General features: G+C 42.6%; 1 protein-coding gene and 1 long non-coding RNA gene across 2 annotated transcripts; one reads left to right on the top strand and one right to left on the bottom strand.

Annotated features, from left to right (window-relative positions):
- Nucleotides 1-57,571: 57,571 nt before the first annotated feature.
- On the bottom strand, nucleotides 57,572-231,043 carry nkd1 (NKD inhibitor of WNT signaling pathway 1). The gene is made up of 10 exons (XM_034186085.1): nucleotides 230,880-231,043; nucleotides 230,759-230,791; nucleotides 230,423-230,562; nucleotides 115,429-115,486; nucleotides 107,113-107,216; nucleotides 106,905-107,000; nucleotides 81,190-81,337; nucleotides 80,276-80,357; nucleotides 66,779-66,906; nucleotides 57,572-63,260 (listed from the first exon to the last, which is right to left on the bottom strand). The coding sequence occupies exons 1-10, from the start codon at nucleotides 230,902-230,904 to the stop codon at nucleotides 62,731-62,733; spliced, it is 1,344 nt and encodes a 447-aa protein (XP_034041976.1). The 5' UTR covers nucleotides 230,905-231,043; the 3' UTR covers nucleotides 57,572-62,730.
- LOC117524330 lies at nucleotides 189,994-192,021 on the top strand. Its single transcript, XR_004564750.1, has 3 exons — nucleotides 189,994-190,056; nucleotides 190,549-190,573; nucleotides 191,945-192,021. It is a non-coding gene; the product is annotated as an uncharacterized LOC117524330 (long non-coding RNA).
- Nucleotides 231,044-288,358: the final 57,315 nt, after the last annotated feature.

Here is a 288,358-nt window from a genome sequence, read left to right as displayed (position 1 = left end):
TTCAGACGGGGTCAGAATTACAAATAAGAGAACATGGGAAAGAGAATGTTGGGAAGGTGTCGTAGCACGGACCCACAACAGGGGGCGCAAATGAACGGACAATGAATAAGCCAAAAAGTAACAATTTAATGTTGTGACAACACACAACTAAATACACACAATTTGCAAAGTCAATTAACACCAGGTGACGTGTGGGCAGGCTCAAAGATAGAAGACCCCCAACGAGAGAGAAGCCGCGTCCCTCACAGCTTCCACCACCAACGGTCTGAAGAACACCGCAGCCGCCAAGTCCCGAGTCCCCAGGTGGCCTCCGTCTTCGGCTGTCGACCCTGGTACTGCTGGCAGAAAGCAAAGACAAGATGAATGAGTGTGAGTCCGCACACTCAGTAATCCACAGTCTGCACACAGTTAGGAGGGAGCACCTCCACCTCCAATCACACACTCGTGCAGCTCCTGTTTAAACCACTTATCTGGTTTGGGGTGTGAGGCGAAGCCGTCGCTGTCACACCAAACGCCAATTCCACAGATAAGGACGAACACCACAGGATAACGGCTGCAAAAGAAGTTCAGATTATCACTCAACGGTATGAGTCAGCAGAGAAATTACCTCTTCGGTAGTCGATTTCTCGGCAGGGAGGTGGAGTTGCAGTCCGGCTTATATAGTGGTGTAGATGAGTGACAGCTGGTGCGATGAGTGACAGCTGTCACTTCTTCTGGGTCTGGCGCCCTCTTGTGCTTGGAGCCCGCACTCCAAGCAGGGCGCCCTCTGGTTGTGGTGGGCCAGCAGTACCTCCTCTTCAGCGGCCCACATAACAGAGAAAAGGGAAAAAGAGAGGAAAAAATAAAAAAAAGGGAAAAAAATAAAAAATATATATTCTATTTTCTATGGTGCGACATATAAGCCAACGTTACTTCTAGTATAGCAATGTTTAAAATAATCCTTTTTTTTGGCTTTAACTGAGAAGAGAAAAGGGGTTAATGTTGAGAGAAAACATGATGGTTGTGTGGACTTATGGCTGTTCTGTCCAGAGACAAGGGCACGTGGTTAGCTGCTCCTCAGTAATAGTGGATCAGCATCCTCCATAGTTGGTTTACAATAGGGGATGTGGGAAAGCATTTCAGTGGAAATGCTAGGGGATGGGACTAGGTTTTTTCTTGATCTGGTTCTCATTGTTCTTGTGGTTTTTCTTTTCCACTCTAGTGTGTGTTATATTTTTGTGTATTGTTTTGGCAGAATCAATAATATTTATAAGTTCATTTGGATGTCAGAAGATGTTACTAAGTGCAATAAATTATGTCTGTGAATAATTCTGAAATTAAGATCACCAGCTGGAACGTTAGGGGGCTTAGAAAACTGACTAAACTGAAGCAAGTTATTAATAGGTTGAAACATCTTAGGTCTAAATTTGTTTTCCTACAGGAAACTCATATGACGGCCTTAGACATACCTTGTCTAAAAAAAAGATGGCCAGGCCAAGTGATTTATTCTTCTTATAATAATTATGCTTGAAGTGTTGCTATCCTTGTACACAAGTCAGTTCCATTCCAAATTACTCAGACTATTCAAGATCCAGTGGGTAGATATGTGATTGTACAAGGAAACATTATGTCACATACCTAATTAATATTTATGGGCCTAATGAGGACATGCCTTTATTTTTTGAAAAATTACTGTTGACTGTGTCCACCTTAGAAGGTCTCTGTATTTTGGGGGGTGACTTTAATTGCACATTAGATCCAGCATTGGATCGACTTACTGGAACTGATACATTGCACGTACAGACAAGGAAAAAGTTGACTGAAATCATAAAAGATCTAAGACTAGTCGATATATGGAGGGAAAGAAATCCAAACAAAAAAGAATTTTCCTGTCACTCGTCTACGTATAAAACATATTCACGTATCAATTATTTCCTAATATCTGTTGAACTGCTTATTAATGTCACAAAGTGCTGTTATGACAGCATAGTGATTAGTGACCATGCACCTGCCTCAATGGGAATATGCTTAGGCATATCTGCTCAACATCAGAGGTGGAGGTTCCAGATATATTGGCTACAAGATCCACCCTTTATTAAATTCATAGGAACCTGCATAGATAATTACTTCTTACTAAATACGGATGAAACAACTACCAGTGTAAGGAGGGAAGCTTTCAAAGCATACATAAGGGGAGAAATTATTAAATATACAAGCTCAAAGGCGAAACAGCACAAAAAGGAAATACAGACATTGGAAAGACAGATTAAAACACTAGAATTAGATCAACAACTGACAAAATTGCTAAAAACCTTTTATGGACCAGTAGTACAGAAGCTTGAATCTTCGACTGGACTGGGTTACTTGACGTGAGGACATTTCGCTTCAAATTGCAGAAGCTTCCTCAGCTAAAATTCTTGCTCTGGAAGTCTGACTTCTGTCTGACTCTTGTAGAGACGAATGAACAGAAGCCAACAAAAGCTGGAGTTTTAAACCTAACCAGACCCCTCCTACTGAGAGGCAGACTGCTATAGGCTAGTGACTAAACAATAGCTCTAATTAGCAACTATTGTGCTCTAGTTAGCACTCTCCTAATGACAGGGCAGCTGTCCCTCCTAATGATGGGATGGATGCCTTTCTTGATGGCTTCCTTGATGACTCTCCTGATGACGTGAATAACTCATTACCATGAACAAAAGACTGAAACTCCTTTGACCTGAGTACCCCATTGTAAACAGGGGATAAAGCGTGTCTCAGACCCCCTCCCCGGTTAAGGCTAGGTTTCAAACGTTTCACAAAGAATGCCTCCTTGACCCCTCTCTCAAACCATTTCTTCTCTCTGGCTAATACTTTAACTTCCTGGTCCTCAAACGTGTGGTTAGTGTCTTTAAGGTGGAGATGAACTGCAGACTGAGGTCTCTGCGGTGCTGGTATAGTCTTTTGTGTAAAGGTTGCTTAGTCTCACCTATGTAATGTTCGTTACAGTTTTCCTGACATCTGATAGAATACAGTACATTGCTCTGTTTGTAACTAGGGATCATGTCCTTAGGGTGAACTAATTTCTGTCTCAAGGTGTTAATCGGTTTAAAGTAAACTGGGATTTTGTGCTGTCTGAAGATCCTCTGTAGTTTTTCCCCTACTCCTGCTAAATAAGGGAGAGACACTCCTCTTCTTCTTGTCTCCGTCTCCTGTCTATCTGGTCTCTTTGTTCTCTGGGACTTCTGCACTTTGTCCAGGGACCATCGTGGGTACCCACATACTGTGAGGGCTTTCCAGACACGTTGTTGTTCTTTAGCCCTTCCCTCTGCAGTTGTGGGCACCTGTAGAGCTCTGTGTTGAAGCGTCCTGATCACCCCGAGCTTGTGTTCAAGGGGGTGGTTTGAGCCAAAGAGCAGATATTGGTCAGTGTGAGTTGGTTTTCTGTAAACCCCTGTCTGGAGCTGCCTGTTCTCTCCAATCGTAACATCACAGTCCAAGAAGGCTAAATGGTTGTTTCTGGCATCCTCACATGTGAACTTGATGTTGGCGTCCACCGAGTTGATGTGTTCTGTAAAGTCTTCAACTCCCTGTTGCTTGATTTTAACCCATGTGTCATCAACATATCTGAACCAGTGACTGGGAGAGATGCCCGTGAAAGACGTCAAGGCTGTCTTCTCCACTCGCTCCATGTACAGATTGGCCACAATGGGGGACCCCATCGCACAACCATGAATCTGCCTGTAGTAATTCCCCCTAAACAGGAAATACGTGGTGTTGAGACAGATCTCCAAGAGTTGGCAGATGTAGTCTGGTGTGAGTTTGGTCCTTTCAAGTAGAGACACATCCTCCAGCAGTCTCTGCCTCACAGCTGAGACGGCCTCAGCGGTGGGGATGCAGGTGAACAACGATGTCACATCAAATGACACCATAGTTTCATCTGCCTCCAGCTGTAGGACCTTGATCTTGTTCACAAAATCTTGTGTGTTCTCCACATGGTGGTCTGAGTTACCCACTAGAGGAGCCAAAATCCACTTGAGGTGCTTGGCCAAATTGTACGTGATGGAATCTGTGCTACATACAACAGGCCTGAGTGGCACATCCTGTTTGTGGATTTTGGGCAGTCCATAGATGCACGGAGTGGCGTCCCAAGGGTACAGTCTGTAGTATGTCTGCCTGTCGATGAGTCCCTCTTTCTCCAGGTTTTGGAGGTAGCTAATGATTTTCTTCTTATAGCCGCTCGTGGGGTCTCTCTTCAGACGTTCGTATGTATTGGAGTCACTGAGCAAGTTGTTGATCTTGGCCTCATAGTCCGATGTGTTCAGGACCACCGTGCATCTGCCTTTATCCGCTGCCAGGATAAGGATACTTTGGTCCTTTTGCAGTGCTGACAATTTTTCCGTTCTTCTCCTGTGATGTTGGACGGAGGAGGCTTAGCACTGTTCAACACTGCTGTGACTCTTAGTCGGAGGTCCCCAGCTTCTGACTCTGACAAACTGTTATGTTTAATGGCTGACTCTACTGCAGTGATGTAATCTACTGTCGGTATATGTTTAGGGGTCACTGAGAAATTTAGTCCTTTGGCGAGCACATCCTTTTCTGTCTGTGTAAGAACGCTGTTGGAGAGATTCTTTACCCAATTTTCCCTGTTGTCACTAATTTGTCTGGGTGTGTCTTTAAAAATACTCCCACTAAAAATACGCCTTTTCTGCATTAAAACGTTGTGAAAGTTCCTGATTTGCCGCTCTTTACTTTTTAAATGCTCAGCCATTTGAATTTTAACTATGAACTTTGTGATCTTATTATGGGCCTCTTCCCCCACTAAAGTTTCTAACCTTTTGTGCAGACTATCCAGATTTTTTTGGAGGTCTAATATTTTAAAATGAAGTCTTCTAATTCTAAGACCCAAAATCCTCCTAACATAACTGTGCTGGATCTTTTCTGCTGTGTGACCTGCTTCTAGTGCCTTTTGCTTCATGCATTTGGGAATAACATTGTTTTGTTTTGTTTTTGCATCTCAGGTTAAATCTTAAGTGGTTTCTAAAGTTAGCTATCTTTTTAGCAGTCTTTTCCAGCTTACGTACCAGTGCCAGGGCCTCATGCCCACAGTTGGTCGCAATATTTCTGTGTAGGCTCTCAGTTGTCCAAGTGGTTTCCATAGTAGAGAAGCTTGAATCTTCGACTGGACTGGGTTGCTTGACGCGAGGACGTTTCACTTCAAATCACAGAAGCTTCCTCAGCTAAAATTCTTGCTCTGGAAGTTTGACTTCTGTCTGACTCTTGTAGAGACAAATGAACAGAAGCCAACAAAAGCTGGAGTTTTAAACCTAACCAGACCCCTCCTATTGAGAGGCAGACTGCTATAGGCTAGTGACTAAAGAATAGCTCTAATTAGCAACTACTGTGCTCTAGTTAGCACTCTCCTAATGACAGGGCAGCTGTCCCTCCTAATGATGGGATGGATGCCTTTCTTGATGGCTCCCTTGATGACTCTCCTGATGATGTGAATGACTCATTACCATGAACAAAAGACTGAAACTCCTTTGACCTGAGTACCCCATTGTAAACAGGGGATAAAGTGTTTCTCAGACCCCCTCCCCGGTTAAGGCTGGGTTTCAAACGTTTCACAAAGAATGCCTCCTTGACCCTTCTCTCAAACCATTTCTTCTCTCTGGCTAATATTTTAACTTCCTTGTCCTCAAACGTGTGGTTAGTGTCTTTAAGGTGGAGATGAACTGCAGACTGAGGTCCACTGGCGCCCTCTATGCAGTGCTGGTATAGTCCAGACGGGATACCTGTAGAATTTTATAAGAAGTTTAAACAGAAACTTGTGAAACCTTTATTGGATATGTTTAACGAATCATATAAAACAGGAACTCTTCCACCATCATTACGATTAGCTATGATAACTGTGATATTAAAACCTGATAAATCACCTATCAGTTGCTCATCTTTCAGGCCTATAAGTTTAATGGGATGTGATACAAAAATTTTGTGCAAAGATCTCTCTAAAAGGTTAGAACAGTATCTTCCTCAATTGGTCAGTAATGATCAGAACGGTTTTTTATTACAACGACAAGCCTTCCATAACATCAGGAGAGTGTTGAATGTGCTGTTTGAGAAAAAATAATTCCAAAGATACTGCAATGCTATCAGTTGATGCTCGTCAAACATTTGATAGAATAGAGTGGAAATACCTTTTTGATCTGCTACTGGTGGTTGGCTCTCACTGCGGTATTGTATCACTTCCTGTGCCGGAGCACAGCGGTGCTTTGCTGTATCTGTTAGCTGTTTAATCTGCATAGTTAGATTGAGCTAGATAACTAGATAACGATTTGTTTCACAGTGTAATCTTCATGTGCCTTAACTAAAGCACTCCCTCTGCTGAATCACCTCTAAATTATTTACACATTATTCACTTTGTGTGTTTTTAGGAATCCGCTAGCTTAGCGCAGCTACTAGCTCTTAGCTGGTTTAGCATGGTGGCTTCTCCTGTCTCTCCCGCACTTTTCTGCTCTGGGTGTGAAATGTTTAGTTATTCCTCGGCCTCCTTTAGCAGTAATGGTACTTGTAATAAGTGTAGCTTATTCGTAGCTTTGGAGGCCAGGCTGGGCGAATTGGAGACTCGGCTCCGCACCTTGGAAAATCCTACAGCTAGCCAGGCCCCTGTAGTTGGTGCGGACCAAGGTAGCTTAGCCACCGTTAGCTGTCCCCCAGCAGATCCCGAGCAGCCGGGAAAGCAGGCTGGCTGGGTGACTGTGAGGAGGAAGCGTAGTCCTAAACAGAAGCCCCCTGTACACCACCAACCCGTTCACATCTCTAACCGTTTTTCCCCACTCGGCGACACACCCGCCGAGGAAAAAACTCTGGTTATTGGCGACTCTGTTTTGAGAAATGTGAAGTTAGCGACACCAGCAACCATAGTCAGTTGTCTTCCGGGGGCCAGAGCAGGCGACACTGAAGGAAATTTGAAACTGCTGGCTAAGGCTAAGCGTAAATTTGGTAAGATTGTAATTCACATCAGCAGTAATGACACCCGGTTACGCCAATCGGAGGTCACTAAAATTAACATTGAATCGGTGTGTAACTTTGCAAAAACAATGTCGGACTCTGTAGTTTTCTCTGGGCCCCCCCCAATCGGACCGGGAGTGACATGTTTAGCCGCATGTTCTCCTTGAATTGCTGGCTGTCTGAGTGGTGTCCAAAAAATGAGGTGGGCTTCATAGATAATTGGCAAAGCTTCTGGGGAAAACCTGGTCTTGTTAGGAGAGACGGCATCCATCCCACTTTGGATGGAGCAGCTCTCATTTCTAGAAATCTGGCCAATTTTATTAAACCCTCCAAACTATCCAGGGTTGGGACCAGGAAGCAGAGTTGTAGTCTTACACACTTCTCTGCAGCTTGTCTCCCCCTGCATCCCCCCAATACCCCATCCCCGTAGAGACGGTGCCTGCTCCCAGACCACCAACAACCAGTAAAAATCTATTTAAGCATAAAAATTCAAAAAGAAAAAATAATATAGCACCTTCAACTGCACCACAGACTAAAACAGTTAAATGTGGTTTATTAAACATTAGGTCTCTCTCTTCTAAGTCCCTGTTAGTAAATGATATAATAATTGATCAACATATTGATTTATTCTGCCTTACAGAAACCTGGTTACAGCAGGATGAATATGTTAGTTTAAATGAGTCAACACCCCCGAGTCACACTAACTGTCAGAATGCTCGTAGCACAGGCCCTGGAGGAGGATTAGCAGCAATCTTCCACTCCAGCTTATTAATTAATCAAAAACCCACAGAGCTTTAATTCATTTGAAAGCTTGACTCTTAGTCTTGTTCATCCAAATTGGAAGTCCCAAAAAACAGTTTTATTTGTTGTTATCTATCATCCACCTGGTTGTTACTGTGAGTTTCTCTGTGAATTTTCAGACGTTATGTCTGACTTAGTGCTTAACTCAGATAAGATAATTATAGTGGGCGATTTTAACATCCACATTGATGCTGAGAATCTATTATTAGACTCAATTGGCTTCGCTCAAAATGTAAATGAGTCCACCCACCACTTTAACCATACTTTAGATCTTGTTCTGACTTATGGTATAGAAATTGAAGACATAACAGTATTCCCTGAAAACTCCCTTCTGTCTGATCATTTCTTAATAACATTTACATTTACTTTAATGGACTACCCAGCAGTGGGGAATAAGTTTCATTACAGTAGAAGTCTTTCGGAAAGCGCTGTAACTAGGTTTAAGGATATGAGTCCTTCTTTGTTATGTTCTCCAATGCCATATACCAACACAGTGCAGAGTAGCTACCTAAACTCTGTGAGTGAGATAGATTATCTCGTCAATAGTTTTACATCCTCATTGAGCACAACTTTGGATGCTGTAGTTCCTCTGAAAAAGAGAGCCTTAAATCAGAAGTGCCTGACTCCGTGATATAACTCACAAACTCGCAGCTTAAAGCAGATAACCCGTAAGTTGGAGAGGAAATGGCGTCTCACTAATTTAGAAGATCTTCATTTAGCCTGGAAAAAGAGTCTGTTGCTCTATAAAAAAGCCCTCTGTAAAGCAAGGACATCTTACTACTCATCACTAATTGAAGAAAATAAGAACAACCCCAGGTTTCTTTTCAGCACTGTAGCCAGGCTGACAAAGAGTCAGAGCCGAGTATTCCTTTAACTTTAACTAGTAATGACTTCTTGACTTTCTTTGTTAATAAAATTTTAACTATTAGAGAAAAAATTACTTATAACCATCCCAAAGACATATCGTTATCTTTGGCTGCTTTCAGTAATGCTGGTATTTGGTTAGACTCTTTCTCTCCGATTGTTCTGTCTGAGTTATTTTCATTAGTTACTTCCTCCAAACCATCAACATGTCTATTAGACCCCATTCCTACCAGGCTGCTCAAGGAAGCCCTACCATTAATTAATGCTTCGATCTTAAATATGATCAATCTATCTTTATTAGTTGGCTATGTACCACAGGCTTTTAAGGTGGCAGTAAGTAAACCATTACTTAAAAAGCCATCACTTGACCCAGCTATCTTAGCTAATTATAGGCCAATCTCCAACCTTCCTTTTCTCTCAGAAATTCTTGAAAGGGTAGTTGTAAAACAGCTAACTGATCATCTGCAGAGGAATGTTCTATTTGAAGAGTTTCAGTCAGGTTTTAGAATTCATCATAGTACAGAAACAGCATTAGTGAAGGTTACAAATGATCTTCTTATGGCCTCAGACAGTGGACTCATCTCTGTGCTTGTCCTGTTAGACCTCAGTGCTGATTTGATACTGTTGACCATAAAATTTTATTACAGAGATTAGAGCATGCCATAGGTATTAAAGGCACTGCGCTGCGGTGGTTTAAATCATATTTATCTAATAGATTACAATTTGTTCATGTAAATGGGGAGTCTTCTTCACAGTATAAGGTTAATTATGGAGTTCCACAAGGTTCTGTGCTTGGACCAATTTTATTCACTTTATACATGCTTCCCTTAGGCAGTATTATTAGAAAGCATTGCTTAAATTTTCATTGTTATGCAGATGATACCCAGCTTTATCTATCCATGAAGCCAGAGGACACACACCAATTAGTTAAACTGCAGTAATGCAGTAATGTCTTACAGACATAAAGACATGGATGACCTCTAATTTCCTGCTTTTAAATTCAGATAAAACTGAAGTTATTGTACTTGGCCCCACAAATCTTAGAAACATGGTGTCTAACCAGATCGTTACTCTGGATGGCATTACCCCGACCTCTAGTAATACTGTGAGAAATCTTGGAGTCATTTTTGATCAGGATATGTCCTTCAATGCGCATATTAAGCAAATATGTAGGACTGCTTTTTTGCATTTGCGCAATATCTCTAAAATTAGAAAGGTCTTGTCTCAGAGTGACGCTGAAAAACTAATTCATGCATTTATTTCCTCTAGGCTGGACTATTGTAATTCATTATTATCAGGTTGTCCTGAAAGTTCCCTGAAAAGCCTTCAGTTAATTCAAAATGCTGCAGCTAGAGTACTGATGGGGACTAGAAGGAGAGAGCATATTTCACCCATATTGGCCTCTCTTCATTGGCTTCCTGTTAATTCTAGAATAGAATTTAAAATTCTTCTTCTTACTTATAAGGTTTTGAATAATCAGGTCCCATCGTATCTTAGGGACCTCATAGTACCATATCACCCCAATAGAGCGCTTCCCTCTCAGACTGCAGGCTTACTTGTAGTTCCTAGGGTTTTTAAGAGTAGAATGGGAGGCAGAGCCTTCAGCTTTCAGGCTCCTCTCCTGTGGAACCAGCTCCCAATTCGGATCAGGGAGACAGACACCCTCTCTACTTTTAAGATTAGGCTTAAAACTTTCCTTTTTGCTAAAGCTTATAGTTAGGGCTGGATCAGGTGACCATGAACCATCCCTTAGTTATGCTGCTATAGACTTAGACTGCTGGGGGGTTCCCATGATGCACTGAGTGTTTCTTTCTCTTTTTGCTCTGTATGCACCACTCTGCATTTAATCATTAGTGATTGATCTCTGCTCTCTTCCACACCATGTCTTTTTCCTGATTCTCTCCCCTCAGCCCCAACCAGTCCCAGCAGAAGACTGCCCCTCCCTGAGCCTGGTTCTGCTGGAGGTTTCTTCCTGTTAAAAGGGAGTTTTTCCTTCCCACTGTCGCCAAGTGCTTGGTCACAGGGGGTCGTTTTGACCATTGGGGGTTTTTCTGTAATTATTGTATGGCTTTTGCCTTACAATATAAAGCCTTGGGGCAACTGTTTGTTGTGATTTGGCGCTATATAAATAAAATTGATTTGATTTGATTTGCTACCTAGATATGGTTTAGGAGAACCATTTCTCAAATGGATTAAATTATTGTACACAAATCCAATAGCACAAATATTGACTAATAATACAATTTCTAAACCCTTTAGTTTACAACACTCAACCAGGCAAGAGTGCCCTTTGTCCCCTCTGCTTTTCACTTTAGCAATAGAACCTCTCGTGATCGCAGTTAGGACTGTTAGGGCTGTCTGTCTGGACACTGGACACATCCAAGTCTCGGCTGTTGTCTGTCGTCTGTTGTGATTTGTTTTTTGTTATGATTGTTTTTCTGTGCTATGGGTTTTTTTTTTTTTTTTGCTCTCCAGTGGTGCTCCGTGAGTTCAACACAGCAGCAATGAAGGTTTTTCTTTTCCCAATTCTTTCCTTGTGTGTGTTTTTATATGTGTTCACGTACCGGACCGGCTTATGTGTGTTGTTGTTTGTTAAGTGAGGCCGGTCAAGGTTTGCTCATCCCTGCTCATGACCCAGGGCAGGGATATACATCTGGAGCTGGGTCCCCAGGCGCCAAAAAAAGGTGACCTCTGCTCCTAACTGGCAATTAGGATGGGTAAAAATGCAGTAAACACATTTCATTGTGCAGGGAACATGTTCCTATGTGCATATGACAATAAACTCCTTTTGAATCCTTGAATCCTTTGACATGTAGGAATATAGACGGCATCAGAATATGGGACCTAGAGCATCATATAGCATTATATGCGGACGATATCATTTTTTTCTTAACGAACCTGAGGAGCAGTATTCCAAATTTGGTTAAATTACTTGAAAACTTTGGCAAATTTTCTGGATATAGAATAAATAAATCTAAGTCACTACTGTTATTTCTAAGCAAAAAAGATGTAATCCCAAAATAAATACACCATTTGCAGCCACACAAGATGGGTTTAAATATCTTGGCATTAAGATTGCCCCGAAACTTGGCGACATTGTCCCTTTAAACTATAATGCTCTGGTAGACGAAGTGACAGAAAAATTGGACCGGTGGTCTAAATTGCCGATATCAGTGATTGGTCGCATAAACCTTATTAAAATGTCTATTATACCCAAATTCATATATCTTTTCCAAGCAATCCCACTCCCATTGCCTAGTAACTTCCATAAAAAAATGGATACTATATTTAGCCAATTTATCTGGAGAAATAGAAAAGGTAGAGTCCGGCTTAAGTTATTATTTTTACCCTATGAAAGGGGAGGACTCTGGGTCCCAAACCTGAAATGGTATTATTGGGCCACCCAATTAAGTTCTGCAGTGTACTATTTTTCATCCACGCCACCCGTTTGGGTAAATATTGAACAAAAATCAGTGTCAGATTTGCCCATAAAGCAATATTTATATTCTTCACATATCAAGAAGCTGAAAAAACAGACAAGAAACCCTTTTGTTAAAAATACAATATTAGTATGGTATGCGGCACATAACTTTGTTGATGAAACAATAACTTTGTCACAATTTACTCATATCTGGGGCAACAGACTATTTAAACCTGGTCCATTGGATGGGGGATTCAAATTATGGGCAGAGAAAGGAATTGGGATGGTCTTGGACCTTTATTCTCAAGGTACCCTTCTCAGATTTGATCAACATTGTCATAAGTACGGCATTCTTCAAAAACAAAACAAAAAAAAGATGATTGAGTTCGGACTTCTCCATGCAAGGAGAGTAATTGCACTATATTGGAAAAATGTAGAACCACCATCAATGGCAATGTGGAAAAAGGAGTTGATGACTTGTCTTGGACTGGAGAGATACATACATTGTTAAGGGTAAACAGGAAGAGTTTGCTCGGATTTGGGAATCATTTATGTTATTCTTGACAAATGAAATGGAAAACACTGACTGAACAGTAGGTTATAAAGTGATCCTGCCTTTTATATTTTGATTTAATTTTATTTTACTTAGTTTTTGTTTTATTTTTACTCCATTTTGTCTTATTCTTGTATTTATTTTTATTTTTGATGTCTGTTTGTTTTTATTATCTTTCTTTACCTGTGTGAATGAATGACTGTTTCGAGGGGATAAAAATGAAAATGTTTGTGCATTCGACATAATGTTCTATATGCAATTGAAACCAGTAAAAATATTGTTAAAAAAAAGAAATGCTAATTTAGCATTTTACCTGGACGTTATGAACTCAGTGGGGTGCATCTTTCATTTGGCGCACAAACCGGAGCACATTTCATTACAAGTTTCCACCTGATGTCATCTATACATCTTGCACCTGCATCCTCAAGATCCCAATCACCCTGCTCAGAGTGCCGCTCTCATTGGACCAACATCTCTGCTATTTTGGCATTGTGGGATAGCTCGCGCCCACAGATTGAGCTCGCCGGACTACTTTTGCCACACTGCTCTGCGTGCCGCTCTCGTTGGAGCAACAACATCCAGAATGTGTCTCTTCCCAGATAGATCTCTTTCAGTGCAGCTTCTTGTTCTGATTTTAACACGAAGATAACACCCAAGTCTTTCATCGCCAACTGTAAATGGTAATCAAAACATTCCAATCGTATCTTTCTGAACTCTTCTGCATCAAACTCCATCGTGTCAATCTTTACAATGTGCTTGAGCAATAACAGGTGAAGTTGCTCATAAACATTAAGTTTCTTAAATATTTATTACGGCCACTCTTAAAACTTCAATTATCTTCATAATTTTATTAATGGTAAATTGTAGAATTAATTTAGATGAGATATATTCATTATCTCACAGGAATATATCACAATTATCTGGGAACTACTTTTTGTGCAGGAATTCATCAAGGACATCAGCCGCGGGTGCGTACTAACACAGAATACCCAGAAAGTGGACAGTTGTTCAGCCATAACGAGAGCATCGACTTTTAGCTTGCCATAAGCTAAGCTAGTGGCACTTGAGAGAGTTTGGATCCCGATATCACTTACTCTCATGTGAGCATCAAGGTCTAAAAATGAGGTGTGGTTGGGTGCAGAGCAGATGTATTCACAGTCTGTCAGCAGAAAGCATTTGTGCCTTTGACCACTATAAAACCAGATCTAAACAATAAAGAGTGCAATACTGACAGACTGTGCCCTCCAAAAGTACTGGAACACGGTATTTCACACATTTTAATTGGTTTATGCCATTTCAAATACAAAAAATAAAATTTTCTAAAATTATCTTCCTTAAACCCAAACTGAAACTGATATGTGGTGGGTGCGCACTCAGAAGTCCACTAAGGGTGATCAGCACAGGCCTCCATCCACGTTTTGATTGGCACACTGTCAGGGTCTGCCTCCTGGGCTCTGCAAAGCTGCTCTGTGGTCCAGCCAGGAAACAGTGGGGTCTCGTTTGTCTTTGTCAAGTGTATCTCAGCCTCTGTAGTGATTACGGGCTCAGTGCCGGCTTCAAGTACCACCACTAAACTTGACGTCGCCAAGTTGACACCAGAGTCCAACTCACACTCCACTTATTGATGACAAAAGTCTTTATTGTGAGCCATAGGGTCTTGTAGATTACAAGGGCATGACTGGCGACAGGGACGTCTCAACATACTATCTGTGTTGTCGTGCTGGCAGCCCAGCTGGTGGATATCATTTGCAATTGAAAATTTAAACAATCGACAATTACCTTAAATTTTTCAAAAATGCATTTTTCCAAACCTAGTGCTGTAGTATAACCAGCAGTAGACCATTGCTGTGATCAGTGAATTTGGTGACACTACACCTTATACAAATGAATTTATCAAATGTTTTTTCTGGTGTCTCTTTTTGTTTTTGAAATTTCTAGATGGTCCCTATGCTTCTGTTTCTCAGCCACCTGCTCGTTCAGATCAATGTTTTTTCCAGCTCATATGGATGGCTCATATGAATAAAATTAAGGTTGTAGCTCGTTGTCTACCTTCCTGAGGTTAGAAACTAGTGTTGTTTGTTTTTCTAAATTTCTCTTAAGATTTATTGAGCCGTGAACTTCTAATCTTTGAATATCTTTCTAACTTTGCCAGAGTTTCCAGGGCAGGATTCTGTCCTCCCTGAGTTTGACACGTTAGCATTTGAGAGGTTGAATTAAAAAAAAAAAGCCACTCACTGGATTGGAACCTGCATGCTCTGATTACCAGACAGAAACTTGACCATTGAGCTACAATCACTGTTGTGTAACAAGAGCATGAAATAGCTAAAATCAACAAGCACATAAACGTATTTTCTAAAAAAAAGAAAAAAGCGCTGTGATAACTGACCAAACAATGTTTGGTACAGCTATTTCTGCTGATACTTGACTGAAAGTGGCCTATTTGTCATACTGTTGGGTTGTCCTGGTCCTACGGCGCACCGTTTACAGCCCTCACGGCCGACACGCGTCTTTTTTTTTTTCATTTATTTAGCACACAATCAAGTCACAAATTACAAAAAAAAAAAAAAAAAATGTACATACATATATATATTTAAACATACGTACACACATACAAAAGCATACACATATACATACACATAACATAAAAAGTACAAATGTGAGAATAGATGTGCAGGGGAGAGGTAGAAGCCGAAGGCTTATTAAAGACCTCTCCCAACAAAACAAAAAATGACACAACAATAAACAAAACAATTATATCAATTCATAATGTGTAAAAGATGTGAATCAATCAAAACCAAACAATAAGTTAACATTATAAATACTCATGTAGGAATTTTAATTTTAATTGACTTTTGTATCTGTTTAGGGTGATGGATGGATTTAAAAGATGTACTGTATTATTCCAAGATTTGACACCGTGATATCTGATGTGAGGCTGATAGCGAGTTGTTCTATGCAAAAATAAGTGCAAATATAAAGTCTGCCTTCTCAGATAATTATGAATTTGATGGTTATGCATGAAATAATATTTGATAAAAGAAGGCCAACTAGTATCATGAAGCGCCTTTATAGGATAAATATTTAAGAGCTGCAATTTGAAAAACAAAGTTGCATTTGGAGCACAAGGTTTCAAAAAAGAAGCTATACGAATGAATTTTTTCTGCAAAAGAAAAATTTTGTTTATATAAGTTGCAAAAGTGCTTCCCCATACAACATTACAATAAACCAAATAAGGATAAACTATAATATAATGTTAAAAGACATTTGTAATGTACAAAATATCTTATTTTACTACCTATTTTTTACAAAAATTTTCAATATGTTCTTTCCAACACAATTTGTCATCCATCCAACCCTTGATATTTCTTCATTGTCAATGTAAATTTTAATTTGATCATGATTACATTTTTTATTGCCAGCAAATAACATAAAATTAGACTTATTTATATCCATCCATCCATCCATTTTCTTCCGCTTTATCCGGAGTCGGGTCACAGGGGCAGCAGCTCAAGCAAAGCCGCGCAGACCTCCCGATCCACACACACCTCCTCCAGCTCCTCCGGGGGAACCCCAAGGCGTTCCCAAGCCAGCCGAGAGATGTAGTCCCTCCAGCATGTCCTGGGTCTTCCCCGGGGCCTCCTCCCAGTGGGACGTGCCCGGAACACCTCTCCAGCGAGGCATCCAGGGGGCATCCGGAAAAGATGCCCGAGCCACCTCAACTGACTCCTTTCAACGTGGAGGAGCAGCGGCTCGACTCCAAGCTCCTCCCGAGTGACCGAGCTCCTCACCCTATCTCTAAGGGAGCACCCGGCCACCCTGCGGAGGAAACTCATCTCAGCCGCTTGTACTCGCGATCTCGTTCTTTCGGTCATGAGCCAAATCTCATGACCATAGGTGAGGATCGGAACGTAGATCGATCGGTAAATCGAGAGCTTTGCCCCCCTACTCAGCTCTCTCTTCACCACGACGGTCCGATACAGCGACCGCATCACTGCAGATGCTGCACCAATCCGTCTATCGATCTCACGCTCCATCCGTCCCTCACTCGTGAACAAGACCCTGAGATACTTAAACTCCTCCACTTGAGGCAAGGACACTCCACCGACCTGAAGAGGGCAAAGCACCTTTTTCCGGTCGAGAACCATGGCCTCGGATTTGGAGGTGCTGATTTTCATCCCGGACGCTTCACACTCGGCTGCAAACTGCCCCAGTGCACGCTGAAGGTCCTGATTTGATGAAGCAAACAGAACCACATCGTCCGCAAACAGCAGAGACGAGATTCTGTGGTTCCCATTTATATTTTATATTATTTATATTTAACAATAATGTATTAACTTTAAAACCACATCAAATAATTCAAGAGATCATTATTTAAACTTTTAACCAAACCATGTATATCTTTGCTGGAAATAAAAAGAGTAGTGTCATCAGCAAACAACAATGGAAATGTAGTGGCAGAAACGGAATTCGTTATTATCTAAAGCAGCATAAATTCTATCCATTAGTTCAATCAGGGCCATATATGTTGAATGATTTTTCCGAAATCCATATTGGTAGTTATATAAAATTGAATTCTTAAGCAAATGATCATTTAGTCTTTTATAAACAAGTTTCTCTAAAATCTTTGAAAAACATGGCAAAACTGAAATAGGACAATAATTTGAAAAAGATGCTGGATCACTTTTTTTTAAACAACGGTATGATTTTAGCAATCTTTAAATCAGATGGTACTATGCCCATTTTCAAGGACAATGATAGGACAAGGACAATTTTTTTTTTGCAAGAGAAGCACCAACCTTTGACATGACATTCAGATCGCCTGCTGTGTGTCCAAACAGACTGACGGTCCATTGTTATGTTTTTGTGTATATCCACACAAGCACACACACACACACACACACACACACACACACACACACACACACACACACACACACACACACACACACACACACACACACACACGTGTCCGTCAAAACATGGGACGTGTGCTGCAGCTGTGATGTCCAGAACCAGAGATGTTCCAACAGCTGTGAGCAGCCAGCCACACCCCCTGTCCTGTCAGTGCACAGACCAAGATGTCACTCTGATCTGATGAGAAATGCCTCGCCTGCTGAGGTGCGCGAACCACCCGTACACGTGTTGGGGGAGGGCAGAGAGCACACGCACACGTGTTGTTGGGGGGAGCTGACATTCTGGCACACTACATGTGCAATTTCACAGTTGTGGGACACCGATACAAATTTCACCACCAGCTTGACAGTGATTGTCTGCTGACTGTTGTCATGTTAATAGTGTGAAGGCCTCATCTAAATGACGGGTGTTAGATGTTCGTGTGTGTCCCCTGGAATTTGGCTGACACCTTCCGCGAGAGGGATTGATGGGCTTGCACAGCCCACACTATGTCTTTCAGCAGCTGGTGTGCGCAAATAGTTGTAGCAACAGGTGTACAATCCCAATTCCAATGAAGTTGGAATGTGTAAACTGGAAATAAAACAGAATACAGTGATTTGCAATTCCTCTTAAACCTACTGTATATTCAACTGAATACACCACAAAGACAAGATATTTAATGTTCAAACTGATAAACTTTATTGTTTTTGTGCACATATCTGCTCATTTTGAAACTGATGCCTGCAACACATTTAAAAAAAAAGCTGGGACAGTGGTATGTTTACCACTGTGTTACATCACCTTTCCTTCTAACAACACTCAATAAGCATTTGGGAACTGAGGACACTAATTGTGAGTGTCATGATTGGGTATAAAAGGACCAAATTTGCACTATGTGTGAAGGGGCCCTTATACATGGACAACCACCTGTAAGTTGCTCTCCTTTTACAACAAAAGATTTCTTGGATTACTTAAAAATAGACAACATTAGGTTAAACATATCACAGCATGCCTTAACCTAGCCACCAGAGCCTGCTATTGAGGTCAGTGCCATCACTGAGATAGTACCTAGATTTACAGAATTTGATAGTATCTCAAAAGGCATGTTGACGAAACTCGTAACGTCTACAAAAAGCACAACCTGCTTATTTGATGCTATACCAACAAAACCGTTTAAGGACCTGTGGCCCACTCTTGGGCCGACTGTGCTGGAAATGATTAATCTCTCATTAACTTCTGGATCTTTTCCTAAATGTTTCAAATCTGCAGTGATTAAACCATTACTTAAGAAATGTAATCTTGACCCTAGTATATTGAAAACGATAGGCCGATTTCAAATCTATCATTTTGCTCTAAAATTCTGGAAAAGGTGGTTTCACAGCAGCTCGTGGACCACCTTACTGAGAATAATCTTTTTAAGACACTGCAGTCTGCTTGTAGAAAATAGCATTCCACACAGACAGCTCTCACTAAAGTGGTGAATGATCTTCTGCTTGCAATGGATTCGGACACCACTATGGTTCTGATGCTGTTAGATCTTAGTGCTGCCTTTGATACCCTGGATCATCATATTCTACTTGATAGGCTGGAGAATCATTTTGGGATTATTGGGAATGCACTTGCATGGTTGACATCATACCTGACCAGTCGTTTTCACTGTGTTTTGTACAATAACACTACCTCTAACCTTAGTGACATGAAATTTGGGGTTCCACAAGGGTTGTTCTTAGGCCCCCTGCTTTTCTTCCTTTATATAGCACTCCTTGGACACATATTGAGCCATTTTGGGATTACCTTTCATTACTATGCTGATGATAGTTATACATGCCTATAACTGCTGGTAATCTCAGCCCCATAAAATCCTTAGAGGATTGCCTTGCATCAGTGAAAAGCTGGATGTACAACAATTTCCTACTTTTAAACCCTGACAAGACTGAAATGATGGTTCTTGGTCCAGTGAGACATCGGCATCAATTTGACCAGCCAACGCTTAGCCTAGGCTCGTGTGTCATACATCACACTGACAAAGTGAGGAACCTTGGGGTAATTTTTGATCCTACGTTGTCCTTTGACCTCCACATTAGAGATAGTATGAGGACTGCTTTCTACCACCTGCAAAATATATGGAAGATTTGCCCCACCCTGTCTATGGCTGATGCTGAGACCCTGATTCATGAGTTTGTTTCTTCTAGATTGGACTACTGCATTGTTCTACTTTCTGGTTTACCACAGTCCAACATTAGGGCTCTCCAATTGGTTCAAAATGCTGCTGCCAGACTTGACATGAAGCAGAAAGTTTGACCACATTACACCCATTTTAGCATAAGATCAGATTTTAAGGTTCTGCTACTAGCCAATAAAATTGTTCATGGACTGGCACCTCCCTACCTAGCTGACCTAATTAAACCCTACGTACTGGTCCAGACTCTGCGTTATCAGGGTGCAGGACTACTTTGTGTCCCTTGGGTGAATAAAAAGCCTGCGGGCCACAGAGCTTTCTCTTATTGTGCTCCCTTCATCAATAAAACAGTCAGAGTCTCTAGAGACTTTCAAGTGCAGACTTAAGACGCACTTATTTTCCCTTTCGTATAGCTAGCATACTGGCATAGTATGTTACTATGCTTTCTACCCCTTTAATTGTATTAATAAAGAGGGCGGGCCACGGCCTCAACTTTATCTAACGTCTGGATCTTTTAGTGAAGCTTAGGGCTAGTGGCCAGCGATCACCTTAGTATTTCTTCTGTTTATCTTTTTGCTTAATGCTGAAAAATTATACTGTATTTGTTGTCTTTCTGATGCCTGATTCTGTTTTTTCTCTCTCTTTTTGTTGTGCAGCTCCATCCAAAGATGGGGGTGGTGTCTTCTTCTGCAACCCTCTGTCCTGTGCACGGGCATGGACACCCAAAATTTCTTGTATATTCATTTTGTCAATTGTGTCAGTAGCATGGTCCAAGCAGAGAGTCACCCCTTTGAGTCTGGTCTACTTGAGGTTTCTTCCTCAAATCATCAGAGGGAGTTTTTCCTTACCACTGTTGCCCGTGTGCTTGCTCTAGGGGTTGGTAAGGTTAAACCTTATTTGTGTGAAGTGCCTTGAGGCAACTTTGTTGTGATTTAGTGCTATATAAATGAAACTGAATTGAAATAAATTGAGTATCAAACTTTATATCAAGAATGGTGCTGTTATTTATTCAGTGCATAATATGGAGCTGACCCACAAAAAATCAGAGGTCAAGAAAATGAAAAGTTAGTTACCAACAGTTGCCAATTTTGGAAATCAAACATGACGTTTGAAAAAAAATGGAAACTTTGTTTTTGGATTTCTAATTTTGTGTACAGGATGAACCGCTCCATAGCCAGTGTCATCTCAGCTGTGGTTGAAAAACAAGGATTTGTATGTGGGGATGCTCCTTCTGGATTTCAGTTCTGCCTTCAATACAATTGTCCCACAAAATAACTCCATCTCTGTGTAACTGGGTCCTGGCCTTTTTAACAAACACACCTGACACTGTCAGAATCCATAACACCACATCCTCTTCTATTATCCTCAACACTAGTTCTACTTGCCCTCTGCTCTACACACTGCTGACACATGACTGCACAGCTTAACATCAAAGTAATCTGGTGGTGAAATTTATGGCTGATACAGCAGTGGCGGGACTAATTGCCAATGGCAATGAGTCAGCATTCAGGCAGGAGGTGGATAATCTGAGAATGTGGTGTAAACACAATATTTTCTCAGCAACATCAGCCAAACCAAAGAGATTATTGTGGACTTTTACAAGACTGGCACCACCCACCTTCCCCTTTGCATCAATGAAGTAGCTGTAGAGATGGTTCCCTGCTTCAAGTACCTTGGAATACACATTACCAACGACCTCACCCCATGTAATAAGCCCTTGAGCATCACCAAAAAGGCTCAACAATGCTTTTACTTCCTGAGGAAACTGAACAGGGTTGGAATGAACACTGCAATTCTTAGTTCTTTCTACAGGTGTGTGGTGGAGAGCACTCTAACCTCTTGCACCACTGTGTGGTTGGTAGGTTCTCGGCACAGTGGCAAAGAAACAGGCACTGCAGCTGGTGGGTAAAGGTCTGACACTTGCACGAATTTGATCCGCGCACTTGCACGCACTTTGCCATGCACAAGAGTAAACTCGTCTCAAACTCATTGTAAAACGCTGTAAACTGTGCACAGCTTCGTCCACATGCACAAGGAAACTTTTGAAATGTTCAAAATCTCCATCACGCATTAATTACGTGAACTTCATGTGAACATTACCCAAACAAGTTAAAAACACAGCGAGTGAGTGTGAGAGGTTGCGTCACCGCACCGCATCAGAGTACAGCTCGTCTAAATGATTATAACGAGATGTTAAATCTATCATAAACATACTTTTACAGCTGCTCACAAGAAGGAAAGAACATACAACTGTTTTACCAAGCCATTCCAATATTAACATGACAAATAATTACCTCGTTCAACAGCTCCAAATACATTCTCCACCTCATTAAGTGTGCACACATGTGCAAGGAAAAACAGCAGCTGGAGCATACCTCTGTGATTCTGGAAACAATTAGAGCCATTTTCAACAGCCAACTCGGACAGAAAATGATGAATCCACTACAAAATAATTATTTTATATATGCAGCGTCCAGTGCACTGTGTATGGCATCCATGGAACAAAGCATGGCATCCAGCTGGGAACACAGCAGGAGGTATCATCAAGAAGATGTGTGTGTAAGTGCGTGGATCAAAGTCGTGCAAATGTCAGGGCACCTTAGGTCTGCACAGAGAACCATCGGCTGCAGCTTACCATCCATCGTAGATATTTACATTGGCAGATGCAAAAACAAGGCAGGCTGCATCATGAGAGACTCCACCCACCTTGCATATGAAGTGTTTACGCTCCTCCCTTCAGACAGGAGACTACGCAGCATCTGGGCAAGAACCCCAGGTTGAAGAACAGTTTCTTTCCAGCTGATGAACTCCTCCACACAGCCGTGCTTAGACCTAAAATAGAACCTTGCTTAGGGCCCCTTCACACAACACGAAAGACGCAGAAACTGGAAGAAAATCTGCAACCCAACCACGAAATGGGGAAGCACGAACCATCGTTCGTGTGCATGAACATAGTGCGAGCAGCTGCACCACATTGCGCCGCTGATGTGTTTTTAATTAGCCCCGTTTTTTTCTTCACATCATATTTTCCATCCTGAGATATTATGTAAGAGCAAATTCACAGAATGGATATGCTTTTTCTCTCACTTTGGTGGATCACATGGCAGTCACTTTGACACTGTATAGTCTACTAATATAAAAATATACAGAGAGATGAATTTCTCTGTTAGTCCATGGGCTGAGTGGGCCCCCCTTGCACCCCCCCCACCCAAAAGTGATGAAAGTTGATGTAGGTTGTAGTATTAGACCTATATTTTCATATTTTCCATGTTGCCACTGAAAATATAGGGACTCAATGGCACTCCTTGGGTTTTATTTGTGGGCGTGGCTCCAAATTTTCCTTCGGTCAGTTTTGGGGTAGGGGAAATCTAAATTGACATAACTTTTGAATGGGTTGTCACAGGAAAGTGTATGACCCATCAAAATGTTTGTCGTGGGCCACTCTAATGTTTGAAATCATCAATATGCAAATTATGTCCATATTTAGGTCAACAGAGGTCAAATTTAGGGAGTGCCTAAAATCTGGAAGTTGGGCCTGTAAATGTTCCCTGAAGTTCCCAAAAGTATTCACCTAGGACTCCATAAAATCTCTTTCTAACATCCCTTTACATGTTTTAACCCACCAATGTTTAATTATTTTCTAAAATAATGACTGAGTGTTTTACACAAAAGGGGCAAATTTTAGAAAACTCAAAATTATCAGAGATTTCAACACAGTAAAGGTCTCACTGCTTATGAACAAAGTATGCCACAACAAATAACTCTCAGCATGAGATATGTTATAAACAAAAATACTGTATACAGATGCCCCACCACCATGGGCAAAGTGGGACAAACCTTCCGTGGTCCAAGACCCATTGACGAGGACTTTCTTTCGCCTATAGCTTTTACAGAAGATGCAGTTCTGCTCAAATATGAACTTTTCAGTTGAACTGCAATGACTCTGTCTTGCTGGCCGTTCTTGATCAGTAGCATTAGTCGGCTTCAGGTGGCTAAGATGATTGGTGAAATTCGAGTGGCATTCAGGATGATAACCGTGATTTTCCCCAAGCTGCTCGGGAATTTAAGCACAAATGACATCACGCCAATGTACCGCCCCAGGCGGCTGAGCTAGTCTCTTATCCCTGACTTTGAGTATTTTTTCAAATCGTTCCTGGGCATTTGGTAGATTTGAGAAGCATACAAAGTCAGTGGTGTTTGCCTTACTGTTATGAATGATGCAGATGTCATTGCTGCTGGGTGCTGGTCTTTTAGTGCTGGCCTTTATTTTCGGCATTCTGCTGATGTCAGGCTACCTGAAATAAGCAAGAATGGCACCATTAATTGGTGAAACTTGGTCGTCTAAGGATGTACTCATTATACACTTGGAGAATTAACCTGTTTTTTCTACACTATTTAAGTTCTACACTGATATTGTTTAATATTCATAAAACATCACAACCCAATAGCCTACATTGTAAATACAAAGATCTGCAGGTATTAAGGTGAGCTCATACAAACCCATGTGTGTACTCCTATACATACACCTTGCCTGCGTCTGTATACAGTATTTTTGTTTATAGCATATCTCATGCTGAGAGTTATTTGTTGTGGCATACTTTGTTCATAAGCAGTGAGACCTTTACTGTGTTGAAATCTGTGATAATTTTGAGTTTTCTAAAATTTGTGTTGTGTGGGCCGCTGAAGAGGAGGTACTGCTGGCCCACCACCACAAGATGGCGCCCTGCTTGAAGTGCGGGCTTCAAGCACGAGAGGGCGTCGGAGCGACCAGGTGTGACAGCTGTCACTCATCATCCGTACCAGCTGTCACTCATCCGCTACTCATCACCACCACCATAAAGGCCGGACTGCAACTCCACCTCCCCGCAGAGAAATCAACTACCAATTAGGTAATTTTCTCTGCTGACTTAAACTTTGAGTATTAGTCTGATCTCTTTTTGCAGCCGTTTTCCTGTGGTGTGCCTTATCTGCGGAGTTGGCGTTTGGTGTGGACTGCGACGGATTCGCCTCACACCCCACTCAGATAAGTGGTTAACTCAGGAGCTGCACGAGAGTGTGATTGGAGGTGGAGGTTCTCCCTCCTTTACTGAATACAGACTGTGGGATTACTGAGTGTGCGACCTCACACTCATCTGGACTGTCTCTGTTCTCTGCCAGCAGTACCGGGTCTGACTGCTGAAGACAGCAGCCACCTGGGGCGCAGGGGTTGGCGGCTCCGGTGTTCTTCAGCTCCGTTGGCGGTGGAAGCTGTGTGGATCCGGCTTTTCTCTCGCCAGGCGTCTTCTATCGTCGAGCCTGCCCACACGTCACCTGGTGTATGATTGACAGTCACTGTATTGTTATTGTCTGTACATCGTTGTGTGATTCACAACATTAAATTGTTACTTTTTGGCTTATCCATTGTCTGTTCATTAACGCCCCCTGTTGTGGGTCCGTGACACGACACTTTCACAACAGGATTTCTGGGCCAGCGTCATGGATCCCGAGGGAGGTCAACCATCGCTTGAACAGCCAATGGAAGAGCGAAGTGCACAGGCGCCAGCAGGAGGCGTGTTAGGTGAGCTGCAGCACATCTTAACCACCTTTACCGCTCAGTTGGATTTAATTACCGAGCAGAGCAGTGTTCTCAATCGTAGGATGGAGGCTCTCACCGCCCAGGTGGAAGCGCGTGCTCAGGGCGCTGCTGTAGCACCTCCTCCTGCTGACCGTGTGCCAGAAACAGACATTCCGCTGGTCGTTCAACGAACCCCCCCACCTTCCCGTGAAGCATACATAAGTCCTCCGGAGCCGTACGGAGGCTGTGTGGAGACGTGCGCGGACTTCTTGATGCAGTGCTCGCTCGTCTTTTCACAGCGTCCCGTCATGTACGCAGCAGACGCCAGCCGGGTGGCTTATGTGATCAATTTGCTTCGAGGAGAGGCACGCGCCTGGGCTACGGCGCTTTGGGAGCAGAATTCACGGCTCCTAACGGTTTATACTGAGTTTGTGAGGGAGTTCCGACAGGTGTTCGACCACCCTCATAGAGGCTAGACCGCTTCAAGCGTGCTGCTGTCGATAAGACAGGGGTTTCGGAGCGCAGCGAAGTATGCAGTCGACGTCCGCATCGTGGCAGCGCAAGCCGGCTGGAATGCTGTTGCGCTCCGCACCGCCTTTGTAAATGGACTGTCTCTGGTCCTTAAGGAGCACCTGGTGGCGAAGGACGAGCCGCGGGATTTAGATGGGCTTATCGACCTGGTTATACGGTTAGACAACCGATTAATGGAACACCGACGGGAACGAGACGAGGGGCGTGGCCAGGCACAAGCCGTCTCTCTTCCTCCCGGGTCCGAAAGGAAGCCAACTTCCCCACGCTCCACTGCCAGGGCTCTCCACATGACAACAGCTCCCCCTGCTGACATTGCTATGGAAACGAGCAGGGCCAAAAAACGATCAGTTCAGAGACAAAGGAGGCTGATCCGGGGAGAGTGTTTTCTCTGCAGCTCTACCAAGCACATACAGAGAGAATGCCCCAAACGGTCAAAACAACAGCACTCGTCCTTAGAGACTGGGCTAAGGGTGGGTCACAACACCCACGTGGGGAAACCCCGACGATCTGCACGAATCCCAGTCACGATCCTGAGTGGGGATCTAACCCTTCACGCCCCAGCACTGGTGGACATGGGGTCAGAGGGGAATCTGCTGGATAGCAGATGGGCAAAGGAGGTTGGGCTCCCTCTAGTGGCCTTACCGTCACCATTGTCGGTGCGGGCACTAGATGGCACCCTTCTTCCACTAATCACACACCAGACACAGACAGTGACATTGGTGGTGTCTGGGAATCACAGGGAGGAGATTGTGTTTTATGTAACACTGTTGGGTATTTTCTCTTCCAAACATTTTTAAAACCTTTAACAAGACAAACAGAGTCAAGAAACACCAGTGAGACAGAAAGTCAAATTTTACGCGCGGAGTGCAGTCAGGCTGTACACCAAGGCTACACTAAAGTCTGGCCTGCACTCCGCTCTTTTTATTAGTGAATCCCTCATCACATAAACAAAAACTTGTCCTAAGGGTGGGGGAATGACGCAAGACAAGTTTCTTCCCGTAACATAAACACACACGTCAATAAGTGCAGCTGTAAGCAAAAACAGTTTCTTTCTTTTACTCTTATCGTCGAAGGTCAGCACATCTCGTTCGTCTGTTGCAGTTATCAGCTGTTCTGCATCTGCCTGGAACACTAAGCATCACATCACAATCAGTCAAAATTCAACCTTCAGTTCTTTTACTCCCAGTCGTTAGCGGCTACGAAAACAAGTTGTATAATAATAATAATAAGTACATCCAGCTCCTCATTCCCAGTTCAGATTGACCCCAGCATGCTAAAACAAGGTTGAATAACACGTACATTCTCGGGTTTAAGTGCAAACAGCACAACACCGTTCTCATCAGAAAGAAGACAAAGGTCCAAATGTTTAACAGTGATAACATATATATATATATATAAAATCCTTAACATTTCCCTCCTGTTTATCACCTGTTAAACATACAGTAGTAGTTATCACCTAGCTTAGCACTTCTTTTTGAGATTTTCACTAAGAGGTTCATCATGGTATGTTCTATAGGCTTACACCCCAGAGGTGATGTCATCATTGTCACCATCATCGGTGTCTGGGTCATCATACTTCCATGGGTCTGGGTACAGGTCATGGGAGTCATCGTCCTCCTCGGTGTCGTCTTGCCCCAGGAGTGGATATGATGCTGGTCCCCCTCCTGGTCCTGGACTTATTGCTGCGGTTATCATTCTATTTACAAGGCCTTCGGAGACATGGAATACAACAACATCCACACAATGTTAGAATTGCAGCAAATACTGCTATAGACACTAATAGTGAAGAAATCAAAGACCTCCATTTTCCCATCCCTTCCAGCCACCAATCCCAGCCTTCGGTGTTTACTCCACTGTGCTCTTTCATCTTCCTGTTCAACGTCCTCAGCCCGTCAATGGCTTGAGTGAGACTGCCGTCTGCAGCCATGTTGTTGGGAATGAATGTGCAGCATTGTTCTCCGAACATGGCACAAACACCTCCTTTCTCTGCCAACAACACAGAGCAATACGATTCTGGAAGGCCATAAGGGACGTGGCTTCTAACTGTGAATGGACAGCCTTAAATCCTTCCTCAGTCCAATTTCCTAATTTCTGTACATTGTAGTGGATGTAGTTTATTCTGTCCACGTTTTTATTAATTGAACACCACCAACAGATGGAAGATTCGAATCCAGCTGCTATTTGATCAACCAGTTTATACTCGTCAGGCACTCCTCTGGGGACTCCTATTGCGTCAATATATGTTGGATTTCCTACTCCTTTCCACTCTCTTTTTACTCTATGTCTGGCTATGCCTTTCTGCCAATCTTCAGGAATAAGAGAGGCTGCATATGTCGTAACGTCTTCAGGGGTCATGGGTATGGCTTTAACTGGTAACAATAATGATATTAATGCACAATAACCTGACACATTTCGTGGCAGTCTGTCAAAGATTCTGTTATCACCACACCACCACCATACGTCACTCCTCCCGACAGGTTTGAATGTGGGAGTACTATGGACCACATTCTTACACCAGGCAGTGTGGTTTAAGCTACCCAAAGTCTTACTTGTCCCTGTCAAGTGTACACATGTATGGTTAGCATGCCCAACTTTGCTTGAAAATAAAGGTTTGATCTTAGTCAATTTGGTCAATGGATAGATCTTGTCCCACTTAGAACAATTGTTGTTTGCTGCAATGTATGCCTGTGTCATAACAGTCAGGGTCCCATACATACAACACAGTCCTTCTTTGCTGCTAGTCCTGCTTGTTCTGCCATTAAAAGCCAATTGTTATTTTGTCCACTAATTCCTGTAGTTACTAGGAACCAGTCATCTGCCTTCATGTCTTTTGTGCCTCGTACGGACATCCCCTTTGCTTGTATGGACACCCCCTTTGCTTGTACTTAATTCAGTCAATATTGGTTGCTGTACTCTATCTGTTTCACAGAGGAAAAAATGGAAATACGGATCTTTTCCTTGTTTGTATACCCAAAGGACGAACAACCAACAGTCTCCCTCTATATCAGGTGGGAATATGGTTCCTTTTTCTGTGGTATTCACCACTATAGACAGCTTATCATCTGTTTGATACATTTTGAGAATTTGACTCTGGTGCTTAGCCCACTCGGTTTGTGCCCATCTTGGTGTCCATCTACTCCATTCATCGGCTACCAACGTTTCCCATCTCTTATCTTGTTGATCATTGGTCATATACCATGAGAAACTATTTCCGTAATTAGTCCCTCTGTCACCATCCCCACAATCCCATATTCCATGGGTAAGAGCACTATATGGTACAGAATGGAATGCAGGCTTGTATACCAAATCGGTACGCATTGTTCCTATCACAGCTATGTACTGTGGCATTTATTATCGGACTGGGGTCTTCGTTACTTCTTTTTGGTCTCTGCAATCTGCGGATGTGATCCTTATTATCATGTCCCGTGCTCATGGCTTTTAATAATAATCCCAATCCAAAAAAGAAAAGTAGCATAACAAGGACTGTCCGTGGGGTCCAGAAACCCTCGTTCTTTTTATTTTTTTCTTTCGCCATTTCTGCACACTACAGCACACCTATGTTCAGAACAGTGGCTTCTTAATGTCTTCTGCTAGCTTTCGTGTCTAACCTGGATCTTAACACCAAGCTCACACACTATTACTAGTCTTGTCCTACTGTTCTTACTGTTTGTCTGTGTCTGCAGAAATGACTTTCTTACAGTGAGTTAAATGAATCCATGTACTTCTTTCCCCAATTTTCAAAGCTGTGGGTGTTGTGAGTAGTACTTGATGGGGCCCTTCCCATTTAGGTGAATGCCAGTGTTTTCTCTTGATGCTTCTTATCAACACCCAGTCTCCAGGTACCACTTTAGGGTCCTCCTGTGGAGAAATGGGATCATCAGTGTTTGGAACTCTCCCTCGTTGTCCTTCTAACATTTTTCTCATGTAATCCGCCAAATTGGCTTCCTCAGGTACATCCCAAATTTGTCCATAATATGGCAATCGATATTTTCTGCCAAACAATGTTTCATACGGTGTCAACCCCATGGTACTAGTTATGTTTATATACATTTTTACCAAATCTACACAATGCGTCCATGGTCTGCCTGTTTCCTCCATTGTCTTTCTAAGTCTGTTTTTTACTGTTCCATTCATCCTTTCCACTAATCCGGCGCTTTGTGGATGATAAGCACAATGATTTTTGAGATTAACCTGTAGTGCTTCTCCTACGTATTGCACTATTGTATTAACAAAATGCGCTCCATTATCTGAATAGACTGTTTCTGGTATTCCAAATCGTGGGATGATGTCTTTGCATAATGCTTTAGCCACTGTAAGTGCATCTGCATGTTTTGTAGGGAACAATTCTACCCATTTTGAGAAGGCATCAATTATGACTAAACAAAATTCCTTCCCTTCATGTTTACTCAGCTGTATATAATCCATATGAATCACTTGAAAGGGATATTGTGGTGTTGGAAATTTGCCTCTTTGGGGTCTCAAATTGCCTTGTGAGTTGTGTTTTGCACATATCATGCATGCTCTATAATGCTGTTTTGCATATGCATCGAACCCATATGTATAATAAAAATGTTATTGTGCTGTTTTGCACCTGTCTTAAAGTAACCCTGAGAATGTATTTGTTATTTAATTTTGTTTTAGCACTCTGGGGTCAGTCTGAACTGGGAGCGAAGAGCTGGATGTACTTGTTATTATTACACTGATAGCACGACTTTGTTTTCGTAGCCACTAACGACTGGGAGTGAAGCATGCTGGGATCATTCTGAACTGGGAGTGAAGAACTGCTTTTATTATATCTTTGAAATAACTTTCAGATGCCTGTTGATTAAAGAAATTATGTGCGCCAGGGAGGTTGAGTTGGCCACTCACCCTCCCTTCGCGGACACACTAGAAAAGAGGGAGTAGAACCATGCTTCAACAGAGTCTGCTGCGGGTTAACGTACGAACGCCCAGCCGGTTGACAGGTGCACTCTGCTGAAGGTGTTGGCTCTCCACCTTAAAGGCGTCACGGTAAGAGAAAAATGCGCTGCAACCACTTGTGTTTGATGTAACTGCTTTTGTGGGGAATAAATATACGCCTTTTTATTCTAGCAAAATGCAGTCTGTGTGATCATTTCTGTGTGCCGATCTGACCGAACCTTGTGTTTCAAAACATTTTTGGCGTTGTCGGCAGGATACGGTTACGCTCAGACTACACACAGAAATGTCTTGCTTTAGATTGGGAAAGAGAGATGCGGAGGTGGCATCTCAGCAGGAGGAAGTGGTCCCGGGGTGGGATGGGATCACTTTTAAGGAAATAGGCCAGCTTCTACGGCGACGTGGGGGACGCCCTGGGCCGTGGACTGGAGCGATTCCCACCGCGACTCCGCCAGTTTTATGTGAAATGTTAAAACGGGTGGAGGTTAAAGAGAAAGCTCCGTTGGGAGGTATTCATGAAATGATGTGGATTTGTGCAGAAGCCTGGAAAGAGCGGGTTTTAACTTTAGATACAGTCCGCTCATCAGAATGTGCTAAATCACAAAAGGTGACAAGATTAGAACAACAAGTGAAGCAATTGGAAATTCAAGCCGAAGAAATAGACGGTGTACCAACTTCCTTCTTGGCTGAAAAATGTAAACAAAAAGGATTGAAAGTGACTTGTGTGTCAGGGATGCGCCCTGATATGTTTGAATTGGCCTCATTGTTGAAAGAAATTGTGCAGGGAGAAAAAGGAGTGAAACCTAGTGCCCCTCCCCTACAGGAGGAGGAGGAGGAGGACTCTGATGATGATCAGCTGCAAATAGCTGCAGTCCGGAAAGGAAAGAAAGACAAAAAGAAGGGGAAAAATAAAGAAAGGCGTTCTTGGAGCTTTGACCCTTGCGAGGAAGATTAGGATGATGGTCAAACTCTTGTGGCCCGCCGAGAATTAAAACAATGGTTCACAAGTGATATTAGACCCCATGTGTGATTGGAAATATTTTGGAAAAAATCAGTTCAAGTCACCTCGGCTTTAGTGGACACAGGAGCGGAGGCCTCATTGATTCATGGAAATCCAGAGAAAATGAAGGGACCTATAGTTCCCTTAACTGGATTAGGCGGACAATTGGTGTATGGAAAAAATATATCGATACCGCTTAAAATTGGAAATATGCCAATTAAAGTGTACACTGTAATAGTGACTCCAATTAATGAATGGATAATTGGCATGGATATTTTAGCTGGAATGACTTTGCATTTAGAACAGGGTAAATTTCAATTTGGGATAGCAAACGTAAAAATGATTCTGGTGGGAAAAGTAAAAATGAAACCTTTTCCCATTCCAGAGGCTACATGTGTGATTAATCAGAAACAATATCGTATTCCTGGAGGACAAGCAGAAATTACTGCAACCATAAAAGACTACTTGGAGGCAGGAGTTTTGAAACCAGTGACAACAAAATGGAATAATCCATTGTGGCCAGTCCGTAAATCGGATGGTACATGGAGAATGACTGTAGACTTTAGAGGTCTAAATAAACATACACCGGCTTTGACTTCAGCTGTACCTGATGCTGTGAGTATAATTGAACGAGTGCAACATCATAGTGGTACGTGGTATGCTGTTATAGATTTGGCCAATGCATTCTTTACCATACCAATCCCAGAGGATAGGATGGAACAGTTTGCATTTACGTGGGAAGGACGGCAATATACATTCACAAGATTGCCACAAGGATATTTACACAGTCCCACTATTTGTCATAGAGTGGTGGCGGAGCATTTGGAACAGTTTCAGGTTCCAATGAGAATGATGATCTCACATTACATTGATGACATTATGCTTCAAGGAGATACAGAAGCAGAAGTAGTGGAATATCTACCGAAATTAGTGACTCATATGAAATCATTTGGCTGGGAAATTAATCCAGCAAAGATTCAGGGACCAGCTCAAACAGTGAAATTCTTAGGAATAGTTTGGAATAAAGGAGAGAGGGAAATCACACAAAAAGCTAAAGAGAGAATAGCTAACTTTCCAGTACCTCAAAAAAAAAGAAGAGTTTGTTTGGGGAAGAGAATTGTGGGAAGACATTTGGGAAAAGGCTAAAACAATTCCTATTACTGTGACGCATGTAGATGCACACACTAATGGACAAGACTCAGAAGCTTTATATAATAAAGCTGCAGATCAATTAGTAAAAGTAATGATTGAATTAAGACAATCCAGCCCAGGATTGGCTAGATGGGCTCATGTCAAAGCAGGACATTGGGGGGTTCAAGGTACCCTAAAATGGGCCAGAGATCGAGGTATTGATCTAAAATTGGATGATGTGAAAACAGCAATCACTGAGTGTGAACAATGTCAACACCACCGGAAGGGTGTACCTCAACATTTGCATGGGCAGTTAAATCGTGGAAAAAGTCCTGGTCAAATTTGGCAGTTAGATTTTATTGGACCACTGCCCATGTCTAAGGGATGTAGACATGCATGCACTGCTGTAGATACATTTTCTGGGGTCTTGGTAGTGCATCCATGTAAATTTGCAAATCAAATGGCCACACTTAAGTGTTTAAAAATAATACAGCAGTATTATGGTTTGCCAGTACTCACTTTACAGGAAATAAAGTGAAAGAGTGGGCCAAAGAACATCATGTTGAATGGATTTATCATATTCCCTATTACCCGCAAGCGGCGGGGTTAATAGAGCGAATGAACGGGCTTCTTAAAGAGACCCTACGGAAGCTGTCAAAAGATCGCACTATGCGACAATGGAAACAGGATTTGACCACTGCTGTGGATCAGCTGAACAATCGACCTTTAGGGTCAGGATCCACACCCTTGATAAGAATGATTTCAGGAGAAATGATAGAGCATACTACAGAAAGCATCAAAATGTGGAAAATTGATCCACAAGCGGAACTACCTGTCAGAGCAACTCCAGGCTCAGCAGGACTAGACTTAAGAACATTGACTACTGTCACATTGGTACCTGACCAAATTCAAGTGGTAAAAACAGGACTAGGCCTACAGTGTCCGAAGGGCACATATGGGCACGTCCTGCCACGTAGTGGTCTATCACTCAAAGGGCTAACTATTCAAGCCGGAGTGATAGATGCAGATTATCAAGGTGAGATTGGAGTGGTTTGTAGATTGTTTGGAGAACAACCCCTGATATTGAACAAAGGGGACAAAATTGCTAAACCTTGTGAAATGGGGTTGGTACAGGCCTCAGATCAAGCAGGTGCCAAAGTTTGGGTGAAACAACCTAACGGACCGCCTAAGGCGGCAGAAATTATAGCTCAAGGGAATGATGCAACTGTTAGTATACTCTATCAGGGTGAAGAAAAATGGGTAAATGTGCCTGTATCAAAGTGTTATGTAAGAGAAGACTAATCGTTGTCATTCTACCCGTAGTTACACTTGTGTTGTCTAGGCTCGGATTGATGCCCTGCTGGGAGTTGCTGATCGGGCGATCGAGGACCACAAGAGGCGGGCGTCGCTATGGCAACCAGTGGAAGCCCCGGGATTGGAGGTGTCGGCTGCTGGGTCATACTCCTCCTTGTAGGTGGTGCCATGGTCTCCGGTTGTTGGGGAATGACGGAAGGACATCAAGTGAGAGAAGTCCAACCACGAGTGGAGCTCGTCTGGAGAAATCTCACTAAAACAAGTCAACAGGACAATTTTACTTGTGCCACAAGCAACAGTGAAGACAAAGGTATATTGGCAAGTTACCTTTCCAAAAATTCCAATTTGCACAAGACGTCGAAGGGCGTGGTATGACACTCTATTAGGAGGAACAGGAACTGTCCTGGGGGTGTCGAATACAGTAGATAATGAGGTAACCAGAACAATGTTATCAAACACTGGGAAATACTCGTCCCAAGTAGTTCATCAGGTTGGAGAGTGGATGCCCACAGCATTGGTAGGACTAATTTGTGGCAAAAGAATTTCAAATGGCAATTGGCATTCAGCGTATAGTTACAACGGGGAGCTATCATGATTGGAGAAGGATTTGGAACATTAGCAACACCTTATGGTTAAAGCTACATCCAGAATATACACAATGTAATGAAACAGTATGTACTGGGTATTGGACCCAGTACAATGTGACACAACCAAAGGTTGTTTGTAAATATCAAGTGTTACCTGTGATAACGACTAATGGCTATTGGTTCTTGCATATGGATGGAGAGTGGTTAGAACCAAAAACTAATATGACTTTTGATACCAAAATGTGTGACAAAACAGATAAAGGTATGGCCTGTGTGCTGCAAACGGGATATGCCAATCCATGTCTAACCGACTCAGAGGTTGTACTTTGTGACTGGACTAGGGAAACACCAAGAGAAATGTTGTGGCAGATCGGCCCACATGCTCTGTGTGTTGCAACAATGAAAAATAATTCACAAGTACCTTCGGTTCCGTTTACTGGCTGCCTGAACAATGTGCACTTATGGCATTGGGGAGACCGGACGTATCGTTTGACTAATTATTCTGTATCAAGTCGGCTGACTTCGGTACAATGGGATGTATTGCATTCCCCATGGAGTCTTTCCCTGGAGCGTTTCAAATGCGCATTGGAACAATCTACGGAAATTCAGCAATTAATAGAGTCACATACGTCCAACATCTCCAGTCTCATGGTGTCTACATTGATAGCTAGTGACCGGGTAAAACATGTGGCAAAATTAGTACAGCAAGCATCAGCACATCATTGGTGGGATATCTTTTCAGGGATGTCTGTCACTGCCAGGAGTACCTTAGTGCCACCTTTGATACTAATTAGCAATACGTTTAAGGCGAGAGGTGGAATGGGTAATATTTCAACGAATGCGATGAAATTGACACTGTTAATTCATGATCCTTTTGGAGTAAACCAATATAATGTTACATTAGACCCCACAACATCGGGTTTTGTATGAGTATATTGTTTGGGACAGGTAAATTTTGTTTGTGAATCACTGGAAGAAATGTGGGAAATGCTATGGCAGGACATAATCGCTGGAATAGGCTGGAGCCCAGCCTTACCTGAATCTGTTGGTGGTTACATAAATTGACTGGTGCAAAACACCAAGAGTGGAATGTATAATAAAAATGTTATTGTGCTGTTTTGCACCTGTCTTAAAGTAACCCTGAGAATGTATTTGTTATTTAATTTTGTTTTAGCACTCTGGGGTCAGTCTGAACTGGGAGCGAAGAGCTGGATGTACTTGTTATTATTACACTGATAGCACGACTTTGTTTTCGTAGCCACTAACGACTGGGAGTGAAGCATGCTGGGATCATTCTGAACTGGGAGTGAAGAACTGCTTTTATTATATCTTTGAAATAACTTTCAGATGCCTGTTGATTAAAGAAATTATGTGCGCCAGGGAGGTTGAGTTGGCCACTCACCCTCCCTTCGCGGACACACTAGAAAAGAGGGAGTAGAACCATGCTTCAACAGAGTCTGCTGCGGGTTAACGTACGAACGCCCAGCCGGTTGACAGGCGCACTCTGCTGAAGGTGTTGGCTCTCCACCTTAAAGGCGTCACGGTAAGAGAAAAATGCGCTGCAACCACTTGTGTTTGATGTAACTGCTTTTGTGGGGAATAAATATACGCCTTTTTATTCTAGCAAAATGCAGTCTGTGTGATCATTTCTGTGTGCCGATCTGACCGAACCTTGTGTTTCAAAACACCATAAAGACAAAAAAAAAAAATAGATTGCAATTGCGATATCATACCCCCTGATGAGACATGCGTCACGCCATGGCTCATAATAGCTGCCCATTTAAACATATTTTTTGGCAATATGGGTTTCTTTTGTGGTCATATCCGGAGGGGTGTCATATAGGAGAAAAATAGAAAGAGCTGTTGCTGCCTTTGCGGTTTTGTCAGCAACGTCATTTCCTTTCCTTTCCTTTCCTGTCAGAGCCTTTGGTGTGAGCCGCACATTTGCATATAGCAATTTGGTTAGGCAATCTCACAGCCTTCAGTAGTGCAGTTAAGAGAGTGGCATGAGTCACTGGCTTTCCAGATGATGTCACCATTCCACGCTCTTCCCACAGTTTTGCAAACACATGCACTGTGCTGAAAGCGTACTGGCTGTCTGTATAAATTGTTACAGCCGTACCTTTAAACAGATAGCAAGCTGCAGTTAAAGCAACTAATTCAGCTGCTTGTGCTGAAAATGAGGATGGCAATGAAGCAGAATCCAATACTTCTGAATTTGTGACAACAGCATATCCAGATTGTGTTTGTCCATAAGCGTTTTTAGTGGAAGAACCATCCACATACACAATTGTACTGTTTGGGATGGGTGTGTCCTGGAGGTCTGGGCGTGCTTTCGTACAGACCGTAGCTACATCAAGACAATTGTGCGGCTCACCATCCTCAGGTAAGGGTATCAATGTGGATGGATTCAATGTTGTACAGCGCTCTACCGTAAGGTGTGGTTGTGATAATAGCAAGGACATACACGAAAGATGTCTTGCTGGGGACAAAAGGCTCATGTTTGTCTGCAACAGAAGTGCAGAAACTGCATGTGGAACTTTCAGTGTCAACTGATGGAATAGAACAACATTACTGCTACTTTGAACAGCCATAGAGGCTGCAATAACAGCTTGTACGCATGGTGGTAGAGCACTTGCCACTGCATCCAATTTAGATGAGTAGTAGGCAACTGGCCTCAATTTTGAGCCATACACTTCATCGACATACACTAATAGTTGGCTATCTGCCGGTGGAACGAAATTAGCTAAACATGCTGACATGACTTGAGAATAAATAGTTGGGCTCTCTGCGTAACCCTGCGGTAATCTGGTGAATGTATATCGTTGTCCTTTAAAGGTAAAAGCAAACCAGAATTGACTATCTGGGTGTACTGGTACAGAAAAAAAAAAAAAATGCATTACTGATATCTATTACAGAAAAACAACTAGAATTTAATCTCAATGAGTTTAACAGTGTGTGCGGATCTGGTACACATGGAGCTCTTTTTACTACAGCAGCATTTACTGCCTGCAGATCTTGAATCATTCTCCACCCCACTGAGGGCGGAGCCTTTTTTTACAGGAAATATGGGTGTCCTACATGGTGAATCTGGACATGGCACTATTACTCCTGCTGTTAACAAATCCTCTATTACTGGCCTGATTCCTTCAATTGCATCAGGTTTCAATGGATACTGTCTTACACATGGTCTGTATTCTGTTTTTGGTCTTATAACTACAGGTTGTGCATTTTTTATCAGTCCTACGTCTGAAGGACCTGTTCAGCACAACAGTTCAGTTTAATAGTTTCTCAGTAATTGACATAAGTAATGCATTTTTCTCTGTGCCAGTACACCCAGATAGTCAATTCTGGTTTGCTTTTACCTTTAAAGGACAACGATATACATTCACCAGATTACCGCAGGGTTACGCAGAGAGCCCAACTATTTATTCTCAAGTCATGTCAGCATGTTTAGCCAATTTCGTTCCACCGGCGGATGGCCAACTATTAGTGTATGTTGATGACATTGTGATTGCCTCTGACACACGGGAAAACTGCATAACTGCCACAGTAGCATTATTATGTTTCTTATTTGACAATGGCCACAGAGTGAGTAGAAACAAAGTTCAGTTGTGTAGGGATAAAGTAAAACTGGGGGGTAAGACGTCTAAAAATAAGGAAAATTTATCCACTGACGACTGGAAATTTATGGAAGCAAAAAATCCAAAAGCAACAAAGAAATTGTTGAAAACCTAAGATAAATTATACTGAAATTACCAGGACAACACAGAAAGAAGACAAGGTACAAATGTTTAACAGTGATAACATATATATATATATAAAATCCTTAACATTTCCCACCTGTTTATCGCCTGTTAAACATATAGTAGTAGTTATCACCTAGCTTAGCACTTCTTTCTTGAGATTTTCACTAAGAGGTTCATCATGGTACGTAAAGCATCTATTTCAGTGTTTTTGAGCTGCTACTATTTTTTCAGTTACATTCATGAACAGACCCAATCGATAATTCAGAGTTTCAATCATTAATGAATTTTTTTCCCACTCCTATCCAGGGGAACAATGAATGTGCTATTTTATCTCCTACAGACCACAATTTTTTGGTCCTTTAGTACATCCGAGCCCCACATGTGATCATGTGGTAACACATCTGGGTATATCAATCTCCTCCGTCTGGTGCTGCCATTCTTCTCTGTGGAGGTCCTACCACATATGTATGGTCAGTCACCTGGGTAGGTGCACACACACCACCCCAATTTGGTGGGAGACTCATGTACAGTCTGGAACCACAAAGCCAATAGATGTCATCATACACCGGAGTACCATTTACAGGTGGTAGCAAAAACTTACTAACATAAGCACATGATTCATCCGTTCCCCATGGACAGGAGCCTGTATAATTACATCCCCATTTTTATTATCCCTTGTTATAATTTGGACTTCAGACAGGGGCACACCTAGGGTGTTCTAAATCTGAAGTTTTCACACTTTCTTTGGACGTGACAATTAATTTGCCGTCGTGTGGTTGATTCCTTTCACCTCCCCGTAGGAAGCGGAATCACTTGCCTCTGCTTCCACACGCACGGTTGTCACTAACGTTGTCCAAAGTATTACACTTTCACACAGTTATTTACACTTACACAAAACACTATTTACACATAGAAACACTTTTAATAATCGTACGCGTATTCTTATCCCAGGGGAGCTCGCCCTCCCGTGAAATTTAACTAATGTCCTGCATTAGGGGACTCCGCCGTCCCTGCCAAATTTAACTGCTTTTTTACAGTGCACGTATTTCTACCCGGGATTTCCTTTACGTATTAAAACAGAGGAGTCCGTATCCTCCTTCCGGAATTTAACTACGTGCGTCCCTCGCAACCGTAGAGGAGTCCGCCCTCCTTACAGAGTTTAACTGTGTTTCATTAACAGACGATTCTGTATCATCGCTTACGGACTCCTCTGTTTTAATACGTAAAGGAAATCCCGGACGAGCCCCCGGTCAATGTTGGGTATTTTCTCCTCCAAACATTTTTAAAACCTTTAACAAGACAAACAGAGTCAAGAAACACCAGTGAGACAGAAAGTCAAATTTTACGCGCGGAGTGCGGCCAGGCTGTACACCAAGGCTACACTAAAGTCTGGCCTGCTTTTCCGCTCTTTTTATTAAGAGACGCCCTCATCACATAAACAAAAAACTTGTCCTAAGGGTGGGGGTGATGACGCAAGACAAGTTTCTTCCCGTAACATAAACGCATACGTCAATAAGTGCAGCTGTAAGGAAGAACACTTTCTTTTACACAGGTCAGCACATCTCGTTCGTCTGTTGCAGTTGCTGTTCTGCATCTGCCTGAAGTGTCCTGTCCTTCACACTCCTTCACACTAACCACCACATCACAACAGTCAAAACGTTCTCTTACTCCCAGTCGTTAGAGGCTGCGAAAACAAAGTTATATTATAATAATAAGTACATCCAGCCCTTCATTCCCAGCTCAGATTGACCCCAGCATGCTAAAACAAGGTTGAACAACACGTACATTCTCGGGTTTAAGTGCAAACAGCACAACACCGTTCTCACCGTTCTACCTCCCGAGTGATTTTGGGTTTTCCATGGGTGTTAAAACACAATCCCTGGATTGATTGGCTGTCTGGGGTTGTGGTTCAGTGGAGCGAAACCTGCCACCCGGAGTGTTTAGGATCCTCGGTTCCACCCGGTGTGACTGCTAAGGAGGAGGTTTCAGTCCCCCCCAATCTGACGGCGGTGCCGGCCGAGTACCACGACCTTGCTGACGTCTTCAGCAAGGATCTGGCACTCACGCTGCCCCCGCACTGTCCGTACGATTGTGCCATTGATTTGATACCGGGCGCTGAGTACCCGTCCAGCAGGCTGTACAACCTCTCACGTCCAGAACGTGAATCAATGGAGACCTAAATCCGGGACTCGTTAGCTGCCGGGTTGATCCGGAACTCCACCTCACCGATGGGTGCTGGTTTCTTTTTTGTGGGCAAGAAGGACAGCGGACTCCGTCCATGCATTGATTACAGAGGGCTGAACGAGATCACGGTTCGCAACCGATACCCGTTACCTCTGTTGGATTCAGTGTTCACGCCCCTGCATGGAGCCCAAATTTTCACGAAATTGGATCTTAGGAATGCTTATCACCTGGTTCGGATCCGGGAGGGAGACGAGTGGAAGACGGCATTTAACACCCCGTTAGGTCACTTTGAGTACCTGGTCATACAGTTCGGCCTCACCAATGCGCCCGCGACGTTCCAAGCATTGGTTAATGACATCGTGCGGGACTTCCTGCATCGGTTTGTCTTCGTATATCTAGACGATATACTCATCTTTTCTCCGGATCCTGAGACCCATGTCAAGCATGTACGTCAGGTCCTACAGCGGTTGTTGGAGAACCGGCTGTTTGTGAAGGGCGAGAAGTGTGAGTTCCACCGCACTTCTTTGTCCTTCTTGGGGTTCATCATCTCCTCCAACTCCGTCTCCCCGTTCCAGCCAAGGTTGCGGCGGTGAGAGATTGGCCCCAACCAACGAACCGTAGGAAACTACAACAGTTCCTCGGTTTTGCAAATTTCTACCGGAGGTTCATCAAGGGCTACAGTCAGGTAGTTAGCCCCCTGACAGCCCTGACCTCCACAAAAGTCCCCTTCACCTGGTCGGATCGGTGCAAAGCCGCGTTTAGGGAGTTGAAACGCCGGTTCTCGACTGCACCGATTCTGGCGCAGCCCGATCCCAAGCGCCAGTTTGTTGTTGAAGTGGATGCCTCTGACTCAGGGATAGGAGCCGTGCTGTCCCAGAGCGGGGAGTCCAACAAGGTTCTCCATCCATGTGCCTACTTTTCCCGCAGGTTGACCCCAGCTGAACGGAACTATGACGTCGGCAATCGGGAACTTCTTGCGGTGAAGGAGGCTCTTGAGGAGTGGAGACACCTGTTGGAGGGAGCATCGGTACCATTTACGGTTTTCACGGACCATCGGAACCTGGAGTACATCCGGACCGCGAAGCGTCTGAACCCCAGGTAAGCCCGCTGGTCGCTGTTCTTCGGGCGTTTTGACTTCCGGATCACCTACCACCCCGGGACAAAGAACCAACGACCTGACGCCCTGTCCCGGGTGCACGAAGAGGAGGTCAAGACCGAGCTGTCAGACCCCCCTGAAACCATCATCCCCGAGTCCACTGTCGTGGCCGCCCTTACCTGGGACGTGGAGAAGACCGTCCGGGAGGCCCTGACACGGAGCCCTGACCCGGGGACAGGTCCGAAGAACAAACTCTACGTCCCACCAGAGGCCAGGGCTGCGGTCCTTGACTTCTATCATGGTTCCAAGCTCTCCTGTCACCCAGGGGTGCGAAGGACCGTGGCAGTGGTCCGGCAGCGCTTCTGGTGGGCGTCTATGGAAGCCGACGTCTGGGAGTATGTCCAGGCCTGCACCACCTGTGCCAGGGGCAAAGCTGACCACCACAAGGCCCAAGGCCTCCTCCAGCCTCTGCCTGTGCCTCGTCGCCCCTGGTCTCATATCGGCCTGGACTTTGTCACGGGCCTCCCGCCATCCCAGGGAAACACCACCATCTTAACGATAGTGGACCGGTTCTCCAAGGCGGCCCACTTCGTGGCCCTCCCGAAGCTCCCGACGGCCCAGGAGACTGCAGACCTCCTGGTCCACCACGTCGTGCGTCTGCATGGGATTCCATCAGACATTGTCTCGGATCGTGGTCCTCAGTTCTCCTCCCAGGTCTGGCGGAGTTTCTGTAGGGAACTGGGGGCCACCGTCAGTCTCTCATCTGGGTACCACCCCCAGACAAACGGGCAGGCAGAGCGGACTAACCAGGAACTGGAGCAGGCCCTCCGCTGCGTGACCTCCGCGCACCCGATGGCCTGGAGTGACCATCTGGCCTGGATCGAGTACGCTCATAATAGCCAAGTCTCGTCTGCCACTGGCCTCTCCCCATTTGAAGTGTGTTTGGGGTACCAGCCCCCATTGTTCCCGCTAGTGGAGGGAGAGGTCGGGGTGCCCTCGGTCCAGGCCCATCTGAGAAGGTGCCGTCGGGTGTGGCGTACCGCCCGCTCTGCCCTGCTCAAAGCCCGGACGAGGGCCAAGAACCATGCAGACCACCGGCGTGCCCCGGCCCCTGCGTATCAGCCTGGGCAGGAGGTTTGGCTTTCCACAAAGGACATTCCCCTGCAAGTGGAATCCCAGAAGTTGAAGGACAGATACACTGACCTTTCCCCATACTCAAGATCCTCAGTCCAGCCGCAGTGAAGCTGAAGCTGCCAGCTTCACTGCGGATCCACCCGGTTTTCCATGTGTCACGCATCAGACCTCACCACGTTTCACCCCTCTGTACCCCCGGACCGGCGCTGCCTCCTGCCCAGATCATCGACGGGGAGCCGGCTTGGACCGTGTGCCGGCTCCTGGATGTCCGTTGGAAGGGCCGGGGGTTCCAGTATTTGGTGGACTGGGAGGGGTATGGACCCGAAGAACGCTCCTGGGTGAAGAGGAGCTTCTACCGGCGGCACCCGGACAAGCCTGGGGGGGTCCTGTTGTGTGGGCCGCTGAAGAGGAGGTGCTGCTGGCCCACCACCACAAGATGGCGCCCTGCTTGAAGTGCGGGCTTCAAGCACGAGAGGGCGTCGGAGCAACCAGGAGTGACAGCTGTCACTCATCATCTGTACCAGCTGTCACTCATCCACTACTCATCACCACCACCATAAAGGCCGGACTGCAACTCCACCTCCCCGCCGAGAAATCAACTACCAATCAGGTAATTTTCTCTGCTGACTTAAACTTCGAGTATTAGTCTGATCTCTTTTTGCAGCCGTTTTCCTGTGGTGTGCCTTATCTGCGGAGTTGGCGTTTGGTGTGGACTGCGACGGATTCGCCTCACACCCCACTCAGATAAGTGGTTAACTCAGGAGCTGCATGAGTGTGTGATTGGAGGTGGAGGTTCTCCCTCCTTTACTGAATACAGACTGTGGGATTACTGAGTGTGCGACCTCACACTCATCTGGACTGTCTCTGTTCTCTGCCAGCAGTACCGGGTCTGACTGCTGAAGACAGCGGCCACCTGGGGCGCAGGGCTTGGCGGCTCCGGTGTTCTTCAGCTCCGTTGGCGGTGGAAGCTGTGTGGATCCGGCTTTTCTCTCGCCAGGCGTCTTCTATCGTCGAGCCTGCCCACACGTCACCTGGTGTATGATTGACAGTCACTGTATTGTTATTGTCTGTACATCGTTGTGTGATTCACAACATTAAATTGTTACTTTTTGGCTTATCCATTGTCCGTTCATTAACGCCCCCTGTTGTGGGTCCGTGACACGACACTTTCACAACAATTTGCCCCTTTTGTGTAAAACACTGAGGCATTATTTTAGTAAAATAATTAAACATTGGTGGGTTAAAACATGTAAAGGGATGTTAGAAAGAGGTTTTATGGGGTCCTAGCTGAATACTTTCCTATTTGGGAACTTCAGGGAACATTTACAGGCCCAACTTCCAGATTTTAGGCATTCCCTAAATTTCTTGACCTTTTGACCTCTGTTGACCTAAATATGGACATAATTTGCATATTGATGATTTCAAACATTAGAGTGGCCCAAGACAAACATTTTGATGGGTCATACACTTTCCTGTGACAACCCATTCAAACGTTATGTCAATTTAGATTTCCCCTACCCCAAAACCGACCGAAGGAAAATTTGGAGCCACGCCCACAAATAATACCCCAGGAGTGCCATTGAGTCCCTATATTTTCGGTGGCAACATGGAAAATATGAAAATATAGATCTAATACTACAACCTACATCAACTTTCATCACTTTTGGGGGGGGGGGGGGGGGGTGCAAGGTGAGCCCACCCAGCCCATGGACTATGTGATATACCGAATATTCCATTGTCGTGTTTTCATTTATTTATTTTATTTGATATTTTCACGGAGAAGAGCTGAGTAAACGCGGCACTGCAGGTGGGTAAGAGCAGTTTTTAATATTAATATCTTTAATATGATGCAAGTGCGTGAAGCTGTTACTTTCACCTCTGATTATTTCCCATCTTTAACTTCAACATGAAATTAATTAAGGATCAGACTAGTATCTCGTGTCGTGGCAGACATAGTGTGTTTGACAAACTGATGGTATATATATTATATATACAGTCTGATCCCCTTCTGTATTTGTTTTGACAAATACTGGCTGTACAAATGTGGGACTGAGTTTGAATAAATGTAACAGCACAGTAATAACACGGAAAATGCAGGTTTATCCTGAAACACTATTAAAAACATCAATCACACCCACATCGATTTCTAATTATGTCTGGTTGTTAGACGCTAACCAAGATGGCGGTGCTCAGTCAACAGCCAGCGAATGAGCAGATCGCCCCGGTCCTCCATCTAATGAGTAAATAGAAATCGATGGTGTCAACTCAACCAATTTTCAGGGGGTCCCATGCCTGCATCTCAGATTTTTTCATATTCACACCAAATGGACCTACACATGTCCTGATAACAGGTCTCAAATATTTCTGTTGTGGCACAAATACTTTTCAAGATAAGACTATTTTTTTTGTGATCAAAGGTTAGGACAAATTTTGAAGAAAATTTGCTGCTTCTCCTTTTAATCCAATTTACAAACATCTGTATCTCATTCAATTTTTTAGACTGAACCTTAAAATTTGCTCTGTGATTTAATAACATCTATCCATTTAAAATAGTAGCAGCGAATAATACAAAATATTTTTTTGCGTACATATGCCAAGCTGTTGAATATGGGCAAAATTTAAAAAATTGTGAGAAATTTCAAATATTCTTGGCATCATAAAATGCGTTGTTATTCATCTCAGATCCATGATTTTTTTATCCATGAATAGTTTTCTAAGGTGGCATTTTACTCCCCAATTTGTATCTTTTAGAAAGTTATACTGTTGAGAGTCTGTCAAAGTTGAAAAAAATGTGAAAATTAGCACAACTTCACAGGGGTGTAAACCAGTGTTTCAATGTAGTAAAATCTTTTAAACAAGCATTTTTTGAAAGGTTATTTAATGTATTGTGTAGATCCATAGGTTTGAACATCCTTATATTGTCTAAACAAAAACTGCACTGGAAAAAAAAAATCAATACAATTTTTTAATGTGTGTGTGAGTCATGCATTTTATGTTAACCATAATGTTCAAAATATCAAGCACATAATCTTACAGACATACTATAGGATTCGTATATGTACCAAACCTACTGAAAATGCCAATGAAATCTGGTATGTGTACAAAATTGTAAAAATATTTGTATTACGGTGGTGGGGTGTCGTGGGACACATTCTGTTTGTGTATGCACTATACACCAGAATGTGAAACTCATGGGACCTGTATGACTGGGGTGCTGCTCACCTTCAAAACATCACCTTATTTTATGTCACGAGAAACTGAAGGTCAGTTGCTTATCATGACTTAATGGCAGAACTTGTGCGCTCAGTGAATTCCAAACTGTACTTGGTGCATAGATGTCAAGATTGTCCAGGGGCTGATGGTCTATTAACTGCCCTTGAGGAAATGTGTCAGGTATCGGACTCAGAAGAAGTGATCTACTGCAAACAGTGGCAATCAACTGATAGGACAACACTTCAAACCTATCTTGTAGAAAAAAATGGAGAAGTTGACCGCAAACATTATATCACAAAAACTCAGTCAAAGCATTTGACAAATCTTAAAAAAAAAAAAAAAAAAAGAAAACTGATGAAGCTGTAATTATTCTTGAATTTGCAAAAAAAAACCAACAACAACAAAAAAAAAAACAGTTTTGTAATTCAGGATGCTGCACGAGGATTCCACTGGAACAATCCAGAGGCCACTCTTCATCCCTTTGTGATTTATTACTGTTCAGACAATAAGATGAAACATACAAGCTTGTGTGTGGTTAGTGACCGTGTACAACATGACTAAATCACAGTCCACAGGTTTCTGAATGTTGTACTTGATCATCTGAAAGTTATTCACCCAGAAGTCAAGAAAGTGTATTACTTCTCTGATGGAGCAGCATCACAATACAAAAAGTGTTTATTTATTCTACAAATTGATTGATGTCTCGGTTTTCTGGCAGCACGCACATCCACGTTGTTAGTCATAAAAATACAGTAGTTGCAATTTTGATGATCAGTGAGGTTTAGTGCCGTGTGCAGGAGGACCTGGTTTAGCACAGCTACAGCAGCACTCCACTATAAAGGCTGGATGGAGAACACAGATGGTACACTGCACATAAATGGGTTCAGGATAAGAAATATATGAATATGAATTATTTATTGAATTAACAGCAAAGCATAGAAAGGACAGACAAGATCTAATGAAGTCTTTAAAAGTAAGAAAAATAAAAATGTGTGACTTAAAAGTCAGAATTCATACCAAAACACCAGTAACACAAGTAAGACACCTCCACAGTCTGATACACATATTCAGTTTACCCTTAGCTTCACTTTCCATCCTTTGCTATTCTCAGTGCCCATATCTACTATCACATAAGGTCTACAGAGTGCACAAACCTCACCTGAAGCTTTTTCTGCTTTTGAAAAAATGCTCTGATATCCATCACTGCACTGCAGGCTTGCCACTTTATTTATGCCTTTTTAGCAGGAATTTAAATTATTCACTTATTATCATGCTGTGCATTAAACTTTGTGGTAAAGTTTACTGTCTTAATTCTGAAATGCTTAGTTAAGGACCTTAACTAAGCATTTAAGGTCAGATCTGTGTACATGGTATTTGATGTAGGAGAGTGATTTGTTAATGGAAGCTACACAGATTGAAGGGCGAGCACCATTTAGTAGCTGACAAGAGGATTTAGTTGGAAAAAAGATAACACTGAATCAATCTTACATTTGACCATGCACAGCGCGCACTAATTTGTAGAGCAATATACTGTGTTTAACGTTAGGTAGCCAGGTGAGTAAAATAAGCATTTTTCGGAAAGTTGCACTTGCTCTTCACATTCAGAGACATAAACTGTGAATAATACCTCACAAAAAATCACTTGACAGCGCGGCTGGGGCGAGTTACCACCAGCGCTCACAGGACAGCACCTCTGCTAAATGAGCGCCACCCGCAGCAGCACCACGCAAAACAAACACATGCCAGAGCAGACGCAGTTGCGGACGGAGAGAGAGATGAATGTAGGTGCGCTTCGTGGATTTAACCATTTGCCCAAGAAGAGGAGACGATCAAATTACTGTGTTCTTCTAATACATATTTTGGCATTAAAAAAATAGCAGTATAGAAGCATATATATATATATATATATATATATATAATATATATATATATATATATATATATAGTATATATATACATATATATATATATAGGGGTGCTTGAGCACCCCTAAAAATAGGCTAACTCCACCCCCAGCCATGCTAAGGGGCTGGGGGTGGTCATGAACTAGCTGATTGAACAGATGAACTGTGTGTCTACTGGTGCGTGAGCAGCACTGCAAGCAAACTGTGAAGCAACTGGGAGTGAGATTGCATCAGAATTTGGCTCTCTGGTTGGGACTGTTTACACAGAGACTGCTACCTTCTGCTTTGGACTTGAATTAACAGTCTTTTTCAAGACTTTTTTACCTTTTTACTTATTTTTTTTTTTTTGTACTTTTTACTGTGCTCCAACGCCTAAGGAAGACCTCTAACGGTCGAAACATCGCGACAGAGCACTTTTATCAGCTAACTTTCATCAGCGTTGGCAAGCTAACTAGCTTGCTAACGCTTTCGCTTAATTTTTTTTATTTTTTTTTTTAGCACTGTTGTCGTGCGTTATCTGTGCTGCTCCACAGCGTGTTTAGTCAATTTTATTTTATTTTAGCACCGTTGTCTCGTTACCTGTGCTGCTTCATGGCCTGTTTGGTGCCTTGATTGGGGCCTCCTTCTGCTGATCCACCTCTAAATTATTTACCATTATTCACTTGTGTGTTTTTAGGATCCGCTAGGTTGCGTAGCTACTAGCTCTTAGCCGTTTAGCATGGCGGCTTCTCCTGTCTCTCCCGTACTTTTCTGCTCTGGGTGTGAAATGTTTAGGTATTCCTCGGGCTCCCACCCTCCCGTTAGCGTAACGGTACTTGTAATAAGTGGAGCTTATTCGTAGCTTTGGAGGCCAGGGCTGGGCGAATTGAGACTCGGCTCCGCACCGTGGAAAATTCTACAGCTAGCCAGGCCCCTGTAGTCGGTGCGGACCAAGGTAGCTTAGCCGCCGTTAGTTCCCCCCTGGCAGATCCCGGGCAGTCGGGAAAGCAGGCTGACTGGGTGACTGTGAGGAGGAAGCGTAGCCCTAAACAGAAGCCCCGTGTACACCGTCAACCCGTTCACATCTCTAACCGTTTTTCCCCACTCGACGATACACTCGCCGAGGATCAAACTCTGGTTATTGGCGACTCTGTTTTGAGAAATGTGAAGTTAGCGACACCAGCAACCATTGTCAATTGTCTTCCGGGGGCCAGAGCAGGCGACATCGAAGGAGATTTGAAATTGCTGGCTAAGGCTAAGCGTAAATTTGGTAAGATTGTAATTCACGTCGGCAGTAATGACACTCGGTTACGCCAATCGGAGGTCACTAAAATTAACATTAAATCGGTGTGTAACTTTGCAAAAACAATGTCGGACTCTGTTGTTTTCTCTGGGCCCCTCCCCAATCAGACCAGGAGTGACATGTTTAGCTGCATGTTCTCCTTGAATTGCTGGCTGTCTGAGTGGTGTCCAAAAAATGAGGTGGGCTTCATTGATAATTGGCAAAGCTTCTGGGGAAAACCTGGTCTTGTTAGGAGAGACGGCATCCATCCCACTTTAGATGGAGCAGCTCTCATTTCTAGAAATCTGGCCAATTTTCTTGGATCCTCCAAACTGTGACTGTCCAGCGTTGGGACCAGGAGGCAGAGCTGTGGTCATATACACCTCTCTGCAGCTTCTCTCCCCCTGCCATCCCCTCATTACCCCATCCCCGTAGAGACGGTGCCTGTTCCCAGACCACCAATAACCAGCAAAAATCTATTTAAGCATAAAAATTCAAAAAGAAAAAATAATATAGCACCTTCAATTGCACCACAGACTAAAACAGTTAAATGTGGTCTATTAAACATTAGGTCTCTCTCTTCTAAGTCCCTGTTGGTAAATGATATAATAATTGATCAACGTATTGATTTATTCTGCCTAACAGAAACCTGGTTACAGCAGGATGAATATGTTAGTTTAAATGAGTCAACACCCCTGAGTCACACTAACTGTCAGAATGCTCGTAGCACGGGCCGGGGCGGAGGATTAGCAGCAATCTTCCATTCCAGCTTATTAATTAATCAAAAACCTAGACAGAGCTTTAATTCATTTGAAAGCTTGTCTCTTAGTCTTGTCCATCCAAATTGGAAGTCCCAAAAACCAGTTTTATTTGTTATTATCTATCGTCCACCTGGTCGTTACTGTGAGTTTCTCTGTGAATTTTCAGACCTTTTGTCTGACTTAGTGCTTAGCTCAGATAAGATAATTATAGTGGGCGATTTTAACATCCACACAGATGCTGAAAATGACAGCCTCAACACTGCATTTAATCTATTATTAGACTCTATCGGCTTTGCTCAAAAAGTAAATGAGTCCACCCACCACTTTAATCATATCTTAGATCTTGTTCTGACTTATGGTATGGAAATAGAAGACTTAACAGTATTCCCTGAAAACCCCCTTCTGTCTGATCATTTTTTAATAACATTTACATTTACCCTGATGGACTACCCTGCAGTGGGGAATAAGTTTCATTACACTAGAAGTCTTTCAGAAAGCGCTGTAACTAGGTTTAAGGATATGATTCCTTCTTTATGTTCTCTAATGTCATATACCAACACAGAGCAGAGTAGCTACCTAAACTCTGTAATGGAGTTAGAGTATCTCGTCAATAGTTTTACATCCTCTTTGAAGACAACTTTGGATGTTGTAGCTCCTCTGAAAAAGAGAGCTTTAAATCAGAAGTGTCTGACTCCGTGGTATAACTCACAAACTCGTAGCTTAAAGCAGATAACCCGTAAGTTGGAGAGGAAATGGCGTCTCACTAATTTAGAAGATCTTCACTTAGCCTGGAAAAAGAGTTTGTTGCTCTATAAAAAAGCCCTCCATAAAGCTAGGACATCTTTCTACTCATCACTAATTGAAGAAAATAAGAATAACCTCAGGTTTCTTTTCAGCACTGTAGCCAGGCTGACAAAGAGTCAGAGCTCTATTGAGCTGAGTATTCCATTAACTTTAACTAGTAATGACTTCATGACTTTCTTTGCTAACAAAATTTTGACTATTAGAGAAAAAATTACTCATAACCATCCCAAAGATGTATCGTTATCTTTGGCTGCTTTCAGTGATGCCGGTATTTGGTTAGACTCTTTCTCTCCGATTGTTCTGTCTGAGTTATTTTCATTAGTTACTTCATCCAAACCATCAACATGTTTATTAGACCTCATTCCTGCCAGGCTGCTCAAGGAAGTCCTACCATTATTTAATGCTTCAATCTTAAATATGATCAATCTATCTTTGTTAGTTGGTTATGTACCACAGGCCTTTAAGGTGGCAGTAATTAAACCATTACTTAAAAAAGCCATCACTTGACCCAGCTATCTTAGCTAATTATAGGCCAATCTCCAACCTTCCTTTTCTCTCAAAGATTCTTGAGAGGGTAGTTGTAAAACAGCTAACTGATCACCTGCAGAGGAATGGTCTATTTGAAGAGTTTCAGTCAGGTTTTAGAATTCATCATAGTACAGAAACAGCATTAGTGAAGGTTACAAATGATCTTCTTATGGCTTCGGACAGTGGACTTATCTCTGTGCTTGTTCTGTTAGACCTCAGTGCTGCTTTTGATACTGTTGACCATAAAATTTTATTACAGAGATTAGAGCATGTCATAGGTATTAAAGGCACTGCGCTGCGGTGGTTTGAATCATATTTGTCTAATAGATTACAGTTTGTTCATGTAAATGGGGAATCTTCTTCACAGACTAAAGTTAATTATGGAGTTCCACAAGGTTCTGTGCTAGGACCAATTTTATTCACTTTATACATGCTTCCCTTAGGCAGTATTATTAGACGGTATTGCTTAAATTTTCATTGTTACGCAGATGATACCCAGCTTTATCTATCCATGAAGCCAGAGGATACACACCAATTAGCTAAACTGCAGGATTGTCTTACAGACATAAAGACATGGATGACCTCTAATTTCCTGCTTTTAAACTCAGATAAAACTGAAGTTATTGTACTTGGCCCCACAAATCTTAGAAGCATGGTGTCTAACCAGATCGTTACTCTGGATGGCATTTCCCTGATCTCTAGTAATACTGTGAGAAATCTTGGAGTCATTTTTGATCAGGATATGTCATTCAAAGCGCATATTAAACAAATATGTAGGACTGCCTTTTTGCATTTATGCAATATCTCTAAAATCAGAAAGGTCTTGTCTCAGAGTGATGCTGAAAAACTAATTCATGCATTTATTTCCTCTAGGCTGGACTATTGTAATTCATTATTATCAGGTTGTCCTAAAAGTTCCCTAAAAAGCCTTCAGTTGGTTCAGAATGCTGCAGCTAGAGTACTGACGGGGACTAGCAGGAGAGAGCATATCTCACCCGTGTTGGCCTCTCTTCATTGGCTTCCTGTTAATTCTAGAATAGAATTTAAAATTCTTCTTCTTACTTATAAGGTTTTGAATAATCAGGTCCCATCTTATCTTAGGGACCTCGTAGTGCCATATTACCCCATTAGAGCGCTTCGCTCTCAGACTGTGGGCTTACTTGTAGTTCCTAGGGTTTGTAAGAGTAGAATGGGAGGCAGAGCCTTCAGCTTTCAGGCTCCTCTCCTGTGGAACCAGCTCCCAATTCAGATCAGGGAGACAGATACCCTCTCTACTTTTAAGATTAGGCTTAAAACTTTCCTTTTCGCTAAGACTTATAGTTAGGGCTGGATCGGGTGACCCTGGACCATCCCTTGGTTATGTTGCTTTAGACGTAGATTGTGGGGGGGTTCCCATGATGCACTGTTTCTTTCTCTTTTTGCTCCGTATGCATCACTCTGCATTTAATCATTAGTGATCGATCTCTGCCCCCCTTCACGGCATGTCTTTTTCCTGTTTTTTTCCCTCAGCCCCAACCAGTCTCAGCAGAAGACTGCCCCTCCCTGAGCCTGGTTCTGCTGGAGGTTTCTTCCTGTTAAAAGGGAATTTTTCCTTCCCACTGTGGCCAAGTGCTTGCTCATAGGGGGTCGTTTTGACCGTTGGGGTTTTTCATAATTATTGTATGGCCTTGCCTTACAATATGGAGCGCCTTGGGGCAACTGTTTGTTGTGATTTGGCGCTATATAAGAAAAAAGTTGATTGATTGATGTCTGTGACATATGCATATTAGATAGAATAACTCCATTAATGTCCATTCTGTCATTTGTACAAAGTTAAAATATAACATATATCTTTTAATTTTAAATAATGCACTAATTCTGAAGTTTTGTAACAAACACAGACAGATGCCAAAGGGATTATGGGTAAATGAGACACCACTAACACTGATTGATTGACTCATTAATTCTATGTAAAAACCAACATGTTAATGTGGGGCGTGTGTGGTGGTGTTTACATATAAATGTGCTTTTGTAAAGTAGCGCAGGCAACGGGGAGCGGTACATTCAGGAATCTGTGTGTGAGGTCCATGTCAAAGGCTGGAAACAGCTGCATGGTGGTCAGTGAACAAAATCTTCATACTGGATGCCACCAGTGTTAATCATTCCAGTCACTATAACTTTTAGCGTTATGTTTCTTCTGACTGCTAATTCCATGCACATGCTGTGTGCCAAATCTATTTCCTCGGTAGTAAACCACTCACTCCTGCGTTCATCCTCCGAATAGCAATGCATCAGGTTCCAGCACATTTCACCTGTTAAAGGACAAGACATGTCACTCTGATTGGTTGATGTCATGATCAGCCTCCAAAATTTAACCAGACCATTGCACCCTCGACCCTTGTTTCCATCACTTAAATAGCAATATACGCCCAGACAGGCTCCAAATGGATTTACACTCTGTGCAACTCGTATTTCTGCCCGGCGTCAAGCTCATGCATGCATACATACATCTACAGTATCTATTGGTATTTGAATATATTTGAAGCATTATGTAAGATCAGTGTTCTATTTTCCTTGCAAGGACCCACTGCACACATTAAATATTTTACTTTGACATTGATACAAATATAATTACCATGTGTTTTTTTCCCCCTTAAACATTAAAACAACAAAGGACAATTTCAAAATTTTAGAATAGTTTGAATACAAACCATTTGTAATGATGATCCCAAGTGCTGCTGACACAAATAGTCACACCCCTGAGAGGGAAACATATCAAATTGCCAACAGGCGGATGTTTGTTTTCCCAGACCAGTGATAAGCTGTTAAGCTGCAGATAAGTGTGTGTGTGTGTATATTGAGTGCAGCGTGGTGTGCAGCTGTAGTCAGCCGGATTTAGAAAGTCTCTCTGACACTTCAGTTCAGATACAGTAAGTGGGATTTGTACTTCAAGTAAGGTCTGGGAGCATCCATTGGTGCCACACCAACCCCAGAACTGCTCTGGGTCTTGGATGGCAACTATCCAGGCCTGGAACAGTCCATCCCCATCTCTGTTGTAGCCAAGAACGTGGACATCCACTTGACCTTCTCTAGCCGCTGGGGTCATCAACACTGAGGCACCTGTGTGCTGGATTATGTCCAGAAAAAAGCATGTAGTCAAGTTGAACCATTTATTTGACATAAAGTCATTCCAGCAGTACCTGGAGGTCCCCCAAAGAGTATCAGACAACCAGGTGTTGCCTGAGGTCATTGGTTAACCCCTTAATGCCTGAATTTATATAGCTGTATGTAAACAAATGTTTTGTGTGTGTTTTTGCCTTTAAGTAGATGGTAAATAATGTTGAAATTATTAATTTCACTTTTGCACAAAAACTAAATAGTAATTTTGGTATTTTGGTAATAATTTATGTTATAATGTAATAATAATAATGCTATGTTGCAAATTTGCGACAACAGGCATACTGGTCAATTTGGTATGTTGCATATTTGAGTCAAATATTGTAGCATATATGCGACAATAGGCGTTAAGGGGTTAATGTCACAATCATACATTAAGATATTTTTACATCATTGCACATATTTTCTGTGTCCACTCACATCAGTTCTGCCTACTTTTTTGCATGTAAGCCAAATACTTGTATCATGAACAGTAAAAGAAACCAAAGATAAATTTAGAAATGGAATTACCTATCAGCAATTTAGTGGATCTGCAAAATTTCCTTCAGTAACTTTGTAAAAACTCCTTCATATTCAGCTCTGAAATTTTGGGATCTGCTTGATGGGCTGCATTTATATGGCATGTTCATGCTCTCTGCACTTAAGAATGACGCTTTACATTCACCCATTCACTCACAGTGATATCACAGTGCTGCCATGCAAGGTGTGCAACTGCACACTGGGAGCAGCTTGGCGATTAAGGGTCTCAAGGATACAAATGAGGGCCAGGGAACCTCCTATTATGGCCAATATTGGTATTTTAACATGCAAAAGCAAATAAAGACAGACAGGTCAATGAAGTTATTTGTTATGAAACCTTGTCATTGGTTTGATGCTTTTTTCTATTTTTTCTATTGTCCATCACAAGAGATGTATCTTCTTCTGGATATCCAGAAACTGCACTTTCTTAAGTTAAACTGTCTTGTCAACCGGTTATGAAACAGATGATGCTTCAGAGAAGGGAGCATTTGCAGTTTGCTGTGCTCTGTTGAAGAAAACCACAGATCTACTCAGACAGCCTACATTAAAGGGTCCCTGCCATGCCATAACATTTTTACATATTCTTGAATAATAAAAAAAAGCTTTTTCCACATGTTGTCTTTGTTTTTTTTTTACCATAAAATTACACAGAACAAGGATTTAGACTACTCGTTACCCATCTGAGAATTTGAATTTACCGCCTCCGAGTTGACCTACTTTTTCGCTGCAACGGATGTCACGTCATGCGAGTAAATGTGTCGAACTGCGGCTCTGTTTACCAATATGGCAGACACGGACAGTGAAGACATAGTGAGCGATTATAGCGAAGATTTAAGTGACATATCAATTGATTTTGAAGATGAAGTTTCTGATGAAGGGATTGATGGTGATGGTGAAAATAATGAGCGGCTCCAAACCGTGTATGTTCTAGCCGAATGCGACAGAGAGAGGATGTGAAGCGCAGCTGTCAGCTGACAACAGCGCTGTGGATGATGATATAAGCTGCTTGCAAAACACAGAATGGTTTGTTCATTCATCACCTTTTCTTATAAATGATCATTTATTCCTGGCATGGTGTTTGTCTATGAAAAAATTATTTCAGCAGCACAGCGTGCTTAAATTCAGGAGTTTGTTCTAAAATCACTGAAAATAAAGTTTGTGTACATTCTGTATTTAATCATTTATAAGTCAGTTTCTTGTGATTGCTAATTCTTCACATTTTATTCAAAGCAAATGATTGCAAATCTTTATCTGAAAAGCTGTAGACCCACATGGGATGGGGAAAAAAGATTTCTAAATAAAAGAAAATTTTACTTCTATATCTGTTGTCAAATTTTATCAGGTATAATATTGTAGAAAAATGTTTACGCTAAATGGAGACTTTCCTGTCTAAAATACACATACAGAACATCTGTAATCATAAACTGTATCACATCTAATCTACTTTGAATGAACACAAGTCTGAACAAAAAACAGGCTGTTCAGTTTACATGCATATGTATATTTGGAAAACACAAAAATGTCAATGTTCTGTTTTTTGTTTTGTTTCCAGGTGCTCATGTGAACACAGTCAGCCGATGCCACTCGTGATCAAGTCTCCTTCTCATATCAGGGTCAGCTTTGCAGGTAAGTTGTCCCAATATCACCCTAACTTTATTTTCACCATCAATTCCTTCATCAGAAACGTCCTCATCTTCTTCAAAAACAATCGATATGTCACTTAAATCTTCGCTATAATCGCTCACTATGCCTTCGCTGTCCGTGTCTGCCGTATTGGTAAACAGAGCTGCACTTCGACACATTTACTCGCATGACGTCACATCCGTCGCAGCGAAAAAGTAGGTCAACTCGGAGGCGGTAAATTCAAATTCTCAGATGGGTAACGAAACGTCTAAATCCTTGTTCAGTGTAATTTCATGGTAAAAAACAAAGACATGTGGAAAAAGCTTTTTTTATTCTTCAAGAATATGTAAAAACGTCATGGCGGGGCAGGGACCCTTTAAGTAGATCTTTCCCACAGCGCAGTGGTCTAGATATTACTCTGTGCAGTAAGTCACTCAGTCATGTGACATTTCACTTGTGAACAAGATTGCTCCAGTTGTACTGGACCCATTTTCACCATATTTAGTATTTGCATTACGCAGTGATCCCCAACAAGTCCATTGATTTTTAGGTCAAATATCAAAGTCAGTGGAGCATATGTTGTAAAAAAGCGAGATTACTTCAGCCATACTGGCCCAGCTGTCACCAAACTTGGCATGTGCATTACACAGTGACTATTGATTTAGGGGTCACTGGAGCACGCTTTGTAAAAATCTTGTGAGTACAATAACTTCTTTCCAAATTGCCTGATTGTCAACAAACCTACATGTGTGTCAGGTATCCCAAGATATGCACTGATTTTCAAATAAAAAAAAAAATGGACTGAACTATGATTTGTAAAAGGCTTCTGCAGAAACGCATCATCTATTAATGGCAAGTTTGATAATGTTTGTCCAGGGCACCATGGGTGTGGTGAGAGAGGGGCAAAAAGACCTCGGAAATCAATCTCTGCGTAAGGAACAAGTTCATCCTTTAATAAAAGAGCTTTTTCTCTTGGCACAGTTCTGCTATCAAATAAATAAAGCAATTAATCAAATACAAGCTATAACTAAAAGCTATGCAAAACCATTAAGGGGGGGGACAAAGAGCTAATGTTAAAGAGATTTGGTATGCAACAAACACCATGTGGAAATGTGTATTCAGAAAGAAATGTGAGTCCAGCATGGAAAACATTATTAGCTGACGTTGGTAAGTGAGCTAACATGACAGTCATTTAATTATAAATAAGCCTTATGATCTTTCTACATGATACTGGTTTAACCTTTCTGTACTTCTATATACATGAAAAATTACAGATGTTGATATGTGGTCATTAAAAAGCAAAGTAGTGGTGTAATACATAAGAACATGAGCAGCAGCAGCTCACAATACTAAAACTCCAATCCAGCCGATGACACAGGATCTACAGAAAGTTCTATACGACAGGAAAGTTGAAATAATTAAGTAAAAGACGAATGTGTTTGGACAAAAGAAAGAGGTTTTGGTGAATTTGGGATAGCAGAGAACTTGGCTGACAAAATGACTTTTTCCTCTCAAAGAATGGATTCATGCTGTTTAAAAAACTCCCCCCTTTATTCTAATAATAATTACATTTTTTAAAAATGGATCAAAGAGGAGCTACAGGATGGAGCGGTAGCCTCAACATTAAGAGAAATGTGCTTATAAAAGATCTGAAATAGCTTACTCCCATGCACATTTGAAAGTCTATCAGGAAAATGGAATAAATACTACTTTCCAACCCCTCAGCCAGTACTGTTGAGAAGCCACTGAGCAAAACAAGTCACCGCTAACTGCTCCAGCGATATTAGTCAGCAGCCAGCAGTGGCACACTTTATGTGCGCTGTGGTGGGTGAGGTATGTGGTACATGTTGGGGTCTGAGGATCCGTGATCCCTTTGGAGTGGTTCCCATGAGATCACCCGTCTGACTCGTACCTGTGTTAATGGACAGGCTACAGCTGTGAGTGCAACACCACAACGCCCCCGTGTTCCTAACCAACTGACGTACAGCAGGACCAATCAGAGTGGATTTTATGAGTTCTTTTGGTGTCTGGGGGGTTGCTAATGGTCATGGGGATTAAGCCACACAATCAACATACTGAGGAGGTTCCCCTTGAGCAAGGCACATAAATCAGCTTGGTTCCACATAGTGAAGGGTTTTTGTGTGTCAATGTAGAGAAAAAAAATTCTGGGGATCTAAAGTCTAATTCAATACTGGTAGAAAATGCAGGCAAATAAATTCTAGCCTCTTACTGTGTGTGTGCGTGTGTGTGTGTGTGTGTGTGTTGGGGGGGGGGGGGGGTGCTGTAGAGCATCATGGGACAGGATACATGAACAATCCTATGTGGCAGGTGCTGGCAGGAGAGCAGCAGGGGAGAGTTATGAGTGCAGAGGAGACTGTTATCCAGCACCGGAGGTATGAGACAGCTGAAAGGAGCCGCCATACCACAAACACAGCCCCGCTGGACAAACTCAGAGGACACATGACGACACGGTGAAAGACCTACTGACAACTGGGGTTGGGTGGAGTTTTGGGGGGCAGGAGGAAGGTATGTGATGGGCTAGACAGACTAAAAGTTGAACAACAAAGCTGCTGGACCTCTGCTGCCCCAAACCGTTGCTGTACACACACACACACACACACACACACACACACACACACACACACACACACACACACACACACACACACACACACACACACACACACACACACACACACACACACACACACACAGTGCTGCAGCTGTGGGAATAGTTACAACTCCATGAATGTGAGGGAGGCTGCTGGTGGAGAAACTACATGCATGATCAGCAAAGTATTTCACCGCACGAACAACTAAAAATAAAAATTTTCCTTAAGGGCATCATTTCACGACAACCCAGCCTCTAATGAATCTAACGTAGAAGATGAGTGCAAAGCAGAATATGGCGACCAATTGATGCAAACGTCCAAAACAGTGTCGACTGACATTGTGAACATACATTAAAACAAGCAGAAGCGGACTTGATGGTCACCAGACCTTTGGAAACAAACGAAGCAAGCTCATTTCAAGCAGTATTCAACTTCCACTATATCTGCTACTAATTTCCATTAGAAATAACCAGCAGGTGGCAGACACGCTTCACTAAAAAGAAGAAAAAAAAAAGGAATGAAATTTACTTTTAAAAAAAGCTTAATTTCCACAGAGAAATTCTATGTCAATGAAAGTTAGTAGACCTGCTTCCAAAACAGGACTGCATTTCTATAGCGCTCCTTGATGTAGCAGATCCTCAGTGTGCTTTGTATTGATGCTTCACATTTACTTTACCAGCCAAGGCCAGTGTCCATGTTTACAGCTGGATAAACTGAGACAATGCAGATTGTGTTTTATCCAAGGACACAGACAAGTACCATGAGAGGGATTCAAACCCAGGCCTACAGATTAACAGGCCAGCTGCTTATCCATTGATCTACCAGTAGCTCAGGTATTTTTGATAGACCTTCTAGGCAGGTCTTGAACCAAGAAGGTTCCTGATTCAAGATCCTATACCCATTAAGTATGGAATGTGGAGTTACCTCAGGAAGGGCATCCGGCATAAAACTGGTGCCAAAATATGCAGATCTATATCAGATTTGCTGTGGCAACCTGAAATAGCTATTTTGTACTGTACTTGTTATATAATAATAATAATAATATAGCCTTTATTGTCACTGTACATATATACAACAAAATTTGTCCTCTGTATTTAATCCATCCTAATTACAGTTAGACACAATCCAACCACTATGAGCAGTGGGCAGCCACAGTCCGGCACTGGGGGACAAGCTCTAGATGTGGAGACGCTGCCTTGGTCAGGGGTAGAGAAAGTAGCAGACCTTAAATATGCATGTTTTTGATAGTGGGAGGAAACCGGAGTGTCCGGAGGAAACCCACACAGGGAGGGCGGGAAGTGATCCCATGACTTTCTTGCTGTGAGGGATTAGTGCTAACCACTAAGCCACCACCGCCTTTTGTACGTGCCGTAAATGTTACTCACTTGTCATTAATAAAACCTGCTTTAAAATTGTTCCAAACATAATAAAGTTTTTTTTCATGTGGTTTCTCGTCTTAGAACAAATGTCATGTCTCACCTCCTTTTTAGTGATGAACAATATGTACACAAACAGGATTTGACCCAGCAACTCTTCAGTTCATGGGTCACATTAGGTACACATTCCCAAGAGCTTTGCAAGAGTTTCGAGTTGCAAGAGTTTCTCATTTTGCTCAGTGTGACATGACTGTGGCTCAGTTGGTCAAGCTGGCTACCCATTAAAGGAAGGGTTGATCATTTGTTTCCCGCTTGTGCACTTAAATTTCCTTGAGCAAGGGATGAGAGACTGTTAATGTTCCTGGGGTGAGTGGATATGATGCATCACTGAACAAGAATTTGAGAACCTTTGCAGGATAATGAGACACTTTCCGAAAATTAATTAGATGTAACACACTTTTGAAGTAGATTTTAATAATGAAAAGTGAGTAACATTTACTGGCAAAAACAAGAGAATATATCCACTTAAATTTACTTACAATTCATGTGTGGAAATTGTTACCGAGGTCATTGTTGTTGTTTTTTTAGTAAACTTCACGCATATGTTTCAGTGTACACATAAATTCAAACACGCCTGCTCCTAATTTCCATCATCCCTTTAGTATCCACCTCCTAGTCACTGAGACATTACCAGTCAGCTGCTGCGTGTTGTGTCTTACACGTGTTAGGGGTGTGCATCACACACTCGTAACACACTGCAGGGGTAATTTCTTGGCACAAACACCTCTCTCAATACATAAGGAATCCCTGTCCAACATCAGTATGTCACAGAACATATGTTGGAAATTTGCTCAGTGTATATCATCGTTTACGAAAAATCAAACTTGTCTTTTAATGGGCTCCTCAACAGCACTGGTGAGAGTTGGAATTTCAGTCATTCAGCCTTATAACCAATTCACAACTGATCTAATCACACGTGCAGTTGTCCAAAATGTCAAACGGAGCATGAGTAAGTGAAAGAGACAGAATATGTTACGCAAATACAGCTGCATGTAGATGAATCAAAACAAGGATTCTTCTGGTTGTACAAAATAAAGTTGTGAAGGAAACAGTTTTACAAGTAACACAAAGATGTCACATTAACAATAAAGCTTATAAATTGATAACAATACATACCTTATGTACAGTAAATATTAGTTATTAAAAGGAGCTTAACACTTCAGTACTGCAAAATGTGACGTGATTACTTTCAAAGGATTAAAAGTAATCTGACAATAACTTTTCAATGCCTAATTAAAGTCACATATACAGTATAACAGGATAAAATTTGAGGTAGCAGCAGATTTGGGATCTTAATTCTCTTCACTTCCACATTTCAATACATCCTTCCCAATTTTGGTGGGGGTGGGGGAACGGGAGTGCCTGCTTTAGCCAAACTTCATCTTCCAACCTTTTCCTGATGGCTCACGCACTCAAGAGTGCCCTTCAAGTGGTTTTCAACAGACACCAGTGTCGTGACACACACACACACACACACACACACACACACACACACACACACACACACACACACACACACACACACACACACACACACACACACACACACACACACACACACACACACACACACACAAACAAACACAAAAAATCTCTGCTTTGATGTCCAATATTCCTTCATATATCTTCATCTTTACGTGATGGTCTTTCTTTCTGCTGTCCCATGTCCTCCTCATAAACGTTGGGGCTTAGTGGTCTTGAAGGGTTGTGGTGCTGGATTGGAGACAGTAGGACACAAGACCAGAAGAGAGGAACCTTTAGATTGTTTAAATGTGCCCTCTTTGTCCCCATCCTTGAGCCACAGTCCTGATCCTACTGGGGCCCTGAATCATTTTCCTGCTGCATTCTCAGTTTTCTCTTCGTAAGACCTCAGCAGTGGACTTCCCTCCCATGAGCCTCTTCACTATGTCCTATACCCACTTCAGAGGCAGTATCTGCAAGACTCTACAGGCCACCTGGTATTTGAGGAGGACGCTAACTTCAGTCAGAGTCTGGTGGCCTGATGGTAAGAACAGTTGAACGAGTGATGAACTGGACATTCATGATTGGTAAAAGTGGTGGTAGTGGTGATGGTGTTCGTGGTGATGGTGGTGCTCATGCCGCTGGACTAAATGTGCCAGTCCCCCCTCATAGAGCAGCACACTGGGCAGGTCCCTCACTTGCTCCTTCTCCAACACTGGGCCGGGGGCTACCAGAGAGTTTAACACCCGGTAGCCTTGGCTCTCCTTAGACCGCTGCTTGTGCTTGCGGTATGGGGCTGTGGACTGGTGAGGGGGTGTCTGGCCGAGGAGGGCTGGGGGAGGGGGGACACCTCTGCTCCGTGTCACCTTCCCATTGATCTGTGTGGGAGGCATGCAGCTGTGTGACTTGGGAGAACGGAATGCATGTTTCCCTGAGTCTTGGCCCCGTATCCGGGCAGGATGGAGGTTATCTACAGCAGCAGTGTCCACAATAGTTTCTAAGCGACGGTGATGGAAAACATGGCCATTTTCTGGCTCCTGTGACCGTGAACGAGACTGGTTGGTTGAATGGGCCTGAGGCTGTGACTTTGTTGGCTCCATGATGGAGGCTGTGAAGGACACAAAACCTGTAATTATAAAATGGTTTTATTCTTTAACAAACAGAATTCAAAATGTCAGAGTTAACAACACCATCTCTGATCCAAAAAACATCAGTACAGGTGTACCTCAGGGCTGTGTCAGTTCACCTGTCCTTTTTACTCTTTATACTAACAATTGCATTAGCCACTTTCATGGAAACCATGTTTTTAAGTTTTCTGATGACACTGTCATCCTCAGCCTGCTTTACAAAGACTCAGATCCATCACTGTACTTTAACAAGGTGCAATCTTTTGTCCACTGGTGTGATGCTAACTTTCTTATCATAAATGTAAAGAAAAGTGAGGAGAAGGTAATCGACCCTCGATCAGTTGGTGATCATACCTCCCTGGTAATCCATGATGAAGAAATCAATCAGGTCAGCTTTTACAGGTATCTAGGCATTTACTTAGATAACCTTGTTTAATAAAAGAGCTTTTTCTCTTTGTGGTTATGGGGGTATGAGGGGGTTATGATTAGGTTTAGGGGAGGGGACACACTTACACTATGGTTATGGTTAGAGTTAAGAGAAGGGAGAGGATTATAAACAGCAAAATGAAAAAAAAAAACCTTAGTCACAAAAATGGGGTACTTTTCGTGACGGGAGCATGAAATAAACATGAGACTGGGCTCCACACAGAGCAGGGGTGGTGCCCCGGAGGTTAAGCTGGAAAACATGTCAACAATTTATGCTCCCGTTTACAACAAAGGCTATATTTTCTGCGCAGACTCAGGGTGTTTGGGGTTGATCAGAACATCTTGTTTCTGTTTTATCAGACTGTTTGGGGTTGATCAGAATATCTTGTTTCTGTTTTATCAGACTGTTTTGGAAAGCATTATCCGGTATGGGATGTCAGTTTGGTACGGTACTTTCTCTGTCCAGTTAAAATCTAAGCTTGCTCATCTGGTGAAGACGGCCATGAAAGTTGTAGGAAATACTGAAAACTCTTCCCTGCAGTCCATGTATGAACAGTCTGTTCTCAGACAAGCCTAGCAAGCTTTGTCGGATCCTTCCCACATCCCCCACCCTGAGTATGAACTCCTACCATCTGGTAGGCGATACAGAGTCCCTCAATGTAGACTGAATCACTTTAAAAACTCATTTGTGCCCACGTCAATTAGAGTTTTAAACAATGGTTCCTAGGATATGTAGCAGGATTGTGCATTAATGTCATGGTGTCATTGCTAGTCAGTGTTACTGTATTTATTCATTGTTATTTACTGTATTGCCAGCATTTTCCTTTTAACCATATGTTTGAGACTGCTGTGCAATAGGGTATGTGCAGTATGGGTATGTGTATTAGGGATATGTGCAATATGCATGAGACATCTGTGTGAGACTGCTGTGCAAAAGGGGTATGGGCAACATTGGTGTGTGTATTAAGTTATGTGCAATATGCATGAGTTATGTAATTCTGCCTTGGCAGCTTTATCTATGTTTGGTTTTTGAGGTTTTAAATGTTATTGTAGTTTATGTTAGTTTAACAGTGTTAGTGTTATTGATTTATTATGTTTTTGTACTTCAACTGGTTTTATCATTTTAGATGTCTCACGTTGCTCTTACCAGTATCTTAAATTTCATGTTGGTAGTATGAGTGAAATGTGTAGTGATTTTAATGTCTTCAGCCACTGTCTTTGTCAAATTAAAAGCGTGCATGTGTGGGGGCCAGCCATTCTAGTAAGTCATCTTTATATTGAAAGTGTGAGTCATTTTAACTTCAATGTAAGTACATAATATAATTGTAAATATGTAAAAAAAAATACATGGATGACACAAGTAAGTGTAAACACTTATTTTAATAGTGATCTATTTAAAAATCAAATGAAAAAATAAAAGTAGAAATGAAATAATAGTGTATATGATAACAAGAACCAAAACAATTTATAAATACATTAAGACAGTAAATTAACATAAAAAAAATTACATAAGTAACAGGAAATAAAAGGGTTGAGTTCTTATTCTAAAAATTGGTGAGGTGTAAGGTTCTAAAAACATTCTGGACTCACACGCCATTCCAACTTATTATACAAGCTTTGCTTAATTTATTACCGCCCTTACCACAAAAATGTCAGCTACCTATTTTATAAACACTACCCAATCTAGAACCCATGGATGCCCACGGGCAACATATGCTGGTTATGGTTAGGTTTAGGTGAGGGGACACACTTAGACTATGGTTATGGTTAGAGTTAAGAGAAGGGAGAGGGTTATAAACAGCAAAATGAAAAAAAAAACCTTTGTCACAAAAATGGGGCACTTTTCGTGACGGGGGCATGAAATAAACATGAGACTGGGCTCCACACAGAGCAGGGGTGGTGCCCCGGAGGTTAAGTACGCTTGTTTCCAGTGCAGAAGGTTCCAGGTTCAATGTCATGTGGAGCGGAATCAAAAAGTCCTTCCAGCATAAAGCTTGTGCCAAATCAACATCCCAATCCACCTCAGATGTCCTATGGCGACTCAGATTGAAACAAGGGAGAAGCCAAGGGGACTTACTTACAGATATATAGAGACTCTTCTTAATAAAATGTTGAAGTTGCAACACAGCAATGGTATAGAAATAAAACAACAAAACGTATGTGATTTAATATTCGTGTCTGACATTAGTGGCATCCATCTCCTCCTGTTGCCAACTTATTACCCCAACTGGGTATCTGATGACTGGTAGAGCATATGTATTGATGGCTTGGATCTTATTCCTACCATTGAGCTGAGTACTAGCATCACCTGGTTAAGTAATCTTAACCGACTAAGCAGACTCACTTCCCTGTAAACCAAATCTACCTTTGGGTACAAATAAAGTTACCTTGACTTGGCCTTCATCTGTGATGAACTGGCATCTCATGCAGGGGAGTTGTGAATTCTTATCCCATCCTATTCACAGTATGGTATCCAGGGACAGGCGGTAGCACCAACAGGCCTCATGGACTATATGGGACTTATTACTTATAATTAATCCACAAGTCTGCACTTCAGCTACATCATGATTATTTCATTTCAAATTTACTGTGGTGGTGGACAGTGGCAAAATTACAATAATTATGTAGCTGTTCAAATACTTATGGACCTGTCTGTCATAAAATGATTTATGATATGAAGCTCTCTGAGATTCTGTCTGCAGACTGACTTCAGGCTCTCTTTCTGTGGTTGACCCTGACACAACATGATACTCGCTGAAATTCTGTTAGCACGATGCTAACAGACTTGACATTGGAATAATAGTCATCACTGACACCAGATCAAGGCAGGAGTTTAATAAACCTAATATTCAACTTCACAACTGCTCATACTCTCAATGGGCTTTGGCCTTGAACACTTGATGTACAGTGTTTGTCTGAGCACAAATGTTTCTTCTGGCCAGGTAGTTCTACTTTAACAGCTTCAAGCAGGTGCCACAGTAATGAGAGCCCCTGGATACAGCTTCAAAGGGCCATGGTCTCTGTTAACCTTCCCCTCCCCTTCCCTCCACACCCCTGGCCTCTGTCCACTCACCGGCTCCAAAGCGGGATGTGTAATTTTCAATGCCTGCCAGGTCCAAGTAGTGGTTCCTGCGTTCCAGGTTCTCATCCACACAGTGGCGCTGGCAGCCCAACTGGGTGTGGTGGTCACTGTGGTGGCGCCTGTGGATACAAGCGGCACCTTTCATTAGGAAGCCATCTCAGACCGAGTCCTCAATGAGGCTAAGTGTTTGAAAAAGTAAAACACGTGCTCCTTGTGATTATGCAACAGCAGAATAATTGTTACAGTACTGAAACTGTCTGGAAAATCATTAGTGTGAACATTAAGACTTTGAAATGGCAAAATTTCCTTCCCACTGTTTGCTCCTGGGATAAGAAATATAAAACTATGTGAAGTCAAGACTAAAAGTCTGTGCAAGCAAACCAGTCTCAGAAGATATTAGCATCTCCAAACACATCCGTCCGCTGACCTCATGACTCCATAAGGGCTTCCCAGGTGTCTCCCACTCTCAAAGGCTGAGGAACCCGAGACATGCATGGCATGACCAAGCAGGTTTGGGTAGTAATGTAATCAGAATTACGTAGTCAGATTCCAAAAATTAACTACCTATAATCACACCAGATTACATTGGAAGAATGTGTAAACAGATTATAGTTGCCCCGGCAAGTATTACTATTAATTTTAAAACTATGAAATGTTTTAAAATTACAACATTTACAATGTGCTTCCTGGATCCCTATCTATCAAGGTACGTGCACTCGCCCGTGTTGCTCCTGTCATGCCGGAGTGGTCCATGTCATATTGTAAGGTTCTGTACCTGGGTGATGTACAGCCACAGAAGTGACTTGATATTCAGCTGTGATTTGGATCTCTGTACGTAAAGTGTCGGGTGTTCATGGCTGTCACCACAATTCAGTTCTGGGTGGGACTCTGGTGTCCTGGAATAGGTGTTTGGATCTTCACTAATTAGACAACAGACCATTACTGTCACTGCTTGTTTATGTGTTGCTGTCTGTCCTGGTATGTTGTATTGTAGGGGTTGTGTCTCTTTGGTGTTTCACATATTATATCTCCTCACTGTTATTACTGTCACCACTCGTCTTTTGTTCTTGTCTGTCTCTATGTTGTTTTGGTGTTCAGCCCTCCTTGATAGAAATTGTATAACATACAATTTCAATAGCTTCTATTTTTAAAACTATAGCTTTAAATAAAACGTTATAGGCCTTCTGATGGCACCACGAGATGCCATGCCTGAAGCTGATGCAGAAGATGTCTTGAATTCCTGTTTTCTGTTTCTTCTGCTCTGTAAAACTTTGCAAAAAACATGTAACTCTTAGAATGGCTTAAGCAGTGGGTCACCCCTCTGAGTCTGGTCTTCTTGAGATTTCTTCCTCAATATCATCTGAGGAAGTTTTTTCTTACCAGTCACCTGTGTGCTTGCTGTAGGGGTTGGTAAGGTTAGACTTTACTTGTGTGAAGTGCCTTGAGGCAGTTTTTTTACAATTTAGTGCTAGTTAAATGTAATAAACTGAATTCAATTCAATAATAAATTGAACTGAATAGGCCAATCGAGAAGGGCAGGTGAAGGTCACACACACACGTACACACAGCATGTTCACCCGAGCATATATGTATATATATATATATATATATATTGGACTCAATGTTTATGCTTTTGTTGTGCACATTTTTAAACTCAAAATGTTGCCAGAAATTGAAAGCTGTGTTTTTAAGAGGCAAGAACGGACTGCTGAGATTTTTTTCAACTACCATTGCAATTAGACTCTTAAGAAAAGCCAGATTATTGGTTGAAAATTGAACTCTAGTGGATAAAGGGGTAGAGCTGCGTCTTGTTCACTTCTAGTTGACGCGTTGACAGTAGTGGATCATTGAAAAACATTTCATAATTTTACACTCAACAAAAATATAAACGCAACACTTTTGGTTTTGCTCCCATTTTGTATGAGATGAACTCAAAGATCTAAAACTTTTTCCACATACACAATATCAACATTTCCCTCAAATATTGTTCACAAACCAGTCTAAATCTGTGATAGCGAGCACTTCTCCTTTGCTGAGATAATCCATCCCACCTCACAGGTGTGCCATATCAAGATGCTGATTAGACACCATGATTAGTGCACAAGTGTGCCTTAGACTGCCCACAATAAAAGGCCACTCTGAAAGGTGCAGTTTTATCACACAGCACGATGCCACAGATGTCGCAAGATTTGAGGGAGCGTGCAATTGGCATGCTGACAGCAGGAATGTCAACCAGAGCTGTTGCTCGTGTATTGAATGTTCATTTCTCTACCATAAGCCATCTCCAAAGGAGTTTCAGAGAATTTGGCAGTACATCCAACCAGCCTCACAACCGCAGACCACGTGTAACCACACCAGCCCAGGACCTGCACATCCAGCATGTTCACCTCCAAGATCGTCTGAGACCAGCCACTCGGACAGCTGCTGAAACAATCGGTTTGCCTAACCAAAGAATTTCTGCACAAACTGTCAGACACCGTCTCAGGGAAGCTCATCTGCATGCTCGTTGTCCTCATCGGGGTCTCGACCTGACTCCAGTTCATCGTCGTAACTGACTTGAGTGGGCAAATGCTCACATTCGCTGGCGTTTGGCACGTTGGAGAGGTGTTCTCTTCACGGATGAATCCCGGTTCACACTGTCCAGGGCAGATGGCAGACAGCGTGTGCGGCGTCGTGTGGGTGAGCAGTTTTCTGATGTCAATGTTGTGGATCGAGTGGCCCATGGTGACGGTGGGGTTATGGTATGGGCAGGCGTCTGTTATGGACGAAGAACACAGGTGCATTTTATTGATGGCATTTTGAATGCACAGAGATACCGTGACGAGATCCTGAGGCCCATTGTTGTGCCATACATCCAAGAACATCACCTCATGTTGCAGCAGGATAATGCATGGCCCCATGTTGCAAGGATCTGTACACAATTCTTGGAAGCTGAAAATGTCTCAGTTCTTGCATGGCCGGCATACTCACCGGACATGTTACCCATTGAGCATGTTTGGGATGCTCCGGACCGGCGTATACGTCAACGTGTACCAGTTCCTGCCAATATCCAGCAACTTCGCACAGCCATTGAAGAGGAGTGGACCAACATTCCACAGGCCACAATTGACAACCTGATCAACTCTATGCGAAGGAGATGTGTTGCACTGCATGAGGCAAATGGTGGTCACACCAGATACTGACTGGTATCCCCCCCAATAAAACAAAACTGCCCCTTTCAGAGTGGCCTTTTATTGTGGACAGTCTAAGGCACACCTGTGCACTAATCATGATGTCTAATCAGCATCTTGGTATGGCACACCTGTGAGGTGGGATGGATTATCTCAGCAAAGGAGAAGTGCTCACTATCACAGATTTAGACTGGTTTGTGAACAATATTTGAGGGAAATGGTGATATTGTGTATGTGGAAAAAGTTTTAGATCTTTGAGTTCATCTCATACAAAATGGGAGCAAAACCAAAAGTGTTGCGTTTATATTTTTGTTGAGTGTATTTTAATTTCACCTGTCTGCATATATAGTAATGGTATATGCCCAAACTGTTAAGCCGTGTGTGTGTGTATATATATATATATATATATATATATATATATATATATATATAAAAACACACAAATTTACATTATCACCCAAATATGAAAGCTGATGACGGTTCGTAGTCCGACCTGTTCGCTTCACCTCTATGAAGAACTTGCTAACAGATGGTCCGTTGTTAGCTGGTAAGCTTTCAATCTGTGTGTTTTTGAGATGCTGTTTAGATACAACCCCAATTCCAATGAAGTTGGGATGTTGTGTAAAATGTAAATAAAAATAAAATACAATGATTTGCAAATCCTGTTCAACCTATATTCAATTGAATACACCACAAAGACAAGATATTTAATGTTCAAACTGATAAACTATTGTTTTTGTGCAAATATTTGCTCATTTTGAAATGGATGCCTGCAACACATTTCAAAAAAATTGGGACAGGGGCACAAAAGACTGGGAAAGTTGATGAATGTTCAAAGAACACCTAATTGGAAACAGGTGAGTTTCATGGTTGGGTATAAAAGGAGCATCCCCCAAAGGCTCAGCTATTCACAAGCAAAGATGGGGTGAGGATCACCACTTTGTGAACAACTGCATGAAAAAATAAGTAAGCCGCAAGGCCAAAAGCCAACACTTAATGCCCGTGACCTTCAATCCCTCAGGTGGCACTGCATTATAAACCAACATCATTGTGTAAAGGACAGCAACACTTCGCAAAACCAGTGTCAGTTAACAGAGTTCGTCGCGACATCTACAAGTGCAAGTTAAAACTCTACCATGCAAAGCAAAAGCCATACATCAACAACATCCAGAAATGCCGCCGCTTTCTCTGGGCCCGAGCTCATTGGAAATGGACAGATGCAAAGTGGAAAAGTGTGCTGTGGTCTGATAAGTCCACATTTCAAATTGTTTTTGGAAATCACGGACATTGTGTCCTCTGAACAAAAGAGAAAAAAGACCATCCAGATTGTTACCAGGGCAAAGTTCAAAAGCCAGCATCTGTGATGGTATGGGGGTGTGTTAGTGCCCATGCCATGGGCAACTTACACATCTGTGATGGCACCAGCAATGCTGAAAGCTACATCCAGGTTTTGGAGCAACACATGCTGCCATCCAAGCAACGTCTTTTTCAGGGACGTCCCTGCTTATGTCAGCAAGACAATGCCAAGCCACATTCTGCACGTGTTACAACAGCATGACTTCATAGTAAAAGAGTGCGGGTACTAGACTGGCCTGCCTGCAGTCCAGACCTGTCACCCATTGAAAATGTGTGGCGCATTATGAAGTGCAAAATATGACGGAGACCCCAGACTGTTGAACAACTGAAGTCGTACATCAAGCAGGAATGGGAAAGAATTCCACCAACAAGCATCAACAAATAGTGTCCTCAGTTCCCAAATGCTTATGGTGATGTAACACAGTGGTAAACATACCACTGTCCCAGCTTTTTTGAAACATGTTGCAGGCATCCATAAACAATAAATTTTATCAGTTTGAACATTAAATATACTGTCTTTGTGGTGCATTCAACTGAATATAGGTTGAACAGGATTTGTAAATCATTGTACTCTGTTTTTATTTACATTTTACACAATGTCCCAACTTCATTGGAATTGGGGTTGTATTTATGGAATACGTTCATGTCTGACTTAGTTTTTTTAATCGTGTTTTTTGCTTCCTGGTTTGTAACGAAAATACGAGGTCTGTTAGAATAGTAACAGACCTTTTTATTTTTTGCAAAAACTATATGGATTTGACTCATGTGTGATTGCATCAGCCAAGCTTGAACCTTCGTGCGCATGCGTGAGTTTTTTCACGCCTGTCGGTTGCGTCATTCGCCTGTGAGCACGCCTTGTGGGAGGAGTGGTCCGGCCCCCTCGTAGGATTTTCATTGTCAGGAAATTGGCTGATCGACTGCTGCTTTGCTTCATCAAAATTTTTTCAGAAAGTGTGAGAGACAGCCAAGTGGAAACCATTTGGAAAATTCAGATGGCTTTCGGTGAAGATCTTATGGGCATCACAGAGATTAAGGACAATTACAACTGGATTAAAGACGGCCCACAGCAGCGGATGGCGCGCCGCGCACCGAGTGGCGATCGACAGGCTCAAACGACCAGATCATTTCCAAAGTGAACGCTTTGTTGATCCGGGACGTCGTCTGACTACCAGAGAAATGGCAAGACAGCTGGACATAGCACTTTTTCGGCACATTCCACTGTTACAGGAGTTTTTGTAATGGAAAGAGGAGAGGAGAAATTCATGCGTCAGGACAGAGGCGCAGGGCACAGAACAAAAAGCAACGCCGTGATGAAGCCTCACAGGACATGTTGTGGCTTGTCCAGCTCGTCCACAATTTCTCGGATAGTCACACGACTGAAAAGCCACCGAAAGCCGTCTCAATTTTCCGAATGGTGCAAAAGCTGGGCATGTTAGGGCATGTCCTGTGAGACCAACACAGAGGTGCTTTCATCCCGCACCATGAGCGGCTCTGTGGCGAATTTCTCCGCTCCTCTTCCCATTACAAAAACTCCTGTAACAGTGGAATGTGCCGAAAAAGTGCTATGTCCAGCTGTCTTGCCATTTCTCTGGTAGTCAGACGACGTCCCGGCTCAACAAAGCGTTCACTTTGGAAATGATCTAGTCATTTGAGCCTGTCGATCGCCGCTCGGTGCGCGGCGCGCCATCCGCCGCTGTGGGCTGTCTTTAATCCAGTTGTAATTGTCCTTAATCTGTGTGATCCCCATAAGATCTTCACTGAAAGCCATCTAAATTTTCCAAATGGTTTCCACTTGGCTGTCTCTCACACTTTCTGAAAAAAGTTTGATGAAGCAAAGCGGCAGTCGATCAGCCAACTTCCTGACAACGAAAATCAGACAAGGGGGCTGGACCACTCCTCCCACAAGACGTGCTCACAGGCAAATGACGCAACCGACAGGCGTGAAAAACTCACGCATGCGCACGAAGGTTCAAGCTTGGCTGATGCAATCACACGATTCAAATCCATATAGTTTTTGCAAAAAATAAAAAGGTCCATTACTTTTCTAACAGACCTCGTATGCGTTGCTGACCGATTGTCATGGTAACCGGTCCAGATATTGGAAAATATTGGACCGGTAATCAGCCAATCAGAGTGCGCGTGGAGTTGCAGCCATATAATAATGTTTGCTATAATGTAACTTGTAATCTGTTCCGCAAAAAATAGAGGGGAAAAAAGACGATTGGTCACTGTGTCCATTTTTTCGTAGAACTGGATAACCTTCAACCCAAAAGTAATCAGATTACATTGATTTTCAGATAATCCAATGGATTGCGTGACTAATTACAAAAATGGCCATGTAATATATGATTACATTTGAAAGTAATCTGACCCAACTCTGCTGCAGAGATTTAGTGAATCTCTCCACAAGTTCAAGAACTTTGCCTCAAACAAGTACACTTCTGATAGCCAGGAACACTGCAATAAAGGGATGCCTAAAAACAATATAAAAAGGGACATTATCTTGCTGCATGGAGAAATACGTTTACTTGACAAGATGTCTTGAATTAAGTTTGTTAAATCTAGAAATAAGCATGTTGAACACTTAAAATAAGAAATTAACCCTTAAAACAAGATAAATTATCTAACACTTCTAAATCTATTTTTTAAATGTTGGTAAGAACTAAATAATTTGCTGTGTAGATAGATATAAAGAAAATAAATAATTTAGAAGTGTTTTAAGGGTTAATTTCTTAAGCCTTGGTCCCACCAAATAATAAGCCATGAATAATAAGGCATGAATAATGAGCCACGCATGGGTGTGTTAGCGATAATTTGAAGAATGATCCACTGTTGTATGTTGGGGGGGGGTGTGGCTGGACATTTTGGTGTTCTTTTCTTTTCTTTGCTCTCCAGGTGGTATGAAAACTGATTTGTCTGTGGAGAAGGTGCTGGCTGAAGAGTCCTTCACCCTCATCAGCGTTATGTGCAGCACCTGTGGATGGTGCTCAAGTGCAACCTTAAAGACTTTCAGCTGAAGCAGATAATGAGATGGCGTTCTGCATTTAAGCCATGTGTGATTCAAGCAGAATTGCCGGGAACTCGACCTTGTGATGTTCGTTTGTGAGACGCTGAGGACCGCGCCTGGGTTTGACACATCGTGCCTGTGAAGGAAGAAGGGTGAGGGACACATGCTGTCAGCACACATCTGAGGTGATTAATTGTTTGACTAATTGTTGATAGTAACTTGGTATTTTGTTACGCAGTAGATTTGAATTGTGATGAGAATTGTGCAGCTTGCTTCTCACTGCCGTGGCGTGCGGAGTGGTAATCCTCCACCTGTTGTGAGAAGCTGCTCATTTACATAAAGCTTAAATACAGACCTGAATGTGTTGCTGATAGTGTGTGCCTTTTGAAGGATATTGGTTGTAGCTGCTGACTTACCTCACCTTTTCTATCCTTCGCAGAGAGTCGGTTTGTCGTGTCCACCTGGGGGGTGTTTGGCAGTAAAGTGAGTCCAGAAGCGCCGGGCTTCGATCCTTTTAGGCGCTGGAAAGCGTGCCAGCCTTCACTCCACCAGACTGACGCATCTTTTGTTCATACACTTTGTTATGCACCAGAGGGTGGAAAAAATAAATTGTTTTGTTATTGGAACCGCTTTCTGGTTATTTTAGCGCTGGGTTCCGTCAGACGCAGGTCCGCTCCTCAACCCGCGTCGACACATAACATCCACGTTTTAAGCCATCACGTATCCACTACTATATCTGCCTCTCTGTACCTCACATGTGCCTCTCGTGAGCCACGACCGACCTGTCATTTGAGCCCCATCCAGCCTCGAGTGGCTCGTGTCGCCGCATATGATCCACGTCAAGCCACATATGATCTATGCAGTGCAATAATAACGCGGCGTTGGTGCACGTTTAGGCATGGGTTTGGTCCAAACCTCCAGCCCTCCACATGTGGTCCCTTTAAAGTGTGGATTTTCAATTCACAGCATCCATTCAAGATGTTGTTACATTTTTTAAACGCAGTCCAAAAAAAGACGCTGCACTGAGTGAGTGAGTGCTGCCGCAACTGTGGATCACTTCCAAAAAAAAAAAAATAAATAAATAAATTTTTGTTTCTTCCACGGCTTACGGGTCACCGTGATGCAAGTTATATCTGCAAAATCGCTCTTTTGCATGCTCCCGTTCTGTGTTCCTGGACAGCTCTGTGCTCCTTCTCATGGCTTCACTGGCGTTATTTTTTCTGCGGCTTTAAACACACAGCTACTTTGACACTGTGATCCAACTTTTAACTTGTAACGTGTTTTTCCATTATTGACTGCAAAATCACTCTTTTGCAAGCTGGCATTGTGCCTAAATGCTTGTTTTGCGCACAAGTCGTGTCAGTGTGCACACACAGCGGAGCTCAATCTAATCCATTAACAAGATATTAAATCTATCATAGACATACTTTTACAGGAGGAAGGAATGAACATGGAACTGTTTTACCAAGCTATAAAAACATAAAAAATAGTTCCGTTTACGATGTTTCAAAATACGCTCCTCATGGAGAAGGAAAGAGAGGAAAAAAAGCGTCCAGATGAAACGGTCTTCTGTGATTCCAGAAGGGATTAGAGGTGTTTTCAACATCCAAGGTTTGACAGAAAATGATTAATCCACTACAAAATAATTATTTTATATACAGCGTCCGACGCACAGAGCAGGTGGAATGATGGCTGAGCTGCTCCAAAAACAGCCTCTCAGGCCCTGATTAGCTGCCAGGCGCTCAGACACTGGGCTTTCAGCAGCCTCGTCCGCACGACAAACATGCCTCTATAATCCTCATTAGTCATCGTAGTAACTCGTACACAAACTGCCCCATGCTGTTGGAGCTAAATTTTGAACATCTTGAAATTAGCGCCACACTCAGATATGAGCCTCATTAAGGGGCCCTTCACACATAGTGTGAAGTTTGGTTGAAGTGTGCATGAAGCAGGAATCGTGTGCAAAATGTGTAAAGTTGTCCCTGCCTCGAACACCTCATACACCTGTTGCTACAACTATTTGCGCACACCAGCGGCTGAAAGACAGAGTGTGCCCTGTGTGAACCCATCGATCCCTCTCGCGGCAGGTGTCGGCCAAATTCCAGCTGACATGCATGAACATCTATCACCACTTGTTTGGCACTTACAAAATGTGTGGCCATTCGCACTCTTGTCACGACAACAGTCTGCAGACAATCACTGTCGTGCTGGCAGTGAAATTTGTCTAAGTGCCCCACTAGTGTGGCTTTGGTGTGTGCGTTGAACTGACAGGTAGTGTGGCCACCATCTGTCGATCTGGATATCCCAGCTGGACAACACATACTGTGTTTGGACAGACATGGACTAACAATTGCCCACTGTGACATGTGCGTGTCTGTTTGCTGTCATCACATGGACATAAATAAAAACATATATCGCTGTGGCGATATATGCCGTGGGCTACAGCGAGCGTGCGCGTGCTCCCTCGCTGCAGCCCATTGACAGGCTGCCCCCAGGCTGAAACGGCCCGTCAGATCAGAACATGGAGTGGGTGAATTGACTTTCACGTCACCCACGTGATCTCTGTTCCATATGATGCGGTGTCAGTTCTGGCACGCCGTCCACAAGACACTCGTGCAGGCCGGCTGGGCACCTGCCAGCAGATATGGACATGAGAAGAGCAAACTGCTTCTCATTCATGTCATTTCATGACTGTACGTCTGTGACCATGGGTCATCGACAGAGGAACAGACGGATCATATTTGTATTGCCTGCTTGATAAGAGGGATTCAATATAACATGCTGTGTTTTTATGGTGTATGGTTTTATTTATTTTTAAATACTGTATATCCATCTCTTTGTTAATTTCAGGCACTTTCCCCGCACCATTCACAGGCCAGTGACTGTAGCTCATTGGTAAAGTTTCGGGCTGGCAATCAGTAAAGTGCGGGTTCTACTCCTGTGGGTGGTATGTTTTTTTTTTCCACATCAGCGGCACAATATGGTTCCACAGGTACCAGCTGCTTTTATGTTTTATTTATTCCACATAAGCAGAGCGATATGATTCCACAGGTACCAGCTGGTTTTTATTTATTCCACATAAGTGGCACGATGTGGTTCCACAGGTACCAGATGGTTTTTATGTTTTATTTATTCCACATAAGCAGAGTGCTAATTCGAACTGTTTCGCGTTGTTTCGCCGTAATAAACCAAACTTCGTACTATGTGTGAAGGGGCCTTAACCAAAGATACTGCCTCTAAGAGCCTCTCAGAGCCACTATTCTCCCACGATAGTTGAATAAATCCTCTCGTAGCAAAAAAAACAAAAAAACATGCTGCCTGGCTCATTATTCATGCTTCATTATTTGGTGGGACCAGGGCTTTATTTTAAGTGTTCATCATGCTTATTTCTAGATTTAACAAACTTAATTCAAGACATCTTGTCAAGTGAAATTATCTGTCCATGCAGCAAGATAATTTCCATCAGATTTATTGTTTTTATCCAGGGCTGTGAAATGAAAATTGTGAAATCCAAGGAAAATTTGCAGGGGGTCTGGAGCTGGAGTTTAGGGCCTGTATCTAATGATACATTTTCAGCATCTCTTGGAAGAACAAATCTTAAAAGAAGTGCATATTTAAATGATCGTAGATTCGCCTTTCATTTGAACAGTCAATGATAATATTGAAATAACAGAATAGGTGGTGACCCGAACAAAACGGGGAGCAGCCGAATGAACAACAACAACATGGAAGTAGGACCTGAAATGACTTTCCTTTTACTTGTAAACCAAATTATGCAACAATTTAACTACATTAATTTCATGAAGACTGAAAAGACTGTTAAAGCATTTAAAAAACCACAGCTAAAGCTTGCAGAATATTTTGAAAATCATTATAAAATATCAATACCATACCTTATAGTAAAAAAGTCACATGTCCTTGTGTAAATTCCTGTAAATCCATTCAAAGCCACGTCTCTTTTTCCAATGAAAGAAAGTCTACATTAATTAAAAAAGTCACCTAATCTTGTCTGAAATCCTGTTTGAACAGCACAATGTTTATTTTCCAAAGATAAAAAAAAAAATTCTGTTTCCATGTTTCTTGAGGGCACAAGATGCAGTGAGCTTTTCCCGTTTGTTTTATGTGTTCATGACAACAAACTTGAAATTATACCCAGTGCCAATTCCTTGGATTCTTGTCCTTATTAAACTTTTTCAAACCATGTTTCTCGCCATCTTCCCTTTCTCTGATGTCGCTCCATGACAAAGACATGCCGCAAAATTCTTCTTTTAAAAACATGATGGTCCTGGTTTACGACAACTGTGGCAACAGCCACACTTTGAGAGAGGGATTATTCTCCGCCGACTTCCTCTGATCCGAGGACACAGATTTGTATCTGTTATACAGATAAGTGTCCAGATTTATCAAACTTGCACGATGTTGTAAGAAAGGAACGCTTTGCGATAGGCATTTTAAAAACTCAGTGATGATCACTAACCCCCCCACCCACGATGAAATCCGCGGAATTCCTCAGATCTGTGGAGTTTTCACAGCCCTGTTTATCTTGTTTTTAGACACCCATTTTTTGCAGTGAAGCTATTGAAAATCTGGACCTTAAGCCCCTTTCACACCGGGCCCACTTTGAGTTGTGTTATGTGGTGTCATGATGACACCACGTGGAAGCAACCCAGTGCCGAGGCAATGTAGCTCAATGCCACAACAGCGCGAAGGAAGCAAAGGACAAAGCAAATCGGACACCAAAATTTAAACATGCTCAACACAGAAATTAAGTGGTTTCAGCGCAAGTCAGGGCAAAGCGACAGTACTCAACGTGACTGGAAGCCACACCCTCACAATACAACGTTACCCGACGCCAATTTATGATTACTGCTATGTTCCAATGTTCCCGCAGTATACTGTAAATCACGCAGGATTGTTTTTATACTGTGTACACAATGCAGTGAAACTACACGCTCAAAGAGCACAGGAAAAAAAATGCTGATTGCAGCCTGACAGCAGCTACAGCTACTCGCTCTTTAATTCTCTCACAACTGTGTTTAAATAAAGTCCATAAAAGTTCTGCTCACAGACTGATTGCCAGAGACAGGACATGTCCACATCCAGTAAAAAGTCCGGACATCTCTAGTCCACTCACGGACGATTCATTCATGTGTGCACATGTGAACAATTAAAAGAAAAAAAAAACTGTCTGGCTACAGTTCCTCGCTCTCCCCTCAAACTCTCTCATCACTGTGTTAAATAAAGGACAAAAAAGGACACAAGTCCTGCTCACAGACTGATTGCCAGAGACAGGACATGTCCACATCAAGTATAACTCCAGACATCTCCACATTTACTCACGGATGGTTCGTTCGCATGTGCGTGCAGCTCATGGTCAAAGGAAGAAAGATAAACTATAACAGAACTCAGAGCGCAGACCTGCAGCCCTGCACGAGAACAAATATAAACTAGAAGAGAAATCAGAGTGCACAGTCTGACTGCAGCCAAACTATGCACTTTGATTTCTCTGTGCAGAGAACCTGCAGGCTGCCTTCTCACCTCCTCTCTGCCCCCCTGCTGCGCGCACCTGACACAGACATTCCTGCATCCTTCATGATGCCACACGGAGCAACTCAAAGCAGCCCCGGTGTGAAAGGGGCTTTAGTGTTGATCCAGGACAATCACAAATTGAGACACCAATTCCTCACTTAGCTTCTCAAGTACTTCAATCAGAGTATCCATGAGTACCCTGATTGTAAACTTTTCCTCACTAAAAAAAGTAAGCTGCTGGATACCACAACTCAACCCAACACCCAGTCCACACAAGAACTCAACAGTGTAGGAGGTGCTCAGGTAGGTGTTGGTACATCTGAAGTAAATACATAAGGACAAAACAGCCCCAAACAGACCAACACACATCATTATAGTTATTTATGAACCAGTTATAACAACAGATGCGTGATGAGGCCGGCGTACCGTAGGAGTGCTCGGGTCTTCTTGTCTGCACCCTTGGTGTCTTCTGTGCACTTCTCACTTTTGTCTCTGGTGTGGGATATGTCTGTGTACGTGTGAAAGACAGGAGCCATTATCAAAGAAAGCCACACATATGCTTGTCAACAGCCACATGAGCTTCAGAAGAAAGGGACCTTTGTTTTGAGATTTACTTTGAAAATCTGAAAATACATAAAGAATGAAAGAAAGAACAATGATTCATTTATTCTATTTTTAACTCCCAGACTCTTTAAGGCATGGAATTAAAAAAAAATAATCTACACTTCAGAAATAGTTATTAACGACGTGAGATCTGATGCGGTTTGAAATTAGCATGAAGGGAACTGGCAATATTTTCAAAGCCTCCTCTGTCTGAACTGCTTGGTGGATATTTATAGCCAAAACAATAAAATGTGAACACACAGGAATATATAGTTTGAGATATTTCTCTCAGCCTACTTGTTTACAAGTCATCTGTAAGAAAAGTTAAGTTTAACGTAGCTATATTTTTCTTCTGGCTCTAAGAACGGGGGAAAAGAGAGCAGGAGGAGAAAAAAGGGAACTCTGGAGGAAAGAAAAATGGCTCTGAATATCAAAAGGACTCGACACATCTCTAAAGGTTTCTTTCAGAGTATCTGAATGCACTGGGGGCTCGGGGGGAGGTTCTCTTTGGCGCTGTCAAACCCCCCCCCCAACCCCATCATTAAAAATGAACCCCATTGAGTGGGAGAGATGAAGCATTGTGAAGGAACAAAGCTCCAACAGGCCAAAAGCAGCCGCTGTTCTGCATGACAACAAACACGTACCTAGGTGAGGTGACAGCGGACGGTGACAAGGGGGACCCCAAAATGCCCCCTTCCCTCCTCCACTTCAAACTTCTGGGATCATGCTGGCATTACCTGTCATACCCTGTGTACAACTCCTCCACCGCTGGGTGGAATCAGGTGCCACTGAGAGTTTGACCCGCAGTGTCTTGCTGCTGCCAGGAGAATGGTTGACGGATGCATCCACCACTTCATAGATAGTGTGGAGCAGGCTGGTGATGTCCTACAAGATAGAGGAGACAGAGATGCATTTTTATCACTGCCAAGGAGGATGTGTTTGCAGTACCATTTGTGTTTATTTGTTCGTCAGGAGGATTACACAAAAAGTACCACTGTAATTTCCATGAAAGTTGGTGACTGGTATTGGCCAAAGACAAATTTTGCAATGTGTCGGTATCAGGAGGTGGACACAGGTTTTCCCCCCAGTATCTTTAAAGCTACCGTAAATATACATGGTGAGTGCGACAGTCTATTTACTGAACTTTAGGAACTTGCACCACTCAAAAAAACTGACTCACTGGATTTGATTTCCCTCTGATAAATATATGTAGTCCCAACTGAATTAAATTTAATGATCTTGCATGGATGTGCATTATCTGAGTTGGGGCTACATATATTTATTAGATGGAAATCCTGCACATAACTGAATTGAGTTCATCCAATGAGTCATTTTTTGAATGCATGTGCAGTACCAAAGCATGATGAGGTAGGGTGACCAGTTCCTTTCTTCACCACCTTATACATTTCCCAACTATTAGTCATGTATTTTTACTGGTGAGTGGGCAGCAGGGGGGTATTGGGTGCCAGACCCAGCCAGAACACAAACCGACGGCCTTCTGCACAGAAGGCCAGTGCTCCAATCATTGACCCTTCACACCCCAATCAAGCTACAATGTGTAGGATTTATTGTCATCATGTGTCATAAACAGCACAAGTAACACATTTCCCAGTCTGTTTTCTTTTTGACTGCCTAATCACAGCCATGATTAGCTGTAAACTCAAATTTAATGCTTGATGTGAACTTTAAAGAAGTGACTCAGAAGAGTGAACACAGAAAAATGTGCTGATGTCATTTGTTTTAGTTCAGCATTCTAAGTGAATCAGACAGGGTTTAAAATAAGTGTTCAATTCATGAAAAGAAACGTCTTGCAGCAGCAGAGAGAGTTGACTGGATGTCAGACCTGATATGAGCTCAAATGCGTATGTAAATTCTACACTTCTGCATTTATTTCCTCAGTATCTCTTACATGTAGGGCTGTGAAATGAAAATTTTGAAATCCAAGGAAAATTCTTATTTATTTGAACCATCAATGATCATGTTGAAATAACAGAATATGCCATGGAAGTAGGACCTGGTATGATTTTCCTTTTAATTGTAAACCAAATTATGCATTAACTCAGAACAATTAAACTACATGAAATTCATGAAAACCATGTCAAAAACCACAGCTAAAGCTTGAATATTTTAAAAATCATGGTAAATTATCAATAACATACCTTATAGTAAAAAAGCCACACATTCTTGTGTAAATTCCTGTAAATCCACTCAAAGCCACAGTGTCTTTTTTCCCATGAAAAGTTAATAAAAACTAATTTACATTGTTGTGTAAATTCATGTAGCGTAAATTCATTCAAAGCCACAGTCTTTTTTTCAATGAAAGAAAGTCTAGATTAATGAAAGAAAAATATTTTCTGAAATCCTGTTTGAACAGCACAATGTTTATTTTCCAGAGAGAGAAAAAAATTCTTACCAGTTCGCTTTTCCCGTTCATCTTTCAGGTGTGTTGATGAAGCCAGCAACAATTCCACAGATTCTTGTCCTTATCACACTTTTTCAAACCGTCTTTCTCACCATCTTCGCTCTGTCTGACGTCACTCCATGACACACACATGCTGCAAAATTCTTCTTTTAAAAACTTGAAAGTTCTAAAAGTTTGCGATGTCCACATGCTACGTTTAGCTAAGCTTCGCACAGGAGCCACACAGTGTCACCGCAGCAACCAACCAGTCCCGCTTTACGACAACTGTCGTAACAGCTACGCTTTGAGTGGCATTTATTCTCCAAGAAACTCCGCGGATCCGAGGAAACTGATATGTATCTGTAACCCACAGATCAGTGTCCAAAGACTTATAAAACTTGCATAATGTCGTTAAAAAAGAGAACACTTCGCGATAAGCATTTTAAAACCTCAGTAACAATCACGATTAAAGAGTACAACACTAACACCACCCCCCTCCATGATGAAATCCGCAGAATCCCGCGGAGTTTTCACAGCCCTGTACATGATTGAACATGTCTCTGGAACCAAAAACAAACACAAATCAGATTTACAGTATATACAAGGTCTCTTAGATAATAAACCGACCCTTTTATTATTTTTTTTAACTATATGGATTTGAATGACATGCGATTACACCAATCATGCTTGAACCCTCGTGCGCATGCGTGAGTTTTTTCACGCGTGTCCGGTGACGTCATTTCCCTGTGGGCAGGCCTTGAGTGAGATGTGGTCCCGCCCTCTCGGCTGAATTCCTTTGTTTCACACGCTGCTCGAGACGGCGCGCGTTTTTTTTATCAAAATTTTTTCTGGACCTGTGAGGAATATCCGAGTGGACACTATTCGAGAAATTAAGATGGTTTTCTGTGAAAAGTTTAACGGCTGATGAGAGATTATGGGGTGTTTCTGTCGGTGTAAGGACTTCCCACGGACCGGGACGTCCTGCAGCGCTTCCAGGCGCTGTCGTCGGCCTGTTTCGAGCTTAAAACATCCTAATTTAAGGCTTAATTCACCCAGGACATCGTGAGAGAACAGAGAAGATTCAGAAGAGGCCGGCATGAGGAATTTATGCGGACATTCCACTGTTTAAGGACATTTTTTTAATGAAAGACGTACGCGCAAATTCGCCGAGTCGTTCTCCCGTGACGACTCGGCAAATCTGTGTGCGCCGCGACAGGAAAAACACCTCCGTGTAGAAAACCATTTGTAGAATTCAGGCGGCTTTTAATGGCTTTCAACAAGTGAGTAACTGAGAAATTGTTTAACAGCTTGGGCATGTTCCAACTTGCCCGTTAAGATTTCCAACGGAGGTGTTTTTCCTGCCGCGACCCCCCGCGGTCGGGTCTGGCCCGACATGCGACTCTGCCCGCACGTTCTTTCATTACAAAATGACCGTTAACAATGGAATGTCCGAATAAACTCCTCATGCCGGCTTCTTCTGAAAGTTCTCTGTTCTCTGACGACTTACTGCGTCAACAGAGCCTGAAATGTGGAAGTTTTCAACTTGAAACGGCGAGACGCTGCCGCCTCGAAGCGCAGATCGCCGTCAGGCGCCGTGGACCATCCTTAAAGCGACACTACCAGACCAAAATCTCTCATCAGCCGTTAAAATTTTTACCGAAAACCAGCTGAATTTATTGAATGGTGTCCACTCAGTTGTGCCTTACAGTTTTGAAAAAATTTTTATCAAACAAAGCAACAGTCTCTGAGCCATTCCTAAACAATGAAAAAAATCGACGAGCGGGTGGACGACTCCTCACTCAAAGCCTGCCCACAGGCGAATGACGTAACCGACAGGCGTGAAAAAACTCTCGCATGCCCACAAGGGTTCAAGCATGTCTGATGTAATCACACGTGATTCAAATCCATATGGTTTTTGAAAAAATAATAAGGTCGGATACTTTTCTAATAGACCTCGTAAGTGCAATGAACAAAGCTGTAATACTGAGAAAGGGTGCTATCTTCACTGGGGATGCAAAAACAAGCTGCCCAGAGGGTGCAAATCCATTTGGGGCATGTCTGAGAGCACACTGCCCTTTAAATGGTGGCAAATACCAACACAAATCCAGGTGTTGGGGGCAAACGGGTTGGATTTATCATGTTCACTTTGGAATTGGCGTGTTGTAGTCTTAACATAATAGTGAACAATCAATCAGAGTGGCACATCCTTCCCTTTAAACAGGAGGGCGACAGGTTGACACACAGCCCTGTGGTATTGAGAAAGTGGACAAGAGTGAAAGGATTTCAAATCAAAATCAAATCAATTTTATTTATATAGCGCCAAATCACAACAAACAGTTGCCCCAAGGCGCTTTATGTTGTGTGGGCCGCTGAAGAGGAGGTACTGGTGGCCCACCACCACCAGTCGGCGCCCTGCTTGGAGTGCGGGCTTCAAGCATGAGAGGGCACCGAGACAGAGAGTGACAGCTGTCACTCATTTACACCAGCTGTCACCAATCACCACTGTCCCTACAAAAGCCGGATTATTACTCCACCTCCTCGCCGAGAAATCAGCTACCATCTAAGGTAACCTTCTCTGCTGTGATTATCGTTGTATCTAACATTGTTCTGTGTGCAGCCGTGTTCCTGCGGGCTCTGTCTGAAGCTGGATTGGCGGATAGTGGGAGGGCGACGTTCTTCGCCTCTCACTCCATCCAGGGACGAGACTAACAGGAGCTGCACGGGTGAAATTGTTTCTGGAGGTGGAGGTTTTCCCTCCTTGAAGATCTGTAGGTGAAGGATTACTGGGTGTGTGGATACACACTCACCATTGACTGTTTTTCATCTTCTGCCAGCAGTACCAGGGTCTGCAACAGAAGACGGTGACCACCTGGGGACTCAGGACTTGGCGGCTCCGGTGTTCTTCAGGCCGTTGGTGGTGGAAGCTGTGTGGGTCCCGGCTCTTCGATCGCCAGAGGTCTCCTATCTTCGAGCCTGCCCGCACGTCACCTTGTGTTTAATTGGCATTGTATCTTTGTCTGTATCCAGTTGTGCGTTTCACAACATTAAATTGTTACTCTTTGTCTTATCCATTGTCCGTTCATTTGCGCCCCCTGTTGTGGGTCCGTGTTACGACACCTTCCCAACAGGATTTCTCGGCCATTCGTCATGGATCCCGAGGGGCGTCAACCACAACTTGAACAGCCAATGGGAGAACAAGGAGCGCAGGCGTCAGCAAGAGGCGTGGTAAGTGATCTGCAGCAAATCCTTACCGCTTTCACCGCTCAGTTAAATCTGGTAGCCGAGCAGAATGCAGTCCTCAATCGGAGGGTGGAGGCTCTCACCGCCAGAGTGGAAGCGCGCGACTCGAGCGCTGCTGCAGTGACTCCTCCTGCTGGCTCTGGGCCACAGACAGACGTTCCACTGGCCGTTCAACAAACCCCCCCACCGTCCCCTGAAGCTTACATAAGCCCTCCAGAACCGTACGGAGGCTGTGTCAAAACGTGCGCAGACTTCTTAATGCAGTGTTCGCTCGTTTTTGCACAGCGTCCAGTTATGTACACATCAGATGCCAGCCGGGTGGCTTATGTGATTAATTTGCTTCGAGGTGAGGCACGCGCCTGGGCTACGGCGCTTTGGGAACAGAATTTGTGGCTCCTGACGTCATACGCTGGGTTTGTATGGGAATTCAAACAGGTGTTTGATCATCCCAACAGAGGCGAGACCGCCTCGAGCGTGCTGCTGTCAATGAGACAGGGGCACCGGAGCGCAGCTGATTATGCAGTCGACTTCCGCATCGCGGCTGCGAGGTCCGGCTGGAATAATGTTGCGCTCCGCGCCGCCTTCGTAAACAGACTGTCTCCGGTCCTGAAGGAGCATCTGCTGGCTAAGGAGGAACCGCAAGATTTCGACGGGCTTATCAATTTGGTTATACGCTTAGACAACCGGTTGAATGAACACCGTCGGGAGCAGGCCGGGGGACGTGGTCGGGCTCAAGCCATCCCTCTTTCCTCCGGGTCCGAAAGGGTGTCGTCGTCCCCACGTTCCACTGCCAGAGGGCTCCGTGTGGCAACAGCTCCCCCTGCTGACGAAGCTATGGACACGAGCAGGGCCAAATTAAAATCAAATATCAGACAAAGGAGGCTGGCCCGCGGGGAGTGTTTTTTCTGTGGCTCTTGTGAGCACAGGTTAAAAGACTGCCCCAAACAATCAAACTCCAACGCCCATGCTTAGGAACTGGGTTAAGGGTGGGCCATAATATGTACACGGGGAAAACCCATAAATCAGCACGAATCCCAGTAACAATCCTGAGTAGGGATTTAACCCTTCACGCCCCAGCACTGGTAGACACGGGGTCAGAAGGGAATCTGCTGGATAGCAGATGGGCCAGGGAAGTAGGGCTTCCTCTGGTGGCTCTGCCTTCACCATTGAAGGTGCGAGCACTAGATGGCACTCTACTCCCGTTAATTACACATCAGACACAGCCTGTGACCTTGGTTGTGTCTGGGAATCACAGGGGAGGAGATCGTGTTTTTTGTGACACCTTCTACCTCCCGAGTGATTCTGGGATTTCCATGGATGGTGAAGCACAATCCGTGGATTGATTGGGCGTCTGGGGTGGTGACGCAGTGGAGCAAAACCTGCCACCGGGAGTGTCTTGGATCCTCGGTTCCACCCGGAATCACAGCTAAAGAGGAGGTCAAAGTCCCCCCCAATCTGACGGCGGTGCCCGAGGTGTACCACGATCTTGCTGACGTCTTCAGCAAAGATCTCGCACTCACTCTTCCCCCGCACCGACCGTACGATTGTGCCATCGATTTGATCCCGGGCGCTGAGTACCCGTCCAGTAGATTGTACAACCTCTCACGTCCGGAACGCGAATCGATGGAGACCTACATCCGGGACTCCTTAGCCGCTGGGTTGATTCGGAACTCCACCTCCCCGATGGGTGCGGGTTTCGTTTTTGTGGGTAAAAAAGACGGCGGACTCCGGCCATGCATTGACTACAAAGGGCTGAACGAGATTACGGTTCGCAATCGATACCCGTTGCCCCTGTTGGATTCGGTGTTCACGCCCCTGCATGGAGCCAAAATGTTCACCAAACTAGATCTTAGGAATGCGTACCACCTGGTTCGGATCCGGAAGGGAGACGAATGGAAGACGGCATTTAACACCCCGTTAGGTCATTTTGAGTACCTGGTCATGCCGTTCGGCCTCACTAATGCCCCCGCGACGTTCCAAGCATTGGTTAATGACGTCTTGCGGGACTTCCTGCACCGGTTTGTCTTCGTATATCTGGATGATATACTCATCTTTTCTCCGGACCCTGAGAGTCATGTCCAGCATGTACGTCAGGTCCTGCAGCGGTTACTAGAAAACCGGTTGTTTGTGAAGGGCGAGAAGTGTGAGTTCCACCGCAGGTCTTTGTCCTTCCTGGGGTTTATCATCTCCTCCAACTCCGTCGCCCCGGATCCGGCCAAGGTTGCGGCGGTGAGAGATTGGCCCCAACCAACAAGCCGTAGGAAGCTGCAACAGTTCCTCGGCTTTGCAAATTTCTACCGGAGGTTCATTAAAGGTTACAGTCAGGTTGTTAGCCCCCTGACTGCCCTGACCTCCACTAAAGTCCCCTTCACCTGGTCGGATCGGTGCGAAGCCGCGTTTAGGGAGTTGAAATGCCGGTTTTCGTCTGCACCAGTTCTGGTGCAGCCTGATCCTACTCGCCAGTTCATAGTGGAGGTGGACGCATCTGACTCAGGGATAGGAGCCGTTCTGTCCCAGAGCGGGGAGTCCAACAAGGTTCTCCATCCATGTGCCTACTTTTCCCGCAGGTTGACCCCCGCTGAACGCAACTATGATGTGGGCAATCGGGAACTCCTCGCGGTGAAGGAGGCTCTTGAAGAGTGGAGACACCTGTTGGAGGGAGCTACGGTGCCTTTCACGGTTTTCACGGACCATCGGAACCTGGAGTACATCCGGACCGCCAAGCGGCTGAACCCCAGGCAAGCCCGCTGGTCCCTGTTCTTCGGACGCTTTGACTTCCGGAACACCTACCGTCCCGGGACTAGGAACCAACGATCCGACGCACTGTCCCAGGTGCACGAAGAGGAAGCCAAGGCCGAGCTGTCAGACCCCATCGAGACCATCGTTCCCGAGTCCACTGTCGTGGCCACCCTCACATGGGACGTAGAGAAGACCGTCCGGGAGGACCTGGCAAGGAACCCGGACCCGGGGAACGGTCCTAAGAACAGACTCTACGTCCCACCAGAAGCAAGGGCTGCCGTCTTGGACTTCTGCCACGGATCCAAGCTCTCCTGTCATCCCGGAGTGCATAGGACCGTGGCAGTGGTCCAGCAGCGCTTCTGGTGGGCGTCACTGGAAGCCGACGTCCAGGACTATGTCCAGGCCTGTACCACCTGTGCTAGGGGCAAGGCAGATCATCATAAGATCAGGGGCCTCCTCCAGCCCCTGCCTGTGCCTCATCGCCCCTGGTCTCACATCGGCCTGGACTTCGTCACGGGCCTCCCGCCGTCCCAGGGCAACACCGTCATCCTCACGATAGTGGACCGGTTCTCCAAGGCGGCCCACTTTGTGGCCCTCTCGAAGCTCCCGACGGCCCAGGAGACAGCAGACCTCCTGGTCCACCACGTCATGCGTCTGCATGGGATACCATCGGACATCGTTTCGGATCGTGGTCCCCAGTTCTCCTCGCAGGTCTGGAGGAGTTTTTGTAAGGAACTGGGGGCCACCGTGAGTCTCTCATCTGGGTATCACCCACAGACGAACGGCCAGGCAGAGCGGGCGAACCAGGAGTTGGAACAGGCCCTCCGCTGCGTAACCTCCGCGCATCCGGCGGCTTGGAGTGACCATCTGGCCTGGATCGAGTACACCCACAATAGCCAAGTCTCATCTGCTACCGGTCTCTCCCCTTTTGAGGCGTGTTTGGGGTATCAGCCCCCATTGTTCCCACTTGTGGAGGGAGAGGTCGGGGTCCCCTCGGTCCAGGCTCACCTGCGGAAGTGCCGCCAGGGGGTGGCGGACCGCCCGTTCTGCCCTGTTGCAGGCCAGGACAAGGGCTAAGGCCCATGCAGATCGCCGGCATTCCCCGGCCCCTACATACCAGCCTGGGCAGGAGGTGTGGTTGTCAACTAAGGACATCCCACTTCAGGTTGAATCACAGAAACTCAAAGACCGGTTCATCGGACCTTTTCCTATAGTTAAGATCCTCAGCCCGGCCGCAGTGAAGCTGAAACTCCTAGCTTCACTGCGGATTCACCCAGTGTTTCATGTCTCCAGATTAAACCATACCACGCCTCACCACTCTGCACCCCTGGACCCGTAACACCTCCTGCCCGTATCATCGACGGGGAGCCGGCATGGACTGTTCGTCGGCTCCTGGACGTCCGTCGGAAGGGCTGGGGTTTTCAATATCTGGTGGACTGGGAGGGGTACGGACCCGAAGAACGCTCCTGGGTGAAGAGGAACTTCATCCTGGACCCGGCCCTCCTGGCCGATTTCTACCGCCGACACCCGGACAAGCCTGGGCGGGTCCTGTTGTGTGGGCCGCTGAAGAGGAGGTACTGCTGGCCCACCACCACCAGTCGGCACCCTGCTTGGAGTGTGGGCTTCAAGCATGAGAGGGCGCCGAGACAGAGAGTGACAGCTGTCACTCATTTACACCAGCTGTCACCAATCACCACCGTCCCTACAAAAGCCGGATTATTACTCCACCTCCTCGCCGAGAAATCAGCTACCGTCTAAGGTAACCTTCTCTGCTGTGATTATCGTTGTATCTAACATTGTTCTGTGTGCAGCCGTGTTCCTGCGGGCTCTGTCTGAAGCTGGATTGGCGGATAGTGGGAGGGCGACGTTCTTCGCCTCTCACTCCATCCAGGGACGAGACTAACAGGAGCTGCACGGGTGAAATTGTTTCTGGAGTTGGAGGTTTTCCCTCCTTGAAGATCTGTAGGTGAAGGAGTACTGGGTGTGTGGATACACACTCACCATTGACTGTTTTTCATCTTCTGCCAGCAGTACCAGGGTCTGCAACAGAAGACGGTGACCACCTGGGGACTCAGGACTTGGCGGCTCCGGTGTTCTTCAGGCCGTTGGTGGTGGAAGCCGTGTGGGTCCTGGCTCTTCGATCGCCAGAGGTCTCCTATCTTCGAGCCTGCCCGCACGTCACTTTGTGTGTAATTGGCATTGTATCTTTGTCTGTATCCAGTTGTGTGTTTCACAACATTAAATTGTTACTCTTTGTCTTATCCATTGTCTGTTCATTTGCGCCCCCTGTTGTGGGTCCGTGTTACGACACCTTCCCAACACTTTATATTGTAAGGCAAAAGCCATAAAATAATTACAGAAAAACCCCAACGGTCAAAACGACCCCCTGTGAGCAAGCACTTGGCGACAGTGGGAAGGAAAAACTCCCTTTTAACAGGAAGAAACCTCCAGCAGAACCAGGCTTAGGGAGGGGCAGTCTTCTGCTGGGACTGGTTGGGGCTGAGGGGAGAGAATCAGGAAAAAGACATGCTGTGGAAGACAGCAGAGATCAATCACTAATGATTAAATGCAGAGTGGTGCATACAGAGCAAAAAGAGAAAGAAACACTCAGTGCATCATGGGAACCCCCCAGCAGTCTAAGTCTATAGCAGCATAACTAAGGGATGGTTCAGGGTCACCCGATCCAGCCCTAACTATGAGCTTTAGCAAAAAGGAAAGTTTTAAGCCTAATCTTAAAAGTGGAGAGGGTGTCTGTCTCCCTGATCCGAATTGGGAGCTTGTTCCACAGGAGAGGAGCCTGAAAGCTGAAGGCTCTGCCTCCCATTCTACTCTTAAAAACCCTAGGAACTACAAGTAAGCCTGCAGTCTGAGAGTGAAGCGCTCTATTGGGGTGATATGGTACTATGAGGTCCCTAAGATAAGATGGGACCTGATTATTCAAAACCTTATAAGTAAGAAGAAGAATTTTAAATTCTATTCTAGAATTAACAGGAAGCCAATGAAGAGAGGCCAATATGGGTGAAATATGCTCTCTCCTTCTAGTCCCCGTCAGTACTCTAGCTGCAGCATTTTGAATTAACTGAAGGCTTTTCAGGGAACTTTTAGGACAACCTGATAATAATGAATTACAGTAGTCCAGCCTAGAGGAAATAAATGCATGAATTAGTTTTTCAGCATGACTCTGAGACAAGACCTTTCTAATTTTAGAGATATTGCGCAAATGCAAAAAAGCAGTCCTACATATTTGCTTAATATGCGCATTGAAGGACATATCCTGATCAAAAATGACTCCAAGATTTCTCACAGTATTACTAGAGGTCAGGGTAATGCCATCCAGAGTAAGGATCTGGTTAGACACCATGTTTCTAAGATTTGTGGGGCCAAGTACAATAACTTCAGTTTTATCTGAGTTTAAAAGCAGGAAATTAGAGGTCATCCATGTCTTTATGTCTGTAAGACATTCCTGCAGTTTAACTAATTGGTGTGTGTCCTCTGGCTTCATGGATAGATAAAGCTGGGTATCATCTGCGTAACAATGAAAATTTAAGCAATGCTTTCTAATAATACTGCCAAAGGGAAGCATGTATAAAGTGAATAAAATCGGTCCTAGCACAGAACCTTGTGGAATTCCATAATTAATCTTAGTCTGTGAAGAAGACTCCCCATTTACATGAACAAATTGTAATCTATTAGATAAATATGATTTAAACCACCGCAGCGCAGTGCCTTTAATACCTATGGCATGCTCTAATCTCTGTAATAAAATTTTATGGTCAACAGTATCAAAAGCAGCACTGAGGTCTAACAGGACAAGCACAGAGATGAGTCCACTGTCTGAGGCCATAAGACAGTAACCTTCACTAATGCTGTTTCTGTACTATGATGAATTCTAAAACCTGACTGAAACTCTTCAAATAGACCATTCCTCTGCAGATGATCAGTTAGCTGTTTTACAACTACCCTTTCAAGAATTTTTGAGAGAAAAGGAAGGTTGGAGATTGGCCTATAATTAGCTAAGATAGCTGGGTCAAGTGATGGCTTTTTAAGTAATGGTTTAATTACTGCCACCTTAAAAGCCTGTGGTACATAGCCAACTAATAAAGATAGATTGATCATATTTAAGATGGTAGCCTGGTAGGAATGGGGTCTAATAGACATGTTGATGGTTTGGAGGAAGTAACTAATGAAAATAACTCAGAACAATCGGAGAGAAAGAGTCTAACCAAATACCAGCATTACTGAAAGCAGCCAAAGATAACGATATGGTTATGAGTAATTTTTTCTGTAATAGTTAAAATTTTATTAGCAAAGAAAGTCATGAAGTCAGTACTAGTTAAAGTTAAAGGAATACTCGACTCAATAGAGCTCTGACTCTTTGTCAGCCTGGCTACAGTGCTGAAAAGAAACCTGGGGTTGTTCTTACTTCCTTCAATTAGTGATGAGTAGTAAGATGTCCTAGCTTTACGGAGGGCTTTTTTATAGAGCAACAGACTTTTTCCAGGCTAAGTGAAGATCTTCTAAATTAGTGAGACGCCATTTCCTCTCCAACTTACGGGTTATCTGCTTTAAGCTGCGAGTTTGTGAGTTATACCACGGAGTCAGGCACTTCTGATTTAAGGCTCTCTTTTTCAGAGGAGCTACAGCATCCAAAGTTGTGCTCAACGAGGATGTAAAACTATTGACGAGATAATCTATCTCACTCACAGAGTTTAGGAAGCTACTCTGCACTGTGTTGGTATATGGCATTGGGGAACATAAAGAAGGAATCATATCCTTAAACCTAGTTACAGCGCTTTCTGAAAGACTTCTACTGTAATGAAACTTATTCCCCACTGCTGGGTAGTCCATTAAAGTAAATGTAAATGTTATTAAGAAATGATGAGACAGAAGGGGGTTTTCAGGGAATACTGTTAAGTCTTCAATTTCCATACCATAAGTCAGAACAAGATCTAAATTATGGTTAAAGTGGTGGGTGGACTCATTTACATTTTGAGCGAAGCCAATTGAGTCTAATAATAGATTAAATGCAGTGCTGAGGCTGTCATTCTCAGCATCTATGTGGATGTTAAAATCGCCCACTATAATTATCTTATCTGAGCTAAGCATTTAAGTCAGACAAAAGGTCTGAAAATTCACAGAGAAACTCACAGTAACGACCAGGTGGATGATAGATAACAACAAATAAAAATGTTTTTTTGGGACTTCCAATTTGGATGGACAAGAGTCAAGCTTTCAAATGAATTAAAGCTCTGTGTGGGTTTTTGATTAATTAATAAGCTGGAGTGGAAGATTGCTGCTAATCCTCCCCCTCGGCCCGTGCTACGAGCATTCTGACAGTTAGTGTGACTCGGGGGTGTTGACTCATTTAAACTAACATATTCATCCTGCTGTAACCAGGTTTCTGTAAGGTAGAATAAATCAATATGTTGATCAATTATTATATCATTTACTAACAGGGACTTAGAAGAGAGAGACCTAATATTTATTAAACCACATTTAACTGTTTTAGTCTGTGGTGCAGTTGAAGGTGCTATATTATTTTTTCTTTTTGAATTTTTATGCTTAAATAGATTTTTACTGGTTGTTGGTGGTCTGGGAGCAGGCACCGTCTCTACGGGGATGGGGTACTGGGGGGATGGCAGGGGGAGAGAAGCTGCAGAGAGGTGTGTAAGACTACAACTCTGGTCCCAACCCTGGTCCCAACCCTGGATAGTCACAGTTTGGAGGGTTTAATAAAACTGGCCAGATTTCTAGAAATGAGAGCTGCTCCATCCAAAGTGGGATGGATGCCGTCTCTCCTAACAAGACCAGGTTTTCCCCAGAAGCTTTGCCAATTATCTATGAAGCCAACCTCATTTCTGGGACACCACTCAGACAGCCAGCAATTCAAGGAGAACATGCGGCTAAACATGTCACTCCCGGTCCGATTGGGGAGGGGCCCAGAGAAAACTACAGAGTCCGACATTGTTTTTGCAAAGTTACACACCGATTCAATGTTAATTTTAGTGACCTTCGATTGGCGTAACCTGGTGTCATTACTGCCGACGTGAATTACAATCTTACCAAATTTACACTTAGCCTTAGCCAGCAGTTTCAAATTTCCTTCAATGTCGCCTGCTGTGGCCCCCGGAAGACAATTGACTATGGTTGCTGGTGTCGCTAACTTCACATTTCTCAAAACAGAGTCGCCATTAACCAGAGTTTGTTCCTCGGTGGGTGTGTTGCCGAGTGGGGAAAAATGGTTAGAGATGTGAACGGGTTGGTGGTGTACAGGGGGCTTCTGTTTAGGACTACGCTTCCTCCTCACAGTCACCCAGCCGGCCTGCTTTCCCGGCTGCTCGGGATCTGCTGAGGGACAGCTAACGGCGGCTAACCTACCTTGGTCCGCACCAAGTACAGGGGCCTGGCTAGCTGTAGGATTTTCCCAGGTGCGGAGCTGAATCTCCAATTCACCCAGCCTGGCCTCCAAAGCTACGAATAAGCTACACTTATTACAAGTACCATTACTGCTAAAGGAGGCCAAGGAACAACTACACATTTCACACCCAGAGCAGAAAAGTGCGGGAGAGACAGGAGAAGCTGCCATGCTAAACTGGCTAAGAGCTAGTAGCTGCGCTAAGCTAGCGGATTCCTAAAAACACACAAAGTGAATAATGTGTAAATAATTTAGAGGTGATTCAGCAGAGGGAGTGCTTTAGTTAAGGCACATGAAGATTACACTGTGAAACAAATCATTATCTAGATCAATCTAACTACGCAGATTAAACAGCTAACAGATACAGCAAAGCACCGCTGTGCTCTGGAACAGGAAGTGATACAATACCACAGTGAGAGCCAACCACCAGTAGAGGCAAGCAAGAAACTTCCAGGGCATTAATGATTTAGCACTAACCTGTCAGAGTGCAGAGTGGACACCAACGCTCCCTGAGGTGAAGCAGTGAAGTAAGTTGAGGTTTTGTGTTTTTCGGAGTGTCTACTCATATTTTGTTTAACGGTTGCTTTCAATTCACGCTTACTGCATATTTTATTGCTTATGATGTCGCTTGTATCTGAGATGGGGTGATATTTTTATTTTAACCTTGATTTAACCAGGTTAGTCCCACTGAGATCAAGATCTCTTTTGCAAGGGAGACCTGGGCAATTATGAAGTTTCCAATTCACCTAACCTGCATGTCTTTAAATGTGGGAGGAAACCGGAGCACCCGGAGGAAACCCACACAAACAAGGGGAAAATAAGCAAACTCCTCACAGAAAGGCCACAGGTGGGAATCCATCCAGTAACCTTCTTGCTGTGAGGCAACAGTGCTAACCCCTAAGCCACCATGCTGCCATATTGTGGGATTTTTCCATCACGAACAATTATGCTTCACTTTGCAACCTCATATCACAGATAATGTTCATGTCAAATGTGCACACCAATGTTGTGCCATAGCTTCAAATATGGCTCCGTATTATAATCTTACCAAATTAGTTATCATTAAGGATGGCATGATGCCGTTTTTTCTTGCCCGATACTGTAGTCTTCATTATCTGCCAATAACAATAGTTCTTTCAGCTTTTAATTTTTTTTTTCACTCTGGGTCACTCCAGCTGATCTGATATGGATCTGCCTATTGATTTGGCACAAATTTTACACTGGATGTCCGGGACCAGGAAGCCTCCTGCTTTGGAAGGAAACACACTAACTGCTTAGCCACCACACTGCCCTATTTGCTGACACAATCCCTGTCTTAAAACAACTAATCTTTTAATAAATACATTTGTCTGGATGTATTTTGTGAACCGAGCTACCTAACAAAAGATGAACTCAAACTGTAAAACAAATATTCTACTCCCCTAAAGGTAAATGGAGAACTGCGCTAACATGGCTAAAATATTGGAGGTGATGTTCTTTAATGATGCAAGTGATATACCACATCTAAGTCTCCCAAACTCACCACTCAACTGACACAGTCATCTCTATGGCAGTTAAACACCCGCCACAGAGACCCGCCAAACCACCTTAGGTCACAAGTTAACATCCAACCCCTCACAACCATACAATAAGACAGGAAGCACCCTAAATGTTGTGTGGGCCGCCCGAAGAGGAGGTACTGCTGGCCAACACCAGAGGGCGCCCTGCCTGTCGTCGGGCTTCGGGCACCAGAGGGCGCAGTCACCGCAGGAGTCCACCAGGAGCCAGGAGCTGACAGCTGTCAGTAATCATCATCATCACAACCCATAAAAGCCTGGAAGAGACACCACAACTCTGCCGAGTTATCAGCTTACCCGTCAGGTAAACCAACTCAGCCGTTCTGTGCCGTACGCACACGTTTTTGCAGCAGAGCTTTTTGCAGTCGTAACTTTTAGTACACTTGCAGCTTGTAGCCGAGTTTGTGGAAGTTGGAGGAGTTGGCGTCTCCATTCCTCACTTCAGACTTTGATTAAGTGATACATAAGGCACTGCACGTACTCTGTGTTCCTGTGTTTGGAGGTGGAGGTTTTTCCCGCAGAAAGGAACTGTATTTTTGCTGACTGTTTGCTGGGTGTACACACACCCACCTTTAACCTGTGTCTGTTCCTGCCAGCAGTACCGCATCTGACAGCTGGAAGCGGTGACCATCTGGGGACTCGGGACTTGGCGGCTCCGGTGTGTTGCAGGTCTCCGTTGGCGGTGGAACCTCGTGGGTCCCGGCTCTTCTCTGGATAGGCGTCTCCTACCCTCGGGCCTGCCCATGCATCACCTTTTGTGTAGATTGATTGACAGACTAAAAGCATATTTTGGTGATTGTGCATATTTGCAGAATAAATTGTTATTTATTCGGACTTCCTATTGGCCATTCATTTACGCCCCCTGTCGTGGGTCCGTGTACTTCACTTTCCCAACAGGATAACTCGGCCACATCATGGATTCCGAGGGGCGTTTACCACCGTTTGAACCACCAATGGAAATGCAAGGTGCGCAGGCTCCACCAGGAGGTGAGTTGGGTGAGCTGCAGCACATTCTCACCAACCTTATGGCTCGGTTGGATCTGTTAACCGAGCAGGATATTCACCTCACCCGCAGGATGGAGGCTCTCACCTCTCAGGCAGAGGCGCGCGCGTCAGGCGCAGCTGCAGCCACCCCTCCTGCGGGCCTGTTGCTTACTACTCATGATCCAATGGTGGTTCAAGGGTCTCCCCCCCTTCTCCCGAAGCTTACATTAGCCCCCCGGAACCATACGGGGGTTGTGTCGAAATGTGCGCGGACTTTCTGATGCAGTGCGCGCTCGTTTTTTCACAACGCCCCGTGATGTACGTGTCAGACCACAGCCGGGTGGCTTTTGTGATTAATTTGCTTCGGGGCAAGGCACGCGCCTGGGCTACGGCGCTCTGGGAGCAGAATTCACGGCTCCTGTCGACGTACACTGAGTTTATCAGGGAGTTTCGACAGGTGTTTGATCATCCTTACAGAGGCGAAGCCGCTTCTAATGTGCTACTGTCAATCCGACAGGAGCGCCGCTGAGTATTCAGTCGACTTCCGCGTTGCAGCAGCGAGAGCCAGCTGGAATGCGGTAGTGCTCCGCGCCGCCTTTATAAGGGGGCTGTCTCCGGCCCTAAAGGAGCACCTGGTGGTGAAAGATCAGCCGCGGGATTTAGACGGGCTTATCAACCTAGTTATACGGTTAGACAACCGATTAGAAGAACGTCGACGTTAGCGAGATGAGGGGCGTGGCCGGGCAGCGCCGCCCCTCTCCCTTCCGGGTCTGAAGCAGCGCCGTCCTCCCCCGCTCCAAAGCCAGAGCGCTCCGCATGACAACAGCCCCCCCTGCTGACGATGTTAGGGATACGAGCAGGGCTAAAATGAGATTAAATGACAGACAAAGGAGGCTGGCACGTGGAGAGTGTTTTCACTGTGGCTCGACTGAGCACATGCAGAAAAACTGCCCCAAACGACAACGCTTGCCCTTAGAGACTGGGCTAAGGGTGAGTCATAATACTCACGAGGGGAAACCACGTAAATCAACATGACTCCCAGTCACAATCCTCTGTGGGGATTTAACCCTTCATGCCCCAGCACTACTCGACACGGTGTCAGAGGGGAATCTACTGGATAGTAGATGGGCGAAGGAGGTAGGGCTCCCTCTAGTGGCCCTTCCTTCATCTTTGAAGGTACGGGCACTAGATGTCACCCTTCTTCCAATAATAACACACCAGACACAGCCCTTAACACTGGTTGTATCTGGAAATCACAGGGAGGAGATTGTGTTTTTTGTAACATCATCTACCTCCAGAATTATTTTGGGTTATCCATGGATGATTAAGCACAATCCCCGGATCGACTAGCCGACTGGGGTTGTGGCTCAATGGAGCGAAACCTGCCACCGGGAGTGTTTAAGATCCTCGGCCCCACCCGGTGAGAATGCTAAAGAGGAGGTCCAAGTCGCCCCCAATCTTACGGTGGTGCCGGATGAGTACCATGATCTTGCTGATGTTTTCAGCAAAGATCTGGCACTCACGCTTCCCCCGCAACAACCGTATGATTGTGCCATTGATTTGGTTCCGGGCACTGAGTATCCATCCAGTAGGCTGTACAATCTCTCACGTCCTGAGTGCGAATCAATGGAGACCTACATTCGGGACTCTTTAGCTGCCGGGTTAATCCAGAACTCTTCCTCCCCATTAGGTGCTGGTTTCTTTTTTGTGGGCAAGAAGGACGGCGGACTCCGTCCATGCATTGATTATAGAGGGCTGAACGAGATTACGGTTCGCAACCGATACCCGCTGCCTCTATTGGACTCAGTGTTCACGCCCCTGCATGGAGCCAAAATATTCACTAAACTGGATCTTAGGAATGCTTATCACCTGGTTCGGATCCGGAAGGGAGACAAATGGAAGACGGCATTTAACACCCCGTTAGGTCATTCTGAGTACCTGGTCATGCCGTTCGGCCTCACTAACGCCCCCGCGACGTTCCAAGCGTTGGTAAATGATGTCTTGCGGGACTTCCTGCATCGGTTCGTCTTCGTATACCTGGACAATATCCTCATCTTCTCCCTGGATCCTGAGACCCATGTTAAGCATGTACGTCAGGTCCTGCAGCGGTTGTTAGAGAACTGGCTGTTTGTGAAGGGCGAGAAGTGCGAGTTTCACCGTACTTCTTTGTCCTTCCTGGGGTTCATCATCTCCTCCAACTTCGTCGCACCCGATCCGGCCAAGGTAGCGGCGGTGAGAGATTGCCCCAACCGGTAAGCCGTAGGAAGCTGCAACAGTTCCTCGGCTTCGCAAATTTCAATAGGAGGTTCATCAAGGGCTATAGTCAGGTTGTTGGTCCCCTTACAGCCCTGACCTCCCCAAAAGTCCCCTTCACCTGGTCAGATCGGTGCGAAGCCGCATTTAGGGAGTTGAAATGCCGGTTCTCGACTGCGCCAGTTCTGGTGCAGCCCGATCCTAACCGCCAGTTTGTTGTTGAAGTGGATGCCTCTGACTCAGGGATGGGAGCCGTGCTGTCCCAGAGCAGGGAGTCCGACAAGGTTCTCCACCCTTGTGCCTATTTCTCCCGCAGGTTGACCCCGGCAGAGCGGAACTATGACGTCAGCAATCGGGAGCTCCTGGCGGTGAAAGAGGCCCTGGAGAAGTGGAGACATCTGTTGGAGGGAGCTGCGGTTCCATTCATGGTCTTCACTGACCATCGGAACCTGGAGTACATTCAGACCGCTAAGCGTCTGAACCCCAGGCAAGCCTGTTGGTCACTGTTTTTCGGACGTTTTGACTTCCGGATCACCTACCGCCCCAGGACCAAAAACCAGAGGTCTGACGCACTGTCCCGGGTGCATGAAGAGGAGGTCAAGACAGAGCTGTCGGATCCACCAGACCACCATCTTACCGGAGTCCGCTATCGTCGCCACCCTCACGTGGGACGTGGAGAACATCGTCAGGGAGGCCCTGACGCGTCACCCGGACCCCGGCGGTGGACCAGCGAACCGACTGTACGTCCCACCAGACGCAAGAGCTGCAGTCTTGGACTTCTGTCACGGTTCCAAGCTCTCCTGCCATCCGGGGGTGCGAAGGACCATGGCAGTGGTCCGGCAGCGATTCTGGTGGGCGTCTATGGAGACTGATGTCCGTGAGTATGTCCGGGCCTGTACCACCTGCGCCAGGGGCAAGGCTGTGCACCAAACCCAGAAAGGACTCCTCCAGCCGTTACCAGTGCCTCGACACCCCTGGTCACACATAGGCTTGGACTTCGTCACGGGCCTCCCTGCGTCCCAGGGAATGACAACCATCTTGATGATAGTGGACCGGTTCTCCAAGGCGGCCCACTTCATGGCCCTCCCGAAGCTCCCGACGAGACTGCAGACCTCCTGATCCACCACGTCGTGCGTCTGCATGGTATCCCGATGAACATCGTATCGGATCGTGGTCCCCAGTTCTCGTCGCAAGTCTGGAGGAGTTTCTGCAAGGAACTGGGGGCCACTGTGAGCCTATAGTCCGGGTACCACCCACAGACCAATGGACAAGCAGAGCGGGCTAATCAAGATTTGGAACAGGCCTTACGCTGTGAGACCTCCACGCAGCTGACGGCCTGGAGTCAACATCTGGCCTGGATCGAGTATGCCCACAAAAGTCAAATATCATCAGCGACCGGCCTCTCCCCGTTCGAGGTGTGTTTGGGGTACCAGCCGCCATTATTCCCAGCAGTCGAGGGAGAGGTCCAGGCCCATCTCAGAAGGTGCTGTCGGGTGTGGCGGACAGCCCGCTCTGCCCTTCTGAAAGCCCGGACAAGGGCGAAGAGCCATGCAGACCGCCGACGCTCCCCGGCCCCCGTTTACCAGCCCGGGCAGGAGGTTTGGCTATCAACCAAAAACATCCCTCTGCACACGGACTCAGCTAAGCTTATGGACAGATACACTGGACCCTTTTCCATCACCAAAGTCATCAGTCCAGCTGCAGTCAAGCTAAAACTCCCAGCTTCAGTGCAGATCCACTCCGTGTTCCATGTGTCCAAAATTAAGCCATATCACACTTCGGACCTCTGCACCCCTGGACCAGTGCCGCCTCCTGCCGCATAATCGACGGCAAGCCTGCTTGGACGGTACGCAGGCTCCTTGATGTTCGCCGGAGGGGTCGGGGTTTCCAATATCTGGTGGATTGGGAGGGGTACGGACCTGAAGAGCGCTCCTGGATGAAGAGGAGCTTCATCCTGGATCCGGCCCTCCTGGCTGATTTCTACCAGCGACATCCCGACAACCCTGGTCGGGCACCAGGACGCACCCGTTGAGGGGGGGGTTCCTGTTGTGTGGGCCGCCCAAAGAGGAGGTACTGCTGGCCAACACCAGAGGGCGCTCTGCCTGTCGTCGGGCTTTGGGCACCAGAGGGCGCAGTCGCCGCAGGAGTCCACCAGGAGCCAGGAGCTGACAGCTGTCAGTAATCATCATCATCATCATCACAACCCATAAAAGCCTGGAAGAGATACCACAACTCTGCCGAGTTATCAGCTTACCCATCAGGTAAACCAACTCAGCCGTTCTGTGCCGTACGCACATGTTTTTGCAGCAGAGCTTTTTGCAGTCGTAACTTTTTGTACAATTGCAGCTTGTAGCTGAGTTTGTGGAAGTTGGAGGAGTTGGTGTCTCCACTCCTCACTTCAGACTTTGATTAAGTGATACATAAGACACTGCACGTACTCTGTGTTCCTGTGTTTGGAGGTGGAGGTTTTCCCCCAGAAAGGAACTGTATTTTTGCTGACTGTTTGCTGGGTGTACACACACCCACCTTTAACCTGTGTCTGTTCCTGCCAGCAGTACCGGATCTGACAGCTGGAAGCGGTGGCCACCTGGGGACTTGGCGGCTCCATTGTGTTGCAGGTCTCCGTTGGCGTTGGAACCTCGTGGGTCCCGGCTCTTCTCTGGATAGGCGTCTCCTACCCTCGGGCCTGCCCACGCATCACCTTTTGTGTAGATTGATTGACAGACTAAAAGCATATTTTGGTGACTGTGCATATTTGCAGAATAAAATGTTATTTATTCAGACTTCCTATTGGCCGTTCATTTACGCCCCCTGTCGTGGGTCTGTGTACTTCACTTTCCCAACACTAAAGACCCTAAACACTTGGACCTTCACTTTCCTGCACTGACATTGCCTAACATCTCTGTCCAGGGATCTCATGACTCCTTCAGAGACATATCACGACCTGGAAGGCTGAAGACCCAGAGATATCAATATCAATGCTGACATTTCAGAATAAGGTTTAAGGGCCCCTTCACACATAACACGATTGAGGCAGAATGGCGGACGAAGGAGGAATTGCATGCCACTCGTGGAAAAAAAGGAGCCACCTCAAACACCTTGTACAGCTGTCACGACAACCATTCATGCACACCAGCGGTCAAAAGACAGCGAATGCCCTGCGAGTGCCCATTCGATCCTCCTCTCTGCCAGTGTCAGCCAAATTGCAGGTGCCACACACGAACATCCAACACCACTCACTGGACACTTAGAAAAGGCGGGGCTATTCGTGCTCCCACCATGAGAGTAGAGAGCAAGTGACCACATTTGACCTGTCTGTGAAAATTGTCTAAGTGCCTCACGAGTGTGGCGTTGCCAAGCCAAGCTCCCCCACAAACACACACAGTGTCGTCTTCATCCCCCAACACATGTGGCATGCGTGTGTAACGCGCTCCCTACTCCCCCCCCAACACATGTGGGGGGGGAAGCACACTTGCATGACATGCTGATATCAGACAACATCACATGGGGACCGGCCAGCCACCTCTAGTGCACACAGCACACAGCAAGGCACCTCTGAGCTGATCACCGGCCAGCCACTCACTGACAGGTGGGAATGACAGTTTAGTGCACACGAAGTGTTAAATTAAAAACACAGAGAACACAGTCAGGACAAGTATATAAATACAGTAATTACTAAAATAACTACATACACAATTACATAACAAATAACTAAAATAAATAATCACAGAACAACGAAACAGAGAGTGACACTTTGTTCTGTGGGCTGAACGAACAGGTGGGCATGTCTGCAAACAGCAGCAGCAGTTGAGATCCCTGGTCCCACAAGTCAAAGCTGGAGAACACGTACCGTGTTTTGAAGGATGTGACTTTAGAACTCTACGTCATGACGCGTGTGCTTGCTGGCCTCACGTGGAAATACATAAAAACATATATCGCCTTTGCCACGGGTGCACACATTGGCAGGCTGTGCCAGGTGAAAAGGACCATCTGATCATGTGGACACTCAGCTGTCGATCTGAATGTCACGTCACCCACGTGAGCTATGGTCCACATAACACAGTGTCTGTAATTCAATGCACCGCTCACTGGACACACGGAGCCGGCTGGGCACACACACAGGGCCAGCAGATGTGGACATATTAAGAGCGCACTGCTTCATTCATGTCATTTCATGACTGTACGTCTATGACCATGGGTCATATACAGATGAACAGAAGCATCATACTTGTATTAAATATTAGAAATTGCAGTGCTTCTGTTTTTGGTGTGTGGCTGGTGTGTGAAACCGTCGCTGCGGTATCATGCAGGCCTGTCTGACCCTGTGTCCCTCCCAACGAATGTTTTGCGGTTCCCCATTTCGTGTTTTGTTCTTCCGGTTTCTGCTTCTTTTTGGCCAACGTCGTGTTATGTGTGAAGGGGCCATAACATTTTAACAATGTTTCCCATTGGTTTTGTTGTTATAACTTCACACATAAATGAAGAAACATTAGACTACTGATTCATGGAGAAGGTCTACGCAATTAGGCAGCTGTTTAGAAACTGTATTTTGAGGTGTGTTATAGACAGAAATTATTACCAGAGGTGGGAGTAAGTCACTGTCAAGTCATTCTCAAGTCATCAATCTGCAAGTTCCAAGTCAAGTCTCAAGTCAGCTTGCAAACAGCTGGTGGTCATTATGACTTGAAACTTGACTTGGGACCTGCTGACTCATGACTTGAGCGTGACTTGATGGTGACTTTGTCCCACCACTGGTTATTACTCTCTTGTAGGTGTCAGAAACTGTGTTGAAATTGATCTCTGGATTAAATTGTAATTCTTAGCAATTTTTTTTTATTTGCATGGTTGTGAAATAAACTGACTCATACCTTAACACTCATACATATTTTCCCCCACACAGCTTATCAAAAGAGTTCCTTTGTCAAAACCACTGAGATACAGACTCAAATATCTTGATATTTTTTACTCTCCATATTATTGTGACTCATAAGTATTATGAATTTTTCAGGGAATGGTTCCAGATATGCTTCATGTAGATATACTATAAAAATTAAATAAAAGCTTCTTGTGTCATTTTTAGTTTCCCCTTCCTTTGTGTGTGTGTGTGTGTGTGTGTGTATGTGTGTTGGTTTTTTATAGACTATATAAAAAGGATAAAAACAGTTGGAGAAGAAAAGCTTTTCTTTCTCCCTCTAAGCTACCGTCTCATGAGCCGCGGAGCCACAGGCAATGCCAAAAAAGCTGCACACCAACCGCACAGAGGACAGCTCCAGTCTCTGTGCCTTTTCAAGTTGTTCTTAAAAACACGGGACTTTTTGGATGTTCTGTTAGATCGCTACCAAGCAGACGAAAGCCACAAGCTCCCTCAGAGGAGCAGAAACATTAATACTGCTGGATTTGGTTCTTGGGATTAAAACACGGATAGAAGAATGTTGTTTTGGCATGTTAATACTGGAAAAATATTAGATTTAAGGTTAAGAAGGGAGCTAAGAAGTTTAAGAAAGTAGATGTTTATAGCTATAAGCTGTTAATCACGACTCAGATTGCATTTTGTAATTGTTGAAGTAAATATGGATTTGAAAACAGCACATTTGTCATTTTATTGGTCTTGTGTTACGTGTTAAAACAATATTCCTAAACCACAATTATGACCGGAGAAAAAGACCTGCTCATGTTGGTGCTGGACTCCAGCAGGCCTGCGCCTTGTCACCAATCCTGTTTGAGATGTTCATGGACAGTATTTCAAGGTGCTGTTAGAAACTGCCGGGTGTCCAGTTTGGTGACCTCAGAAATACATCTTGCATTTTGTGGATGATGTGTTTCTGTTTGCTTCATCAGACAGTGACCTCCAACATGCATTGGGCAGGTTTGAGGACAAGTGTGCAACAACTGGAATGAGAATCAGCACATCCAAATCCAAGACCATGATCCTCCATGCACATTGTATAGGCACATCAGCTGTGAGAGCCCAACAACATCCAGAGACTTCAGCATCTCAGGGCAAATCTCATCTGCTCCCAGTGACTTGCCACTGAGACGTTTTTTGACTACATTAGTGACTTCTGCGAGAGACATGGCTCCACATCCACCTGAATCTTCTCTCCCTGCCTCCTCAAAGGAGAGCATGTCAGTCAGGTTGAGGGGATCCTCAAAGTGCTCTTTCCACTGCCTGACGATATCCTCAGTCCAAATAATACAGCCTGAGCTCACAACAGCCTCTTTTTCCCGAGTCGCCTGAGAGTTTGCAAGAACTGCTTTGAGGCTGACCAAAAGTCACTCTCCATACCTCTCCAAACTCCTCCCATACCTGTGTTTTTGCTTCAGCAACCACTGAGGCAACAGTCTCTCTGGCTTGCCAGTATCTATCTGCTGATTCTGGAGACTTTTGTGCCAACCAGACATGAAAGGCGTTTTTCTTCAGCTTGATGGCTTCCCTCACCACTGGTGTCCACCAGCAGGTTATTAGATTGCTGACATGACAAGCACCAACAACGTCTGACCACAGCTCAAAGCACCTGTCTCAACATTAGAGGCCTTGAACATGGACCAATCCAATTCCATGTCCCCTACCTCTCTCAGGATGTAGGAGAAGTTTATTTGGGTGTGAACTGACGGCAGTCTGGAGAGGCTCTTCCACCAAACATTCACAGAAAACCCTCACAACGCATTTAGGCCTTCCAAGTTGGTTTGGAGGCTTACCCTGCCATCTAACATGACTCATTACCAGGTGGTAATCAGCTGACAGCTCCGTCCTTCACTTCACCCGAGTATCCAAGACCAACCCAGTCTCACATTTTTTTTCCAGTGCCCCCGTCACGAAATGAGTCAACATCCTGATGGTACATCCTGATGCTTGTTATTTACCTCTCTGGTGACTTTGCCATTGTTATCAAAATCATACAGGGTGAAGGTCCACTCCTGTCTGTTGTCCTCCTCCACAGACACAGCACACTCCAGCTCCTGAAACACAACAACACACAACTATCAGACACAGTACTTTGTGTGCCCTGTCACTGCCCTAGTTTCATCCAGAGGGGCATTAATAAGCGTCCCCTTCGGTAACGATACTCACTTCAAACTGTAGCTGTTTCTGTGCCCCTGCGGGAGATTGGCTGTCCCTCTCCTGAATCTTCTGCTCTGCACAGCAGCTGTCTGTCTTCTCTGGGGGTAAAGCCACTGCACACACACACACATACACACACACACACACACATATACAGAGCTCGAGGTTGGAAGAGTTAGGTGCAGTCCAGACTTTAGGGTACATCTTTGTACAAGCATGTATCTTGACAGTTTCTACTTCAAAGTTTGGCAGCCACAAATAAAATTCATCAGACATCGGAACCTGATGCCGTCACAGGACCTGGATGACAGCATGATGCCAGATCATTGAAACTTGGCATATATATTTGAAAACACTCCCCATGACTAAGCTGCTTGCTTGTTTGTTTGTTCTTTTAATTTCTCTCACTATTTGTTTGATGAAAGGATTTAAAGGGGGAACAGTGGTGCAAATCTCCCTTTACATCAAGAGGTGAATCAGGAAAAACATGTGGCCTAAATCTTGTACCAAATGAAGATGTGGCTCCATGTAAGATTTGCTGCGATGAACCTGAGATCTTGGAAGTTAAAGGTATCGAATATTTGAGAAAATTGACAAAACTGTTGTGTGGGCCGCTGAAGAGGAGGTACTGCTGGCCCACTACCACCAGATGGCGCCCTGCTTGGAGTGCGGGCTTCAAGCATGAGAGGGCGTCGGAGCCACTGGGAGTGACAGCTGTCACTTATCAGCACCAGCTGTCACTCGTTCAACTCATCACCATATAAGCCGGACTGCAACTCCACCTCCTTGCCGAGAAATCAGCTACCGTTCCAGGTAACCTTCTCTGCTGTGAATTTTCTGAGACTGAATATTGTTCTGTGTGCAGCCGTTTTCCTGTGGTGACAGTCTGAAGCTGGATTGGCGGATAGTGTGAGCGCGACGTCTTCGCCTCTCACTCCTTCCAGGGAAGTGAGGAGGAGCTGCACGGGTGATTCTGTATCTGGAGGTGGAGGTTTTCCCTCCTGGAGGAACTAAGCTTTGCACGATTGCTGGGTGTGTATTCACACACCCACCATTAACTGTTTCTGTTTTCTGCCAGCAGTACCGGGTCTGACTGCTGAAGACAGTGGCCACCTGGGGCGCAGGGCTTGGCGGCTCCGGTGTTCTTCAGATCCGTTGGTGGTGGAAGCTGTGTGGGATCCGGCTCTTCTCTCGCCAGACGTCTTCTATCTTCAAGCCTGCCCACACGTCACCTTGTGTATAATTGACAATCCACATTATTGTTATTGTCTGTATTTCGTTGTGCGATTCACAACATTAAATTGTTACTTTTGGCTTATCCATTGTCCGTTCATTAACGCCCCCTGTTGTGGGTCCGTGTTACGACACCTTCCCAACAAAAACTGAGTAATGTTTTGTCATTGTCCTAGTGTTTGGAAATGCTGGTACCACTGAAATCTAAGTCTGTAGGGTCCTGATGCCTCTTGTCTTATTGTAGGGTTGCAAGATTTGGGTGATAACCAGTGATAAGGTGACAAATGGATGTCTTTGGCACTAGGTCTTTTCGGAGGATCTCAGGGTACCACTGGAATGTCGTTGTCTCAACGGTACAAGTTAGGGACACTCAGATGTAGAGAACCACTTGCATTGTGAGGGGGAACAACTACAACATTTTGGCCATATTGCATATTTCTTTGGGCATGATCCAGCATGCAGGTACCTCAGTGTCAAAGAACCCAGCAACTGGAAAAAACCATAGGGGCACTCATATTTCATGTGGCCGTGGCACATAAAGTGGCTTGCAAAAGTAATCAGCACCTTGGTACTTCACACATTTTAATAAATTAGGAGGGTTTTCTTTCACCAAAATATCAAATCTAGGCTTACATATCAGATGTACCTTCTGGCAAATTGTAGCTGAACTTTCAGGTCTTCTTTTTAATAAAATCCTCCTCTACACCACTTCATCATGAAGCTGTATAACTGGGGATACAAAATGCAAAATATGCACTATGCACAATTTCTCCAATGACAGCCACAGAAGCCTGGAACCTCTTCTGGGTTGTCTGGAAGTCAACCCAGAAGAAGGTGGCTTTCCTCACTCTTCTCCTTCTTGCACAGTCACTCAGTTTTTGAGAACTGTCTCCTCCACACAGATTTACCATAGAGTGCCATACTGTTTGTGTTTCTTCATAACGGATGTAAATAAAGTTCAAGACATATTCAGTGACTTGGAAAAGTTCATGTATCCATCCCCTGACTTATCTGAAGAAAACTGGCAATTAAACTAATCATTTACAGGTATTATACCAAAGGGGCTGATTACTCATTTTCAGCTTCTTATCTGGTTCGGGGTCGCTGTGGTAGCACAGCAAGCCAGGGCTCGAAATAATACTTGCATGTGCTAATTTGTGCACATATTATTCGAGCGGTGCACATAATTTTATACTCCACTAGCACTGGTGCAAGTAACTTTATCCAAGTTTTATCAACTATAAGCACAGTAGACTGAACCAATAAAGGAATAAATAAGGAAAAAAAAAAACAATTTCCAGTGTGTTGTCTTCGTCTTCCCTACATTTTGATTTTCATACATGGAGCGAGTTGCTGTGACGATTCGTTCGTGTGCGCACGTGAAAAAAAAACTGTCTGGCTGCAGGCTGTTAGTTCCTTGCTCTCCGCTCAAAGTCTCTCATCACTGTGTTAAAAAAGGACATAAGTCCTGCTCACAGACTGATTACCAGAGACAGGACATGTCCACATGAAGTATAACTCCAGACACCTCCACATTTACTCACAGACGGTTTGTTCGCGCACACGTGCACGCGCATCTCGTGGTCACAGGAGGAAAGATAAACTATAACAGAACTCAGAGCGCAGACCTGCAGCTCAGCACAAGAACAAATATAAACTAGAAGAGAAGTCAGAGTGCACAGTCTGTCTGCAGCCAAACTGTGCACTCTGATTCCTCTGTGCAGAGAACCTGCAGGCTGCGTCCTCACCTCCTCTCTGCCCCCCTGGTGCGTGCACCTGATGACGCCACAGGAAGAAACAACTCGAAGTGGGCCTGGTGTGAAAGTGACTGAAGTGACTTTTGGTTGTGCAAGTAATTTTTTTGTTACTAGCACCAGTGCAAGTAGGTTAAAAAATGTATTTCGACTCCTGGCAAGCAGTTTAGAGGAAGGCATTCTCCTTATTATTATTATTGACATGTTGCACTGTAGTGCATACAAAAAAAAAAAAATGTCATTTGATTCTCTGTTACAGTTCTGTGTTGGCTGTAAGATTCTGGAGAGGTGCATGATGCCACCTCTTTTGCAAGCCTCTGTGAAACATAGTTAGCCAGAAAACTCTTCAGTGTCATGTTAAAAAATGATAAAAAAGCGCTTTTCAAACTACCATCTCTGGTTCTCAAGACCAGGCACCTACAGTAAGTGCCTCTACTCTACTCTATTCTACTCTTCTATTCTACTCTTTTTTTTAGATATTTAGATATCCCTTAGCATACACTAGTAGAGTTCTACCTTAGAATTGGAATGTATTATAGAAGACATACCTCACTGAATTTTCATGTAAAAATATTTGCACGTATTGTTCACAAAGCTGGGGACAGCCTTGCAACTATGGTTCCTGTTTGTTTTTCTGTTAAAATTCTCGTCAGTTTAGTTTTTCATGACCATCAGCTCATCATCCAATCACAGTACTGCTGCAATGCATGTGTACCCACAATCCCACACAGACCACACCCCTACATCCCCTCCCTCCCAGATCCTCTTCCTTCCTGACACTTTGAAGTTCCATTCTCAAACCTTTTGGAAGAGGATCAGACCAACTGCAAAACAGAATCACTAATTAATTAAGCCAAGTCAAATCTGAAACACTGTTTGTTTGCTCGCCAAAGGAACAGACACAACAGCCCAATTTCTTTCCTCATGATCCAAAGCAGATCAAAGCAAACCTGTCTCATCCCTGGGTGGGGGAAAATGCCAGAAATCAAAGGCATCATCCCAGGGAGCTTTTACCAACTTTTTTGGAGAGAAGCAGTATTTGCGGTCCTGCTGTTTGATCATCTGAGGTGCTCAAAGGGAACATTGTGCATGAGGGCAAATCTGCTCCATAGCAAGCTCAATATGGTAGTGAGATGCTTATCTTAGAACTAATGAAATGCTGGGAGGAGTAACAGTAATCTGTTATCACCCTTCTCCCTGGCTGACCCCCACCACAGACATAAGCCCTACTTTTATGACAGAAGTTGCTGCCAGGGTATTGGCTGCACTTCAGAACTGATGGGCGAGACAAGGGCAGCCCAGTCCGGCACCCTCCATGCCAAACTCATTCCAGCTGCCCTGCCACATATACGACTGCATCTAAGGGCAGCTGCACAGAAAGAGAAGTACATTGAAATCCTTCTACCACTGGGATGCCCTTTATAAAATAACATTTTCTCCTCCCCCAGACTCCACCAATGAACTGTTCATGAACATGTGCAAGAACAATATTGTGAAAATAATGTCTCACAACAAGAGCGTGAGAGTGCAGCAAAATAAATAAATTAAAATTGAATCCAGAATACCAAAATACTGCAATATTTTACACGTTCCAAATCGTGAGTTGTGCCCCGTTCAAAAACTGTTAGGATTTTCATTTTCAATTTTCATATTCATATGTTTGTTTTTAATGTGATTATGCAAAAATTGCAACCACACAGCCAGAGAACTGGTCCATCCCCACTTCTCAAAACTAACCATCTATTTCCACTGTAGGAATCCCCTTGGCCTTCTTCAGCCTCTGGGGTCCAGAGGCTGAAGAAAACATGACCAAAATGTCATAACTTGCGTTCCCTCAGAATGCAAGTGATCCTCCTCATCCGATTCTCCTTAAGTAACCGTACGTTTGACACAAAGTCATTCCTATATTACCCAAAGATCTTCTGTACCAATACATGATGTACCAAATACATCTAGTCATTGCCTTAGGTCACTGGTTAGCATCCAAGGCAGGCAATCATACAGTATGACTGGAAGCACTAGGGCCTTAAAGACTTGGACCTCTCTGTCCAGTGACCTCATGATACCATCTGCATGAATGGGTGGCATTCAGGACCCAAAGGAAGGACTGACACACAGCACCAGCACATGCTCCCAGACATAACCTGACATAAAATGCAATGTAAAAACTTTCGGCAAAATGCTCAGGATGTGGAAATGGTGGATCTTCAAGCGAGCCCCCGAGATTTGTCAATTATTGAACATTTCAACTGATATTCTGTCTTTTTATTTCTGTCTTTTTTTTTATCTTCTATTGTATACCCACAGTAGTGCTCAGAATAATAGTAGTGCTATGTGACTAAAAACATTAATCCAGGTTTTGAGTATATTTATTATTGTTACATGGGAAACAAGGTATCAGTAGATTCAGTAGATTCTCACAAATCCAACAAGACCAAGCATTCATGATATGCACACTCTTAAGGCTATGAAACTGGCCTATTAGTAAAAAAAAAAAAAGTAGAAAAGGGGGTGTTCACAATAATAGTAGCATCTGCTGTTGACGCTACAAATTCAAAAGTATTATGTACAAACTGCTTTTTTAACAATCCTGTGAATCACTAAACTAGTATTTAGTTAACCACAGTTTTTCATGATTTCTTCACATCTGCAAGGCATTAATTTTGTTGGTTTGGAACCAAGATTTTGCTCGTTTACTAGTGTGCTTGGGGTCATTGTCTTGTTGAAACACCCATTTCAAGGGGATGTCCTCTTCAGCATAAGGCAACATGACCTCTTCAAGTATTTTGACATATCCAAACTGATCCATGATACCTGGTATGCGATATATAGGCCCAACACCATAGTAGGAGAAACATGCCCATATCATGATGCTTGCACCACCATGCTTCACTGTCTTCACTGTGAACTGTGCCTTGAATTCAGAGTTTGGGGGTTGTCTCACCAAGTGTCTGTTGCCCTTGGACCCAAAAAGAACAATTTTACTCTCATCAGTCCACAAAATATTCCTCCATTTCTCTTTAGGCCAGTTGATGTGTTCTTTGGCAAATTGTAACCTCTTCTGCACATGTCTTTTATTTAACAGAGGGACTTTGCAGGGGATTCTTGCAAATAAATTAGCTTCACACAGGCGTCTTCTGTCACAGCACTTACAGGTAAATCCAGACTGTCTTTGATCATCCTGGAGCTGATCAATGGGTGAGCCTTTGCCATTCTGGTTATTCTTCTATCCATTTTGATGGTTGTTTTCTGTTTTCTTCCACGTGTCTCTGTTTGTTTTTTTTTTTGTCCATTTTAAAGCATTGGAGATCATTGTAGATGAACAGCCTATAATTTTTTGCACCTGCGTATAAGTTTTCCCCTCTCCAATCAACTTTTTAATCAAACTACACTGTTCTTCTGAACAATGTCTTGAACGTCCCATTTTCCTCAGGCTTTCAAAGAGAAAAGCATGTTCAACAGGTGCTGGCTTCATCCTTAAATAGAGGACACCTGAGTCACACCTGTTTGTTCCACAAAATCGACGAACTCACTGACTGAATGCCACACTACTATTATTGTGAACACCCCCTTTTCTACTTTTTTTTTTACTAACAGCCCAATTTCATAGCCTTAAGAGTGTGCATATCATGAATGCTTGGTCTTGTTGGATTTGTGAGAATCTACTGAATCTACTGGTACCTTGTTTCCCATGTAACAATAAGAAATATACTCAAAACCTGGATTAATCTTTTTAGTCACATAGCACTATTATCATTCTGAACACTACTATACACAAGGAAACCTGACAAGGCTCTATCTGTGACCTTGAAACTGTGATTTGTAAGGAACCATGAGGGAGGTATACTGTTACACCCCTAACAACATAAATGTACACACACGTTAGCAGACTATACAATTTAAAAAACATATAATTTAAAATTGAGACTTCATAGAACACTTTTCAAAAGCCAGAAAAGGTAACAAGTACTATTAATGCATCAGACAACTGTGAAAGACGGGATATGTTGAGACAACTGTATTGACCTCTGTCTTACAAAAGATAATAACTATAGTGAACATTGTTATTACCTGAACAGATCTCAATATAAACAAATTAATAATCAAGATTTTGTATCAAAGGGTACAGATTGTAGACAATACTGAAAAGAGGTACAACAAAAACATCTCCCACTCATGCCTTAGCTCAGTGGTTTTCAACGTTTTCTTTACTTGGAGACCCCTACCCCCACCCCGTCTGTATCCTCCTCAGTTCACACAACTGACCCCCCCCCCCCACCCCACCCCACCCCCACCACCACCACCACCACACACACCAAAAAAAGAATAAGGGCTAGGTTGGCAGGTAGCTTGATTTGGTTTTGGCAAAAAATTACTTTAACATATATACAATTTGAATTAGAATTTTTTTTTCCTCCTTTTTCTCTTTTGGTCATCCAAAAAAAAAAACCTCAGACCCCAAGTTGGGAACCAGGGCCTTAGTTGAGTGGTGACGTTTGATTGGTGATGTTTCAGAAATAAAGGCTTCTGTTACTAAGCATATAATTACACATGAAAAGTGCTTTTTCAAAAACCATTCACATTTTAATGTCATCTGTTATTTCTCTCAGTTGTACATAATAGGCCGTGACACTTTATCCCTGGATTCCACAGCATAAAGTGGATGAGAGCCTATGGTTCCCCCTGGACAGGAAGTCATTCTGATGCAGGTTACTTCCCAGGTGAGGCTGGTATCTATTTACAGCTGGGTGGACGAGGACAATGCAGTCAAAATGTCTTGTCTAAGGACACAGACAGGTAGCTTGACTGGGAATCAAACCTAGGTATATAATGGTAGTGCAACACCTCATTCCAGTGATCTACCTGCTTCACACTAGCCACTGACACAAATTTTAAATGAATTCTCTCCCATTCTTCCAAAGACTGCACTAGTCTAAGCCAATTCAAAATTTCATCCTGCGCCTCACGTACCATCCTGTTTTTAAATGGGAGCGAGAGACCTTTTCTCCCGGAGCTCTTAATCCAGGATCACATCACACCAGGGAAAAACATGGGAAATGGAGGCATTCTGTTGAGCACCACTGGGGGAAGGGTACATGAGAGAGGGATGAGGTGAAGAGGAGGGAGGGAAAGTATAGAGGACTTCATCAATATATTGTAGGAGTGTAGAAAATAGGTGTACAATGAAGGAGGAAGGATGAACAAAATGACCTCCAGGGCTTTTACATACATGTATTCAGGATTTGAGTTGAACCAGGTGATAAACCAGTTTATTTAATCCATGCGATTGTGTAGCCTTTTGTGGCACAAATGGGTTATGATGATGCAAAAAGCTTACCTTCTAAACGGTAGTGTTCATCACCAATCCCCTCAGCACAAGCTTCATCCGACGTTTCCTGAAAAGAAAAGTGAACAGATATTTAACCATCAGAGTCATATTACGATGGCTCAAAATGAAGAAATCTGGTAGCATCTCTGAGGACCATCAAGCTGGTTCTTACCCGGATTTGTAAAATTACAAAACCTTTAATAACTCTGGTCTATACCACACTCTACCCGAGTTTTGTGCCTCCTCACGGTGACTGGTGGACAGCACTGAGCTGGGGCAGAAAACAGTATCTAGGTACAGCAGAACATTGGGGGGGGGGGGGGGGGGGGGGACTGTCTGGCCCTGGTAGCATATGGAGGGGATTGGGTGATTGGAAGATTAGGAGGTGGAGGAAGTGTTACCAGAACAGGGCACACAAATGCTTCACCTCAGGGAGCCATGGTGGATGACTGTTGCTCAGCCATAACAGACTAAAGGAGGGGTAGGCAATCCAGTTTTCACAAGGGATCCAGTCTTTAAACAATGATTATGTACTTTTACAGTGTGATAAGGAAAGGTCAAATGCTGATAATACCTCAATAAGATGTGTAATAATCCATGCTTACATGGGCATTACAAGCATTTTCAGTTTGAGTCTGTGTCACCAGTTTCTATGTGACTGCTACAGGTGACACATCTCAGTGTGGAATCCTCTGAGGAGAGCATCTTTCCATTCATTCAGGCATTTGTGTGTGAGGTCTGTCTCATAAACCAGCTACCTGTTTTTACCTCCGCCAAGGAGGTTATGTTTTCGGTTGCGTTTGTTTGTCTGTCTGTCTGTCTGTCTGTCAGCAGGATAACTCAAAAAGTTTTGAATGGATTTTGATGAAATTTTGTGGAGTGGTTGGAAATGACAAGAGGAACAAGTGATTAAATTTTAGTGGTGATCCAGATCACAATCCGGATCCAGGAATTTTTTAAACGATTCTTCACCATTGCGGGATAGGGGGAATTTTGACATTCTAGTTTCTAACTCCACAAAAACAAGGCAGAAAGGCTTGAAAAAAATTAGGGTGTAACATAGTCAAATGTTCTATCAAACAACAAAGTTTGGTGATGATCTGATGCGGATTCCGGATCTGGTGATCCAGAATATGCAAAAATATATGGAAAATAGAAAATGTGTCAGTGTGAGGTGACAAATGAAGCTAGAGATGCACAACTGACACCAAATTGCAGCTGAATCTGTACTGATTCAGTAAGGTGTCATCAGATTTGATGTAGCTTCAAATGTTATGGAGCTAGATCCAGAAGAAAACCGCCATTACCGAAAAATCGTTTTTATACAATAACCTTTGAACTAATAAAGACATAAAAGTGATTCCAAGTTCTAGTGGTATGTTGTCATGGTCAAGGATGTCAAATATAAAGGAAAGAAAAGTGTATGTATCATAGTTTTGGTTGTAACACTGAATTGTTGAATAGATCACTGTGCCAAGGAGCGAATCTCTTTAGGGTCAGTGACCCTATGGCCTTGTTTAGAGAAGTGTTTCATAAATGTGCGCGGCGGCACAGGAAAAACACCTCCGTGTTGATAACCATTTGTTAAAATCCAGTTGGCTTTTGATGGCTTTCAGTGGAGTGAGTATATGAGAAATTGTTTATCAGCTGGAGATGTTCCAACTTGTCCTCAAGGCTTCCAACAGAGGTGTTTTTCCTGTGGCGGAGCGTCGCGGCGGCTGCGAGCCGACGCTGCAATCTGCCCGCACGTCTTTCATTAAAAAAATCTCCTTTAACAGTGGAATATCCGGATAAAATGCTGAAACCGACTTCTTCTGAAACTTCTCTGTTCTCTCACGACGTCCTGGATCAACAGAGCCTGAAATGTGGAGGTTTTAAGCTTGAAACAGGCTGATGACGCCGCCTGAGAGCGCTGCGCGACGTCTCGCACCGTGAAAAGTCCTTAAAGCGACAGAATCACCTCAAAATCTCTCATCAGCTGTTAAAATTTTCACTGAAGACCAGCTTAATTTTTCAAACCATGTCCACTTCGATGTGTCTCACAGGTTTAGAAAAAATTTTGATCAAACAAAGCGCCAGTCTCTCAGCAACTTCTCAGACAAAGGAATTCCGACGAGGGGCTGGACGACTCCTCCCACAAGGAGTGCTCACAGGCGAATGACGTCACTGACAGGCGTGGAAAAACTCACGCATGCGCATGAGGGTGCAAGCATGTCTGACGTAAAAACATATGAATGAAATCCATATAGTTTTTGAAAAAAATAAAAAGGACCTATACTTTACGGACAGCCCTATTTGCACTTTAGTTAATAATAAATTGAATTTTGTCTCTTATTTGTTTTTGTCTATAAGCACATGCAATATCAATATCAGTGCTCAGATGACAGTAGCTTCTGGGAAAGGTGCAAGTTGCAATAAACTGTGATGCCAAGCGCTAAGGATACATGCTATCCAGTCACAGCAGATGAAAGTTTTTTTTACTACTGAGCAAACATCATTGTTAGACTTTTTTATGTTCAATGATTCCACGGCGTATAGATGTTATGGAGTCAGTGACCCCATGGCCTTGGCGGAGGTTTGCACTCTCTGAGTGCTTCTAGTTTCTTGTTATTTTTATCTAGTAGGTGTCAACATTTTGACTGAGAGAGAAAAATAATGAATCAAATACAGGCATGTGTGTACAAGCATGCGTCTGTGTGCAAATAGATGCTACGGCATGCATTCCCGCGCAAGACCCTGTGACAATGACTACATGAGTGCAAACTACTCAGGTGAGAAGACAGCAATCAGTGCTGCAGAAATTACAGACAGAGGAACATCTTCAGTGTACAGTTTTGGTTTAAGAGAATAAATCCTAGGCACATCTTCCCAATTCCCACTGTCTGTATGAAAATTACAGCATTTATATCTATAAATGAACAGTTTTTGACAGCCACATACTGAGTTTAAACAGAAGCAGAAAGCTTAAGAGGATGGTAACTGCAGGACTGGGACTAACTGAACATAGCACTGGCATTGAGAATGGAGAGTATGTGAATAGTAATGGAGTGAATTGTGAGTAAAGGGGTAGTAGGGATATTTTGGTGTTGGGTCATCATTACAGAGGCTTGTTTTTATCTCCAGCTGTTTTCCCCCAAGCCCCATCTCCTAGGATATCACAAAAACTGAAGTGACATGTGATCCCAGGTTTCACTATGGAACACTTTGTCAGATTTCATGGGGGGGCTGGACCAGATGACTTTAATGTCTTATAGGTACCTGATCCAAACTTCCAATCCATTTCTGATCAGCCCTCCTAATACCTACTTTGCATTCTGGTAAAGTAAGTACGTCCTGGTAAATGGCTTATTTTAGTACTTTCTATACTCCTATCTGGCAGTAAACTGAAAACCGTAATTTACGGACTATAGAGTGCACCTGAATAGGCCGCACTTGTCTATAAGCCGCTGGTCTCCACATTGTAACATGAGATATTTACACAGAAAGATGTTAGAAAGATTTTTTAACTTTTAATTAAATACATACCTTAAATGCTTTTTTTTCCCTTCAGTGTTACACGTAAATATTGACGCGCGTCATCCAGTGTGTGCACGGTGTCTCTGCTCCACACAGAGAACAACTATAAAACGGCTTTACAGCCCTTGGTATGTCTTCAAAAAGGAGCCATTAGGATTATGTATAATGTCAGCTTCAGGAGCCACACAAATCACCTATTTCTTTAATCTAAAATAAGGAAATTTTTGGATCTGGTAGAATACTTAACTGTAATTCTAATTTATAAAGCAAAAAAATAATAGTTTGCCTGATAATGTTCAAAAACAGTTTATGGAAAGAGAAGGGGGATACAATGTGAGAGGTGCACTAAAATTCAAACATGCCAGAGCTCTCACTACCAGAAAGAGTTTTTGTGTCTCGGTCTGTGGTGTGAAGCTCTGGAACTCAATCAGTGAAGAGCTGAGAGGGTGTCCAGACATGAGAAGGTTTAAAAAGAAGTTTAAAGAGGTGATTCTGTCACGATACAGTGAAGCAACTTAGAACTAATACATTTTTGACAGTTGAGCAATAGAAGAAACCCTGTTGCACTTGTCTTATTAAATGATGCAAATGAATGTTGGAATTTCTTATGTGTAAATCATAGAAAAGTTGACTGAAACTGTGAAAGCAACAAGAAATGTTCACAAATAAGTGAGTATAAATTGTTATAAGTAGCTAGAAACGTCTGAAATATATAAATTGCAGAAGTGGGAACAACACTGTAACCAAGGAACCGAATGATGATATAAGCTGTATTGTAAGTTCAGAGTAAAGGGATGGGACTAATAAGTCTATACTTCTTCCCATTCCTTTTTGAATATGTATTTTCTTTATGTAGTAATGATATTGGTTTGGCTTGTCTTGTGTACTATACACATATTGAGGATTTATTTCATTCATTTAAAAGAAAAAACAGAAAAGCAAAAGCAAAATTAACAAAACATTACAAACCATTGAATGAAAAGGATCAGTTTGGAAGAACAAGTCATATATATATATATTCAAATAAACAAACGAACTTGAACATTTCTCTTGAAGTAACCGCATATTTTAAACTGAATGAATAATTTAACTGATCAATAATTCACTTTAGTTAAATCCTTTTATAGAACTGTGTAATTACGTATTCCCCCCTATGCGATCACGGATAAGCGATTGAAGATGAGATAAGATAATGTACTGTCCATTCTTTTATCAAAGCTTAGCAGAGCTGTGTTGATACCAGCAGCAGGATCTTAGAGTTGGGATAGAATGTGGGTTGAGCTGTTCTTCCAAAGGCAGGTTGATCTGAGCCCCTTGTTTTGATCTGATTTGATTAAACTCTGTAAGGGAGTTAGAGTATCTCATCAATAGTTTTACATCCTCATTGAAGACAACTTTGGATGCTGTAGCTCCTCTGAAAAAGAGAGCTTTAAATCAGAAGTGTCTGACTCCGTGGTATAACTCACAAACTCGTAGCTTAAAGCAGATAACCCGTACGTTGGAGAGGAAATGGCGTCTCACTAATTTAGAAGATCTTCACTTAGCCTGGAAAAAGAGTTTGTTGCTCTATAAAAAAGCCCTCCGTAAAGCTAGGACATCTTTCTACTCATCACTAATTGAAGAAAATAAGAACAACCCCAGGTTTCTTTTCAGCACTGTAGCCAGGCTGACAAAGAGTCAGAGCTCTATTGAGCTGAGTATTCCATTAACTTTAACTAGTAATGACTTCATGACTTTCTTTGCTAACAAAATTTTGACTATTAGAGAAAAAATTACTCATAACCATCCCAAAGATGTATCGTTATCTTTGGCTGCTTTCAGTGATGCCGGTATTTGGTTAGACTCTTTCTCTCCGATTGTTCTGTCTGAGTTATTTTCATTAGTTACTTCATCCAAACCATCAACATGCTTATTAGACCCCATTCCTGCCAGGCTGCTCAAGGAAGTCCTACCATTATTTAATGCTTCAATCTTAAATATGATCAATCTATCTTTGTTAGTTGGTTATGTACCACAGGCCTTTAAGGTGGCAGTAATTAAACCATTACTTAAAAAGCCATCACTTGACCCAGCTATCTTAGCTAATTATAGGCCAATCTCCAACCTTCCTTTTCTCTCAAAGATTCTTGAGAGGGTAGTTGTAAAACAGCTAACTGATCACCTGCAGAGGAATGGTCTATTTGAAGAGTTTCAGTCAGGTTTTAGAATTCATCATAGTACAGAAACAGCATTAGTGAAGGTTACAAATTATCTTCTTATGGCTTCGGACAGTGGACTTATCTCTGTGCTTGTTCTGTTGGACCTCAGTGCTGCTTTTGATACTGTTGACCATGCAATTTTATTACAGAGATTAGAGCATGTCATAGGTATTAAAGGCACTGCGCTGCGGTGGTTTGAATCATATTTGTCTAATAGATTACAGTTTGTTCATGTAAATGGGGAATCTTCTTCACAGACTAAAGTTAATTATGGAGTTCCACAAGGTTCTGTGCTAGGACCAATTTTATTCACTTTATACATGCTTCCCTTAGGCAGTATTATTAGACGGTATTGCTTAAATTTTCATTGTTACGCAGATGATACCCAGCTTTATCTATCCATGAAGCCAGAGGATACACACCAATTAGCTAAACTGCAGGATTGTCTTACAGACATAAAGACATGGATGACCTCAAATTTCCTGCTTTTAAACTCAGATAAAACTGAAGTTATTGTACTTGGCCCCACAAATCTTAGAAGCATGGTGTCTAACCAGATCGTTACTCTGGATGGCATTTCCCTGATCTCTAGTAATACTGTGAGAAATCTTGGAGTCATTTTTGATCAGGATATGTCATTCAAAGCGCATATTAAGCAAATATGTAGGACTGCCTTTTTGCATTTACGCAATATCTCTAAAATTAGAAAGGTCTTGTCTCAGAGTGATGCTGAAAAACTAATTCATGCACTTATTTCCTCTAGGCTGGACTATTGTAATTCATTATTATCAGGTTGTCCTAAAAGTTCCCTAAAAAGCCTTCAGTTGGTTCAGAATGCTGCAGCTAGAGTACTGACGGGGACTAGCAGGAGAGAGCATATCTCACCCGTGTTGGCCTCTCTTCATTGGCTTCCTGTTAATTCTAGAATAGAATTTAAAATTCTTCTTCTTACTTATAAGGTTTTGAATAATCAGGTCCCATCTTATCTTAGGGACCTCGTAGTACCATATTACCCCATTAGAGCGCTTCGCTCTCAGACTGCGGGCTTACTTGTAGTTCCTAGGGTTTGTAAGAGTAGAATGGGAGGCAGAGCCTTCAGCTTTCAGGCTCCTCTCCTGTGGAACCAGCTCCTAATTCAGATCAGGGAGACAGATACCCTCTCTACTTTTAAGATTAGGCTTAAAACTTTCCTTTTCGCTAAGGCTTATAGTTAGGGCTGGATCGGGTGACCCTGGACCATCCCTTGGTTATGCTGCTTTAGACGTAGACTGTGGGGGGGTTCCCATGATGCACTGTTTCTTTCTCTTTTTGCTCCGTATGCATCACTCTGCATTTAATCATTAGTGATCGATCTCTGCCCCCCTTCACGGCATGTCTTTTTCCTGGTTCTTTCCCTCAGCCCCAACCAGTCTCAGCAGAAGACTGCCCCTCCCTGAGCCTGGTTCTGCTGGAGGTTTATTCCTGTTAAAAGGGAGTTTTTCCTTCCCACTGTGGCCAAGTGCTTGCTCATAGGGGGTCGTTTTGACCGTTGGGGTTTTTCATAATTATTGTATGGCCTTGCCTTACAATATGGAGCGCCTTGGGGCAACTGTTTGTTGTGATTTGGTGCTATATAAGAAAAAAGTTGATTGATTGATTGATCTGAGTGGAGGTGGCAGTATGTAAGTCTGACAGCAGGAGTCAACAGTATTCCCTTCCTGAGGACACCCACAATGCTGCAGTTGGTCCGGCAGTTGTCTGCGGAGGGTGCGATCACATCATCTGACCTTTTACCTCTCTGGATCATGCAGTCATAGCTTCACCTCTGCTTTCTCTTACACATGCACATGTTAATGCGTACACAGAGATGGTTGTCCTTCTGGAAGATTCTTCTCTGCCCACAGAGGAATGTTGAAGCTCTGACAGAGTGACCATCAGGTTCTTCGACACCTCCTTGACTAAGGCCTTTCTCCCCTGATCGCTCAGTTTAGATGGGCGGCCAGCTCTCGGAACAGTCCTGGTGGATCTGAACTTCTTTCCATTTATGAATGATAGAGGCCACTGTGCTCAGTGAGACCTTCAAAGCAGCAGAAATTTTTCTGTATTGTTCCACAGATTGGCGCCTTGAGACAATCTGTTAACAGGCTGTCAAAAGTGTTTCGCAACCATTTTGAGCAGGACTGCTGTGAAAGAGATTTTCGAGCAGAGTTCATGGGTTCGAAACCAAAAAACTTGTGGAAAGACAACGTAGTCCCAACGGTATTTGACTTCACAACGCGGGGCAAGCCACAGTCAACGTGAGCCCCAGAAACAGGATCACGGTCAAGAAGACCAAAGCCAGTTGTCACCGGGAGCGCAGAGACAACCGAGAACCGGGGCAAGTCTTTGCAGGAGGTAAGTTTCAAAAGTAGACTATTTATTTATCAGTCAAGCTGAGGACATGATATAAATTCAAATATAAAGTCTTAATCTTACCTGTTACATCATTTCAGTTGGATTCATCATCACAGCCTGACAGAAACTTATCCACATAAAGCATCCCGATTTTGGAAAATGATATCTGAAAATAATTCCTTGTCGTGACTGAAGAAACCTAGCAAAGAAATGTACAAAAGAAGTTCCTCTGTGTTTTCAGCCTGAAGCAGAGAATGCTGGCGTTTTGTTCCACAACAAGAAAATAAATTATTTTAAAAGTTGAAAGAGTCACAATGTCTCATTCATTCACGTCAGCATTTACCACATACATCAGTCAACTCTTACTGCAATAAAAATAAACCCCATGATTCACCAAGATAAAAATAAAATAAAATCTAAAAAATGTTAAATTAGTTTGTTTGATGTCCATGTGAAAACTGAAAGCGGTGCAGAGCTTATGGCTTCCTGTTGTATTGTATTCACATTACCTCATACTCGTATGTCACACTTCAGGTTTGAATGCAGCGCCTCTTATTTTGAGCACACTTTTGCTTTGCTTGATAATTACTAATAAAAATCCAAATTTTGAAAATAACTGTAAAAATTAGTCTTATTTAACACTTAGAATGACGCTATTATACCAACAAAAAAAAAACAAAAAAAATTAAAAGTGGTCCCTTTTAAGGTATACTGTGAAAGCTTTACACCTGTGCAATAATCATGCTGTCTAATCAGCATCTTGATATGCCACACCTGTGAGGTAGGATGGATTATCTCGGCAAAGGAGAAGTTCTCACTAACAGATTTAGACAGGTTTTTGAACAATATTTGAGAGAAACAGGTCTTTTGTGTATACAGAAAATGTTTTAGATCTTTGAGTTCAACTCATGAAAAACGGGAGCAAAAACAAAAGTGTTGCATTTATATATTTGTTCAGTACATATATGTGTGTGTGTGTGTGTGTGTGAATCTGAAATGAGGGGAACGAGCGCAACCACAGAACCAACTTTGGGGACTAAGTCTGAAACATCCATCATTCAGACAGTGAAACTACAAAACCCACTGGACCTTTTTTAATGCATCTGTGGTTAAAGGCAAAAGGACAGAGTAAATTGCAAGTAATACTGTATGTACTTGTATGTGATTGTGGGAAAAATCCCACAAGGCATTTTGGTCTTTATGCTTTCTGCTTCCACTACACACCACACAGCCTGACAATTTATGCAACCGACGACAGTTCCCCCTGATCACGCGCCAGGGCAGAGTGGATGCAAGACTCTCAACCTAAGACCCACTGGCAGTCCATCAAAACCCAGGAAAAATCTCATTAGGAGACGACTAGACGACGGCTGGGTGCCTCCTTTTCTGTCTCCCACCCAGAGCAAAAACACACCTTCTTGACTGCGGTGTTCAGACAAACTGTGCTAACAGGAAGCAGGGAGTGACACACATGAAAGGTCTTTTAGCCAAGTGACCAAGACAGGCAGGGTGACAGAAGAATGTGGGAATCGTAGCACTGCTTTTCCCAGTGAACATCTAGTTCCCCTCAGCCTTTCAAACAGGAGTCAGCAGCATTCACACAAACGGCGCCCAGCAATGGAGAAAATGTAGACCGCCAGAAATCATATTGGCTTTCTTCACCTTCATATGTGCCAAAGTGGTCACTCTGGGCAGCATGAAGGGATATGTGATACAGGCAGTTCTATAAACTACAAAATTTCAACCTGCTGGGTGTGTCAAGGCAAAACCTTGTCAGAATTTCTTCATAATTTTCTGCATAATATTTCCCTGTTTAGTACCCTCACTAAGGATGTCCCATTCAAGTTTTTTGACCAGATCAAGGTCCAAGTCATTGAATACAGAGTGTGATACTTTTGCAAGATAGCACACTTGAACAGTGCACACGACAGGTAAATTTAAGTTAATCTCATCTAAATGACTGACAGTATAAAAAATTTAAAAAGATTGGCATGACTCCTAAAACACACCGTGCACAGATCTGCAATGTCAATACTATGCGTCTTCATACCACACCGAGTGCATATTACAAGTAGGGTTGGGGGATGTCTGCACAATTGAAAAAAATCACAATGTCTGCAATAAAACAGTGACGTGGCTGATGAAATTAGGGTGGGTGAGTGTCCGACATTGTACATGCTTTATTTTATGCTCCTCAAAATGGCTACACATGAATTAAATAATAATAAATGAATTACTATTTATTTATGTATATTAATTTACCATTCCTGGTATCCGTCTGTCTGTGCGAGATGATTGCATAGTGTCCAGTTTGTTTTTTGCTTTTTTGTTTCTTTTTTTTTTACTTTTCAATTCAATTTTGACTACTAAACATTTGCTCAGCTTATGGGGGGGGGAGCATGACATCAAATACAATGCAGCTAAGAGCTTGATTATGATCTGTAGGACCAAAGAGGACAGACATATGAAATATCCTGATTTTTATCTGTCAAATATTGTATTATGACATGTAAAATCAAGTATCTTGGGCACATCGTCACTGCAGACATGACAGACGATGATGATGTCTATAGACAATGCAGAATGTTGTATGCTCAGGCAAATACACTCATGCGTAAGTTTGGCTCCTGTACTGATGAGGTAAAGCTGACATTGTTTAAATCATACTGTACACCCCTGTATACGGCTCACCTCTGGACTAACTATAGAAAAGCCAGTCTGCAAAGGTTGCAGGTGGCCTACAATGATGCCTTGCGTGTGCTTTTGAGGAGGCCACGATGGACTAGTGCTACAGAGATGTTTGTCTCTACACGAGTGAACACCTTACAGGCTGAACTAAGGACTATGATGTACAGTTTTATTTGCAGACTCAACAAGTCGGACAATGAAATCATAGTGGCACTCACAAATATGCAATTCAGCTCCATACGATTCCAGTCAAGCATGTGGAAACACTGGTATGGCTGTCTTTTGAAACTGTGAATAATTATTGTTTCTTCTCTGTTTTGTCTGTCTTTTAAAATGGACTACGAGTCTGGAATAAAGTTTCAATTGAACTGAATTGAATTGATTAATTTCATTTATACGAGGTCTGTTAGAAAAGTATGCGACCTTTTTATTTTTTTCAAATACTATATGGATTTGAATCACATGTGATTGCATCAGCCAAGCTTGAACCTTCGTGCGCATGTGTGAATTTTTTCATGCCTGTCGGTTGCGTCATTCGCCTGTGAGCAGGCTTTGTGTGAGCAGTGGTCCACCCTCTTGTCATTTTTTTATTGCGAATAAATGTCTGAACGATTTGGAGCTTTGCTGCATCAATTTTTTTCCAGAAACTGTGAGAGACCTCCAGGTGGACACCGTTCGGAAAATTAATATGGCTTTCAGGGACGATTTTGTGGGGATTACACAGATTAAGGAGTGTTACTGCCGCTTTAAGGATGGCCCACAGCGTCTGACAGCGCACTGCGCTCCGAGCGCTGATCAACAGGCTCAAACCCTGCTGAAACAACCAGATCATTTCCAACGTGAAGGTTTTGTTGATCCGGGACATCATCTGACTTTCACAAAAAGGCAGGAGACATGGACATCAGCACTTTTTCAGCACATTCCACTGTTACAGGAGTTTTTTTCATGGAAAGAAAAGCGGAGGATTGTGCCACCGTGGCGCGGGACAAAACCACCTCCATGTTGGTCTCACAGGACGGCTTTCAGGTGGCTTTCAGATGGCTTCTGGTTGCTTTTCAGTCGTGTGATTATCCGAGAAATTGAGCATGAGCTGGACATGCCCCAACATGTTCTGTGAGGCTTCATCACGGCGTTGCTTTGCGTCATGCGGCTACACTGCGACGCGCGGAACTCCTCCGCTCCTGTAACAGTGGAATGTGCCGTTCATTTCTAAACTGGACGCTGTCTTGATCCGGTATGTCATCTGACTAGCACAAGAATTGCGGAAGACGTGGACTTCAGCACTTTTTCAGCACACTGAGACAGACGTGCGGAGGAGTTCCGCGCAAGCAGAGAATAAAAAAAAGCTTTTGAAGCCTTTAAGAAATGTGCCACGATGCTGCTGGTGCTCTAGAAAGGGCTGAATACAATGATGAAATCAGGTCTAACAATGCAAGACACACGTTTAATAAATGTAATAACAATCTTTCAAAACATGCATTGATTAGCCCCAGTATTGATCTTTGTGATTGGATTGTGACATCCCTACACTTTCACAATCAATGTGTTTTGTAATACCTAATTGTGTATATTATGAAGGGTTCTCACCATGTCAGCACGGGCGGGAGCCCGTCTACCATGGTGGCTGGACCCGCAATGCAAACTCCTGGACTAGGCTTAGGTGTAGGAGAAAACATGGTCTTTATTCCAGGCTCTGGTTCGGTACACATGTGATAAAGCAGTGGAGCAGAGGTACACTCAGGATCAAGCAAAAATGCAGTCATGGTTGAGCAGGGGTCAGAGGCACGGGCAAACACAGACATCTGGGACGAGGCAAAAGGCATGGTCAAGGAAAACAGAGCAGACGTACGATACATGGCGAATCAAAAATCAGAACTGACAAAGGGCGCTGGAATGTGTAAGAGATAACAAACTGGCAGTGAGACTGTGATGGTTTAAATAAGGAGCAAACAAATTAGGGTGATGTGAAGCAGGTGCGTGGAAGTCTCTGGAAGGGGGTGTGACCAGGGGAGCCAAAGGTTGTGCAGAGTACAAGATAGTGAAGGAAGGAAAGCACAGAGGAGTGAAGTAACAGAAAAAGACACGTGAGCTGGAGCAAGAGTGGGAGTGAATGAAAACACAAAGCATACATAAACAAGGTGGGAAACAAAGACATGGGGCAGGTGCAGTGATGTGAACATAATAAGCTGGGTGTGAGGAATAAACAAACACCGAATGTGAAACTACAAAAACAAGAACTGAAATCAAACATGAGCATGTGAACAAAAGCAACTAGAACTGATCAGGAAATCAATACAAAAGCAAAATTAAACAGGAACAGACTAATAAACAGAAAACAAAACCTGATATATGTGTATATATATATACAACAGAAAACAACAGCCAACATATACAGAAGAAAGCTAAATGATAAACAATGAAAACACAAACTGGCTGAACAGAACTAGAACAGAACTGGACAATGGCTAAAGTATGAAAAGTAACAAAGTGATAAGAAAAACATAACAGAATAACTCATGATAAAAATAATTACTGATAAATCAAAGCTGAAGCAGACGGAAAACCACAAAAAGGGGAAAAACAAGGGCTCAGCGCCCTGACCCGACCAAATCCCTGACAGTCCCCCCCCCCAAAGCATCCGTCACTGGACGGACGCAACAAAACAAACCGACACTGGGAGGGCGGCGGGGATAAACCCAAGGAGGCGGACAAACCGAGACCAGGGCAGCACACAGGAGGCCTATATGGCAGGAGACCCCACGGATGACCAATAATATGACTGAAAATGGGCCAGGGAACTAACGGGCCATAAACAGAGCAAAAGGCAGTCGTGGGAGGCTGGCCACATGGTGTGACCTCGTGCATTGGTAGATTGGGTGACCGGCGCAAAGCCAGGTCAGGAGAGCGTCCATGAAGCGTATCACAGACAATGATAGAACCAGGGAACCGACTCTTGTGGACATCGACCCCAGAGGGACCACGAGGAATGGGCTTAAAAGGGAACCACCAGGAACCCCACCGGGAGGGAACAAAACGCTTACTGCGGGAGCACACAAAATGAAGAAGCCACAAACAAAATAACAGAACCCAGAAAATCACATAAAACCAGATCCAATCAGCTTCCAAAAGCAAACGCCAGATATCTCTTTGAACAAGCGAACAAGGGAACCAGTGGCGCAACATACCTGATAGTGGCTCAGCAAGGTTGACAAGAGCATTAAGAATAACATCCAAGGAGAGTGTAAGCGAGGCAGTAAAGCATTTCATCCAAAGATAAGAGTCCTGTACCCAAATAAGTCCAGAACCACCAAGAGCAGACAAATCCCGAATCCAAACCTCAACAAGTTTTAACGAGTGGGGGAACCAGAATTCAAATCTGCACCGATGATGCTTTAATACTTCACATAAGGTGTTTAAGAGAGAATGAAAAGAGAACATATATGCGGTACACTGCAAAATCCATGAACCAAAAAGGTTCAGGCCCCAATTGCAACTCAACCACAAAGAAGAAATTCCTATTTTAGGTGAAATCGTGGCACTTTTAACAGATCTTTTACAACCACACAGACATGAGCACAGATCAGCATTAACCAGAAACAAAAAGAAATGTCACTGACCATTCCTTTAAAACTGTCCACATGCGTCTTTCTCCAGGTGGACGTAGGCGGTCGAGCCGGACGTGGTGGCTCTGGACCGGCGGGTCTGATTGGTGGCGTAAACATTGTGCCTGCAGGTGCCGTTGCTGGTTGTGATATGGCTCTTTCAGCAGCCGCCGAGGGTGGATCTGCAGCAAGGCTGGAGTTGGTCACAGGCGGCGATGAAGCGGAGTAGACCGGTAAACACACGGCCAGTGTGATAGAGGCAGCAGCTTCGCATTACCTCACCAGCGGGGCGGCCACGTCACACGCGGAAGCAGGGTCAGCTGCAGCTGGCAGAGAGGCAGAGCAGGCTGTGGATGGTTTCGATGACGACGTAGCGGATGCAGAGTGCGCTGAGACGTGATCAGCTGATGCCGCTGTGAGCGCTGTGCCGGGTGGCGTAACTGACTCAGGTCCGGGAAGCGCTGCCAGTGTAGCTGTGGCTACGCGCGCAGAGGCGGAGCAGGCAGGTGCAGCCATGGAGGTGGAGAGTCCCCCAGAGGAGGAAGTCGAGGCTGTTTCGGAAGTGATCACTGGTGGTGGCATGCTCGTTCCCACAGGCTCAAATGGCATCATCGAGGATGCAAACGGTCTTGAAGGACAGGTGGGCATGGCTGCCAGAAAGTGGTCGGGCAAAACGGGAGCTGCGGTGATCGTCAGCGTCGTAATCTTGTGATGTCAGCTTAGGAACACGTTGGTTCCGGGGCGTAGCTGGCGTGTCTGCGACCGAGGTGAGCGGTTCTGCTGGATTCAGATGAGTGACAGTGAATGTCAACTTGTTCCTCCGTGGAGCAGGTTTCGGAGGGATCTGGAGCAAGACTGGTTTCAGTGGCTGCGTTTCTGGAACAGGTGGCAGGAGGTGAGCAGCCGGCTCATGTACCACTGTGCACAAAGGTGAAGCGAGAGCAGCGTCGGACAGTGTGATGACACGTGGTTCTTCAAAGCAGGTGGCGGTAAGTTCAGACTCAAACAGGAAATCCATGGGGTCCTGGATACAGGGAGGGACCCAGCCCTGCTCAAACTGCGATTTAATGTCCATTAGCTCTGGGAATGTGGTTAACAGCTCAGGCTCGGCTAAAAAGACCTGTTCACGGGCCGAGAAAATGCACCGTTTGCTCCGCAGGCTGTGGCAGTCCTGATACTCAAAAAATAAGTCTTGTATTTTAAATAAAGATGTAGCTATGTTCTTTAGTGCTAACTGCTCTGACTCTGATTCTTCTCCCTCGTCAATATCAGTCCAGTCTGACACGTCGTCATCAGACGGTATGTAGGCCTCCGGATGCTTCATCCATTCTGGACGCTTCTGTTCACAAAAAACATCATCCAAGCTTAGAGGCTCTGGGAAATAGTCAAATAGCCAAGGGTTTGCATTCACAAGATCCCAAGCTTGATCAAGGCAATCAAGCTTTTCTCCTGGAGCGTAACAGTCACAAAGCAGACAAAAAAAAAAAAAGAGAGGTCAGAAAAAATCCTCTTTATCACCTCAATATCTGGGAGCACAGCAACAGAGTCCAAGGCAGGAGTGGAGTTTGCGGGGACCATGTTCTGGCCAGTTTGTACTGTCAGCACGAGCGGGAGCCAGTCTACCATGGTGGCTGGACCCGCAATGCAAACCCCTGGACTAGGCTTAGGTGTAGGAGAAAACATGGTCTTTATTCCAGGCTCTGGTTCAGTACACATGTGATCAAGCAGTGGAGCAGAGGTACACTCAGGATCAGGCAAAAATGCAGTCATGGTTGAGCAGGGGTCAGAGGCAAGGGCAAACACAGACATCTGGGACGAGGCAAAAGGCATGGTTGAGGAAAACAGGCAGAGGTACGATACACGGCGAATCAAAAATCAGAACTGACAAAGGGCGCTGGAATGTGTATGAGATAACAAACTGGCAGTGAGCTGTGAGACTGTGATGGTTTAAATAAGGAGCAAACAAATTAGGGTGATGTGAAGCAGGTGCGTGGAAGTCTCTGGAAGGGGGCGTGACCAGGGGAGCCAAAGGGTGTGCAGAGTACAAGATAGTGAAGGAAGGAAAGCACAGAGGAGTGAAGTAACAGACAAAGACACGTGAGCTGGAGCAAGAGTGGGAGTGAACGAAAACACAAAGCAGACATAAACAAGGTGGGAAACGAAGACATGGGGCAGGTGCAGTGATGTGAACATAATAAGCTGGGTGTGAGGAATAAACAAACACCAAATGTGAAACTACAAAAACAAGAACTGAAATCAAACAAGACCATGTGAACAAAAGCAACTAGAACTGATCAGGAAATCAATACAAAAGCAAAATTAAACAGGAACAGACTAATAAACAGAAAACAAAACCTGATATAAAAGTACAACAGAAAACAACAGCCAACATATACAGAAGAAAGCTAAATGATAAACAATGAAAACACAAACTGGCTGAACAGAACTAGAACAGAACTGGACAATGGCTAAAGTATGAAAAGTAACAAAGTGATAAGAAAACATAACAGAATAACTCATGATGAAAATAATTACTGATAAATCAAAGCTGAAGCAGACGGAAAACCACAAAAAGGGGAAAAACAAGGGCTCAGCACCCTGACCCGGCCAAATCCCTGACAGACCAGGATTTTTTCACAGCATAGGCGGGAACTTAGTGGCACATAGCCATGTGGCGCAAGTATTGTAGGAGGGTACATGGGCATCCACCCACCAGAAAACTTTAACATTGTTAGAGGTGCTGAAATCACAGAGGACATTGGGAGCTTTTTTACTCCCTCTCTCTGTCTCATGTGCTGAGGTGGAGAATATATTTGGAACAGCCTAAAGATAATTATTTGTAATGTTGTATTGTAAAAGCATGGTAAAACAGTTGCATGTTCATTCTTTCTTTATAGGCAGCTGTAAAAGTATGTTTATGATAGATTTAACATCTTGTTAAAATGGATCCGATGATGTGCGCTATGTGTGCACTGACGCAATGACTCGCACTCAAGACAAGCATTTATGCAGAACACCAGTGCGCGAAAAAGAGATTTTGCAGACATTAACGGACGAAGTTAAAAGTTGGATCACAGTGTCAAAAGCCACGGAAGAAATGAAGCCAGTGAGAAGAAGCGCAGAGGCAACTGTCCAGGAAACTGCGTTTCGGTTCTAGCTGGTCTGGTTACGAATGTGTTTTGTGTTGTTTTTTGTGTGTGTGTGTGTGTGTGTGTGTGTGTGTGTGTGTGTGTGTGTGTGTGTGTGTGTGTGTGTGTGTGTCTGGGGGGTGGGGGGGGTGGTGATCAATCCACACCGTTGCGGGTGTATATAATTTAAGCGGCCACCTCACTGTGGTGTATATTTTATTCTTTTTTTTTAACATGCAGAATTGCTGTACTTAATGACTCTGGAACACAGGTGAACAGCAGCCTGGCGCACGAATGCGGACACCAGCCAGACTGTACAGGAGTGTCTTTTTTTGGACTGTGTTTAAAAAATGTGACATCTTGAATAGATGTTGTGAACTGAAAACCCACACTTTAAAGGGACCAAGTGTGGGAGGGCTGGAGGTTTGGACCAAACCCATGCCTAAACATGCACCAACGTCATGTTACATGGCAGTACATGGATCATATGTGGCTTGACGTGGATCATATGTGGCAACACGAGCCATTCAAGGCTGGACGGGACTCAAATGACAAGTCGCTCATGGCTCACTAGAGGCTGATACGTGGCACATGTGAACTACAGAGAGGCACATAGAGGCGCCTTAGTAGTGGATACGCAATAGCTTAAAACATGGATCATTCTTCGAATAATCGCTGACACATCCATGCGTGGCTCATTATTCATGGCTTATTATTCGGTGGGGCCGAGGCTTTAATCGCAGCATAGGGGCTCAAATCACAGCATAGGGGACCCAAATCACAGCATAGCCCCCCAATGCTCAACTGCACTGGCGAGAACACTGTTATGGGAAGAGACCATTCGGTTAAATTTGCATGTGTGCTATATAAATTTTAAATACTCCAGTGTAGGCACAACCTCATTTTAGAGAATGAAGAACAACTAAAGCTGTCTTCGTGTTAGAGTTGAAAAGTAGTTTAAAAGTGTACTGTTACTTGTGCTTTTACTCCTCATGGGAGGAAATACCCATCACCCAGTGCAATCACAAGCAGTAAACTGAGATAGATTGGAGGCTGCTTCAAAGCAAAGAGCAGAATGACTCCTGGAATCCCAATCTGTGGCTTTCCTGCAATGTGTAATAACTGTTTCGGTGTAGTGACCGATTTGTTGGTTTGATGGTTAATCGCCATTCACTATCAGAGAGTGAGCATCTTAACCCTACATAATTTTTTGTTACCGTGCTCTTCGCCTTCCAGCAGCATTAAACTGCCTCATTCAAAGCAGCATGTAGCAGTAAAACAAGACACCCTGAGATGGAGCCAAGATAGAGGATGTTGATGTGAGGAAGTGAAGCGCTGCGCTGCCTCCGAGTACGGCTTCAAAAGAGATCGGTTTGCACACATTAAATAAAGATCTCAGATAATCATATAGCATAGCAAAGCTAAAGGGAGACAGTGCCACTTAAGGAGAGAAGAGAGTAAATGGTAACACCTACAGACTAAGAACCGTTCCAAATTAATAAGTCACTGCACTTCTCCCTTACCAAAGATGATAAATTTTCCACAAAGAGACTATCAAGTTCATCATCATAGGGTGCATTGAGGTAGGTTCTTGAAGTGTCTCCAATATAATTGATGCTTGGGTTCTCTGTAATGTCAGAGCTTGACAAAAACACTGTGCAAATGCATGAATGTGAACTCATGAGCAGTCAGCAGTGACAAAAGGAAGTCATATCTGCTGTGTTTTACAATTCAATTTTATGCCTTTGATAAGAAACTGAGGGTCAAAGTCTGTGAATTCTCTGATGCAAAGCCTTTCACTTTTTTTTCCAAAACAAAAGCAATCTAGTGGATGATTGTAGTACTTGTAGTAAGTTTTATTTCTCAATATAAAATATTAGACAGCAAGTTTATCATGCAGCAACAGACATTCACTATTTGGAGGGTGGAGAAGATAAGAACAAGAAGGCAATCAGACCCTAACCTAATCTAACCCTAACCCTAACACCTATGCCTTACATGTCTGACACAGAGTCTTACAAATTATTTCTGTTTCAGTGAAACCATAATATATGCTTCTGTGTAGCCTTGACATCTGATCAATTCTATTGAACCACTTTTCCTAACACACAATTCTTCTGCCATGTTTAACCCATACTGGCTGCAAACTGTTTAATTAAACAGTTTTGACTTTGACCTTTCAAGGTCACCAAAGGCTAATGGTAATACAGTTATGACTTCATATTAGAGTGTAATATTAACAAAATGTGCGCCAGTTCTTCTAAACAATGTATTCCCAATATGCAACAAGGAAGAAGTAAATAAATCCTGTATATGTGTAGGTCTGAGGGCCACTGGTGTGGATGCTTATCCCCGCTTTCCGTCCCATGAAACAGATGAAAGTCTACTACTGTCCCTAGATGGGACACCGGTCTGATGCAGCTTACTTCCTCAGCTAAAGACAGCTCATTTACAGGTATAGTGACAATTAATCAAACCCAGGTCTACTTATTGGCAGTCCAAATTCTTATCTGTTCACCACATTACTAGGGGTGGAAAAACAAAGAAAAGATGTGAAAAACTGCAATATTGGGGCTGTGTACCATACAAATTGTGAGGTCTGCAACACTGACTATGAATTATATTTTGATGTTTATTTGTAATATAAATTGCAATGTAAAAAGCTGAGGCAGAATGTTCTGGAAACTGCAGACCTTTAAGCCAGCTGTTAAACATTTGAGTAACATTACTCCATTTCAGTTTTTTGTTCTATATATTTATGAGCAAACCTAATAGGAAAATGCCATGAAGCAAATCAAACCATAAGAAGACCTTCAAAGGAGTCCTTGACATGTATCCAATCCTTCTCAAACCCTAGTCACTTTTTCCTTGTCTGACCGTTAATCGTTTCACCAAGTTTACTCCAAATCAGATAAAAACAGTACCAATTATTTTGTTCACGCTTGGATGGAGACACAGAACTGTAAACAGTACCCCATCATGTGCTACCGCACACAGGTGTAGAAATGACAGAAAACATCATTTACAAAAAACATTTCTGGAACCACATGCAGTCTAGTTGAGCGTTATCATAATCCAAAGTTGTCTACATCTTTGTCTTTGTTGTTTTGCTTTTCTAAAACAAGGACAATACTGAAGTGTTGTCAAGGTTTGCCCCTGCCCCGGCCTGTGTTGTGCTTTGTTCCCTGTTTGCATCGGTCCTCCTTTCTTTGATCCTTTTGGCCCATTTTTTTGATCATCTGTTTGTGTTACTTTTGTCACTTGTTTTCTATTTATCATACTTTAGTCATGTGTTTAGTGCGGCTCTAGTTTCTGTCCAGCTTTTGTCTTTTGCCATTGTGTAGTCATTAGTTGCATTATCTGTTACAGACACATGGTGAGTTCTGTTCTCATTCAGTCTCTGCCTTTTATTTTCTTGGTGTTATGCTGGCATTTTTATTTGGTTTTTGGTTCATCTTCAGTTTAGGTATTTTTATCACTGTTGGTTGTGGGTGGTGTTATGTGCACTTACCATAATTTCCGGACTATAGAGCGCACCTGAATATTATCCGCACCCACCATATTTAAAAAGAAACAAGAAATTGTACATAAATAGGCGGCACTTGTCTATTATGCGGGGTCTCCATGTTGTAACATGAGATATTTACACAGAAAGATCTTAGAAAGATTTTTGAACTTTTAATTAAATACTGTACCTACCGTAAATGCTTTTTTCCCTGAAGGTGACACGTAAATATTGATGCGCATGTCATCCAGTGCACGCACGGCGTTGCGCGGCTTCTCCGCTCCACACAGAGAACTGAGTAATTTTAACTTTTTCTTGAGATGTCATCACGTGCAGCCAGCATTGGATGGAGTCTGTGGTAAATGAGATGTTAATGAGGCGCTGTGACTTTCATGACTTGTTGCGCCAAGACAGAGAACCGGTTTGGAAGGGTGGGGGGAGAAGGCTCCGCTCCACTAAATGATCTGATGGTGCAAAGTGCCGTAGAGGAACTTTTCTTCACTAATACGAACACGCAAGACCTTACGAGGTCTATTAGAAAAGTATCCGAGCTTATTCAGACCTTTTTCAAAAACCATATGGATTTGAATCACGCGTGATTGCTTCAGACAAGCTTGAACCTTCATGCGCATGCGTGAGTTTTTTCACGCCTGTCGGTTGCGTCATTCGCCTGTGAGCAGGCTTTGAGTGAGGAGTGGTCCACCCCTCTCATCGTTTTTTTCATTGTTTAGGAATGGCTCAGAGACTGCCGCTTTGCTTGATCAAAATCTTTTCAGAAACTGTGAGGGACATCAAAGTGGACACCATTCGAGAAATTCAGATGGTTTTTGGTGAAACTTTTATGGGCTTCAAAGATATTACGGAGTGTTACTGTCGCTTTAAGGACGGCCCAGAGCGACTGGTGGTGCGCCACGCTCCAAAGCCGCCATCGACAGGCTGAGCGACCATTTCATTTCTAAATGGATGGCTGTATGGATCTGTGACCATCGTGTGCAATTTCTCTGGTTATCACAAGAGCTGGACATCAACCATTTTCCGGCAGATTTCACTTTTAACAAGAGATTTTGTCATGGAAAGCCGAGCGGAGGCTTCGCGCGTCACGATGGATTCGCTACTGGAACGAGACAAAACCACCTCCGTTTTGGTCTCACAGGATGGCTCTGAGATGGCGTTCAGACAGCTGTTGGTGGTTTTTCCATCGAGTGATTATCCGAGAAATTGTGGATGTGCCTGGACATGCCAGAACATGTCCTGTGAGGCTTCATCACGGCGTTGCTTTGCGCCATGCGGCACCGCCGCGACGTGCGGAATTCCTCCGCACGTCTGTCTCAATGTGCCGGATAAAACACAGCGTCTAGTTTGGAAATGAATGGCACATTCCACTATTACAGGAGTTTTTGTCATGGAAAGTGGAGAGGAGGCTTCGCGCGTTGCGGCGGTGCCGCATGGCGCAAAGCAACGCCGTGATGAAGCCTCACAGGCATGTTCTGGCAAGTCCAGGCACATCCACAATTTCTCGGATAATCACTCGATGGAAAAACCACTGACAGCTGTCTGAACGCCATCTCAAAGCTGTCCTGTGAGACCAAATGGAGTTGGTTTTGTCGAATCCATACTGATGTGCGAAGCCTCTGCTCAGCTTTCCATGACAAAATCTCTTGTTAAAAGTGAAATCTGCCAGAAAATGGTTGATGTCCAGCTCTTGTGATAACCAGAGAAATTGCACACGATGGTCACGGATCCATACAGCCATCCGTTTATAAATGAAATGGTCGCTCAGCCTGTCAATGGTGGCTTCGGAGCGCGGCGCACCACCAGTCGCTCTGGGCCATCCTTAAAGTGACAGTAACACTCCGTAATCTCTTTGAAGCCCATAAAATTTTCACCAAAAACCATCTGAATTTCTCGAATGGTGTCCACTTTGATGTCCCTCACAGTTTCTGAAAAAATTTTGATCAAGCAAAGCGGCAGTCTCTGAGACATTCCTAAACAATGACAAAAATGACGAGAGGGGTGGACCACTCCTCACTCAAAGCCTGCTCACAGGCAAATGACGCGACCGACAGGCGTGAAAAAACTTACGCATGCGCACAAAGGTTCAAGCTTGGCTGACGCAATCACATGTGATTCAAATCCAAATGGTTTTTGATAAAAAATAATAAGGTTGGATACTTTTCTAATAGACCTCGTATATTACACTGTGTGTGAATTTACACCGCATGAGGAGTGCAGCTTTCAGGAAATCAACTGACAGCATCAACTGACAGCATCAATTGACGTATATCAACTTGTGAAAAAGCCTGTAAAAATCCATAAATTAGCCGTGTCATTGTAAACGCCGCAGTGTTCAAAGCGTGTGAAAAAGTTAGCGGCTTATAGTCCGGAAATTACAGTCATTTAATTCACTTCGGTCTGCCATGCCCACCTGTCACTCTTCTCTTGTCTTCTGTTCCTTGCCCGACCGCGCCCTCTTCCTGAACTTTCTTCGCACCTGATCCACATCACGCCCTGATTACTGTCCCTGCATTTAAGCCTCCAGTGTCTTGTCCTCCTCTGCCAGTTTGTTGTGATCTCTGTATCCACACTGCAGCCTTTTAGTCACAGTCCTGTTTGCCTTGCCATGTTTAGACCTTGCTTTGTTTTTCAGATATTGCTTTTTGTTTCAGCCCTGGTAACATTGTCTCTACGTGCATCTGAACCCTGTTTGTTTTTTGACCACGCCTTCGCCTTGCACCACCTGCCTGTTACCACTGCCTACCTGTGTACCAAACCTCAGCTTGCATTAAAGATTAAGTCCTTTTTACTCCAGTGCCTTGTCAGAGAGTCTGCATTTTGTGTCCACCCACTTTCTGTGCCACTCATCCATGATTCATGACACATTTAGATGACAACTAGGACGTTGACCCATGGGGAACCATTGGTTCTAGATGCGGTCGTTTGCACTATGTACGGAGGACAGCTGACTTTTGTAGTTATGCTACATTTTTTAAATATTGACATAGAAACATTTCTTAGCTTTTATGAAAGTCTTTATTGAAGGTCTATTTTCAGTTGTGTTCAATTATCTATTTTTTTTTTTCTTTCTTTCTTTCTGTTTTGGCCTGTGTGAGACACTGTTGAGACAGAATTCTGCTGGTTTGTCCGGAGTGTGAATATGTTAATTCTGGGTTTGGGGTCACATGCACACAGAAAATGTCTGCTGTCTGGGCGCTGACTGATTTATTCTGTCAGGTCTGCAGCAACCTCACAGGGTTTTATTTTGAAATACAGGCTGTTATTGTTGAAGTGTGTATTGGTCTGATTACCTTGCTGTTTCACAACTTGAAGAAAAAAACACAAAAGTATGCCAAAGGATGAAAGTCAGTTCTTTCTGGATTTCAATTGAGGCTCCGGATACACAAATACCCAGAGGCCACTTCCCTTTTATTATACAAGGGGATCCACGGGCTCTAGATTGGGTAGTTTTATAAAATAGGTAACTGACATTTTTCAAGGGTGGTAATATATTATGCAAAGATTCTTTAAATTGGACTAGCGTGTGAGTCCAGCATGTTTTAAGGAATCTTAGACCTCAACAGTTTTTAGAGGTAGAACTCAACCCTTTTATTTCCTGTTAAGGAATTTTTTATGTTAATTTATTGTCTTAATGTATTTATAAATTGTTTAGGTTCTTGTTATCATATATGTACTATTATTATTATTATTATTATTATTATTATTATATTATGACTATCATCAGTATTATTATTTATTTTATTATTACTTCATTTTTGTCATTTGATTTTTAAATGGACCACCATGGAAATAAGTGTTTTCACTTTCTTGTGTCATCCATGTAGTTTTTAAAGTATTTGTAATTATATTGTATACTTACATTAAATGTATTAAGCAAAATCAGACACGCACGGTCCCTGTTCCACTCCCAGGCCTCTGTGTGAGTCTCTCTAACTCTAAATAACTCTATCAGGTTTGCTCAACCAATCAAGAGCTGGAAAACACCACTTTTAAAAAATCAGGTGTGACTTCAGTAGTTAGACGTGGAAAACATGCAGGACAGGTCCCCTCCAGGAACAGGGTTGGTGACCCCTGCTCTACAGAATCTGTTTTATTGATGCAGGGAGACCATTCCACAAAGCAGGTGCACAATAAGAGAAAGCTCTATGACCCACAGACTTTTTATTCACCCTAGGGACACAAAGTAGTCCTGTACCCTGAGAACGCAGAGCTCGGGCCGGTACGTAGGGTTTAAGTAGGTCAGCTAAGTAGGGTGAAGCTAGTCCGTGAATAATTTTATAGGTTAGTAACAGAACATTAAAATCTGATCTCACAGGGACAGGAAATCAGTGAAGAGATGCCAAAATAAGTGTGCAATGTGGTCAAACTTTCTACTTCCTGTCAAAAGTCTGGCAGCAGCATTTTGAACCAATTGGAGACCCCTAATGCTGGACTGCAGTAAACCAGAAAACAGAACATTGCAGTAGTCCAATCTGGAAGAAACAAATGCATGAATCAGGGTCTCAGCATCAGCCATAGACAGGATGGGACAAATCTTCACTATATTTCTCAGGTGCAAGAAAGCAATCCTTGTAATATCTCTAATGTGGAGGTCAAAGGACAATGTAGGATCAAAAATGACCCCAAGGTTCTTCACTTTGTCAGTGTGATGTATGACACACGAACCTAGGCTAAGTGTTAGCTGGTCAAATTCATGCCAATGTCTCACTGGACCAAGAACCATCATTTCAGTCTTGTCAGGGTTTAAAAGTAGGAAATTGCTAGACATCCAGCTTCTCACTGATGCAAGGCAATCTTCTAAGGATTTATGTGGATGGGATTACCAGCAGTTATCAGCATGTATAACTGAGTATCATCAGCATAGCAATGAAGGGTAATCCCAAAATGCAAAATATGCACCAAAAGGGTGCTATACAAAGGGAGAAGAGCAGGGGGCCTAAGACAGACCCCTGTGGAACCCCAAAGTTCATGTCACTAAGGTTATAGGTAGTATCCTTGAACCAAAATATATAAGCATACAAAATGGCAAATGTCAGCTCTCCCCAGTTTATCCGTGATCGAAGTTATACACACATGCACGCACACGCACAGACATCAAACGCAGTACACTTTTTACTCATGGTAATGGCAACATGACACTTAACTAAACTGAATAACCCAATTGAACTACAAAAACACAATAAATCAAGAACACTAACAACACTGTTAAACTAACATGAACCACAATAACATTCAAAACTCCAAAATGCCAAACTTCTATGGTGCATTGCAGCACAATGTCCATTGTTCACTGCTGTTTGCTCATATTGCTAATTTCTCCAAAAATATTCATCTTATCAACTTTCCATTTTCTCAGGGTTCATCCTTGAACCAAAACTCATAAGCATATGAAACAGCAAATGTCAGCTCTCCCCAGTTTGTCCGTGATGGAAGCCATATACACGCAGAGACTCACACAGAGGCCACTTGGCTATTGTAATATAGATGATGATGATAATGATGATAATGATGACAAGTGCATATTTTATGTATGACTGGGAAAAAAAACTAAACATGCACACCCATAAACGTCTGCCATTTACCTTGTAAGAGGTCTCATGTTTAATTTGACATGTCAGAGAACTTTGAGCCCATTCTTTTCAGACTGTGGACTGTGGTTTAAAGTTGAGTTATGTAGACGTTGCAGCCCCCATGCTTGACACCCCTCAGTCACAGCTCACCTGCTTCTCTTCCTGCACCCCAGAAAGGAAATTATAGCCACAGACAGATCCATCACCAGGCAGGTTGAGGGAAGCTGTGCTGTGATTACAGGGTGCACGGTCAGCAACAGCAAGGCTGGAGGGGTTTGAAGAGGCTACACATGCCAGAAGGCTTACCATGTTAACTCCAGTTCAGAAAACAGGTCATCCAAAGCATCTTCACACACAAACACACACATACAATAGATGAGGGGAGAAAAATAAAATAAAAACAGTGAGCAAGAATAAAGCTGAGTCAGATTTTTTTTTCTATTGTAGATCAGTTTATGCTGTGTGTTTGAACTGACTCACACAGGTCACAGACATGTGTCGGTATAATGTGTCAATGTGTATAAACACAATGTACATTCAGTTTGCTTTTAAGCCTCTATTTTTTATCACAACTCACAAGAAAATGAATTGGATTCCTTCCTTTTGTAAAACAATATCACACAGCCACTAGTCATTTCTTCACGTCAGATTAAGCATTGCAAACACTGCTGGTCACATTACCTCACCCACATCAAAGCCTGCCTCATGAAAGGCTCAGTGGAAAATTAGCAGAGATTTACAGCCCTCATCTCTGCGCTTTACAAACATGCTGATTTCAAGGAATCGCCTGCCTCGCTGCCTTTTTGTGCTTCATGTGTAGAGTTGGCCGACACTTTAATGACCCATTTACAAAACTTTTACACCTACAAAGATAAGCTTTTACAACTTGGCGAGCCCAGAAGGCACTAAATTCTGTTACTCAAGGTATAAATCTCTATTAGCTTTTTGCAAATATGTAACTTCAGCAATTAACATTTATTGTACTGTTTATCAAAGTTGCTATTAGCAGGGAGAACAAGAAGGAAAACACACAAGAATGCATGATCACTGTATGATCATTCCTCACTAAAAGCATTTTTTAAAACAAGCCTCCACCTAAACATAATCCTAAAAGTGTTATTTTGGCCCAAATGTAAGACAGTCCTGACACCCCACCACCACCACCACCAACCAACAGATCTTGTTTTTGAAAAAGAAAATGTGTTAACTAGAAAATAATGCCAATAAAAGCACACAAAGAGAGACAAACAGGCTGGTATGCATAAAGTAAAAGTACAATAAACAATGGTGCAATAAATAATGCAATGTAGCCAGCCTTGGCTCCTCAAATTATGTCAGTCAGTCAATCAGTTCTCTATTGGCAGAACTTCTAGCAACGTCACTGGGTGTTTGGAACCTAAGGAAAAACATACTTGCAAGGGTTCGCATAGATGACCAGCTGCATCTTGAATGGAACCGTACACAGATTTGACTTTGAACTACGTTACCAGAGGACTCCACCAGAGGGCACAACAAGGTACTCAAATTGTGTAGAACTTTCAGATTTGCAACAATAAACAAAAATTTACTAATTTTACTGATTTCTTGTCAGCTTATTGTATGAGGAAGTCTGGAGTAGCAGAGAAGTATGTGAGGGTGGTGCAAGACATGTACAAGTACAAGGATAGTGTGACAGCGATTAGATGTGCAGTAGGAATGACAGATTAACTCAATGTGGATGTGGAATTACACCAAGTATCATATCAGCTCTGAGTCCTTTTTTGTTTGCAGTGGTGATGGACATGTTGACAAATGATATCAGACAGGAGAAGGACATGAACTATAATGTTTGTAGATGACATAGTGATCTGTAGTGAGAGTAGCGAGCAGGTTGAGTGTAGCCTGGAAATGTGGAGATACGCTCTGAAGAGCAGGAGAATGAAAGTCAGTAGGAGCAAGACTGAGTACATTTGTGTGAATGAGCTGGAGCCCAGTGGAATAGTGCAGTTACAAGGAGTAGAAGTGGTAAAAGTAGATGACTTTAACCCTCAAGCGACCGAGCGGGGTCATTTCTGACGAGGGGCAAATATTTTTCTAATTTTAATCGGAAAAAAGTTTCCTACCATGAATTTGTCAAACTATTTGTCCTGCATTTGTTCATAAAATTTTGCAAGGATTGGCTGATCCATGTGACAAGTGCAATCCAAATTTTTGCGGGGTCACTTATGACCCTGGGAAGATCTGACATTTTCGACATTGTAGCTTCAGATGATATTGTAATTTGCCAACTCTAATCAGTATATTTTACTGCTATATTGCTATTCAACAGACCTAGAATAGCAAGATTTACAGCTGCACAAGCATTGAGACTGATTCTTGATGCCCAGAGTGAGGATGAAAAGGATGACAAATATATTAGAGAGTAAAATAAATATGAAGAACCCTAACATAATCTTTTATATAGGAGTCTTCCAACATAAAGTCAATACCCCACTCAGTCATATTAGTTGCTAAAATGGCTTGGTCACTTGATGGTTAAATACTTGGGGTCAACTGTCCAAAGTAATGGTGAGCGAGGTCCCTCAAATAAACTACTAAACTAATCTAAAAAAACAGATGGTCCCTGCCTGCCAAGACTAACAAATCCCAGCATTATGGAGTAAAATGTGTTTCCAAAGAATGTTAAGGAAAGAGAGGAACAAGTAGAAAACATTAAGGAAAAATGACAACTGTCAAATGCACACACTTGCAATAGGACACCTTATTCTGCAAAGGAGGTCTGGAACATGCAGTTTTCACAGCAAAAGGGACAGAGCAGTTTTACATGTATGCTTCCTCTAGAATTTTTTCAGGACCAAAGCACTCACAAATGCAAACACTAAAGTTAATACCCCCGTCACACATAGCCAGAATCATGCAGAATGGAGTCAGAATTATGAATCGACGCACATCCAAAAAAGTGTCGGGTTTCAGTTCCAAAACATTCTGACAGCCATCTGCAGAAGTCCACATGGTTGGTCAAAATTGGAAGGTGGCCCGAGTGTGATGCACATGTTGAAAACCCTCCGGGCGCCATTGAGATAGGACACCTATCCGATGGAGGTCTATGTGTAATGTGAGGACCATCTGACCGCAATTTACATATTCTGATGGTGGCAAACCAAGATCCGAAATGATGCGAGTGCATTCGAGGGAACCTCGAGATGGGTCTGGCACAGTATCCCTTCTGGTATGACCTGCACATGCCACGTATAATAGTGTCCACCCCTCTGGAGTACAAAGAAAGTGTTGAAATGTATGTGGCGCAGTTCATCATGATAATAATTATGAATTATTATCATACAGTGAATGTGAGCAGCGGTTATCAAACCAAATGCACAGTGCGCAACGGCACGCACGCAACCGCAAATCTGACCAGGCTATAGACCTTACAGTACAGATATTTGTCTATTCCATCCCATGGGTGACTTAAATAATGTGAACTATTGTCTCCATCATAACACTGGCAGCTGCACCTCTCCGTGGTGCGCAGTAACGCGTCATTGCATGCATCAGGCTCGGAGCTGAACAGATTTCATCTTGTGATATATTATCACCTTCTAACTCTGTAGGAGATATAACATGGAACTTGTGCCAGGCCGCTACACCATTAATAAACAAAAATCTCACCTCCAACAACGGTCCAGGAGTGTTTCACAGTGTGGAAGTGGACTTGAAGTCAGGATAGCAGCCTGCAGTTAAAATCCTCTCACTCAAAATAAAAAATTAATCCCATGTTATAATTGAACCATTGCAATGTCCAAAGTTGCGCTGTGCTTCTGAAGTGCGCAAACAAGAAAAAAGAAAGTTCCCTGGAAAGGCAGCACATCTGACAGGAGACAGCAGGGCCCACTACCAGCAAACTATGAGCAAAGCTGTCCAGTTGTACGCGTGCACACGTACGCCCCATGCGCGCTTAGTGGCCCACGCAGCGTTATGTATACACACACACACACACACAAACACAGACACATGGCTGAATTTCACCCCCACACATATGCGCCAAGCACACACGCTCGCTGCGCACCCGCACACGTTTGCGTGAGGAACACAGCACGCCAGTCCTGTGTTTGCCATCCAGACGTGTGGACATCGGACAGTCTGTAGCGCCTTTTATGGCCATCTGACAGCAGTCTGTGTCATCTACCTGTTGTCTACATGTGCTTTGGATGCCATCGTGCAGGTGTGGTACTCCGGATACGTTCTAACAGGGCTGACCATGCCTCTTTTCCTCCCGACTGCGTTGGATTACGGCTATATTTGCCGTGTCGGAAATGGTTCTTCCACATTCTTGCTATGTATGATGGGGGCTTAAGTGATATGCTCATTATTTATGTAATCCTACCACAGTCCTGCAAAGCGTGATCAATGTTACTTAAAAAGAAGAAAAAACTTCCACTGTTAAAGGAGATTTTTTTAATGAAAGACATGCGGACGGGTCCGCGCGTCGGGACGCAGCCGGCGCGGTGCGGCGGCACAGGAAAAACACCTCCGTGTTGATAACCATTTGTAAAATCCAGGCGGCTTTTGATGGCTTTCAGTGGAGTGAGTATATGAGAAATTGTTTAACAGCTGGACATGTTCCAACCTGTCCTTAAGGCTTCCAACAGAGGTGTTTTTCCTGTGGCGGAGCATCGCAGCGGCTGCGAGCCGACGCTGCAATCCGTCCGCACGTCTTTCATTAAAAAAATCTTTAACAGTGGAATATCCGGATAAAATGCTGAAACCGACTTCTTCTGAAACTTCTCTGTTCTCTCACGACATCCTGGATCAATAGAGCCTGAAATGTGGAGGTTTTCAGCTTGAAACAGGCTGACGACGGTGCCTGAGAGCGCTGCGCGAAGTCTCGCACCGTGGGAAGTCCTTAAAGCGACAGTATCACCTCAAAATCTCTCATCAGCCGTTAAAATTTTCACCGAAAACCAGCTTAATTTTTCGAACCGTGTCCACTTCGATGTCTCACAAGTTTAGAAAAAATTTTGATCAAACAAAGCGCCAGTCTCTCAGCAACTTCTCAGACAAAGGAATTCCGACAAGGGGCTGGACGACTCCTCCCACAAGGAGTGCTCACAGGCGAATAACGTCACCGACAGGCGTGGAAAAACTCACTCATGCGCACGAGGGTTCAAGCATGTCTGACGTAAAAACATATGAATGAAATCCATATAGTTTTTGAAAAAAATAAAAAGGACCTATACTTTATTGACAGACCTCGTATGTATGGTTATTGGTAAATTAGAAAGGATTATCAGTTTCCATGCTTTTGTACCTGTGTGTTGTGTTTAATGAGTGCACCACACTACATTTAATTAGTTAATTTTCCTTGAGGAGAAAAAGCCCTTTAAGAGGAGTGGGTTTTTAAGTAGAGTAAGACGCCAGTCTCAAGAGCTGCAAAGTGTTGGTTCAAAAAGATTTTAGTCAAAACGCTGAACTCAAAGCCAGCAAGACAGGTGTCAGCAAAGCTGACCTTTCTGCAATTCCAAATGTCAAGACAAACTTCAACAGAGCACAGTCGTACAAACTGTCTGCCCGCTTATAATAGTATCCATACATACTATATATGCTGCTTTTGATTACCCACACTCAGGGTTCAAACCAAAAAATTAGCCAATCCTCAAAAAAAGCTTGTATTACATATGTAGCTTTTCTCCACATCACTGTGGTGTTTCTTTAAACTGTCGCTGGTGTCCATAAATAATTAAAGTGAAGCTAGACTCGGGTTCAATTGTTGGACCTTGTGTCAGTACGCCTTTACAAAACCAATGCACCACAGAACTTCAATTTTATTTATTTATACAAAATAAAAGGTGGAGAAGTGGAGGATAGTCAGAGTAAAATGCTCTTCACCGGGGAACGGGGTTGTGCTGTTCTATTTGAGCTCCTGCAGGATGAGATCCTCTCTGGGTTATGATACCTGTGGAGCAGAAGCACACCAGGGGAGGGCAGCTTTCCTTTCAACACCGCCGGTCTTCTGTTTAGCTTTCCTTCCACAAAAAAACATCCCCTAACAGACAATCCAGACTTTCTCCAGCCATGACGCCACAGGAAGAGTTGAAGAGCCCTGGAACCTCCATCTGTGGCAGGCACAATGGTCTTCCAGCTCTGTTTACCTGAACCCATTTCCTTCATCCCCCATCTCAGGTGGCCGATGGCCGAAACAAGGAAGATAAATACAACACTCAGGTTTATGGAGCCAGTACAGCCTGCATGATGGTGATGTCAGTGATGTCTCGATATGTCCAGTTTCTTAAGAAAAGTAATGACAGAGGACCACGCTGGAACTTTGTCTGAAAGTAATGATAAGTAGCTTCACAGTAAACAAAGTGTGCAGTATGTTTGTGTGCATCTGTGATTGTGAGCGCGGCCTCATATGCATGCATGTGTGCATTCTCAAGACAATTTGATCGCAGTTTTATGCAGATGAATCACATCCTAATTGAAAGCCACTCTTCAGCACTATTCAGCATTTACTGCACAGGCCAGAGTACAACCCACAGGGGAACTTGATAAACAAACAACAGAAAATTATTCAGCGCTTAAACGCTTAAACACCCACTTCGGCAGAGCCTTTGAGTGGCTGAATAAAATGGGTACTGGGCTCCTATGGAAAGATCAAAGGACGTCGTGTCACCACAGGAAACTCATTCACTGTCACACCCTATTTTGAGTGCTAAAAAAAACTAAAATAAATCCTCCAAATTAAATGCAAGGGTTACACACAAAGACACTGGCCAACAGATATCCCTTACTTCAAACTGAGCACAATTTGGGGAAACAAAGAACAATCCTAGATTAATCCTCTGAGATTCGGGCCACATTACTCCGCGCAAGCCTTGATCTCGAAAGTGCATCCGGACAGCTGACTCCAGACACACCTGAAACTTACATGCAGGAACAGATGTGCATGTGCATGAACACAAGTTTGGCACATTTATCTGTGCATTTTTATTTACCTACAAGTGAGAGCTCAAAATAACTGCAACCCACTTTAGCAAGTATAAAAATTAGGTTTATAAGATTAAATACAGACTAAGATGACTGTGAAATCAGAAAGTTTGCTTGTTAAAGGTTTTCACAAGGAACTCAACACTGAAAGAAACAGGACGATGCATAAAACTTCTATGAATAGCAGGGAGGACTGGGATAAGACACAATTTCTTTATTTTGCTGATTGTCAGCTGTGGAAACCACAATAATTTTCATTCTTATTTTAAGCTGTGTTTTAGCCAAACCAACAATTTAGTTGTTGTTGGACAAATGAATGACTATTATAAATTGATTTGTTGGTGTCTCATAAACACTGCTTGCTATACAAAGTGAACAGTAATTCCTGCAAAGCTGCAAAGAGACATGAATCAAATCAGCATTTTATATTTCCAACCTGCAATCAAACAAACCAATGCCAAAAGTCACACTGTATGATCGGCTATGTTTAAATTAGTGATGACAGGGACTGTTTTCCTTCATCCACACAAACACAGTAGTGTTCAGAATAATAGTAGTGCTATGTGACTAAAAAGATTAATCCAGGTTTTGAGTATATTTCTTATTGTTACATGGGAAACAAGGTACCAGTAGATTCAGTAGATTCTCACAAATCCAACAAGACCAAGCATTCATGATATGCACACTCTTAAAGCTATGAAATTGGGCTATTAGTAAAAAAAAGTAGAAAAGGGGGTGTTCACAATCAATCAACTTCAATCAACTTTTTTCTTGTATAGCGCCAAATCACAACAAACAGTTGCCCCAAGGCGCTCCACATTGCAAGGCAAGGCCATACAATAATTATGAAACACAGTCTACGTCTAAAGCAACATAACCAAGGGATGGTCCAGGGTCACCCGATCCAGCCCTAACTATAAGCCTTAGCGAAAAGGAAAGTTTTAAGCCTAATCTTAAAAGTAGAGAGGGTATCTGTCTCCCTGATCTGAATTGGGAGCTGGTTCCACAGGAGAGGAGCCTGAAAGCTGAAGGCTCTGCCTCCCAATAATAGTAGCATCTGCTGTTGATGCTACAAACTCAAAACTATTATGTTCAAACTGCTTTTTTAGCAATCCTGTGAATCACTAAACTAGTATTTAGTTGTATAACCACAGTTTTTTCATGATTTCTTCACATCTGCGAGGCATTAATTTTGTTGGTTTGGAACCAAGATTTTGCTCATTTACTAGTGTGCTTGGGGTCACCATCTTGTTGAAACACCCATTTCAAGGGCATGTCCTCTTCAGCATAAGGCAACAAGACCTCGTCAAGTATTTTGACATATCCAAACTGATGCGATATATACGAGGTCTGTCAATAAAGTAACGGTCCTTTTTATTTTTTTCAAAAACTATATGGATTTCATTCATATGTTTTTACGTCAGACATGCTTGAACCCTCTTGTGCATGCCTGAGTTTTTCCACGCCTGTCGGTGACGTCATTCTCCTGTGAGCACGCCTTGGGAAGGAGTGGTCCCGCCCCCTCATCGGATTTTCATTGTCTGGAAATGGCGGAATGAAAAGGACGTTTTTTCCATCAGAATTTTTTCAGAAGCTGTTAGAGAATGGCACCTGGAAACCATTCGAAAGGAAGGAGGCTTCGCGCGTAAAGACCGATTCGCTTTGGAAGCGAGACAAAGGAACACCTCTGTTTCGGCGTGTCAGAGGACAAGTTTGGACATGTCCAGCTCTCCACAATTTCACTGATACTTACTGGACTGGTAAGCATTGAAAGCCGAGATAGGCATGTCCAAACTTGTCCTCTGACACGCCGAAACGGAGGTGTCTCGCTTCCAAAGCGAATCGGTCTTTACGCGCGAAGCCTCCACGCGGCTTTCCATGACAAAGTCTCTTGTTAAAAGTGAAATCTGCCGGAAAATGGCTGATGTCCAGCTCTTGCGATAACCAGAGAAAGAGCACACGACGGTCTCGTATCCACAGAGCCATCCGTTTAGAAATGGTCCGGCGGCTTGTGCCGCGTCGTCGCAGCTCGGAGCGCGGTACGCCGAGCGTCCTTAAAGGGGTCCTTAACGCTGTAGTAACAGACCTTATTCTCTGTGAAGCCCGTAAAATTTTCACAGAAAGCCAGATAAATTTTTCGAATGGTTTCCAGGTGCCAGTCTCTAACAGCTTCTGAAAAAATTCTGATGGAAAAAAAGTCCTTTTCATTCCGCCATTTCCAGACAATGAAAATCCGACGAGGGGGCTTCTGAAAAAATTCTGATGGAAAAAAAGTCCTTTTCATTCCGCCATTTCCAGACAATGAAAATCCGACGAGGGGGCAGGACCACTCCTTCCCAAGGCGTGCTCACAAGGGAATGACGTCACCGACAGTCGTGGAAAAACTCACGCATGCGCATGAGGGTTCAAGCATGTCTGACGTAAAAACATATGAATGAAATCCATATAGTTTTTGAAAAAAATAAAAAGGACCGTTACTTTACTGCCAGACCTCGTAGGCCCAACACCATAGTAGGAGAAACATGCCCATATTATGATGCTTGCACCACCATGCTTCACTGTCTTCACTGTGAACTGTGGCTTGAATTCAGAGTTTGGGGGTCGTCTCACAAACTGTCTGCGGCCCTTGGACCCAAAAAGAACAATTTTACTCTCATTAGTCTACAAAATATTCCTCCATTTCTCTTTAGGCCAGTTGATGTGTTCTTTGGCAAATTGTAACCTCTTCTGCACGTCTTTTATTTAACAGAGGAACTTTGCGGGGGATTCTTGCAAATAAATTAGCTTCACACAGGCGTCTTCTAACTGTCACAGCACTTACAGGTAACTCCAGACTGTCTTTGATCATCCTGGAGCTGATCAATGGGTGAGCCTTTGCCATTCTGGTTATTCCTCTATTTATTTACCAGAGGAACTTTGCGGGGGATTCTTGCAAATAAATTAGCTTCACACAGGTGTCTTCTAACTGTCACAGCACTTACAGGTAACTCCAGACTGTCTTTGATCATCCTGGAGCTGATCAATGGGTGAGCCTTTGCCATTCTGGTTATTCCTCTATCCATTTTGATGGTTGTTTTCTTCCACGCGCCTCTGGTTTTTTTGTCCATTTAAAAGCATTGGAGATCATTGTAGATGAACAGCCTATAATTTTTTGCACCTGCGTATAAGTTTTCCCCTCTCCAATCAACTTTTTAATCAAACTACGCTCTTCTTCTGAACAATGTCTTGAACATCCCATTTTCCTCAGGCTTTCAAAGAGAAAAGCATTTTCAACAGGTGCTGGCTTCATCCTTAAATAGGGGACACCTGATTCACACCTGTTTGTTCCACAAAACTGACAAACTCACTGACTGAATGCCACACTACTATTATTGTGAACACCCCTTTTCTACTTTTTTGTACTAATAGCCTAATTTCATAGCCTTAAGAGTGTGCATATCATGAATGCTTGGTCTTGTTGGATTTGTGAGAATCTACTGAATCTACTGGTACCTTGTTTCCCATGTAACAATAAGAAATATACTCAAAACCTGTCACATAGTCACATAGCACTACTATTATTCTGAACACTACTGTACGTGATGCTGGTGTAGTCAAAAATATTTGGACTGTAAAGCTTTACTGTAATCAATAAGCTCAGGTTTTTGTAATTCTCTGTTGGAAGAGTATGATAGTCATTTCAAGACATAGGAGGACTGGCAGTAGTGAGATCAATAAATTATTCTTAATGTAGCCCTAATAGATGCATATTTCCAGTAAATGTGTTTTTCAGATTGTGCGATGATATATGATGTCGTTTCATGACGCTATAGTAATGTTATTGTGAACTAATTTATGCCACATAAATCGTTAGCTGGCCGATGTAAACTTTGGATCACTTCTTTAGCCCCATTGCTTGCTGAGATATCCTGGAAAACATATTTTGGATAATTATGATGTAATTTTGTGTAGGGCTGCAGCTATCAATTATTTTAGTAATTGGATAAAAAGTACTTTTGCATTTTTAAACAACACCAATAGTCCAGGGCTCTTCCTAAGGGCCCCTTCACACATAGTGCGAATATGTACAACTCAGGGCGACTCACATCGTAACAGCTCGTATGAGTGAAACATGCAAACATCGCGCGGACAGACAGGCGTGCACGATCCCAGTGCGACGGTTCGTGTACGTGGGAACACAGTGTGAGCAGCTGTGGTTACATATCAGAAGCAATATACAAAAAAGTGTTGCCCAAAAAATCAGAGATATTATAGAGTTTACACAGCTGTTTGGGCTGCATAAGACAAGCACAAGGGCAGAATTACAGAGCAAAGTATAAAGCTCCGGTCACATGGCACTAACGAAGGACAACAAAGCCCAAACGAAAGAAGAAATCTGGACTTACGCTGACTTTTGGAGGCATCATTTAACCATCGTCCAGCTTCGTGCCTGCAGCTGCAGCTTCATCAGAATTTTCAAACTGTTGAAAATTGTGAACGAATCGCGGCGACAACCTCAATTCATCCATATTTTATTTTTTGCTGTCTGTCTTGACGGTTCCTTAACATTTACGTAGTTTTGATAACGTCAGCATTCCACTTGACTGTCATCCAACTTCATCCAACCTCCCAGGTCCAACATATTGCACGAATGTTGACAATATCTGAACGGATCAATACCTAAAGCTCTGAGAAGCTGAACATCCTTTGTATCGCTGATGACTCGTCCATGTGTGGAACCAAAAGCAACGTTGTCATACAGAAACAATCGTGTTAAGAACATTTTATCAACTACTTTAACTATTTACGCACATTACAACCGTTTGTGGCTGGCCTGCGTGTGTACACACGTTGTTGCAAAGGCAAACAAAATCTCTCACCTGTTGTCAAGACAACCAGATCCTGCACCTGCAAGTACTGAGGACATGAGGACAAGGCTGGCTGTGCTCAATCTCAAACCCGCTCTCGGTAACATCATTGTGAATGTTTTGTTTTGATTTTATTTAAAGCTTTGTGGTCGACATTTCATTTGTTTTTCTTTTGTTAGTTTCGCTTTTGTTTCGTTCCTTTTTGTGCGCTTATTACACAGGCTTTTTGGTGATGGGGAAGGTGCAGGATCATTCGTTCACCTTTTCTTGATGATTTGTGACTTTTTTACTTTTTATCCTTCATTCAGCTATCAGTGCGTGCCGTGTGACCAGGCCCTAACTAAGGTCCACAGTACATTTACATGAAAGCAGAGGATCATGTAAGCAAATGTTTATTACTTGTATAGATTTACAAATACAATATTGATTGCATCTATGTGCTTGATGTGATGATTAATGCTACGCAGAGGCTCACCGTTGGAGGCTCTGAACTTCCAAATACCTGGGGCCACTAACAGAGACCAGGAGGACCAGTAACAAAACTGGTGTTGCGGATCCTGACCAGTAGGCCCAAAAAATATTTCTCTAACACAGGGCACATGGTGCAAACTATTCCTTTTTAACCCTTTACCTACTGAGGCTATAAATGGACGATTGGTTATAATTTTTTATTATAGCAATAAAATTAAGAAATAATGTTCTATGTTTGTGTGCTTTGGTACCCTTTTCCAAGAGTACCTGAATTTCAATTATATTACACCTGATTAACTATTTATACACATTATTTGTAAGTTTTAGCATTTAAAATGAGAAAAAACACAAAAACAAACTTGATTTTTTTTTTCAGTTTTTTAGTGAAAAATGATTGTTATGTAAAGGAAGTTTGGATTTCACATTTTTAATAGGAAGCTGTAAGTGTTTACAATCAAAATAATTCATTTTGTGTGTCTAGAACTCAGAAACAGTGCAGAAACAGTGCAAAAGTAAACATTTTACAAGGCGAAAATATGTAAAAAGTAACCAATTTTAAAGTGCAGAACCAAACAATATGAATAACAACAAAGTGCAAAACTATATATAAATATATCAATTATTATCTGTAGTATTAAAATGTGCAATAAATCACTCATTTGATCACTCATTTTGTGCAGAATTATACAATATGAATAAAACAATGAATTGTCAAACTATAAACAAATATATAACCAAGAATCAAAATTAGATCTAAACTACATCAGTCAGTGTGGTACTGTTTGTAACAGTTTCTGTCTGGCTGAAGACAGAGGCCAATTTTACAAAGTTTGTACATCCAGCAGGTTGACCTCTTGCACACCTTGCAAGAACGCCGCCCCTTTGTGGATCGCTGGCAAGGTGGGTATCCACTGCTTGTTGGCACCGGGCAGTGGCTTGTGGCTGATGGAGCCATCACACCCACACAAACACGCACACACACCTTCACAAATGACACTAACACCCTGCCTTTTCCTCAAAAATTGCTACATTTATGTTTGCTGTCTGTCTCTGTACTTTTCCCTCGTTTCAAAAGTCACCGAACGCACTTTACCGTAATATATGCAACATACAGCATACTGTTGGAAAGCACAGGTTCTTGGCTTGCTGTCAGTGTCGAAATTTTTCAGATTGAGGGCTTACATGAGAACTTACGGTAATGTGTTTTTCCTCTGCGTTATGACGTCACAGGCTTACGATTACAGTAATACACCATATATCATTGGAAAGCCCTTGGTGTTAGCTTAACAATGCACTTTGAATCATTCGGATTGGACAAACTATGGCGGAGTTACGGTAAAGAAAATACGCATATGGAAAATATGTCGTGGGCGCCATCGTCGTAGATAAGAGGTTAAAGCCCTATTAACTAAAACTATAATTTACAGCACTTAAACTGGAGCAGCTTTAACTTTTGACCCCTGTACAAACTGAAGTTGACCTTTGTCATCCTTTTTATTGTTTTACCCCATAAATCAACATTCAGTCATAAATGGACCAAACTATACCTTTCTGGAATTGTTATGATCAGACAAATAATGTGATATATTTTTTCAACACGACTGGAACATTTCTCAATTTTCATTTCGAAAAATGTTCGCCATGGCAACCATGATGAAGATTCATGATAGCTCAATATCTTTTTTATAATATAAAACTGTGACATTTTATGGGTCAAACAACTAATTGACTAATCCAGAAAATAATCAATAGCTCAACTGATAATGAAAACAATTGTGAGTTGCAGCCAAATAAAACATGTTGCAATTTTATTTTCTGTGTTGTTTTGTGTCATTGGATTTTTATTTTTCATTTTTTTTAAATTTCTAAAATAGGCAGCATGGTGACTTAGTGATTACAACAAGAAGGCCATGGGTTCAATTCCCACCTGTGCCCTTTCTGTGTGGAGTTTTCATGTTTGTGTGGGTTCTCTCCGGGTGCTCCGGCTTCCTCGCACATCCAAAGACATGCAGGTTAGGTGAATCTTTCAATTGTCCGTAGGTGTGTGTGCGGGTGTGAATGTGTTTGTTTATCTGTATATGTCTCTGCAACAGACTGACGTCATGTCCAGGGTGTGCCCCGCCTTCACACCCTGTGACTGCTGGGATAGGCTCCAGCCACCCAAGACCCTTAATTGGAGTAAGCAGATGAAGAGTAATTTCTAAAATACTTTTCATGAAAATTCAGTAAGGTATATCTTATATATTATATTCCAATTCTAAGGTGGAACTAGAAGCACTCAGAGAGTGCAAACCTACGCCAAGGCCATGGGGTCACTGACGCCATAACATCTACACGCCGTGGAATCATTGAACCTAAAAAAGTCTAACAATGATGTTTGCTCAGTAGTAAAAAAAGGTTTCATCTGCTGTGACTGGATAGCATGTATCCTTAGCGCTTGGCATCACAGTTTATTGCAACTTGCACCTTTCCTAGAAGCTACTGTCATCTGAGCACTGATATTGATATTGCATGTGCTTATAGACAAAAACAAATAAGGGACAAAATTCAATTTATTATTCAACTAAACTGCAAATACATGAATTTTTTAACATTTATGAAACACTTCTCTAAACTGACCCTAAAGAGATTCCCTCTTTGGCACAGTGATCTATTCAACAATTCAGTGTTACAACCAAAACTATGATACATACACTTTTCTTTCCTTTATATTTGACATCCTTGACCATGAAAACATACCACTAGAACTTGGAATCACTTTTATGTCTTTATTAGTTCAAACGTTATTGTATAAAAACAATTTTGTTGTGAAAAGTGTAGGAACACGGACCCACAACAGGGGGCGCAAATGAACGGACAATGGAATAAGCCGAAAATATAACAATTTAATGTTGTGAATGTGCACAACAGAGCAACAGACAACACAATTGAGATCAACAGTCAAATTAGTCACAGTGATGTGTGAGCAGGCTCGAGGATAGAAGACGCCCGTCCAGAAAAGAGCCGGATCCCACACGCCTTCCACTCCACCGGATCTGAAGCAACCCTGGAGCCACCAAGCGCTGGGTCCCCAGGTGGCCACTGCCTCCGGCTGTCAGATCGGGTACTGCTGGCAGGAAGAACAGACAGGTGATGGTGGGTGCGTGAACACCCAGCAAACAGTTCAGTATAAAGGTGGAAAGCACCTCCACCTCTCAATCACAATGTTTACGTGCAGATCCTGTTGGCAAAGTACGTAGCCTCCAACTGAGGAGTGGAGTACGCCAACTCCCCACACACGACTATTCCGTACAAAACAGGAACGTCTGCAAAAATACTTGTACACACAGAAGCAAGGACGTCACTAATGTGATACTTCAGGGTGAGCGGTTTACCTGTTTGGTAGACGATTTCTCGGCAGTGAGGTGAAGCTGCTGCCCGGCTCTTATGGAGGTGTGGATGATGATGATGATGAGTGACAGCTGCCACTCCCAGTTGCTCCGGCGCCCTCTCGTGCCTGAAGCCCGCACTTCAGGCAGGGCGCCCTCTGGTGGTGGGCCAGCAGTACCTCCTCTTCAGCGGCCCACACAACAGGACCCCCCCCCCCCCAACTCTCATGAGAGTAACATAGAATTTTAAGTAGTAAGAAAATAATGAAAACATTAATTGAAATAATAATTGTAAGATTGGATCAATCATTAGTAGTAGTCCTAATTCAGATTAAGTCTGTTTCATTTGTCTGTTGTGTGAAAAGATACAATGATGGTACCTTTAAAGATTTAAGGAGGCAGGCGTTGAAGACATGCTTTGGCTTGGTAGATGCACAAATAAAGAGAGAAAGCAAGATAAACCAGATCAAATGTCTGCTTTACATTACTTTAAACTGCTGTCAGTATTTGAGAGAAATTCTTTCTAGAAGCCACCATTCACAGCGGCTCTGAGTTATCTGCTCTGCTTTGTCCCACAGGAGAAACTGCTGCAGGTCTGAGTAATCTATACGACACACAGTGTGACACTGAAAATACCTGCACATTTTCAAACCTCCCAGTCCCCAAGCTAAGATGACATCAGCACAAGACTTTCTCCCAATCTTCTCATGAGAGAAAAAAATACTCCACCCCCCCCCCCCCACCCCCCCCACCCCCGAACTTGGCCAGGTGCTACCCCTCCTCCGCAAAGGATAAGGCTTTTATTCTCCAAACTTTTCTCCCAGACTCTTCAAAGAGCACCAACAGCCCCTCGATCCCTCGGGAGCACAGAGGGGGCAGAGCCCAGTGGGAGAGGGGCATACGTCAGACAGCATGCACAAGAGGCCAGCTGGTGGGAAAAGAAAACGATGGGAGACGACAGCAAGGAGAAGAAAGAGAGGAAGAGGAGTCTAAATCTGAAAGGTGCTTTGAGTTTCTAGACAAGAGCGCTCGCTTTGTGGAAACGACAAGGAGAGAAAAGCACATCAGCAGAAAGCGAAGGGGACAGAAAAACCTGCCATGTCTTTTATCAAACTGTCTGAAGGAATGCATTTAAATGTTTTTGACCTGTACCCCCCTCCCCAAAATCCTTAAAAAAAAAAAAAAAATCAAAGACCTGGCAACCGATGCTGAGAAAAGGGGCCTGGGTCAAGCATTCTACTGTCACTTTTTCAGTTCCGATCATATCCTGACCCATAACTACCGATACTGATATAGATTCCAATACGAGAGTTTTTGCTGAATTTGCTCAAACTTAGTGCCTTCTTGTGCCTTGCAGTCACTGGATGCAAGTGGCATATGAATTAAGCTTCTTTGTATACAGAAGACTGCAGTGCACTGTGTGTAACGCCTTTGAAAATGTAACTCTGACTGCAGTGCAAATGCATTAAAAAAGGGCAGAAATCATAGTTTTACCAGTAGTACTACGAGAATTTTTAAGGTTACATTTGGCAGTTCACAAGCAAAGTAGGCTCACCACATCACCTGACAACATGGTGAGGGCTTGGATCTGGAAAAGATCAATCTTGTTCCGCCGATATCCAGTACATGCATGGATAGCATTAATATTGGGTCCAACACGATCAGAGTTCTAGCTACAGTGGGCTGCAGTGGGCGGTACCGCCTAGCACTGCAAATTTCCTCCCGGCTCTCAGGTTCAAATTTCCTCTCCCGCCCAGCACGAATTTTCCAAAAAAAAAAAAAGAACTGAAATGTTGCTGAAAAATGTACCATTTTGATCGTATTTCAAGCTTATAGTGTTGTAATTTTGTTTGTTTATTTTTTTGTAATTTCAACCAAATAATTAAAGAAATAAATATATTTCTCATTTTTCTTTCATATCTCAGCCACAAACGGCAGAGATCAGCACTTAAAGGAAAAAAAAAACTCCATTAAAATGTTTAATTAAAATAATCCAGAGTGTCAGTATCCGTAGAAGCTGATACATTCAGAGGTTTACGGTTTATTTTACAGTTTAAAGGCTCCTGTTTCCAAAAAGCTCGGGAGGAAAACCACATTGACAGTGACAGCGAGGAGGAGAGGGGTGAGGAGAGAGCACACATGAGAGAGAGAGAGAGAGAGAGAGAGAGAGAGAGAGAGAGAGAGAGAGAGAGAGGGGAGGAGTGGGGGAGAGCAAACTCATTCAGCTCTTGTTCAAACAAGACAATTAGTGGTTATATTTTTTTGTTGTTGTTTTGTTTTTGTTTTTTTTAAGTAATGCAATCCCACTCAAACATGTTGGAAAAAAACTGTCATGACAGAAAAACTCTTCAGTGGAGGAAAGAAGAAAACAGCAAATGCTATATGCCCATCAAATATTGTGTTTTTAACCTCTTCAGCATCATTTTATTAACTTGGACTTTGACAGAAGCATTTTAAAAAGAACTTTGCTATTACAAATATTACAAAATAAATGCATCTAAAACCACTCAAAATTGGTTAAAATAGGGTTTGCCAATAAGATTTTAGAGGTACAAAAACCCTATAGCTTCAGGTGGCTTTGCCCCTGGATCCTCGCCAGGGGCTCCTGTAGCCCCGGCTGTGAGCCGCAATCATGATCATTTCAACCTACCATCCCTGGTTCTCAAGACCAAGCACCTAAGTGGCTCTATTCTACTCTTTTCTACTCTTCTATTTTACTCTTCCTTTTTAGATATTTAGATATACCTTAGTATACTAGCATAGTTCCACCTTAGAACTGGAATATAATATATAAAATATACCTACTGAATTTTCATGTAATTTACCCAACACTAAAATGGTTCTAGTTAGAACCCTGAACATGATACTAGATTGGATTGTGCCCATCACTACTTTTGCATTGCATTCTGTCATCATGCACATTTGCTTTTTGCAAAGGAGTCCACACAGGTCACGAAGGAGGACTTGGGGGGAAAAATGTAAGTTTTGGAATAAGCAAAATAATCATCTCAGGGAAAACAAAGGAAGCTGAGTTTGACACAAAGTCAATCCAGGTAAAATTTGACCCAGACACATTGATTTTATAGTGACTAGAGTGGTAATCAGTTTACAGATTAGTCAGTCATTTTCTATACCCGCTTACTCCAATTAAGGGTCACAGGGAGGCTGGAGCCTATCCCAGCAGACATAAGGCATGAGGCAGAGTACAGTCTGTCGTAGGGAGACAACAGATCAGTACTTGTGTTTTTTGGTAAAATTATTGGTATGTCAGAAAAACATGAAATTGAGGAGCCAAAAGTTTTATTGGATGATTTTAAAAGGTAGCCAGTGAATACATGTAAGGACTTTTGGGAAGAATAAAAAAACAATCAAACAGGGACTGAATGCAGGTGACAAGAAAAAGAATCTGGCCACACAATCCTTCCAAGTGTTGTGTCCATGTTAATAACCAAACTCTAATAGATTTCAAAACATTTTGCTGACTGAAGATGAAGGACAACTCCTGAATCCAACAAAAACTGTTGCAACCTGGTGGACAAGTAGGAGAAATGAGAGGTAAGAAAAAGGAGTGCATTTTTGTTCACAGAGCATCTGCTTGTTTCTGTAAAAAGGAGATTTTGATCTGTACCTGAAAATGAATACAAACAGACTGAGCATCATTGGTGGGTGCTGAAAATCGCTAAATTCCACAATCACATTAAGTAGGGATGGGTATTAAACAGGTCAAGGGACTAAATTCCATAGTATCAAGCTCCAACATTAACTATGCTGCCTTACGTTCAGCACTGCAGAAACAAAGAAAATGTAGCTCGGACATCGCCGGGTTAACAATGTCGGCGTCAGTTGTTGTGGAACCAAGATACACTGATGGGGCATGGGCTACTGGAACAAGACGTTCCCTTGACTCACTGACAAAGTCCCTTCGGAGGAGATGCTTGCAGACATTAACACAGCTCTACTCACCATCCCCACTACCAGCATTACAGTAACCAATGAGCTCATATATGCCACTACCACTGCAATCCTTGACACACTTGGGTACAAGATCAAGACTACACCCCAAAGGGAGAGCCCTCCATGGAAAAGAAGACTGAAAGCCCAAATCCGGAAAGCCCGGAAGGATGTTACCCAACTAACAGAGGAACAGAAGGGCATCATGAAACACAGGTAAGAAGTACAACAAGATGTCCATAACTAAGGCCCTGGAAAATGGCAAACAAAGGCTCACAGCTCTGGCTACTTGGCTGTCGAAATACACCTCAGAAGCAAGACACCAAGAAAACAAATGGCCTGTTCTCCAATGACCCATCCAGGGTCTACTCCCAGCTGAAAGGGGAAAACAGAAATGCAAGAACAGACCCACCCAGAAATTAGACTGGGCAATGCTGGAAGAACATCTAGGACAAAGAAACATCACAAAACACCAATGTCAAGTGGCTGGTGGACCCAAGAGCGCACCACAGTGACCTCCCAGAACAAGAACCAATCAACATTACAAAGGCAGACATCCAACAAGGAGTCTCAGGGATGAAGAACTGGACAGCACCAGGGTCTGATATGATCCACACTTACTGGCTGAAGAAGCTAACAGTGCTCCATGTGCGCCTGGGAGTACAAATGGATGGGATACCAACAGCAGGTACTCACCCAGACTGACTAACAGGACAATCCTGATCATGAAGGACCCCCACAGTGGTATGACACCCTCAACTTACTTGCCAATTGCCTACCTCTCCACAACATGGAAGCTCCAATCAGGCATCATAGCAACCAAGTTGAGTAGACACATAAGTCAACACATCAGCACAGCTCAGAAGGGCATTGGAAACAATACCAGAGGGTCAAAGCACCAGCTACTGGTTGACCGAGCAGTACAACAGGATTCAAACACCAGGCAGAACAACTTGAGCACAGCCTGGCTTGACTACAGTAAGGCCTATGACTCAATGCCTCACACATGAATACTGGACTGCTTGGCACTATACAAGGCTAACAGTGCTCTGATAACCTTCATTAGGAACTGTGGAAGACATCACTGGAGGCCAACTCCAAGGCAATCGCACAAGTCACCATCAAGTGCGGAATATACCAAGGAGATGCACTGTCCCCACTGCTGTTCTGCACAGGCCACAACCCCCTCAGGTAACTCATCACAAAGAGTGGCTACGGATATCAATTCAAGAATGGAGTAACCATCAGCCACCTCCTGTACATGTATGACATCAAGCTGTATGCCAAGAGTGAGTGAGACATTGACTAAATAATCCACCTCACCAGGATCTACAGTGAGGATATCAGGATGTCATTCGGATTGGATAAGTGTGGCCCAATGATGGCAAAGAGAGAGAATGTAATCCGGAATTAGGTGGTCGAGTTGCTAGAAGGAAGGACAGGGTACATACAGGACAGCTACAAGTACCTGGGAATCCCCCAAGCCAATGGGAACCATAATGAAGATGCAAGAAGGTCAGACACAGCCAAATACCTCCCGAAGGTAAGACAGGTACTGAAAAACCAGCTCAATGGTAGGAATAAGATCTGAGCCATCAATACATATGTCCTACCAGTGAGTCATCAAATACACAGCAGGATAATAAGTTGGCCACAAAAGTAGATTGATCCCACTGATGTCGTGACACAAAATCTCCTCACAATGCACATGGGCTTCCACCCAAAGTCCAGTACCCCAAGCCTCTATGAGCAATGCAAGGCAGGAGGGCAATGATTAGTGAGTGTCAAAGTCACAATCCAGGATGAGATGAGGAGCATTCACGAACTCATCAGACAGATGGTGATAAGGAACTGGAGAAGGAGATATCATTGAAGACCAAGCCCCTCCATGGGATGTATCATCGACAGATAGAGGAAGTGGCTGACTTCAAGAAGACCTACCACTAGAAAAGACTGGCCTGAAAGACCGCACAGAGGCTGTGATCATGGCAGCACAAGAACAAGCCCTAAGCACCAGATCCATAGAGGCAGGAGTTTACCACAGCTAACAGGACCCAAGTTGATGGCTGTGCAAATGTGCCCCTGAGACAGTCCAGCACATCATAGCAGGATGCAAGATGCAAGATGCAAAGTGGGACAGCATACACTGAGAGGCACAATTGGGAATCGTGTAAGGGAACATCTGTGCCATGTACGGATTAGAAGTCCCCAAGTCCCGAAGGGAGACACCACCAAAGGTGGTTGAGAATGACAGGGCTAAGGTCCTGTGGGACTTCAAATTCCAGACAGACAAGCAGCTCCTGGCCAGCCAATCAGACATAGTGGTGGTTGACAAGGGAAGGAAAACCGCAGTTGTGATCAAAGTGGTAATCCCATCTGACAGCAACATCAGAAAGAAGGAGCACAAGAAAATGAAGAAGTACCAAGGGCTGAAGGAGCAACCGGAGCGGATGTGGAAGGTAAAGTTCAAAGTGGTCCCAGTGGTAATAGGAGCATTAGGAGCTGTAAGCCCCAACTTGGAAGAGTGGCCCCATCAGATTCCAGACACAACATCAGAGGTCTCTGTCCAGAAGAGTGCAGTCCTAGGAACAACTAAGATACTGCACCAAACCCTCAAACTTCCAGGCCTCTGGTAGAGAAACCGAGCTTGAGGAACACACAGTTATGTTTTGTTTGTTTTTTTTTATGAGGGATAGACAGAGAGAGAGAGAGACAGAGAGAGAGAGAGATCTCACATACAGTAAGTAAGTCCCTTCAGCTGCTCCCTTGTTTTACACTTGGGGTCACCACAACAAATCAAAGATGGAGCTGCATGTTGAATTGGCACAGGTTTTATGCCGGATGCCCTTCCTGACGCAACTCCACATTACATGGAGAAATGTGGCAGGGGTGGGGTTTGAACTGAGGACCTTCTGCACTGGAACCAAGTGCACTTGGCAATATCCAAATTAGTGAGATGTAAAATGTTTTTTTCTCTCCACCAGAGATGTTCAGACCACCAGCTCAAATATGTGCACCAGGGCACACGTGGGTGCAGAGCATACAGCAAAATTAAAAATAAAAACAGCAAAAAAAAAAAAAATGACAGTTGAGCCAAATCTATTAATTCAGAGCTGAGAACAAAGAAAAAAGTGCAGAAGCCAAGCTATTTATTTGTTTACTTTTTATTTTAAGAGTGTCAGATGTGTTTTTAGTCTGTTTGTTCACTCATTTATATTAAGCTTTCTTATCCTGTGCTGTTTAGCCATGATAAATATTACATAGTAATATGACCTAGTATAAGGTTGCAGTTCTTTCTTTTCTAGAAGATTGTACTTGTTATTAATTTTTCCTTACTTTTATTCTGTTGTTGCTATATAGACAGATTGTGTGTAATTATTGTGAATTGTTTTAGATAAAACTGTCAAGGTCACAGTTGCTGGCTCTTCAACATTTTAAAGTGTGGAGTTAAGATACTGAGAAATAAGTGCACATTAATCAATTTTGTACGTGTATATATGAGTGTGAGTTGGTGTCCAGGGTAAAGGATAGAGTATTTTGAGGGAGAATTCTGAAATAGATCTGTTGATGAAATAAAACTTTTCAGCTTGTTAAGCTGATAACTCAAAGACAATAAATACTATCATCTTCCTACTTTCCATATTGAATGATCATGTAACTGGGATGAAGTGGTTAAAATATGGTTGATTTTTGTACACTGGATAAAGTGTAAAGGTTGGTTAGTTTCGCCTACTTAACAGATGTTAAGTAAAGCTGATCAAGATTATATTTCAGTAGCGTGATTAATGATTGGATTTATTGTTGTGTGATATACTTTTGTGTGGTGTTGGTTTGAAATGTGTGTGGGTTGATTCTTTTCTGTCTTGGGGAAAAGAAGAAAATTCAGATTGACTGCTTCAATTGAAGATTGCAGTATTTGGCCAACCTTGCCTCAGTAATCATGAATGACCTACTGTGGAACTGACCACTTAGATCAATGAGTTCCAGCGGGTATTCATGAACTTGCTGGAAACAGGCTCATCTAGGCAATAAAGACTTTGGGTTAGAACATTTCTATGAATCAGTTCCCCAGTATACATATTAAATACTGCTAAAAGATTAAAAAAATGTTGATTGACTGATCCACTAATTATTTTTGTTGACATAACAGACAGAAGGGAGCAGTGGTTGTGGTAGATTCTCTGAGGACTATTAAAAAAAAAAACTGATTGTGAGACTGTGATTGCATACCCGGTTCTTGACCTCCGGGCCCCAAACAGCCTGACAGAAGGTTGGCGAAAGAGAAAAAAAAAGGAAAAAAAAAAGTCTCCTATCAGTCCACTGTAATTAATGGTTCCGTCTACATGTGTGTACAATATGTTGCGTGCAAAGTAACGCAGGACTTCTTTGGACCTGTGGACGTTTTTTTGTACGTTTCAGTTGTGGTATTCTGTTCCTAGTCTGGGGTGTTGGAGGAGAAGCGTGCATACATACAGCTGCTGAGGGAAGCTCTAAATGTTCACTCTCCTCCTCCTCCTCTCCCTGCCGCTCCACACCCCCACAACTTGAGAAATTGAGAAACACTGCAGCAATGCTTTGTTGTGCTTTAACACATGAAATACAGGGGTTTTACATGTAATTGCTTACATGTAATTGATACTAGTGTTTTAAAAGTGTTACTGTTAAATTTAGAGAGATGTTGTTTATTTGATGTAATCAATTCCAGCTTTAATGTTGTTTTGCATTACGTTGCATTGACTTTGCCAAATACATTCAGTGTTCTATTTTTTGAAGCGTGGTTTGTTTTGGAAACAAAGTGTAATTTATCACTCCAGCCGAAGAGCAGAGCAGAAGGTTGTACAGTGTGTGAACAGTAAAACTATGTTGATTATTGTAACATGTTTATAGTGCTCCTGTTAGACGCATTAATGTTGGTGAGGGTGAATTGACAGCAATGTAGAAGCAACAAATAATAAGAACTCAATATTTTGATCATCCTGTGTTATGATTGAAATAATGTAAACTCTCATGAGATGCAACTCACCCCTGCTGCAAATCAAATAAGAAGCTGCAGGCTTTAATAAAGCATTGATGACCAATGAAGTGCTTCTTAATTATTAGTTGATGTATGCAGATTAAGTTAGGCCCTAAAGGATAGAGACTGTTGGACAACTTTTCACATCCTGATCCATAGTTATTCCTGCGAACCAAACATTGTTTATGTATCTGACTCTGTCATTATTTCTATTTATTATTGGTGTTTAAGCATTGATTAATCCAACAGTTCTATTCTAGGATAAATTGCTAAAAGATACTTCAATTCACTTTCAATGATCCTGCATGTTTGATGTTCTGTGCAATCAAAACTGTTTTGACATGACACCTCTTAATGGGTGTTCCCCCAAAGCATAACCCGCAGGGGAATGTGAGGCTAATACGAGGAAAATTTCCAACACCTCAATACCCGTTCCAAATAATCCATATGGATTTTATTGACTTGAACCAGAGTGAAGGGAAAAAAAAAATATTGCCTAGTATTGATTGATGCATGTTAAACATGCAGATGCTCTGACAGATGCAAAGATACTCTGTAGAGACATAATTCCAAGACATGGAATACCTGAAACAATGTACAGTGATAATGGTACACATTTTGTAAATACAATCATCCAACATTTGACAGAACATTTGAAAACAAATGCAAAAACACATTGTGCTTATCATCCTCAAAGTGCAGGTTTAGTGGAAAGAACAAATGGGACAATTAAAAGTAAGCTCAGAAAATGCATGAAAGAAAATAAAAAAGAAAACAGAAAAAAAAAAAAACTGGGTTCACTGTTTGAATTTGGTGAAACTGTACATGCATATAACACCCAGCTCAGAGACTGGCCTTACGCCATTTGAACTTTTGTATGGCAGGCCCTACAGAATACCAGATTTACAGAAGATAGCTGGGCCTGATAGTGAGGATAAGGGACTAATTGATTACATGAGGTGAGTATTGTCCCATAAGAACGTTATACATTCTAACACGATACCAGACTCTCCTATTTCTGTGCAGGGCCCTGAGAATCAGATCCAGATTGGCAACTGGGTGCTGATAAAGACTATTAAGAGAAAGAACTGGTCATCTCCGAGGTGGGAAGGTCCATTCCAAGTGCTGCTAACCACCACTGCAGTGAAAATTGCAGAGAGGTCATCCTGGGTGCATCTATCCCACTGCAACAGACAAAGATACCTGAAAGATCCCAAACTAGACAAGGGGAGCGACGTGTAACAGTGTCGGCTGATGGCCTATAGGCCCAGAAGCGCGTCATAACAGAGAAAGAGAGTGGCCAGGAGTAAACAAAGACAAACACCAGAGGTTGAAGCAGATACCAGGGTCCTGAAGCAGACGAGTAACCAGCTGTGACCGAGGAGAGGCCTGTCAACTTAAACCAGGATCAGAAGCAGACGTACTACAAGCTTGAAATACAGCACTGACGTGACCAGACCAGGAGAAAGAAGCAGACGAAACTGCATCTTTGAGAATGGGAACAAGACAATCCTGTTCTATTCCTGTGAACCTGTGTTTGAAGAAAACGTCAAGAGCAGGGCACAGGACAGAGTACATGACATGTTATTTTAATTCCACTTGCAGCATGCCTTACACATACTGATGATAGTACAGATTTATGCACTACAGCGGAAGGGAAATAACATAAAAAGAGTTCCGGATTCCCTCAGTCCCTTGTTGAACTGAACTGAGACTGTGAACTGTCCCCTTCAGCCCCTAAGCCCAGACAAACTGCACCTTTTGAACTGTCACCAAAGAAAGAAGACATCTTTAAGACCAGAACTGTAGTTTCTCTCTGTCCCTTGAAGGGAAAAACAAAACAAAACACGGGGACAGAAGGAGAGAAATATCAACAGGTTGTTCAAAACACTGTTTTAGCCATGGAGAGCTTTGCTGCCAGAGCAGGATGCAAACTTTGCACCCTGATGTTGATTTTGACAATTATTGCTGTGATTGTGGCATTTACTGTGCGGTGGTATGAAAAAAAAAATATGAACCATGTTACAATTCAGACCAGAAGAAAGTGATACCTTTATTCAAATCTGGTGACAAGCATCTTTTTACTAACCTTAGGCCTGTGTCTTTCTAGTGTCACAATTTTCAAAGATATTGGAAAAACTTTACAATAACAGATTGGATAAATTTATTGAACAACACAACTTGTTAATGATAGTCAATATGGGTTTAGATACAATAGAAGAGATTAACAAACATGTGGACCAAAGGAAAATAGTGATAGGATTATTTGTTGACATAATGAAAAAAAAAGAAAAAAAAAGGCTTTTTTACACAATCAATCACAATGTATTCTTTCAAAAGATGGAGCTTTATGGGATCAGAGAAGTGGCTTTGAATTGGATTAAAAGCTATTTACAAAACCAGAAACAGTTTGTTAAACTTGGGGACTGCTGTTCTTCATATCTGGACATCGGTTGTGGAGTTCCTCAGCATTCTGTGTTGGCACCAAAGTTATTCATATTGTATATCAATGATTTATGTAAAGTCTCGAATCTGTTTAGAGCAGTTCTCTTTGCAGATGTTACAAACTTATTTTGTTCAGGGGATAATTTGCAACAATTACTAGATGATCTCGGATCAGAAATGATAAAGTTGAAGAGATGGCTCGATATGAACAAACTGTCACTAAATTGGTCTAAAAACTAAAATATTATTATTTGGAAACCATAAAAAAGATGGACGAATACAGTTAAACATACAGGGGGTAAATATGGAACGTGTCAAAGAGAACAAGTCGTCATTTGTGGTCACTGATGACAGAATCAACTGGAAAGCACATATTCAACATAGTCGAAAGAAAGTATCAAAGAGTACGGCAATATTAAGCAGGGCAAAGTACATTCTTCATGGTAAATCACTACATACTCTGTATTGCACAATGATTGCACCTTACTTGACTTATGGTGCAAGTATGGGGCAATAACTACAAACCTACAGCATTAAGAATAATTCATAATGCAGGTTATCGGGATCATACCAATCCACTGTTTATTAAATCAAAGATTTTAAAACTCCATGACATGATTTAATTTAAGACTGTTTGATTGATGTATAAAGAAAAAAAAAACAAAAAATTAAGCAAGTACCTCTCAGAATTCAAGGATATTTTATGCAACGAGAAGGAATGTATAATTTATCGTTTTGTATCGTTTTAAAAATTGCGGGCGCAAGGATGACCAGGAAATGCTTCTGTGTCTCTATTTGTGGCCAGAAAATTGGAATAAGCTAACTGAGAAACTCCAACGATGTCCAAATATCAATCAGTTTAATTATTTATACAAAGAACTGGTGTTCGACGGATGTGTATCTGATGGAAAACGTTGAATTGTGTTGTATGATGACTGTGCTTCCTTTAAATTCTTACTATTGAATGTTCTGGGGTAACTAGCTTACTAAGTATTGTGATTTGTCCTCTTGCTTGATCAATGGCTCAACGGATGATTTCCACCACAGTTAATGGCTTATTACTGGCCTGTTACTATATTGCGTTATTGCTATTGGATGCTGAATCATGTCACCCCATCCAAACAGGGCAAAATGATGGTTAAGTACACTGTTTGTAAGTTTATTGACATAGTAGAGAAGCTTGAATCTTTGACTGGACTGGGTTGCTTGACACGAGGACGTTTCGCTTCAAATCGCAGAAGCTTCCTCAGCTAAAATTCTTGCTCTGGTAGTCTGACTTCTGTCTTGACTCTTGTAGAGAAGAATAAACAGAAGCCAACAAAAGCTGGAGTTTTTTTAAACCTAACCAGACCCCTCCTACTGAGAGGCCGACTGCTATAGGCTAGTGACTAAACAATAGCTCTAATTAGCACCTATTGTGCTCTAGTTAGCACCCTCCTAATGACAGGGCAGCTGTCCCTCCTAATGATGGGACAGAAGCCTCTCCTGATGGCTCCCTTGATGACTCTCCTGATGACGTGAATGACTCATTACCATGAACAGAAGACTGAAACTGCTTTGACCTGAGTACCCCACTGTAAACAGGGGACAAAGCGTGTCTCAGACCCCCTCCCCGGTTAAGGCTGGGTTTCAACTGTTTCACATAGAATGTTTCCTTGACACCTCTCTCAAACCATTTCTTCTCTCTGGCTAAGATTTTAACTTCCTTGTCCTCAAACGTGTGGTTAGTGTCATTCAGGTGGAGACGAACTGCAGACTGAGGTCCATTTGCACCCTCTCTGTGGTGCTGGTATAGCCTTTTGTGTAAAGGTTGCTTAGTCTCACCTATATACTGTTCATTACAGTTTTCCTGACATCTGATAGAATATACTACATTGCTCTGTTTGTAACTAGGGATCCTGTCCTTAGGGTGAACTAATTTCTGTCTCAAGGTGTTAACCGGTTTAAAGTAAACTGGGATTTTGTGCTGTCTGAAGATCCTCTGTAGTTTTTCCCCTACTCCTGCTAGATAAGGGAGAGACACTCCTCTTCTTCTTGTCTCCGTCTCCTGTCTATCTGGTCTCTTTGTTTTCTGGGACTTCTGCACTTTGTCCAGGGACCATCGTGGGTACCCACATACTGTGAGGGCTTTCCGTACAAGTTGTTGTTCTTTAGCCCTTCCCTCTCCAGTTGTCGGCACCTGTAGGGCTCTGTGTTGAAGAGTCCTGATCACCCCGAGCTTGTGTTCAAGGAGGTGGTTTGAGCCAAAGAGCAGATATTGGTCAGTGTGAGTGGGTTTTCTGTAAACCCCTGTCTGGAGCTGCCTGTTCTCTCAAATCATAACATCACAGTCCAAGAAAGCTAAATGGTTGTTTCTGGCATCCTCACATGTGAACTTGATATTGGAATCCACGGAGTTGATGTGTTCTATAAAGTCCTCAACCTCCTGTTGCTTGATTTTAACCCATGTGTCATCAACATATCTGAACCAGTGACTGGGAGAGATGCCCGTGAAAGACATGAAGGCTGTCTTCTCCACTTGCTCCAAGATCAAGCACCTGCAGCTGGAGGCAGATGAAACTATGGTGTCATTTGATGTGACATCGTTGTTCACCTGCATCCCCACCGCTGAGGCCATCTCAGCTGTGAGGCAGAGACTACTGGAGGATGTGTCTCTACTTGAAAGGACCAAACTCAGACCAGATCACATCTGCCAACTCTTGGAGATCTGTCTTAACACCACGTATTTCCTGTTTTGGGGGAATTACTACAGGCAGATCCATGGTTGTGCGATGAGGTCTCCGGTATCCCCCAATGTGGCCAATCTGCACATGGAGCGAGTGGAGAAGACAGCCTTGACGTCTTTCACGGGCATCCACAGAGAGGGCGCAAATGGACCTCAGTCTGCAGTTCATCTCCACCTGAAAGACACTAACCACACGTTTGAGGACAAGGAAGTTAAAATCTTAGCCAGAGAGAAGAAATGGTTTGAGAGAGGTGTCAAGGAAGCATTCTATGTGAAACAGTTGAAACCCAGCCTTAACTGGGGAGGAGGTCTAAGACATGCTTTGTCCCCTGTTTACAATGGGGTACTCAGGTCAAAGCAGTTTCAGTCTTCTGTTCATGGTAATGAGTCATTCACGTCATCAGGAGAGTCGTCAAGGGAGCCATCAGGAGAGGCTTCTGTCCCATCATTAGGAGGGACAGCAGCCCTGTCATTAGGAGGGTGCTAACTAGAGCACAATAGGGGCTAATTAGAGCTATTGTTTAGTCACTAGCCTATAGCAGTCGGCCTCTTGGTAGGAGGGGTCTGGTTAGGTTTAAAAAAACTCCAGCATTTGTTGGCTTCTGTTTATTCTTCTCTACAAGAGTCAAGACAGAAGTCAGACTACCAGAGCAAGAATTTTAGCTGAGGAAGCTTCTGCGATTTGAAGCGAAACGTCCTCGCGTCAAGCAACCCAGTCCAGTCGAAGATTCAAGCTTCTCTACTATGGAAACCACCTGGACAACTGAGAGCCTATACAGAAGTTTATTGACGTTTCTATAGTGATGATGTTGAGAATGTAGACATTAAATTTGATAAACAGGGGGGAATAATGACAGGGTTTTCTATATATTAGCAATATTATTATCAAATATGAATGTCTTTACTTTGATTGTTAATGTCTTTACTTTGATGTACTGCCTTTGATCTTGTTTTTGATTCTGTTCTCTATTTTCCATATATACATATATGCATGTGTGAGAGTTCATGCACCATTACACTTCTAAATAATCACTCATTGTCAAAGCAGTAATATACACTGAACTGAGAAAAGTAACATTTGATCTTTTGGTTGGTGAATGAATGAACAGACTGTTTTGCTAGAGCTATGTTTTTGTTGAACACAGATGTATATTTCAGCCTTGAGCAGAGAAGAACAGCCTGTACACTAGGTCAAGGCTGGCGCTGTAATGTCTCAATTTGAAGAACAATTACTATCTGTCTGAGAAGACCATAAGGCGCCTTCCAGGTGCAAAGTGATACAAATATGAATTGACTGAAGAAACGCAGCTGTGCCTTGTATATTGTTTTGTAATATGTCTGTGTGCAAATAAATTCAGGAGCAGAGTGGGCGGGCCCTTCAGAGTGGACGAGGACGAGGTTTGACGAAGGGTCTTCGTTCTCTCCTGATCAGGAAATGAAATTCAGTCTCCAGCGTGATCATTCTTTGTGTTAGTTAACTGAGTTGCTTTTTTACAGATTTCAGTTCTGACAGATACACTCCATTATTGTGGTGTGTGGGAGAGCGCTCTTTCTCAAAAGTACTGATAAGAATACCGTTAAAGTACTACACTGATAAACAGTACCACTAAGAGTAGTAATACTGTTAAAACCCATCGTATTAACAAGTGTAAAATAACACCCTCAAGCTATATTAGATCAACAATTAGTACATGGCATGAAAAGTACACTTTATTTGTAAGCGTTTCCTTCGACAAAGCTTACATTGAATGACTTCTGGGCAGAATCGCTTTTGTGACCTTTTGTCTCACTATGCCCCACACCATGTGTCGATTTCACTTATTTCAAAAACAGAGGCTTGGGAAAATGTTAATGGAGGGAGTCCGTTAACTACAACCAGGGTGGGATTTCACAGCTATCAGTGTCACTACAAACACTTCCGTGCACAGCCCACTTCAAAAACAATCTCATTTCATCAACCGCAACCAACACAAGGCCACAAAGCAAACAGGAACAGAAACACAAACAGAAGGGGGGAGCATGAAGGAGAAAGCCCAAGAACCAGGAGAGGGGGAGGGGAATTTGAGAACAGAAGAGGGTCCTTTGCAGGAAATCAAGGCTTTGCTTCAGAAAAATATATTCAAAATAATTCCAGGTATGCTGAAAGGCCAAGTGAGAAAAGCATGGAAAAATCTGAGCGCTGAAGTCATGAGTTGTGAACCACTTCAGCCCTATCAATGTCTGTGTCGGCGATGTCACTTTACAGGGCAACACATGAAATATCAAATTTATGAGTAGGTGTAGACACCATGCTGTAGACAGGAGTGAAAGCATGCCAAGGCTCACATGACTGATTGCAAACGTTAAGTCCCACAGATCCACCTGTCCACACCACTCAATGTCTGCCAGCCTCAAGCAAAGCTGCATCTCTGAAACACTTTGACACATCAAGTGCTCTTTGATTCCTTAATGTGCGTATTACGATTAAGTAAAATGTCAAATGAACTGACTATTATAAATAAATAAAGAATTATAAAAATATTGATGCATTTTGTTTTACTTTTGATGCCATATGCTCAGAGAAACTGTCATAAACATGGGGAAATTAGCATGATTTTATCTGCCTCTAATAAACGCTCAGAAACATCAAGCTATGAGAAATATTCATTTTGGTGACATCTCAGGTCCTGCCTCTGAAATGAATGGAAAATTTTTTACAGTGTGCAATCAGTGTTTTGTTTGTTTGTGTGTGTGTGTGTGTGTGTGTGTGTGTGTGTGTGTGTGTGTGTGTGTGTGTGTGTGTGTGTGTGTGTGTGTGTGTGTGTGTGTGTGTGTGTGTGTGTGTGTGTGTACTTTGAAGATGAATACATCAAAATCATCAAAATGTGTGTTTTGCAAGGATGGAGTAACATGAGTATTGTTGATTACACCCCTGGCAAAAATTATGGAATCACCGGCCTCGGAGGATGTTCATTCAGTTGTTTAATTTTGTAGAAAAAAAGCAGATCACAGACATGACACAAAACTAAAGTCATTTCAAATGGCAACTTTCTGGCTTTAAGAAACACTATAAGAAATCAGGAAAAAAAATTGTGGCAGTCAGTAACGGTTACTTTTTTAGACCAAGCAGAGGGAAAAAAATATGGAATCACTCAATTCTGAGGAAAAAATTATGGAATCATGAAAAACAAAAGAACACTCCAACATATCACTAGTATTTTGTTGCACCACCTCTGGCTTTTATAACAGCTTGCAGTCTCTGAGGCATGGACTTAATGAGTGACAAACAGTACTCTTCATCAATCTGGCTCCAACTTTCTCTGATTGCTGTTGCCAGATCAGCTTTGCAGGTTGGAGCCTTGTCATGGACCATTTTCTTCAACTTCCACCAAAGATTTTCAATTGGATTAAGATCCGGACTATTTACAGGCCATGACATTGACCCTATGTGTCTTTTTGCAAGGAATGTTTTCACAGTTTTTGCTCTATAGCAAGATGCATTATCATCATCCCCAAACATCCATTTTTTTTTTTTTTTTTTTTAAATATTTATTTCATTCATTTAAAAGAAAAACAGAAAAGCAAAAAACAAAAGCACCACAATACCAGAATGAAAAGGAGCAGAAAGAAGAACAAGTCTTATGATTTCTGCCCCTTTTAACAATACAATCTTTCAATATACAGCATCATAGTCAACATTATTTAACAGATTGCATTTCTTTAACTTGTCACATACCACTGACCCATTTCATAATTATGACCATTAATTAATAGATTACATCACTGACAGGTTACATTTAAACTTAAGACACTCCAAACATTATTAACAGTTTACTTTTTTTTTTTTTTGACTTTCTTGCAGCCCACTGACTTACTTCATAGTTTCATACTTACTTAATACATCTAATTTAATATGTTTTTTAAATAATTTAAGCGACCTTAATTCTTTAATTTCTTTATTAAGATTGTTCCATAATTTGACACCATTTACTGCAATACTCCTTTCCTTTACTTTGGTTCTAAATCTTGGTTTTTTAAAGACTTCTATTCCTTTCAATTTATAACTACTTACTCTTTTTTCAAACATATTTTGAATGTTTGTTGGTAAAGTATTTTTATTAACTTGGTACATCGTTTGTAATATTTTCAAATCAACTAAATCATGAAATTTAAGTACCCTATACTTAATAAACAATGGATTAGATGAATCTCTAAAACCACTGTTACTAATCACTTTTAAAGCTCTTTTCTGCAAAATAAATAAAGGTTGTATATAGGTTGTATATGTTGATCCCCAGATTTCTACACAGCAAGTTAAATATGGGACAATCAATGAATTGTACAATGTTAATAAACCATAACTATTTAATGAATATTTTACTTTATGCAAAACAGCAATGGCTTTCGCTATTTTTCCTTTTATGTAATTTATGTGTGACTTCCATGTAAGATCTTCATCAATCATGACTCCTAAAAATTTCATTTCTTTTACCCTTTGTATATCCATTCCATCTATTTGTAATGACACATTATTTTCTTTCGCTCTATCATTAAACAATATGAAATTTGTCTTATTAATATTTAGTGGCAATCTGTTTATATCAAACCAATGTTTAACTTTTTCCAACTCTGTATTTATCACTTGTGCTACTTCCTGTATATCTGATCCAGAGTAAAACAGCGTTGTATCATCAGCAAATAAAATGCTGCCAAGCACATTGGATACATTCACAAAATCATTGATATACAAAATAAACAGTTTGGGTCCAAGTACCGATCCTTGTGGTACTCCATAAATAATGTTACACAATTCTGATTTGGTATTATTTATCTGAACAAACTGTTTTCTATTTTCTAAGTAGCTTTTTACCCACTGATGTGCAACACCTCTTATTCCATATTGTTGTAACTTGTGGAGCAATCTTGAGTGGTCTATAACATCAAAAGCCTTTTTCAGGTCAATAAAAATACTTACAAAATAATCCTTATTATCTATTGTTGTTGATATTTTCTCTATTAGTTCCATAATTGCCATAGCTGTCGAATGTTTTGTTCTGAATCCATACTGAGCATTATTTAAAATATGATGTTTCTCAATAAATTTATCCAATCTTGTTACAAAAACTTTTTCCATAATTTTAGAAAACTGTGGAAGCAATGATACTGGCCTGTAATTAGAAAAATTATGTTTGTCTCCATTTTTATATAATGGGACTACCTTAGCAATTTTCATTTCATCTGGAAAAACCCCAGTTGACAGAGACAGATTACAAATATAAGTAAATGGTTCAATAACAATTTCTATTATACTTTTTACAGTCATCATGTCTAAATCTTCATGGTCAGTTGATCTTTTGCTTACACAGTTTTTTACAATATTTCTTATTTCATCTTTTTCCACATTGTCCAGGAAAATACTATTGACCGTATTTACCAAAATCAATTGATGGGATAAGAAAAGTGTCCAAAATATCAACGTAAACTTGTGCATTTATTGATGATGTAATGACAGCCATCTCCCCAGTGCCTTTACCTGACATGCAGCCCCATATCAATGACTGTGGAAATTTACATGTTCTCTTCAGGCAGTCATCTTTATAAATCTCATTGGAATGTCACCAAACAAAAGTTCAAGCATCATCACCTTGCCCAATGCAGATTCGAGATTCATCACTGAATATGACTTTCATCCAGTCATCCACAGTCCACGATTGCTTTTCCTTAGCCCACTGTAACCTGTTAATGATGGCTTTCGTTTAGCTTTTCTGTATGTAAATCCCATTTCCTTTAGGCAGTTTCTTACAGTTCGGTCACAGACGTTGACTCCAGTTTCCTCCCATTCGTTCCTCATTTGTTTTGTTGTGCATTTTCGATTTTTGAGACATATTGCTTTAAGTTTTCTGTCTTGACGCTTTGATGTCTTCCTTGGTCTACCAGTATGTTTGCCTTTAACAACCTTCCCATGTTGTTTGTATTTGGTCCAGAGTTTAGACACAGCTGACTGTGAACAACCAACATCTTTTGCAACATTGCGTGATGATTTACCCTCTTTTAAGAATTTGATAATCCTCTCCTTTGTTTCAATTAACATCTCTCGTGTTGGAGCCATGATTCATGTCAGTCCACTTGGTGCAACAGCTCTCAAAGGTGTGATCACTCCTTTTTAGATGCAGACTAACGAGCAGATCTGATTTGATGCAGGTGTTAGTTTTGGGGATGAAAATTTACAGGGTGATTCCATAATTTATTCCTCAGAATTGAGTGAGTCCACATTTTTTTCCCTCTGCTTGGTCTAAAAAAGTAACCGTTACTGACTGCCACAATTTTTTTTTCTGAATTCTTATAGTGTTTCTTAAAGCCAGAAAGTTGCCATTTGAAATGACTTTAGTTTTGTGTCATGTCTGTGATCTGCTTTTTTTCTACAAAATTAAACAACTGAATGAACATCCTCAGAGGCCGGTGATTCCATAATTTTTGCCAGGGGTTGGATTAGGTGGACAGATTTTCCAAAGATAATATTTTGAGGAGGGAAGTGGGATTTTTGTTTAAGGAGTCCCTCTGGGGCAGAGCAGAAGAGAAGCTGACCACAGCATGAGAATGGTCTTCGAAAAATAGATCTAACCATGGATTTTATCCTTTCCCTTTGTGAACTCAAACAAAATGTGTTTCCTCTCCTGAAAGTGTGGAACCGGTGTCGCCAAGCGATCAGTTCCCTCTAAAAATTGGTTTGCACTGCCTTCACTGCGTATGCACCATTTGGGAGCGTCGGCAGCAATTCACTGATTATCACCTCGCTTCTGCTTTCTCAGCGACATATATCTGAAGCGTTTGTACAACAATCGTTTCCATATAAATTCAGCATTATTTCACAATAAAAGACAGGAGAGCAATCAGAGCACCACAGAAGCGCTCTGAGACTGACTCTCTGAGTCTGACTCTCTACACCCAAAGCAATCAAAGGGAATAATGTGATTATTACACATCAGATAACAAAGTAGAACCTCTTAAATCATACTAAAGTCAATTTTAAGCAGAAATTAGGGCGTTTTAAGCAGAAATGAGGCAATAATCATGAATCGCTAATGATGACGCAGCAGCACGTCAGACTCAGACGTGATACTGTGGCACTCTGATCTCTCCCCCATCTTTTATTATGAAATAATGCTGAATTTATGTGGAAATGATTGTTGTACAAAAGCTTCAGATAGATATCTGTCACTGAGGTAGATGATGACTGGAGTGCAGTTTTAAGCAGAAACAAAGCAATAATTGGTGAATCGCTGCTGACGCTCCGAAATGACACATACGCAGTGAAGGCAGGGCGGACCGATTTTTAGGGGAAACCGTTCAATTGGTGACACCGGCCGTGTATGTGGTTTGTGTTGTGGCATCGCACTAAGCTAAACTAAGATGCTACATGCAGAACACCAGCGAGTCTCAATGAAGCCCCCGTCACACATAGCAAGAATGTGGAGGAACCATTCGGCCACGGCAAATATCACCATAAGCTGATGCAGTCGGGAGGAAAAGATGCGTGGTCAGCCATTGTCCGAACGCATCCGGACTTTTTTCGTGCTCACCTGCAGGATGCAGCCCAAACATATTTCAGACAACAGTCAGATAACACAGACTGCTGTCAGACGGCACTGACATTGGAGCTGTCACTCACTCACTCATTCACTCACCCACGCAATCAAATCTCCACTCGTCCTCACATTCCCAGCGCTAAACTGACCTCTCAACAGTGTCTGTCTCACATGGCGGAGTGCGCACGTGTACATGTATAGAATAGGTAAGCCGATTGATGACTGTGTGTCCACTCAGCTGCGCGCATGTTTTCACAATGGCTGAACAAGCCGTGTGTGCCTGGGTGTGTAGGACAGGTGATCAAAGCAGTGTGCGAGTGTGGGGCTGAAATGTTGACTCAGCTGCATGTATATGTGTTCATCAATGCCAGAGGTGGGACAAAGTCACCATCAAGTCATTCTGAAGTCATCAATCTACAAGTCCCAAGTCAAGTCTCAAGTCAGCTTGTAAACAATTGGTGGTCATTATGACTTGAGACTTGACTTGGGACTTGCTGATTCATGACATGAGAGTGACTTGATGGTGACTTTGTCCCATCTCTGATAAATGCTGTACCAGCCACTCCGAGTGCGCACATGGGGCACATGTGCACACACAAGCACAGGAGCTGTCCATCCAGAGAGTGTTCAAACAGGTTGACAACTGTCAGTGATAGCCTGCTGTTAGTTCGGTGAGAACTCCCTTTAGGTGTTTGATAAGTATATTCTTGCACTGCTAGATTTTATTTGTCCAGCTGGACTCCTAACTGCTGTTGACTGTGCTGGCAGTGTGCCAACTTCCCACTTGTGCGCAACTTTCAAATGCAGCCAGTGGACTTTCTCTTTTTTGTTGTCATTTTACTTGATGCACATCTTAACACAACTGTAGTTGGATTATCGTTGTGGGACGGCACTTCACATGGGATTTATTCATACCAGAGGTGGATTATGTATTTGTTATCTGATCGACATTGCCAGCACACAGAGCAGCTGGGTGAAAGGGACTTGACCAGCTGTCTGCGCTGCGCTTTGAAACGTGAGGTACCGGGGGTGAGTTACATTTATTTATATCATCATGTACTGGACAAACATTTCCACATCATACCTGCTACAGACGTAGGAGGTGTACATGTACTAATGCATGCGTTACAGCAGTGACATCCCGTTCAGCTGCGCTGTGGCGCTGCACCAAGCCTCTGACAAGCGCACAGTCCCACATACATGTTATTACATAACAACATTTCCTTCGCCCTCCCTGGCCAGGGTCCAGTGGAGGTTGATAGAGTTTTCTATATATTGTCAATATTATTATCAAATATTAATGTCTTTGTCTTTACTTTGATGACTGTTAATGCCTTTACTTTGATGAACTGCCTTTGATCTTGTTTTTCATTGTGTTCTTTATTTTCCATATATACATATATGCATGTGTAAGAGTTCATGCACCATTACACTTCTAAATAATCACTCATTGTCAAAAGCAGTAATATACACTGAACTGTTGAAGTAATCATTACAACTGCTCCCATGAGAAAAGTAACGTTTGTCCTTTTGCTTAATGAATGCACAGACTGTTTTGCTAGAGCTACGTTTTTGCTGAACACAGATTAATATTTTGGCCTTGAGCAGAGAATAACACAGCCTGTACACTAGTTCAAGGCTGGCGCTGTAATGTCTCAATTTGAAGAACAATTACTATCTGTCTGAGCAAGACCACAAGGCGCCTTCCAGGTGCAAAGCGATACAAATATCAACTGACTGAAGAAACACAGCTGTACTCTTGAATATTGTATTGTAATATGTCTGTGTACAACTTGCTTCAGAATAAATTCAGGAGCAGAGTGGGCGGGCCCTTCAGAGCGGACGAGGTTTGACGAAGGGTTGTTCGTTCTCTCCTGATCAGACAATGAAATTCAGTCTCCAGCGTGAACATTCTTTTGTGTTAGTTAACTGAGTTGCTTTTTACAGATTTCAACTCTGACATCTTGGTCCTTCGATCCGGATGCCAATAGACCGGAACGGTTGTCGACCGTGGCCACGGCCGGGACTAGTTCCCGCAGACCCTTTTCCGGGGGGATGGGTCTCCTCCCTAACGGGTCGGCGCCTAACGGGGTGAAAGCATACGGACTTCAGCGGTGGTGACAGAGTGTGATCGCGGGTGAGACTGCTTTTCTTTACATGCACGTGTGTGCGTGTGGCTGTGAGTCACCGCGAGGAAAAAACCCGTAATGTCTTTTTGGTTTGTCTCTTGGCTTAAACACTGTAAGGTGTGAGGCAAACGCCTGGCTGTAAAGCATTAAATTTTACTCTCTGGGAGAGAAAGAGAAAAGTCAGGTGGCACAGCGGTTAAAGACCAACTGTTACCGATCCGCATGCTTGCACTGCATTTCCCGCTGTGTCAGACACCTGATGTGGCTGTTGGCTCCAGATTGAGCCGGCAGCGGTTACAATTGTCAATTAAAAGAAGCAAGAGACAACTGAAAGACCACTTTCGGGTCTGGAACAGCGCGTAAAAACTGTACAGTGTTAGGTCGGGGAAACCTTTGGTGGGCGAGCCGTAAAATTCTGATATAAAAACCAGTTGGAGCAGAACTAAATTCTCATGTAAGCCCTCAATCTGAAAAATTTCAACACTGACAGCAAGCCAAGAAACCGTGCTTTGCAACAGTATGCTATATGTTGCATATATTATGGTAAAGTGCGTTCGGTGACTTTTGAAACGAGGGAAAAGTATGAAAAAGAATGCAAAAGAGACAGAAAAGTACAGAGACAGACAGCAAACATAAATGTAGTAATTTTTGAGGAAAAGGCAGGGTGTTAGTGTCATTTGTGAAGGTGTGTGTGCATGTTTGTGTGGGTGTGATGGCTCCATCAGCCACAAGCCACTGCCTGGTGCCAACAAGCAGAAACCCACCTTGCCAGCGATCCACAAAGGGCGGCATTCTTGCAAGGTTTGCAAGAGGTCAACCTGCTGGATGTACAAACTTTGTCAAATTGGCCTCTGTCTTCAGCCAGACAGAAACTGTTACAAACAGTACCACACTGACAATGGACTGATGTAGTTTAGATCTAATTTTGATTCTTGGTTATATATTTGTATATAGTTTGACACTTCATTGTTTTATTCATACTGTATAATTTTGCACAAAATGAGTGATCAAATGAGTGATTTATTACACATTTTAATAATACAGATAATAACTGATATATTTATATATAGTTTTGCACTTTGTTTGTTGTTATTCATATTGTTTGGTTCTGCACTTTAAAATTGGTTACTTTTTGCATATTTTCGCCTTGTAAAATGTTTACTTTTGCACTGTTTCTGCACTGTTTCTGAGTTCTAGACACACAAAATTAATTATTTTGATTGTAAACACTTAGAGCTTCCTGTTAAAAATGTGAAATCCAAACTTCCTTTACATAATCATTTTTCACTAAAAAACTAAAAAAAGAAAATCAAGTTCGTTATTGTGTTTTTTTCTCATTTTAAATGCTAAAACTTACAAATAATGTGTATAAATAGTTAATCAGGTGTAATATAATTGAAATTTAGGTACTCTTGGAAAAGGGTACCAAAGCACACAAACATAGAACATTATTTCTTAATTTTATTGCTATAATAAAAAATTATAACCAATCGTCCATTTATAGCCTCAGTAGGTAAAGGGTTAACCCACTGGCAGAAATGAATCAAATCAAATCAATTTTATTTATATAGCACCAAATCACAACAAACAGTTGGCCCAAGGCACTTTATATTGTAAGGCAAAAGCCATACAATAATTACAGAAACACCCCAACGGTCGAAACGACCCCCTGTGACCAAGCACTTGGCGACAGTGGGAAGGAAAAACTCCCTTTTAACAGGAAGAAACCTCCAGCAGAACCAGGCTCAGGGAGGGGCAGTCTTCTGCTGGGACTGGTTGGGGCTGAGGGGAGAGAATCAGGAAAAAGACATGGTGTGGAAGAGAGCAGAGATCAATCACTAATGATTAAATGCAGAGTGATGCATACAGAGCAAAAAGAGGTGAATAAAAAGAAACACTCAGTGCATCATGGGAACCCCGCAGCAGTCTAAGTCTATAGCAGCATAACTAAGGAATGGTTCAGGATCACCTGATCCAGCCCTAACTATAAGCTTTAGCAAAAAGGAAAGTTTTAAGCTTAATCTTAAAAGTAAAGAGGGTGTCTGTCTCCCTAATCCGAATTGGGAGCTGGTTAGACAGGAGAGGAGCCTGAAAGCTGAAGGCTCTGCCTCCCATTCTACTCTTACAAACCCTAGGAACTACAAGTAAGCCTGCAGTCTGAGAGCGAAGCGCTCTATTTGTCGCGATATGGTACTATGAGGTCCCTAAGATAAGATGGGACCTGATTATTCAAAACCTTATAAGTAAGAAGAAGAATTTTAAATTCTATTCTGGAATTAACAGGGAGCCAATGAAGACAAACCAATATGGGTGAAATATGCTCTCTCCTTCTAGTCCCTGTCAGTACTCTAGCTGCAGCATTTTGAATTAACTGAAGGCTTTTCAGGGAACTTTTAGGACAACTTGATAATAATGAATTACAATAGTCCAGCCTAGAAGAAATAAATGCATGAATTAGTTTTTCAGCATCACTCTGAGACAAGACCTTTCTAATTTTAGAGATACTGCGCAAATGCAAAAAAGCAGTCCTACATATTTGCTTAATATGCGCATTGAAGGACATATCCTGATCAAAAATGACTCCAAGATTTCTCACAGTATTACTGGAGGTCAGGGTAATGCCATCCAGAGTAAGGATCTGGTTAGACACCATGTTTCTAAGATTTGTGGGGCCAAGTACAATAACTTCAGTTTTATCTGAATTTAAAAGTAGGAAATTAGAGGTCATCCATGTCTTTATGTCTGAAAGACATTCCTGCAGTTTACCTAATTGGTGTGTGTCCTCTGGCTTCATGGATAGATAAAGCTGGGTATCATCTGCGTAACAATGAAAATTTAAGCAATGCTTTCTAAGAATACTGCCTAAGGGAAGCATGTATAAAGTGAATAAAATCGGTCCTAGCACAGAACCTTGTGGAACTCCATAATTAACCTTAGACCGCGAAGAAGACTCCCCATTTACATGAACAAATTGTAATCTATTAGATAAATATGATTCAAACCACTGCAGCGCAGTGCCTTTAATACCTATGGCATGCTCTAATCTCTGTAATAAAATTTTATGGTCAACAGTATCAAAAGCTGCACTGAGGTCTAACAGGAGGAGCACAGAGATGAGTCCACTGTCTGAGGCCATAAGAAGATCATTTGTAACCTTCACTAATGCTGTTTCTGTACTATGATGAATTCTGAAACCTGACTGAAACTCTTCAAATAGACCATTCCTCTGCAGATGATCAGTTAGCTGTTTTACAACTACCCTTTCAAGAATTTTTGAAAGAAAAGAAAGGTTGGAGATTGGCCTATAATTAGCTAAGATAGCTGGGTCAAGTGATGGCATTTTAAGTAATGGTTTAATTACTGCCACCTTAAAAGCCTGTGGTACATAGCCAACTAATAAAGATAGATTGATCATATATAAGATCAAAGCATTAATTAATGGTAGGGCTTCCTTGAGCAGCCTGGTAGGAATGGGGTCTAATAGACATGTTGATGGTTTGGAGGAAGTAACTAATGAAAATAACTCAGACAGAACAATCGGAGAGAAAGAGTCTAACCAAATACCAGCATTACTGAAAGCAGCCGAACATAAAGATATGTCTTTCGGATTGTTATGAATAATTTTTTCTCTAACAGTTAAAATTTTATTTGCAAAGAAAGTCATGAAGTCATTACTAGTTAAAGTTAAAGGAATACTCGGCTCAATAGAGCTCTGTCTCTTTGTTAGCCTGCCTACAGTGCTGAAAAGAAACCTGGGGTTGTTCTATTTTCTTCACTTAGTGATGAATAGTAAGATGTCCTAGCTTTACGGAGGGTTTTTTTTATAGAGCAAAAGACTCTTTTTCCAGGCTAAATGAAGATCTTCTAAATTAGTGAGATGCCATTTCCTCTCCAGCTTACGGGTTATCTGCTTTAAGCTGCGAGTTTGTGGGTTATACCACGGAGTCAGGCACTTCTGATTTAAGGCTCTCTTTTTCAGAGGAGCTACAGCATCCAAAGTTGTGCTCAGTGAGGATACTGACGAGATGATCTATCTCACTCACAGAGTTTAGGTAGCTACTGTGCACTGTGTTGGTATATGGCATTGAAGAACATAACAAAGAAGGAATCATATCCTTAAACCTAGTTACAGCGCTTTCAGAAAGACTTCTACTGTAATGAAACTTATTCCCCACTGCTGGGTAGTCCAATAAAGTAAATGTAAATGTTATTAAGAAATGATCAGACAAAAAGGGGTTTTCAGGGAATACTGTTAAGTTTTCAATTTCTTCAATTTAAGGGCTTCAAATGAAGCCCTGTCTGTGAAGTAGGTTGTAAGCGTTCTATACGCACCACACCTGTTTGTGAGCCTACGAGTCTGTAAAGAAGCCCTAAGCAAGGTCAGCCACCTCTCAGAGGTCGAAGTGGTGACACTTTTCAGACTGATCGGTGACCAAACAGATCCAGCAAAAAAAAAGATCCAGCATCACCTGAACACTTAAAAATGTGGCGAGAGACAGTTAACTTCTTGGGAAAATTACAGTTAAACTCCACAACAAAGTCATTTGATACTATAAAAAAGAACACCAGTGATTTTACAAAAAGGTAAGAGAGATGTGGAGTGAAAAATACACCAGACCACACTTTTGCACCAAACACAGCAGTTTTTAAACCTGCGGAGCAGTCATAATAATGTGTGAGGAGTGTATTTTGTAGAAAAGGGCAAAGGTCAGCGCCGAAGAGTGGCCAGAGGCAAAGCCTATGGGCGTAAGATAAAGAGGAAATTGACATGTTGGAAGTGTGGGAAGAATGGACACTTTGCGCGTGAATGTACACACTCGCAAAGATAAGGAATTCTCCGTTTTCAACATGAATTTTGTTTATGTACACATAAGGTTGCAGTTCTTTCTTTTCTAGAAGATTATACTTATCAATTTTTCCTTACTTTTATTCTGTTGTTGCTATATAGACAGATTATGTGTAATTATTGTGAATTGTTTTAGATAAAACTGTCAAGGTCACAGTTGCTGGCACTTCAACATTTTAACGTGTGGAGTTAAGATACTGAGAAATAAGTGCACATTAATCAATTTTGTACGTGTATATGAGTGTGAGTTGGTGTCCAGGGTAAAAGATGAGGGAGAATTCTGAAATAGAACTGTTGATGAAATAAAACTTTTCAGCTTGTTAAACTGATAACTCAAAGACAATAAATACTATCATCTTCCTACTTTCCATATTGAATGATCATGTAACTGGGATGAAGTGGTTAAAATATGGTTGATTTTTGTACACTGGATAAGGTGTAAAAGTTGGTTAGTTTCGCCTACTTAACAGATTTTAAGCAAAGCTGATCAAGATTATATTTCAGTAGAGTGATTAATGATTGGATTTATTGTTGTGTGATATACTTTTGTGTGGTGTTGGTTTGAAATGTGTGTGGGTTGATTCTTTTCTGTCTTGGGGAAAAGAAGAAAATTCAGATTGACTGCTTCAATTGAAGATTGCAGTATTTGGCCAATCTTGCCTCAGTAATCATGAATGAGCTATTGTGGAACTGACCACTTAGATCAATGAGTTCCAGCGGGTATTCATGAACTTGCTGGAAACAGGCTCATCTAGGCAATAAAGACTTTGGGTTATAAAACATTTCTATGAATCAATTCCCCAGTATACATATTAAATACTGCTAAAAGGTTAAAAAAATGTTGATTGACTGATCTACTAATTATTTTTGTTGACATAACAGACAGAAGGGAGCAGTGGTTGTGGCAGACTCTCTGAGGACTATAAAAAAAATAAAAACTGATTGTGAGACTGTGATTGCATACCCGGTTCTTGACCTCCGGGCCCCAAACAGCCTGACAGAAGGTTGGCGAAAGAGAAAAAAAAAGGAAAAAAAAAGTCTCCTATCAGTCCACTGTAATTAATGGTTCCGTCTACATGTGTGTACAATATGTTGCGTGCAAAGTAACGCAGGACTTCTTTGGACCTGTGGACGTTTTTTTGTACGTTTCAGTTGTGGTATTCTGTTCCTAGTCTGGGGTGTTGGAGGAGAAGCGTGTATACACACAGCTGCTGAGGGAAGCTCTAAATGTTCACTCTCCTCCTCCTCTCCCTGCTGCTCCACACCCCCACAACTTGAGAAATTGAGAAACACTGCAGCAATGTTTTGTTGTGCTTTAACACATGAAATACAGGGGTTTTACATGTAATTGCTTACATGTAATTGATACTAGTGTTTTAAAAGTGTTTGTTACTGTTAAATTTAGAGAGATGTTGTTTATTTGATGTAATCAATTCCAGCTTTAATGTTGTTTTGCATTACGTTGCATTGACTTTGCCAAATACATTCAGTGTTCTATTTTTTGAAGCGTGGTTTGTTTTGGAAACAAAGTGTAATTTATCACTCCAGCCGAAGAGCAGAGCAGAAGGTTGTACAGTGTGTGAACAGTAAAACTATGTTGATTATTGTAACATGTTTATAGTGCTCCTGTTAGACGCATTAATGTTGGTGAGGGTGAATTGACAGCAATGTAGAAGCAACAAATAATAAGAACTCAATATTTTGATCATCCTGTGTTATGATTGAAATAATGTAAACTGCTGCAAATCAAATAAGAAGCTGCAGGCTTTAATAAAGCATTGATGACCAATGAAGTGCTTCTTAATTATTAGTTGATGTATGCAGATTAAGTTAGGCCCTAAAGGATAGAGACTGTTGGACAACTTTTCACATCCTGATCCATAGTTATTCCTGCGAACCAAACATTGTTTATGTATCTGACTCTGTCATTATTTCTATTTATTATTGGTGTTTAAGCATTGATTAATCCAACAGTTCTATTCTAGGATAAATTGCTAAAAGATACTTCAATTCACTTTCAATGATCCTGCATGTTTGATGTTCTGTGCAATCAAAACTGTTTTGACATGACACCTCTTAATGGGTGTTCCCCCAAAGCATAACCCGCAGGGGAATGTGAGGCTAATACGAGGAAAATTTCCAACACCTCAATACCCGTTCCAAATAATCCATATGGATTTTATTGACTTGAACCAGAGTGAAGGGAAAAAAAAAATATTGCCTAGTATTGATTGATGCATGTTAAACATGCAGATGCTCTGACAGATGCAAAGATACTCTGTAGAGACATAATTCCAAGACATGGAATACCTGAAACAATGTACAGTGATAATGGTACACATTTTGTAAATACAATCATCCAACATTTGACAGAACATTTGAAAACAAATGCAAAAACACATTGTACTTATCATCCTCAAAGTGCAGGTTTAGTGGAAAGAACAAATGGGACAATTAAAAGTAAGCTCAGAAAATGTATGGAAGAAACAGGAAAAAACTGGGTTTATTGTTTGGATTTGGTGAAACTGTACATGCATATAACACCCAACTCAGAGACTGGCCTTACGCCATTCGAAATTTTGTATGGCAGGCCCTACAGAATACCAGATTTACAGAAAATAGCTGGGCCTGATAGTGAGGATGAGGGATTAGTTGATTATATGAGACGTGTGTTATCCCATAAGAATGTCATACATGGTAACAAGATACCAGACTCTCCTATTTCTGTGCAGGGCCCTGAGAATCAGATCCAGATTGGCAACTGGGTGCTGATAAAGACTATTAAGAGAAAGAACTGGTCATCTCCGAGGTGGGAAGGTCCATTCCAAGTGCTGCTAACCACCACTGCAGTGAAAATTGCAAAGAGGTCATCTTGGGTGCATCTATCCCACTGCAAAAGACAAAGATACCTGAAAGATCATGAACAAGACAAGGGGAGCGATGTGTAACAGTGTCGGCTGATGGCCTATAGGCCCAGCAACGGCTGGAAGCTCGTCATAATAGAGACAGAGAGTGGCCAGGAGTGAACAAAGACAAAGACCAGAGGTTGAAGCAGATATCAGGGTCCTGAAGCAGACGAGTAACCAGCTGTGACCAAGGAGAGGCTACAAGCTTGAAATACAGCACTGATGTGACCAGACCTGGAGAAAGAAGCAGACGAAACTGCATCTTTGAGAATGGGGGAGACAAGAAAATCCTGTTCTATTCCTGTGTACCTGTGTTTGAAGAAAACATCAACAGCAGGGCACAGGACAGAGTACATGACACATTATTTTAATTCCATTTGCAGCATGCCTTACACATACTGATGATAGTACAGATTTATGCACTACAGCGGAAGGGAAATAACATAAAAAAAGTTCCAGATTCCCTCAGTCCCTTGCTGAACTGAACTGAGACTGCACTCTAAACCCGGATATTGTTTTAATTTAAACTTTTTAGTAATCATTAATTATTCTTTCGTGTTTTGTAAAAAAACGTTCTCATTAGTAAATCAAATTAGTTGATTGCACTATCCAATTGAAATTTGCAGTGTAATAATCATGTTAAGCAAAGATGACTTTGTATGTTATGTTTCTGTAAGGGAGGGGAGGGGCCCTCTCGAAATTCTGCCTGGCAACCGGTGTGCGCATGCCCAGAGTAAAGACTCTGCGCTGACTTGCGGTGCTCGAAAGTCGTGGATTTTTCAGAGTAACTTGAGCAACGTTATGCTGGAATGGTGAGTGTGTAAAGCAATTTGTTCATAACTTTCTAGTCAAAAGATGGTTCACTGACAACAAATTAAGTGCTGCTTTTTTTTTTTTCCTGTGTCGGTAAATGTCTTGTGTTGCGCTGTGTGAAGTGTTCGCTCTACGCCAATTTAGTCGCTCCGACTGTGTTTTTGAGAGAAACTTTGAATTACAAAAAATGGAATGTAAGGGTTCAAATTAGCTATTCGTTGATAACTTTCTGGAAACTATTTTAGCCCAAAGGCCGGTCACGTGACAACAAGTTCGCTAACTGAAGTTAGCTTGTGTGCTAATTAGCACGTGTGTTTGGTTGTAGCTAACTAGCTAAAGTTTGTTCAGTATGCAACATAGTAAACATTTCAAATGACAAGGGTGATTGTGTCCTTTGTAATGTTTAGCAGAGCTTAATTTTACACACTGTAGTTAATGTTTCTGCAGCTCCATTTCTCAGCTAAATATTTTCCTATGTTCTGTTTTTACAGGTTCTTGTGAAGATGCAGTGGCAGTGTAAGTATTGTGAGTTTATATGTGAGAAAAGGGGTTACCTATTAAAACATTACAGGTTAAAACATGCAAGCTACAGCAGAACTGTACAGTTTCCTTGCTTACACCAACAATGTTTGTGCACATTTAACTCCATCAATGCACTTAAGGTCCACTTATCTAAGATTCACCAGACAGCCAAGGATGCTCAACTGTGTGAAACTGCCCATGTAACCTTTCACTGTCAGTTATGTGATTTTTCAGCACCCTGTACTGAAGCAGTTTTTTTCACTCACCTGCGTAGTACACATTTAAAAGTTAATCACAGAGTCCAGTGTCCATATACAGGCTGTAACTTTCACACTAATGTGTACTCCACATTTAAGGCACATAAAAGTAAAGAGCACAGGACAGAGAATTGGAGGATGTTCAAGCCAACAATAGTCTCTGGTGTTAATACTAATGAAATGACCCTTGAAGAACATGTGCCTCCAGATGACACCCCTGATTTAGAGGAGAGTGAGGATTCCAGCAGTGAAGAGCTTCATGATCTAGGGGAACAGTTGGAGCACAATCTGGCAGCTCTTTTTTTAAAGATGCAAACAGTCCTTCATATTCCAGAGTGTTCTGTACAAGAAATCATACAACAGCTTTCACAGATGTGTGAACTCTCCCAGCCACTGCTGCATAAGTCTGTCAAGGATATTCTAAAGCAACATACAAATGTAGATGATTCCGTTGTGAGACAGTTAGTTAAAGCTGCTTCAGAGAGCAATATCATAAGGAGATTTTGTGGCAAGAATGGCTCCTTATCAACCACTAAAAAAAGAGCAGCATATGTCAGGAAGAACTTCACAGTCGTTATGCCAGTAGAGTACATTATTGATAGAGAAAAAGAAGCTAGTGTTGTATATGTTCCTTTACATGCAGTGCTACAGAAAATGTTGAACAGGGATGATATTTTAGACAAAGTTCTTCCAGTACAAAAGCATGTGCCACATGAGTACAGTACATACAGAGATGGTACATACTGTAAAGAAAATGACCTCCTTAAAGGTGAGGAGTTCAAAATCGCTGTTGGACTTTACACAGATGACTTTGAAGTGTCCAATCCTTTAGGAACATCGAAAAAGAAACACAAAATGAGTGCAGTGTATTGGGTGATAGCTAATGTGCCATCAAAATACAGGTCCACACTCCACTCCATTCAGCTTGCTCTTTTGTGTAAAGCAACTGATGTAAAAGAATATGGCTATTCCAGAATTCTCCATCCTCTCATACAAGATCTGGTCTCTTTGGAGCAACATGGTGTATATGTTGAGAAGTTGGGAGAATGTGTCAAAGGCACGGTGTTATATGTGGCTGCTGATAACTTGGCCGCTCATTCACTTGCAGGATTCTACGAGAGTTTCACAGTGGACAGATTCTGCAGATTCTGCATGGTGATGAGGAAAGAGATCCAAGACAAGGAGGTACGTTCAGACACCTTTGAACCCAGAACTAGAGACACACACAACCGGCAGGTGCAGGAGGTACGGCAAGATCCCACTGTGGCTAAAGAGTATGGTGTGAAAGGAATATGTGTATTGACTGACAGTCTGGAATACTTTCATGTTGTTCGTGGTTATCCCCCTGACATCCTGCATGACCTTTTGGAAGGCATTGTTCCTGTTGAGTTATCACTCTGCATTTCAGACCTGATTTCTAAGAAGTATTTCACTTTAGAAACACTGAACCACACTATCAAGTCTTTTGCATATGCCTTTAATGACAAAACTGACCAGCCTCAGCCTATTTCCCGTGGCTTTTCTACCAAAGGAACCATAGGAGGAAATGGCCATGAGAACTGGGCATTACTCAGATTGCTCCCACTTCTCATAGGCCATAAAGTACCTGAAGGAGACAATGCATGGAACATTCTGATGCTCCTTAAAGACATTGTTGAGTTGGCTGTAGCAACAAGGCACACTGAAGAGTCAATACATTTTCTTGACTGCAAAGTGTCAGAACACAGAGAACTGTTGCAAAGTACATTCCCTGATTTCAGCCTACGTCCAAAACATCACTTCATTGAACATTATCCTCAACTGATTAAGGCATTTGGCCCACTTTCAGATGTCTGGACAATGCGCTTTGAGGGAAAGCACAAATTTTTCAAACGGGTTATTCGTAATGCTCACAACTTCAGAAATGTAGCTCTTACACTGGCTGTAAAGCATCAGAAAATGATGGCTTACTATATGGACACAAGTTCATTTTTCAAACCCTCAACTGAAATGGACAAGGTGTCTACAGCATTGATCAAATCTTACCCTGAGAATGTCCAACAAGTTTTCTGCCAGAAAGTTCCTCAGCTTGCAACTGTTCTTGTTGCATCATCAGTCTCTGTAGATGGAATTAGATATTGCACTGATATGATAGTTTCTGTCAGTTCATGCTCAGGCCTCCCTGAATTTAGGCAGATCAAACAGATTGTGGCAATTAACACAGAGATCTTGTTTGTCTGCAACATGATGACGGCATGGTACCACGAGCATCTCCGATCTTTTGAACTCTGTGAGGGCACTAACCCCTCTCTTTGTGTCGTGCAACTAAAAGAGCTGAATGATGTTTTCCCTCTTCCATCATACAGATTTGGAGACAATTTAATAGTGACACTCAAGCATTATATTCAGTGTTAAAAAGGCACAAGGAGGATTGCTTTAATCAATCCAAGTAACATGGCTCTCTCATTTTGCAGCTTTTTTTCACCAATGTACTCAGCTGTTTCATGATTATGCATTGCACTTGTCACACAAAGTTTTATTGTAACTAACTTTCCTCTAATAGTAAAAGTAATATATGTTCTTATATTTCTAATGAGCTACTTATTTCTATTCCCTAGATGATGGCACACCAGAAGTTGACATTAAGGGTCATTCTCACAGAGGCAGATATAAGAAAGGTCATCCTGAATATGAGGCCTGCTACAGTGGAGGATTTGATAAGCAAGCTGAAAGAATCACTGGGACTTGATTACAACTTCAATCTCCAATACAAGGATCCTGAATTCAATGGTGAACTATGCAATCTGACAGATATTGAAGACCTTCCAGAAAAAACAACAGTCAAAGTCATCCCTGTACTTGAGCTGGTGCCTGTGTTAACATCTGATGAAATCTTGAGTGATACACTCAGTGCAGCAGATACGGAGATCCTATCACATTCATCTCAGGAGATGAATTTATCTCAGGAGCGACAGACACGGTGGCCAGAGTTTTTTGATATCCCAACCTTTTCTGTTGATGTAGAATATAGACTTAGGCAAGCAGATCTGCTGTGTCTTAGGGATGGAACACTCCTGAAAGTATCAAAAGAGCTTAAACACGAGATCCTTGAAAAATTGGCAGAGAGCATGTATAGCTACACACCATACCCAAATAATGCTCAATTTGAAAGTGTTGCACTAGCACTGATAAGTAAGCAACCCTCTCTCCAGGAACGAGGCTCCACCAGTCGCTGCAGTGGTTGGAAAAATAGTCTAAAATATAAAATGGCTAATTACAGAACAAAGCGTAGGAGCTCAGGATGCCTTGATGTCGCCATAAATGCCAGTAAACGGGGACGGCATTCAGGAGAAGACCAACCAGTTAACAAGAATATCAAGAAGGCAAAGAAAGGCGAACTCAACTATTTGCCCAACTTTCCAGAGGGATTTGATCAGGCAGCCCTTGAGGGTGCCCGTAAGGACCTTGTTAATGAAATGCAGAAGAGAACACCAAATGGACCAGTTGTGAAACAGAAGATGGACCTGACATTTGCTTTGAGAAGAAAAGAGGTGGTGGAGTCTGAACCTGCCATAAGCCAGATGGTGGAACGCTGGTCTGCTCTTTTCACAGAATCTCAGGTACGATGAAGATATAATGCATTCTAGCTTTTTTGTTGTTTGATGTCTGTGCACATCCATTTGTCATCTTTTATTAATTTATTCCATTGCCCATTTGTGTTTTTCAGGTTTACATGGAGTTCAACAGGATTGTGGGCAAGGACCTCAAGAAAGAATTCTATGAAGGCACTGATCGACACAGTCAACGTCTTATCGAGATATTTCGAGCAAAGAGAGGGAGCGCTGGGCAGCTGTTGACACAGCTTTCACAACAGACCAAGGTTAGTCTATACCCATAATGCACTTGCATCGTTTTTCCACAGCTTATGTATGACAACGTTATGTCACAAAACTTCTACTGTATTAGTTTTGCAATACAATTAGTATTGGTTTTTGTTGGGTCAGCTCTCTTGTAGACCAGTGGTGTCCAAAGTATTCCAGAAAGGGCCAAGAGGGTGCAGGTTTTCTTTGCAGCCACTGATTCCAACAGGTGATTTCAGTGATTAACATCACTTTAAGCAGATAGGATGAGTTCATCGGTGAAAACACCTGCTGGAATCAGTGGCTGCAAAGAAAATCTGCACCCTTTTGGCCCTTTCTGGAATACTTTGGACACCACTGTTATAGACCGTTAATTTCTTGTCATTCTACCAAGGTAACTTGTGTTGTCTTTTACTCTCCAAAAGTCTACAGAGCCAACAGCTGTTCGGACACTGGTGCTCAGAGGACTTCCTGTTATCCTTGGTGACAACCCCGCAGACTTCTACAAAGCAGTCTTTGTAAGTAATGCCATATTGTCTCAAAGAGCATCTTAAAGGACCAGGGGCCTCATTTAGAAAGACTTGTGTGGATTTCCTACTAAAACATGGCGTACACCAAAACCCAAAAACTGGCGTAAGCACAAAAATTATCCAGATTTATTATATGGCTGCGACGTCATGTGCACTCTGACTGGATGACAACCAGTCTGATATTTTCCCATCTTGGACCGTTACCATGGTAATCGGTCCAAAATGCGTAATTCTTGGTGACCGGCCATCACCTCGGAGGTGAGCTGAGATGAGCCGCTGCTCAGCTTGAAAGCTCTGAAGTTCACCTAGACAAAAAAAGGACTTCACCTCTGCTTCACTTACGCTCTGTCTGCAGCTTTTATATTCAGGCATATATATATATATATATATATATATATATATATATATATATATATATATACACACACACACAGAGACAGAGTCCTGGCAGGCCCAGTCCTTGCTGATTGGTGACCTCATGCTGGAATGCACCTGTTGTCAGGAACCCCAGCGTGGTCAACACCTTTGTGGGCACGGCTCTGCACCGATGGCAGTGCTACGCGCAACTATAGTAACCCTGTTCTTGGTAATCAAAATCGGCTTATGAGCCAGTTATCATTTACAAGTAAATTCTTGCGTTACCTGAATACACGCTCATGTCAGATTGCACCATTCGCAAGGTCCTCTAACATGCTAATGCAGCCACTGTAAGTGCCATTTTACGCATCACTTTGCGCATGGTTTTTATATCCACCCATATAATGGCAAACACGTAGGTGTGTTAAATGTTCATCAGTGTCTCTGATGTGCACATCACTCTGATGACTTCCTGTTTTCACACTATTAACGGTTCCCAGCATCACCTACGTGTCAGCAGTGGAACAACAGCTGTAGAAACATGCGTAGGCCAGCCACGATTTTTGCGTGACGCACCGCACATTTCCATGGTCATTTCCCTTTTGATACATCTGAACGTGAGCATACAAATGGACATACGCACGCTTTGTACATGAGACCTCTGGACTGCATAGTATTGACTTTTCACCATGATTTTATAGTTCCTTTCTTTGTTAAACCCTGTGAACATAGTTTTTATACAATTCGAGAATAAGATATGGTTCCACTTACCACTTGTACAATCTGTCCATCTGGTTAGTGTCTGTGTAATTTGTTGAGGTTTCCAGTCTGCCATGATCTCCTGCCTCCCAGCACCCTCATACAGTTAAAAATGTACACTTGGTAACCTTAATAACAGCTCTTTCCAACCTTGCTGGGTGATGTGTTTACCACTCTAGCATGTTATTGGATTATATTGCTTGATATTGTTGATTAATAAATGAGAAATGTGATTGTGTTCTCATGTTGATATTGCTTCTTAAGGATACTGATGATGGTGACTCATACCGCCAACTTGACATTGGGATCCTCCTCATTGAGCATGAAGGTGCTGTGCTCTCATCTTCCCTGCATCTCAGTACAGCCTCATTAAAGATTGTCATTGAGGGAGAAGTTGTGATGAACAACATTCAAGACCTGCCAAAAGCTATGTGCATCCTGTTTGGACTTGCGTATGCACTGCATCTCAACTACCCAAAGTCAATGAAGCTCACATTCCAGTTCATCCAACAGGTACTTCTTGGATTGGGCCACAGCGAACTGAAACCCAAGTTACAAACATTGACAAACCAGCTTACAATGTAAAGAAAAGCTATGGTGAGTCTACTGTGAGAAGTTATGGCTGCTGTGTTTTGTTTTTGTTTGTTTCCAAGGCACAACATTGTGGCCGTGTTCAGTGTGAATGTATAAGTCAGTATATAATAGGTATATAAAGTGGCACATAGTATAACTGAATTTCTTTTGTTGTTCCAAAGGCGCAACATGTAGCCGCGTTCAGTGTGAGTGTATAGGTCAGTATATAAAGTGGCAAGTAATATAACTATTGATTTTGTTTCCAAAGTGCACCATGTGTGTGCGTATAGATCAGTATATAAATGACATAATATAATTGAATAGATTTTACTTAATTTTTTTTTGTTTAGGTTTAATATATTCAGTACTTTTTAATCAAAATTGTGTAACTTAAAATGTATTCAATAATATTATGTGTCACTTTGTTGCCACACTTTTATTTTATAGATCAGTATTTAAAGTGACACATAATATAATTGAATACATTTTACTTATTTTATTTTTTATTTTTTTTAGGTTTAATCTATTTAATACTTTTTAATCAAAACTGTAGAACTTAAAATCTATTCAATGATATGTGTCACTTTATTGCCACTTTATTTTATTTATTTGCTGTGTTATTTTTTGAGTAAACATTTGCCAGTTATTTTTTTTACAGTGCAGTTTCAGAGCATGTCATTGATTTTTTTTTTTCCTCTCTCTCTTCTGCTCACAATATGGCATGCATTTTTAGCACTATGTTCATATTTGCTCGTGTTTGCACTTTTAACTTGTCTTCGTTGACAAGATGTTTTGAAGTGTTCCTTTAAATGTTAAATAAAAGTCTTTGGAACATATATAAATGTATTTTTTAATTTCTCCCCTCCCATACACGTTTGTTGAAACAATGTATTTAGTACAATAATCTCAAAATCAAGGTGGTTTAATTAAATTACAATAAAATAACTTATATTAACAAATTATTTTAAGTAGTGATTAATAATATGTGTTATGTTATTTGTTATATATGTTTATGTATGTTTAACTTAATGTTGTTATTTTATACAACAAAGAGAAATCATTTATGTGAACTAATGATTTTGAGTAACAACTACTATTTTGATGTGTTAATACAACTTAACCTGATTAGTTTTAGCTTGTGTAAAAACTAAAGTGGTTTAAGGCAACGGGTTTCCACGCAATTTTCTAGTAAACTCAACTTATTCGGGTTAAGAGTGTGTGAACTGTCACATTCAGCCCCTAAGCCCAGATAAACTGCACCTTTTGAACTGTCACCAAAGAAAGAAGACATCTTTAGGATCAGAACTGTAGTTTCTCTCTGTCCCTTGAAAGAAAAAAAAAAAAAAAACAACAACACAGGGACAGAAGGAGAGAAATATCAACAGGTTGTTCAAAACTGCCAGAGCAGGATGCAAACTTCGCACCCTGATGTTGATTTTGACAATTATTGCTGTGATTGTGGCATTTACTTTGTGGTGGTATGAAAAAAATATATGAACCATGTTACAATTCAGACCAGAAGAAAGTGATACCTTTATTCAAATCTGGTGACAAGCATCTTTTTACTAACCTTAGGCCTGTGTCTTTCTAGTGTCACAATTTTCAAAGATATTGGAAAAACTTTACAATAACAGATTGGATAAATTTATTGAACAACACAACTTGCTTAATGATAGTCAATATGGGTTTAGATGCAATAAAAGAGATTAATAAACATGTGGACCAAAGGAAATAGTGATAGGATTATTTGTTGACATAATGAAAAAAAAAAAGGCTTTTGACACAATCAATCACAACATATTTCAAAAGATGGAGCTTTATGGGATCAGAGAAGTGGCTTTGAATTGGATTAAAAGCTATTTACATAACCAGAAACAGTTTGTTAAACTTGGGGACTGCTGTTCTTCATATCTGGACATCGTTTGTGGAGTTCCTCAGGGTTCTGTGTTGGCACCAAAGTTATTCATATTGTATATCAATGATTTATGTAAAGTCTCGGATCTGTTTGGAACAGTCCTCTTTGCAGATGTTACAAACTTATTTTGTTCAGGGGATAATTTGCAACAATTACTAGATGATCTGGGATCAGAAATGATAAAGTTGAAGAGATGGCTCGATATGAACAAACTGTCACTAAATTGGTCTAAAAACTAAAATAATGTTATTTGGAAACCATAAAAAAGATGGACGAATACAGTTAAACATACAGTGGGTAAATATGGAACCTGTCAAAGAGAACAAGTCATCAGGTGTGGTCATCAATGACAGAATCAACTGGAAAGCACATATTCAACATAGTCAAAAGAAAGTATCAAAAAGTACGGCAATATTAAGCAGGGCAAAGCAGATTCTTGATGGTAAATCACTACATACTCTGTAATGCACATTAATTGCACCTTACTTGACTTATGGTGCTGAGGTATGGGGCAATAACTACACTCAACAAAAATATAAACGCAACACTTTTGGTTTTGCTCCCATTTTGTATGAGATGAACTCAAAGATCTAAAACTTTATCCACATACACAATATCACCATTTCCCTCAAATATTGTTCACAAACCAGTCTAAATCTGTGATAGTGAGCACTTCTCCTTTGCTGAGCTAATCCATCCCACCTCACAGGTGTGCCATATCAAGATGCTGATTAGACACCATGATTAGTGCACAGGTGTGCCTTAGACTGCCCACAATAAAAGGCCACTCTGAAAGGTGCAGTTTTTATCACACAGCACAATGCCACAGATGTCGCAAGATTTGAGGGAGCGTGCAATTGGCATGCTGACAGGAGGAATGTCAACAAGAGCTGTTGCTCGTGTATTGAATGTTCATTTCTCTACCATAAGCCGTCTCCAAAGGCGTTTCAGAGAATTTGGCAGTACATCCAACCAGCCTCACAACCACAGACCACGTATAACCACACCAGCCCAGGACCTCCACATCCAGCATGTTCACCTCCAAGATCGTCTGAGACCAGCCACTCGGACAGCTGCTGAAACAATCGGTTTGCATAACCAAAGAATTTCTGCACAAACTGTCAGAAACCGTCTCAGGGAAGCTCATCTGCATGCTCGTCGTCCTCATCAGGGTCTCAACCTCACTCTAGTTCGTCGTCGTAACCGACTTGAGTGGGCAAATGCTCACATTCGCTGGCATTTGGCACATTGGAGAGGTGTTCTCTTCACGGATGAATCCCGGTTCACACTGTCCAGGGCAGATGGCAGACAGAGTGGCCCATGGTGGCGGTGGGGTTATGGTATGGGCAGGCGTCTCTTATGGACGAAGAACACAGGTGCATTTTATTGATGGCATTTTGAATGCACAGAGATACCGTGACGAGATCCTGAGGCCCACTGTTGTGCCATACATCCAAGAACATCACCTCATGTTGCAGCAGGATAATGCACGGCCCCATGTTGCAAGGATCTGTACACAATTCTTGGAAGCTGAAAATGTCCCAGTTCTTGCATGGCTGGCATACTCACCGGACATGTCACCCATTGAGCATGTTTGGGATGCTCTGGACCGACATATACGACAGCGTGTACCAGTTCCTGCCAATATCCAGCAACTTCGCACAGCCATTGAAGAGGAGTGGACCAACATTCCAAAGGCCACAACTGACAACCTGATCAACTCTATGCGAAGGAGATGTGTTGCACTGCATGAGGCAAATGGTGGTCACACCAGATACTGACTGGTATCCCCCCCCCCCCCCCAAATAAAACAAAACTGCACCTTTCAGAGTGGCCTTTTATTGTGGACAGTCTAAGGCACACCTGTGCACTAATCATGGTGTCTAATCAGCATCTTGGTATGGCACACCTGTGAGGTGGGATGGATTATCTCAGCAAAGGAGAAGTGCTCACTATCACAGATTTAGACTGGTTTGTGAACAATATTTGAGGGAAATGGTGATATTGCGTATGTGGAAAAAGTTTTAGATCTTTGAGTTCATCTCATACAAAATGGGAGCAAAACCAAAAGCGTTGCGTTTATATTTTTGTTGAGTGTACAAAACTACAGTACAACCATTACTCAACCTTCAAAAAAGAGCATTAAGAATAATTTATAATGCAGGTTGTCGGGATCATACCAATCCACTCTTTATTACATCACAGATTTTAAAACTCCGTGACATGATTTCATTTAAGGCTGTTTGATTGATGTATAAAGTAAAAAATAAATAAATAAATACATGAATAAACAAGTACCTCTCAGAATTCAAGGATATTTTATGCAACGAGATGGAATATATAATTTAAGGGGTTTGTATCGTTTTAAAAATTGCGGGCGCAAGGATGACCAGGAAATGCTTCTGTGTCTCTATTTGTGGCCAAAAAATTGGAATAAGCTACCTGAGAAACTCCAACGATGTCCAAATATCAATCAGTTTAAATATTTATACAAATAAATGGTGTTCGACGGATGTGTATCTGATGGAAAATGTTGAATTGTGTTGCAAGATGAATGTGCTTCCTTTAAATTCTTACTATTGAATGTTCTGGGGTAACTAGCTTACTAAGTATTGTGCTTTGTCCTCTTGCTTGATCAATGGCTCAACGGATGATTTCCACCACAGTTAATGGCTTATTACTGGCCCGTTACTATATTGCGTTATTGCTACTGGATGCTGAATCATGTCACCCCATCCAAACGGGCTCAGCCATTCACAAGCAAAGATGGGGCAAGGATCACCACTTTGTGAACAACTGAAAAATAGTTTAAGAACAGTTTAAGAACAATGTTTCTCAATGTTCAATTGAAAGGAATTTAGGGATTCCATCATCTACAGTCCATAATATAATCAGAAGATTCAGAGAATCTAGAGAACTTTCTACATGTAAGTGGCAAGGCCGAAAACCAACATTGAATGCCCGTGACCTTCGATCCCTCAGGCAGCACTGCATAAAAAAACGATATCATTGTGTAAAGGATCTTACCGCGTGGGCTCATGAACACTTCAGAAAACCATTGTCAGTTAACACAGTTCATCACTACATCCACAAGTGCAAGTTAAAACTCTACCATGCAAAGCGAAAGCCATACAACAACAACATCCAGAAACACCGCCGCCTTCTCTGGGCCCAAGCTCATTTGAAATGGACAGACACAAAGTGGAAAAGTGTGCTGTGGTCTGAGGAGTCCACATTTCAAATTTTTGGAAATCATGGATGTCGTGTCCTCCAGACAAAAGAGGAAAAAGACCATCCAGATTGTTACCAGTGCAAAGTTCAAAAGCCAGCATCTGTGATGGTATGGGGTGTGTTAGTGCCCATGGCATGGGCAAGTTACACATCTGTGATGGCACCATCAATGCTGAAAGGTACATCCAGGTTTTGGCGCAACACATGCTGCCATCCAAACGAAGTCTTTTTCAGGAAGGTCCCTGCTTATTTCAGCAAGACAATGCCAAACCACATTCTGTACGTGTTACAACAGCATGGCTTCATAGTAAAAGTGTGCGGGTACTAGACTGGGCTGCCTGCAGTCCAGACCTGTCGCTCAATGGTAAATATACCACTGTCCCAGCTTTTTTGAAACGTGTTGCAGGCATCCATTTCAAAATGAGTAAATATTTGCACAAAAACAATAAAGTTTATTAGTTTGAACATTAAATATCATCTTTATGGTGTATTCAGTTGAATATAGGTTGAAGAGAATTTACAAATCATTGTAATCTGTTTTTATTTACATTTTACACAATGTCCCAACTTCATTGGAATTGGGGTTGTAAATGCATCGTTTGTTTGTTGATTTTTTTTTTTTTTTTTCATTTTCCATATCACCCAACTTTTCTGAGTTGGGTTTGTATATAATAAATTGTATATGAAAAAAATATTCCAACATTCATGAGAGTGCACTTGATTTGAAATGAAACTCACATTCATTTTTGGATCGGAGTTCTGCAAAGGTCTGCTTGCATTTGAATAAAAGTCTAAACCAGGTGAACAATTTTGGTGAATGTTCATACTTTGGAAAACTGTACATTTGATTTAAATCAGTTTGAAAAGGTATTTTGGTAGGCCAATATTATTGCAATATACACTCACCACTACTCCCATATGTGCCACAATCCAATTGCTTATGCACCTGCCTGGAAACAGAAGGTACCTGGATCTAACTTTGATTGTATGTTACATGTGTGACTTTCTAACATGCTTTTCTAAGTGAATTTAAAAATTTTCATGAGAGTCTAAATACGTGCGGCAAAGTTAACCACAGCAACATGAGGAGAGAGGATCACGCACACACTATGAGTAATGTCTACACTTTAGTGTCAGTGAGATCAGGTAACTCAAGAAAAGATTTCTCCACCAGGTACACATATATGAAAGGAGCTTTTTGTGCCATGTAGTCTGTCTGCTCAAAGGGGTGCTGAAGCAGAAGTCAGTCTCACCCCCCCCAAACAATGACTGTAATCCAGCTGGAAATATAATCAACCATGCAGCATGTGTGAGAACTGGCAGAAAGAAAAAGAAATGGTAAATCTACCCGGAGTGTTCATGTCATGTGTGACAACTCACTGTCAGATTCCTGCTGAGAGACCAAAGGGTGAATCCATTGTCTTACTTGACTTTTACTGACAATTTTGAAAGTTCTGTGTAAAAGATTTTTCTACTGTCTTGTCTACCAAAGACAAATATGGAAATGCCAGACATTATAAATGATCGACACGGATCAGACCACCCAGGTTAATGACCATCCTCTTAGCCAGGGTCAATCCCAAGTGTGTGTCCCGTTTTGAATTTCACTTGAATGGGTTTTGGGACCCGGTTTGAAATTTTGTCTTGACAACAGAACTTCACTGGCCATTCAAAGAAGTGCCTACTTCACATTCTTATTAACAGTCCTCTCTAGACTGTTCTGCTGTGCATGTCATAATGCAACAGTTAAAATAAACTTGGCACATGTTTTGTGCACACAAATATTCATACCTTTTAAGAAAAAATGTTTTTGGAACCAGATTAGGTAAGATCTTGGAGTATGAACAGATGCCAAAAAGCTGAACCACAATGGGTCCTGGACAACAATCACCCAGGCAGACAAGCAGTCCATCCTCACTCCTTGAATACAGGCATCTATGGTGTCCGCCACAGAGCAGACAGCTGAGTGGATAAGGAGCTGGCCTGCCAATATGAAGACCTGGGCTTCAATCAACCTCATGCTACCTGTCTGTGTCCTTGGACAAATCAATAAAATCTATATTGTCTCAGTCCACCCAGGTGTAAATGGGAACCCGTCTAAGGTGAAGAAGTAACCTGTGTCAGACCACCATCCCATCCAGGGGGAGTCAGACTCATCTTGACGCTACTGAATCCGGAGAGAAGCAATAGCACCAAAGGGCCTCAATGCCTATATAATCAGAATCAGAATCAAATGTATTGCCACATAGGTTCTCACATACAAGGAATGTAATCTGGTGTTATTAGTGCATCAACAACAATAAAAAAGAAACGGAAAATACTACGAGAAGTAAAAGAGTCAAATAGCAGAATAGTCAAAACTATGTTCACTGTTAATGTTAACTCTAATTTCCTGCTTTTAAACTCAGATAAAACTGAAGTTATTGTACTTGGCCCCACAAATCTTAGAAACATGGTGTCTAACCACATCCTTACTCTGGATGGCATTACCCTGACCTCTAGTAATACTGTGAGAAATCTTGGAGTCATTTTTGATCAGGATATGTCATTCAAAGCGCATATTAAACAAATATGTAGGACTGCTTTTTTGCTTTTACGCAATATCTCTAAAATCAGAAAGGTCTTGTCTCAGAGTGATGCTGAAAAACTAATTCATGCATTTATTTCCTCTAGGCTGGACTATTGTAATTCATTATTATCAGGTTGTCCTAAAAGTTCCCTAAAAAGCCTTCAGTTAATTCAAAATGCTGCAGCTAGAGTACTGACGGGGACTAGAAGGAGAGAGCATATCTCACCCATATTGGCCTCTCTTCATTGGCTTCCTGTTAATTCTAGAATAGAATTTAAAATTCTTCTTCTTACTTATAAGGTTTTGAATAATCAGGTCCCATCTTATCTTAGGGACCTCGTAGTACCATATCACCCCAATAGAGCGCTTCGCTCTCAGACTGCAGGCTTACTTGTAGTTCCTAGGGTTTGTAAGAGTAGAATGGGAGGCAGAGCCTTCAGCTTTCAGGCTCCTCTCCTGTGGAACCAGCTCCCAATTCAGATCAGGGAGACAGACACCCTCTCTACTTTTAAGATTAGGCTTAAAACTTTCCTTTTTGCTAAAGCTTATAGTTAGGGCTGGATCAGGTGACCCTGAACCATCCCTTAGTTATGCTGCTATAGACGTAGACTGCTGGGGGGTTCCCATGATGCACTGTTTCTTTCTCTTTTTGCTCTGTATGCACCACTCTGCATTTAATCATTAGTGATCGATCTCTGCTCCCCTCCACAGCATGTCTTTTTCCTGGTTCTCTCCCTCAGCCCCAACCAGTCCCAGCAGAAGACTGCCCCTCCCTGAGCCTGGTTCTGCTGGAGGTTTCTTCCTGTTAAAAGGGAGTTTTTCCTTCCCACTGTAGCCAAGTGCTTGCTCACAGGGGGTCGTTTTGACCGTTGGGGTTTTACATAATTATTGTATGGCCTTGCCTTACAATATAAAGCGCCTTGGGGCAACTGTTTGTTGTGATTTGGCGCTATATAAAAAAATTGATTGATTGATTGATTAATAAATATAAATATAACATAGTGGAATGGGACTGTGCAAAAGTGGTTGGTGTGCAGATGTACAGTACCTTTCAGTGCAGGGATGATGTATCTGCAGAGGTGGGACAAAGTCCCCATCAAGTCACTCTCAAGTCCAGAATCAGCAAGTCCCAAGTCAAGTCTCAAGTCATAATGACCACCAATTGTTTGCAAACTGACTTGAGACTTGGGACTTGCAGATTGATGACTTCAGAATAACTTGACAGTGACTTTGTCCCACCTCTGCCAATGTGTACTTTGTGGCAGTGTGTGTGTTGGGGGAGCAGGGTAAATGGGGGTCTATGGCATTATTTATTAGTCTAGCTGTGGATGGAAAGAAGATGTTTTTGAGTCTTGAAGTTTTAGTCCTGATTCCCCTCAGCCATCTGCCAGAGGGGAGGGTGACAAAAAGTTTGTGTCCTGGGTAAGAAGAATCTGGCACAATCTTCCTTGCTCACCTCAGGGCCTGAGAGATGTATAGGTCCTGAGGGATGGCAGGTTGCAGTCGAACACCTTCTCTGCTACATGGATGATACGCTGCAGTCTGCTCCTGTCCTTGGCAGTGGCAGAAGCATATCAGATGGTAATGTAAGAGGAGATGATGAACTCAATGATGCTAGTATAGAAGTTCACATCATTGTTTTTGGCAGGTCGAACTTCCTCAACTGCTGCAGAAAGTGCATCCTCTGTTGTGCTCTCTTGATGAGAGAGCTGATATTCAGCTTCCACTTGAGGTCCTGGGTGATGATGATCCCCAGGTAATGGGTGATGAGGTTGGCCTGGACTGGGTTCTTTCTGAAGTCAACAACCCTCTCCACTGTCTTGAGGGTAATGTACTGCAGGTTATTCTGTCTGCACCAGGACACCAGGTGATCGATCTCACGTCTGTAGGCCTACTTGTCCCCATCAGAGATAGGTCTAATGAGGGTCAGATCGTCCACGAACTTTAGGAGCTTCACAGACTGGTGACTGGAGCTGCAGCTGTTGTACAGCTGGTGTACAAGGAGAAGAGTAGAGGGGAAAGAACGCAGCCTTGGGGGGATCAAGTACTAATGGACTGTGTGTTGGAGACATGCCCTCCCAGCTTCCCATGTTGCCTCCTGTCGGACAAGAAGTCAGTGATTTACTTGCAGGAGGAGTCGGGCACACCGAGCTGAGGGAGCTTGTCCTGCAGCAGGGCTGGGATGATTGTATTGAAAGCAGAGCTGAAGCCCACAAACAGAATCCTGGCATAGGTTCCTGGGGAGTCCAGATGCTGGAGGATGAAGTGGAGGGCCGTGTTGACAAGTTGTCTACCGACCTGTTGGCTCTGAAGGTGAACTGCAGGGGATCCAGGTGAGGGTCAGAGATGGCCTTGAGGTGTGTGAGGACAAAGCACTCAAAGGTCTTCATCACCACAGAAGTCAGGGCAATGGGTCTGTAGTCATTAAGTCCTGAAGTTCTTTGTTTTTTGGGGATGGGAATGATGGTGGGGGCCTTGAAGCATGCTGGCACCTGGCATGCCTCCAGTGAGGTGTTGAAGATGTCTGTATCTGCCACAGCTAAGTAAAACATGATCCTGTGGTCTTTACTGCAGGAGGCATCAGGACCCTAAAAATTTTGACCTTCACTGCAATGTAGAATATGCAAAGTTGTGTAAGTCAAATGAAATCAAACATGTCACCCTATAACTTTCTTGTTTGATTTTTACATGCAATGTTGTCATCTTCCATGAATAATCCACAAGGAATGCCTCTTTCTAATTTAAGTGTCATTGGATACAGGGAGCTTGTTGCAGGCTCAACACATCAGGTGACCTATTGTACAAGCTACAGTAAATGTCTGGTATTTGTCAGTTTACACCTGCTGGGTGTGAACTGTCAAGAAGAAGGTTCCTGGAAATGTGACCTTCTGGGGAAACCACCCCAAAAATACAAATCTCAAAATTATCATTTTGTAAACTATTTTAATAAGTTGAAAGCAGCATCTGCATTCAACTTGTATATCGTCTCTTAGCTGCATGCTCTGTGCTGGCATAAGTTCCACCTGGAAAGCAGTGTTGTATGTTTAAGACTTTTAGTGTGAAATGTTACAACAGAAAACTTTTTTTCTTTGCATTGAATTTGATGATGAAAGAAGTTCTACTAAACGATGGGCCACAACGGTTCTCAACAAAAAAATGTACATATGTCACTTATATGGAATTCTTTTGGATACAAGTAAGACGATGTTGACCAAAAATGGGTATTTTGTAGAGAATGCCTAGCAGACTTAAAAGGATTTTTTTTTTTTACTTTTTTCAACTTGATTATTATTTATATTTTTCGGATGCTACACCACTGCAGAAAAATTTTGTTATTTTGGAGAAATTGTGACATCCTGGTGAAAATATTTCATCCACTATTTCAGATAAATATGTATTTATTCATTGATTCATTTTCAATACCTGCTTACTCTAATCCAGGGGTTTTCAAAGTGTGGGAGGGTGAGCCCCGCCCCCCCCAAAGAACAAATGAACAGCTGCTCCCCCCACCGACACACACACACAATTTCAACATCTTCATTTGTTTCTTTTTATTCTTTTGCACATCTTAAACATGTTTTAAAAGTTTTTCTGTGTTTTTAAAGAACTGTCTATGCATGTACACATTTTACAGCCTTTGTAAACATTTTCAACATGTTTTTAATGAACTTTATATTCTTTCACACATTTCACACCCTTTTCAAACATTTTAAACATGTTTTTAAAGAACTTTCTATTCTTTCACACCCTTTTCAAACATTTTAAATGTGTTTTTAAATAACTGTCTATTCTTCTATTTTTAACTTTTGTCATATTTTAAACATCATTTTTAAAACATTTAAACATCTCTGTGTGTTTTTAAATGTCTCTGGCATAACTAGCACATTTTAACATAAATAATATTAATTCAAACAGGGATGGGTATTGATAAGATTAAATCGATATCAGTGCCATTGTTGTGTGTTGGGGGGGTGTGGCTGGACATTTTGGTGTTCTTTTCTTTTCTTTGCTCTCCAGGTGGTATGAAAACTGATTTGTCTGTGGAGAAGGTGCTGGCTGAAGAGTCCTTCACCCTCATCAACGTTATGTGCAGCACCTGTGGATGGTGCTCACATGCAACCTTAAAGACTTTCAGCTGAAGCAGATAATTAGATGGCGTTCTGCATTTAAGCCATGTGTGATTCAAGCAGAATTGCCGGGAACTCGACCTTGTGATGTTCGTTTGTGAGACGCTGAGGACCGCGCCTGGGTTTGACACATCGTGCCTGTGAAGGAAGAAGGGTGAGGGACACATGCTGTCAGCACACATCAGAGGTGAATAATTGTTTGACTAATTGTTGATAGTAACTTGGTATTTTGTTACGCAGTAGATTTGAATTGTGATGAGAATTGTGCAGCTCGCTTCTCACTGCCGTGACGTGCGGAGTGGTAATCCTCCACTTGTTGTGAGAAGCTGCTCATTTACATAAAGCTTAAATACAGACCTGAATGTGTTGCTGATAGTGTGTGCCTTTTGAAGGATATTGCTTGTAACTGCTGACTTACCTCACCTCTTCTATCCTTCGCAGAGAGTCGGTTTGTCGTGTCCACCTGGGGGGTGTTTGGCGGTAAAGTGAGTCCAGAAGCGCCGGGCTTCGATCCTTTTAGGCGCTGGAGAGCGTGCCAGCCTTCACTCCACCAGACTGACGAATCTTTTGTTTATACACTTTGTTATGCACCAGAGGGTGAAAGAAATAAATTGTTTTGTTATTGGAACCGCTTTCTGGTTATTTTAGCGCTGGGTTCCGTCAGACGCAGGTCCGCTCCTCAACCCGCGTCGACACATAACAGCCATTATCGATTCCACTTATTGATCCGAGTCTTTAGCGATTCCCTTATCAATACCTCCTGTGAATTTTCTGTGTACTAAAAGTAGGCTTTACAGGTTTTCTATGTCAATAACATTTTATTGAGTCTTAAAGTAAATAAATATGAAACTGGTCACTGGATCCTTAAACTCTGGATATAAATAAAAATCAACAAAACCTGTAGTTTTTCTCAAAAGCATTTCCTTTCAGACATTAATGGCATGAATGTCACTCCACACCTCTGAGATGAACTCTTGCAGCCGGCTGCGCTGCAAGTCAATATCAATGTAATTCATAAAGAACACAAGATGTCTCATTTTGGAAGGAAAAAAATGTTTTAGTCTGGAATAGAATTTAAAATTCTTCTTCTTACTTATAAGGTTTTGAATAATCAGGTCCCATCTTATCTTAGGGACCTCGTAGTACCATATCACCCCAATAGAGCGCTTCGCTCTCAGACTGCAGGCTTACTTGTAGTTCCTAGGGTTTGTAAGAGTAGAATGGGAGGCAGAGCCTTCAGCTTTCAGGCTCCTCTCCTGTGGAACCAGCTCCCAATTCAGATCAGGGAGACAGACACCCTCTCTACTTTTAAGATTAGGCTTAAAACTTTCCTTTTTGCTAAAGCTTATAGTTAGGGCTGGATCAGGTGACCCTGAACCATCCCTTAGTTATGCCGCTATAGACTTAGACTGCTGGGGGGTTCCCCATGATGCACTGTTTCTTTCTCTTTTTGCTCTGTATGCACCACTCTGCATTTAATCATTAGTGATCGATCTCTGCTCCCCTTCACAGCATGTCTTTTTCCTGGTTCTCTCCCTCAGCCCCAACCAGTCCCAGCAGAAGACTGCCCCTCCCTGAGCCTGGTTCTGCTGGAGGTTTCTTCCTGTTAAAAGGGAGTTTTTCCTTCCCACTGTAGCCAAGTGCTTGCTCACAGGGGGTCGTTTTGACCGTTGGGGTTTTACATAATTATTGTATGGCCTTGCCTTACAATATAAAGCGCCTTGGGGCAACTGTTTGTTGTGATTTGGCGCTATATAAAAAAAATTGATTGATTGATTGATTGTTGTAGTTTGTTGTCTGTGTTACAACGTTTGGCAAGAGGTGACATTTGATTTAAAACGGTGATTCGCTTTGAAGTTATTAATTCCGACTGGACTGTAACTTAACTCAGCAGAGAGTGGTGCAGCGTTTGGAGCTGTGCAAACGGAACGGAGGACAATTCTTGTTTCTTGCCTGCAACAAGACAAGAGTCCCAATTAGCGATTTTAATCCGCACAAAAGTGACTCACAATTGACATTTTTAAATGGCTTTGAGAGGGGTTAAGAAGCAGACTTGCCTCTTCTGAAAAGCAGTGAAGCAATGAACCAGCAAAGCAGCGGGTCGGAGCACTGCTTCGTTGGTTCAAGCTTCAAGAACAGCCGCTGCAGAAGTGGTTGATTGCAGACCCACTGCAGGGTCTGCAATCAATGTGGAGAAATTATAATTTTCCCGCCAAACACCCTCAAAAACAACAACTGCTCTGATGGGCCGATAAGGGTGGATCGAATCATTTGTTAACGATTCTCGATACCCATCCCTTGCGCACCCCCTGAAGAACTCTGGCACCCCCCGGGGGGCGGGGGGCATGCCTCACAGTTTGAAAACCACTGCTCTAATCAAAGGGGCTGGGGGCCTTTGATTGGAGCCTATCCCAGCAGTCACAGGGTGAGAGACAGGGTACACCCTGGACAGGACTCCAGTCTATCACAAGGCCACGGATGAACAGACAAACACATTCAGACTGACACTCACACCTACACTCAAGTCAAAGATTCCAATCAACCTAACCTGTGTGTCTTTGGAAGCAGGAGGAAGCTGGAGCACCGGCAAACATGGGAAGAACATGCAAACTCCCCACAAAAAGGACCATCTGGGAAGTGATCCCAGGACTTTCTTGCTGTGAAGCAACAATGCCACTAAGTAACCACTAAGCCACTGTGCCGCCCTAATATGTATTTATACTCTTGATAATCCATTTTTTAATTCCTAGGATAATGTAATACTTTTTGTGGTGGCATACCGCATTAAGCAAGCATTAATATGTCACTCAAAACATTTGTGCTTGAATCCCAGACATGGGCCTCACGTGAAGGGACGCAGGTTTGACCGGAGACCAACCATCTGAACTTAATTAGTCCAACTGGTGTTCAGCAGACACATGTGAACCCACATTCTCTGTATATATGTCACATATGAAGTAACTAATGACTTGCACTTTTTGTATCCACTTTATCATCACAACAAAGAAAATTGCCCAAATAAATATTAATGCCAGAAACACCTTTCTTCTTTCATTCCTTTTTACTCTGAGCTATACAAGCCATTAGGCTCATGGCATTGAATTATTTCAACAAAACTCCACTAACTACAAATGTTCAAAAACATCTAACTCTTTGAGTTGTTTTTCCAACCCAAGCCAACACTTTGCACACAAACGTCGTTGGAAAAGAAAGCACACATGGCATGCAGTGCATACTTCCAGGAACAAAGAAATTAATGTGTGTTATTGTGGTAGTATTTTATGGTGTAATTGCACAGTAATGACGTGGTTTTATGGGCTTCAGTTGCCCAGAGCTCATGAAATCCACTCAACACAAGCAACCGTGTAAACTACACAGCTTTTCTAGTGCAGCCAATCCTCAAAAATGGCACACAGAGGGAATGCCTGCAGTGAGATGGATCCCGCTGTTATATGAAGATGTTTACTGGGCACATGTCAAACTTAGCAACTTTACCCTGAGACCACAGCATGTAAAGTCAAAGGCCACAGCTTACTGTCCCCAACAACCATCCAGTCCCCAACACTCCACACTCAGTCGCTTGCATGTCACCTCAAACTGAGATATCAAAATAAAAAAGCACCAGTACCTCATAACAAACCCACTGTGCAACATAATGGTCTCCCCTGAAGGCCAAATAACAGCCAACAAAAACACCATACAACAGACAGTGGTTGTGACATTACAGTGGTTGTAATGAATCACAGCAAGGACCCCAATGCAGTGAACCACAATGCTGGAGACCCCAATGCAATGAACCACAATGTTGGAGACCCCAGTGCAGTGAACCACAATGTTGGAGAGTTAGAACAGTTTTATTGTTCTGAAACCAAAAGGCACCAGCAACTCAGGATACATGGGAGGCAATAAGGGATGATTAAAACTCAGGATCAGATGTGGTGCAGTTAGTCAGGTGAAACTACTCCTCAGCTTCTCTGACGGGAGAGACAAAACCGTAATTCAGAGGCAGTTCAGTTCTGATAACAGTTACTACTTGTGTAGTCTGTCAAGCCAACGACGACTGTTTCATGTAGTCTCCAGCTTCATATCATACTCCCCCATAATAGAAGATGCCAGTAGCAGTATTTTAAAGGGCTAAACAGCAGATATGCCCAAAATAGAGAGTAAGCTCAATAGCCAGTCGATCTCATACCACATACAGTACTGCTGTACATACAGCAGGTTTAAAAAGTAGCCAGGAATCACAGCAAGGTTCGATAACATGGAGTCTAGAAATACTGCAACTAGATCACAAGAGGTAAAAAAGAGGTCCAGAACAATAGCAAGGTTGGTACAATGAGTCATAAAACAGAGACTTAGAAAATGAGAAAGCAGCGGAGAACATAATTCAATCTCACAACTAGGGGACATTTTCACAGAGCTTGTAAATAATGCAAATCAATTAGCTTCAGAAGTACACAGGCAGATGAATACAGAGGTCAAAACCTTGGAAGTCAAAACTAAGACAGCGAGATCTCCAAAATAAGAGCACCAGAAGAAACAAAAAACACTAAATATTGTGGAGGAGAAAATTATCACAACAAACTCAGAGAGACAATGAAATAGACAGGGAAACATGACAACAGTGAGCATTAGATGCAGCGTGAGCTCACATTGATGCACATTTACGTTGCAAAAGGAGGTAAAGTCATGTAATCAGGGTTAAAATGTTACAGTAATAGTCCACTCTGTAATGCCCTTAATTCCTAAAATCGAAGATGGTTTCCAAGAACTCATCCCAGCATATGCAGTTGTGTCTTCCATGCCTGCTTAATAAGCGGCCGGCTCAGTATTCAGTTACCTACATGCAAAACATGCCGTTTCCAAGAAAAATTTTCCCATTGTAATTATCAACATTTATGTAGTGCAGTGACCTGTAGGGGGAGTGCAGAGGGCGGCTTACTATGTTCCAGAAGAAAATTTTGTTAAGGGGGCGCTGAATGTCAATTTAATGCACTGTAATGAAAAATTCTGTTTATAGTGGTTGTTGTTTTATAGCAAATACTGTATAAGACATACGTTACCACTGACTAAACAATGTAAATTTTTATTTCAAGGGATTGATTTACTCTTATATCTTATATCATTGACATGCTGCACACACATCTTATTTTACACAATAAATTTTTGTTTGTTTTTATTTCTGTATACAGAAAAGACTGTGTTTTTACCCAAAGTATGAATAGACACTTCTCCATACAGTGAGGCACAACTTCTCACTCATTGCATACTGGAAAGGAATGCAGTCCCCTGCATGAACGGGTGTGTTCCAACCAACATTCTTGAAGATGGCACACAACAATGATAGACTGGCATAGTACATAATCAGATCTGTCCTTGTTGGAAAACAATCTTGAAGATTTCTGACTAAAGACAATGGGTAATGTCATATTAGGGCTGAAGCGATTCCTTGATTAATTTGAGTAATTCGATTACTAAAATGCTTCGAAGCAAAATTCTCTGCCTTGAGGCTTCATTTAATTCACTACTATGTGTGTGATACATGCACTGCATGCCGTAAAGCATATGCGAAGCGTGGAATGCAAAATGGAGATGAAAACGGTGAGCGACAAGGAGCAGAAAATAACCCACAGAGAAAAGGTAAAACTGTCAAAAGTGTAGGACCATTTTCAATTAAACCAAAAGCAAAACATAGTACAATGTGCAAAATGGAATTAGCTTTCCATAACAGCACTTCTTCATTGCTACAGCACCTGAGCTGAAAACATCAACTGACACATGATAAAATCTATTAAGGATGGGCAATGATTTTAAAGGGCTTCTCGAGATAATACTGTTTCAGTCATTTTTCAGGAATGCTTTTTCTAACTTTAACATAGCCCCATTTGACAGTGGCTGTTAGCCTGCTAACTTTAGGCAGAGTGCCACAGAAGCATGACACTTTCACAATAAAGACCTTTATTGCACTTTACTCTGCAGCTGCCTGCTCTTTGATGTTCAAATGCTTTAACTATGAAGCAATTTCAAAGGAGCGTGTTATCACTAGTAGCTATACACTTTACACTTACTGTTAGTTCAGCAGGGAAACAAGAAGTTCTTTAACAGCTCTGGTTCCTCCCATTAGTTTTTCAATTTGAAAGCTTTTACATTGGTTGTAATTTGCACTATGTGGAGGTGCGCCACTGATATGCAAAATGAATAACAGTGCATGGCATGACCTTAACATTATAGCATACAGCAAGAGAAAAGATGGGGTACAAGAAAAGTGAACAGGAGTGTCATTTATTACACCTGCAGCAACACTGATATGGTAACAATGTTGTGTGGGCCACCCAAAGAGGAGGTACTGCTGGTCCAACACCAGAGGGCGCCCTGCCTGAAGGCGGGCTTCAGGCACCAGAGGGCGCAGTCGCCGCCAGGAGCATCTGGAACCTGGATTGACAGCTGTCACTCTTCCACTCATCATGACGCACCCATAAAAGCCTGGAGAAGACACCACACCCACGCCGAGAAATCGTCAACCCGTACAGGTAGACTCTCAGCCGTCTTTGCAGCTAAGCTTTTGCTGTGACGTTCATTGCATCTGAGCTGGTAGCTGATAATTAGTGACTTTTGAGTTTGCAGCTTATCCACTTGTATCCGAGTCTGAGGGAGTTGGTTGGAGCCGGCGTTTCCGCTCTGCACTCCAGCACTCGAAAAGTGTATACTGGGTCTGCACGGTAACTCACAGGACTTGTGAAAGCAGGAGGTGGAGGTGTTCTTCTCCTCCCAAAAAGGAGTCATTTGTTGACTGTTTGCTGGGTGTGTTCATTCACACTCACTATTAACTGTTTCTGTTTCCTGCCAGCAGTACCCGATCTGACAGCTGGAGACGGTGGCCACCTGGGGACTCAGGATTGGCGGCTCCGGGGTGTTCCAGATCCATTGGCGGTGGAAATCGTGTGGGTTCCGACTCCTCTCTGGACGGGCATCTCCTATCCTCGAGACTGCCCACACTACACCAACTTGAGACTGACTATAGTACTGATTGTATCTGTATTCGTTGTGCACTTTTCACAACATTAAATTGTTATTCTTGCATTCCCATTGACCGTTCATTTACGCCCCCTGCTGTGGGTCCGTGTCATCACACTTTTCACAACAGGATTTCTCGGCCAACGTCATGGATCCCGAGGGGCGTCAACCATCGAGTGAACCACCAATGGAAACGCAGGGTGCACGGGGGCCAGCAGGAGGCGTACTAGGTGAGCTGCAGCAAATCCTAACCGCCTTCACTGCTAAGTTGGACTTGGTAACCGAGCAAAACGTTATCCTCAATCAGAGGATGGAGGCTCTCACCGCTCAGGTGGAAGCGCACACGCAGGGCGCTGCTGCGGCACCTCCTGATATTGATATTCCAGTGGTCGTTCACGAACCCCCCCGTCCCCTGAAGCATACATAAGTCCTCCAGAGCCGTATGGAGGCTGTGTCTAGATGTGCGCTGACTTCTTAATGCAGTGTTCGCTCGTCTTTTCACAGCGTCCGGTTATGTAAGCGTCTGACGCTAGCAGGGTGGCTTATGTGGTAAATCTGCTTCGAGGAGAGGCACGCGCCTGGGCTACGGCGCTTTGGGAGCAGAACTCACGGCTCCTAACAACATACACTGGGTTTGTGCGGGAGTTCAAACAAGTGTTTGATCACCCCAATAGAGGCGAGACTGCTTCAAACGTGCTGCTGTCGATGAGACAGGGGCGTCGGAGTGCAGCCGAATATGCAGTCGACTTCCGCATCGCGGCAGCGAGGTCCGGCTGGAATAACGTTGCGCTCAGCGCTGCCTTCGTAAATGGACTGTCTCCGGTCCTGAAGGAGCATTTGCTGGCGAAGGATGAGCTGCGGGATTTCGATGGGCTTGTCGATCTACTTATACGGTTAGACAACTGACTAGAGGAACATCGGCGGGAGCGAGGCGAAGGGCGTGACCGGGCACAAGTCATCCCTCTTCCTTCCGGGTCCGAAAGGATGTCGCCATCCCCCCGCTCCACTGCCAGAGCACTCCGTGAGGCGACAGCTCCCCCTGCTGACGATGCTATGGACACGAGCAGGGCTAAAGTAAAATCAGAAAACAGACAACGGAGGCTGGCCCGCGGGGAGTGTTTTTTCTGCGGCTCGAGTGAGCATATACAGAAGAATTGCCCCAAACGGTCAAACTACAACGCCCGCCCTTAGAGACCGGGCTAAGGGTGGGCCATAACACTCACGAGGGGAAATCCCGCAAATCCGCACGAATCACAGTTATGATCCTGAGTGGGGATCTAACCCTTCACGCCCCAGCACTGGTGGACATGGGGTCGGAGGGGAATCTGCTGGATAGCAGATGGGCAAGGGAGGTGGGGCTCCCTCTGGTGGCCTTACCGTCACCACTGTCGGTACGGGCACTAGATGGCACCCTCCTCCCATTAATCACACACCAGACTCAGCCAGTAACATTGGTCGGGTCTGGGAATCACAGGGAGGAGATTGTGTTTTTTGTGACACCTTCTACCTCGCGGGTGATTTTGGGTTTTCCTTGGATGCTAAAGCACAATCCCCAGATTGATTGGCCGTCTGGGGTAGTGACGCAGTGGAGTGAAACCTGCCACCAGGAGTGTTTAGGATCCTCGGTTCCACCCGGTGTAACGGCTAAGGAGGAGGTTTAAGTCCCCCCCAATCTTGCGGCGGTGCCGGCTGAGTACCATGATCTTGCTGACGTCTTCAGCAAGGATCTGGCGCTCACGCTGCCCCCGCACCATCCATATGATTGTGCCATTGATTTGATCCCGGGCGCTGAGTACCCGTCCAGCAGGTTGTACAACCTCTCACGTCCGGAACACGAATCAATGGAAACCTACATCCGGGACTCTTTGGCTGCCGGGTTGATCCGGAACTCCACCTCCCCAATGGGTGCAGGTTTCTTTTTTGTGGGCAAGAAAGACGGCGGACTCCGTCCATGCATCGATTACAGAGGGCTGAACGAAATTACGGTTCGCAATCGATACCCGTTACCTATGTTGGATTCGGTGTTCACGCCCCTGCATGGAGCCCAAATATTTACTAAATTGGATCTTAGGAATGCGTACCACCTGGTTCGGATCCGGAAGGGAGACAGGTGGAAGGCGGATTTTTAACACCCCCTTAGGTCACTTTGAGTACCTGGTCATGCCATTCGGCCTCACAAACGCCCCCGCGACGTTCCAAGCATTGGTTAATGACGTCTTGCGGGACTTCCTGCATCGGTTCGTCTTCGTATATCTTGACGACATTCTCATCTTCTCCCCGGATCCTGAGACCCATGTCAAGCATGTACGTCAGGTCCTGCAGCGGTTGTTGGAGAACCGACTGTTTGTGAAGGGCGAGAAGTGTGAGTTCCACCGCACTTCTTTGTCCTTCCTGGGGTTCATAATCTCCTCCAACTCCGTCGCCCCTGATCCGGCCAAGGTTGCGGCGGTGAGAGATTGGCCCCAACCAACAAGCCGTAGGAAACTGCAACAGTTCCTCGGTTTTGCAAACTTCTATCGGAGGTTCATTAAGGGCTACAGTCAGGTTGTTAGCCCCCTGACAGCCCTGACCTCCACTAAGGTCCCTTTCACCTGGTCAGATCAGTGCGAAGCCACGTTTAAGGAGTTGAAACGTCGGTTCTCGACTGCACCAGTTCTGGTGCAGCCCGACCCCGATCGCCAGTTCATAGTCGAAGTGGACGCCTCTGACTCAGGGATAGGAGCCGTGCTGTCCCAAAGCGGGGAGTCAGATAAAGTTCTCCATCCTTGTGCTTACTACTCCCGCAGGTTGACCCCGGCTGAAAGGAATTATGACGTCAGCAATCGGGAATTAGTGGCGGTGAAAGAGTCTCTTGAGGAGTGGAGACACCTTCTGGAGGGAACCACGGTTCCTTTCACAGTTTTCACGGACCATCGGAACCTGGAGTACATCCGGACCGCTAAGCGTCTGAACCCCAGGCAAGCCCGTTGGTCACTGTTCTTCGGTCAGTTTGACTTCCAGATGTGCATGAAGAGGAGGTCAAGCCAGAGCTGTCGGATCCACCGGACACTATACTTCCCGAGTCCACTGTCGTCGCAACCCTCACCTGGGACGTGGAGAAAACCGTCCGGAAGGCCCTGACACGACACCCGGACCCCGGAAATGGACCACCGAACAGGCTATACGTCCCACCAGAGGCCAGGGCTGCGGTCTTGGACTTCTGTCACGGTTCCAAGCTCTCCTGCCACCCAGGGGTGCGAAGAACCATGGCAGTGGTCCGGCAGCGCTTCTGGTGGGCGTCACTGGAAAGCGACGTCCGGGAGTACGTCCAGGCCTGCACCACCTGCGCCAGGGGCAAGGCTGAACACAGGAAGGCCCAAGGACTCCTGCAGCCACTGCCAGTGCCTCGTCGCCCCTGGTCCCACATAGGCCTGGACTTCGTCACGGGTCTCCCTGCGTCCCAGGGTATGACGACCACCCTGACGATAGTGGACCGGTTCTCCAAGGTGGCCCATTTTGTGGCCCTCCCGAAGCTCCCGACGGCCCAGGAGACTGCAGACCTCCTGGTCCACCACGTCGTGCGTCTGCATGGTATCCCCATGAATATAGTCTTGGATCGTGGTCCCCAGTTCTCCTCGCAAGTCTGGAGGAGTTTCTGTAGGGAACTGGGGGCCACCGTGAGCCTTTCGTCCGGGTACCACCCTCAGACTAATGGACAGGCAGAGCGGGCGAATCAAGACCTGGAGCAGGCCCTGCGGTGTATCACCTCCGCACACCCGATGGCCTGGAGTCAACATCTGGCCTGGATCGAGTATGCCCACAACAGTCAGATCTCCTCGGCGACCGGCCTCTCCCCCTTTGAGGCATGTTTGGGGTACCAGCCCCCACTGTTCCCAGCTGTAGAGGGAGAGGTCGAGGTCCACTCGGTCCAGGCCCACCTCAGAAGGTGCCATCGGGTGTGGCGCACTGCCCGCTCTGCCCTTCTGAAAGCCCGGACGAGGGCTAAGGACCATGCAGATCGCCGGCGTACCCCGGCCCCTGCATATCAGCCTGGGCAGGAGGTTTGGTTGTCAACCAAGGACATCCCTCTGTCTGTTGAATCCCAGAAACTGAAAGACAGGTACATCGGACCCTTTTCTATCACCAAAGTCCTCAGCCCGGCCGCGGTGAAGCTGCGTTTGCAAGCTTCACTGCAGATACATCCTGTTTTCCACGTCTCACGGATCAAACCATATCACACCTCCGCCCTCTGCACCCCGGGACCTGCGCCACCTCCTGCCCAGATCATTGATGGAGAGCCCACGTGGACTGTCCGCCAGCTCTTGGATGTTCGCCGACGGGGCCGGGGTTTCCAATATCTGGTGGACTGGGAGGGGTACGGACCCGAGGAACGCTCCTGGGTGAAGAGGAGCTTCATCCTTCTACACTTCTACACCAGACACCCCAACAAGCCTGGTCGGGCACCAGGAGGCGCCCGTTGAGGGGGGGGGTCCTGTTGTGTGGGCCGCCCGAAGAGGGTGTACTGCTGGCCCAACACCAGAGGGCGCCCTGCCTGAAGGCGGGCTTCAGGCACCAGAGGGCGCAGTCGCCGCCAGGAGCATCTGGAACCTGGATTGACAGCTGTCACTCTTCCACTCATCATGACGCACCAATAAAAGCCTGGAGAAGACACCACACCCACGCCGAGAAATCGTCGACCCGTACAGGTAGACTCTCAGCCGTCTTTGCAGCTAAGCTTTTGTTGTGACGTTCATTGCATCTGAGCTGGTAGCTGATAATTAGTGACTTTTGAGTTTGCAGCTTATCCACTTGTATCCGAGTCTGAGGGAGTTGGTTGGAGCCGGCGTTTCCGCTCTGCACTCCAGCACTCGACAAGTGTATACTGGGTCTGCACTGTAACTCACAGGACTTGTGAAGGCAGGAGGTGGAGGTGTTCTTCTCCTCCAAAAAAGGAGTCATTTGCTGACTGTTTGCTGGGTGTGTTCATTCACACTCACACTGCCAGCAGTACCCGATCTGACAGCTGGAGACGGTGGCCACCTGGGGACTCAGGATTGACAGCTCCGGGGTGTTCCAGATCCGTTGGCGGTGGAAATCGTGTGGGTTCCGACTCCTCTCTGGACGGGCGTCTCCTATCCTTGAGCCTGCCCACACTACACCAACTTGAGATTGACTATAGTATTGGTTGTATCTGTATTCGTTGTGCACTTTTCACAACATTAAATTGTTATTCTTGCATTCCCATTGACCGTTCATTTACGCCCCCTGTTGTGGGTCCGTGTCATCACACTTCTCACAACAAACAACAGATAAAGAAACGGCTTTTAATAAAAGCAGCGTCGCTACAGAATAATTCACAGCATGAAAAACACTCTGGATTTTGGACCACATTCAGTGGATATACACTTTACTCTTCAAAGTGTCCTGGTTGTGGGTGGAGAGGCTGAGCTTCCTTGTGTGTGTGTGCGTGTGTGTGTGTGTGTGTGTGTGTGTGTGTGTGTGTGTGTGTGTGTGTGTGTGTGTGTGTGTGTGTGTGTGTGTGTGTGTGTGTGTGTGTGTGTGTGTGTGTGTGAAAGAGAAAGAAAGAGAAACATGCTGCTTTTGAGGGAGGCATCACTAACCAAAGAGGCTTAAAGATCCTCTGAAGCACTTCCAAAGGATTTCCTCACTTGACTATGACAGGGCCGTGTTTACGGCAGGCACTGCCAAAGCACAAAACAAGCGTGACCTCCAGCATTTCTCCTGAGCCTTTACAATGCACACTTGTCACCAGACTGTCAAACTGCAAAACTCAAGACTGATCTATTGTTACCTATGCAATCCCTTTGAAATGACACCAGTGCTGAAGTATTATGTTCCATTATACTGGTGTGTAACTGAGGTTTCATTGAAAGAACTAATAAGAAGGAAACATGAACTGGAAAATATTGGCTTGTGGGTCCATTCACGTTTTGTTGTTTTGTTTTGTTTTTTAAATTTTCTGCTTTGAATCTACCACTGATGGCAGATTACAGCTGCAGTCCAGCACACTGTACACAGACACTACCATGAAGGATCAGTTACATGGAAATAGTGATAATGCGTTTTGATAATGCAGCAACTATTACTCATATTTTTTAAAATGGCAAATTTGTCTGGTTATTTGATTATTTATTTGTACTCCTTCTGTTAAACCTGTTCAGTCCTTTTTACTTATTATTTAAACCTGATGTCCTGATGTTGTTTGGTGTTTCTCCAGGTGATGTGGACTTGCATCAAGAAGGGCATCCAGTTTAAAACTTGTGCCAAATCCACCTCAGATTTGCTGTGGTGACCCCAAGTGAAAACAAGAGAGCAACCAAAGGGACTTATAAAATATATATATGTGTGTGTGTGTGTGTGTGTGTGTGTGTGTGTGTGTGTGTGTGTGTGTGTGTGTGTGTGTGTGTGTGTGTGTGTGTGTGTGTGTGTGTGTGTGTGTGTGTAGTTGAAGTAAGGATTAAACAATGAGAAGCCGTGCATTACAAGGTTTGAATGCACGACGCAGAGTCTAAAACACCACGACGCGAAGCGGAGTTAAATCAACTCTAACTTAAGTTTGTAAGTTAGAGTTGATTTAACTTTCAAACTTAAGTTCAAACAACTTAATTCACTCAGGTTTTTACAAATTGTAACACTTTTTTAAGTTGGGTCAACCATTCTCTTTTTTCAGTGTACTTTCAATTATAAAATGTTTATCACTGTGATAGAACAGTTAAAAAAATGACCAGATTGTTTAACATAGCAACAATAAAACCAGTTTAAAACATTGTGTTGTCCTTAATGTAGAACTGCTGGTAGTTATGTTTGTCAAATTTACCAATACTCTATCAATCAATCAATCAATCAACTTTTTTCTTATATACCGCCAAATCACAACAAACAGTTGCCCCAAGGCGCTCTATATTGTAAGGCAAGGCCATACAATAATTATGAAAAACCCCAACGGTCAAAACGACCCCCTATGAGCAAGCACTTGGCTACAGTGGGAAGGAAAAACTCCCTTTTAACAGGAAGAAACCTCCAGCAGAACCAGGCTCAGGGAGGGGCAGTCTTCTGCTGAGACTGGTTGGGGCTGAGGGAAAGAACCAGGAAAAAGACATGCTGTGAAGGGGGGCAGAGATCGATCACTAATGATTAAATGCAGAGTGATGCATACGGAGCAAAAAGAGAAAGAAACAGTGCATCATGGGAACCCCCCCACAGTCTACGTCTAAAGCAGCATAACCAAGGGATGGTCCAGGGTCACCCGATCCAGCCCTAACTATAAGCCTTAGCGAAAAGGAAAGTTTTAAGCCTAATCTTAAAAGTAGAGAGGGTATCTGTCTCCCTGATCTGAATTGGGAGCTGGTTCCACAGGAGAGGAGCCTGAAAGCTGAAGGCTCTGCCTCCCATTCTACTCTTACAAACCCTAGGAACTACAAGTAAGCCTGCAGTCTGAGAGCGAAGCGCTCTAATGGGGTAATATGGTACTACGAGGTCCCTAAGATAAGATGGGACCTGATTATTCAAAACCTTATAAGTAAGAAGAAGAATTTTAAATTCTATTCTAGAATTAACAGGAAGCCAATGAAGAGAGGCCAACACGGGTGAGATATGCTCTCTCCTGCTAGTCCCCGTCAGTACTCTAGCTGCAGCATTCTGAACCAACTGAAGGCTTTTTAGGGAACTTTTAGGACAACCTGATAATAATGAATTACAATAGTCCAGCCTAGAGGAAATAAATGCATGAATTAATTTTTCAGCATCACTCTGAGACAAGACCTTTCTGATTTTAGAGATATTGCATAAATGCAAAAAGGCAGTCCTACATATTTGTTTAATATGCGCTTTGAATGACATATCCTGATCAAAAATGACTCCAAGATTTCTCACAGTATTACTAGAGATCAGGGAAATGCCATCCAGAGTAACGATCTGGTTAGACACCATGCTTCTAAGATTTGTGGGGCCAAGTACAATAACTTCAGTTTTATCTGAGTTTAAAAGCAGGAAATTAGAGGTCATCCATGTCTTTATGTCTGTAAGATAATCCTGCAGTTTAGCTAATTGGTGTGTATCCTCTGGCTTCATGGATAGATAAAGCTGGGTATCATCTGCGTAACAATGAAAATTTAAGCAATACCGTCTAATAATACTGCCTAAGGGAAGCATGTATAAAGTGAATAAAATTGGTCCTAGCACAAAACCTTGTGGAACTCCATAATTAACTTTAGTCTGTGAAGAAGATTCCCCATTTACATGAACAAACTGTAATCTATTAGACAAATATGATTCAAACCACCGCAGTGCAGTGCCTTTAATACCTATGACATGCTCTAATCTCTGTAATAAAATTTTATGGTCAACAGTATCAAAAGCAGCACTGAGGTCCAACAAAACAAGCACAGAGATAAGTCCACTGTCCGAAGCCATAAGAAGATCATTTGTAACCTTCACTAATGCTGTTTCTGTACTATGATGAATTCTAAAACCTGACTGAAACTCTTCAAATAGACCATTCCTCTGCAGGTGATCAGTTAGCTGTTTTACAACTACCCTCTCAAGAATCTTTGAGAGAAAAGGAAGGTTGGAGATTGGCCTATAATTAGCTAAGATAGCTGGGTCAAGTGATGGCTTTTTAAGTAATGGTTTAATTACTGCCACCTTAAAGGCCTGTGGTACATAACCAACTAACAAAGATAGATTGATCATATTTAAGATTGAAGCATTGAATAATGGTAGGACTTCCTTGAGCAGCCTGGCAGGAATGGGGTCTAATAGACATGTTGATGGTTTGGATGAAGTAACTAATGAAAATAACTCAGACAGAACAATCGGAGAGAAAGAGTCTAACCAAATACCGGCATCACTGAAAGCAGCCAAAGATAACGATACATCTTTGGGATGGTTATGAGTAATTTTTTCTCTAATAGTCAAAATTTTGTTAGCAAAGAAAGTCATGAAGTCATTACTAGTTAAAGTTAATGGAATACTCAGCTCAATAGAGCTCTGACTCTTTGTCAGCCTGGCTACAGTGCTGAAAAGAAACCTGGGGTTGTTCTTATTTTCTTCAATTAGTGATGAGTAGAAAGATGTCCTAGCTTTACGGAGGGCTTTTTATAGAGCAACAAACTCTTTTTCCAGGCTAAGTGAAGATCTTCTAAATTAGTGAGACGCCATTTCCTCTCCAACTTACGGGTTATCTGCTTTAAGCTACGAGTTTGTGAGTTATACCACGGAGTCAGACACTTCTGATTTAAAGCTCTCTTTTTCAGAGGAGCTACAGCATCCAAGGTTGTCTTCAATGAGGATGTAAAACTATTGACGAGATACTCTAACTCCCTTACAGAGTTTAGGTAGCTACTCTGCTCTGTGTTGGTATATGACATTAGAGAACATAAAGAAGGAATCATATCCTTAAACCTAGTTACAGCGCTTTCTGAAAGACTTCTAGTGTAATGAAACTTATTCCCCACTGCAGGGTAGTCCATCAGGGTAAATGTAAATGTTATTAAAAAATGATCAGACAGAAGGGAGTTTTCAGGGAATGCTGTTAAGTCTTCTATTACCATACCATAAGTCAGAACAAGATCTAAGATATGATTAAAGTGGTGGGTGGACTCATTTACTTTTTGAGCAAAGCCAATAGAGTCTAATAATAGATTAAATGCAGTGTTGAGGCTGTCATTCTCAGCATCTGTGTGAATGTTAAAATCGCCCACTATAATTATCTTATCTGAGCTAAGCACTAAGTCAGACAAAAGGTCTGAAAATTCACAGAGAAACTCACAGTAACGACCAGGTGGACGATAGATAATAACAAATAAAACTGGTTTTTGAGACTTCCAATTTGGATGGACAAGACTAAGAGACAAGCTTTCAAATGAATTAAAGCTCTGTCTGGGTTTTTGATTAATTAATAAGCTGGAATGGAAGATTGCTGCTAATCCTCCGCCCCGGCCCGTGCTACGAGCATTCTGACAGTTAGTGTGACTCGGGGGTGTTGACTCATTTAAACTAACATATTCATCCTGCTGTAACCAGGTTTGTTAGGCAGAATAAATCAATACATTGATCAATTATTATATCATTTACCAACAGGGACTTAGAAGAGAGAGACCTAATGTTTAATAGACCACATTTAACTGTTTTAGTCTGTGGTGCAATTGAAGGTGCTATATTATTTTTTCTTTTTGAATTTTTATGCTTAAATAGATTTTTGCTGATTATTGGTGGCCTGGGAGCAGGCACCGTCTCCACGGGGACGGGGCAACGAGGGGACGGCAGGGGGAGAGAAGCTGCAGAGAGGTGTATAAGACCACAGCTCTGCCTCCTGGTCCCAACGCTGGACAGTCACAGTTTGGAGGATCCAAGAAAATTGGCCAGATTTCTAGAAATGAGAGCTGCTCCATCCAAAGTGGGATGGATGCCGTCTCTCCTAACAAGACCAGGTTTTCCCCAGAAGCTTTGCCAATTATCAATGAAGCCCACCTCATTTTTTGGACACCACTCAGACGGACAGCAATTCAAGGAGAACATGCGGCTAAACATGTCACCCCCGGTCTGATTGGGGAGGGGCCCAGAGAAAACAACAGAGTCCGACATTGTTTTTGCAAAGTTACACACCGATTTAATGTTAATTTTAGTGACCTCCGATTGGCGTAACCGAGTGTCATTACTGCCGACGTGAATTACAATCTTACCAAATTTACGCTTAGCCTTAGCCAGCAATTTCAAATGTCCTTCGATGTCGCCTGCTCTGGCCCCCGGAAGACAATTGACAATGGTTGCTGGTGTCGCTAACTTCACATTTCTCAAAACAGAGTCGCCAATAACCAGAGTTTGATCCTCGGCGAGTGTATCGTCGAGTGGGGAAAAACGGTTAGAGATGTGAACGGGTTGACGGTGTACACGGGGCTTCTGTTTAGGGCTACGCTTCCTCCTCACAGTCACCCAGTCAGCCTGCTTTCCCGACTGCCCGGGATCTGCCAGGGGGGAACTAACGGCGGCTAAGCTACCTTGGTCCGCACCGACTACAGGGGCCTGGCTAGCTGTAGAATTTTTCACGGTGCGGAGCCGAGTCTCCAATTCGCCCAGCCTGGCCTCCAAAGCTACGAATAAGCTGCACTTATTACAAGTACCGTTACTGCTAAAGGAGGCCGAGGAATAACTAAACATTTCACACCCAGAGCAGAAAAGTACGGGAGAGACAGGAGAAGCCGCCATGCTAAATCGGCTAAGAGCTAGTAGCTACGCAACCTAGCGGATTCCTAAAAACACACAAAGTGAATAATGTGTAAATAATTTAGAGGTGATTCAGCAGAAGGAGTGCCTTAATTAAGGCACCAAACAGGCCATGAAGCAGCACAGGTAACGCACAACAACAGCGAACGCACGACAACGGTGCTAAAATAAAATAAAAATCGACTAAACATGCTGTGGAGCAGCACAGGTAACGCACGACAACAGTGCTAAAAAAAATAAAAAATAAAAAAAATAAAGCGTTAGCAAGCTAGTTAGCTTGCCAACGCTGATGAAAGTTAGCTGATAAAAGTGCTCCGTCGCGATGTTTCGACCGTTAGAGGTCTTCCTTAGGCGTTGGAGCACAGTAAAAAAGTAAAAAAAGTAAAAAGGTAAAAAAGTAAAAAAGTCTTGAAAAAGACTATTAGTTCAAAGTCCAAAGCAGCAGGTAGCAGTCTCTGTGTAAACAGTCCCAACAGAGAGCCAAAATTCTGATGCAATCTCACTCCGAAGACAGGAAGTACCTCCAGCTAACAAAGCAAGTGATGTCATCTGATGCGCCCTCTTAGGGTGAACTAATCGATCCTCTATCCCACTTGTCTGTATACTGCTGGTTTAATCACTCCAAAACAGCTAATATGTTGTATATAACCTGTTTAAAAGCACTTTCAAAACAATCAAATGATGGTTATCCCTGTTATAGAACAGCGTAAAATGAATTATGTCCAGATTGTTTAATGTAGCAAAATTAAACCCTGTTTATGCCATTCTGTCATCCTTGAAGTTGAATTGTTTTATGTGGCTCTAACTTGCCAATACTCATCCTGGATAAATCTATTTACTATCGGGTTTAAACAGTCCAAACCAGCTCACATCTGGTGTAAAATCTATTTAAATGTCTTTTCAAAACAAATTAAAGACATTCATCACTCTTACAGAACAATTTAAAAAATAGACTGCATTTAGTAAGCCCCTTCAGCTGCTTCCTTGTTTTCACTCAGGTCACCACATCTTATTTGGCACAAGCGTTACACCAGGCGCCATTCCTGACGCAACTCCACATTACATGGACAGATGTGGCAGGAGGTATGGTTACCTTCGCACTGAACTCAAGCGCACTAACCATTTGGCCACCACCCCTGCTAAAAAAACATTGAGTTTAACATAGCGAAATTACAAATACGAGGTCTGTCCATAAAGTATAGGTCCTTTTTATTTTTTTCAAAAACTATATGGATTTCATTCATATGTTTTTACGTCAGACATGCTTGAACCCTCATGCGCATGCGTGAGTTTTTCCACGCCTGTCGGTGACGTCATTCGCCTGTGAGCACTCCTTGTGGGAGGAGTCGTCCAGCCCCTCGTCGGAATTCCTTTGTCTGAGAAGTTGCTGAGAGACTGGCGCTTTGCTTGATCAAAATTTTTTCTAAACCTGAGAGACACATCGAAGTGGACACGGTTCGAAAAATTAAGCTGGTTTTCAGTGAAAATTTTAACGGCTGATGAGAGATTTTGAGGTGATACTGTCGCTTTAAGGACTTCCCACGGTGCGAGACGTCGCACAGCGCTCTCAAGCGCCGTCGTCAGCCTGTTTCAAGCTGAAAACCTCCACATTTCAGGCTCTATTGATCCAGGACGTCGTGAGAGAACACAGAAGTTTCAGAAGAAGTCGGTTTCAGCATTTTATCCAGATATTCCACTGTTAAAGGAGATTTTTTTAATGAAAGACGTGCGGACGGGTCGCAGCCGCCGCGACGCTCCGCCACAGGAAAAACACCTCTGTTGGAAGCCTTAAGGACAGGTTGGAACATGTCCAGCTGTTAAACAATTTCTCATATACTCACTCCACTGAAAGCCATCAAAAGCCGCCTGCATTTTACAAATGGTTATCAACACGGAGGTGTTTTTCCTGTGCCGCCGCACCGCGCCGGCTGCGTCCCGACGCGCGGACCCGTCCGCACGTCTTTCATTAAAAAAATCTCCTTTAACAGTGGAATATCCGGATAAAATGCTGAAACCGACTTCTTCTGAAACTTCTCTGTTCTCTCACGACGTCCTGGATCAACAGAGCCTGAAATGTGGAGGTTTTAAGCTTGAAATAGGCTGATGACGCCGCCTGAGAGCGCTGCGCGACGTCTCGCACCGTGAAAAGTCCTTAAAGCGACAGAATCACCTCAAAATCTCTCATCAGCTGTTAAAATTTTCACTGAAGACCAGCTTAATTTTTCGAACCATGTCCACTTCGATGTGTCTCACAGGTTTAGAAAAAATTTTGATCAAACAAAGCGCCAGTCTCTCAGCAACTTCTCAGACAAAGGAATTCCGACGAGGGGCTGGACGACTCCTCCCACAAGGAGTGCTCACAGGCGAATGACGTCACCGACAGGCGTGGAAAAACTCATGCATGCGCACGAGGGTTCATGCATGTCTGACGTAAAAACATATGAATGAAATCCATATAGTTTTTGAAAAAAATAAAAAGGACCTATACTTTATGGACAGCCCTCGTAGTTCAAGGCACTGTAATATCAATATGTCTCTTAACCCATTTTAAAACATTTAAAGCTAATGGTGTTTTGTACGGTGACTGGGAAATGCAAATCAAAATAACAAAATGCTAAGCACTTTTACAAATGGCAGAACACTTTTACAAGTCCAGAAGCACTTTTACAAACAGCAGAACACTTTTACAAGTCCTGAAACAAATTTACAAATGAGATTCCAGAGGTGGGATGAAGTCACTGTCAAGTCATTCTCAAGTCACCAATGTGCAAGTCCCAAGTCGCATCTCAAGTTTAGCTTGCAAACAGTTGGTGGTCATTATGCCTTGAGACTTGACTTGGGACTTGCTGATTCATGACTTGAGGTGACTTGATGGTGACTTTGTCCAACCTCTGACAGATTCTGACGGAAGGGGAATGCACCAAATGCCGAACATGAGGGAAGGGGAATGTACTAATGTAGCCTATTTTCCGTCAGAATCTGTCATCTGGTACATGCCCCTTCCGTCAATTTCGGCAGTTGGTGCATTCCCCTTCTGTCAGAATCTCTCACTTGTAAATTTCATTCGGGACTTCTTGCAAAAGTGTTCTGCCATTTGCAAAAGTGTTTTTGCACTTCCTAGCCATCTTAGTTTTGTTTGTATTGTTTGTTGTAAACTGTTACATGCTGCATTCTTGGTTAGGTCTCTCGTAAATAAGATTTTAATCTCACTGAGACTTTATCTGGTTAAAGTATTGATATATATATATATATATATATATATATATATATATATATATATATATATATATATATATATATATATATATTTCAAATGACTTACACTGACGAATCTGTAACAATTCGAAATATTGAAATTGCTTTTTCCTCGATGAATAACTTAATGAACTTTTTTTTTCTTTTTTTTTCGTCGATTGACTGGGCTCGCGTGCGCACCGTGTCGTACTTACCCGCGCGGTCAAAGCGCAGTTGTTCTCGCGCTGACAATCCGGTGGCGCGAGGCGAGCGCTCGTGCAGTAGTACTTCTGTTTGACCAGCCAGTCGTCAAGCCCCTTTTTGACCAAACAGGCATTGACTACAAAACTGTCACCTGTAACAAAACAGGAACGTTTTGGATTTAATTACATGCTCAAATTACACATCTCCAAACTCAGGTGCGCCCATAAAGCAGCTCAAAGAGCTGATTCTTAGAACACGTCCACAAACTGCACAGAAAGGATCAGAAAATAAACTGCATGTGATGTTCTGGTGGAGTGGGGAAAAAGCTTTTTTTTTTTTTTTTTTACCTTCTGGGCTCTCCCTCGGTTTACAAATCGCAGCTTTGGAGAAAGAAGACAACGAATAATGTTACGAGGAAGTAATGCAGCAACTGTAATAAATGTTTTAAAGAAAAGGGACAAAGCTCACCATGTTTGGAGTGCAGTTTACCCATTTCTAAACATCGAACTGGAATAGAAAAGCATCAGATGAATATAATCCCAAAACGAACAAAAAATAAAAGAACAGGCAGTGACATCCAGACAGAGACTTTGTCCAGAACAGACTGAGAAGCACACAGACGACCGTCGGCAGGAGAATTTTTGATCCAAAGCGCCGACAAGTCGCCCACCGGATGCTAAACAACATCCGTTTAGGACTTTCAAAGTATAACCTGTAATTTACAAATACGTTGCTGAGTTGTTGTTGTTTTGTTTCTTGTTTGTTTCTTTCTCCCTTACTTTACTTTTTAGTTTTTAGTTTGGTGGCCTTTATGTTTTAATATGAAAATAAAATTTAGGTGACTTGATTAACCTGATGCACCTGGCCAGGTTAGGAATTTCAACTATTACTAGCACGGTGTCTGTGAGGATCCACAAGCTCGAGATTGATCCAAAATATATAGAGGGTTTTCAATCACGTGACCGATTTGCTGCAGGATAGGTGCCGTCTCCATTCTGGATTACAAGGAGGCTGACATAGAAAAATGAAGAGAATGTACGGTTATTACGAGGCTTTAAATCCTCGAGATAAAGCTTTTTATCGTGATAGATGTGTAGCAGTTGGTTCAGTGGATCCGTATCTTATACCAGATAGTGAGTTTAGTGTTAATTTAACGAACTGGCCGACCGTGTCACACTGCGATATTGTGAACCAGGAAGCTGCCGACCAGGTCAGCCTCGCCGGCCTCCTGCAGAGCATCACAGCTGAGCTCTGAAAGCGGAGGTCAGTCTTGAAGTCCTGAGCGATTTCTCTCACCAGGCGCTGGAAGGGCAGCTTGTGGATCAGCAGCTCGGTGCTCGAGGACCACAATGCAAATAAGCCTCCGTATTGGAAGCGTTCTTGTTTTATCCTCTGCAGTATTTTTATGTATTGTTATATAATTTTATTGCCGAATAAAATAAAATAAAATTCTGGGAGCAGTGGATTTCTGTTAGCGGCGGATCTCTCACAGCGCCACGGTGCCGTGAGGCTTCTTCACATCGACGTTGAAACTTGTCCAATTGTTCGCCAAATGCACGAAGTGTAATCACAGCGGCCACCGCGTTGTAATCCAGAATGGCCACGGGACACAAAATGACGTGATGTCGTGATGTGACGTTTAATCTGCGTGGAATTTAATAAACGGAAACCAAATTTCAGACATATTATATATATTAGTTTGGAACAAAGAGGACAAACTGTGTTGTAAAGAACAATAATCAGGACATTAAAGAGCAAACTTCATTTTCCCCCAGAACGACATGATCAGGAAGCGAGCGTAGCTCACAGCAGCTCACAGCAGCTCCCATTGAAAATAACGGAGAGACAGCCTGTGATTCTCGCATGTTTACATAAAATAAACACAATAACAACGTCTATAAACCCAGAGAATATATTCACGAGAGTTTTAGGCACAATATAAAAATAGTTTTATGTTGTGATGTTAATGCTGTTGTCTGTGTGCATCGGTTAAAGTGAAGTCCGATCAGAGCGTCTCAATGCAGTTCTCAATGTTACTGAGATCTCGCAGCGCGGCGACCTCTTCGAAGTTTTGCGGGATTTGAAACGTCAATAGGGTGAATACCAAACGGCAAATGTCAGCTGTCCTCAGTTTCTCTGTGATCGAAGTTACACATGCACAGATGTACACAGACGCCACTTGGCTTTTAATATATAGATGATTTACTGCCCACTGCTAGAATTGCGTGTGGGTCCAGAATTTAATTATCAACGTCTGTTGTTCACTGTTGTTACCTAATATCCCTATTTTCTCCCAAAATATTAGTCCTATCAACTTTCTATTTTCTCAGCATTCATTCTTGACCCAAAATACATAAGCATACCAAGCAACAAACGCCAGCTCTCCCCGGTTTCTCCATGATCAAAGCCATACACACGTGAGAATGCACACACATACACAGAGGCCATTTTGCTTTTAATATATAGATTTTTGTATTTACATTTTGTTTATTTTCAATCTATGTACACCTGTATGTATGTGTATATGTCCCTAACCTGTCCAAACTGCACCTTGGATTTGAACCAAATGTGGCACACACATACTTTGACATACAGGGACTGACATAGGCTATTGAGCACTTTGGTAGTAATAGCAGCATTAGTAGGAGGAGGAGGAGGAGTAGTTTAGGGGAAAGACAATTTTGTGCTGAAGAACTGAGCCAAACTTGACACACATATACTTTGACATATGGGGAGTAGCATAGGCTAATATATCCTATATCCCAGTGTGCTTTTAATTTGCTGCACTTATTGGGTTGAAGGAGTGGCAATTTGAAGAAGGTGTGGTTGAAAAAGTGCCTGGAAACCACAGAAATTACCCTCAGGTCAAGTCTAGGGGCATGCACTGGTACTGTGTGTTGCTGCATCCAATAGGTTACAGAACTGCCTTGGATCCTGGATGGCTGCCACATCTCTGTCACTGTTCATTCTGATAATTGTTTCTTCTGTTTTATTTTATTTCATTGTATTGATTTTCTTAGTATGGCCACAGCAGATGGCCACCCCTTTGAGTCTGGTCTGCTTGAGGTTTCTTCCTATCATCAAAGAACACCTGAGGGAGGTTTTCCTTACCACAGTCATCATTGTGCTTGCTCAGGGGAACCGTGCTCATGTGTAGCATTTTGGGGTGACTTATGATGTGATTTAGTGTTGTATAAAAAAAGTCAGATTAAACTGATAATGGGTGTGGTTTGAAATGTTACAACTGAAATGTTTAAAATAATGTCAGTTCCTTTCCATAATTTGTCATCATAAAAAGTTTAAACATGTGTATATAAGACAACCCGAATTAAAGGAGAAATGCTGCTTTTAACAACCTCGCCCTCATTTCCGACATAAAATTCGGTCATTTACTCACCAATATACGTAAGTTTGGTGTGATTAGAAGTCCATAGTTCAAACGATGTGTTCAGTTCAAATCTGAAGCAAACATTTTTCTTCTTCTACTAAGGTGGATTAGAAGTTTTTGTGGTACACAGCACAAACTACTGGACAGGAGGAACCTAGCAGTCAATGTGACTCACTGATTTGAAAATGCAGCTCTTTCAACCAGACATGTGGTGCTGTGTCATGTCAATCATCTGTGTCCAATCAGATTTCAGAAGAGTCCAGTGAAACCCCGGTCTCCACTCTAGCTCCACCCATGCCAGGAAGTGTTTGCCATTCGAACATTTCCTGTTTAACTGTGACTGATAAATTTGCACTTCCTGTTTGAATGTGAGCTTGGCACTAAGTTCCCACGAGATTCCATGGGATCTCATCTGTCAATCAGGAAGTGTTTGAAATTTGAACATTTCCTGTTTTACTGTGGATTTGAAAATTGGCGCTTCCTGTTTAGGACGCCCTGTACCATGAGTGAGGTTCACACCACTGTGTGACACTTCGCTCATATAAAAATTTCTAAAATTATGCCCAATAAACTGACAGTAAAAACTAACCTCTACATCATAACTGAAATAAAAAAAAAAGCCAAATTGATGGTGTGCATAAGGAATTTCATGTTGGGAAGGTGTCGTGACACGGACCCACAACAGGGGGCGTTAATGAACGGACAATGGATAAGCCAAAAAGTAACAATTTAATGTTGTGAATCGCACAACGAAAGATAGACAATGACAGAGAATGTGGATCGTCAATCATACACAAGGTGACGTGTGGGCAGGCTCGAAGATAGAAGACATCTGGCAAGAGAAGAGCCGGATCCCACACAGTTTCCACCGCCAACGGATCTGAAGAACACCGGAGCCGCCAAGCCCTGCGCCCCAGGTGGCCACTGTCTTCAGCAGTCAGACCCGGTACTGCTGGCAGAAACAAAAACAGTTAATGGTGGGTGTGTGTATATACACCCAGCAATCTTACAGAGCTTAATTCCTCCAGGAGGGAAAACCTCCACCTCCAGACACAGAATCACCCATGCACCTCCTGTCAGTCACTTCCCTGAAAGGAGTGAGAGGCGAAGACGTCGCGCCAATCCAGCTTCAGACTGTCACCACAGGAAAACGGCTGCACACAGAACAATATTCAGTCTCAGAAAAATCACAGCAGAGAAGGTTACCTGAATGGTAGCTGATTTCTCGGCGGGGAGGTGGAGTTGCAGTCCGGCTTTTATGGAGGATGTGGTTGATGAGTGACAGCTGGTGTTGATGTCACTCCCAGTAGGTCCGACGCCCTCTCGTGCTTGGAGCCCGCACTCCAAGCAGGGTGCCATCTGGTGGTGGTGGGCCAGCAGTACCTCCTCTTCAGCGGCCCACACAACATTTCACCCTTTAGTGTAAGAGAAGTAAATAATCACAGGATGGTCACAGAAGTCACTGAATATGCTTTGGACTTTATTTTCATCAATTATTAAGAAATACAAACAATACGGTACACTATAGTAAATTTGTCTGGAGGAGGCAGTTCTCAAAAACTGAGCAATACGCAAATTACGGAAAACCATCAAGACACCCAGACAACCCTGAACAAGCTCTAGGCTTCTGTGGCTGCAACTGTAGAAATTGTGCATAGTGCAAGTTTCCATTTTGCATCACCAATATATAGCTTCATGATGAAGTGAGACAGAGGAGGATTTTCTTAAAAAGAAAACTTACAAATTCAGGTACAATTTGCAAGAAGAGACATGGGCGATGTAAGCCTGGATTTGATCTCTGTTCCATTTCATTATGAAGCTGTGAGTGGTAATGTGAAATGCACAATCAGTTAATGAATTGGTTTAATTAACCATTACCGTTATTTCAAATACACAGTAGATTGTGCTGAGTAAAAATACTCTAAGAGTATAATAAAAATAAGAGTTGAATTTACACTGTGATAGAGTTGATTTAGTACTGTGATAGAGTTTATTTAACTCTATTTGGACTGGGACCAAATGTTACCCCAGCAGAGTAATTTTTGCTCTGCAAAATTTCCTGTGTAAATAGTTCTGGTCCAGAACATAAAAAATATAACATTTCTGGTTTCATTTTTGTTCCAACTGTTATATGAATTGTTTCTGGTTTGTGTTTTCTTCCTTGAACTGATCCAATGACTTATTGCAAACTTGATAAAGTATGGTCAAGATTAATGAGTACAGGAAATTCAAATTTAAAATTTGTTGTCTGAATTTTTATATATTTATTTAGCTCAAATCAAAGGAACCTAAGTTTCTAGGAATCATATTGGCCTGTTGGAGATTCAGTTGTTGTGCCTGTTGTAAGTAACAATCCTGTATTAAGTAAGTTCCGCCAGCTTCTTCCTCTTATTCCCCCACTCAGGGTCACCACAGCAGATCCAAGATGGATGTGTTTGTTGATTTGGCACAAACACAACTCCACATTACATGGAGAATGAGCAGGGGTTGTCTTGAATCAGGAACCTGATGAAGTGCACTTACCACTTTACCACCATTAAAAATGTTAAATAAGACAAACTACAAAAGCAAATAGCATCAACATATACATAAAGTAAAAAAGTAAAAGTACTCATTATGCAGAGTGACCCATTTCATAAATATGAAAAATCCTCTGACACATGAGGTGAACTGACAATGGATGTGTGATATCATGCTCAACATGCCCAACATGTTAAATTTCCTTTCCATCACTCTCCTCGATGGAAAGAAAATTGAACATGAAATTATTTTGAATGCATTTGTCCACTGAGTTATTTATTATTAACATGTCAATAAGTATAAATAATAATATAAGTTGTATTCTTAGATCTATTTTTAAATTAGCATTAATTTATCAAGAATATCACTATGTACAGTATCACAATACAATCATATTGGGCCTCATGTATCAACGTTGCGCACTTCTGGTGTAAATTTACGGTGTAAATTTGAAGTACACCAAAGTTGCCGTGACATGTATCAAGCAGTGCGCACCTGCCCATTTCCGGCGTACACCTGACGTGACCTTGATAAATGCGGCGGGTGAAAACAATCGTAATTATAATAAACACGCCCATAAATATTCAGACTCCGCTTCAGACACACCCTCATTTTACGACATGGAAGCCAGGTAGATGGCAAAGAAAAAGAACTCCACCAATCACGACGCGTGCCAATAGAGTGTCAAAAGCGGGCGTCGTATCAATTGTTTTGTAGTATAATCAAAAAAGTGTTACAGTGGTCCCTCGTTTATCGTGGGAGTTACATTCTAAAAATAGCCCGTAATACGCAAAACCGCGACGTAGTCAGCGTTATTTTTTACAATTATTATAGATGTTTTAAAGCTGTAAAACCACTTTATACACTTTCTCAATCAGGCATGAACATTTTCTCACTTTTCTCTCGTGTGTAAACACTCTCAAAGTTCAAACCTTAGTAGAAAAATAAGACCAAACTGTTTTCAGGCCCAAACATTTGTTTGAGAAATAAAAATAAAACGTTTTCCTATAAATAATTATGATGGCTTTTAGAACTAACAAATTTAATTTTAACGATCAACGTACGAGGTTGGACACATAAGAAATTATTAATAGTGACTGACCAGTATTTCATAGTTCCACTGTTGCGCCTTTTCCCACTCACACCTCGCTGCAGGTGTCTGTTTTCGAGTGACAAACACAGTTATGAGTAGTTGTTGGCGCTCTTTTTTCTTCTGGGCAAGAAGATTCTTATAAACAGACATGCAGAACACAGAACACTGTTAAAAAAAAAAAGCATGCAAAATTGGACTAAAACTCCGCGAAACGGCGAGGCCATGAAAGGTGAACCTTGTTATTGCGAGGGACCACTGTATTCTCTTTTCACATGTCAGTAATTCTTGACGTGGATATTTGCTCGCTCAATTAATAAGACACGCCTAATTTTTCAGATTTCTTTATTTTTAAAATGTATTTCTTTATTTATTTTATTGTAACAAACGAATGGAGAAAACAAAACCTGATTGCAGCACGGGCGAAGGGAATGACAACACTACAGTTGTAATTATCAATTTCATTGTCTAAAACGATCACACCACATAAAGTTAATCTCAGCGCTGCTCTGGCTCCAGGCTCTGGAGAAAAAGGCGAGCAGCGCTTTCTTTGCGGTCAGCGCTGTAGCCACGGATCGTGCTCGAAAGACCAGCAATCCCGCAAAAGCGGGATTTGTATTGATTACAGTATTATGTAGTATAATCAGGAAAGTGTTATTTATGTAACATATGCATTGATTTGTATAATGGCACTATTTATCATGTTGATAATTTTCATTTTTATGTGGATTCCAGCGCTGGTTCATTTTGGTGTATAATTTACGCCACCTCTCAACCTGGTGTATATTTTCAGCGCAGCGTACGCCAACGACCACATTGATAAATGCCAAGTAGCGCAGCCGTTTTGGCATACACCCCATATACGCTTAAATATCGCCGTACGCACGTTGATACATGAGGACCATTGTGGCATGTATTGTATTGTTAGGTCTTTGTCATTACCCAGACCTAATCAAGGGGATAATTTACACACAGTAATTGTTTGTTGTGACTTGCATGAGGAACTCGCAGTTGCCTAATTTTTCATACAGTTGTCAGTGGACTGGAATTATGATGTGCACAGTGTCAATAATTTTGGAGCATTTTCAACACAATTTCGCATGAAATTTTCCTTGTTTGAACAGTACTAGAGCACTCGTAGTGCCTTATGCACAAACATTTCTCTCTTTTTTTTTTCAAAATATTTCTACTCTAAATCTGAATATTTAAAAGCAATGTGTGCTAAATAAACCGACAAACTTGTGTGCAAACTTTCGTCACGATGCTGAATAACTGGTAATTCCTCCAACATCAAAATTTCTCCAAATTTAAGCCTGTATAATCAATAGGTTCTGCTTCTGTACTTCTCTTTACTATCTGCACTCAGCACTGGCAGCTTTTTGAAGCAGTGGGGTGTAGCCCCATCCAGAACGGGGACACAATTAGTTTATTCAGCCAAAAACAGTGGGGTTCCCTCTTTGATGTGTGGATCAAATGAAGGAGCTGTGTGTTTTTGTCCAAAATGACAGACTTGCCAGGTTTACTAATGGGTAGCTAATAGAAAGAGAGGTTTATGATGCTCATTAATTACACAGTCTGTCATGTGTTGGAAGGGTAGAACAGGAAAGAAAGGGGGGAAGAGAACAACAGAGGGTGTAATCTTAAAGGGCGCAAAGGGAAATTGGGGAGAGAAAGAGCAAGGGCAAGAAGAAGATCTCCTCCGAGATCAGCACAAGACCTGAGTTTGATGGAAAGTGAAAGACAGAAAAGGAAAAAAGGAACAGGAGGGGATAAAATAATCCTTTCCCGAGATAAGAGCCGCCACCAAGACAGGAACTTCAAAGAGCAGGAGAAACTCTCATGGGAGCGGGCCATAAACCTTTTCCTCATCTTCACAGGAAAATTTGGTCCCTGTTCCAAACACGCCCAAGCTCTCAGCACCCACCACTCGGCGTGTGTCCAAAGCCCGGCGACTCCTGGGGTGGCTCACATACTTCCAAGAAATGCTGCCTTTGAACTGGTTGGATTCATGTCGAGTGGTGATGGAGACGCGCACATGAGGAGCAAATGTGAATGGTTAATGAAGGGGGATGGGGGGAGCAAACCACAGGAAAGAGCAATGATGTGTCCAATCAGCATCATACAGCACGACTTCTGTGAACGCCGCAGATGCAGTTTGTCGTTCCAAGCTGAGCTTCCAACAATGGCTTTGCCAACAGAGCCCCTTCTTTGTGACAGAACAGAGGTGTGACTCGTGGGATGTTGCTCGTGGAAGTCATGGTGAGTTGAGGGTAAATGAGGCTGTCATTAACACTGAGCTCGTCCAGTGACCTGTGACAAGCCGAGTTCTTCTCATCCCTGTCGTGCCGGGCACCAGCGGGGCCACTCAGCCAGACAAGGTTTATTTAGTTAAGCCCTGAGACTCCCACACATAGGGGCCCGGGCGGCCGTGGAATTCATTATCCAGACTATTAATGGGCCAGTGGTGTTTTGAATACTTTTAGCAGGCTTTGAAATTTTACTGTGTGCTTGGGTTTGGTCACAGGCGGTGATCATATTGCAGTGTTAAATCGTCTACAGGGAATTCAGCTTGAGATGTGCAACTGAAAAACCCACAAGAAAACAATGCAGAGAAAATACGAAAATAATTAGTTTTACATTTCAGAGCAAAGAGGCCCACTTTAGAAGAACAAAGCTGGTTTCATTTTTGCTGAAGAAAACTACCTGTATATGAATTTGGAAACATTTTTACATATCTACAGTACCTGTCAAGGGTTGGGACCCATTTTCCCTTTTGAAGGGCAAAATGGGTCCCAACCCTTGACTGGTACTGTAGATCGAGGTGTCCGTTACGCAGCGAAATTGGTGTTTTGTTCCCACAAGTTACCTGAGTTTCAGAATGTCCGTGAGTAAGACATTGATCACATTTATGTTCCCACTAATAAACCAATCATTACCTGATTGTTAGTGGATTATTAATGTGGTCATGTAAAAGGCATAATGCGAGATGAAATGAATAAAAACTGGATTACTTTTTATTTGATATATAAGGGCCCCATCAAACTTAGCATGAATGAGCGTAAATGAGGCCAAATCAGCCCAAATGGGAAAAACAGCCAGAATTCGAGCCACAGTCATATGCGACAGACATTCACACAGCCGTGTATGAATTGTGTACAAATACTCGGACTCTATGTCGAAACTACCTCGAATGATTTGCGCACATTCGGAGTACAGTGTTTTGTTTTTTTTTCAATATTTTTTCAATTTTTTTCAACTGGGAAAGGACTATACCCGGAGTACAGTGCTTTTTTACAGCCACCCCTGGGTGACCCCCGAGGTGAAGGTCCTGATGAACCAGAAGAAGAGGGCTTTCAACTCGGGAGACAGAGAGGAGCAGCGTAGAGTCCAACAGGAGCTCCAGTGGAAGATCCGTGCAGCCAAGGTGTATGGAGGGAAAATGGAGGAGCAGCTGGCCCGGAGCAACGTCAGAGACGTGTGGAGATTCCTCAAGACCGCCTCCGGATTTGGGCAGGGTGCCAGCAGGACTGCAGATGGAGATTCTCGGTTCGCAGAGGAGCTAAACGGCTACTTCAACCGTTTTGGCTCTCCCACACCTGCCCCCCTGCCTGCTCCTGGCTCTCCACATGTCTCCAGCAGCCAGCCGTCCAGTCCCTCCGACCCCCCACCTTCTACCCCCCGGTGACCTCCACCTCAGCTTCCCCCTCCCTCCCCCCTCACTGTACCTCCAACCGAGGTGAGAGGCCACCTCCTGCGGCTGAAACAGAGGAAAGCAGCAGGACCTGATGGGATCTCCCGAGGCTGCTGAGGACCTGTGCAGATGAGCTCTTTGACGTCCTCAGCTACATCTTCAACATGAGCCTCAGCCTGGGGGTGGTCTCCACCCTGTGGAAGACCTCCTGTGTGGTCCCGGTTCCCAAAACCACCACATGCCAAGGAACCGGCCCACTACAGACCAGTTGCCCTGACCTCCCACCTCATGAAGATCATGGAACAGCTTGTCCTGTCTCACTTCAGCACCGTGGTGAGTGACATCCTGGATCCACTGCAGTTCACCTACAGGCCCAACATCGGGGTCATCTACCTACTGCAGCGAGTGCTCACCCACCTGGAGACTGGCAGGAGCGCTGTGAGAGTCATGTTCTTTGATTTCTCCAGTGCTTTTAACACCATCAGACTGGCGCTGCTGCGGTGGAAGCTGGAGGATGCAGGTGTGGATGGACATCTTGCCGCCTGGACCATTGACTACCTCACTGGCCGTCCACAGTACGTGCGGCTTGGTGGCTGTCAGTCTGAGGTGGTAAGGTGCAGCACCAGAGCCTCCCAGGGCACTGTCCTCTCGCCTTTCCTCTTCACCCTCTACACCTCGGATTTCACCTATAACATGGACAGCTGCCACCTCCCGAAGTTCTCTGATGACTCCGCCATTGTGTGTCGCGTGTCTGAGGGGAACGAGCTGGAGTACCGGTCGGTCATCACAGACTTTGTGGACTGGTGTGAGCGCAACCACTTGTGTCTCAACACCAGTAAGATGAGGGAGATGGTGATCTACTTCAGGAGGAAACCACCACCTCACCCACCGGTGAACATCCAGGGGGAGGACATAAAGACTGTGGACAGTTTCAAATACCTGGGTGTTCACCTCAACAACAAACTGGACTGGACTCACAACACCGACGCCCTGTACAAAAAAGGCCAGAGTCGCCTCCACCTCCTGAGGAGACTGAGATCCTTTGGAGTGAGCAGGCCTCTGCTTAAGACCTTCTATGTCTCTGTTGTAGCCTCTGCTCTCCTCTATGCTGTCATCTGTTGGGCCCCGGGCAGCACAGAGCGGGAGAGAAAGGGACTGAATAAGCTGGTCAGGAAGTCCAGCTCTGTCCTGGGCTGTCCTCTGGAGTCTCTGGAGGGTGTTAGCCAAGTTCAAATCCATCATGGACAACTCCTCTCACCCTCTGCACCGGACTGTAGTGGAGCTGAACAGCTCGTTCAGTGACAGGCTGAGGCACCCTCAGTGCAAGAAGGAACGATACCGCAGGTCATTCCTCCCTGCCGCTGTCAGGCTGTACAATAACACTGTGAAATAACCACATGCAATAATATGTCCACAAATCACATGCAATATTAATATGTCCACAAATCATGTGCAATAACAACTTGTTTACAAATCCCTGCACTAATGTCACCTTACCACATCTAAACTCCATTTCACATATTGTAAAGAAGATGCTCCTATCTCCTTTTCAATCCCAATCATGTTTTTATATATGCATATGTGTATGGGTATAGGTATGTGTGTGCATATGTGTATGCGTGTATATGTACACTCAACTAAAATATATAAACATCTCCTTTGCTGAGATAATCCATCCCACCTCACAGGTGTGCCATATCAAGATGCTGATTAGACATCATGATTAGTGCACAGGTGTGCCTTAGACTGCCCACAATAAAAGGCCACTCTGAAAGGTGCAGTTTTATCACACAGCACAATGCCACAGATATCGCAAGATTTGAGGGAGCGTGCAATTGGCATGCTGACAGCAGGAATGTCAACCAGAGCTGTTGCTCGTGTATTGAATGTTCATTTCTCTAAAATAAGCCGTCTCCAAAGGCGTTTTAGAGAATTTGGCAGTACATCCAACCAGCCTCACAACCGCAGACCACGTGTAACCACACCAGCCCAGGACCTCCACATCCAGCATGTTCACCTCCAAGATCGTCTGAGACCAGCCACTCGGACAGCTGCTGAAACAATCGGTTTGCATAACCAAAGAATTTCTGCACAAACTGTCAGAAACCGTCTCAGGGAAGCTCATCTGCATGCTCGTCGTCCTCATCGGGGTCTCGACCTGACTCCAGTTCGTCGTCGTAACCGACTTGAGTGGGCAAATGCTCACGTTGGAGAGGTGTTCTCTTCACGGATGAATCCCGGTTCACACTGTCCAGGGCAGATGGCAGACAGCGTGTGTGGCGTCGTGTGGGTGAGTGGTTTTCTGATGTCAATGTTGTGGATCGAGTGGCCCATGGTGGTGGTGGGGTTATGGTATGGGCAGGCGTCTGTTATGGACGAAGAACACAGGTGCATTTTATTGATGGCATTTTGAATGCACAGAGATACCGTGACGAGATCTTGAGGCCCATTGTTGTGCCATACATCCAAGAACATCACCTCATGTTGCAGCAGGATAATGCACGGCCCCATGTTGCAAGGATCTGTACACAATTCTTGGAAGCTGAAAATGTCCCAGTTCTTGCATGGCCGGCATACTCACCGGACATGTCGCCCATTGAGCATGTTTGTAATGCTCTGGACCGGCGTATACGACAGCGCGTACCAGTTCCTGCCAATATCCAGCAACTTCACACAGCCATTGAAGAGGAGTGGACCAACATTCCACAGGCCACAATTGACAACCTGATCAACTCTATGCGAAGGAGATGTGTTGCACTGCATGAGGCAAATGGTGGTCACACCAGATACTGACTGGTATCCCCCCCCAATAAAACAAAACTGCACCTTTCAGAGTGGCCTTTTATTGTGGGCAGTCTAAGGCACACCTGTGCACTAATCATGGTGTCTAATCAGCATCTTGGTATGGCACACCTGTGAGGTGGGATGGATTATCTCAGCAAAGGAGAAGTGCTCACTATCACAGATTTAGACTGGTTTGTGAACAATATTTGAGGGAAATGGTGATATTGTGTATGTGGAAAAAGTTTTAGATCTTTGAGTTCATCTCATACAAAATGGGAGCAAAACCAAAAGTGTTGCGTTTATATTTTTGTTGAGTGTATGTATATATATGTGCATGTATATATATATATATATATATATATAGATAGATAGATAGATAGATAGATAGATAGATAGATAGATAGATGTGTGTGTGTGTGTGTGTATACATACATATACATTTCTACCTCATTTCTTATGTCTTATACTGTTACAAGTATTATTATTATTGCTTATCCTTGCACACGCTGCTTGATGAACATTTTCCTCTACTTGCACCCATCTTGTGTGTTTTTTGTAAGAGCTGACGTAACGTGAATTTCTCCTCTGTGAGATCAATAAAGTTTATCTTTATCTTATCTTACAGCAGCTCCCAAATCCAGGTTCACTATCCAGCGCGCAGGTCCAATGCGGACGCCCTCACTCTCTCTCTCTCTCTCTCTCTCTCTCTCTCTCTCTCTCTCTCTCTCTGTCTCTCTCTCGAAACCACCAGAGAATCAGGTGTTTGGCACAGGCACACGTGCAGGAAAGTGATCAGCTGTTTATAAGCGCACAGACACAGCTGAGCGCACATGTGTTTCAGCTTCACTCATGCGCGGCAGTTTGGTCAGCTGTCCTGACCACACACAGACAGCATGGTGTGTGGATGAACCAGTCACATGCATGCGCAGCGCTTCGATCAGCTGTTATCCCGGCCAGATTGAAAGGCACAAGAGTGGCACAGGAGGCCATGAGATCTGTGGTGACCTGTAAAAACTGCAGAATGCCTCCAATGTTACATGGATGCAGCCATGGTGCCAACTACATCACTGTATTATGTTACTGATGCATATGTAATGATTACTGACACATATCTGTCAAAAGAGAGAATAAATAAAGGTGCAAAGATGATTGAGTGTTTGCCCACCTGCGCCTTTCAGTCTAGCCCGCCCGCAGGCTGACTGGCATGTGCCGAGCGGGTCCATCTGGAGCCATTCCAAAGGTTACTATTTATTCTGTTCATACTGTGATGGCTTGGTAATACAGTTGCAACATCAGTCCTTCATATGTGATACTGTGAAATGATTACTGGGTTGAATATGATGTGTATTACAGTTGTGACAGCCCATACAGCCATGCACGGTGTAGTAAGGCTCTGAGACACACTGATTCGCTGCACTGCTCACCTGACCGGGCTGTTACAGATACATGGTCATGCCCTCTCATGAGTTACATAATGTATGTGAATTATGACGACCATCATAGCTGTAACACCACGTGCAGCTGCACACCGCCCTGCTCCACAGTGACCCAAAGGCTCTGCGCAGTGCACATACACCCATAGTGAGTGTGATATTACAGATCCATTATCATTCCACCTAATGTGTCTGAGGATTTATCTGTATTATTATGTTTCATGGCTGTTAGATTCCGGCCACACGACCGCACTGCAGGTCAGTGCGTTCACATCTAATGCACATAATGATCGCGTGCCACAGGTGTTGCACATTACAATATTTCCTTTGCACACACAAACAGGATGCATGGGGGTCCGGCTCATTGGGAGCACAATCAAGACATGCCAGCAGGATTTGGCATGCCTGATCCATTTTGAGATTCCCTCAAACACAATCAGAACACTTTGATTGCATTCAGACAGCGATACAACCGTACATCAACTGCTGTGCAACGTTTCTTCAGTTCCATTGCAGCTCAACAGTGGTGTGCATATCATTGCATTCGAGCTGGCCTTGTGACTGTGTGGCATGCACTCACGAATGCTGTACGAGGTTTTCGGATGGAGCTCGACTTTTGCCCAACTGTCGTTCGAATATCCATTCATGCGGCATTCGGGCTCATTCGTGTTCCAGTGTGACGGGAAGGATGCTTGAGACATTCGGCCAGGAGTTGACGTGCTCAAACAATTAGTACAGCCCCTCGAACGCAGTCCGAATGCTTTGAATTGCGTACAAATTGCATACGAATATTATGACTGCAGTCAGATTGCAGTACTACTGCAACTCCACCGTTGTTCGAATGTTTTCAAACACGACCACAACACGAGTGTAGAGTGCATGTGCTCTGGCACACGTATGTGCCGACTGCTGTGAGAATGCTGTACGAGGCATTTGAGTGCAGCTCGAATTTGCACGACTGTTGTTTGAATCCTCATTCATAGAGCATTCAGGCTCATTCATGCTCTAGTGTGATGGTGGTATAAAGGATTTTTAATCTTTCTGCAGTATATCTGCAATATTTAAAAATAAATGCTTAAGACTTTTGTGCAGTATAGATGTGACATCGGATAAGCAGTTGAAGAGGAGTGAGTGAGTGAGTGAGTGTGTGTACCTTTAGAGAGCAGCCTCACCCCACTTTGTGTGTTCTACCCAACCCAGTCTCAAGGCAAGTTGTGATTCAGCAGCCCGAAATATACATTAATCTATTGGTTTGTAATATTGTCAGGAAAAGCACCTCATTTTTGTCACGGCAGCACGAAGTCATTCTAATTCATTCCGTGATGCCTGCATAAAATTAAAAGTGAAGCGGGGGGTGGGGGGGTGGATATGGTTAGGGTGGGGGGAAGAAGTAGGGTTAGGTTATGGTTAAGGTTAGGGTTTGTGGTAAGAGTAGGGCAGTGGTGGGCACAGATAACCAAAAAATTAACTTCGATAACAGATAATCAGATAACTGAAAAGTTAGCTTTGATAAAGATAAACTGATAAACCACGCAAAAATGTATCGGAAGTTACAGATAACCGATAAATTCCAGTATTGTCTCTGGTACATTTGCTACTAATAAACTGAATTTGAGCTTTAACACCACAATCGCTTTTGGAAGCATCAAAAGCCATAAAAGACCCAAACAATGAGCCCACACTTCTATGTTTGAACATCCTGCCCCCCCTGCTGGAAGCTCTTGTTTACTACATGGCTTACAGCACAGACGCAAACTGAGAGCAGCCACAAAGCCAGCTCTCTACCAATCACAATGCTCCGGTCAGGCAGAGGTCTTGGAAAATAAAGTCATACTGACTTATGGTTTGGTGTGAATACTGATAGAATAACTCCATTAATGTCAATTCTGTCATTTGTACAAAGCTAAAATATAACATATATCTTTTAATGTTGAATAATGCACTAATTCTGAGGTTTTGTAACAAACACAGACAGATCGCAAAGGATTCTGGGTAAAAGTGCCTCTGCTAAACACTGATTGGTTCAGTCATTCATTATGTAAACCAACACGTTAATGTGACGTGTGTCGTGTGTTGGTGTTTACAGATAAATGTGCTTTTGTAAAATATTCCATTTTTTATTTGTAAAAACAAGCATTTTTATGGAACCCTGGAAGTGTCATCGCAAAATGTTTTGCATGTGGAGAGAATGTGCGCTCATTTTATTAGTGCCATGCGCACGTTTTATGATGTTGTAAAACGTGCACTCAGTATTGTCTTGACACATAAATGTTGGCTTTACACTGTGTGAGTTTTGGCCCTTTTTCAGATGATTTTTCATTCGTGCGAGAATTTTTTGGACCGAGTTTCAGGTTAATTGCACGTCCTGCATCGTGTAGTGCACATAGAGTGACAAGCTGCGTTTAACATCTCACGACCACCTCCTGATCGCCGATCGTATGGTCGAATGAAAATCAAACCTGTTTGATATTCTGGTCGGCCGTCGTGAGGGTATCCTGCTGCTGAAGAGCAACAAGCATCCAACCGCTCGCACTGTGCCTGTGCAAACACCACAGACCTGTCTTGTAATGTTATTTTGTTGTTGTTGTTTTGTTTTGTTTTTAAACTTTGATGTCTCCCATTGAGAGTTTTTGTAAATTAAGTTTGAAAAAACTTAACTTGTGATTAAAAATATCATACAGTGTCTGCTCATCTTCAGGACAAATACTACCATGAACACTACTGGGCAGTAGATGGCAGTAGAGACCATGTTCCAGATAATCCGTGTCTGCTACATTTAAGATGCGTGGAATTTAACAAATGCAAATACAGTAACGTTTATAAACCCAGAGAATATATTCACGAGAGCTTTAGGCACTAGATTTCTGAAATACCTTTGTCCTGTCATGAACATACTGAGATTACCCTATCTTACCTATAATGCACTGCTGGGCACAGCATGTGCTCACTAAAACCTTAAAATTAGCACATTACTTTAACATTAAAACATATATCTGATATTTTCACTTTAGAAAACTTCAGACATGACAGCAATTTTAAATAACTTGTCCAAAATTAGTTTAGTTAAAATTTGAACCATAAGTTAAAAATGTATGCCTCTGGATGACTTGGGTGATATTGCCAGCGTATCAGTATGGTGTTAAAGGAAATGATTTTTTTTTTTTTTTGTGACCAGTTCTCCTTTGCCTGCAGAGGATAGAGCAGTTTTTCATAGAAGCAGCTCTCTTCTGTTTGCAGAGGATAGAACTAAACATCAATTAGAAAACTTTTAACAGGTAGGTGCTCAACTGATGTTAAATTTTAAAAATGTTTGTTGCTGTTCAGCTTTGTTTACTATGTTATCGGTCTAAGAGTTATCGGATAAAAATTTATCGGAAGATAATTAGTCCGATAATGGTTTTTAAAGTTATCTAAGAAGATAATTCGATAATGAAAACGTTATCTTCGATAATTATCTGTTATCGGATTATCGGAACTGTGCCCACCACTGGAGTAGGGTTAGTAATAGCGAGTTTAAAAAAAAATCACGAAAATTTGACTCATTTTCTTGACGGGAGCACAAACGTGAGACTGGGCTTTTCTACCTGGTGCAAAGGAGTGCATCATTTGTGGTTTTCAGACCAAGTGCCCATATTGTCCACATAGTATCATTGCATTCCTTTGTGCACCCTAGGGTGCACAAAGAAATGTGGCAAAAATGGAATGTGGCAAGGTGCACTACTTGTATACTAGTATTGTGTAGTACAACTCCAGTTCCGTTGTGTGAAATGTAAATAAAACAGAATACAATGTTTGGCAAATCCTCTTCAACCTATATTCAATTTAATATACCACAAAGACAAGATATTTAATGTTCAAACTGACAAACTTTATTGTTTTTGTGCAAATATTTGCTTATTTTGAAATGGATGCCTGCAACACATTTCAAAAAAGCTGGGACAGTGGTATGTTTACCACTGTGTTACATCACCTTTCCTTCTAACAACACTCAATAAGTGTTTGGGAACTGAGGACACTAATTATGAGTGTCATGACTGGGTATAAAAGGAGCATACCCAAAAGTCTCAGCCGTTCACAAGCAAAGATGGAGTGAGGATTACCACTTTGTGAACAACTGTGTGAAAAAATATTGCAACATTTTAAGAACAATGTTTCTCAATTTTCAATTACAAGGAATTTAGGGATTCCATCATCTACAGTGCATAATATAATCAGAAGATTCAGAGAATCTTCTTCAGAGATGCCTTCAGGCACTGGTGTAAGACCGGGTTGTAGTCAACCGCTGTTGCGGCATAGACAGGCTAAAAACCTGGTGTAAAGTCCAATTGAATGTATTGTGACATTTAATACTGCATGCATTGTGCTGCAATTTTCAATGAATGTACTCTGTAAAATATACTTTAATATGATACTTGGGATGATATGATTCAAAGATTTTTAAAATCAAAATCAGCCAAAAATATTAGGGATATGAGGAATTGAGGCAACCCCCGGATCTTGAAAAACATAAGCATCACTTCCTATGTCTTGAAGCACAACTGCTGCCATCTTGACTTCAGACCATCACTAAGGGCCCCTTCACACATAACACGAAAGACGCAGAAATCGGAAGAAAATCCATGAACCAAACACGAAATGGGGAACCACAAAGCAATCCACCTGCTGTCGTGAGGGACGCACGGTCGCACAGGCATGCACGACGCACAGGCGTGCACGACACACCGGTGACGGTTTTGTGGACGCTCCTGTGCATGCATGAACACAGTGCAAGCAGCTGGAACGTGTTGTACCACATCATGCCTCTGCTGTGGAGAAAGAAAAAACACACACACACACCATAAAAAATGCCGCATTTTATTGAATCCCTCTTATTGAGCGGACAATACAAGTATGAACGGTCTGTTCCTCTGTAGATGACCCATGGTCATAGAGGTACAGTCATTACATGAATGAAGCAGTGCGTTCTTATCATGTCCACATCTGCTGGCGCGGCGTGTCTTCCCCACACGTGTCTGGACTGATTGTATGCTAGTCAGTGTCAGTCGTGTTATGTGTGAAGGGGCCCTAACAGGCTTAAACCTCCTCAGATGAGCCACCTCAAATATTCACAATTTATCTTATCCTTAGTGCTATTTCATAAAACCAGGTCCAGATGTGCATGAAGAATGGGGCACAGGTGAAGTGCACTAAGTGCTTGTGCCACCATAAAAATCCAAAGTGCCACTGAGTAGCTCTACTGGATCAGTTGGGAATAAAACTGTATGGCTCAGTGGCACTTCACCAGTCATCATTAGTGGGATGGCAGTATATTACATTTAAGACAAGTTTTCCAGCTGTATAAACCAAAAACAGTGTGGGTATAAGGTGGCTTCTCTTATTATCTTTTAAGTGCTTAAAGGGGGGGGGGGGGGTTGTATCTTTCAAAGGCTTGTTTCAAGGGCACTTCAGATTCTACCACACCTGGAGATTTCTTGTACTGTCTCAATTAAAGTAGACATTACGGTTTACAGAAAAAAAATCTGCTGAAATCTAACCTTGTTTTTCATTGCGGTGGTCCACATATTCATACATTGAAGCTAGCATTTAGGCTGGTTTTAACCCAAAATAGCACCATAAAAGGCATAAGTGTCCTTTATTACTTTTTTTATTCATTGTAACATACATTTGTTGACACGTTTTATAGAGGTATAGAAACCACTAAAGGATTACAGCCGCTTTTAATACCCTTCTTCTGAAATTCCCCGACTGCTTTCTTCCCAAACAGCTACATGCAGAGTTCTGCGGGGGCCGTGAGCCAACTGAGAAGTGTTTTATTGTTGTGGAAAAATTATTTTAAGTGCTTGCTTTACAATTGTGCTTGAGGCATGCCTGTTTCTGCTGACAGCACTCTGTAGCTCTTGTCTGGTTAAATTATATGCTTTACAAGATTTTGTTAAGTATCAAAACACTCCTGTGAAATGCACGTTGGAGTTGTTCCCTTCAAAAGAAACTCAACAGAAAGTTGTATTTTCCTCCTGAGCAACTTTGTTGAATTCATGAGCATGTCACGTATATCTGATCACTTATACAAGCGAAGTGACGATATACAGAAATGTTTAATAACTACTGGACACAAAGAAAATAAAAAAGAGGATGTCTTATGGGTAGAGTAGTTGCAGGATGCACAGTTTACTCCTAGGTCTTCATATGTAGGAACATATAATATCGGATCATTCTGTAACGTATTCGCTATTTGTCTACAATGCCAACTGTTGACTACAAGCTTTGTGATTGTTGTCATGAGGGGATGTTAGGGTTACTTTGAAAAGTAAAAGAAAAACGTGTTTTAAGTTAAGGAATAAACAAACCAATGCTCAAATTATTACACTGGCCACCAAACTAAGAACTTTATTGATCCCTTGGGAAGACTCCCTCAGGGAAACTGAGGTTACAGCATAGACATTATATACGCAGACGCCTCATTACTTGTTGCAACGTAATCCAGCGTCGCTGCTATATTGGATGGGTCTCTTCACAATAGGCGAGCACCAGAGTCAACCGGAGTCAATGGAGAGTGAGCAAATTTGTTGGTAATTTGTGTTGCTTATGGTTGCAATAACCGGCGCAGTATAGAAACCAGATCACGTGGGATTACCTTTCACAAATAAGATTGAACAATAATTTTGATTTTAGTATTTGTAATATTATGTCATCATAACAAACGGTACTTAGGTGTAATGTTATTATAGCAGGAACTGGTACTCTTTCTCATTTGCTGTGTTTCCATCCAACTAGTATTGCAATTCTTAAGCAAATTTTTGTTAATGCGGCAAAAGGAAGAGTGCATTTGTGCGCATTTCCATCCACTTGTTATGCGCATTTGTTTCACAATTCAATGGAATTGAGAATCATCATTTCTTGCGTCAGTCATTTGTGGTGTCTGTATTTCACAAAGTAAGGCTGCACTACAACGCAAAATTAACTACACTGGTGTTATAGAGTGCCAGCAACACAGTTCTTTTTCAAGGGTTTTACTCTCCAGCCCTAGTTGCAAGCAAAACAGGGTAGTTTGGAATGACCTGGAACTTTCTTTTCCTGACCTTGAATAAATGTTCATCTGTGTAACAAAACCTGGTGACCGAAACAGAGGAAATTAAAGTGATGCCCTGTGTGTGTGTGTGTGTGTGTGTGTGTGTGTGTGTGTGTGTGTGTGTGTGTGTGTGTGTGTGTGTGTGTGTGTGTGTGTGTGTGTGTGTGTGTGTGTGTGTGTGTGTGAGAGAGAAATAAATTCAAACGAACAATCCAAACTTGTTTCTTTACTTAATTATAAAATTAATTTATACATTTATCTATATGCCGTACTATATGTCTTTGTTTAAGAGCATAAGACAAATTCTTTCAGCATGAAAGTACATATTTTTAATGTGACAGCATCCTGTATCGTAACTGAATCTCTGCTGTTTCTAACAAACCAAACCATGGGAAAATCAGGTAAAAAAAATTGGAGAGTTACAGATTATTGTAGTTGGGGATACACCTTCGTCAGTAAATGGTAAACGGTAAATGGACTGCATTTATATAGCGCTTTTCCATCTGCATCAGATGCTCAAAGCACTTTACAATTATGCCTCACATTCACCCCAATGTCAGGGTGCTGCCATACAAGGCGCTCACTATACACCGGGAGCAATAGGGGATTAAAGGCCTTGCCCAAGGGCCCTTAGTGATTTTCCAGTCAGGCAGGGATTTGAACCAATGATCTTTTGGACTCAAGCCCAACACCTTAACCACTAGACCATCACCTCCCCTAAATAAATGCACTGGGGACACAATCGGGACCCAGCCAAGATGGCGGCTAGCTGATACGTCAGCTCCAATAGACAGTGACAGTCCATGAGGCATCTACATATACGAGGTCTATTAGACAATAAACCGACCCTTTTATTTTTTTTTTAACTATATGGATTTGAATGACGTGCGATTCCACCAATCATGCTTGAACCCTCGTGCGCATGCGTGAGTTTTTTCACGCGTCGGTGACGTCATTTCCCTGTAGGCAGGCCTTGAGTGAGATGTGGTCCCGCCCTCTCGGCTGAATTCCTTTGTTTCACACGCTGCTCCAGACGGCGCGCGTTGCTTTATCAAAGTTTTTTCTGGACCTGTGAGGAATATCCGAGTGGATACTATTCGAGAAATTAAGCTGGTTTTCAGTGAAAAGTTTAACGGCTGATGAGAGATTATGGGGTGTTTCTGTCAGTGTAAGGACTTCCCACAGAGCGGGACATCCTGCAGCGCTTCCAGGCGCTGTCGTCGGCCTGTTTCGAGCTGAAAACATCCTAATTTAAGGCTTAATTCACCCAGGACGTCGTGAGAGAACAGAGAAGATTCAGAAGAGGCATGAGGACTTTATGCGGACATTCCACTGTTTAAGGACATTTTTTAATGAAAGACGTGTGCGCAAATTCGCCGAGTCTGCGAATCTGTGTGCGCCGCGACAGGAAAAACACCTCCGTGTTGAAAACCATTTGTAAAATTCAGGCGGCTTTTGATGGCTTTCAACAAGTGAGTAACTGAGAAATTGTTTAACAGCTTGGGCATGTTCCAACTTGCCCGTTAAGGTTTCCAACGGAGGTGTTTTTCCTGTCGCGACCCCCCGCGGTCGGGTCCGGCCCGACACGGGACTCTGCCCGCACGTTCTTTCATTACAAAATGTCGGTTAACAATGGAATGTCTGAATAAACTCCTCATGCCGACTTCTTCTGAAAGTTCTCTGTTCTCTGACGACTTCCTGGGTCAACAGAGCCTGAAATGTGGAAGTTTTCAACTTGAAACGGCGAGACACCGCCGCCTCGAAGCTGAATTTATCGAATGGTGTCCACTCAGTTGTGCCTTACAGTTTTGAAAAAATTTTGATCAAAGAAAGCAGCAGTCTCTGAGCCATTCCTAAACAATGAAAAAATGACGAGAGGGTGGGCGACTCCTCACTCAAAGACTGCCCACAGGCGAATGACGTAACCGACAGGCGTGAAAAAACTGTTGCATGCCCACGAGGGTTCAAGCATGTCTGATGTAATCACACGTGATTCAAATCCATATGGTTTTTGAAAAAATAATAAGGTCGGATACTTTTCTAATAGACCTCGTTAATGTCTATGGTAAGAAGCACACAGAGTATCAACAGTGAAAGTAAAAAAAGAAAAACAATTTGCAATATAAATACACAATATACGTGAATACCAGACATACTGATCAATACTGGTTTACTGGCTACAACTGTTCATCTCATTCCCAACCTCTGTCTTCCTGTTACTCCTCCCCCTGAGTGACGAGTTATATACAGTCTGATGGCCTGAGCGACAAAGGAGTTTTTCAGTCTGTTGGTCCTGCACTTGGGAAGGAGCAGTCTGTGGCTGAAGAGGCTCCTCTGGCTGCTGATGAGGGTGTGCAGAGGGTGACTGGCATCGTCCATAATGTCCAGCAGTTTGTCACCAGAGAGTCCAGCTTCATGCCAACCGCAGAGCCAGCCCACCTGATCAGTTTGTCCAGCCTTGGATGTGTCCTTCTTGGATGTGCTGCCGCCCCCAGTACATCACTGTGTAAAAGAGATCGCTGGCTACTACGGACTGGTAGAACATCCATAGGAGTTCCCTGCAGATGATAAACAGCCGCAACTTCCTCAGAAAGTACACTTATAGACGTTGTCTGCTTCAGAAATATAATGTACTATTTATTATGATTTTTCGCATGCTGGATTCAAATATGACAATGAAAGTAGCTGATAGGCTATTGTTTCCAAGATATTTGAGTTTTTACATTTTACGTTTACATAATTATATTGTGTTGATAGTAGAATTTTAATGAGAAATCATAACCATAAGTATTTTCATGTTTCTCTGATTTCTCTGTTTTCTTTTTGTACCACTTAAAAAATCAGCAAATGTTTAATCCTTAGTAGCATAGTACTAACATATCTTAAAAACAAGAGCCAATCAACAATTCCAAACATCAGTTTCATTCTCAGTGGCATCAAAAATTTGAAAAGATTGACTATATTTATTTCAGAAGTATTTTAGCTGTAGACCAGTGATATATAGGAAAACCAATATAATTGGATTTATTTTTGTATTTACATCTAAATTTCTTTACAGAAAATCATTATTTCTGGACTGGTATTTCTGAAAAACATCAGATCCATTTATATGATGTGCATAGTGACATGGCCATTTTGTGCTGTCAGAGGAGCTCAGCGGTGATGAGGATACTGATGGTCGGAGTTGATGTGAAAAGGCCTCGATGTCTCCGAGAAGAGGGGGCACATAGTTCACTGGTGTGTTACGTGAGTTGCTTTTCAAGCAGTGAGTGAAGTGACCCCTGAAGCCAGGTCACCACATGATGCTCAAATGTTCAGCAAGGGTTCAGTTTCTCCTCCAAGAAGGAGCAGTTTGGTTTTCACAAAAAGACAATTCTTCTCTGTAATGAAGTCATTTCCCCAGAGAGAGAACAACAGGCAGGTCGGATGGCTGGCAGTCCGCAGGCAGGGGTAATGAAGGAGGAGACGGAGAGAAGCATCCAGTGATGGCTGACCTTTTGTTACCTATTTGTATCTTAAAGCAGACCTGCATTGAAATAAATGCAGTCACATCTTTGGACCAAAAAATGACTTATATTTACACATAAGATCCTTCTGAATGTAGTAAAGTAAATCTGCAAGCCCAGATCTGTCATTCAACGGAGAAATCTTCATTTAAAAATGACAAATTTACAGCTAAACTTTAGCCCTCCGCAAAACTGTCAGCACATCCGGGATGCTGCCGAGACATCAGAGAAAACACCCTATCCCAGCATGCATTGTGCATGCCAACTGTAATTTGTGGATTTACATCAGTTTGCATCTCTTACAAAAGCACCTTTTTATTGTCTTATATGGAAGGATCAACTTTTGTAAAACTTCATATTGTCTTGCGGTACGTTTGGTGAGTATACATTTCTTTTATTTTTGCTTGAAAATGATTTTTGGGGACTTTTTCATGCGCCTGTTTGATTGAGTGGTGTCACATTGAAAATCTACCGTCTTTAGCCTCCGGTGTTACCGTCGCAGGGTACGGATGCGAGACCCGCAAAGAATTCAAGTCATTAAAAAGATATAAACCTCTCTCAGTGGCCACGGAGCTCTGTGGCTCAGATTACCGAGACCGTGCGGCTCTGCGGATTTTGCTGCAAGAAGTCTGTCCTTGCGGGCAATAGGTGTCACCGGCCGCTCCACATCAAAACAACGAGCGTGGTCTCTGGACTTGTTGCCAAGTTGGCCGCACCTTCATTCAGTAGACAGGGAGGTGGTGCCGGCTGCACAGCAGACACGGGGGCGGTGTGAGTGGCCCGCTGCGAAATTTACCGAGCCTGCAGACTCAGTAAGAGCATCGGAGGCAGTGAGAGCAAGGCGTTGGGGAAGAACGTCGCCCGCTGTCGATGTCACTGCTGATCTGAGCATGCAGAGCTGTATCTGGCATTCACTGCAGCTTACTTTTGGATGTTGAAACCAGGATGTGTATAACAGTAACATTACTAACAGATAAAATCAATTTCAATGCGGGATCGGACTGAAGGCGCGAGCGCTCCGTCTTCTGCCGCACGTCACTGCAATGTCCCGGATGTTTTCGTGGAGGGCCAAATTTTAACTGCAAATTTGTCATTTTTAAACGAAGATTTCTCCGCTGAATTACAATTTTTGGCTTGCAGATTTACTTTACTGCACTCTTAAGGGTCTTATAAATACATATCAGCTATTTCTTTCTGAGATCTGACCACATTCATTTCAATGCAGGTCTACTTTAAGAAAATTTTGTGGTGGAACAGGACCAGAAATGTCACTCAGCTATTTTTACTGCATGTTGAACACAGGGACTGAAGCTCAACCCAGAGAGAGTTTTTACTGTGCAGACACTGTGAACTACCTTGTAAACATGCAAAGAGCATCCATCCTTTACTAAATAATGACTTAAAAAGCAACTGACGCATCCAACCAGTTTGTCTCAAGCTGGCTAAAATAATGTGCTGCATTTCAAAACAAAAGAAATGTAGTGATGACAAAAGATAGATATTCTCTTGACCCCCTCTAGCTGTAGATAATCACCATGAAAGCCCATGGAGGATGGCAGCCCCAACTTTGTGGAATGGTGCATTCCATTTGCACTTGCAGATTGGAATTTCCCAGTTACACTCCCCACAGGGACACCCCCCCCCCCCCCACTTGTAATTCCAACTTGTGTTTACGAGTTGGAATTACAACGTTCGAAGCCTAGGTGCTCCAAGTTCAAAATCAAACATTGCTGTAAGCTGTTTTTAACATTTTTATTTAATTTATTTTTTTAGCACTTCTGTCTCTTTTTGTGTCCATTTTAATAAATTGTGTACTGTCAGTGCGGCTGTCAGTGGGCATGTTGTTGCAATAGTTTTATTCAATTCAGTTCAATTCAATTTTATTTATATAGCGCCAAATCACAACAAACAGTTGCCCCAAGGCGCTTTATATTGTAAGGCAAGGCCATACAATAATTACGTAAAAACCCCAAAGGTCAAAACGACCCCCTGTGAGCAAGCACTTGGCAACAGTGGGAAGGAAAAACTCCCTTTTAACAGGAAGAAACCTCCAGCAGAACCAGGCTCAGGGAGGGGCAGCCTTCTGCTTGGACTGGTTGGGAGGGAGAGAACCAGGAAAAAGACATGCTGTGGAGGGGAGCAGAGATCAATCACTAATGATTAAATGCAGAGTGGTGCATACAGAGCAAAAAGAGAAAGAAACACTCAGTGCATTATGGGAACCCCCCAGCAGTCTAAGTCTATAGCAGCATAACTAAGGGATGGTTCAGGGTCACCTGATCCAGCCCTAACTATAAGCCTTAGCGAAAAGGAAAGTTTTAAGCCTAATCTTAAAAGTAGAGAGGGTATCTGTCTCCCTGATCTGAATTGGGAGCTGGTTCCACAGGAGAGGAGCCTGAAAGCTGAAGGCTCTGCCTCCCATTCTACTCTTACAAACCCTAGGAACTACAAGTAAGCCTGCAGTCTGAGAGCGAAGCGCTCTATTGGGGTGATATGGTACTATGAGGTCCCTAAGATAAGAAGGGACCTGATTATTCAAAACCTTATAAGTAAGAAGAAGAATTTTAAATTCTATTCTAGAATTAACAGGAAGCCAATGAAGAGAGGCCAATATGGGTGAGATATGCTCTCTCCTTCTAGTCCCCGTCAGTACTCTAGCTGCAGCATTTTGAATTAACTGAAGGCTTTTCAGGGAACTTTTAGGACAACTTGATAATAATGAATTACAATAGTCCAGCCTAGAGGAAATAAATGCATGAATTAGTTTTTCAGCATCACTCTGAGACAAGACCTTTCTAATTTTAGAGATATTGCGTAAATGCAAAAAAGCAGTCTTACATATTTGTTTAATATGCGCTTTGAATGACATATCCTGATCAAAAATGACTCCAAGATTTCTCACAGTATTACTAGAGGTCAGGGTAATGCCATCCAGAGTAAGGATCTGGTTAGACACCATGTTTCTAAGATTTGTGGGGCCAAGTACAATAACTTCAGTTTTATCTGAGTTTAAAAGCAGGAAATTAGAGGTCATCCATGTCCTTATGTCTGTAAGACAATCCTGCAGTTTAGCTAATTGGTGTGTGTCCTCTGGCTTCATGGATAGATAAAGCTGGGTATCATCTGCGTAACAACGTAATCAATGCCATCTAATAATACTGCCTAAGGGAAGCATGTATAAAGTGAATAAAATTGGTCCTAGCACAGAACCTTGTGGAACTCCGTAATTAACCTTAGTCTGTGAAGAAGATTCCCCATTTACATGAACAAATTGTAATCTATTAGATAAATATGATTCAAACCACCGCAGCGCAGTGCCTTTAATACCTATGGCATGCTCTAATCTCTGTAATAAAATTTTATGGTCAACAGTATCAAAAGCAGCACTGAGGTCTAACAGAACAAGCACAGAGATGAGTCCACTGTCTGAGGCCATAAGAAGATCATTTGTAACCTTCACTAATGCTGTTTCTGTACTATGATGAATTCTAAAAGCTGACTGAAACTCTTCAAATAGACCATTCCTCTGCAGATGATCAGTTAGCTGTTTTACAACTACCCTTTCAAGAATTTTTGAGAGAAAAGGAAGGTTGGAGATTGGCCTATAATTAGCTAAGATAGCTGGGTCAAGTGATGGCTTTTTAAGTAATGGTTTAATTACTGCCACCTTAAAAGCCTGTGGTACATAGCCAACTAATAAAGATAGATTGATCATATTTAAGATCGAAGCATTAAATAATGGTAGGGCTTCCTTGAGCAGCCTGGTAGGAATGGGGTCCAATAGACATGTTGATGGTTTGGATGAAGTAACTAATGAAAATAACTCAGACAGAACAATCTGAGAGAAAGAGTCTAACCAAATACCGGCATCACTGAAAGCAGCCAAAGATAATGATACGTCTTTGGGATGGTTATGAGTAATTTTTTCTCTAATAGTTAAAATTTTATTAGCAAAGAAAGTCATGAAGTCATTACTAGTTAAAGTTAAAGGAATACTCGGCTCAATAGAGCTCTGACTCTTTGTCAGCCTGGCTACAGTGCTGAAAAGAAACCTGGGGTTGTTCTTATTTTCTTCAATTAGTGATGAGTAGTAAGATGTCCTAGCTTTACGGAGGGCTTTTTTATAGAGCAACAGACTCTTTTTCCAGGCTAAGTGAAGAGCTTCTAAATTAGTGAGACGCCATTTCTTCTCCAACTTACGGGTTATCTGCTTTAAGCTGCGAGTTTGTGAGTTATACCACGGAGTCAGGCACTTCTGATTTAAAGCTCTCTTTTTCAGAGGAGCTACAGCATCCAAAGTTGTCTTCAATGAGGATGTAAAACTATTGACGAGATACTCTATCTCACTTACAGAGTTTAGGTAGCTACTCTGCACTGTGTTGGTATATGGCATTAGGGAACATAAAGAAGGAAACACATCCTTAAACCTAGTTACAGCGCTTTCTGAAAGACTTCTAGTGTAATGAAACTTATTCCCCACTGCTGGGTAGTCCATCAGAGTAAATGTTATTAAGAAATGATCAGACAGAAGGGAGTTTTCAGGGAATACTGTTAAGTCTTCAATTTCCATGCCATAAGTCAGAACAAGATCTAAGATATGATTAAAGTGGTGAGTGGACTCATTTACATTTTGAGCAAAGCCAATTGAGTCTAATAATAGATTAAATGCAGTGTTGAGGCTGTCATTCTCAGCATCTGTGTGGATGTTAAAATCGCCCACTATAATTATCTCATCTGAGCTAAGCACTAAGTTAGCAATTCAAGGAGAACATGCGGCTAAATATGTCACTCCCGGTCCGATTGGGGAGGGGCCCAGAGAAAACTACAGAGTCCGACATTGTTTTTGCAAAGTTACACACTGATTCAATGTTAATTTTAGTGACCTCCGATTGGCGTAACCGGGTGTCATTACTGCCGACGTGAATTACAATCTTACCAAATTTACGCTTAGCCTTAGCCAGCAGTTTCAAATTTCCTTCAATGTCGCCTGCTCTGGCCCCCGGAAGACAATTGACTATGGTTGCTGGTGTCGCTAACTTCACATTTCTCAAAACAGAGTCGCCAATAACCAGAGTTTGATCCTCGGTGGGTGTGTCGCCGAGTGGGGAAAAACGGTTAGAAATGTGAACGGGTTGGCGGTGTACACGGGGCTTCTGTTTAGGGCTACGCTTCCTCCTCACAGTCACCCAGTCGGTCTGCTTTCCCGGCTGCTCGGGATCTGCCAGAGGGAAACTAACGGCGGCTAAGCTACCTTGGTCTCCAATTCGCCCAGCCTGGCCTCCAAAGCTACGAATAAGCTACACTTATTACAAGTACCATTACTACTAAAGGAGGCCGAGGAATAACTAAACATTTCACACCCAGAGCAGAAAAGTGCGGGAGAGACAGGAGAAGCCGCCATGCTAAACCGGCTAAGAGCTAGTAGCTGCGCTAAGCTAGTGGATTCCTAAAAACACGCAAAGTGAATAACGTGTAAATAATTTAGAGGTGATTCAGCAGAGGGAGTGTTTTAGTTAAGGCACGTGAAGGTTACACTGTGAAACAAATCGTTATCTAGGTAACTAGATCAATCTAACTGCGCAGATTAAACAGCTAACAGATACAGCAAAACACCGCTGTGCTCCGGAACAGGAAGTGATACAATACCGCAGTGAGAGCCAACCACCAGTAGAGGCAAGCAGTTGTGGTATTTTATATGTGAAATACCACAACATGTGTTGTTTATCAACTGGTGCTGCTAATAGCAGCTAACCCAGGAGAGGTTGCTAACAACTGAACTGTAAATTAATACAGTCATGTATTAATTTATAATTAATAAGCAATGCTATTGTGCTTTATACGCCAGTTACCGGGTTTGTTTAGCTTTGTTGGCTAACAAGGTACGCTAGGCTAGTTAACGGCTAAATTAATGGTAGCTCATCTGGTTAGCCTATTTTCGAGATTTACACTTTTATTTTACATGGTGTAGATTTGTAATGGTTTTTCAGTTTTAAGGGTTCTTTAATAGATATCAATAAATAGTATCTAAGTTTGGAGTTTCCATTAGAAAGCATTAAGAGTATGGAATTTGTCTTCCTATACTAGCAATCCATAACCTAGCTAGCAGGGTGAACTTTAGATAGAAACCTACTAAGACAGCCCTAGAGCTCGCTATTTTTTGGAACTCTAAAATTTAATACATTTAAGTAGGATCAAATTGTAAGATCAAAACGTGAGATTTTATGATGCATCGAATTGATGTTTAAATAATCAGTTGTTGATTTTAATTATCACACCCTAATTAACTGTCAGTGTGGTAGTCCATGCCAGGTGCTTTTTTAATTTTTTTTTAATTTTTTTTTTATGTCCACTGTATTTATCATTTCATTCAGAGGTATTCAGTCCAAAGCAGTTTTGTGATTCCTCTGTGGACTGTTAAACAAGCTTAATGTAATTTATGTGCCAGATCACACAGCTGCATTTCTTTAAAAGTTCTACAACACACCATTTATTTCAAAATGATTTATAAACAATGTAGCGCATTCTGTATTTTCTCATGACCTACTGCACTTATCTGAATAATTGAATTTTATAAATACATTTCTGGCATACGCTGTTCATCCCATGAATATCTATCATGTAGCATAATGAAAAAATTCTATTGCAAAAATAAATTTTGTTAATTGCGTAGCACTGTGAGTGATCGCTTTGCTCCCCCCCACACACACACACGCGCGCATGCATGCATGCTTTATAAGTGGATGTTGTAGTGTCAGGCCATTCTCCTTTTGCATGCTGGGAAACATCTGGAGAGGATCTGGGTCATAGCGCAATTCTCATTGGGAGATTCTTAAAGTCAACGACATTTACAGTCACCTGTTAAAATTTTACATGAGCCAGCTGCTTGGACTGTAACAACAGTTACCTCCTGACTGTTGTCTGTGCTGGGGTTTCACACTTTTTGCTCTGGTATTATCATCCATCCATCCATCCATCCATCCATCCATCCATCATTGGCAGAATGGGACAGTTCTTCTCTGCCCACTTGAGCCAGTTTTAGGGATATTTGTTGTGGTAAATTTGCGTTTTGTATGTGCAGTACATGAGCAGTGGGGAGAAGTTTTGTTTAATTTCATGACTGTGTTTCATAAAATGCTGGATATGATACCGTCATTTCAGACAAAGGTGTTATTACTGCCTCATGCATTTGTAGAAAATTTAAGACAAAATTAGTTTGTGCAAATTAGACAGTGGGAGAAAGTGACAGAAGTATTTTTATTGTCATTTCGTGACAGAATTTGTGCTTCCATTTGTCGTGTTTTCTGACTGCAGTCTGTCATCTGTGGCTTGTAATTTCAACACCTTATAATTTGCCATTATCCCCGGATCCAAGTTAGGTTTCCTCAGAAGAGGTTTTACCACAGCAATTTTAAAGTTACCAGGAACTACACCAGTGGTGAGCGATAAGTTAACAGTATTCAAGACTGTTAAGGTCCCAATAATATCCAGAGATCTTCAACAAGCTGAGTGGGCAGTTGATCCCGAAAACAGGTCGTATGTTGGTGAATGGGTTTTATTTATAAAGCACTTTTTTCCATGTATTGCAGATACTCAATTCACTTTTCAATACATCACATTTATCCAGTCCCACAAACACACTCACACACCGATGTCAGGATGCTGATATGCAAGTTGCTCAAGTGCAAACGCCAACTTTTATTGTTTTAGGACATATTCACACTAGACTACTAACATACTGTGAATGGGATTTTTACTGACAGGTGGCATGTTGTTTCCTGTTCCAGAATGATCGCACAGAGATCACATTGTAAAATCGCGCACATACGAGGTCTGTTAGAAAAGTATCCGACCTTATTATTTTTTTCAAAAACCATATGGATTTGAATCACGTGTGATTACATCAGACATGCTTGAACCCTCGTGGGCATGCGAGAGTTTTTTCACGCCTGTCAGTTACGTCATTCGCCTATGGGCAGTCTTTGAGTGAGGAGTCACCCACCCTCTCGTCGATTTTTTCATAGTTTAGGAATGGCTCAGAGACTGCTGCTTTGTTTGATAAAAATTTTTTCAAAAACTGTAAGGGACAACTGAGTGGACACCATTCGATAAATTCAGCTGGTTTTCGGTGAAAACTTTAACGGCTGATGAGAGATTTTGGTCTGTTAGTGTCGCTTTAAGGACGGCCCACGGCGCCTGACGGCGATCTGCGCTCCAAGGCGGCGGCGTCTCGCTGTTTCAAGCTGAAAACTTCCACATTTCAGGCTCTGTTCACCCAGGTTGTGGTCAGAGAACAGAGAACTTTCAGAAGAGGTCGGCATGAGGAGTTTATTCGGACATTCCACTGTTAAAGGACATTTTGTAATGAAAGAACGTGCAGGCAGAGTCGCATGTCGGGCCGGACCCGACCGTGGGGGGTCGCAACAGGAAAAACACCTCTGTTGGGAACCTTCACGGACAAGTTGGAACATGCCCAGCTGTTAAACAATTTCTCAGATACTCACGTGCTGAAAGCCATCAAAAACCGCCTGAATTTTACGAATGGTTTTCAACACGGAGGTGTTTTTCCTGTCGCAGCGCAGACGTTTTTGCCACGTCGTCACGGAACCGACTCGGCAAATTCGTCCGCACATTCTTTCATTACAAAATCTCCTTTAACAGTGGAATGTCCGGGTAAACTCCTGATGCCGGCCTCTTCTGAAACTTCTCTGTTCTCTGACGACGACCTGGGTGAGCAGAGCCTTAAATTAGGATGTTTTCAGCTCGAAACAGCCAGACGGAAGGACACCTCCGACCGCGCCGCGCCGATCTGCTTTGTGGGCTGTCCTTAAAGTGAAAGAAACTCCACAATCTCTCATTAGCCGTTAAACTTTTCACCGAAAACCAGCTGAATTTCTTGAATAGTGTCCACTCGGATATCCCTCACAGGTCCTGAAAAAATGTTGATAAAGGAACGCGCGCCGTCTCCAGCGGCTTCTCAGACAAAGAGATTCCGATGGGCGGGGTGGAGCACTCCTCACTCAAGGCCTGCCCACAGGCGAATGACGTCACCGACACGCGTGAAAAAACCCACGCATGCGCACAAGGGTTCAAGCATGTCTGGTGTAATCGCATGTGATTCAAATCCATATAGTTTTTTTTAAATAAAACTGCCGGTTAGTTTTATCACAGACCTCGTACATGTATCAACACAGTGTGTTGTTGGATTCATGGTTTTACGCTCAAGAAGGTTTCAAAATGACAGGATGTTGTGCATATGGATGTAAAAAAAGCTGATCAGTAAACAAATATAAAATATATTGATTTTCTGAAGATACAGAAAAGAGAACAATTTGGGTAAATAAAACAGCTCGTCTCCCACAGGCAAGTTCATGTTTAAGCTTCAATGTAGTGTGTGTGTGTGTGTAACCCTTTAGGCATTTATCATTATTGAATTTTGAATTGATTTATTTTCCTGTGCTATTTACAATACAGACTAAACAGAATAATATAAAATTAGCAAGACAAGTGGTTAGTGGTTAGCACTGTTGTCTCACAGCAAGAAGGTTATGGGATTGGTTCCCACTTCTGTGTGGAGTTTGCATGTTCTCCCCATGATTGTGTGGGTTCCAGATATTTGTGACTTTGTGTTAAGTAGTGGAGCTTTGTGCTAAAATGCTTGTTAAGCCTTAAATGATCATCAATTAAACACTGCCATGTTTTTACCAGCTCAAAAGTCTAATTATGTAAAGTGTTCAAATGTGTTTTCTAGATCTAGACCCTACTGATGATAAGACAGATGTGACTGTGGACTTTCCATGCATAAACACAGTAAATACAGTGAATGTCTTGTAGTTCAGTCCATTGCACAGACCCCCCCCCCCCCCCCCCCCACACACACACAAACACACACACATCAAATATGTCTAAATAAGATTCAGAAGCACACGGTATTAATAAACACATACCTTGAGAAAAGCTTTCCGCTGAGTTCTCCTCCTGTGTTCACGCACAGTTGCCATGTAGAATATCACTCATGCTCCGGTTTCAAAGTCGTTATCGCCTTAAAGAAAATCCAAATATAGGACCTCATAACGGTCAGTAAAAATTGGATTGTGTGATATTTTTGTGACTTCCATCAGTAGCAGTCACTTTCTCTCAAAGTATCTGGAATTTTCTGGACTCATCCATACTGCTTAAAGATGCAGTCAACTTGGCGTATGTAATCTTTTGACCTTCTGAAAAATAAAGTAAGTAAACAGTAACAACAACACCAAAATTATTTTCAGGTAAATACACAGAAATGAGACATTGTGACGAGCCGAAATGTGTGGAGTTTGGAAAATTGATTTTCACCCAAGTGTATGCAGGAGTGGTGGCGAAGCAATTAGTGTGCTTGGTTTCAGTGCAGAAGGTTCTGGTTCAAATCACTCCCCATTTCTCCATGTAATGGGGAGTTATGTCAAGAAGAGCATCCGGCGCAAAACGTATGCCAAATCAACATGCAGATCCATCTCGGGTCTGCTGTGGTGACCTAGTTACATACCTAGTTGTATGTAAACTTATGAAACCTAAGTGGTGAGAAACTTTTTGATATACAGTGATCCCTCACTATAACGCAGTTCACTTTTCGCGGATTTTTTTTAGTGCAATTTTGCATGCTTTTTTTTAACAGCGCATTGTGTTCTGCGTCCTTATCAGGCGGGCCGGTCACGACACCGGTCGGCATCACCGCGATTGCTCTCACTGCCTCCGATGCGCTTACTGAGTCTGCGGGCTCGGTAAACGCAGCAGTGGGCCACTCACACCGCCCTCCTGTCTGCTGTGTGGAACTGCGCCAAATCTGGAAACAGGTCCAGAGACTACGCTCGCTGTTTTGATGCGGATGTTGACCACAGCCGCAGAGCTCCGTGGCCACCAAGAGAGGACTTGATTCTTTGCGGGTCCCGCATCCGTACCCCCGGAGGCAGTGAGCGAAGGAAGAGTTCTGCATGTGTCTGTTTATAATCTTCTCGCCCAGAAGAAAAAAGAGTGTTTACACAGGAGAGAAAAGTGAGAAAATGTTAATGCCTGTTTGAGAAAAGTGTATAAAGTGTGTAGTGAGGGGTTTTACAGCCTTAAAACATCTATAATAACTGCAAAAAATAGCGCTGACTATTTCGCGGATTTCGCTTATCACGGGTTATTTTTAGAGCGTAAGTCCTGCGATAAACGAGGGACCACTGTATATCCACCTTATTCCTGAGTGCGCTGCTGTAGAAGTGATTATGGGTGCAACATCCTGTTAGACACCGGACGTAGAAGTGAGCCATTGTTTTCTAGCGTTTTTTGTTTCCCAGACTGGTTTATTTTAAAGTTTATTGTTATCTTTTCTAAACGATGATCAGCTCCTGTAGCTTTTAAAAAATGTCCTTGCGCAACTCGGACACATGTTGTGCTGTTCATGGTTGTACTAATAATGAGACGAAGTTAAATCTACAGCTGCAACTGTGATGTTTTTAATGTGCAGCCAGACTAAGAGCTTCCACCACCGACTGAAAGATGAGGAGCCCAGAAGGATGTGGTTGAAAAAACTCAACTTGAAAAGACCACTTAAAACATTATACGTGTGCTCTTTTCACTTTATTGACAAAAGCCCACAGAGGAACGTCTTAGTTTGTGGCTGAGATATGAAGATCACCGGAGAAACTAACGAGGATTGACTACAGCATCAGCAGAATAACAGGTCTGATTTCATGTGTCTGGAGGGCAAATCAGTGTAATATTATTAGCAACGACATGTGTTATCTTTTTCTGAACAGTTAAAATGTAACATGCGTTTGTAATGCCATAATTTCAGTACAGACATAAAATGTTCAACAATGCAATATTTTAATCTTAATCTGAATTTAATATGGTTGCTGTCATTATGTACCAGGTTTTCTCTTGGTCTCTGGAGCACAGCAGTGATGCTGTTACCAGTGGGAATAAGTGGGGTTGATGGAAGGTTAATGGTGTAAAAAAAGGTGTTGTCATGAAAACCCTAATGATTTACTTCTTGATAATCATGTCCTGTATCACTGCCCTCAGATGAACAAGATGAGATGGATCAGGGTGAGGAGTTTGTTTTCAGTGACAAAGTCATCATGTGATGCTCAGCGGTGGACAGTCACACCTGTTCAAAAGGTCCACCATCACGTGTCAAATGCATCCATCACCAGGACCGCCACACCCTGTAGCTGACTGCATCTTAGAGAGTGACTCCCGTCTGTATGCAGAGATTCCACTCACAGAATTTCAAACACTTCACCATCAATGCCGGTTTAGGCCTAAATTTTAATGACTTTGATGAAACTAAGACAAAACTTTGTCATGGCTGATTTGGCACACGATTTAAAGGGGATAGAGAATCAAAATCATCTTTTTCATGTTTTTGGTGTTAGTTCAGAGTCTCCCCGCTGTGGGGAATACACACGAAGTGCCAGCAAGTGTCAGAACCTCTGTTTCAAGTATTTCTCCTTTTTTGAATTGCCGCCAGAAAATTGGCCAATCTGTGTTTGAGGGAAACATTGCGTCACATTTTCACCAATAGCCCCCCCCCCCACACACCCCCTTTCACATATGCCCCTTCGAAATTAATTATTCATAAGGTTGTGCCCACCCATTCCTACCACGGAAGAGGAGCAATGACGAGCTACAGGTGTGCCTTCCCAGGCTGTCATAGCGGACTACGATCTTTACATATTCTTCCCACGGAAAGCAATGTACGCGATCACTGGCTTTTATTCATTTTTAACCGCATCCCCAGTACATACAACCGCCCACTATTTCTTTGCTCTGCGCATTTCACAGAAGACTGTTTCACAAACCTTGCACAATTTCGAGCTGGCTTCAGTCGGCATTTAATACTCAGTAGAGGGTCAGTTCCGACTTTGCGACAAAATCAACCCCAGCAATCAGTACAGCCTGTAAGTATCACATTTTCTTTTGTTTTAAATTTGTTTTTAAATTTATTTCGGATCGTTTTTTTATTATCATTATTATTTTGTGACTGGACTTTATGTCACAGTCAGCCTCTGGCTGACTTCATGTTGGTGGGCGAGGAACAAGATTTATCACTCAACAGCAATGTGAAACGTGATCTGTTAAATAAGTTAGTGAAGATTACTGTCGTCTCGTTTTCAGAGTGGTTTTCAGGGTTTTCAGTGAGAGCAAGGGCAGCCAATCAAACAACGGCAACCAATCAGCGCCAACACCTATGTGTATTTCATAATGAGGTTGCCAAATAAGCTCCGAAACGACGCCATTAAGGGCAAACGACACATTGTAAACCCAGCATAGTAACATAGCTGTTTCAGAGAGCCTTTTAGGAAGGTTCTGAGCCATTACAGACCCAACCAATTTTTGGGGGGATACATATCACATCACAGAACAAGGATTCAACCTCTATCACCTTTAAAATATCACACGGTCAGGTCAACAGGACAGTGGGACTGTGTCGACATTATGTGTGAACACATGAAGGATCTCACTGTGTGGTTGCCTCATGATACAATCAAAACAACGTTGCCAAATGCTTTTAAAGAGACGTTGCTCATGAAACCTGTGTAATTGAGACACTTTTCAAAAAGCAAAAAACCTGGATTCAAGAAGTGAGTCATACAGACACGATTATGCAAATAATACAGTTAAGAATTTAGTGGCTGTTTCCCCCTCTGGAATAATCATGTTTATTTCTGATGCTTATGGTGGAAAATGTGACATGTAGAGAACACAGATGTTTTTGTTTTTAATTTGGAACATATATTGAAAATTTATTGTTAACACTGTTTTCCTTGTAACAATAAAAAAACTGAAAGTGTCTTATTTTCATCCTTCTTTATTTTCCTTCATACTGTGTTCTTTTGTTGTCTGTAACACACATTACACCTGTTAAGTGATGACTGTATTTTTAAGAGATTCAGATATTTGGGGCAGAACAGAACCTTCTTTGCAACAAATTCATCCACTAATGTTGGAAGCATGAGTCCAGATAACCAGCTGCAGACACATCACTGTTAACTGGACCTAGACGGATGTAAAAATATGGCTTAGAGTTTAGTTTAATGAAGTTTCACATGTATTCCGTCAAATTAGTTCATAAATTATAATAAAAAAAAAATGGACCCACCTGGAGATCTGCTTGATCTGCGCTGCATGAACACCCTGCTGTTTATTTCACCTGATGCTGAAACTCAAACCCAGGCTTGGTGATCAGGGATAAGGGACAAATAAGTTTTGTCCCAAGACCTCTTTTAATAGAACGGGATGGACATTATTATGGTGCAGGTCTTGATACACCTCAGAGGTTGTCAGATTGTTTGCCTCCCTGTCTGGAGTGAGAGCTAAGAAAGGAGCTAAAAATGCAACCGTATGTTATCTTAGGTCACTTCTTCATGTCGTCCTCCCACTTCTCTATATTTGTAGACAGCTGGACTGTAATGTTGTCTCTTTTGAGCCATGACAGCTGCTGTTTATGGCTCTAAGCCTCGTAGAAAGTGGATTCGTGCGAACTGTTAACATGTAAACAAACGCTGGTTCTGGTCTCACCCATAATTCACCCAAAGCCTCATGGGGGCTAGGAATAAGGTGGATAGCTTCAAATCAATAACTGTCGCCACTCTCCGTATGTAGGCACTCGAATTCCCACTAAATGTTCTTGATTTTTATAGTGCTTGGGACCAGGAACATTTTCAGCTTCACTTCAGCAACAAGTTTTCCTTTAAGGGACAACTTGCTCCTCCAGTTTGACCACAGTTGTCCACTTTGTTTCTTCATGCAGACCTTCATCAAGAACCCCAATCTAGCATCACCCCAGCTAGGTTGTACCAGATATCAAGAAGAGTTTTACAAAAACATTCTATTTGATGCTTATTGACATCTTCAAATCAGCTGCCAACATGGGCTTGACCAACATCACCATGCTATCTCAAAGCTGATGTAAATTAGAGTGCGGCTTGGGCATCCTATTTCTGTCTGAACCTGACTGGCATCCAAGAGAGTAGTATCAAATCCAACCTGAACCCAATTTAAAATTTTCACTTTCAATTTATTTTCATTTATATAGCTCCAAATCACAACAAAGTTGCCTAAAGGAGCTTCACACAAGTAAGGTTTAACTTTACCAACCCCCAGAGCAAGCACACAGGTGACAGTTGTAAGGAAAAACTTCCTCTGATGATTTGAGGAAGAAAACTCAACAGACCAGAGTCATCGGGGTGACCTTCTGCTTGGGCCATGCTGACACAATTTACCAAACAATTTACAAAACAAATATACAGGAAATTTTGGCAGTACACAGGACAGGAGGGTTTCAGAAACAGACACCACACCAATCTCTGGATGGAGTCGCACCTCAAACAGAGAGAAAAAAAATAGAATCAGGCATCGGAAAGACAACAAATACAGTATACTTAGTCAGCATTAAGCAGCAAGAAAAACAGAAGAAATACTGAGGTGATCGCCGGCCACTAAGCGTCACTAAAAGACCCAGAATTTAGATAAAGTTGAAGCTGCGGCCCGCTCCGTTTCCTAATAAAATTAATTTAAAAGAGTAAAAAGCATAGTAACATACTATGGCAGTATGCTAGCAATATGAAAGGGAAAATAAGGTTGTCTTAAGTCTGGACTTGAAAGTCTACAGAATCTGACTGTTTTATTGATGCAGGGAGACCATTCCACAGAACAGGAGCACAATAAGAACCTGACAGGCATTTTAATGTTTCTGTCCAAACCTGACCCGAACCCAACAATGTTAATGTCCTGTTATTTCCATCCTAAACAAATCCCTGCAAACAGGAAGAAAGCTATTAGATCCTGTATTTTCTTTTTTTTTTTTTTTATTAACATAAACAATCCTTTGCATCATGTGAAGCAGATCTGTTGGCTCCAGCACACAGAGTAAATACAGTAAAGTCTCTTAATATGATGTGTTGTGTCATTTCAGCCGGATTCATCATCACAGCCTGACAAACTGTTACCCATATAAGACATCCTTGTTTTGGAAGACAACGTCTGGAAATACTTTAATTCCTTATCATGGAAACTGCTTGTGAATGAATGCAGCATTTTTAAAGAAGTCGCCATCCATCGTCTCCAGCACTCTGCTAGCAATGAAAATAAATCCCATTAATGATTCACCAAGACAACAAAAGTATGTTAAATTACACTGTTAACAACAACAACATGTCATTCATTATGACCAGCTGAGCTTAGAGAGGCAGGGATATGATGTAGCCGTTGTGCACGTTCAGTGTCTTTGTGCTGATGTGACTCATTCAGACTCAAACCCGAGTATCAGTTCAGAATATTTGTGCAAACCCAACCCATCAGGTCTCATCAGGTATCCAAACTCAAGTGTAAATACCTCATCATGTTTTGTAGCAACTGTGACCCGAATAGATGCTTCCATGGGATCTGTGTTATGTCTTATCTTTGCGTGATGTTTGCAAACTTCTGACATTAAAATGGTCGTGGAGCTTCATCCAACATTATAGATCTAAAATCTGTCCAAGATAAATTGCCTTTAAAAACTGCAAAAATAAAGGATAAATCTTCTAAAAAAAAAGTATTTTGATGCTGAAGGCATTTATGTTTTTGACTTTTGTGGGTTTAATATTTGACTATGTACGTGACGGCATGCAATACTCACAGGGTTCATATAAAAGTCAGCTGGATTGTCCTGTTCAGTTTCAAACAAATTAAATGGGAGTGTGAGAACAACTTCAATCCCCTTTTTTTCCTTTGCTGACTAATGTTCATCCAAACCCAACTTGCTATGTCTGAACATCTTACTCTTCCATCATACTTAATTCTGGGTTGTTATTATCCCTTAATCCCCACTAATGCCTGAATTTGAAGCAAAGTGCCTTTAGATGGCCACAAAACTCCACACCCTGCCAGATCTGCTGGTGGCGAGAGTCGGTGGCTTGTTCTCTCAAGGCCTCGGGTTGCTCCTTTCAGTTTCATAACAATTTGAAGACGTTTTCATGGAGCAGTTTGTGAGGCTGTAATTGGAAGCAGATGAGGAGGCCCCAGCATGCCTCCATGGTGATGTCAACCCCGGTGGAGGGGAAAGCGTGGTGGGAAGTAAAGGGGGATATGAGGGGGCATGAAGTGAGCCAGCCAGTGAGTCGGGTACATATCTGCAGGTCTGCAGTTGAGGTGGCTGGCAATACAACAGCACACCTGCAAAACTGGGACAAAGCAGCGAACTTTGTTCTTTCCTTGTGGAACATTAACATGCTCCAGTGTTGTCCAGTTATGTTTATTATATAATGCCTAAATAAAACCTTGTCATTTGATTGGTGGTTTGTATGAATTATTCGTACCATTTGCCATTGTGTTCCATTTACCGTGCAATTTTGGTTCTATTTAGCAGGTAATTTCGGTGCAACACATTTTGTGCTATTGCACGCCTCAACCACCGTACTCGGTCACACGTGCCCACACTTGCGGCGACGGCGCGTAGCTTAATAACAAACATGGCGGGGTTTGTTTTATTGATGGTGCTCATTCTTGTAACACAAATAAACAAATCGAGTACACCGTAAGCCATCTGGTGGCATTTGCAGTTTTTGCTGGGGTGTCTCTACCTGAAGAACGAGCGATGTCGGATTAAGAGTACAACAAATTTCTGTTGAGAATTTTCTCTGGACTAAAGAAAGCAGGCGAGAGTCTGTACACAAAGAACTCAATGCAGGGTATTGTCACGGTTTCAGCCAGATCGGGGGGTTTATTCTGGTTTTTCCCCTTTCTGTTGTTCTTTTCAGCTTTGATTTATTGATATTTATTTTCATCAGGATTTATTCTGTCATGTTTTTCTTGTCACTTTGTTCTTGTCATGATTCACTAGTTATTTTGTTTTCATCATATGGTTATTCCCAGTTCTGTTCTAGTTTTTTTTCTGTCAGATTATGTTTGTATTATTGATCATTAGTTTATCATCTGTGTATTTTCTCATTTGTGTTATCTATTATGCTTTATACCGGGGTTTTGCTTTCTGTTTTCTTGTAGTTTGTTTTCTTCTTATAGTTCATTCATCACCTTGTTTTACTAGTCTAGTTCTGCTCTTGTATTTGTTTCTGATCAGTTCTCATGGCTTGTCTGCTTCCAGCCATAGTATGTTCTGTTCATAGTTCCCTGGGTTTCCTCACGCCCCTCTGAGTTCTGTTTCACTCCGCACCCTGCACCTGCCTTCATGTCTTTGTCCCTCACTTATATCTGATTATGTTCTCTCTGCACCCGCCATATGTCCCTGTCTCTCACTTTAACTCTGTCTGCTTTGTGTTTCCTTTCTCTCACGCTCTGTGCACCTGTTCACATATCTTTGTCTTTTCTTTACTCCACCTTGTGTTCTCTTCCCTCACTCTCTTGCACACATAGTATCTTTGTTCATTAGCCACACCCCCTTTCTGGATCCTTCCTCTCATGTGCATCTTGTTAACACCACATGTTCCTAATTAGAAACCCTCACAGTCTCTTGCCAGATCCAGCCTTCTTGTTCTCTGTCCTGATTAGTCTTGCCGTGTACCAGTTCTTTGCTCTGAGTTTCTTGACCGCGCCTTTTTGCTTCAGCCTACATGCCTGTGTTTGTTCGTGCCTCAGACCCCTGCCTGGAAATGACTACGTTTGTGCCTCGCCCTGCTTGTACCTCTGCTCCGCTATCTGTCCAACTGTGTGCCGAACCTCTGCCTGTAATAAACATGATGACCACAAAGTCTGGTTTGGGAGTTTGTACCATGGGTCCACCCGCTCCTGGTGTCGGGCAGCTGCCCGCCATGACAGGTACCAGGTACAGACTACATCGTCAGCATTGTTAGGCTTTATATAAAACAAATAATGAATGTTTTTTCATTCATGCAATGGAAATAATATTTCATGTGTTTCATCTTTCACCTCATGAAATATTCTTACCATTACACTCATAAACATTAATTATTTGTATACTATGTAATGGCTCTAGATGTTTTCTTTCTTTTTTTTTTTCTTAGTGGGGCGCAACATGGGGGTATAATTATTTACTGGTAGGGAGACCGAATTTGTTGGAAATGTACAAATGTGCATGCAAAACAATATTTCAAGTGCTGTTCCAGTCAGATCCATAAGTTCTTGGACGGTGACAGGATCTTTGTAATGTTGCTTCTGAACACAAATACATACAATGAGATGAAATGAAACAATCAAGATGTGCTTGCCATGTAGGCTTTTAGCATTAATTCAAGGAGTTTTACGGAACCCGGGAGAGGTCACTTAAAGTGATATTTTTTCTGGCTGTGATCATCTGTGAGCACATTTTCCTTTATTAATAAAACATGAGCATATTATAGGCCAAAATTGAGCTCTCAAAATATGTATTTTGTGCTCACATTAAGTAATTTCTGACATTTTCTCACCGTTTTCTGCAGAGATTTGAGCTATTAGTAGTTAAGTAAAATTGGAAAGATATTCAAATATTTGATTCTTCAGAATCAATAACTTCAAAGAAATCACAGTTTTAAATCAAATGACACCTCTTTCCAAATGCTGTAATACAGACAACAAACTACAACCGACCAACACCGTTTTCCCCCAAAATGAGACGCCCTACATTCTTTATGAATTACATTGAACTTGACGCGCAGCCGACTGTGAGACTCAGGGGCTGTCGCCAAATTACCACGGCAAAAGGAAATGCTTGATTAAAAACTTGTACATTCATGGTTTGTAGTGCCACCAAACTGACGTCGCACATCAGTGAGCTCCTTCTGGTTGTACAGCAATTAGATTGGAAAAATGGATTATACAATTTTGAATTTTTTTTTAATAAATTTGAATAAAATCTCAATAACTTGTAGTGCCACCAAACTCACATCACATATCAATAAACTCCAGCTTTAAATAAAAAGCCATTGAGACTTTATTCAAATTTATTTCAGTAAAAAAAAAAAAAATCTTCAAAATTATTTAATCATACATTTTTCCAATCTAAGTACTGTAGCACAACCAGAGGGACCTCACTGATGTGTGATGTGAGTTTGGTGGCACTACAAACCATAAATATGATATTATTGAGTTTTCATCAAAGCATATCCTTTCGCCATAGTAATTTATTGGCGGCCCCTAAACTCCGGTCTCGCAGCTGGCTGCGCGTCAAGTTCAATGTAATTCTTAAAGAACGGACGACAACTCATTTTGGGGGGGAAATGATATTGGTCGGTTGTAGTTTGTTGTCTGTTGTTTGTTTAATGTTTGGAGAGAGGTGTCATTTGGTTTAAAACAGCGATTCGCTTTGAAGTTATTGAAGTCCCTTCGGCTGCTCCTGTTTGGACTCAGGATTGCCACAGCAAATCCAAGGTGGCTCTGCATGTTAATTTGGTGCAGGTTTAATCAAATCTTTGAATAGCTTTCCAACTTAACTCTGTAAGTTTACAGTTCATATTAAGTTATGAACCGGGTGGTGGCAGTGGACCTCTATTCTTTGTAGCAGGGTCACATGCAGTGCTCATGTTTACATGCATCAAGATAATATATATTGAGTGCACGTTTTACCACGTTTAAGTAGATTGTGCACACAATGTTTCATCATGGTGTTCACTAAATTGTGCTCTCATTATACTAAGTCGTTTCCTCATTTTAATAAATCATGTCCTCGTTTGACTAAATGGTGCGCTCGTTTTAGAAATTGTGCCTTCTTTTACAATGCTTAAAATGAGTGCACACTACCGTAAAACGGGAACACAGTATAGTAAATTATGCACACAATTTAGTAAAACGAGAGCACCGTTTAGTAAAACAAGTGCACAATATAGTAAAATGAGGGCACGTAGTAAATTGTGCACAATGTAGTAAAATGTGCACATTCTCTCCACATGCAAAACATTTTGCGATGACACTTCTAGGGCTCCATAGAGTTTAGCAAAAGACACATTTTTAAAAAGGTGCACGCCAGTAAAGGACCCCATTTCCAAGGTACTCATATGAAGGTTCCTGCACCCACAGAGTTTCAGAGTGGACAAAGACAGGACAAAACAAGTATCAACCTTGAAATGGTACTGTATGTGCATTAAATATAATTCATTATCTTTAGGAATGCATGCAGCCAGGACATTGGAAAAGATCATTGCTGGCTCACATACACTTTTCTCTTTGACCAAACTTTTTTTTTTTTTTTTTGCTCTGCTCAGTACATGCATTTCTGTGCTTGATATTATCCACACAATTCAATAATACCCAATAAATAACTTATCTTGTGCAGAGTTTTTTTTCTCAGTTCTGTCTGTGGTTGGTAACTTGGCAGAATGCAAACACTTCTGTGTGCACAAAGTAATCAAATCCAGGAAATAACTACCTTGTGCACACAATAGCATTTTGAGTGCTCAATAAAATGTGTCCTTTTCTCACTCAAGCTCTGTATCAGCCCCAGATGTTGCAACCTGTGCGTCACTGAGCACCTCTCACTCGGCCTTCACTACACAGTATATGTAATGTGTACACTATGCTGTGTGGTTCTTTTGCAATACATTTCTGCATTACATTGATAAGCCACTGCATGGCACTATCACATCATATCGTTGTTAATGTACAGCCAGCTTAAAGTTAAAAACAGTATTATTTTGGGGTAGGGTAAGGGGGAGACCGCTGTGAGTCTTGATGGGACAGCCCCATCAAGTTTTGGCCAAGAGCAATCTATGTCCTTGCTTTTATTGCACATCTTTAAAATGAAGAAAAAGCTTTTCTTGTTATTGTGTGTTAACGTAATATTCAGTGCAGTTTCGCCATCCATTACTGAATCAAAGACTTATTGCCAATATTAATTTTTAGCATGAGCTGCTTTTTGTTTGCTTGTTGAGATTCTTTGATCTAAAATGTAAATTTGCTAAGCACTTTGCTCTTACTCTGTTACACACAATCTGAGCCCACCTAGTGCTCCTCTGACCCAGTTCACTGCATGCAGGACATCTGCATGAAAGGGATGAAACTCGATGCCAAAATAAACATCAATTAAAGCTGTCAAACAGCACCAAAAACAGCTGCAGCTTTGAACAGCTCAACCAGCAGGCTTCAAAAGTGAGCCGGCTTTAAAGGACGGCCTCACAGGATGGAATTAGCACAGTGTAGGTTAAAACAAAAATTACCTCGAGTAATGAACTCGGGGAAGATGATTTTCAAATGCCTTTCGTCAACTTTCATTTCCTATTGATTTAAACCAGGGGTCCTCAACCTTTACCATCAAAAGAACCATTTTTGTCCTCTCTCCAACAAATAAAATTTGTATGGAGCCACAAAACATATTTGAACTGTTAAACTGAATGAATGAAAGATAACATAGCTTATAGTATAATATGTGTGTTTACAACCCCAAACTCAGAAAATGTTGGGTGATATGGAAAATGTGAATGAAAAAAGCCCATTATGATCCTTACATTTAGTTTGGTTTCTGTTTCACTGAACACAAGATATTTAATTTCTTTGTGTGGTCAGCTTCATCTCATTTGTTAATATGCATCCATTCCTGCATTTAAAGCCTACAACACATTTTAAAAAGATAAATCAGTAAATGAAGTGGGGATGGGGCAATTTATTCTAAATATACGGGTTACAGCATCACTTTTAGAGCCAGTGTTCTTGAGACATGTTGGGGATGGATACATAAACATTTCAAGACACTGAATGTGTCTTGGACTTCATTTACATTAATCATGAAAAACGCAAACAGTATGGCACTGTATGGTAAATCTACCAAGTGGCTACCTCTCCAAAAAAAAAAAGAGTGATCATACTGGAAGGAGACTAGTGAGAGAAGCCACCATGACACATCTGTGAAAGAATTATAGAGTTTTGTGGATGTGAGTAGAAAAACTGAGAATAGTCCAACATTTATTCATACATATTGTGTATATATATGGGTGATTCTTAGACTACGGGCACTTAATGTCCTTTGATCATATTGTATGAAAAACAGAAAAAGGGGAAATTTCACACTTTTATAGTTATCTTTACAATGAAAGTGTGTTAAGAAATTTGTTCTAGTCTATGATGACTTTTTCACCTTTTTTCAGCATCATTATGTGCAAATATTGCCGTTTTGTGCTTGTCCCACACCCAGTCTTTTGATCTTCAATGATAAAAATGAATGGTAAAGAAACGTTTTTTCTAATGTTTTAAAATATCTCTGAATAAAATATCAGTAAAATAATCAAAACATAATTGGAAATTTCAATGTCATACAACTGTTGTGATTTTTTTTTAAACAAAATGTAGTTGTCCCACACTATTGCCGTAATTTCCACCACAACACTGTAATGTCCCTAAACAGCTTGTATGAAAGATTGTTTGGGTAGTTTCTATGGAGATAAACAGTGACATCAGAGCACATGTATATAGCGCCAAATCACAACAAACAGTTGCTCCAAGGCGCTTTATATTGTAAGGCAATGGCGTGGTGGAAATTACATTTACAAGGCCAATAGTGCCCATAGTTAAAGAATCCCCTATATATATATATATATATATATATAATATATATATATATATATCTCCACAATTTATCTGATACTTACTGGACTGGTAAGCACTTAAAGCTGAGATAGGCATGTCCAAACTTGTCCCATGACACGCCGAAACAGAGGTGTTCCTTTGTCTCACTTCCAAAGCGAATCGGTCTTTACACGCGAAGCCTCCGCGCAGCTTTCCATGACAAAATCTCTTGTTAAAAGTGAAATCTGCCGGAAAATGGCTGATGTCCAGCTCTTGTGATAACCAGAGAAAGAGCACACGACGGTCTCGTATCCACAGAGCCATCTGTTTAGAAATGGTCCGGTGGCTTGTGCCGCGTCGTCGCAGCTCGGAGTGTGGGCGCCAAGCATCCTTAAAGGGGTCCTTAAAGCTGTAGTAACTCTGTGAAGCCTCTGTGAAGCCCGTAAAATTTTCACCGAAAGCCAGATAAGTTTTTTTGAATGGTTTCCAGGTGCCAGTCTCTAACAGTTTCTGAAAAAATTCTGATGGGAAAAAAAGTCCTTTTCATTCCGCCATTTCCAGACAATGAAAATCCGACGAGGGGGCGGGACCACTCCTTCCCAAGGCGTGCTCACAGGCGAATGACGTAACCGATAGGCGTGGAAAAACTCATGCATGCGCACGAGGGTTCAAGCATGTCTGACGTAAAAACATATGAATGAAATCCATATAGTTTTTGAAAAACTTTATGGACAGACCTCGTATCTCCACACTGGCCTGGGAATGCCTTGGGATCCACCAGTCAGAGGTGGTCAATGTGGCATGGGAGAGAAAAGTCTGGGGTCCCCCTGCTAGAGCTGTTGTCCCCACACCCGATCTCGGATAAGCGGTTGAAGACGAATGAATGAATTTTATTTTTTTGTTTTTACAAAGAAATAGAAATTTATTATGAATACCTAAAGAAAGACAGAGTACTGTACAGTTCAAATTCAAAACACAAATCAAAACAATGAAAACAAGTGTTTACAGTACTATAAATTACATACATGGTACAGTAACATCAGAATGATATTGCACTTGAGAGTACTACCCACTGTGTGGTGGCTGAGGTTTGAGTTGACCCTTTGTCCACGCTCAAAAAAAGTGATATAACAATCTGCATAGATTTTAAGTTATTTTACTGTAACTTCAATACGTAAAGTTATTTCAACTTATGTAACTAGAGAAGAAATAACTAAATTGAACCAAAAACAAAAATATGCAAACTGTTACATCAATTTTATCACTGAGATAGCACCTTTTTTAGAGTGCAGCTTCCCTCAGTGTCAGGCCATGGTTGATCACATGGTCCACCAAAGTTGCTTGAATTTCATCTGAAACATTTCCCCTTCTTGCTCTTCTTTGTCCTTGTCCACGTATCTCTCTTTGTCTTCCTTGCCCTCTTCCTCTTTCTCTGGGTCTTATCGCGTACATGATTGCAGATTTGACAAAATATCTTACCTGAGCTCTATTTGTAGTGTCAGACTGATTGGTGGTGAGTTTTCTGTGTGAATGTTTTCAGATGAGTGCATAAGTGTTTCCAGTTACCAGATATGTATTGCATTTTTATTATAAGTGTTTTCCCAATGATAACAAGGTATTTTATCTTTGAGTTCAGTGTCTAATGTTGGAAACTGTGTGTAATGTTCTGCAATAACTGTGTTGAAGAATTGCAAGCAAAGTGCAAAGCAGAAAATGTGTTTAAGGTTTTGTCACATTGTATTTTAGCGATTGTTACAAGAAGTGTTGGATTTGAAGCTTTAGTCTAGGCATTCGCTATTTGGGTGTAAGCAGTTGTTAAAAACTCTAACATCATTTTGAGTAGATGGAATCAGTTAATCAGTGGAATCACCTGGTGGAGTCGGTGCAAAGAAAACCTGCACCGTCTTGGCCCTTTCTGGAATCAATTTGATACCTCTGACTTAAACTCATGCATCATATATCACACTCACAATGTGAGGAATCTTGGGGTGATTTTTGATTCCATGTTTGTCTTTTGACCTATACATCAGAGAAATCACAAGGACCAATTGTGACTTCCCTTCATTGGATTCATTGTGAGGTCTGATTTTTAGGTTCTGTTACTAACTTATAAAATTATTCATGGATTAGCATCTCCCTACTGAGCTAACCTAATTAAACCCTACATACCAGCTCGTGCCCTGCGTTCTCATGGCCCCGGCCTATTTTATGTCCCTAAGGTTAAAAAAGTTGGTAGGCCACACAGCTCTCTTATCATGTGCCTGCCTTGTGGAATGATCTCTGTGGAGATAAAACAGTCAGATTCTGTAGAGACATTCAAGTCCAGACTAATCTATTCTCCCTCTTCGCATACCAGTGTAGTGTGGAACTATGCTTTCTGTCCTTTTAATTCATATTATTAGCAACAGAACAGGCCTTGGCCTCGCTACATCTAAATTCTGGGTATGTTAATGAAACACAGGGCTAACTGCTGGCAACCACAGTATTGTCTCTGCTTCCCTGTTTACTTACTGCTGGTGAACTAATGCCTCAGGTGCAGTTATTTCTGGCTGACTCATTCTGCTCCTTTTCTCTTTGCCCGATGCACTAACTCCCTGCATCCCAGGGTGCCGGACTGACCTCAGGATGTCCTGCCTGTCACACCAATGACTGGAAGTTCTACTTCTTCGGGACCTAACCACAACTGGATATGGACACCAATAAATTAAATATGCGAGATGGACTGCATTTTAGTTCAATTAAGGACTCTGCTTCTGTTGCACTTCTGTTTTTTGTTTTTGTTTCTTCTGTTAAGAAATTCTTGTAAAATCTGTAAAAACCTTGTAACTGTTAGCATAGCCTAAGCAGTGGGTCACCCCTCTGAGTCTGGTCTGACCACTGTCGCCTGTGTGCTTGCTCAGAGAGGGTTAGTAAGGTTAGACCTTACTTGTGTTAAGCACCTTGAGGCAGCATTGTTGTGATTTGGCACTATACAACTAAAATAAATTTAATTAAATTTTAAAAATTGAAGGGATCCCAGGGGTCACCACAGAATTTTAGGTCATGATGATGCTGTACCTCTGGTTAGGGTGGGGAATGATGCAAGTGGGAGGTCCAGAGGGGGAAGCTTTGTAAGTTTACTAATGATTAAGACAAATCAATTGGGTCAGTGTGATGTCAGATGAACTCGAGGAGCTCTGTCATCTGGACTAACTGATTCAGTCAATGGTTGTGTGGACCAGAATGGGCTATCAAGTAACTTCATATTAGGTATTCAGAGTAAGCATGGGTATTTTGCAACCAATTCCTCAAAATAAAAATAAATGGCATACTCTTTTTATTGAGCTTCAGGGATACAGTAGTTGGAGCTGCACATGTGTGAGGCCACAGCACGATAAGGTAGAGTGGCCAGTTACTTTCCATGCTGCCTTATACCTTCCCCAACTATTAGCCACGTAGCCCTTTTACTACTGGGTATGTTATGGCTAGGGGTCCTTAGGGGACTGGACCGTTACAGGTGATGGACTTAAACACTGGGAGCAAGGAACAGAACTGGTTGTGAACAAAAAGAGATTTATTTAAAATAAACAAATGAACAATGCTGCGCTGGTTAGATGGCCTGCTGACAAGACAGGGCCCACTTGTAGCAGTGAAAATCTGGGAGCTGCAGTGGATACACGGACAGATGACAACGAGCAGGAATCCTGGAGTATTTGGGAACTGGATCCAGAGCCAGGTGGGATGCACAGAGCTGAGGATGAGGAACTAGGAAGACAGAGGAGAACAGAGGTGAGTGATTGCACTCGTAACACTGGGAAGCCTTCAGCAATAAACAGTTCACAGTAGGCTTAAAACAGGAATGTTCACTTTCTAGGAAATAAGGTCTACTGTTATGAAATAAGGTTCACTGTTCATGATTCGTTCACAGTTCATGAATAGTCATTAGAGGTTAGGTGCTGCGCATCTTGTGATGCAGATCCAATTAAGCAGCACTTGGAAAGTTCTTAGTGGTTCTACAACCCCTGGCAAAAATTATGGAATCACCGGCCTCAGAGGATGTTCATTAAGTTGTTTAATTTTGTAGAAAGAAAGCAGATCACAGACATGACACAAAACTAAAGTCATTTCAAATGTCATGTCAAGAACCAAGACAGACCGTGGCAGGGTAGGCATCATGTGCCAATTGTAACCAATTTTTCAAAATAGCAATTCTCAAAGAGTGTGGCCTTTCAGTCACCCAAGGACAAAAGTTATGTGCCAAATAGCAAGGTGATATTATATATCATCATTAATGTATGTGGGTGTATCTGCAACCAGTTGCTCAAAATAGCCATTCAAATTATCTTTTATATACACGGTATAAGGTCGGGGTCCAAATTTTTGCCCTGACTTTTGAACAATTTTTCTTAAAGTCAAATTATCCTGTGTTTGGTTGACCCTCATTCATTTCCACAAGTCAGATCAAAACTTAATACTTGTTTTGTTATGGTGAAAGTGTGGAAGTGACACATGAGTGTTAAAGTGTGGATTTTGGAGAGAAGGTCAGATGTAACATATTTCCTTTTGCTGTAAGTGCTGCAGTTTCAACATACTTCCATTAAACCTGAATAGACAGAAGACTGGAAGGTAAACAGGTTATTATTCCCTCCTGCTGATTTAGCTGAAAGCAAATGAAACACTCGGGCAATTTGTCAATACAGGTTTATGCCTGATTTTAATCTATCGTGGCTCCTCTCTTCTTGTCCATTTGCTCACACAGAGCTCCCATTGAGGCGCTGCCACGGCTCATTACTGCTTCAATGCCAGACACAGTTTGCCTGTACAGGCTGGATTAGGTTTTGCCATAGATCTTGCTTCTCCATGAGAAAAACTGCATCGATGGTGAGAGAGTGTGTCAGTTTACCCTTGTGAAAGTAAGGGCAAAAACCTACAAAGTCTTTTACAATGGTTTAAACCAAATAAATTTTTAAAAAGCAGAGGGTTTTACAGAGAACAAGGAAAACTAGAAGGGTACTCATTAAGCAGTCAAACTCATGCAATGAAACAGCCTGCCTGAAGGATTTTCTATTAAAATTTTCAGGGTCTCCTCTCCTTTATGGTGAGGAAAACAGCTAGAAATGTACTGGGAGATGTGGCATAAGGTGAAAAGAGACTAAGAAAAGAGGCTAAGAAAAGGGCATAGAATGAGCTGTATTGTTGTGGTTCCACCCAGCAGCCCGTTTGGCCACGGTTTTTGATTTTATCATATTTTTGGGTTTTCAGTGAATTCTTTAATGTATCCCATTGTTCCATTCTTTATGTATTATTTTGTGTAGGTGTACATGTAGTCATATTCTCTGTATAGGTTTGTTTGTTCATGTCTGCGTCTGTGTCCCGTGTTCCACCCTTGCATCCTCACCTGTCAGTCTTGTGTTTGTCTGTTGCACTCCTTCATATGTTTGAGTTACTCATTGCTGTTCTGCTTTAAAACTGGATTTTGGTTTTGGTCATTATTAGTTTTTATAGTCTGTGTGTTCTGATCACCCTCTTCTGTTAGTTCTTTCACCTTTGCTCTTTATCATTCTGAGGTTCTGTGTGGTTTTGTGATTTCTCCTCTTTTTCTGTTATTGTAGTTTAGTTTCCTTTTCTCCTGTTATTGTTCCTTTTTTGTGCTATAATTATTCTTACACTAAGGTTGTCTGTTCAGTTATGTCATCTCCCCACACTTTGCTCCTCCCATGTGAATCTGAAGTTCCACCTCATTTGTCACCCACCTGTAGCCAATTTCACCTGAATTACTTTAGCACTTCCTTGGCCACCTGTGTATACTATTCAGGCTTGCATTTGTCTTTGGTACGGACTCCCCTGTGAGTATGCTGTCTTGTGATGTAACTGTTTTGGTTTTTGGATCTGGTTTTCATTTTGCTCTTGTTTGCTTGTTTTGGGGGGAAAATATGACTATTAGGAATATGGTTTTATGGCTAGAAAGAACACTGCAGGTGCAATGTTTGCTCTGGACAAGTATTTACCTTATTCAGGAAGTCAGGGTGGCTGGCTCCAGTTTATCAAACAACTTTGTTTGCCACTGAGTCTGATTATTAGCTATGTGGGAAAACAGTACACTAGAAGTGTCCAAACATGAGCAGCATTAATTGTTCAGTTCATGGGTGCCACAACAACTGGAAGAAGAGGAAACTATCGCCTTCAGAACAATGTTTTGAACATGGAAAAGAGAGATCTGAGTGCTGTGGACAAGCATTTAACTTGTTCCCTCGTCCGTCGAAAGACAAGAACCTCCGGTGCTGGCTAAAGGCGCTGAATTTGAAAAATCCACCCAAACATCCCTATGCCTGTTCTTTTTATTTTGTGGAGAAAAAACCCACACCACTGCATCCTTACCCAGAGAAATGGTTGGGCTACAATGCCCCGTTGAAGAAGCCACAGTGGATGCTAGTGAGACAAACAGGTAAGCTGTGTTTGTGGTGTTAGCTGCTATCTAATTTACTCATTTTCTGGCGTTTGATGCAACCAAGCACTGCATGAAATAACACCATAAGTATTTTAACGTTATGTAATCTTGGCATTACGGTGGTACTACTTGTTGGGTAGTATTTTAACTTGATTCAAGAAGATATGTATATGCTTTGGTACATTTATAGCTCCTCTATAGCCAAAATGTCCGCACAAAGTAGTTAACAATATCGGCATACATAATCGAGGGCCACTTTTTCATGTCATCTTCCCGCTCTGTTATGACCTGTGTGTGAGCCAGAGTCGTTCCCTTTGAGCTTTTCAAAAAGGTTTTTGTTTCTACCCATGTAATATCTTCCATTTTTCTATACTGAAAACACCGCTCACCAGAAATCCTAAGCCAAAACGGAAATGCTTCTGTTGTAAAAGTGGGCTAGGCAGAAGGTGAATAGAGAAGGCCAGAACTAGTAGCAATGTGTGTTTGTAGATTTAGAGAAAGTTGATGATAGGGTGTCAAGAGAAGGGTTGTCCTATTGTATGAGGAAGCCTGAAGTGCCAAAGATGTATGTGAAGGTGATGCAAGAGATGTAAGGACAATTCAGTTTACTAGCGTATTGCCCGTGGGGATCCACAGGCTCTAGATTGGGTAGTGTTTATTAAATAGGTAGTTGATATCTTTCAAGGGTGGCAAAAAACTATGCAAAGTTTTTGTAATGAGCTGGAATGGCATGCAAGTCCAGAATGTCTTTAGAACCTTAGATCGCAACAATTTTTAGAAGAACTCAACCTTTTATTTCCTGTTAATTATGTAATTTTTTTAATGTTAGTATCCACTGTGGCGAACCCGATCAAAGATGGGAGTAGCCGAATGGACAACAACGACTGTCTGAATGTATTTATAAACTGTTTAGGTTCTTTATATCATAGACACACTATTATTACCTCCGCCAAGGAGGTTATGTTTTCGGTTGCATCCGTTTGTTTGTTGGTTGGTTGGGTGGTTAGCAGGATTACTCAAAAAATGCTCAATGGATTTCAATGAAATTTTTACCAGGGGCGTATCTTGGCCTAACATAAAAGTCATTAAATTTTGGTCATGATCTGGAACACAATCCGGATCCAGTCATTTTTTAAGGATTCTTTATCATTGCAGGATAGGGCCAATTTCAACATTTTTGCATCTAACTTCATGAAGACGGGTCACAAAGGCTGAACAAAAAATAAGTTAAGACACAGCAATAATTTAACATTTGTTTCTCTTCATTGAATAAACTTATTAGAAACTAAAAAAACTTGTGTAGTTCATGCAGTTTCTCTTTATAAATACATTTGCTGAAGCTCTAAGGGTTTAACCCTCTGGAGCCGAGGCCATCGTATACGACGGCTGAGACCAAGCTATACTAAATCATAAATAACTTTTTAATGATATGAGATAGAAACATACTTAATTTTTTTGCTGAAAAGTTAACTCTGTGGATTTTCGAGCCTCAGTCCACCGTTTTTGTACTCCTCATAGAAGCTGTGTGAAGATGTGAGCAATGTGAGTGTCCAATCGGAATTGGTTCACCGTCACATGGTTATCCAAAATCCAATCGTAGGGCACACCAAAGATTGTGTTACTAGTTTATTATAGTTTGCTGTGTGTTTTGAATAAATGTGTGTGGAAAATTATTTTCTGCTTTACTTTTTCCTTTCTTATTTCTGATTGTAAACCTTTATTACACTTATAAAACACAAGTATAGCATATATATTTTAAAAGTACAGGTTGTCCTGAACAAAAGAGACATAAAACTTGATTGTGGGATGCAGGGAGAGCTGTTAACAGCAATAATAAATCATTTATGCCAGGCGAGTGAACTGTCCAAAAAATGCCCTAGGACCCCAGAGGGTTAACCACTGAATCTGAAAGATGACTGTAGATGCATGAAATGACGTGGAATAAGTCTCTTGCCAAAGGGTATTCCATGTGATGTCAGTGACCCTATGGCCTTGGCAGAGGTTTGCACTCTCCAAATGCTTCCAGTTACTTCTATTTTCTCATTGATATTTAAATGGAATCTGAAAGGCTTGAAGACCATGTCCCAAAGAACGACTGTGCCAAATTTGATGAATGTTATCAGCAATTGCATGACTTTTCCATTACCCACTCAAAGCAATGATAAGGATTTTGAGGTTTACTCATTTTTTAAACACACTATTATTTTTAACATGACTAAACATTCAGGGTGCTAGTGGGACCACCAAATTAGAGGTGTTCCACCTTGCATGGCATGATGCTATCTTAGACATGCACTATTGGCTACAAACTAGGCCTATTATTCTGATTTGATACATAAAAACAAGCATAATTCAAGATTTTTGTTTCACACGGTAGCATTTCTCATTCATGGACAGCCACCTGTTGGTCGCTCTCCTTTTTCAGCACAGGACTTCCTGGATCATTTTGAAAAGAAAATAGAAAATATTAGGTTGACCATATCTCAGCATGCCTTGGTCCAGCCAATGCACCCTGCTATTGAGGTGGGTGCTACCATTGAGGTGTTACCTAGATTTACAGAATTTAATAGTATCTCACTAGGCATGCT

Source organism: Thalassophryne amazonica, chromosome 2, assembly GCF_902500255.1.
Source record: "Thalassophryne amazonica chromosome 2, fThaAma1.1, whole genome shotgun sequence".
Lineage (NCBI taxonomy): Eukaryota > Metazoa > Chordata > Actinopteri > Batrachoidiformes > Batrachoididae > Thalassophryne > Thalassophryne amazonica.
This window is presented reverse-complemented; position numbering and strand designations above follow the sequence as displayed.

What these genes read in the sequence shown, in the direction of transcription:
- nkd1 (XM_034186085.1), bottom strand. Translation starts at nt 230,904, where the DNA reads ATGGGTAAACTGCACTCCAAACATG. An exon ending in ACCGAGGGAGAGCCCAGAAG is followed by an intron (nt 230,563 to 230,758) that starts GTAAAAAAAAAA and finishes GTTTTGTTACAG; the next exon opens with GTGACAGTTTTGTAGTCAAT. An exon ending in TTGTACACAGGGTATGACAG is followed by an intron (nt 80,358 to 81,189) that starts GTAATGCCAGCA and finishes ACACGTACACAG; the next exon opens with ACATATCCCACACCAGAGAC.